The 270835-nt window shown below is 50.7% G+C and overlaps 10 protein-coding genes, 1 long non-coding RNA gene and 7 pseudogenes across 16 annotated transcripts; 10 read left to right on the top strand and 8 right to left on the bottom strand.

The window, feature by feature from the left end:
- The first annotated feature begins 34607 nt into the window (after positions 1 to 34607).
- Positions 34608 to 54505, top strand: RUSC2 (RUN and SH3 domain containing 2). Of its 2 annotated transcripts, XM_041004649.1 has the most exons (12): positions 34608 to 35008; positions 41976 to 44075; positions 48493 to 49131; positions 49339 to 49524; positions 49623 to 49763; positions 50984 to 51060; positions 51238 to 51412; positions 51491 to 51596; positions 52234 to 52280; positions 52650 to 53463; positions 53557 to 53694; positions 53784 to 54505. In XM_041004649.1, the coding sequence occupies exons 2-12, from the start codon at positions 42044 to 42046 to the stop codon at positions 53983 to 53985; spliced, it is 4557 nt and encodes a 1518-aa protein (XP_040860583.1). In that variant the 5' UTR covers positions 34608 to 35008; positions 41976 to 42043; the 3' UTR covers positions 53986 to 54505. The 2 variants fall into 2 exon arrangements, with proteins under 2 accessions (XP_040860583.1, XP_040860582.1); XM_041004648.1 differs by lacking the exon at positions 34608 to 35008 and having other exon boundaries at positions 41972 to 44075.
- An 88-nt stretch (positions 54506 to 54593) lies between these two features.
- On the bottom strand, positions 54594 to 56442 carry FAM166B (family with sequence similarity 166 member B). The gene is made up of 6 exons (XM_040963683.1): positions 56387 to 56442; positions 55714 to 55937; positions 55419 to 55624; positions 55202 to 55253; positions 54914 to 55111; positions 54594 to 54682 (listed from the first exon to the last, which is right to left on the bottom strand). Exons 1-6 carry the CDS (start codon positions 56440 to 56442, stop codon positions 54594 to 54596), a joined length of 825 nt encoding a protein of 274 aa, XP_040819617.1.
- Positions 56443 to 75341: 18899 nt separating this feature from the next.
- TESK1 (testis associated actin remodelling kinase 1) lies at positions 75342 to 79431 on the top strand. Its single transcript, XM_040963893.1, has 10 exons — positions 75342 to 75554; positions 75667 to 75788; positions 75906 to 75954; positions 76461 to 76607; positions 76901 to 76983; positions 77136 to 77226; positions 77420 to 77503; positions 77629 to 77718; positions 77838 to 77952; positions 78279 to 79431. Exons 1-10 carry the CDS (start codon positions 75342 to 75344, stop codon positions 79160 to 79162), a joined length of 1878 nt encoding a protein of 625 aa, XP_040819827.1. The 3' UTR covers positions 79163 to 79431.
- A 16376-nt stretch (positions 79432 to 95807) lies between these two features.
- LOC121145134 (B-cell differentiation antigen CD72-like) lies at positions 95808 to 104214 on the bottom strand. 4 transcript variants are annotated; one of them, XM_040963900.1, is made up of 9 exons: positions 103694 to 104213; positions 103420 to 103524; positions 102767 to 102838; positions 102231 to 102326; positions 101588 to 101902; positions 100115 to 100272; positions 99687 to 99781; positions 98913 to 99055; positions 95808 to 96213 (listed from the first exon to the last, which is right to left on the bottom strand). In XM_040963900.1, the coding sequence occupies exons 1-8, from the start codon at positions 103770 to 103772 to the stop codon at positions 98935 to 98937; spliced, it is 1041 nt and encodes a 346-aa protein (XP_040819834.1). In that variant the 5' UTR covers positions 103773 to 104213; the 3' UTR covers positions 95808 to 96213; positions 98913 to 98934. The 4 variants fall into 4 exon arrangements, with proteins under 4 accessions (XP_040819834.1, XP_040819837.1, XP_040819836.1 ...); XM_040963901.1 differs by lacking the exon at positions 95808 to 96213 and adding an exon at positions 98709 to 98731; XM_040963903.1 differs by lacking the exon at positions 98913 to 99055 and having other exon boundaries at positions 103694 to 104214.
- Positions 104215 to 108751: 4537 nt separating this feature from the next.
- LOC121144948 lies at positions 108752 to 111889 on the top strand (annotated as a pseudogene).
- Positions 111890 to 115332: 3443 nt separating this feature from the next.
- LOC121144947 (B-cell differentiation antigen CD72-like) lies at positions 115333 to 136809 on the bottom strand. The gene is made up of 13 exons (XM_040963592.1): positions 136526 to 136809; positions 136337 to 136429; positions 135079 to 135144; positions 134863 to 134958; positions 134235 to 134537; positions 121333 to 121437; positions 120727 to 120798; positions 120187 to 120282; positions 119526 to 119861; positions 117619 to 117776; positions 117174 to 117268; positions 116290 to 116420; positions 115333 to 116034 (listed from the first exon to the last, which is right to left on the bottom strand). Exons 1-13 carry the CDS (start codon positions 136602 to 136604, stop codon positions 115997 to 115999), a joined length of 1668 nt encoding a protein of 555 aa, XP_040819526.1. The 5' UTR covers positions 136605 to 136809; the 3' UTR covers positions 115333 to 115996.
- Positions 127796 to 130350, top strand: LOC121172516 (annotated as a pseudogene).
- A 13491-nt stretch (positions 136810 to 150300) lies between the features above and the next one.
- LOC121144946 lies at positions 150301 to 151137 on the bottom strand (annotated as a pseudogene).
- Positions 151138 to 158676: 7539 nt separating this feature from the next.
- On the top strand, positions 158677 to 164183 carry LOC121145136 (B-cell differentiation antigen CD72-like). The gene is made up of 8 exons (XM_040963906.1): positions 158677 to 158793; positions 158991 to 159095; positions 160070 to 160165; positions 160501 to 160575; positions 162336 to 162493; positions 162814 to 162908; positions 163489 to 163619; positions 163866 to 164183. The coding sequence occupies exons 1-8, from the start codon at positions 158715 to 158717 to the stop codon at positions 163877 to 163879; spliced, it is 753 nt and encodes a 250-aa protein (XP_040819840.1). The 5' UTR covers positions 158677 to 158714; the 3' UTR covers positions 163880 to 164183.
- Positions 164184 to 170964: 6781 nt separating this feature from the next.
- LOC121144945 (B-cell differentiation antigen CD72-like) lies at positions 170965 to 189206 on the top strand. Its single transcript, XM_040963590.1, has 14 exons — positions 170965 to 171187; positions 171397 to 171498; positions 172521 to 172616; positions 172930 to 173244; positions 175041 to 175198; positions 175547 to 175656; positions 176318 to 176466; positions 183820 to 183993; positions 185249 to 185344; positions 185676 to 185750; positions 187348 to 187505; positions 187854 to 187948; positions 188551 to 188678; positions 188922 to 189206. Exons 1-13 carry the CDS (start codon positions 171109 to 171111, stop codon positions 188669 to 188671), a joined length of 1728 nt encoding a protein of 575 aa, XP_040819524.1. The 5' UTR covers positions 170965 to 171108; the 3' UTR covers positions 188672 to 188678; positions 188922 to 189206.
- Positions 189207 to 198270: 9064 nt separating this feature from the next.
- On the top strand, positions 198271 to 234696 carry LOC121144944 (annotated as a pseudogene).
- Positions 201102 to 207242, bottom strand: LOC121145133 (B-cell differentiation antigen CD72-like). Of its 2 annotated transcripts, none has more exons than XM_040963897.1 (9): positions 206955 to 207242; positions 206702 to 206806; positions 206069 to 206140; positions 205574 to 205660; positions 204946 to 205260; positions 203025 to 203182; positions 202559 to 202668; positions 201779 to 201925; positions 201102 to 201518 (listed from the first exon to the last, which is right to left on the bottom strand). In XM_040963897.1, exons 1-8 carry the CDS (start codon positions 207028 to 207030, stop codon positions 201784 to 201786), a joined length of 1065 nt encoding a protein of 354 aa, XP_040819831.1. In that variant the 5' UTR covers positions 207031 to 207242; the 3' UTR covers positions 201102 to 201518; positions 201779 to 201783. The 2 variants fall into 2 exon arrangements, with proteins under 2 accessions (XP_040819831.1, XP_040819833.1); XM_040963899.1 differs by having other exon boundaries at positions 206069 to 206137.
- Positions 234697 to 234721: 25 nt separating the features above from the next.
- LOC121145137 lies at positions 234722 to 235925 on the bottom strand. Its single transcript, XR_005881940.1, has 2 exons — positions 235311 to 235925; positions 234722 to 235049 (listed from the first exon to the last, which is right to left on the bottom strand). It is a non-coding gene; the product is annotated as an uncharacterized LOC121145137 (long non-coding RNA).
- Positions 235926 to 236619: 694 nt separating this feature from the next.
- LOC121144943 (B-cell differentiation antigen CD72-like) lies at positions 236620 to 240035 on the bottom strand (the record flags this gene model as incomplete). Its single annotated transcript, XM_040963589.1, has 6 exons — positions 239729 to 240035; positions 239530 to 239634; positions 238910 to 238978; positions 238378 to 238473; positions 237755 to 238090; positions 236620 to 236738 (listed from the first exon to the last, which is right to left on the bottom strand). Coding segments are annotated over exons 1-6 (804 nt in total), but the record flags the coding sequence as incomplete, so codon positions are not given.
- Positions 240036 to 247478: 7443 nt separating this feature from the next.
- On the top strand, positions 247479 to 249023 carry LOC121144941 (annotated as a pseudogene).
- Positions 249024 to 249938: 915 nt separating this feature from the next.
- LOC121144940 lies at positions 249939 to 250530 on the top strand (annotated as a pseudogene).
- Positions 250531 to 251264: 734 nt separating this feature from the next.
- On the bottom strand, positions 251265 to 256673 carry LOC121145135 (B-cell differentiation antigen CD72-like). The gene is made up of 7 exons (XM_040963905.1): positions 256512 to 256673; positions 256148 to 256252; positions 255027 to 255152; positions 254356 to 254691; positions 252393 to 252547; positions 251965 to 252044; positions 251265 to 251392 (listed from the first exon to the last, which is right to left on the bottom strand). Exons 1-7 carry the CDS (start codon positions 256588 to 256590, stop codon positions 251278 to 251280), a joined length of 996 nt encoding a protein of 331 aa, XP_040819839.1. The 5' UTR covers positions 256591 to 256673; the 3' UTR covers positions 251265 to 251277.
- Positions 256674 to 263380: 6707 nt separating this feature from the next.
- LOC121144939 overlaps positions 263381 to 270835 on the top strand; it is a 9665-nt pseudogene continuing 2210 nt past the window's right edge.

Here is a 270835-nt window from a genome sequence, read left to right as displayed (position 1 = left end):
GGTCCTGACCCTCATCCTCATGTGGGAATCTGATTAGTGACGTTTATGGAGTGCACCAGATACCAGATGTCTCTCTTGAATGAGGCGGGGGAGCAATCCAAACCGCAGCCCGAGGTGTCGGGTAAGGCTGAGGCCTTCTTGCTGTTTTTGTCTGTTTTGTTTTCACGAGGTTCCACCAGGGCCTCCAGGACCAAGAACCACCGCTTTTGGGCGACCCTGGGGGCAATTTGGGCCCACGCCCCTGGGCCCCCGCAAGGCGCCCCGGCACCACCCGCAGGGGCGGGGCGCAAGCCACACGAGGCGGGGCCGCCGCCGCAGCCTCGCCCCGCGGCTCTCGGGGAAGCGCCGCGCGTGACTCCGGCTGCGCCCGTCTCCACAGGAGCAGGGGCACGGCGGGCCAGCCCCGCAGGCCCAGCGGCCCGAGCCCACGCGCGGGGTGTCCTGAGGAGCAGCCCAGGTCGGCGCCTCGGCGCGGGGCTGTGGCAGAGGGGCGCCGGTGCTGAGAGGAGGAGGGCCCGGCGTGTACCGGCTGGAGAGCGCGAGCCGCCGCCGCGCCCGCGCGGGGAGGGACGAGCCTGAGGAGAGAAACCAGGTAGGAACGCCTCTCCCGGGGCGGCCGCTGGCGTCCCGGAGGCCCACCGCCCCCGCGGGCCGGGTGAGCCCTGGCGAGGCCCTCTTTCTGCCCGTCCTGCCGGCCGTGCCCCTCAGCCCCACCCGCCCGGTCCTGTCGGTCCCTCCGGCAGACCTGGCCGCAGTCCTTCTGCTGGCTCCTTCCTTCCACGCTCTGTTGTAGGGAACCATCCCTTGGGGCGTTACCCCAATCCACCCCTTTCTCAGACGCCTCCCCCACCCACCGACTCGTGCCCTGTGGTCAGCGTGGCCATAACCCCTGGAGGCAGCACAGCTGGCTGCCTGGCGCCCGCGACCTGTCCATCCGCGCCCTCCGTCCGTCCCTTTGGGCCCCCTGTTTTCCCAGTCGGCCTTTGCCGTGCCTGGGATCTGTCTCCCCTGTCTGATCTGGGGAGAACCTTGGCTTGGCGGTTTACCCAGCCCCCACCTCTGCGCTTGCCTGCCGCCAAGGGCAGCTGCGATCCTGTGGACCCAGGCCAGCGGTACTGACCGCCTGACCCCGCCCTGTGGGCCTAGGAGGCCGCCCTGGAGGAAGGACCCCACATTGATCATCTCTCTATCCTTCTTCCTGGCACAGGCGGGAAATCTGTGATGGCTGGGTGGGGCTGGGTGAAAAGATGAATGAATGAATGAGCCCAATGCAGGGGCTGGGAGGCTGTTGTGCGCCTAAGTGGGAAAGGTGTCCATGGTTACATAAAGGGACGAGCATCTGGGGGATTACTTGATCTAACCTGCCTTTCCATGATGCATTCCTCTCATTGACAGGGACGTGTCTTTGCATCGCTGTTTTCTGTTTGTGTTTTGTTTACCCCAAAGGGAGTGGAGGCCGGGCTGGGGCTGAGCCCTGGCAACTTCCCAGGAGGATCTTAGACTAGGTGCGTGCTCCCTCCGGGGCTGGATTCTACAGGACAGCCGCCGCCCTCACGGCTGACTTGCTGTGGCGGGTCAGCTGGTTCATTGGGCCGGGCTGGAGGAATGAAGGATCCAGTTATGTTAGCCTTGAGGTCCTGGGTGCCTGCTTCTTGTAAAGACAGTGGAGTTACAGTTGCCCCATGCCTGCCTGGGGTCCTAAACACCGCTCTGGTGGGGGGGGGGGCATTTGTGTTTGTGCCAGTCCAATTCTGGACAACAACAGGAGCCTTATAAAGAGCATGGCACCCAGCCCCCGTTTCTATGGATTCCTGGGAGGATGCGCTAAGCAGATTTAGTTCCCCAAGGGAAAGGCGGGATTTGGAGACTTCAGTTTTGGCCCAGGTTGGTTGAGGGAAGAGGATGGTATTGCTGAGCAAGGAAACAGTCTCTAGAAAGCTGTGGGAGTTTATAGGCTAGGAAGTAGTTGCCCAACTGGTAGTGGCATTACTGGAACTAGAGCTCAAAATATTAACAAATGGGAGTAGTAACTGGGCGTCTCAGGAGGCTCCTTGGATTCCAAGCAGTGGGCAGACATTGTAGAAGGAAGGGCAGGAGCAGGCCGTGTTCTGGTGTTTTGGAAGTGTGCTCCTCATGCTGCCACGGGGCAGTGAAACACTTGCCACCATCCCCCGCCAAGTCACAAGCTGATTTCCTCTAAGTTTTGTGTTGACATTTAACATCCCTTTGGAAGCCAAGCCTGCCTTCACTGGAGACCAAATGTGTTTTCACTCACCCATATCCAGTTTTTGATTTCTCATTCCCTGCTTTTTTTCTAATTTATTCGTTCAGAGCATGTCTTAGAAACTCAACGTTGGGAGGGGCTCATGAGCTGAATTAAGCAATGCGTTTTTCCCCTTGTAATCAACACATTGTAAATGCAACTTTCTACTCTTTTCCTGGGTAGGTTCCCTGATGAAATTTTGGTAACCCCAGAACACCCTGGATTGCTTTATTCATTTCCTCCTTTCTTCCAATACTCCAGGGCATTGCTAGAGGAAAACATGGGATGCCCAGTTAAATTAGAATTACAGATCAACAGCAGGTCCCGTGGTGTTGCCTGCTAAATCTGGTAACCCTAGTTCATGGCGAGGCTATGTCTTCTATTTTTCTCTCGGAGGCTTGCCTGAGAATGGAGGACAACAACTCACTCTTCCTGTTACTCACGATGACTGTGCACCGTTTAAAGTCACTTGACTGAAGAGACGGCTCTCTGCCTGTGAGGGTGAGGTGGGATCTGAGTGGTGTGATTGATCAGTGTCGAAGTTACCCAGAAAAACACCCACTCACGCATTGGCATACAATATTGTAGTTTCTGTCAGATGAGTCCGTCATTCAAAGCAAGAGCATTATTTTGAGTGGCTAGATGTCATGATTGCTGTTAGCCAAGTGGCAGGGGTTGGAGGAAGAGAAGGCAGAATTCAACCAAAACTTACCCTAGTTAACTCTCCATGCTCAGGGGGCATTGGAATGTTCACAATGTTGTACAATCACCAACCATCTCCAGAAATTTTTCTTTTCTTTTTTCAATCTTCCCAAATGAAATTGCCAATCAGACCCCTAATTGTGCCTTTTTTTTCTCCATCTCCAGCACCCTGGAAGCCACCATTCACTTCTACTTTTTTTTTATACTGGGTGTTAAAGCTTGGAAACTAGCTTAGGTGTTCCCTACTTGCCCAGGTGTTAGGGGCTTGGCACTCAAAGTCTTATGCTAATTGTTAATGGGTTAATATTAAGGGTGAAAGGGTTAAGGATGTAGACTTAATTCAACTGTGATGTCTTCAGGTGGGGTGTTGGAGAAATTGTTTAGAGTGGTTTGGGTTGCTGGGTTGAGGTCCCCATCTTCAAATTGTGATGGCTTTGTACAGAGGGTCATGTGGACAGGAAGGTCCAGTGCACTGTCTGGCTCTTTGCTTCTGGCTGGCCAGGTGATGCCCTGTAGTCTACCACCTTCCTCAGGCACCATGACAGTAGGGCTGCCTGACCTCTCATTGCGAAAACTGGAGCCTCCAAGTAGTTTCCCTCACACAAAAGCTGGCTAATATGGCATATACCAGAACTCTTGGCCGTTGTATGCTTTGACTACTGTTCTAGCCATTTATCTGCTGATGAACACCTTTTGGAATTATGAATGATGCTGCTGTAAACACAAGTACACACACGTTTGAGTCCCTGCTTTCAGTGTTGGGTGTATGCCCAGAGGATGAATTGCTGGATTAGAAAGTAATGTTAGGTTTCCTTTTTGGGGGGGAACACCATGTTTTTTCCCCAGAGTACACCATTTGCATGCTCACCAACAACACACAGAAGTTCCCATTTTTCTACATCTTTACCAACACTTATTATTTTCTGGGCTTTAAAAACAACAACATTCTGATGGGTGTGATGTGGCATCTCACTGTGGCTTTTTTGGACACGTGTATATCTTCAGAGAACAATTTCTTCGAATCATTGCCTCATTTTGAATCAGGCTGTTTGCTGTTATTGTTGAGTTGTAGAGTTTTTATTTTGTATATTATTCCATCATTATATATATGGTTTGTAAATATTTTATTCTCTAAGGTCCTTGGATAACACAAAAATGTTTTGTGTCTAAGTAGTTTTTTTCTTTTGTTGCCTTTGCCTTTCAACCATAGGTAATCACTGTCAAATTCAGTAATGTGAGAAATTTTCCCTGCTTTCTTCTAAGTGTTTTTAAATAGTTCTAGCCCCTGTGTTTAGGTCTTTGGCCCATTTCGAGTTAGCTTAGTATGTGATATAAGATAAAGGAGGAGATTCCTGCTTTTGCACGTGCATATCCAGCTTTCCCAGCATCATTTGTTGAAGACTGTCCTTTCTGCACTGGCACCTTTGTTGAAAATCAATGGAAACAGATATGTAAAGGCTTACATGTAGCTTCATTGTTTTATTTCTCTGGTCTGTATATCTGTGTTAATGTCAATACCATACTGATTTGATGACCATAGCTTTGTAGGAAGTTTAGAGAATTTGAAAGTCCTTCAACTTTTTAAAGATTGCTTTGTCTATTCAGGATCCCTTGAGATTCCATGTGAATTTTAGGGAAGGTTTTCTATTGTTATAAAAGACATTGTTGGGATTTTGATGGCCTTCGATTGAACTTCTAGATTACTTTTGGCACATGAACATCTTAATATCTGTCTTGCCACTTTAGTCTGTTTATTCGTGTTAAACTGAAGTAAGTTGTCAAGGAAAACATTTTAGAAAGAGTTCTGCCAAACAAAGTTGCTTTTTTTTTAAAAAAAAAAAAGTAATTTGGTACTTAAAGGAAAACATCTTGTTTATTTGAGTCTTGATTCAGTCAGTCTCGTAGCTTCTCCAAGAGGATAATGCAGTGAGCTTTGAAATGTCTGTTGCGTTCTTAGAGTTTTGTTCGAAAGAGGGTACTGAAAGCAAGGATTCCTGGGCTTAGGGAAGCACAACTCCAGCCAACTTCTCACTGGAATTTAGTTATCTTAGGCTCCAGAGTCTATACTTAACTTGTTTATGTTAGGATCCAAAAATCTATATTTAACTTGTTTATCTGTTTTTATGCTTCCATTCTTTTCCTGTGTAACTCTTTTTAAAAAGAGAATGCAGCCTTGCATCTATTGTACTAAGGGGAAAATGGAGAGTTATTTTTGTCCTTGCTCAGGTAAAAGGAAAAAGGACAGCAGAGTACTCTGCTCAATAGGATTTGGATGACCCCATGGTTAAAAGCAAGAAGTCCAAGAGAAGAAAGTCGGAGAGCTCCCGCTGATCCCAACATCAAGGAGTTCTCTTTTTAAAATGTTCTTTCTTGTCCTTTGAAAGCTGTGTTCTGATCAAGATACAGCTAAGTTTTATTAGCCAGGACCGGTTTTCCACCCGAGATCTGGATGGCTGGAGTTTTTCTGAAAGCTGCTATTGATTTCCTTTTAATCATTATTCATTTTAATCAAAGCATAATGATTTAAGCAGCTGTCTCTCACTTGTATATCAGTCTGTCACAAACCACCTCTAAAGCAACAATTGATTATTATCTCACAATGGGATGAGTGGGCTTTTTGAACTGCATTTGAACATTTAAACAACTAAATTGGGAAAGGTTTTTTAAGAGTTCTGATAAAGAGGTTGGGAAGAGTGAGAGGCATATACATAAATCCCAAAAGAAGCAAGTATTAAAAGTAATAATAGGGGCCAGTGCAATGGCCCAACTGGCTAATCTTCCGCCTACAAAGATTAGCATCTGTATGGGACCAGTTCTTGAACTGGCTGCTCCATTGCTCATACAGCTCCCTGCTTGTGTCCTGAGAAAGCTGCAGGGAATGGCTCAAAGCCTTAGGCTCCTGTACCCACCCATGTGAGAGACCCAGAAGAAGCTCCTGGCTTCAGATTGACTCAGCTTTCGGTGCTGTGGCCCTTTGGGGAATGATCCAGCAGAGGGACTATATTTCTGTCTCTTCTTCTCTCTATAAATCCGCCTTTCCAATGAAAATAAATAAATCTTTACAAGTAATAATAAGGATTTGCAGAGTACTAAGCTACACAAACACTAATTATTTGGTCAGAAATTGTGAAGAAGGTGAATGTAAAAAAATGCTAAGTTTTTATCTTTTGAAGTAAGAAGTCATGTTTGCAAACCATATGACATTTACAATTATCAAGAAATAATTTAAAACATCTTATCTAGAAGAGACATGTTTCACCAACAAAAATCAGTGGAAGCTATATCTTATGGATTCTGATGTTTTTGTTAGTTTCATCTCTTCAAAACACTTACTTGTGATTAAATTCTTCAAATGACTCATAGATCATACAGTAGCATCATTTTCTTCAAGAAGGTTCTTGGTTTTCTTTTTCATTTCTTCAGTGACACATTAATCACTCAGTAGCATGTTATTTAACTTCATGGTGTTGTTAATTCCTTTTTCTTCCTGTTGTTGATTTTGTTTGTGGCTTTTGATTTATGGGGATGTAGAATAGCTGTGTAATGGAGACTGTCATATCTAATAACATGTTATTTAACTTCACATCATTGTAAATTTCTATTTTTCTTCCTGTTGTTGATTTTGTGTTGTGACTTTTCGTTTAAGGGAATGTACAGTAACTGTGAAATGGAGACTAACATATCCAGATGTGAGGATACAATGTAGTATGCATCTACTGCCAGACAAAGATGGTCTTACAATGAAACTGTTTACTATATCTTGACAATAGGATGCTGGACTCTCTGGCATTGTCCATTCCTGCAATAATGGACATATGACTGTGTATGAAGAACTATACTTTAGTAATGATATATAGGAACTAAGTCAGGGGCGATTGGGGAGGGGATAAGGGAAATCCCAGGAACCTATGGAACTGTATCATAAAATGATGATGATAATAATAATAATACAAAAAAGAAATAGGACTGATAACAGCTAAAAGATTTAAAAGTAGTGGTCACTAGAGAATAACACAAGTGGAAAAGGGTAGGTCTAGGAGTTGCTATCTCTTATAAACATGCCTATAAATTTGTGAAATAAATACTAAAGATGAATCCCTTGAATTCACATCAGCTTCTCAGTATTGCCCATTTCTGTACTCTTTTCTTAAGATTTTTTTTAAAGATTTATTTTTATTATTTTTTTATTGGAAAGGCGGATATACAGAGAGGAGAGACAGAGAGGAAGATCTTCCATCCGATGATTCACTCCCCAAGTGAGCTCAACGGGCCGATACTATGCTGATCTGGAGCCAGGAGCCTCTTCCGGGTCTCCCACGCAGGTGCAGGGTCCCAAAGCTTTGGGCCGTCCTTGACTGCTTTCCCAGGCCACAGGCAGGGAGCTGGATGGGAAGCGGGGCTGCCGGGATCAGAACCGGCACCCGTATGGGATCCCGGGGTGTGCAAGGTGAGGACCTTAACCACTTGCGCCATCGTGCCGGACCCTCTTTTTTTAAGATTTAAAAACTTTTAGTGAAAAGGCAAAGTTACAGAGACATCTCTCGTCTGCCAGTTCACTCGCCATACCTTTTTAAAAAAAAAATAAATAAAACAAACAGTGAAACTGAGTCTGAGGGGACCAAATAACACACTTGGAGCTACAGAGTTCATCTTCAGGGGCAGAGTTGCATACCTACCTTTTTGTAGCTCTCCACATTGACTGGAAAGAAACAGGTATGATTGTTTGAAGCTGGAAAGAACAAATCAGGATTCTGTTTCTTCACTATGATAGTCATTTGCTAGCTGAAGCGAGTTACTTTATGTAAAAATGCACAGTGTGAGAGCCAGGGCAGTGGTTAAACCTCTGCTTGTTGTGCCAGCATCCCATATGGGCAGTGGTTCAAGTTCCCACTGCTCCATTTCTAATGCTGTTCTCTGCTAATGGCCTGAGTGAGTATCAGGTCTTGGGCTTCTGCACTCACGTGGGAAACACAGAAAAAGTTCCTGCTCCTGGCTTCAGACGGGCCCAGCTCCAGCTATTGGGGCCATTTGGAGAGTGAACCAGCAGAAAGATCTCTCTCTCTCTCTCTCTTACCGCTCTCTAGCTCTTTCAAGTAAAAGAAAGAAATCTTTAAGTAAAAAATGCGTAGAGCCTGGATTAAGGGCTTTATGGCTAAATCCTCACCTTGCAAACACCGGGATCCCATGTGGGCACTGGTTTGTGTCCTGGCTACTCCACTTCCCATCTAGCTCCCTGCTTGTGGGCTAGAAAAGCAGTAGAGGATGATCCAAAACCTTAGGACTCTGCACCCATGTGAGAGTCCTGGAAGAAGCTCCTGGCTTTAGGCGGTTCAGCTCAGGCCATTGCGGCTCCTTGGGGAGTGAGCCTGCAGATAGAATATGTTTCTCTTTGACTCCATTTCTCTCTGTAAAATCTGTCCTGCCTTTTCAATAAAAACGAATGAATCTTACTAAAAAATGTCAAGCTGACCTGAGAGCAGGTTGTTGATACTGATAAATTCCAGTGAGTCTTCACGGGCTGGAGCTTTCAGTTCAAACGTCATTTTAGTCACCAATACAGCATATCAGCTGGTCTCTAATTAGGAAATGTGCTAATTGGCCTCAGAGGACACAGCTGGTGATTGTGACATAACCATCTTTCCCTTGAATGCAACACGTTCCAAAGGCTGATTTAGTCATTTGTGTTGTCATACGTGTTTGGTCTCCCTGGATGAACCACAAGCTCTGGGAAGGCAAACACCAGCTCTGTTGTGTTCACACGGGGCAGTGCCTGATACTTCATAGGGGCTCAGCTCATATCTATGAATGATTCATTTAGTCCTCGGATAGCTCTCTGGGATCTATGAGGCAACTTCAGAAAAAGTGTGTGGAGAGGCAGGTGTTTGTCTTAGTAGTAAAGATGAGGATGGGGATGTCCACATTCTGTTATTGGGGTGTTCAAGTTCCCCCTTCCCTTTGTCTCTCTCTCTTTTAAATAGTTTTTTTTTTTAAGTTGGAAAGGCAGATTTACAGAGAGAAGGAGATTCAGAGAGAGAGAGATCTTCCATCTGTTGGTTCACTATCCAGGTGGCCACAGCAGTCATTTGCAGCTGAGCCGATTCAAAGCCAAGAGCCAGGAGCTTCTTCCAGGTCTCGCAGAGGGCTGCAGGGTCCCAAGGCTTTGGGTCATCCTCTGCTGTTTTCCCAGGCCACAAGCAGAGACTTGGATGAGAAGTGAAGGAGCCGGGACACAGACATATGGAATGCTGGTACTTGCAGGTAGAGGATTTCACCTGTTGAGCCCCCTTCTTTAATTTCTAACTTCCTGCTAATACATACCTTGGGAGGCAACAGATGATGGCTCAAGTTTTTGGTGCCTACCACCCCGAAATGAGACCTGAATTAAGTTTGTAGCTCTCAGCTTGGGCTGGTCCAGCCCCAGGCTATTGAGGGTACATCGGGAGTGAGTGATAGATGGAAGCCATGTTCCTCCTCCTTCCCGTTTGCACTCCCTCCTCCCCTACCTCAAATAAATGAATAATAATGTTTTTTAAAAGCGTGGGGAAATGGAATTAAAAATATAGCATGCATTTTCCATGAACTCTATGGAGAGCCCTGTTAAGGGTCTCTGGACCATAAACAAATCCCTTTTTTGTGTCTGTCTGATGCAGGGAAGGAAGCCCTTCCAGGTGCTGGGCCGCTCCTGGCTGGGCTGTCAGATTGCCTGGATTTGGCCTGTTCTGAGTGGGCCTCCAAAAGCCTCAAGGCCAGACGGGTGGTGTGTTTCTGACAGAGGGGCTTGTCCTGTTCTGAGGTTTTAACTATAAATGGATTCTGTCCTCTTCCTGTCCCCGGGTGAACTCAGTGGGCCTGCAGCTGGCCAAGTGAGCCCAGACTTAATGCCCGCTCTGCTGGAACCTGCCGACCTCTGACCCAGAGACTACCCTACTAGAGGCAGACCAGGCAGGCAGGAAATGCCAAACCCTCTTCCTGAAACTCTAAACAGCTTAAGGATGGGGTCGGAATCCATGAGGACAACCCAGTATTATGTAACTTCGTCGACTGCCTGTATGAGGGGAAAAACAATCTGTTCCCCAGCCGGGGCTGGACTTTGGGAGACACATCCTGCATTCTTTCCTAGCTGCTTAGCAGCTCCTATTGGAAGCAGCTAAAGGATTCAGAAATGAAGACTGGCCAAGTTTAGGGAGGAAATAGGAGAAAAAAAAAAAAGGTGGGGGACAGGGTGTATGTCTGTCTGGAACATGCTATTCAGTTCTCATCCTCGTTAACCCCCACTGTTGCTTACAGTATGGGTGGGTCGGGGGGAAAGGGGGAGAAGTTAGTTGTACTGCAAGCCAACCACTGTGTTTCCTACATTCTCTTCAGCTTCTCACAGCCCAACAAGGAGGACTAGTACTACATGTGTAAATATGTTCACCGTGTGGCACAGTGAGTTAAGCTGCCATCTGCAGTGCTGACATCCCACATGGGTGCTATTTCATGTCTCAGCGGCTCTACTTCTGATCCAGCTCCCTGCTAATGCACCTGGGAAAGCAGTGGAAGATGGCCCAACTGTTCTCGCCCCTGCCCCACACATCAGAGACCTGAATAAAGCCCTTGTCTTCTGGCTTTGACCTGGTTCAGCCCTAACTGTTGTAACTGTGTGGAGAGTGAACTATTGGATGGAAGATCTCTCTCTCTCTCTCTGTTTCCTTTTCTCTCTGCAACTCTTTCAAATTAAGCAAATATTTTAAAAAATAAAAGCAAAAAATGTTCACAGCTTTAGTAAGCCAAATTGTGCTCTGGAGGAAGACATGTTCCCCCAAGTCAGTGTAGAGGCGATTAGGTTTCTCCTTAGTTCAGTTCAGTAATCATCTTGGGCATCTCTCATGTGTTAGGCTTTGGGGTGGGTCAGCGGGCTTCAGCGCTGCAGGAGATGGTCTCTATCCTCAGTGTATACAGCCAAGGAGAAAGAAAAAATGCTAAAGCACTTATACCTTCTTGCCTTTTAGTTTCTGGTGCTTGACATAATCCTTGTTTTTCAACTCTCCTCTATAAAGATGACGTAAAGTTTATGTCCACCTGTGAACTAAGGTGCTAATTCAAGATAAATAAAAATAAAAATCTCCTCTCTTCAGGTCTAGCTGTTATTCTACTAAATTATCAGTGAAAGGCACAGGCACAAGATTCAAGAAGATCCTCACTCAATTATTTTATTTCTGTAATTTTCCCAGCTTAGCATAAGGCATATTTCAGGATGTTGACTGTCACTGGAATCTTCTCACGGAAGTAGGACTTGCCCTGGGACACGCCTGCAGCTTCTGCTTCTTCGCTGAAATGAGGCACTGGATCGGCATTCGCTGGAGGCTGGTCCTGGGAAAGGTGTCTGTCCTCTCTGGGGCTCATGTCTCCCATGCACCATGATCTGTGAAGGTCAGGCTCTCAGGCTCCTGAGGATCCCGCGGGCTCAGAAGCCATCAAACTGCTTACTGCCAGATTGTTAGCAATTACAAATAATCAAAAATGGGTGTGCATATTTTCAAATAAAAGTGATATCATAACCATTAATTGGACTTCATACATTGCTTTAGTTTAAAAAAAGCAAATAGGGTCTGGCACATTGGCTTGATAGGCGGCTAATCATCCAAATGCAGGAAATCCCATATGGATTTCAGTTTGCGTCATGGCTGTTCTACTTCCCATCCAGCTCCCTGCTTGTGGCCTGGGAAAGCAGTCGAGGTCGGCCCAAAGCTTTGGGGTCCTGGACCCTAGTGGGAGATCTGGAAGAGGCTTCTGGCTCCTGGCTTTAGATCAGCTCAGCTCTAGCTGTTGTGGTCCCTTGGGAGTGAACCAGCAGATGGAATATCTTTCTCTTTGCCTCTCCTCTCTCTGTAGATCTGCCTTTCAAATAAAAATAAACAAATCTCTAAAAAGAAAAAAGAAAGAAAGCAGTATCCTGAGTACATATCTTAACAACTATCATAATACAACATATTTTTTGTTTTGTAAAATATTTAATCACATAGATTGTGTCACAATTTAACCAATTTTCTCATGAGGAAGTATTTCGGATATTTCCTTTGAAGAAATATTTATTTTATTTGAAACAGATATATAAAGATCTTTGATCCACTGATTCACTTCCCAGATGGCTATAACACTCAGAGCTGGCCTGATCCAAAGCCAGGAGACAGCAGGGTATTGCATGTGCGTGCAGGGGCCCAAGCACTCGGGCCGTCTTCTGCTGCTTTCCCAGGTCATTAGCAGGGAGCTGGTGCAGAAGTAGAGCAACTGGAGCGTGAACCAGTGCCCACATGCAGTAACTTTAACTACTACGTCACAGTGCTGGACCCTAGAGGGTTTTTTTTTTTTTTTTGCATTTTTGCTTTCAATAGTACTTCAACAACCATCCATGTGCATATATATGTATATATATGTATGATTTTATGTGGTTTTTAAATATGATTTCTGAATACATTTCATAGAAGTAGGCTAAAGAGTATGCTTCTTTCCAATTTTGCTGCATGTTGTTTATCTACCCTCTTGAACATTTCATTCATTCCTTTGAAAATATTCATCTGTTCTGTATGCCAGACACTGCTAGGTTCCAAGGGTATAATAAAGTTGCCAGAAAAAAAAAAGTTGGAGTGAGCTGCTCTCCACTGGACAGCCAGTACACCGGAGAGGAGATCTCCTGGAGGGGACAGTGTGTGCTTTCGAGTGACCACCGGAAAGAAGGCACGCTCTGTGGTTCCAAATTTGCTTTTCTCAGAGAGAAAGGGTAGTTGGGGAGGTTGGGGAGGACAGCGGGTCCTGAAATTCTTATTCAAGCTGTTGTCACAAGGCTGGTCACAGGAAAGTCAGCAGGTTAGCAGTTGTTGGCTTTTATGAGTTGAAGAGATAAGGGATGACATGGCACCACACCAGATCTATGACAACAGCAGATGATGATAGATGGAGTCCCTCTCCCGGAGCTTGCTTTCTGGTGTTGGAAGCCAAAGGACCAATTAGAGAAAGCAGACAGGCAGGGCACATAATATAGTCTAGTAAGAGCCAATGAATTTGTGGTATTTTAGCTGAACACCTGAAGCAATTAGGAATTAGCCGCAAGAATGGAGAAGCATTGTTCCCGTCAATACAGATGATGGTATAACTGCAGGGCTAATTTCAGACTGGAGAGGAGAGTAATGAAGGGCAGAGAGTACACCTTTCAGGAGTTGGGATTTTATGGATGGCCGGGAGGGTTTTTAAGTAAGAGGGTGATGTGAATAGGTTTCAATTTTGAAGAAGTCTTGAGCAGGAAATGAGGTCAGAGGTGGCATAGGTGGATGTGTAGGATACATAAAGTTGATGGGTAACAGAAAACACCAAATGGGTGACTTAAAGAAGGTAGAAGTTCATTTCTTTCTCAACAGTGAAAGCAGAAATCCAGAAATAAACAATCCTGGGCTGGTGCGGCAGCGCCACGATTAAAAGACCCAGACAGCCCCCTCCCTGTTATTTGCTCTGCTGTGCCTGGGTCATCTTTAGGACTAACTGTAGTTCTGTTTATCCCATCTGTCACCCCAGCCCCAGGAAGGAGCATGAAGGATGCACCCTGTTGGGTCATAAAGAGATCACCTCGAAGTCTCACAACACTTCTACCAAAGCTTAGTCAAATGACCACCGCTACCTGCAGGGGAGGTAGAAATGTAGCATTCTGGTTGGGCAACATTGTAATCAGCTGGATATTTGGGCTCTGTGAAGTTTGAAAGACAAAAGGAGAATGATTTTTTTTTTTTCCACTTGAAAAGCAGAGACAGCGAAAGACAGCGAGGCAGACAAATGTCCTATCCATTGAGTCATTCCCAAATGGCAATGAGAGCTGGGGCTGGGCCAGGCTGAAGTCAGGAGATGGAGAGCCAGTCTGGACCCGACTATTCAAGCCAGCACATCTGCCTCCTAGAGTGGGCACAAGCAGGAAACTGGACTCGAACCGCGGTACTCTGATGTGGGGTATTGGCATCCGAGGGGCTTCTCAACGTCTACAGCGAATCTCCACTCTGGGAGATTGGGTATTTGATGGGCAGCTAATAGGCTAGGCTCTGAGAAAGTGTGGAACTAATACCATTCATCCAAGTTGTTTATAAAATGACATAGTTGTGCAAAGTTGTACGTATATTAAAGTTTCAGAGAGATTTATTTGCTCATAAGTCAAAGGTTCAGCATATTAAAACCCTGTTTTATTTTTGTGAAAAATGAACAAGTGTTAGATAGCTTCCCAGCTGAAGTGTGAATGGAATTATGCTGATTTGACTTGAATCACTACCACACAAAATTGCCAAGCTTGTGATATTTGGTGTCTTGTCATTCATTAATATTCAAGCTCTGAAAAGGGCACAACAACAGCTTGCTGCTGCTATCTGTTAATTCCATATTAAGGCGTTTATTCTCCACCACGGATATTAGCAGTGTATTATAGTGGAAAGAGTAAGGGTTTTGTTTTGAGTCAGACAAAAATTCCAAGTCCAATTCCCTTACTTTCTAGCTCTGTGATCTTGGACAGTGTTAAGTTCTACAGTAACCTCAATTTCCTGAATTGCATAACAGGAATAATAGTATTGACTTGAGATGCTAATTAAATCCCCCAACACGCCAAGTAGGGTGCTTGGGTTCAGTTCACTTTCCTGACTGCTCTTTCATGCCAGTGTCGACCCTAGGAGACAGTGGTGGTGACTTAGGCCCCTGATTCCCCTCTTGGACCCTCACCTGGCTTCAGCCATCGTGGGCATTTGGGGAATGAGCTGGCAGATGAGAGTTCTTCATGTAGTGTCTTTCTTTGTCCCTGTCTTGCTCCTTCTGAAATTATTAAAGTATATTTTAAAATTAAAATATTAAAATATTTACTTTGCATGGTAATTGTGAAAGTCCAAAATGTATTTATGAGGGGCTAATGTTGTGGCCCGGTGAGTTAAACATCTGCCTACATGCCAGCATCCCATGTCAGAGTGGCAGTTCACATCCTGGCAGCTCTGCTTCCTATCCAGCTCCCTGATAATATGCCTAAGAAATCAACAAATGGTGACCCAAGTATGTTGGTCCCTACGCACCCATGTCGGAGACCCAGCTGGAATTCCTGGCTCCTGGCTTTGGCCAGGTTCAACCCTGGCTGTTGGGGACATTTGGGCAGGGAACCAGCAGATGGAAGATGAATTCTCTCCCTCTCTTTCTCTCTCTGTTATTCTGCCTTTCAAATAAATTAATCCTTCTTTGTAAAAAATTCACCTGTGGCTTATCAAATATGGTGGGCAGCATAGTAGGTAATAAATGGTAACTCATGAGCATTAGTTTTCAGCTGTGTCATTCACTTCCTTCTAGCTTGTGTTATATGGGCCACTTATGACCCCAAGAGTCGCTATTTGTATGTCTCAGGCTGTCTCTAGCAGTTCAGTTCTGTTGACAAAGCTCCATTAGTGTATAGATTCACCATGAAGCCCTAAGGCTTTAATCAAAATGAATTCACCCCATCCTCATGCTTTTCTTCCACACTTACTGTGTCCAAACCTCTCTGTCTGTGGATAGCTTTCTTGTTATCCACATATAGAAGTGGAGAGTGCAGGGATTAGGACGTGAGCCAACAACTCAAGTGTGGACTTGGATCCCGGGAGCAGGGAGGTGAGGAGGACGCCTTGTAAAGGCATGGAATAGTATTGTTGAGCAGAAATAGCAAGATAAAGATGGTTTAGGGTTCTGTCTACACTCCAGAATGATAATGCAATAAGCTAAATTCCACAGATGCTTCTGACGTGCCTTATGGGAGGGAAGTTAGCCAGCCTGTCAGCTTCAGGACAAATAACTCCAGGATTCCTCCTTCACATTCCTTGCTGGTTCCTCTGACGGGCCACCTTGGACATGCCTGAGGAACGCGCCTGTCTTGGTAGGCCCAATAAGGCCAGAATGTTGAAATATGGTCTTTGAAGAGAGAGACTTAAAAAAAAAAGATTTTATTATTTATTTAAAAGGCAGAGTTACACAAAGGAAGAGACAGAAGCAAAGAGAGAGACAGAGAGCGAGCTGTTCCATCTATTGGTTCATTACCTAAATTGCTGCAACAGCCAGGCCTAGGCCAGACAAAAGCCGGGAACTTCATCCAGGTCTTCCCACATGAATGCAGGGGTCGGGGTCCAAAGACTTGAGCCATCTTTCTGCTGCTTTCCCAGGCACACTAGCAGCTGGATCAGAAGTGGAGCAGCTCTGGACTTGAACCAGTTCCCATGTGGGATGCTAGCATGGCAAGAAACAGCCTTTTCCATGACACCACAGTGCTGGCCCTTTAAGAGGCCTTTAAAAGATCTAGAATAGAGATCAGCAAAAGCTGGCCCACAAAACTGAAAGTGGTTTGTGCACTTTTAAAGGATTGGGGAAAAAAATATACTGCACATTTCTAAATTGCTAAGAGAAAAAGTTTCAGATGCTTTTTGCTACATACAAAAAGTATTTGCCATGATGATGCAATTAACTTAATCATTCCACATTACTACTTATAACCATCACTTTATTTTCTATATATATACAGTTATAAATTCTCAATAAAATTTAAAATACAAAGGATCTGTTTCAAAATTATGTGTCCCATGAAGCCAAGATATTTACCATCTGGCCCTTTATGGAAGGACACTGCTGATGCTGGGCCCCTTCTTGGAAAGAACATGGGGCTTGCCAGAGTCTGTAGGAGGTTCAGAAAGCTCTCGAATTCCAGGGCAGCCATGGGCTGAACTGGGATGTCAGACTCATCAAGAACAGATCGCTGTTTCTCCTCGCCGAGAGTTCCGGAGACCCAGTGAACCAACCCCATTCGAAGGACTGCTGGCCTGGAAAGAGTGGAGGCTTGTGTTGAGTCTGGAATACAGTATTGCCTTTGTTTAACCAAGCAGTGAAATACATCCTCCATTAACATGGCTTTCTCAGGCCTTTCTGGCCAAGTCCAGTCAGCCCCAACGCTGAATGTGGTATCTGGGATGCAGGCCTCCGATAAGTGTCCTGGACCCTCACATGGGGCAGATTAGCTTTGTGGCTCCCCTGTCGCGGTGGGGTGAGTGGAGGTGTTTCCTCTGGCTTCCATGTTTCTATCTTCTCTATTAATACATTGTCTACTATGGATAGGTAAGCAGAGTCCTAACTTCTGTCACCTGTTACTCCAAACAAAGGTGTGCGTTAGAGGTCTGAAAGAAGGGCAGCGCAGCCCTGAGCACAGACCAGCCCCATTTCCCAACAGGGCGTCTCTCACCTAGGAGACCCAGGAGAAGGCTGGCCCTCTACCTGCAGGTGTGAACAGTAGTTCTATTTCTGAAATACTGAAGTCCAAACACTGGATTATATTTGAATTTCCTATTCCTCTCCTCCTCTACATTACCAATTTTTTTTGGTTGCCACACTATAGGGAGTTCATACAGATAGTCCCTTTTCTGGATGGTAAGCTTCAATCTTTGAAAGGACAGGTACTTGTGCCCTGGATGACCCAGCAAGTTAGAGAAAAGGCCCAGAATGAAGGCAGTGTTCCTATCCTCGGGCATCCTGCCACCACTCCAGGCAAGGGTAGCTTCTAGATAGAGCTGAGATGAAGCTCCACTTATTGTGAGTGATCGAATTTAGTTGTTTCTGAGCATTCATTGTTCCTTTGACCGAGCGAAGAAACCTTGGGTGACAGGGAAAAAGGAACTGCCCAGTGGTTTACCAGCTGTCTTCTCGCAGCAGCCTAGCTCCTTTAAGCATCAGGATATTGTGCGGCTGACAGGGGCTCTGAGTCAGCCACAGGCAGGAAGGTGATGGAGTTGAGTCACTATTATGTGAGCTTGGCTGCTTTCTGGCCTTTCAGCATTCCTACCTGGTGTGTGGAACATGTTTGTCATTCCACAGTAGTCTGCAGGGCCTGGGCACGTGGCACCACAGTAGGCTCGTCTACATCTATTTACATCAGCTGTCTGGCTGTCAGCCTGCTCTCAACTCCTGTCCACCTGCCAGGGCGAGCAGAAAAACAGTGTCAGGAGCTGCCCTGCAGGGAAGATGGGTGGATGTGCACAAGCTTCCAGATACTATGGCTCAAGGGTCAGGTCCCTGGAACCTCAGTTTATCCCTTGGGGACTAAAGGGACTTTCAGGAAAGATTATCTAGGCCCTGGCAGCTGGCCAGATCACAGCTTGTTTCTTGGAGTATTGTGTCTTGGAAGGAAGCTCTGGTGACAGGAATTTCAAGGAATTCTATCTACCTGCTAATAGACCTGAAATCATTCGGCAACCAGCCTAACCTCTCCTTTGCCTTAAATACTCTGTCAAGCCTTCTCAAGTAGACTTTCTATGTCAGTGGATACCAGAACATCACAATGTCAATATTGCTGCTCTCATCTTGACCTGGTGACTGACAAGTCGAGCTGGCTAGCTAAGTGGCAGTCATTGCTTAATTTTATTCTGATCATTTCCAGGGCAGCTCATTTGTGTATGTGTCTCTGTGTGTGTCCTGTCCAAAACATCATATTAGGTGTTTTGTCCAAGGCCTACCTGGTCCAAAAAAGTAATTTAAAAAAAAAGAAAGAAAAGAAAAAGAAGTCTACCTGACTCAAGAAAAATGTGCTGTGAGCAACAGCTTTCAGTCTGAGGCCCACCTGGTTCAGGAGATTTGGGACTAGACAAGTGGACATGTTACAGCTCTGTTCCCCTTCCCCTTCCCAGTGCGTGTTGATGCTGTGCTGTTTTCTACAAGGCTTGCTTCCTCCAGCACCCAAGTTAGCAACCTGGAGAAGCCCAAGACCACTCCTATAGCAGGAAGCTGCCCTACATTTGGGCAGTAACCAGTAGAACTTGATACTGACGCCTCGGTGTAAAAATAAACACCTCCTACAGTTCTGTCTTAATCCGTTGGCATCAGAGTTGCTATTATTAACCCATAGGCCTCGCAGGCAGCTGTGATGGGCAGGCGGCAGCCCCGACAGACCCATCTTGCCATCTTGGGATCACACTGTTTCTTGCCTTCACCTACTGAGATCTTGTGTGGGCCCCAGAAGAGGCACTGTCAGTATGAGAATGTGCCCCACAACAGGTAAAACCAGAGCCAGATTAGTGTCTCTGAATAAGAGAGCCTCAAGTCTCCCCAGCCAGCCTGACAGTCTGGAGCGTGACGGACATGAGGTGATGGACTTGGTCTGCACGCAGGGGAGGAAAAGGAGAATGACTCTTTCATTTCCTTTGGCTTTTGTTTAGAAGAGATTTGTGATTGCCAGCTGCCTGAACCTGGAGCCTTTTAATTTTCTGGGAAACTGACAGATGAGAGAGGAATAAAGTAGCAACTTACTACACACACCAGGTACCTCACTCACCTACAACACCTCACTCAATCCTACCTCAAGTCTTTGAGGGGAAATGTCATGACAGTTTTACAAGTGAGGTGGCGTGATATCTGAGAGTTCTGAAGCTGGCAGGTTAATGTGTCAGCATTGAACCCAGGCTCATCATAACACTGAAACCCACACTCTGAACCTTACAGGGCCCAGGCTCCTGGATGCTCAGGACCCAGGCCATACTGCTGCCACCAATTTTTACATTTTCTTATTTTAGTGTTACATCTTTTTTTTTTTAATTAAAGATTTATTTTTATTATTATTTCATTGGAAAGGCGGATATACAGAGAGGAGAGACAGAGAGGAAGATCTTCCATCCTATGATTCACTCCCCAAGTGAGCGCAACAGCTGATGCTATGCCAGTCCGAAGCCAGGAGCCTCTTCCGGGTCTCCCACGCGGGTGCAGGGTCCCAAAGCTTTGGGCCGTCCTCGACTGCTTTCCCAGGCCACATGCAGGGGGCTGGATGGGAAGTGGGGCTGCTGGGATTAGAACCGGCGCCCATATGGGATCCCGGGTGTGCAAGGCGAGGACCTTAGCCACTTGCGCCACCACACCGGGCCCTAGTGTTACATCTTAAAACAAACCCAGTTAGTGACATACAGACATGGTCATGCTGCCGCCTACCAGTGAAGCCAACCCAGTACTCTTACCAAGCACCAGGTCTAGGCTCCAGAGACAGTCTCTGAAGGCTGCTGGAAGAGAAGGCTTTGACTTCCACTCGAGAGTTTCAGGGACTGTGAGAACTTGGCCACCTGGGGACCTTGCTCCCCGGGGGAACAAGGCTGTGTGCTGGCTTCTGACAGTCACACAGGAGGGGTATACTTAAATGGAAAGAGCTAGGCTTCCCTCTCTATTCTGCCCTGCAACTGCACTGTGTAATTCAATCTAAATTCTTCTTATAACCTGTTTCACTGGTGCATATATGCCCTTTGAGTTAGAGCGTTGGACAAACTGATTGGATGGCAGCTTACCAGCTTGCATGCTTCAGTCCCTGGGGCCAGGGAGCAGAGAGCCCTCTGGCCTTGCCTGCTGAAGTCCAGGAGCCAAAGGGCACAGGCACGGGATAAACAAGAGGCTGGCTGGACAGTGGAACAGCAGCACATGGGGCTTTTTTTTTTTTTTTCCCCTCCAACTAATTTGCTCCAGTCAAAACAAACTTGAGAGTCATCCTCCAGGTAGGGCAGCCCTTGCCGGGACTTTTTGGCATCCATTCTCGGCACATTGTCTAACGGGTTTCCTGCTGCCTTCTGCTCATGCCCACCTACCACTGGAAGGCTTGTCCTGGCAGCCTCATTCCCCGCTGCATTATCCATCCCCTCAGCTGAAGAGCTCAGTGTCTTAAGGTAAGAACTAAGGCTTTTCTAATTCACCCTCAATAATACATGTCCTCAAAGTAAAATTTTAAGTTTATGGCAAATTCCAAGTCTCTAGGAATTTGTAACAGGAGCTCTGGGAAGCCAGCACCTTGGAATATAGCTGTGGGTATGTCTTTGGATTCCTGTTGGAATGCCCGAATGTTCTTACATTGGAGCTTCTGGAGCCTTCTCCTGGGGTTTGAGTTTTAATGAGGCTTCGTTTCTAACTAACACTGAAAGGGACCTTAAGCGGTCACCGACTGATCCCTCTGCCTCCAAATAGGCGTTGTGAGTTGATCTGAAGCAGGAATCAAGCGATCGGCCTAACAGCAAAAGGCATGCACCTGCTGATTGGACCATAGAGGTGAATGGGTTTTTTTTCCTAGATATGATCCCTTTTAAGCAGAGAGAGACCCTGGGACAGAGATGGGTTTTTTATTATCAGCTCTTTGAGCTCCATGAGAGCCAGTGCCTTCTTGCTTAGTCTTTCCCTGGGTGTAATTTTCCAGTGCTGTGGTTTCTATTCCCTCTTACCTCTGCTCGTGAGAGGTCCAAGGCTTTGGAGCCTGTTGAGGATCCTGGCCCCAGATATTCCATGTCAGAAATACTTTTTGAAGGTGCTTAGCTATTTCTGTTTTGTAAGAGAGGAGCCAGACTTGAGGAAAATAAGAAAGAGTCAGAGCCACGCCCCTTCTGGAGTGTTTGTATTCAACTTTTGGGGGTTGGTTTGCAGCTGAACTACATGCGTGAGAAGCCAGAAGCAAAGCAAGTTCTGTGCTTCGAAAGAGGAGTCTATATTAGGAAGGCCCAATAGGGAAGCAGCTGGCATGTCTGGGACAGTTCTGTAGGCTGGCCTCATGAGCACACTCCTGGCATGCTGGCGGGCCTCACCGGCAGTCCAAAATAGCCTAATACTTAAGGACGGTGGCCTCTTCAGACAGATGGCCTCCTGGGCGTTGGCTGCTATTCCACTTGTGGAATCAGACTCCCATGGTCAGGTTCTCTCGGACATCCAAGGACTTGTTTGTTATTGCTCTGCAGTTCAGCCTCACACACTCTCAGGGGTCACTATTACTGCCAAATCTTAGACCTCCCAGTTCTTTCAGCATTCCTCGCTCATTTTGGGAAGTACATCTCATGGGAAGCTCAAGGCCTCCATCTGAGTCAGGTGGCTCTTGAAGAGACAGACCCTTGGCAGGAAAGGGAATGTGTTAGAGGAGCTGACTTGCCTGAATTCAGGTACAAAGTTTTCTTCCTGTTCAGGGAAGTTACATCACTCATAGTGAAGTGAATCAACATCATTTTACAAATATCTTTGCTCTGGAAACCATGAAAAAAAAGAAAGGGGAGATGGTTTCTTATCAGTTAATCATTTATTTCACTCCCCATGTCCCAGCCCCCAACAGGCCATGCTCAGTTTCCAGTTTCTTCCTCTAAGCCCTGGGACCCCCTAGATTTGCCTTCCCTGCTGGTTCTGATAGGGCGGAGAAAAATGGAAACCCCTGCTGTACCCTTTGTCTCACATCCTGAAATGTCCTTTTTTTGCTCTCTCTGCAGAGGCATATCAGCAATGATCCAACACCATCATTAGTCCTTTAAAGTAAGTGGGCTAGGGCTTTGATCTTCCAGTACTTACTGCTTGTGGCTTGAGTCATCCTTGCTTGCTTGATTCATTGGAATAATATAGAATTAATTAATACCCCTCCAGCTACTTAGATTAGAGGGTCCAGTATATCATAATTTGTTTTATGTTTTAATTTTATTTTTGATGATGTTTGCACAGTTGATTAGGGTGGGGAGGGTCAAGGACTAGGGGAAAGTAGGTGAGACCACTGTTTCCACACTTTCCTTGTCTTCTTCTATATCTGGGGGCAAGCGGGAGCATAATTTATTTTGATTTGTTATGATTTGAGTGCTACTTGACCTATGTTACTGGAATCCATCATGTGGTCTAAGGTGAAAATATGACCAAAAGGGATTACCTATCATAGGTTAGTGCCGGTACAGAGGATGCCTGACAAGGTCAACTCAAACGAAAGGACTCCCTGCCCTAAAAAGAGTATCCTGAGGCAGAAGGTTAGCAGAATGACTGTGAAGAAACATCAAAGACAGAAGTATACTGATATAGTCCTGTCGTTTTCAGTAGGAACAGGCACTTAATCTAACAGGAATGACACCATTAAGATACCTGCACCCCTGGTCAGCGCTGTGGTATAGGGGGCAAATCTGCTGCCTCTCATGCTGGCATCCCATGTGGGTTCCAGTTTGAGTCCCAGCTGCTCCACATCCAATCCAGCTCCCTACCAACAACCTGAAAGGCAACCAAAAATGGCCCAAGTGATTGGGCTCCTGCCACCCACATAAGAGACCCAGATGAAGTTTTTGGCTCCTGGTTTCGGCCTGGCCATTGTGGCCATCTGAGGAGTGAAGTAGCAGATGGAAGACCTATCTTTCTCTCTCTGTAACTCTGACTTTCAAGTAAATAAACCTTTTTTTCTGATAGAAAGAGAGCTGCGCCCCACGTTGGAGTACTTGTGTTAGATGCGCGACTCAAGCTTTCCACCAGCACAGACCCTGGGAGGCAACATGATGACTCAGCTGAGTTTCTGTCACCCGTTGGAGTCCTGGATTACATTCCTGGCTCCCGCGTTTGGCACTGACCCAGTCCCAGTCGTAGTAGGCAGCCAGGGAGTGAACCAGTGGAGAGTGCTCACTCTCTGCCTCTCAAATTAATTCGTTATAAAATTACCTGCCCAGGAAGCTTCCAGAACTACCAAATATCTTGACTACAGGAAATGCAGATCTTTTCCTCTGCTAAGCTATACTTGTAAAACTGGGTAAGCCATTTATCTGCAACCTCTAATATGCACATGTCTGCGTATTCTGTGCTTTGTTTGTTTGTTTAACTATACTTTGTTTTTAATAGCATCTTTTAAAAAGTCATAATGTATTTAATTTTATATAAAGCCAAATAATTGAAAAAAGGAGATTAGTGGAATAATCGGCGAAAATCAAACACAGTCTGGAAGTTTAGCTAATAGTAAGGTACTCAAAGTTAATTTCTTATTTTGAACATATCTTGACTATGTAAGATGGAAACAGTAGGGGAACTAGTTGAAGGGTATACTATCTTTGCAACTTTTCTGTAAATCAAAATTATTCCTAAATAAAATTCTTCACACTGGAAAGAAATGCCAAATAATACCAAATCTGGGACCATCTCAACATCAATATCAGTAATTTTCTTTTGGAAGTGTGCACCTACACCAAATAGATAACTAAAGAAAGGAAGGAAAGGGGAAGACCTTTCTCATGTTTGAATGTTAGCTATAATATATGTAGAAAGAATAATGGAAGATTGCCATTTTAACAAAACTTGATTCAGCAGAAAAAAAATCAGTTTGCTACGAAGATTGAGGGAAAGTTTGATGGAGAACAGGACTCTTACACAGTATTTAAGTAATCTCCCCCTAGGTTGCTTATTATTTGCAAAGGAGAAAATAGTAACTGGATAGTGGCAAAAGCTGGCAGGTATGAGGGTCAAAGTTACGATACATGGTAAAGTGACAAAATGACCTATCTCAGTGTTGGTTTTGCATAGTTCTGCCTTTTCCTTCTCTTCATTGTTTCTGCTTCTCGCAGATCCCCATTATCTGTTGTTGTTGTTTTATTCAGCTCTCTATTCTTTGTGTTGGAGGCTGTGCTCGAACATCTGGCAGTCTTGGCAGCTGGTGCACATTTAGAATGAAGCATTAAAAACCTGAAAATGTGGAGAGTGAATGGCTGTAGCTACCGGAGAACGTAACGGCCGGCCAGTCGCAGCACCAGGGGAATCCCAAAACTCCCACACCTGTCTTTTCTCAGGGGCAATTCTGTTTCTTTTCTGTTCATTTCATTTCACTCTCTTTAGAGTTTGTTTTTGATGAGGTAGTTCCTTCTGCAGAGGAAGAATCTGCCAAAGGTCAGGGTAGGATAAGTGAGTATTGCTGTTGGTATTCTCCAAAAGTAGGAGCAAAGAGACTAGGAATTCTCTTAATGAGATTTTCCACCATGACCTCAGTTTTTAGATTGGCCTCTATCCTGCTTTCTTTTGGGCCTTATTTCCTACAGTTTAATGCAGTTCCCCTTCAGACAAATAACCCAGCCCACATAATCAAGGAAAAATGTTGGGCCCAGCTAGGAGAAAGGCTTTGATGATCTTGGAGGTCAGGGCCTCCCCAAGTGGGAACATTTAGAACATCAGGTTACCCTAGTGCCTGACCTACCCAGCCAACCATCTGCCCTCCAGACCCCCAGCAGCTTCGGAGACACCTGCCAGTGAGAGCCAGCCACCTCTGCGGAAAAACAAAGTCACACTTCCTGGGTAAATCTCTCTGGAAAGATAATATTATGAATCCCTTCTTGGCTGTTTGAAGTTTATTCACTAATCTACTTTTCTGCCTATCACTTCTAGAATGTTATCTGCCATATCTCTTCCGAGGACAGTCATCAGAAGTCTATCCCGCTTCTTAACTTCTCGTTCCTTTTTTGTCCCCTCGTCTTTTCTATGTTGTGTTCTATGTAATCGTTCGAGTCTGTTTCCCAGTTCGTTGTCACTTCAACTTTGTGTAATCTACTATTAAAATTCATCCATTTACTTTTCATTTCAATGATTGTTTCTGATTTGTAAAGTTCCATCTGATTTTTTTACTGATCTGCCTTGCACTTCTAATAATCTCTTGGAACTTTCATCTCTATATAATTTTATCCTTTATTTAAAACATTCCACACATAGCTGATTTATATTCTGTATTTTACATTTTGATATGTAAAATCTTTGTTGCCTGAATGTATTTTTGTTTTCTCTGTTATTCACTCATTTTTCCTTCCATTTTTAAAATATTTTTTTTATTTGAAAGGCAGATTTACAGAGAGAGAGAAAGCTCTTCCATCCATTAGGTTACTTCCCAAATTGCCGCAGCAGCTGGAACTGGGCTGGTCTGAAGCCAGCAGTGTGGAGCCTCTTCTGGATCTCCCATGTGGATACAGAGCCCAAGGACTTAGACCATCTTTTGCTGCTTTCCCAAGCACATCGGCAGAAAGCTGGGTGTGAAGTGGAGCAAGCGGGACTCCAACCAGTGGTCAAATGTGATGCTGGCACTGCAGGAGGGGGTTTAATGTACTGTGCCACAGTGCTGCTCCATTTTCCTTTCTCTCTCTCTCTCTCTCTCTCTCTCAATTAATTTGACAGACAGACTGGACTGGACTAGACCAAAGCTGCAAGCTAAGAACTCAGTTCAAGCCTTCCACATGAATAGCAGGAACTCAGATACTTAAGCCATCACTACTGCCTCCTAGGGTTGGCATTAGCAGAAAGCTAAAGGAAGGAGAGCTAGAGAACTCACCCAAGTATTCTGGCATGGGACACTGATGTCCCAGCCGGAACCTTAACACCGCCATCACTGTGTGTTTCTGTGATGGTTGATTACTAATTAGTGTTGCTTGTTCTCTAATTTTGAGAATCCTTTTGCCTTTGGTTTGGAGATGGTTTCCTCCAGAGAAGATTTGTGTTTACCTCTGTCAAAGCTGTAAGACACCATTAACCTTGGGTTGCTTGAACTTCCTTCAGCAATCCCAGCTTAATTCAGGAATCAAAGGTGTTGCTCTTTTGCTTTTCCATTAATCTAAGGCTTGTCCTGTAGACTACATTGATGCTTTTGGAGTTGGCTAACGAACTCTGGGTTTCCTCCTGCTTACGCAGTTCTAATTTTTTCCTCATTTTGGGGGTAGAGGTAATTAGCCTTGGAGATTTCCTCATTTACTGTGAGTCCTGATATGCTTTTTAAAAAAAAAAAAAGATTTATTTGTTTTTATTGCAAAGTCTGATATACAGAGAGGAGGAGAGACAGAGAGGAAGATCTTCCATCCAATGATTTATCCTCCAAGTGAGCACAACGGCTGGAGCTGAGTTGACCCAAAGTCAGGAGCCAGGGACTTTCTCCAGGTCTCCCACGCAGGTGCAGAGTCCCAAGGCTTTGGGCCATCCTTGATTGCTTTCCCAGGCCACAAGTAGGGAGCTAGATGGAAAATGGAGCTGCTGGGATTAGAGCCAGTGCCCATATGGGATCCCGGTGTGTTCAAGGCAAGGACTTTAGCCACTAGGCCACAGCACTGGACCCCTTGATATGCTTTTGAAAGGATATATTCTAGGGTCATATTGTGTTATAGTGTGTTAAATCACTGTTTGTGACACCAACATCTGATATGGATGCCAGTTCAGGTCTTATCTACTCCACTTCTGATCCAGCTCCCAGCTAATGTGCCTGAGAAAGCAGCAGAAAATGGTCCAAGTCCTTGGACTGTTACACCCACGTGGGAGATCTAGATGAAGCTCACCCTTCAAATAAGTAAATGAAGTTTTAAAAAATCTTTAGATGTTTATATTGTACAGGGGCCAGTTTGGGTTTTTGTTTCTTGTTTTCTGCGGTGGAAGGGGTCCCATAAATACCTGCAGGAAGTGGAAGTCTGTCTATGATTTGGTACTGTACTTTTCCTTATTAGCTTAAAGGCCTTTTCTATGTAATTTTTATGGTTCTATTTTATTCCATTGTGTAGAAGTCCACTATGTAATTAACCACTTGTCTTTTCTTTTTTGGATTTATTTGTATTTTTGAAGGAGTTAGAGAGACACAGGGAGAGATCTTCCATCTACTTTTTCACTCCCTGAATTGGCCTCACTGCCCAGGATTGGGCCAGACCAAAGCCAGGAGCCAGGAACTTCAGCTGAGTCACCCACATGGTGCAGGAGCCCAGACACTCGGACCATCTGCTGCTGCTTTCCTCAGACCATTGGTAGGGAGCTGAATCGGAAGCAGAGCAGCCAGAGCACAAACCAGCACCTTTATGAGATGCCAGCAGCATATGCATACCTCGGCTCTACCTACTCTGTCACATCGGCCCTCACTAAACATTTTTGTAATGAATGAATGAATATTTAGAAATCAAAAATAAAAATTTATCTTATTTATTTGAAAAGCAAAGAGCAAAATCTCTCACTGGTTTACTTCCCAAATACCCACAACTTCCAGAGCTGGTTCAAACTGGTACTGGAAGCCAGGAACAGAATCTGGGTCTTCTAGGTGAGTGGCAGGGACCACAGTGTCTGGGTCTGCTGGAATCAGGAGAAGAGCTGGGACTCAAATCCAGGTTCTCTTATAAGAAATAAGGGCATCCCAAGCAGGATCCTAACTGCTGCACCAAGCCTGCCCCGACGGTTTACGATGTTAGAGTAATGCTGCAGTAAACGTCCCTGAGTTTATTATGGTGATCTCGCACTCCTGAGCAAGGGTTGCAAATGTGGATGCCTTGCAGGCACCCAGCAAGTATGGTGACCCAGTGGTGCTGGCTGAGGACCATCAGACTCACGGGCCCATGCCCAGCTTATGAGGACAGCCACTTCTTAACCCCAGCTGGCCATTCCTGCGCAAGAATGAAGGCCCCATGTGGCTGCTGCTTCTGATCTTTAAACGAGAGAAGCTGGAAACGTAGATTTTTCTAAGAGTCAAAATAGTTTTAACTATAGCGTTTTTCTGTGCAAACCACATAACCCCTCATGTAACAGTGGAAGTGACCCTCAGGCTGTCACTTGACACCCTTAGCTCCATAGTCAGGACTGAGTGATAGGTGGCAGGAAATGTACTGACCGAAGCTGGAGCTGCTCAGTCTTCCATCCCATCTTGAGAATGGAAACAGACAGGTATAGGGTCAGGAATTTGAGATGTTGGCATTACAAATTCATTTCCCGGATCCAGTGCAGTAGCCTAGTGGCTAAAGTCCTTGTCTTCCATGCACCAGGATCCCATATGGGCGCCAGTTCGTGTCCTGGTCGCTCCACGTTCCATCCAGCTCCCTGCTTGTGACCTGGAAAAGCAGTAGAGCACAGCCCAATGCCTTGGGACCCTATGCCCATGTAGGAGACCCAGAAGAAGCTCCAGGCTCTTGGCTTTGGATCGGCTCGTCTCTGGCCATTTTAGCCACTTGGGGAGTGACCCAGTGGATGGAAGATCTTTCTCTCTGTCCTTCTCTCTGTAAATCTGGCTTTCCAAGAAAAATAAGTAAATTAAAAAAATTTTTTTCCAAAACACTTTACTGAGGCTTAGTTTTTTTTTCTTCTTCTTCTTTTTTGCTTTCCTCTTCTTTGTCACATGTGGCAGCCCCAGGCTGATCTTTGGAAGCTGGCTGGACTGCAGCCACCCTGTTACATTTGCCATGCAATGGCTTCAGCAAACAAACATAAATGGTGCCTTATTGTGTGCCAAGACTGTGCTGCCCAGAATTACCCATCAGAGTGTAAGACATAGCACCTTCCAGGGTGTTCTGTCAAAAGGCAATAAATAAGAGGGGATTGCATTGTGTTGCAGCAGGAAGAGGTTAAGCCACTGCGATTTTTGGCTTTATTTATATGTTTATTTATTTATTTATTTAGAATGGCAGCTGTATAGAGAGAAGGAGAAAAAGATCCTCCCTCTGCCACTTCTCTTCCTAAATGGCCCCAACGGCCAGAGCTGAGCTGATCTGAAGTCAGGAGCCTCTCTCAGGTCTCTCACACAGTGTATAGGGTCCCAGGGCTTTGGACCCTCCTCTGCTGCTTTCCCACGCCATAAGCAAGGAGCTGGATAGGAAATGGAGCAGCCAGGACACAAACTGGTGCCCAAATGGGATCATGGAAGAGGATTAACTGATTGAGCCATCATGCCAGCCCATGCCACTGGCTATAAAAAGGGAGGAGTCCCATATTGGGGTGCTGGTTCAAGCCCCAGCTGCTGTGCTTCTGACCCAGCTTCCTGGAGAGACGGCAGAAGTGGCCCAAGTGCTCAGGCCCCTGCCACCTGTTGTGCATTTCCTAGGTCCTGGCTCTTGCCTCATCTAGCCCTGGCTGTTGGGAGCATTTGGGCAGTGACTCAGTAGTCTTCCCTTTCTCTCTTTCTCTTTTTCCTGTGTGTGTGTGTGTCCATCTCTCTCCCACCATCACTCTTCCCACAGGAGTTAAAGAGGCAATTTAGCAGGTAGTTAAGAATACTGACTTGCAGCCATCTGTCTCTCTTTTTCTCTCTATAAATATGCCTTCCATGGTAAAAATAAGTAAATCTTAAAAAAAGGAAAAATAATACTGTTTGGATCAAGTTTTTACCTGATTTCAAGTTCATGTACTTATCAAGCTGTGTTAGGAAGATTATTTAATAGCCCTCAGGGTTTTTATCCATAGGCTAGAGATAATGACACATGGCTCAGGGAGTGGTTCTGTAGACTAAATGAAATGATGGCAGTAACTGCCCAGTATAATAGTTGAAATTTAGTAAACTCATAATTATTATTAATTATGTTCTTAATTATGTTGTTAGATCAATGCCTGCAATATTGGGATGAAGACTCAGCTTGATGAGGAGGTTGAGTGTAAAGGGAGAATTCAGATCACTCATGTATTTTCAGTGATAAGTTGCAGGATTCCAGACAAAGCAGATTTGAAATAAAAAAAAAAAATCTGGGGCCAGCACCATGGCATAGTAGACGAAGCCTCATCCCATATGGGTGTTAGTTCATGGTCCCGGCTCCCTGCTTATCATTTATGAAAAGCAGTGGAGGATAGCTCAAGTGCTTTGGCCCCTGCACCTATGTGGGAAGCTCCTGCTCCCTGGCTTTGGGTCAGCTCAGCTCCAGTTGTTGCAGTGGTTTGAGGAATAAACCAGCAGATGGTTTTATCTTTTTCTCTGTATCTCCTCTCTGTGTAACTCTATTTTTCAACTTGGAAAAAGAAAAAAGATCTTAAAGAAATGTGAAGTTAAAATCCATTTGGCCTAGACATGTTTGAGTTGAGGTAATAATAATAATGAGTATCTAAACAGGGTTTTGGAGATTTGATTCTAAAAGCCCCAAAAGCTTTGGAAATCAAGAGTATGCATGAGAGGAAGGAACAAGTGCTTCTTGAGCTGAGAGCTATAGATCTGAACCTTGCTGTACAGCCACCTTTAGAAACAGGCCAGGTATTGTTTCATTAAACCATGAAGAAAGAGTAGGATTTACACTCTGGCACAGCTCATTAAACTACTGCCTGCAGCATTGGCATCCCATATGAGCACTGGTTTGAGTCCCAGGTGCTCCACTTGTGATTCAGCTCCCTGCTGAGGTACCTGGGAAGTCAGCAGAGGATGGCTCAAGTCCCTGGAACCTTGTACCCATGTGGGAGACCCTTAAGAAGCTCCTGGCTTTCAACTTTGGATCAGCTCAGCTCCAGGTATTGTGGCCATTTTGGGGATGATCCTGCAGATGGAAGATTTCTCTCTGTCTCTCCTTCTCTCTCTGTAAAATCTGCCTTTCAAATAAAAACAAAATATTTTTTAGAATTGTGTAGAAAGTAGAGAGATTTTAATACAGTACATTCCTTTAAGAATGTATAGATTGACAGTTCAGTGCTGTGGTGTTGTGTGTAAAACCACAGCCTGCAGTGCCAGCATTGCCCTGTGGGCACTGGTTTGAATCCTTGCTGCTCCACTTTCTGATCCAGCTTCCTGCTAATGTGCTTGTGAAAGGTGGCCCAAGTGCTTGGGTGCCTGCTGAGACTCAATGATAGGTCTGGGAGACCCTGTGAAAGCTTTTGGCTTCTGGCTGGTGGCTTTGGCTCCCGTCCTAGCCCTGGGCTGTTGCAGATGAACGATGTCTGTCTCCCTTCCCAGCCCTGCCCCAGCTCCGGGGCTTTCAAAAACTCCTGCCTCTGTGGAACTGAGCAAAACCACTAAAGCTGTTGCTGCTACTTGCCTGCGTCCTTCCTTCCCTCTCAATCTAATCAGATTTAATTAATTTAATTTTGAAAGAGGGAGAACTGCCACACCTGCTGGTTTGTTCTGGGGTGCCTGCAACAGCCAGGGCTGGGCTGGGTCAGAGCAAAGGGCCAGGACCTCAATCTAAGTCCGCTGTTCAACCTCTTAGGACATCACGTGAGGCCTCCAAGGATGTCACAGGAGGCTGGATCGGAAGTGGGGCCTGGATGCAGGTGTCCCGTGGGACATGCCAGACATCATACCACATGCTTACACCCCTGCTGGAGATACACTCAACATATCCTGTGTTTCGTCACTTACAGTGTACAATTCATCTGTTTCTCTCTTTTTTTTTTTTTGAGGTTTTTAATATATTTACAGAGTTGGGCAATTATGACCATAATTTTAACACATTTTCATCCTCCCTAAAAGAAACCTCACATGTGGACCTGGCACAGTAACCTAATGGCTAAAGTCCTTGCCTTGCACATGCCGAATCCCATATGGGTGTCAGTTCTAATCCCTGGGGCCCCACTTCCCATTCAGCATCCTGCCTGTGGCCTGGGAAGGCAGTCGAGGACGGTCTAAGGCCTTGGGACCATGCACCCATGTGGGAGACCCAGAGAAAGCTCCTGGCTTTGAATTGGCTTAGCTCTGGCTGATGTGGCTGCTTGGGGAGTAAACCACCGTATGGAGGATCTTTCTCTCTGTCTCTCCTCCTTTCTGTATATCTGACTTTCCAATAAAAAGTAAATAAATCTTAAAAAGAAAAGAAACCTCACATGCATTAGCAATCAGTCCCCATTTCTCCTTCCCTCTAGCTTCTGACAACCATGATCTACTCTTACTTAATCTTTATAGAGTCGTCTGTGATAGACATTTCACTCAAGTGGAGTCAACATTACGCGGTCTTCTTTCACTTAGCATGTTTTCAAGGTTCATCTCTGACGTAGCATTTACCTTCATGCCTTTTTATTGCCGAATACTCTTCCTTTGTACAGATTTACCATGTTTCCCATTTCCTTTTTGATGAACATTCTCATTGTTCCCATCTTTGATTATTGTGAATACTGACACCATGAACATTCATGTATAAGCTTTTATGTGGACACATTGTTGTTTTCCTGGATGCTGTGCTGAGGAGCAGAATTGCTGGATTATAAGGACCAGTGTTTGCACTGCTGTACAACGCCCCCAGCACTTTCTCCCACACAATCGCCAATACTTACTTTTGTCTTTTTGTTGTTGTTGTTGTAACCACTCTAGTAGGGGTCAAGTGATATGTCCTTTTAGTCTTAATTTGTACTTCCCTAATGACATAATGTTAAGCATGTTAGGTGGTCTTTTGAACATTTGTGTGTCTTCTTTGGGAGAATGGCTGATCAAATCCTTTGCACATGTGTAATTGGGTTGTCTTTTTACTTTTTTATTCACTCACAAGGCAGAATTAGAGACAAGGAGAAGGAGAAACAGAAGGAGATTTTCTATTCACTGGTTCAATCCCAGAGGGCCACAACCCACCTGGGCTGGGCCAAGCCAAAGCTAGGAGAGTCTTCTGGGGCTCCCCTGGGGGTGCAGGGGCCTGAGTACTTGGGCCATCTTCCACTGCTTTCCCAGACACATTATCAGGGAGCTGGATTGGAAGTCCGCTGGGACTTGAACTGGTGCCCATATGGGATGCTGGCATCACAGGCTGAGGCTTTAGTCACTATGCCACGCCACCCTCTGTGTTTTGTTTTTATTGCTGAATTCTTTATATACTTCTGGGCAGAAGTTCCTTAACATATATATGATTTGTGGATTTTCACCAGTTTTGTGGGTTGTCTTTGGATTAGCTATTTTTGCTGATTTGCTTTAATGTTAGCCATCCTAGTGGGTGTGTAGTTGTATCTCAATGACTGGGTTTTGATTTTCATCACCCTAATGACTAATGTTGAGCATCTTGTCATGACTTGTTGGCCATTTGTGTTTTCTTTGGAGAAATGCCAGTTTAAGTCCCTTGTCCTGTTTTAAACAGGATTATCAATCTTTTTGTCGTGGAGTTGTGGAGACACCCATTTTGAACCACCTGGCTTCCATTCCTGACTTCCTGGCCTCTCTTTCAAAGAGTTTTCCTACTTCCTCTAGCCTGTATGTGTCAGAGCTGCTTGAGCCCCTCATGTCATTTTCTCTGCTGCCAAGTAGCTTCCCATTCCTGCAACTTTTTGAATTCGCAAACCTCAAAAATGGTTACCCAGCTTCAATCCTTCCTGCTACTTTTTGACTTCCAGTGTTTTGAGAAAAGTTACACAATCACAAGACTACATTTGAATGTAAAGATTCCTGTAGATGCCGAAGGCCAGGGTAGCCCAGCTACAGCCCATCCGTGTGGCTGGATCTCCAAGAAGCACCCTCACTTGGCTTTCCCGGAATTAGAAAGAGCCCAAGCAGGGCACTGAGAACCCAGGACCTGGCCTTTGCATGATCTGGATTGTGTCCTTTGAGGCACAGAAGTTTTAAAATTTTGTGGAGTCTTTTGTTGTTAAACTTTTGGTATCAGTGTTGAAGAATTCGTTGACTAACCCAAGGTCAAAGAGAATTTACTCCTTTGTTGCCCAGGCGTCTCTTTAACAGACCCTTTTCCTCATGGAGAACAGAGATCTTCTCTTCCAAGAGTTCAGTCTGCCCAGCACCCACTCTCATGCCCAAGGGACAGGTCTTTCTTGATTCTTCTTGCACTGTGAGAGGGGCCTGTTATACTTTCTGCCACGACTAGTGGACCCTTTAAAGATCCACAGCATTGAATGGAACGTGTGTTGACCCCAAGGCTTGCTCCCACCCTGTGTGCCGAAGCCTGCGGAAAGGGGCAGGCCCACCGGGTTGGGTGGGAGGACGGCTGCAGCCACCAGCCTCCCTTCCTACCCTCAGGAATCCCCTCCCTGCCGCCAGCCCCACCCCTAGGCCTGTCCGGAGCCCTGGAGAAAAGGCTGGAAACAGAGGGTCATTGGGAGAGAGGACAGGAGGGACTAGTTTCTCACTGGGCTCCAAAAGGAGGGGCCTGAGGAAGGAAGGCAGGAAGGAAGCAACGAGGCTCTGCCCAGACTTCCTCGGGACTGCAGGGAGCACGAGGCTGCGCTCACCCCAGCTCCCTGGGCTCCCGGACTTGTGCGCCTTGCAGCAGCGCCTGCCCTCTGCCGCCACCGCCTTTCTCTCCCCTCCTCCTTCGCTGGACTCGCAGGCCCAGGGGGACTGCCGCGGAGGGAGGCTGAGCGGCTGCACTGTGGGCATGCCCGCTCCTCTCCCTTCCCCCTTCCCTTAGCAGCAACGTCACCGCAGCACCAGCGGCCGCGGCAGCCGCCTGGAGACTGGGGCTGGGATTGCGCAGCCTCCCTGCATTAGCAGCAATGCCATTGTATTAGCAGAAATCAGATCTTAGGAAATCGGCCCCGGCCCCCCCCGCCCCCCAACCTGTGTGGGCCGTGGAACAGTGCCTCAGCGGGAACTGTCAAGGCCAACAGCAAGAGGAGCGGAGGCCTCCGGGGGCCAGCTGAAGGCCGCTTGCTGAGGTATGGCTGGCAGAGCTGGGGGAGGGGCAGTGCAGAGCCAACTGCATCAGCCTTCGGCATTTGGACCTCTGTGTCTTGGCTTTTGAGAACCGGCTTTGTCTTTCCATAAGAGGGAGGGGTGGCGTGTGCGAGCACTAGGCAGGCTGGTCCATGCATGCATCTGGGCAGTGCTGCAGAGACGGGTAATAGAGGTTGAGCGTTACAATGCTATTTATGTCGGTTCAAGAAGCATAGAGACTCCATCCTTCCTTTCTAATGAAGCTGCTGCCTTAGCTGCTGTGGTCAGCATAGAGGGGGGTCACATCTAGAAACAAAGAGTTTCTGGGAGGAGATGCGGGCATTGGTGCAGCTTCCGGGAGGAGCTGGGTAGCTTTGCCCTACACACACACACACACCCTAACATACCCACACAGGCACACACACCTTGTGACATACCTGCACACAGACATGCACACACACACACACACACACACACCTGACATACCCACACAAGCGTACACACACACACGCCATACCTTCTGATGCTGTGGGAGCCACCAGACTCTTAGGAAGAATGGAGTAAGAAGCAATGTCGACAAGACACCTCACAGTTAACAATAGGAGCAGGGGACAGTGAGTGCAGTGCCCAGGGCATAGGACCTGTCCTAATCCGCTTTCTTAGGCAGACCTAGATTCCTAGCAGGAGGAGACATGAGCAGGAGCTCACATTCCCAAATCGACCCTCCTGCAACAGTACCTGATCCTGAGGCTTCCCCTCAACCTGGAGTCAAGGTCAGCCTGCCGGGGGATAGCAACTGAGGACCTTTGTCCTCCCTGTCTTTCTTCAGGAGGCCAGAAAGGAGGGAGGGTGTTAACTGACTGGCAGAAAAGACACAGATGCCCAAGACAAGAGAAACCTTCCTGCTGGCAGTTTTCTGCCCAGGGTTCCGCTATCTAAATTCCTGAAGTCCACTGGCCCACATAAAATAGGTGATTGAAAAATACCCTGGGAAGTTGTAGGAGTGTGTTACTTCCCAAAGCGTCTTGAGGAAAGAGATTTGGGGGCCGTCCATGGGACAGGGAGGAGAGGGCTGGGAAGTGGGATGGAATGGGATGGGGATTGATGAGTAGTCTACACGCAAGGAGACAGTCATCTAAAAGGAACTAGAGGCAGAAAATGGGGAGGCCTGTAAAGACAACCTGTTCAAGCTAGAGTGTGGGCGCCCAGGAGAAGCAGGAAGCGGCTACTCCGGGAGCAGAGAAAGCACAAGGCCTTCGGGAAGAGCCTGTGGCCCTGTTTTCTCTGTTTTCCACCTTCACCAGAGCTCATAGCCCGTTGTAATAAACTCGTCCCGACCTTAGAACCAAACACTCAGGAATGCAGCCTGAGATGAGCGCTCAGGAAATGTCCTTGGGGGCGTTTGACATCCAGGTCTAGTGCAGTCTGATCGCATTTGTAACTGATCTAAAACACACGTCCACAGTCCCGTCTTGGCTGTGGTTTACTCACCGAGGGGACCTGGGCAAGTCATTCGTCTTCCTAGGCGTCCATTGCCTTGTCCGTTTTCACGCCGACAAGTCTGCCTCCTTTATGAAGTTGTTGTGAAGATCAGTCCCGTGTAGATACATGTTTTGTGAAAGATGGAAAGTGGGTGTGGGGCAAAGCATGATGACAACATCCCGGGCCTGCAGACGTCCACGTCTAAACTGGCCGGATTATCTGCAAGACTGGTGACAGACATTTCCCTCACTGCGCAGAAACTGTGCAGATCAGAAAGAAATAATAATCTCTTAGGACAAAAATCTAAGTTAAAATTAAAAATTAGTGAAATAGCTTGGAACTTAAAATAAGATTCAATGCAACTCAAATTTATAAAGCTTAAACTACAGTTTTTAAAGGAAAATTATTTTATGATTTTGAGATAGGTAAGGACTACTTAAGGTATCAAATGCCTTAATTACAAAAGAAAAAAACTGATAAATTTCATAAAATTAAAAATGTCTATTAATTAAAAAAAAAAAAAAACACTGTTAAGAAAACTAACAAGCAAGCCTCCAACTGAGAGAAAATATTTGTAAGACCTGGATATAACTGGAGGAATTTTATCCAGAATAAATTTTTAAAACTTCCATGATAAAAAGCAACCCAATTTTATGAAATGAGTAAAATACTAAACAGATAACCAAGCATTGACCGTGTTCCAAGGACTGTGTGGTAACTTGTAGGGACATGGATTGACTAGCTCTCCATCTCTGATCTCCAGGAACTCTTCTCTGGTTTAGGACCCAGGTGTGTATAGCCGACATTATAACACAGCTGCCGACCCTTCCGTTGAGGACTGCAGGCTGCATCTGTTCACCACCGTTTTGTTGAGGGCCGCAGGCTGTGTCTGTTACTACCCTTTCATTGAGGGCCACCGGCTGCGTCTGTTCACCAGCCTTTCATTGAGGGCCACCGGCTGCATCTGTTCACCAGCCTTTCATTGAGGGCCACCGGCTGCGTCTGTTTACTTCTCCCTGGCTGTATAAGTTCTGTCTGTGCAGCACCATGGTTTCTTGTCTGAATGCTCATCTCTGTGATAGTTCACTGGGTCAGAATCGTCACTTCCACTGTGTGTGTGTGATATCCACTGGTGAACACTCCCTGAAAATGGTCCTTTAGAAGGGGAACGAGAGGCCGGGTGTTTGCCAGCGATTGAAGATGCTGTTTGGGATGCTGGCTTCCTTTATCAGAATGCCCGGATTCAAGTTCGATCTGCACTTCTGATCCAGCTTCCTGCTAAGGCACACCCCAACTGTGAGTGCTTGGGCCCCTGTCACCCATGTGGGTGATCCAAATAGAGTTCCTGACTCCTAGCTTTAGCTTGGCTCTTGCAGCCATTTGGGGAGCAAACCAGTAGTTGGAAAATCATTGTCTCTCTCTCCTCTCTCTCTCTCTCTGACTCCAAATAAATGAAAATACTTGAGTAAAGTGTAGATAAAAGGGGGAGAAAAGAGGACACATTATCAGTGATGCTTGTAGTCCATAGTATTCCTAGAATAGCCACTATATGTACAGAAAAATTCTCTGTGTTCCTTGAGTCCAGGCCTTGGGATTATGGCCTGCACTTTAAGGAAAATCTAGTATTGTATGTAAGGGGGAACCCCCCACCCCATGGAAAGAAAAAAATTTGAAGTATGCATATAAAGCATTTTATTATACACAAACTAGAAAATAAATATGAGGGGCCTGCATTGTGATACTGTGAGTAAAGCCTCTGTCTACAGTGCTAACATCTCATATGGAAGCTGGTTCACATCCATGCTGCTCACCTCTGACCCAGCTCCCTGCTAACGCACTGGGGAAAGCAGTGGACGATGACCCAACTCTTTAGGCCCCTGCGTCCACAGTGGAGACCTGGATGGAGTTCTAGGCTCCAATCTTCAGCCAATTATGGACATCTGGGGGTGGGGGTAAACCAGTGATGGAAGATGTCTTTCTCTCACACACAAATAAATAAGTATTTTCTAAGAAAATAAAGAAAAGGAGTATGAATGCCTCCAAAAAAAGTTTCAAAAAATTCAAAATCACTAAGCAGAAAGAGGCATTAACATTTTGTTGCATGTATTTCAATTTTTCTTCCGTGCATTGAGACATATTTATTTACACAACGGTGTCATACCCTCCATGTTGCTTATAACATGCTGTCTTCACTTACTATTATTCTGTGACCATCTTTGAAGCCAGTAGTCATGTGAACACATAATTTTTAATGACATTCTGTTCTGTGTATTGCTTTCATTGGTTGATTATTACTGGGATTGTAGAATGTTCTCAACTGCAATGCCTCTAAACGTTAGTTTGGATGTCTCCCAGTAAGCTGGGCTAGGAGCCTGGTCCTCAGAGTCTGTGATGGCTGATGGTCAATGCATTACGGTGTAAACTTAATCACCTGTGGCGTGTGAAGGTCGTGCCTGTGGGAAGTGATCCGGTTGCTATGCTGCTAGGCTGGAGCCTTGACTGAACCGTGATGGTTTCATAGGGGTGTGTGTGCGTGTTGGTGAGGAAATGAAGTTGTGTCTCGTATATGTATCTATGTGTTAGCATCTCATGTATACATTTAGGATTTTAGTAGGATATATATACTAATATGTATGTGTGTGTGTGTGAGTATACATTTGAATCCAAATTTTTCTTGGTTAAAAAAATAGATGAGAAGGAGTAAAGGGAAAATTATCTCAAGTAATTCATGGCAAAACCTCCTGATTATTGTCTTTGTCTCTCTGATTCTCAAAATGCCATCTTTAAGAACAGCTGTTTCTCTGCTTGCTTCTGCAGATGCCAGACTCACTCACTGCTCAACGCTAGTCCTCTTCTTCACCCCTCTGAGCCTGTTTCCATAAACCTTAATTTTTTCCTGGCTGAAATGTTTTAGTCTTACTGAGATAATTCAAACTCAGTGAAATTCTGTAGTTACAATAAGAAGCAAAAGGTGTGTCACCATGACTGTTGTCTGATGTTAGAACATTATCACCCAAAAGAGAGCCTCCACAGGCGTGAAGTAGCCACTCCCCAATCCTCAGCCCCGTGGTCATAGGCACCTGCTGCTCTAGCTTCTTCTCCTGTGGATCTGCCTGAGCTGGATACATCATAGAAATGAAACCAATCAGCTTCATACAACACAGGGGTTTTTTGTTTGTTTGACTCAGCATAATCTTTTTCAGGTTCGTTCATGTTGTGCCTTGAATCATAACTTCATTTTCTTTATTGCCAAATAAAATTCCATTTCAAGTATATGCCACGTTTTGCTTATCTAGTCATCAGTTCTGGCTGCTGTGAACACTGTTGCTGTAAACATTTATATACAAGCTTTTGTGTAAACATATATTTTCATTTCTTTTGGGTTTAGACTCAGTGGAATTGTTGGCTATGTGGCAACTGTTTAACATTTTGAGGAGCTGTCAACTGTTTCCCAAAGTAACTGTACTATCTTATGATGCCCCTTCCAGTGTTTGAGGAATCCAGTTTTTCACTGCATCATCATCTGCACTTGTTGTCTGCTTTAAGGCATCTTTAAAAAGCACCCTTTCAGGAGTTTGGTAGCCACTTGTGTTTTTCCTAGGAGAAAGGACTGTTCAGATTCTTTGCCCAGTTTTCAATTAGGTTATATCTCTTTTATTCTCAAGTTACACGAATTTACTTGATGTATTGTCTCATTGAATGTGTGATTTGCAAATATTCTCCTTCAATCTGTGGATTGTCTTCACAGGTTCTTAAGCATTCTTTGAAGTACAGCATAAGCCAGTTTTTCTCTTTCTTCCTTCCTATCTCCCTCTCTTTCTTTCTTCATGATCACTTGTGCTTTTCATGTCATATCTTAGAAACTTAACCTAATCCAAAATAATAAAGATGTTCTGTATTTTCCACTGTTACATTTCATCTTGCAGCTCACGGTAGCCCTCCTACCTCTCTAGTCACTGCCCTAATCAGCACACAAAGGCTTGGATGTTCAACAAAAGAGCTGGCGGGGGCTGGGGAAAAAGGAAGAAAGATCGCTAATACTGTTGGCCCCTCCACATTCATACATCAAAAATATGCAAATAGTACAGATTTTTTTCTTTTCATTATTTTCTAAACAATACAGTACAACAGCAGTTCACATAGCATTTACATTTTATTTATAGTGTATTAAGTAATGTAGAGATAACTTAAATTGTATGAGAAAATATACATGGATTATACAGAAGTGCTGTGCTGCTTTATAAAAGGGCATTGAGTATTTGTGGATTTTAGTATTTGTAGAGGACTTCTATCCTTAATATAATTTAATTAACTGCAAATTCTTACATTTTAGTACTTTGTTCCTCACACATGTGTTTATTAACCATTTTAATTTTTTTTTCCTTAATGAACTGCCTGTTTGCATCCTTGAGCACTGATGACTTGTCCAGCGACTTTCTGTTCTGCATGTGAAGAGCTGGTACTCCTCAGTCTAAATGAATGAAATTTAAAGAAATTGGTAGCATTAAGGGCTCACTTCAATGATGAATAAGAAAAAAGAGATGAAAAATGTAAATTCAGAGGACATGAAAGGAAAATAGTAGGAATGAAAAAGAAGAAAGAGAAATGTATGAGAAGTGAAGACTGTTGGAACAGTGGCCAAGGGACAGAGAAGTTTAGAATAGCCTATCCTGAATAAGGAATAAACCTGAAGGAAGGCTTGCTAAGGCTTCTGGGTAATGAAGCTTCTAGGCTAGCATGGGCAGAATTGCCACACTTCAAGAGGTCTGCACCTGGTGATAAAGTGCTAGCGTGGCACAAAAGACAGAATATCCCCTCTCCCAGGCCCAACTTAGTCTGCATGAGAAAAGCACTAACATAGTAGGAAGGGCAATGAAATCATTTCACGTACAGTCCTGGGACAGGGACAGATACCCTCAGGCTCAGAGGAGAAAGGGGGTCAAATGATGAAATGTGTTTAAAGTCTCTTGCAAACTCAGAACTTGTTGCTGTGACGTGCCTGCTCTGTGAGCCCTCATTCTCCCCGGCTGTTCACCTGCGTGCTGTGGCCAAGTCTAAGGCACCTGTGTGTCTCCTCAGTGCCTCACATCCTGTCCTCTTCCCAGGCATTGTAGCATGCACTATTCATTCTTTTCTGTACCTGGGACTAAGATTGTTCACTGCCACAGACGGGGTCCTTGAAAGAAAAGGGGGAAAGCTCTGTCTTTGAGATCCCCAGGTCTTCCTATGTGGCACTCAAAGAGGCCTGGCCTTTAGTCACATGTGGCAGAGATACATGGGGGTCCTTGAAAGGAAGGAGTGGGGAATGGCTCAGAAGCTGGGCCTGTGCAGTGCGGAAAGTGGAGCAGGGTTCCAGCCACTCTGCTGGGCTGGTGGACCTCGCACCTGACTCGGAGTCTTCTTCTTGGGCTTAAAAATGGTACAAAGGATGTGTCCCTGGCTACAGGGACGTCACATTAGGTTCCCTTTTTTTCCCTCTCTCTCCAGGTGCCAAGATCTCCTGATGCAATGTGTTCTGCCCCACTGGGCTCTGGGGGCAGTGTCTGGTGCCGTTGATGCCCTTGTTCGAACTTTCCAGAATGGATAGTCCCCCAAAGCTGACGGGAGAGACCCTCATCGTCCACCATATCCCCCTGGTGCACTGTCAAGTCCCAGACAGACAGTGCTGTGGAGGGGCAAGTGGCAGCAGTGGGAGCACAAGACCCAATCCTTTCTGCCCACCCAAACTGGGCCTCACCCAGCCTGACCAAGACCTGGGACAAGCTGACTCCCTGCTCTACAGCAGTCTGCATTCTGCTCCAGGGGGATCCGCCCAGTCTACAGACAGCACCAAGAGTCGGAGTCGGGATGGAAGAGGTTCTGGGGCCCCCAAACGGCACAATCCCTTCTTGCTGCAGGAAGGTGTGGGGGAGCCAGGACTCGGTGACCTGTATGATGACAGCATCAGTGACAGCACCACCCAGCAGTCCTTCCACCTGCACAGCACTAGCCAGCCCACCTTCCATCTAGCCTCTTTCCAGCTGCCACCATCTGGCCCCAGAGTGGGGAGGTCCTGGGGGGCAGCGCGCAGTCGGGCTGGTGTGGTGGAGGGCCAGGAACAGGAGCCAGCAGCGACCTCGGGCACCCAGCAGTGCAGCAGCAGCCACCGCTGCCGGCCAGAGCTGGAAGCAGAGACCATGGAGCTGGATGAGTGTGGGGGACCTGGTGGCAGTGGCAGTGCAGGGGCAGCCAGTGACACCTCGGGCTTCTCCTTTGACCAGGAGTGGAAGCTCAGCTCAGATGAGTCTCCAAGGAACCCCAGCTGCCCGGGCCCAGGAGCCCAGCACTGCCGCTGCAGTAGCACGTCCAGTCAGTCTGAGGCAGCCGACCAGTCCATGGGCTATGTGAGCGACTCCTCCTGTAACAGCTCGGATGGTGTGCTGGTCACCTTCAGCACTCTCTATAATAAGATGCATGGCAGTGCCCGCGCCAACCTCAACTCAGCTCCCCAGTCCTGCAGCGACTCCTCCTTCTGCAGCCACTCCGACCCTGGCGCTTTCTATCTGGACCTGCAGCCCTCCCCTGCTGAGTCCAAGATGTCCTGCGAGTCCCACCACCCTGAAAGCGGAGGAAGGGAAGGGGGCTACGGTTGTCCTCATGCCTCATCTCCTGAGCTGGATGCCAACTGCAACTCCTACCGTCCGCACTGTGAGCCCTGCCCGGCTGTGGCTGACCTCACTGCCTGCTTCCAGAGTCAGGCCCGTCTTGTTGTGGCCACGCAGAATTACTACAAACTTGTCACCTGTGACCTGTCCTCCCAGTCATCCCCAAGCCCAGCCGGCTCTTCCATCACCAGCTGCTCCGAGGAACACACCAAGATAAGTCCCCCACCAGGCCCTGTGCCAGAGCCAGGCCCTGGCCAACCTTCAGAGTACTACCTGTTCCAGAAACCTGAAGTGCAGCCAGAGGAACCAGAGGCAGTGGGTTCCTCAGCAGACACAGCAGCTGCCACGAGTCCCACTGTGCTTGAGGGACAAGTGTACACGAACACATCACCCCCTAACCTCAGCACCGGACGGCAGCGCTCCCGCAGCTATGACCGCAGCCTGGAGCGCAGCCCTGCTGTCCGCCTGGGCTCCCTAGAACGCATGCTCAGCTGCCCAGTCCGCTTGAGTGAGGGCCCTGCAGCCCTGGCCGGGCCTAGCTCCCCACCCAAGAGGGTCACTTCTTTCGCTGAACTGGCCAAAGGCCGGAAGAAGGCTGCTTGCTCTGGCTCTCCCCCGCTTCGCCTGAGTGTTGGGGATTCCTCCCAGGAGTTCTCACCCATCCAGGAAGCCCAGCAAGACAGGGCAGTGCCACTGGAAAAGGGCACTCCTCACTGTAGCCACAGTCTACCGCCTATGCCCCTGGTACCAGCGATAGACCTACTTGGTCCAGAACCCTGGTCCACCCAGATCTGCCAGGGCCCCCAAGCCAGTCTGATGCCACATGTTGGCTTCAGAGCTGCTGAGCAAGGTGCCCTGGCTCCACCGATGGATCCAGTGCCTGCCGTGCCAGGGAACACAGCCAACAGCCACAGCCAGAGAGATGCAAGAGCTAGAGCCGATGGTAAGAAGCCCAAAGGCTAGGGAGTACCAGGAGATTCGCATGGCCGCCTTGGTGCCAGGTCCCCAGCAGCCATCCATCTACACCGCTGAGAGACTCCTCAGCCTAGACCTCTTGTCTTTTTAGTCTGGGTCATGTCCTATAATAGGGTGGGGCAAAGGGAAGAAGACAAAGGATTGAAAAAAAATTCACTGAGGGTGTAAAAATCAACAGGCTTCAGAGATCCTGATGTATTGAAAAAGTAAGTACTCGCATGATGGTAGTTCTGAACCTGAATGACTACTGGAAAAACCCTGGTAACTCAGATAGGGCCTTGGGGGGAGGGGGGACGTGTCTTTGTTTATGGGAAAATCCTAAGAGAAATTTCTTTTTACATAACTTTTGATTTATTTTGTTTTACTTATTTGGAAGGCAATGACAAGGAGAGAGATTTCCCATGTATTGATTCACTCCCCAAAGGGCTGCAGTTACCAGAGCTAAAAAGCCAGAAGCCAGGAACTCCATCAGGTCTGGAACAGCAGGGCAAGGCTCCGTCCCCTAGCCGCCTTCTGCTGCCTCCTATGCGCGTGAGCAGGGAGCTGGATTGTACACACAGGCAGAGGCGGTGCTGAGTCCAGGCACTCTTATACAGATACAGGCATCCCAGGCTGCACTTCACTCTCCAGCCCACAGCATCTGTCCTGTTGGATAGCATCTAAACACAGAAGTAGATTTACTGGCAAAGGAGCAGGATTGAATTCAGCTTTGGAAATCTGGAATGTTCAGTGTTTAAGAGACAACCAAGGGGATATGTCTGCCTGGAAACCTCATTGGGTATCAGTGAAATTGAGTCCTTGTTCAGTGATGCTCACCACCCTCAGAGCAGCCTGGGAGCTGAGATCTCTAAGTTCCTGGTAGCCTCCCAGGGCCAGCTATTTCCCTCTCTTATACTAATGTGTTGCCAGTGACAGAGATGAGATAGACTGTAGCTGCTCTCCAGGAGTTGCCGCTAAGGTTGGAAACAGAATTGTGATGCAGAGTTGGCATTGTGGCCATGAGAAGGGCTACCTTAGGCTGGGATGTCGTGAGGGAGAACCACTCACAGGGTTCATAGTGAAGCCCAGGCTCAGAAGATGATTACATCTCAGCTTTGGGGAGACTTGTAAGAAGGATATTCTGGGCTGAAAGAATAGTCCATACGAGACCCCAAGGACGCAAGGGTTGATGCTTTCCAGAGGCCGCAGGCGTGGCAGTTTGGCACCGTCCTGGGAGAATGGGGATGGGATCCCTGGGGGAATTTAACCAGGGAAATCACTGTTTTATTTGGTTGGGGATTTGTTTTTTTGTTTGTTTGTTTGCTTCCCACCATGTTTTGATTTGCATTTTAGAAAGATCATTGGTTGGCTGGAAGATGGACTGGAAGGGCTGTTTCCATGTAGATTGGAGGCCATGAGAATACAAATGGTAGCTGACTTGATCTGGATGGGTGAGGGCACCCAAGGGGAACAAAGATGAGAATACTGTGATGCCAGGGGTGAGCTGGGCCACCCTCAAAAAAAGACTGAGAAAAAATAGCCAGACTGGACAGAGTCATAGGAACCATCAGAGGAGAAAGTCTGAAAAAAGAATTAAATTCAGCCGAACAAGTTGTAAAGATAAATCCAAGACAAAGCTGAGGAATCCTGGAAGCAATTCAGGAGTGGGATGTGCGGAGTTGGGAAGGCAGGGGCAGTGAAGTCCCAAATGGCTGTGCCCAAAGCCTTAGTTTGGGTCTGTTGGTTTCTCAAGGGAAAGGGGTTTAAAAACCATAAATGTAGTTCAGAAGCTTCAACCCATTGCAAGATGTCACTCCCTGAACCACACACAGAGGTAATGTCCTTGGGGTGAAGAATGTAGGGGAAGTCTCTGGGGGAGTCGCACCGTCAGCCCCCGCTCCCTTACACTGCAGGATCTATGGGGAAACTCTGCTGGGCTGCCAGGACTCCGCAGTCAGACAGAGACAAGATGGTAGATGGAAGTGGAGTTTTTAATGCTATAACACTATACCAAGTTGCTGCAATGTTACATAATTCTTCAGTAAACCACTACTGGGCTCTTTTCTTAATTTTGCTCTTTTTTTTAATTAAAAAAAAGACAAGTCATTGAATTTTTGAATGAAAAAGAAGCCACAGATTGTTCCAATCTGTGATTGACATTAAGAAGCTAAAAAAGCATCAAACTCAGGACTCAAAAGGACACCAACGTGAAGCTGCATTTGTAAGCTGTACTGAGCTGACTGGGAATATAGAACTGATTTTAAGCTGAATTTGAGTTTGTAGTACAGAAGGACTTTGAAAAACAAGTGATTGGATTCGCATACAAACTACAGAGCCAGGAAGCGCACCCCAGCATTCTGCTGAGCTCTGGGCTAGGAGAGGGACTCGATGGGAGGGGACCCCAACGTTCTGTAGTGTAAGGAAGAACTGGGAGAGGGGCTGTTTGTCCCAGCAAAGAGCTGACTGGGGAATGTGGCTTCTGTGGCCAATTTTGAAAGGCTGTCACCTAGAACAGCGAGAAAACTTGGTCCCTCTGCTCCCCCCAGAGCACCCAGTCCCCCTTGGGGTCTGGTTGCATTGCTCTGCTTCCAGCCACGTTCTGGGAATTTAGTAGGGAGGATTTCTTTTCAAACTTTAATTAGGATTATAGAGAAAGGCTTGAACCCACACCCACAGGGGATGCTGGCCCCACAGATGGAGGATTAACATGTTCACGCCAGCATGTTGACCCTGTCCTGGGTATATTTTTAAGGGTAGGAATAAAACAGTCTAATTCAGACATACTTACGTAGGGGGTATAACAAAACTGGATGGGAGGACCTAGCTTAATAGCCAGGGGTCAGCTCAGTCCTACAAATTGGTGTTTAAATTAGTGGAGAGGGAGAAGGCATCCAGGTGGGAAAAGCAAAATGGGTAGAGAATCCGGCTGACAGGTGTAGAGCTTCATGGGCTGAGCGTGGGCAGAGCAGTGCCTCCCTGAACAGCTGATCGGGAGGGGGCGGGGGAACCCAGGGAGGGCACATGAAAGTGAGGCCTCCTGAAGCCAGCCAGGTCCCTAACAAGCTGAACTGTGAGGATTCAGCCCTTTGATTCCTGCCAGAAGACACAGCAATTAGCATACAAAGCCCCTACTTTTTTGGAGTTCTTATCAGGAGTGATAAGCACATTTAAAAGATCATTGCTGTTAGTGAAAAGAGCTAAAAAGAAAATGAAATGGAATAACAGGGTAGAAAGGTATTTGCCAGAGGGGCTGGGAGGGTGGACAGGCGGAAGATTGAGTTCCTGAGCTTGGTGTATTTAAGAACAGAGGCAGATGTAGCTGAAGCATAGAGAGTTAACGAGAAGGGCAAAGTCTGCTCTTTCAGCATCGACTAGAAGAGGCAGGAGGGTCTACTTTGAAAATGTCCCCTGGGAGTGACTCTGAAACTCTTCCCTTAATGGGCTGTGGTCTCAGCCACTGTGACTCATGGATGAAATAATGCGAGGGAAAGGAAGACCCAGCCAAGAAGTGTCCTGTGGTGAGAACACTGGCCCCAAATTATACAGAATTACAACTTGGCCACTTTCCAGTCGTGTGATGTCGAGGAAATGACTCAATCTCTTATAAATTCCACATTTCTTGACCTGCCCAGTACTAATTCCTGGCTCGCGGATCTGTGAGCCACGCCCGGGATTGTAGCTGATGAAGGTGCTTATAGCACCACCTTGTGTTCATTCCAGTGTTGGGTGCAGGGTCTCGGACCCACAGAGCGCAAGCCCTGTCCTTCAGCGTCGCAGGGTCCTGGGTTTAGTTCTGAAGGCTAGCTGGAGGGGGCACAGGGGCCCAGCCCTGGTGGGGGGAGAGGACAAGCACTGAGTAGAAGGTGAACTCTGAAATGCCGTGAGGGTGGGCAGGGACAACAGAAAGCTGGTTCTGCTTACAAGTAAAGAAATCTTCCATTGTGGTCAGATCTACTCAAGAAGGAAATGCACTGGAATGAGTGGAGAAGAGGGACGATGAGCGAAAATGCCAAATCACCTGGACATTGGAAATCTATGGGACCATAGAGACTGTCTCTGAGCCATAGAGACAACATGGGTGGTGTTGCCACTGGCAGAAGTAAAAGTTGTTGAGAAAAGTTTGAGGGTGGTGAAGGCAATGAATGAGCTCTTTTGAGAAAATAAAAAAGACCAACAAAGAAGTGTAGGCCTGTTGTATAGGCCTGTCATAACAACACTAGGGGAGAGTTTGACAAAAGATGCGGGGAGCAGTGTCACACTGTAGCCCCACCCTGTTGCTACCAGCCAGGCCTGGCCCATCATGTCCCTTTCCCAGTGGGCAGCGTCTCTCCTCTCTGCCTCTGCTTCTTCCCATTTGGCTTCTGTGTCTGTTTGTCTGATTTCCTTTTTCATCCCTATCGCTACAGGGGGTGGTGCTGAGAGCCGACCAGTCCTTCGCTACAGCAAGGAGCAGAGGCCAACCACACTGCCCATCCAGCCCTTCGTGTTCCAGCACCACTTCCCCAAGCAGCTGGCCAAGACCCGGGCCCTGCACAGCCTCTCCCAGCTCTACAGCCTCTCAGGCTGCAACCGTGCCCAGCAGCCTGTCCCACCAGCTGGCCCTGCTGCTCAGGGCCCAGCCCCCGCTCCCCTCAGGGAGCCCCAGGCATCTACACCCCGAACCAGTGGCCGAGGTGCCAGGAAAGCTGGGCCTGAGCCAGAGACCTCCCGGCCATCACCCCTGGGCAGCTACTCCCCTGTCCGGAGTGCTGGCCCCTTTGGGCCCAGCACTGACTCCTCTGCCTCCACTTCGTGCTCCCCGCCTCCAGAGCAGGCCACAGCCCCAGAAAGCCTAGCCCCATGGAGCCACCCCTGCCCTGCTGCCCATGCCGCCCCCTCCCAGCTGCCACAGAAGGAGGATCCAAAGACACTGACCTTGGCTGAGTACCGACTCCATGGAACGGGAAGCTTGCCACCTCTGGGCTCCTGGAGATCTGGCTTTAGCCGTGCAGAGAGCCTGGCCCGCGGAGGCGGTGAGGGCGGCATGGCCTCCAGACCCAGTAACGGTATGAGCTTTATCACCACCACCACAAACGCTTTATGCCATAGCCCAGAGTCAGAGACTAAAGTGTTTTCACCGCTTTCCCTGGCACCCCTGGATAACGCGCACACATTCCTGACTCTGGTGTTTCCCATGGGTCTATCAGGTAGATGCGACAGCCTTCTCCTACTAACTCTTGCCTCTTTCTTCTGCTGATCCCATCTTCTTCCAGCCAACCACCTCTCCCCTCAAGCCCTCAAGTGGCGGGAATACAGGAGGAAGAACCCGCTAGGGCCACCTGCTCTATCAGGGAGCCTAGACCGAAGGCCACAGGAAGCTCGGCTGGCCCGCAGGAACCCCATCTTTGAGTTCCCTGGATCTTTGGCAGCTGCAGGCCATCTTGGCTGCCGGCTAAATGGTGTGTGGGTGTGGACCCAGGGCCTCTGGGAGCAGGCCCAAGGGTGCACTCTCCAAGCACTGAACTGGCTTTTATTTCTCTCTGTCTCTTCTTTCTAGGTCAGGTACTAAAGCCATTACCACTGACCTGCCCTGACTTCCAAGACCCTTTTTCCTTGACAGAGAAGCCCCCAGCAGAGTTTTGTCTGTCACCAGATGGCAACTCAGAGGCCATTTCCATTGACCTACTTCAGAAAAAAGGTGACTAGAACACCCCCCCACCTCCGCTGCCAACTTGGGTCAGGGTTTCTGCTGTCCCCTCCTGGCCATGTGTGTGTCTCTCCCATGGAACCCTCCAGAATATACCCCTGCATTAAAGTCAGTGCCAGGAAGGCGTTGGAGAGCACTGGGACCAGAGGTAGATGTCTGGGTCCTGTGTGAATGATGGGGAGGGGGCCAAGGTCAGTTCTCAAGGGCCAAAGCAGCCCTTCCCTGAGTGAGCTAAGCACGGTGAGGGAGGTTACCGTGTGAGCGATGAGCTCCAGGTCCATGGCCTAGCACTAAGTGTGTCGGTGACATTTAGGAAGATGGAGACTGGCAAGGAACAAATGTAGTCAAGTGACAATGGCACTGAGACCAAGGCTGTTTCAGTGAGATGGTGAGGAAAGAACGGAGTGTTTAATTGTGGGCTGAAGGGACAGAGCTTGTAGGGAGAAAGATGAAGCCAAAGTTCCTTGCAGGGAAAGGAAAGAGCCTTGGCCAAGAGGAGGAATGGCCACTTTCTTGAAAACGAGGGAGGGAGGGCAGGGTGTAGATACAGCACAGTCAGGGTCCTGCAGCAGAGGGAAGTCAGAAGGCCTGGAGAGGACGGGGAGAGAGATTTGGCACAGTGACCAGAGAGTGGAACAGAGGATGCCGAGTAGGCACAGATCAGAGTCGTCCTTTCCAGGCACTGGGCAAGGGACCTGGATTGTCTCCAACAGTAGGAAGGGGCCCTGCTTTCTCAGGCAAAAAGACTGGGAGGTGGGCTGATCCAAGATTGGAGTCTGAGGGCGTGGAAGGAAGGCAGCTGCAAGTCTTGAGTTCCATCTTTGAGTTCCTTGCCGTGCCCAGAGCCTTTGGCTGCCTCTGCCACCTCTTCTGCTTCCTCCTCTTCACCTTCTGGGGCCCGCACATCCTTCACTCACTCCTCAGGCGCTGCTTGGTCCATGTCTCCAGGGCCCTCCTGCCTGCCCCCCCCCCCCCCCGCCAGCTGCAATGTTGAGTCGGTGGTACTCTATGGAGATGGGTCCAGGAGGACAGGAAGGGCTTAAGAGCTGGGCACAGCAGGACCACGCTGGCATAAGTGTCTTTGGGAGACCCATGGACAGGCAAGGATAGTAAGGCGAGTGGAGAGCCCTTCCCATCCCACAGGGGGGGTCAGCCTAGTGCTTTCGCTAGGAGCTTTCTCAAGGACCCATCACATCCATTCTTTCTTGCAGGACTGATAAAAGCTGTGAACACGGCTGTAGACCTTATTGTGGCCCATTTTGGCACAAGCCGGGATCCTGGGGTAAAGGTAGGCAAGAAACTGTGAAGAACCGAGCTCTGACCCGCATACTGTACCCTGCCTCTGCTTATCCGGAGCTGGCTGCTCAGGGATGGGGGTGACAAGGGAGAAACACAAAGGGCCACAGGGACAAGGGCCAGGCTCGGTCTCCAGAGGGTGTCCTGCCCTTCCTTCCTGTGTCTGCAGGCAAAGCTGGGCAACAGTTCCGTGAGCCCCAATGTTGGCCACCTGGTGCTGAAGTACTTATGCCCCGCTGTGCGGGCTGTGCTGGAGGACGGGCTCAAGTCCTTTGTGCTCGACGTCATCATTGGCCAGCGCAAGAACATGCCCTGGAGTGTGGTGGAGGCTTCCACCCAGCTAGGTGAGTGCTGAGGAGCCAGATGGGGACCTGGGACCAACCAAAGGGTTGCAGAAACACAGCACGGGCCTCTGCTCTCAGGTCCATCCACCAAGGTTCTGCACGGCCTCTACAACAAGGTCAGCCAGTTCCCAGAACTCACCAGTCACACCATGCGCTTCGACGCTTTCATCCTTGGCCTGCTCAAGTGAGTGTGCGGTGTAGTAACGTCTCCCCTCAACTCTCGACCTGCACCCCCCCCCACCCCAGGCTCTGGTGCCCAAGCTCATTAGACTTAAGCAGAAGGGATGGGGGTTGTGGCCAGGGTGTAGGCCTCCCCTCTCTCCCCGTCCTGGCTTTCCCATTGCACCAATAACATATGGCACTGACCATTCCCATAGTCTTCTGCTGCTTTTACAAACACATAGCCTGTCATGTTTGGAAATTAATCAGGTGACTCCGTTTCCAGGAAACCCTGATGCTCTCCGTTCCAGTTCCACTTTTACATCCAGCTTGAATCTTTGGTCCATTCTGGGACCCAGTTTTAGTATGCTTCTTTGTCAACTATGAGCCTGATGGCCCGATACCCTTGACCCTGAGCTGCCTACACCTCCATTCATTACCTGCCCTGACATTTTAGGTCTTATGCAGTCAATCCCTTTCTGCATACCCCTGCCAGCACCCCAGAGCTGTGAAGGGAAGCAGGTAGCAAGCCTGCTGTAGTAGGGTGATACCTATGCACATTTCCTTCTTGGGGTCTGATGCCCTCGTATCTGTCTCCTTTGGACCTCAGTATCTGGCTGTGTCCACACGAAACTCAAGTCTCTTCCCTTCTCTCCCTGCAGCATTCGGTCCCTGGAGTTCTGGTTTAATCACCTCTATAACCACGAAGGTAACACTCAGAACCTGGCTTTGTCTCTCAAACGAGGCCAATCCTCAGAGGCCAGGTAGAGGGAGGACTGGCTGCCGTTAGGCACTGGACATGGGGGAGGGAACTGCACACATGCACCCAAGTCCGTTCCAGATTCCACTCAAGTAAGAGCCCTGGGTTGAGCAGGACTCTCAGGAAATCGGGAAATCTGGATAGGGGAGTCCCAGTACTTGTCTCCTGTGGGCTCAGTGTTGGGGAAGTCTTCACACTGCATGACCAAAGGAAATAGGGTGTGTGTGCACAGCACATGTCATTGTGTAGTTCACAAAGCCACCCCCTTGAGCCAGGCTGTGCTTCTCTGAATGACTCAAACCTTCTTCTTCCTCCTAGACATCATCCAGACCCACTACCAGCCCTGGGGCTTCCTGAGTGCAGCTCACACCGTGTGCCCTGGGCTGTTCGAGGAGCTGCTGCTGCTGCTGCAACCCTTGGCCCTGCTGCCCTTCAGCCTGGACCTGCTCTTTCAGCACCGGCTGCTGCAGAGTGGGCAGCAGCAGCGGCAGCACAAGGAGCTGCTGCGGGAGTCCCAAGACCTGCTGCTGTCCGCCCACTCAACGTTGCAGCTGGCCCGGGAGCGGGGCCAGGAGGGCTCTGGAGACATGGACCGAGCAGCGCCTGGGGAGCGAATGAAGGGTGTGGGGGCCCCAGAAGGTGGAGAAGAGGAAGAGGAAGCAGAAGAGGTGGCAGAGGCAGCCAGGGGCTCTGGGCACAGCAAATGGGCCCGAAGTGGGCAAGCTGGCTGGTGGTACCAGCTCATGCAGAGTTCCCAAGTCTACATTGATGGCTCCATGGAAGGTTCTAGGTTCCCTCGTAGTAGCAGCAGTAGTAGCAGTGACAAAAAGAAAGCAGGGGGAGCCGGGGGGCATCCCCAGGTTCCACCTCCCCGGGAGGGAGTGGTAGAGGGAGCCGAGGCCTGCCCTGCCCCCGAAGAAGCCCTTGGCCGGGAGAGGGGCTGGCCATTCTGGATGGGGAGCCCCCCTGACTCTGTGCTGGCTGAACTGAGGCGCAGTCGAGAGAGGGAGGGGCCTGCTGCCCCGCCAGCAGAAAGTGAGGGAGCGGCCGCAGAGCCTTCCCCAGGCGGCATCAAGTGGGGACATCTGTTTGGTTCCCGAAAAGCCCAGCGAGAGGCCCGGCCCACAGCCAGGTGAGAGCCCATGTGTGGGGCACAGGTGGAGGGACCGAGCATGGAGTCTGGCCTAGCTGTGAACAGAGCCTGAGCCCAGCCACTCTCCCCTAGGCTGCCTTCAGACTGGCTGAGCCTGGACAAGTCCATGTTCCAGCTGGTGGCCCAGACAGTGGGTGTCCGACGGGAGCCAGAAACCAAGGAGAGCCCGCAGGAGCCACGCTCTCCAGGACTGCCTGCTAAGCCGCCATGGTGAGCTGGGAGCCAGGAGGGGCCAAGGGGGTGCAGCCAGGAAGGGCTTCTGATGGGGTTTGTCTGACCAGCATGTGTTGTTTCTCCAGCGAGGTGCAGGCACTGTGCCACCATCTGGCCACAGGCCCTGGACAGCTGAGCTTCCACAAGGGTGATATCCTACGGGTGCTGGGGCCAGCCGGCAGAGACTGGCTGCGCTGCAGCCGTGGTCCTGACACTGGCCTAGTTCCCCTGGCCTACGTGATGTTGACCCCAACTCCAAGTCCAACCCCTGGAAACAGCCAAAACTGAGGCCCTGTGCATGCTGCTGGCCTCAGGGACCCTCACCACCCCCCGGCTCCGAGCCCCAGAGCCCCTCACAAGTCCTTGGGCTTGGCTGCAGAGCAGACCGAGAGCTGGGGGCCACCTCGCCCTGTGCTGGCACCTGCTCCCCACGCTCAGTATTACTTACTCCCCTGTGACTGTCCCAGTGACCTCATTCCAGACCTCCCTCCAGGAAAGGAGGCGGGAAGGGACGCAACCCTGGGCTGCCAGGCTGAACCTGGCCCGGCTGGGCCCAGCCTTCCTTCTACGTAGACAAGCAGGTCCTTCTGTGGGAAGGTGGCCTGCAGGGCCACTGGCAGGGTTCTCCAGGCCAGGCAATGATGTGGATGATGAACAGTATTGGGGCCAGACCCTTGGCACCCCCAGCTGTAAATAGTCTGTAGCTGGCACGCCTGATGGGCAGAAGAGGGAAGAGCAGCCCAGGCTTCTGTTTATGTATTTATTTATTTATTTATTACACCTATTAATAAAAAAGGTGCTCAGCCTCTGGATCGTTTTCTCTTTCTGTGGTCCCTCTGAAAAGCTGGCTGGGTATAAGGTTGGAAGGAGCAGAGAGAACTTGGATCTCCAGCTACCTAAGCCAGGAGCTGCTTCTGCAAAGTGCTGAGGCCCAGAGCATCATGGGTGAGATGCCCAAATGTGTGACCAAACTGGAACTTATACCCTGTGTGATCAAAAGAGTCTGTCAAGTGTGGCCAGTGGCATGTAGAAGCCGTTGAATTCTTTCCCAGTTCTCCGACCCTCCAAAATCTGGCCCTGCCTCCCCACTACTGCAAGCCGCCTCAGTGTCCTTTACTGTGTGATCTGTGGTCCCTGTACCTTCTTTCCAGCACCCCGAGCCCCTCCCTCCAACCCCATACACACATCCCAAAGCCTTGTTCCAAGCCAGGCTCACCCGGCACATAGCCCCCATAGTGGGGCAGAAGAGCCTTGTTCTGAGAGTAGGTCCTGGGCAGTGGGGGGAGAGGGTTAGGACCCTTCAGGGCGCTGCCCCGAGAGTGCTTCCGCCCAAATTCCTGCAGCGCCTGCTTGGTGAGCACAGGAAAGCTGGAGCCGAAGAGGAAGCGGGCCCCGGGCACGTAGCCAGTGAATCCTGGGGGGTGGGGGGTGGGGACACAGAATTGAAGGACCCCAGAATCCCAGGGGCCTCCCCCGGGCCCACTGTTGTCGCCCTGCTTCTCACCTGACATGAAGAACTTCTGAGGATCTGTGTCATCCATGGAGTAGGGAGAAGCCTATGAGATGTCAGCAAAAGGAAAATGGGGTTAGCAGCTCCGATGCTCAAACCCCAAGGGACACAGAGCTGGCAGTCAAGCCTCTGACTGCCCCTTCTGCATCCCCCAGTGAAACTCCAGGACCAGCCCAGGATGAGGTGCCCAGCCCAGCATGAGGCACCATACTTGTTCTGCTGCCTGCTCGGGCTCCGGCGGCCTCTCTGCCCCTGGCTCCAGTGCAGGCTCCTGGTCTTTCTCTGTTTCTGTTTCTCCCTTGGCCACCTGCTGGGGCAGCTCTGGACTCCCCTTCCACTGAGCTGAGCTGTTCAGGGCCTCAGCCCAGACCTGGCTGCAGTTCTTGGCAAAGATGAATTGCGCCTGGGGTACAAACCCTGGGTGTACAGGGGGTGGGAAAGCTTTGTTGGTACTTGGAGACACAGGTTTTTGGGCTGAGGGTGTCTGATCGTACCTGCATACAAACCTGTGTACCCGGGGATCATACTGGAGCTGAGCCTTCCGCGACCATGCCCAAGAGGCAGGCTGCCTGCAAGGACCGTGGGAGACCTTGGGGGCTGAATGGGTGGCAGAAGTGAGCGTCGGGCAGGTGGCCAGGCTAGACCAGGAGGGCCTCGGAGTAGCTGACCAGTCACCTGCCCGTAGGTCTGGCCCATGCTGAACCTCAGGAAGGGGCAATGTCCAGTGTACCTGTAACACACAGCCCCTCTTCTCACTTCTGAAATTGCCTCCCACCCCCACCCCACCAACCCCAAGGACAGAGGGAAGCCTCCTGAGGTTTATTTTGCTGCCCACCCATTCCCCCCACCCCCTCCAATGGGAAGCCACAATACAATGCTTTCATGAACTTTCTGAAGGCCGGTGCATAACGGGGAGCAGGCACACCTGAGCTCTCTGCTGGGGCTTTCCATCCTCCCCTGTTCCCATGGAGAAGACAACAGGAAGCTGGGAGGCACACCAGCTACCACCATGAGCCTGCTGTGCTTTCCCCACCCGACAGCCTAGGCAGCCCAGCCTAGGACCCCACCAGTCAAGCTGTGGACCTGGGGCCCTGGGGTCTAGGTGGCAAACCCCCCTAGATTCCCATGGTCCCCTTCCTAGGGGCAAGCAGCAGGAGGTGGCGCTGGGTAGAGTCTTACCCTGGGATATAATGAGGATTTGGAGAGTTGAGCCCTGGTAAGAAGGTACCAGCCATAGCCGCAAGGACCCAGGCAGTGTTTGTTTCCCTTGGAGCCCAGGCTCTTGGCAGGCCATGAAGGGCGTCCTGCCCCACACCCTCGCAGCCAGAGGGAGGAGGCGGGGCTGGAGGCGGGGCCTGGCTGAGACTCCAGAAAAGGGTTGTACCCTCCCGGCCGAGGAAATCCCTGAGGCCGAGAAGGCATGGAGGGGACACAGGCCCCCAACTTGCTCCTCAAGCCTCTTCCAGCTCAGCAGTCTCCTGAGAAGATGGGACAGACGTGGTGCGCCCAGAGAGTATTCTTTCTGGGGGATGCAGTCCCGGCAAAGAGGGGCTCTTCAGGTTGGCAACAAGGGGAAAAAGGCGACACTAAACCCATTTGCCATAATCAGCCGCAAGAAGTGGGGAACTGCGTCCGAAATGGCTAAGTCACCCTGCCGCCCAGGAATGAAGGCGGGGCTTTGTGAGCGGGCACCTCCCAGAATAAATCTGGATCAGCTCTTCTTCCTCCAGCCTGGCACCCTGTGCGTAGTGGGAAGGCTGCATTTCCTGGTCCCTGCCTTCGTTTATAAAACGCAAGACAACACTCACCCTGCTCCTCACAGTAGCATATGCAGATCATCTAGCCATGTGAAGGCTGAAGCCAGCTGGCCTTGCAGGGAACGCAGCTCGGGAGGCCGCGGGACAACCACGGTTGCAGAGGCTCTGGGGGCTTTGCAAGGGCCACTTTTTGGAGCCAGTGCCTTAACTTCTCGAGCACAGTACCCTGAAGCATAACATGAAGGTTAAGTTGGCCTAAGCGACCAAGGGGCTGTGAGGATTCCATAAGCTTGTGCCACATCCACCAACTCAGTTTGTGCCTCATGGTAGTTGCTTGTAGATTTCTAACACTGGTGAGAGACAGTGAATAGGATGTGCGTGTGGGAGTTCAGACACCAGGATGAAGTGGAGTGGTGAAACACCCGTGGGGTGTTGAGCTTTGGCTCAGCTTTGGCTGTTAGAGTCATCTGGGGAGTGAACCAGCAGATACAAGAACTCTCTTTGTAAATCTGCCTTTCAGATAAAAACACAAAAAGATAGAAGTTCAGATTCTAAGGGAAGATGGCCAGATGAGAAAGACAAGATCTCAGAGAAGCAGGGAAGATGAGAGCCCAGCCTGGCTGGCCCGCCTGTCCTTCCCAAGCAGTCCACCTGGGAACTGAGAGGGGTTTGGGGAACAAGTGCTTCCCCTGAATGAGTCTGCATCAGCCGGGGCCCTCACCCAGCTCTTCTTCCTCTGGCCAATGGATGCTTAGTCAGGTGCGTCTGGATTTGGCAAGGTTTTGAAAGAAGTCGGCTGGGGACAAGCTAAGGTGCTCTTCTGGAATTCTATGTTACAATTCCAGCCAAATGAGAGAGACACAGGAGAACACCTGATGGCCACCCTGCCCCGAGTGTCCTTGGGGCAGCGAGCATCCAGAAGCCTGTGGAACACTCAGCTAGGACAAAGCCTGACTGCACCAAGGAAGGATGGTATGGGAGAAATGCCTGCATTTCTGCCAGCGATGTCAGCCACTGCAGGAGCCAGCGTTGTTCTGTGGAACAACAAATGTCATCACTGTTCAGGTCATGTTAAGTAGTGTACTTACAGCTAAAGGCATGATGACTTTAAAAAATTTGACTCCAGTTCTAACTTCACTAAGTGGATGGACCTCGACTGAGTTCATCAAGCTTCAGATTCCTCATCCGTAAAAAGGGAAAGTAAATGTTACTACTGCTAAGCAAGAGATAGTGTGTTTAAGTGTCTAGGCCAGAGCTAACTCCAGGGTACTTCATAAGAGGGCAGGAATGGGGTTTAGAGAAGCGTGTGCAAAATCAAGACACAATGTCAGAATGTGAAGTTGGGGGACTAGCACAATGGTTCAGCAGCTAAAGCCTCACTTTGCATGCACTGGAATCCTATATGGATGCCAGCTTCTGTCCCAGGTGCTCCATTTCCCTTCCAGGTCCCTGCTTGTGGCGTGGGAAAGCAGGAGAGGACGGCTCAGAGACTTGGGACCCTGCACCTGTATGTGAGACACTTAGCTTTGACTTGGCTGCAGCCATTGTGACCATTTGGGGAGTGAACCAGCACACGGAAATCTTCTGTCTCTCCTTCTCTCTGTAAATCTGCCTTCCCAATAGGAATAAAATAAAACTTCAAAAAATAAAAGAATGTGAAGTTGGTGTATCGTTTAGCACCCAGGAACTGGAGCAAAGACCATGAACCCGGGTGGCAACTCAGTACAAGTTAGGAGGCATGGTTGGCGAGGAAGTAGCCTATGCAGGGGGTACAATGGCCTGTAATTATCACTGTTCTCATCTGTCGGAAGAACAATCCTATAGGCAGGCTTGTAAGCCCAGCAGGGGAGATGACAGTTAAGAGACCAGGGAGTCCCCCCCGTATGACCTCCAGGCTCTAGTTCCTGACTGTGGAATCAGCCTTGATGGCTCAACTAACTGGGTTCCTGCCACCCAGGTGGAGGACTTGGACTGAATTTCCAGCTTCAGATCCTGACCTGCCCGACCATATCCCTGGCTGCTGTGGAGTGAAACAGCAGATTGGAACTAGTGCTAGGTGAGGGGTCCTGTGGGACTGCTGCTGTCCTCTGTGCCCCATTCCAGGGATTACTCATCATGACAATCCAACAACTGGCTGCTGGTGGGAGGTGCCAATCCCAGCGGCCAGGGCTGGATGCGGCCATAAACAGAAAACTAAGCTTAATTGACTGCAAGAGAAAGGGCCGGCTACGAAAGCCACATAGCATCCTGCCCACTGTCTCTAGACTGATTCACCTATGCTATCCTGCTGTGGAACCTGAGCAGGAATTACTCTTCAATCTGTCCCCAGTTTTTTCTTTTCTTCAGCACCCAGGGATAGAGGATTACCACTTGGTGTTATCTTACAGAGACCCTGATGTGAGGGCTACCGTTCTAGTGATGTTACTTGAGTGGTTTTGATAGTTCTGAGACATCGTTTATTTCATTGCTCCAGAGTTGAGAAAATCCTTCCAAAGTCCACTGGTTGAAGAAGTCCGCCTTAGTGCATGCACACACACCCAGACAACTGCTGCCCATGCTAGTCCAGGAGAGTTGTCCAACCTTTTCCAATTTCCATTCTCTGATGACACACTTTGACATCGTCTGTTGGTCTAGATCAGTTAGCCGTCATGACCCCCATGTGCTTCTGGGCATGCTGTCCACTACATCAAGACTGAGGAGGCCCAGTCTTGATGCATACACTCCAAGGTTGAACCACATATGCTGGGGTCCATGTGATGGGTGTGGAAGACAGGAAGATGGGACAGTATTGTTCCATTGCAGGCAGGGCCGCAAGGAATTGCCCGCCGTATGGCGGGGCGCGGTGGATGTCTCTACAACCAACTGAATGCAGTTCCACCTCCTTTTGCATGGACACTGGACAATCCCACTGAGAATTCTGTAATCTATTTAGGCATTGTCTACCTCTGCGAAGTTAATGTTTATTACCAATGTGAGCTTGGAAGTTGATGATGCTGACACTGTTTTAGCCAAAGGGCCTTTTATTATTGCTGCCCTCATTGACCATATGCTAATCAAGGGTGTTCTGTCCCCAGGTGTAGTGGGAATCTATTCTTTCCCTCTTTCCTTGATCTTTAGGTCCTTCCTTCTGTGATGCATTTCCTCCCTTAACTGATTCAAGATTAAGTTGTAGAATGAGGATTGTAGTGGGAATGTGTTACTGATTGATAAGCACCATCTATTGAGAACTTCCTGACAACAGGGTCAGGATGGATAAAATCCTGATTTAAGGTGAAATAAATTGGCAGAATTATCCTTGGAAACACCCACTTGACCATGACGTAAAAAGTCTAAGCCAGAGTTTGACTGCTTCCGTATAAATAAAGCAGATAGCTTTCATGCATTGTCCATCATGAACATGAAGTTATGGTGGTCCATTTCTTTCCTCTTTACACCTCATCCACAGTCTTCTCGAATTCCAAACTCAGCTGGAGCTGGACTCTGGCACACATATTTTGCGATTTTCCTCATGGTCAGAGTATGAGCCCAGTGTGATCTAGTTGGGAAGTTCCCTGAGAAACCTCACCTGGGTTGACCTCAGATCTGACTCTTGTGTGTACCAGCCAGTATGGGGTCTGGTTCAGTTTGTCACCTGCATCAGTCTACACCCACACCAGTGAATCCAGTTGCCAGGTCAATTTCATCCCCAGCCCCATCTCCCACAAAAACCAATGGGTGCAGCAGGCCAGTCCAATCCACCCTATCACAAACCCAGCCCCTGGGCACACCAGCAGGAATTGCAGCCTAGTCAGAGAGACTCCCAATAACCCAAACCAGGTCCATTCCCAGCCCCGGTTCCTGTGTGTGCTGGCGTGTATGGGAGACTAGTCTGGCCTTTTCCACATTCCGTCTGACTATTGTACACACCAATGGGTGCTGCAGTTTAGCTCAGCCAGACCCATCCCCAGACCTGGCCCACTGTATGTGTGTTGATAGGTGCTACTGCCTTGACCAGTCTGACCCACCTCCAGCCCTGGTTCTCATGCTTACCAGTGGGAGCCACATACCAGCAGAAGAGTGCCCACAGTTTCCATACTAGGCCCACTACCAGCTGCAGATCTTGTGCCTACCAGGGGCACTGCAGTCTAGTCTGACATAATTTGCACCCAATCCTGGCACTTGCCTACAGATGCTGCACCAAAGCCCTGCTGGTCCAAACTTATTCTGGTTCTTGCATGTGTCAACAGATGCAGTGGCCTAGTCTAGCCTAACTCACACATAGGCTGACGGGTGCTACAGGTCTGCCAAGGCTGGGCCACCCACAGTTCTAGTTCTCACACTCACCAGTGGGAGCCGTGGCCCAGCAGGAGAATCCCCAAGCTCCCCTTGCCCCCAGTCTGAGGTCCTACACATACTGGTGGGTGTTGCACACTACCCTAACCCAGCTTGTACCCTGTTCTGGCTCCCACACCTGTTCTGGTGGGTGCTGTACACCGGCCCAGCCCAGCCCACAGCCATACACAGCCCACACAGGAACTGTAGTCTGGTCTTGCCTGGGCTGCACCAGCCTTGGTTCTCACACTTATCAGCAGGAGCTGTGTGCTAACAGGGGAGTTCCCTAAGTTCACCTATCAGACCAGCTCCCAATCACAGATCTCACATGCACTGGTGGATAAATTGCTATCAGTTCCAGTCCAATCACTTTATTGTAAGGTACCCTGGACAAGCAGAAATTCCCTCTATCAGGAGAAGGAGTGTAAAGAAAGGAAAACTTGAGCAGAGCATGTGGCCTACTGGTCAGATTGCCTGCCCTTGTACCTGGGAACCTGGGTTCCAGTCTGAGCTTTGCTCCAGATCTCAGCTTTCTGCTCAGGTGCACCCTGGGAAGCAGAATGTGACAGCTCAAGTAACCGGATCCCTGCCACCCACATGTGAACCTGGACTGAGTTTCTGGTGTCTGGCTTCAGCTTGGCTCAGCCCTGACTGTCACACACATTTAGAGTGAGGTGGTGGGTGGTAGCTTTCTCTCTGTAAGAAATAAAACTCTTTTTATGAGAAATAATTTCTCAGGTGATGACCAAAACTGACCATAAAACAGCACATGCAGCATAAAATATATTTTTTTAAAAAAAATTGGAGATGTATAGAAACTATGTAAAAAGAAAAGCCAGGGAATGCTAAACATGCTTTTGGTTACTTCCTCAACTGGTATGAGGCAAAATGGATGGAAAAGGAAGAACAATCAGTTAGATATGCCTTATTGTCCAAATTTCCATTTTTATTTGGGATAGTGTTTTAACAAATGCTTGTTATTAGACATTTGAATAAAGAAATAAAACAGGACACAACTCGATGGTTCAGTGACTAAATCCTTACCTTACATGTACTGAGATCACATATGGGTACCAGTTCATATCACAGCTGCTCCACTTTCCATCCATTTCCTTGCTTGTGGCCTGAGAAAGCAGTTGAAGATGGCCCAAAGTCTTGGGACATCATTTGTGCACTTGATGATTTTTGTTTTAAGATTTATTTTTATGTGAAGGGCAGAGTTAGAGAAAGAGAAACACAGAGAGAAGGCATCCATCTGCTGGTTCACTCTCTGTGTGGCCATAATAGCCATGGATGAGCCAATTTGAAGCCAGGAGCCAAGAGTTTCCTCTGGGTCCCCCACATGGGTACAGGGAGCTGGATTGGAAATACAGCAGCTAGGACACAAACCAGTGCCCATATGGGATGCTGACATTGCAGACAGAGGCTTAGCCAACTACGCCATGACCCCAACCCCCTGAATTCAATGATTTTTACCAATTTAAAGAAAAGAGAGGTAATGGGGGCATTGCTGTGGTATAGTGGATGAAGCTACCATGTATGGTGCCAGTATCTTATTGGACACCAGTTTGAGGCCTAGCTGCTCCACTTCCCATCCAGCTCCCTGCCAATGCACCTCGACAGGCTGGCCCATTTAGCAGACCTGTGAGAGGCTCCTGGCTTCAGCTCAGCTCGGTTCTGGCTGTTGCAGCCATTTGGGAAAGATCTCTCTCTCTGTAACTCTGCCTTTCAAATAAATATATAAGCCTTTTAAATAAAAGAGGGAAATAAAGGCAAACCAAAGCAAATGTCACAATACAAACAAAAACAATTTACCTTACAGTAGTTTAAGTAAATCATGTTTTCTCGCAAAAGCAGTAAATTTATGTATTAAAAATTGGGGTAAGCAAAGCAAAACTTGGACATTTAAAAATACCTTCCAAACTCTCAGAGTAAAGAAAACATTGCAATTATACATTATCACTTAGAAATAATAAGAATTCAAATAAAGCTGAATTCAAAGGCAACTTTTAGTTCAGTTACATATTGGCACCATAATGAAGAGTATAGGTTTGGGGGTCTGGCACAATAGCTCAGTGGCTAAACCCTCACTTTGCATGCACTGGGATCCCAAATGGGTGTCAGTTTGTGTCCTGGCTACTTCACTTTCCATCCAGCTCCCTGCTTGTGGCCTGGGAAATCAGTCGAGGACGGCCCAAAGCCTTGGGACCCTGCGCCCACGTGGGAGACCTGGAGGAAGGTCTTGGCTCCTAGGTTCAGATCAGCCTGGCTCTGGCTACTGCGATCATTTGGGGAGTGAAACAGCAGCTGAAAGGTCTGTCTCTCCTTCTCTCTCTCTTTATGTAACTCTGACTTTTAAGTTAAATAAACAAACAGACAAATATTTTAAAAGAAGCATAGACATGAGTCTGGCTCCGCCACTTACTACCTGTATAACCATGCGCAAATTAGTAAACTCCGAAGCGCTCATCTCTTGCCGGAGTCCAGCTCCAGCTGAGTTTGGAACTTGCGAAGGGTGCGTGGATGAAGCGCAAAGAGGAAAGAAAGATGGAACACTAGGATTTCATGATCATAATGGACAATGCACAAAAGGTGTCCGCTTTATATATACAAAATCAGTCAAACTCTGGCTCAGACTTTTTACATCATGGTCAAGTGGGTGTTTCCAAGGATAATTCTGCCATTTGTTTTACCTAAAAACAATAGAAGTTCCTGCTACAATTCTTATCCTACAACTCAATCTTGTATCACAAAGAAAAGGGGAACCTAAAGATCAAGGAAAGAATGAAAGCCTAAATATAGGTCCCTTGATTAGCATAAGGTCAACGTGGACAGCCAAAACAGTAGGAATAATAGAAGGCCCTTTTGCAAGACATTATTATTGACATTAACCTCCAACTCACATTGAGTAAAAGGCCAGCCTCACAGTAGCAAACAATGCCTGGATGGATTAGAATTCTTCCTCAGGGTGGTCCAGTGTCCATGCAAAGGAAGGTGGAGCTGCATTCAGGTGGTTATAGAGACGTCCAAGGGCCCTGCCAAACAGCGGGAAGTTTCTTGCGGCCCTGCCTGCAATGGAACGATACTCTTCACACCTTCGTGTCCCCCACATCCACTGCACGGACCCCAACAATCTATAAAATGAGAATACTAATAGCATAAGGCTTTACTTAAATGATACACAGAAAGTGGATTAGTTCCCAGCCCTACTAAACTGCTAATATTGTTCAGCAAGTGCTCTGGGGAGCTATATTGCATGCTGCTGCTGACTCCAAGTGGCAGAAGAGAGCTGGGGAGTGGTGAGGGGAGATCTCAAGGATAACTAGATTGCATGAGCACCCAGGGGAAGACCGTGCAACCTGCTCCATGACCAGCCCTCACAGAAGTAGGAATTAAGAACATGAACACTAGTAGAGGGGCAGGTGCTGCAGCACCACTGGCTAGGGCAGCATTCGGGGAGCTCTGCGGTGGCAGTTTGTGTTCCAGCACCTCTTCTGACCCAGCTTTCTGCTAATACATCCAGAGTGGCAACAGATGATGACCCAAGAGCCTGCTGGGTCTCCAGCCACCTCCCGATTTTAGCCTGACTGTTGCCACTCATTAAGAGAACAACTAGAAGATATTTCTGTTTCTTCTCTCTCTTTCTCTCTCTCTCTCTCTCTCTCTCTCACACACACACACACACACACACACACACACAAGCACACATACACACAAAACCTTTCGAATAAATTAACCAGGTAACTCAAGCAGTTAGAAAGAGGATCACTGTAAAGATGAGGAAAGCTAGGATAAAGCTGTGACGTTGATGACAGAAACCCGTAAATCAGAAGACGGAAAGACAACTGAACTGACTCATGTAACAGCGGTTGAAACCAGGGGCTAGTACTGTGTCCCAGTGGGTTAGGCAACTGTCTACAACACTGGCAGGGATAAATATGTTCCAGTTTGAGACCTGGATGATTCACTTCTGATCCAGTTCCCTGCTAATATGGCTGGAAAAGCAGAGGCTGGGGGTCAGAAGCGGAGCAGCTGGGACTTAAATGTGTATCCAGAGAGGATGCTATGCCACAAGGCCCCTACATCGCAATACTACACCACAATTGTCATTTCCAACAATGATCACTACCACCTTTATTGTTGAACATTGTTTAGACAATGCATGAGGCAAAGATCAATACTAAGAGCTGTAAATACTGGAAAGGAAGAAAAGAATTATCAGCTGCCTAACAGCGGAATCCTGGAAAGCAAGCCTTGGGACTTTGCACCTGCATGGGAGACCTAGAAGAAACTCATGGCTTCGGAACAGTTCAGCTCTGGCCATGTGGCCGCTTGGAGAGTGAACCAGTGGGTGGAAAATCTTTCTTTTTGTATCGCCTTCTCTCTGTAAATCTGCCTTTCCAATAAAACTAAATGAAAACTTATAAAATGGCTTATGGCATGCAAGCTATAAATATCAGTAGCTTTGAGGCTGGGGTGGGAGACTGATCCTCTCCCTGCGGTGCCAGCATCCCATGTAGGTGCCAGTTTGTGTCCTGGTTGTTTTCTATCCAGCTCCTTGCCTGTGGCCTGGGAAAGCAGTAGAGGATGGCACAAGTCCTTGGGTCCCTGAACCCTCATGGGAGATTCAAAAGAAACTCTTGGCTCCTGGTTTCAGACTGGCCCAGCTCTGGCTATTGTGGACATTTGGTGAGTAAAACAGTGGATAGAGACTCTATATATGTATCTCCTTCTCTCTGAGAGAAAGTACACACACACACACACACACACACACACACACACACACACACACACACACACTGGAGGACTTTCAGCCTTATAGCAGAAATTCAGAGGATTATATAAAGCATTCAAAGACTGCTGGCCTGAAAAAAGGCTGCACAATATAATTTCACCTCCTAGAAACCCAGTGCAAAGCAGACAGTAAGATGTGATTTGGGCTGGAGGAGCTGGCAGCATGGAGGAGAGATGTGTACAGGCTGTGCTAGCAGCACATGTGCACTGGGAACTTTGAAGCATGCACATCACTACAGTACTCTTTGTTTTTCAGTGAGGGGGACAACAAAGCTATTGTCTCCTTCAGTTTGGGATCTGACGATGGTCTTTTCCAAGGAGTTGCAACAATCAGAATAGAGTGACTCATGGGCCACGGGTGGAGCCGGTGCTGATGTCTCCCTGCTAAACCATAAAGAGGATTGGTGGCGGATTATTGGTGCTCCAGGGTCAAGGCATCTCACGCAATACCGCCTCTATGAAAGTGCTGGTTTGAGTCCCAGCCGCACCACATTCAGTGAGCTCCCTGTTAATGAATGTATCCAGGAAAGCAGCAAACAATGGCCCAAGTGGTTGGGGCACTGCCACCCTTGTGGGAAACTCAGCTGGAGTTCCAGACTCCTGGTTTCATCCTTGCCCAGTCCTGGCTATTGCAGCCATTTAGGGAATGAACCAGTGGATGAAGATTTCTCTGTCTCTTCTTTCTGTATAACTCTGTCCTTTCAAATAGATAAATAATAGTATAAAAAGAAATCAAATATATGCTGCAGAGTGTAGCAAGGAGATTGTAGATACAGGACGTATGAAAATGTTAACAAACAGGAAGGGAAGAATAAAAACTTCTGACATGTATCTAACTGGAGGCCCAGAGCCAGAGAACAGAACTGGGGAAAGGCAATGCGGAAAGTGAGAAAGGCTAGTCCTTTGCTAGAACCTGAAGACACTGCAGTGAGATGGAAAAGTACTAATGACCAGCAAAAGCTTTTCAAAGCCACAATAGTGAGGTCTATTTCCCACATTACAGCAATCTCATTAGCCATACTAACACTCTCACCAAAAGCAGAAATTGCTGATAAAATATTCTGGAACAAGTTTGTTAAATAGTCTAGAGAATAATTACATTATTTACCAGACCTTTTATTGTAGAAAATGCTTCAAAGGAAAGCATGAGCTTTCTAAGAGGGACTAGCACGGAGGAGCTTAGAGCACATGGTAAGTGATATAAACACCCACAGAATAAACATTACACAATCCACTTAAACAAGAAGAATCCAATAGTCAAGCTCCCAGGATGGTGATTACCAGGTTTAGAGTAGGGGAACTAGCGGACTTTTCAGAGCCAAAACAATACTCCTGCCCATGTGGGAGGCCTGAGCTGGGCTTATTAGTATCAACCACTGCCTACGGTGCACATGAAAGCCATGGCTGGGGAGCCTGCCTAGCAGGGCTAGACCACATTGCCAGGCAGGGATGCTTTACTTGTCAGCAGGTATGTGGGTTGGCTCTGGGAGTGTGGATCAGATCTGGGCCCAACCAGAGCACACTGGCATGTACAGGAACAAGGATGGGGTGTAGGCCATGCTGAGTTAGGTTTGGTTATCATACCTACTAGTTTGCATAAAAAACAAGGATGGAAGTGGATTGGGCAGGGCTAGGCTACAGCACACACCAGCAAAAGTTGAGACGGGGGTGGGCCAGGCTAGGCCAGGCTGCAGCATCTGATGGCAAAGGCCAAGCCAAGGAATGGGTTAAGCTGGGCTGGTTTGGAGCAACCGCTGGCTGAACCATCTTGTACACAAATGCACAAGATCTGTGGTTGGGAGCAGGCCTGCTTGGGGAACTAAGGGGATGCCCCTGCTGGGCTGCAGTTCCCATGGGTGAGTATGAGTGTGTGAGGATGCAGTCATCTGGGCTGCCATGGCCACAGTATCCTTCAGCATGAGTATGGACTGGGTTTGGGGTTTGCCAACTGGGCTAGGGTCTAGTACCCACAGATGTTCACAAGAACCAGGGTGGCTGTAGAACAGATTGTGCTAGGTCATTCATTGCATCCATTGAACGATGAGAGAGCTGGGTCTGGGGTGGGTCATGTATGGCTGGGCTGTAGCACCCAACAGAAGCACCCAACATTGGAATGGGCATCGGTTGGTAGGGCAAAGCCTCTTTACCTTCCAGGACAGGAAGTAGGCCAAGTCAGGTTGGGCCTAAAACTACCAGCACATGTGAGATCTGCCACTGGGAGGTGACCTGATAGAGGAGCTTGGGCATCTCCTCTGTAGGAGGAGCACACACACACACACACACACACACACACACACACACACACACACACACAAACCATGACTAGGGGCAGCCTACACCAGGCCAGGTTATAATACCCACCAACATACATGCGGGTCAGCTCTGTGGATGGGCCAGGCCAGGCCAGGCCAGTTCACAGTACCCACTGGCAGATCTGAGAACCAGGACAGGGTGTGGGATAAGCTAGAACGTGCCATCACTCCAGGCATTTCACATTAGGGCATGGACCTGGGGGTGGCTAGGCTGGGATAGGCTGTAGCACCCACTCGTATGAGCTAGAATTGGGGGCAAACTGGGCTGAGCCAGGCTGCAGCACCTGTTGGTGAATGCTAAAGGTGAGGTGAACCATGCTAGACGTGGCCACAGCACCCACCAGTACATATGAGACCCCAGGTGGGGCGGGGGTGGTAGTGGTAGGGAAGCCCAGTAGGGGGCTGCAGAGGCTCCCCTGATGGGCCACTGTGCCCACTGGTAAGGGTGAGAGCTGGAACCGGGGTCAGAACAGGCTGGGTATGGCTATAAAACTGTTGGCCTTCATGTGAGCTGTGCCAGGGGAAAGCCAGGCTGTGCTAAGTGACCATATCCACTATTACACACATGAGCCAAAGTTAAGTGCAGGCTTGTCGGGCCTTGCTGCATCTGTAGCATCAGCTGGCAAGTGCTGAGACAGGGGGCAAGTCCTATCAGGCCAGACTGCAGTTCCACTTAGAAAGTGCAATATCCAGGGATAGGAGTAGGCATGGTAGGGAAACTGTGGCTAGACAAGAAGTAACACCTGCTGGCCTAAGGGCTTGATAGTGGGGTCAGTTGGGATGAGCTAGGGTGCAGCACCCATTGATGTGCAGGAGAGTCAAATGGGATACAGGACTGACTGGACCAGCCTGTGGCACATACAGGCATGCCCAGGAGCAAGGCTGAGGGTGGGCCTGGTAAGGGTTCCTGGAGGTCACTCTCTGGGCTGCTATTTCTACTAGTGTGTGTGTGAGGGCTGAGTGTGTGATGGGCAGAATCAGGCTAAGCTGCAGCATCCATTGCTTTGCCTACGAGATGGTGCTGGGGACAGACAGACCAGGTGGCTACAGTCACCGCTGTGTGTGTAGGCTGATGTGGGTGATGGACTGAGCTGGACCCCATACTGTCTGGCACACACAGGAGTCAGGTCTGGGGCCACTTCTGGTGAGAACCACTCCCTCCTCCTCCCCATCCCACTGCCCCACCAACTAGACCATGGGACTTAAAGCTCCAACCACGGGGAAGATCATGGGATCTTATAGTCTGTCGGAACTGGGTCTCTTTGTTTGCTGAAGCCTGTGAAGCTAACAGCATGCCCAGATGCACATTGGGAACATGACAACCGGTTCATTGAAGCCTTCAGAGGACATCTGGTACCACGGAGGGCAGAGCAAATTGGACATCTTTCTCAGTCAAGTTTTGACAACAAGTATCGTGATGAGTGGAGACTCTAAGGTGGACCATGTCAACCAATGGACCTGGGAAGGATTTCCTTAACCTTGGAGCAATGAAATCAACAGCATCTCAGAACTATTGAAACCACTTCAGCAGTACCCTCAGAACATCCTCCACACAAGGGATCCTAGGATGATAAAAAGTGTCAGTTCCCTATCCCCTTCTCTCCATACTACCCCCAGATACAGGAAGAAAAAAAAAATGGAAAAAAATGTCTCATCCACTTTCTCCCATTCCTCAACCTTCCCCATCCTAACGATTGGTCCATATGGGTATATAACCTTCTCAACTATGTAAACATCATCAAAACAAAAACAAATACATTTTTAAAAAAGAAAATAGGAGTCATTAGCACACAGACAGTGTTTAACGCTGTAGAATGAACAAGACAACTTACAATGTATATGCGGAGAAAGGGTCCAATGATGGAGTCTTGGATGTGATAATCTTCAGAGGCCAGAAAGAGGAAGCTGCAGCAAAGGTGACCAGCACAACCACATCCCACTACCTGAGACTGGGTCCCATGTCAATGTCAAATCCAGCTTCCTGTGAAAGTGGAGGTAGCCCAACTATTGCAAACTTTTGGGAAATGAACCAGCAGATGGAAGATGTTCTCTCTTTCTCTCTCTTCCCTCCCTCCTTTTCCCCCTCTCGTCTCTCTCTTTCTCTCATTTATGTGTGTGACATTCTGTATTTTAAATAGACAAATATTTTAAAATAAGTAAATCTGATTCTCTACCCACTGATGTACATGCAAGAATGGAAATTGAGGGACCCATCCGATTGCACCAGGGTGTGTGCAGTTAGCCACAGTTTCCCTTCCATGCCTACTCCTATCCCGGCTCCAGCACTTGGTCTAGCTTTCTGCTAGTGTGAACTGGGGAAGGTAACAGTGATGGTTCAACTTGCTGGGATCCTGAGGCTCACATGGGGCACCTGAGTTCCTGCTTCAGTCTGGCCCAGCCCCCACTGCTATGGGTGTCTGGGAAGCAAACCAGTGGACGGTAGTATTTTCTGTTTCTCTTTCTGCCTCTGAAATAAATATTTTAAAAATTATATTAGAAGCAGCTCAGAAATTTAAGAAAATAATTAATATAAAGAAAATGGATTCCATAGGCACAATTGTAAGATAACCACAACAATTTTGAATTCAGTGGTACAGTGTTCTAACAGAGTTAGCTGTACCATAACAGGTAAATGCCACCTAAGATGCCAGCATCCCATTCGGGTGCTGGTTCAAGTGCCAGCTGCTCCACTTCAGATCCAGGCCCCTGCTACTGCACCTTGGAAAGCAGCAGCAAAAGGTCCAAGTGCATGGGTGTCTGTACCCACGTGGGAGACGTGGATGAAATTCCTGCCTCCTGGCTCTGGGCTGGCCCAGGCTTGGCTGCTGCAGCTATTTGGGGAGTGAAGCAACAGAGGAGGATCTTTCTAATTCTCCCTGTCCACCCCTCTCTGTGTGTAATTCTTCGAAATAAGTAAATCAATCTTCAGCCTGGTGTGATAGTGTAGTGGTTAAAGTCTTCACCTTGCACGTGCCAGGATCCAATATGGGTGCTGGTTCCAGTCCCTGCTTCCCACCCAGCTCCCTGCTTGTGGCCTGGGAAAGCAGTCAAGGATGGCCCAAATCCTTGGGACCCTGCACCTGTGTGGGAAACTGAAAGAGCTCCTGGCTCCGGATTGGCTCAGCTCCAGCCATTGTACTCACTTGGGGAGTGAACCATCGGAAGGAAGATCTTCCTCTCTGTCTCTCCTCCTCTCTGTATAAATAAATAAATAAATAAAACTAAATCTTAAAAAAAATTGACTTTGGGAAACTCTATGGGACAAATAACCAGGTTTCTAGAAAGAAGGGAGGGGAAGGAGGGAGAAATAGTAAGAGAGAAAAAAGTTAAAGGAGGGATGTCACTTGTTTTTTAATTTTTATTTGAAGAGCAGAGAATCAGAGATAGACAAAGATTTTCCCCCTACTCTCAAATGTCTGCAATAGCAGAGGCCAGGCTAAGGTCAAGATCTGGAATTTGATGTGGATCTGCCCCTATGGATGGCAAGGACCTAACCACTGGAGTCACTATCCACTGCCTCCAAGAGGGGTGTGAGTTCCTAGGAAGCACAGCTAGGACTTGAACCCAGGCACTACAAAATAAATTGTGGGCATCCAAAGCAGCATCCTAAGTGCTGTGCCAAATGCCCACCCCCAAAACACACTCAAAGAATTAAAAAGATGTTGGAGGACAGAATGATGGCTCCACTGGCCCAACTGGCTAATCCTGCACTTTAAGAGTCAACATCCCATTCGGGCAGTGGTTTGTATCCCGGTGGCCCCACTTCCCATCCAGTTCCCTGCTTGTGGCCTGGGAAAGCAGTAGAGGACGGCCCAAAACCTTGGGACCCTGCACTTCTGTGGGAGACCTGGAGGAGCTCCTTGCTCCTGGCTTCAGATCAACTCAGCTCCAGCCACTGAGACTATTTGGAGAGTGAGCCAGCAGTGGAAGATGTTTCAGTCTCTTCTGTCTGTAAATCTGCGCTTCTAACAAAAGGGAATAAAATCTAAAAAATTAAAAAGGAGCAACAGAGATGCATTTCAATTAGATCTTGATTGAAATAAACACTCTTGGAAAATTTGGGAAGAATGTGGACAATTGAGTATTCCATGAATTAGCAATGAGGTTTCCTTTAGGTATGAAAACATGGTGGCTTTTGCAAAGACTTTTTATTCTTTAGAAGGAACATGTTGAGACACTTACTGGTAAATTTCTAATGCCAAAAACATACTCCAAACAATGGAGTCCAGGACCAACAGCCTGATAACGATTCCAGTGCAGCCACTCTAAACAAAGATGGACGACCCCACCCCTGTGACACACATTCATGAATGATGACACCGAGTGTTGAGAAAAGCAAACTAGAAAGGCTTCCCTTAAGATTGCCCCCAGGGCAGCTGGTGAAATGGCTCTACAGGACAATCTTCCACCTCCAAGCACCAGGCTCCCATAAGGGCACTGCTGCATGTCCCAGCCGCTCCACTTCCCATCCAGCTCCCTGTTCATGGCCTGGCAAAGCAGTGGAGGACGGCCCAAAGCCTTGGGACCCTGCACCCACGTGGGAGACATGGAGGAAGGTCCTGGATTCAGATAGGTTCAGTCCTGGCTGTTGATGCCATTTGGGGAAGGAACTAACAGATGGAAAATTTTTCTGTCTCTCCTCTTTGTAAATACGCCTTTCCAATTAAAAAAAAAAAAAAGCAGAAACAAAACAAAGTAAAACAAAACAAACTGTCCCAGCCTTCCCAAGAACTGATGCAGATGCACTGCCTCTGTCCCTTGGAGATAACGAGGTGAACACGTCAATTTTCCTGAACCTCAGCGCTCTCTGCCAGCCCCTCCCATGCTTTTTTTTTTTAGGTTCTCCATTCCTTCCTTAGTAAAACATCACTTTTTCTGCTCTCACCGCTGTGTCCAGCCTCATAAATCATCACCCCAAACCCAGCAGCTAGCCTGAACCCTGGCTGCTCTCTCAACCAGCTTTCCTGCAGCACAAGTAACTGGGTGAAGGTGTTACAGGGAAACTGGTGCAAGCGAGGCAGGCAACCTCGGTTCTCTCACACACAGTAAGAATTCTCATGCGGACAATTCAACGAGCAAAATGAGATTTATTAAGTCAAGAACAACAGCTAACAGTCAGCAAGTGGGTTGGGACAAAAGTCCGTCAGAAAGCCAGACTTGTAATCCTTGTCTAGTTCGCTTAGGATAAAACAAAACTCATTCTCACAATAAAACTAGAAACGGTGGGATGGCACTTTTTAAATGTAAAAGATTATTTACATAGGGGATGGCTAAAACCATCCTTCAGGGCCAAACCTTCAGGGCCACAGCAATCATCTCCCACTCTTTAACAGGGACCTAACGCCAGCGGGTACTAGCCCTTCTAACGGTCACAGTGTGACAGGACTCCGTGAGCGAGCAGTCCCTCGCGGCCTCTGCCTATGTGCCTGCTACTTAGCTGGCCACAAACACAGATAAAATTCTTGACAGGCCGCCTCGGGCCGCGGGCTCCCGCCGCCCTCCACGCCGCCCCGGGCACCCGGGCTCCCGCCGCCCTCCACGCCGCCGCTGGGTGGCAGGCCGCCCCGGAGACGACCGCCCGGATCCAGCGACGCCACACCCCCCTCTCCGCACGTGATTGGCTCCTTGTCGATGATTCGGGGGCGGAGCTGACGGCCAGAACCGGAAGCGGTGGGTGCGGCCACTGCGTGGTGCGCTCTGGACTCGCCCCTCCTTGCGGCTGCAGTTCCTCCTCCTGCCTGAGGGGGCAGGCCCGGCTCGTACGTGACAGAGGGCGGAACCTGCGAGCGGGGTCACGCCGACACCGGGCCGGGCCGCCCGGAGGGGCGGGGCCTCCTGAGGGGAGGGGTCACAATGACTGGGGGAGGCACCCCGAGAGGTGAGGGTCTCCCGGCGAGGGAGGAACACACCGAGGGGGGCTCGGTCCACACCGATGGTGTCCCGCGGAGGAGAGGGTCCCCTGAAGGGGAGGCGTCTTCTGCAGGAAGACGGGGGTCTCTTCGAGGGGGCGGGATCCTGCGCAGGGGTGGGGTCCCGCGGAAGCAGGGGCTGTCCTCTCAGGTGAAGGCTGCCCTCTTTTGAGAGAGAGGGTCCTTCGCACAAAGAAGTAAGAGGGTGGTCCCTGGGCGGAGCCTCGATCCAGTGCTTTTGGGGGGCCTGGGTGGGGGCGGCGGGATGGAGTGAGGAGGGCCTCCCTCAGAGCCGCGGGGCGTCCCGCAGATCCAGGGGCTGCGGTGGAGGGGCGACGGGCAGGCCGGGCAGCTGGGTGGGTCGCGGGGCTTGCCGCGGTTTGTGGCGGGGCCTGAGTCGCGGTCGTGGGGTGGGGGGGTCTGCTTTTCTGCCTTTGCTGGTCCGTGCAGTCTGGGGATCGAGCCGCCTCCCGAGACGCGCGCGCACACACACACACACACACACACACACACGCCCCGGGCGAGAGGAGGAAGGCGAGGAGACGTTAGAGCCGGGCCAGCGCACCGCCCGGGACTCGAGCGCACCGCCCGGGACTCGAGCTCGTGACCCCGGCCTCCCCGGGCGGCCAGCGCGCACCTGCGGGGGGGCGTGGCCGCGGCGCGCGGGCCGGGCGGGAAGGAGTTAAGCCGGGCCCCGCGGCCCAGCTCCGCCCTCGGCAGGCCGCGGAGCCCGAGCCCCGGCGGCCGCGGAGCCGAGCAGCCGCCGCCCGCCTGCGCCTGCGGGGAGCCCGGCCGCCCGGGGAGGCCCAGGGCCTGCGCGCGGCCGACCGAGGGGCGTCCACCCCGGCGCGGCGGCGGCGGCGGGCCCGGGCTCGTCGGCCGAGCGCCCCCGCTCCCCGCTCCACCCGGCCACCCATTCTCCAGGCGGGAGCGGGAGGAGTCCCCGCGGCGCCCCGGATCGGGCCGGGCCCGCGCCCATGGCGAGCGCGGCCTGCCCGGGCCCGGAGGGCTCTGCCATGTGAGGCCGGCGCGCGGGCTGGGGGGCCCGGCCATGGCCGGCGAACGGCCCCCGCTGCGGGGCCCTGGGCCTGGAGAGGCGCCGGGGGAGGGGCTGCCGGGCCCCGGGGGTGCAGGCGGAGGCCCGGGCCGGGGCCGCCCCTCCTCCTACCGGGCTCTCCGCAGCGCGGTGTCCAGCCTGGCGCGGGTGGACGATTTCCACTGCGCCGAGAAGATCGGGGCCGGCTTCTTCTCCGAGGTCTACAAGGTAGGACCAGCGCGGAGAGCGGGCAGAGGGGGGCGGGACCCCAAAGCACGGTGTGGGGGTCGGGGGAAGAGTCAGGGCGCGGACTGCAGCCGTCCCCCCCTGCTGCCCCCAGGTTCGGCACCGACAGTCTGGGCAAGTCATGGTGCTGAAGATGAACAAGCTCCCCAGTAACCGGGGCAACACGCTGCGAGAGGTGCAGCTCATGAACCGGCTGCGGCACCCGAACATCCTAAGGTGAGCCGCCCAGCCTCTCGCCGGGACACCCTGTTGGGCGCGGGACCCGTGGCCACCGCGGGGGTGCCGGAGCCCTTACCGCCTGCCCTGCTGTCCTTCGCCCTGGTCCTCTTTCAGGTTCATGGGCGTCTGTGTGCACCAAGGACAGCTGCACGCTCTCACAGAGGTGAGACTAGGCCGGAAACGGGGGACCCTGCCTCCCGGGCACCCAGAGGGCAGGCAGAGGGCGGGCCTGGTGGTCTCCCTAGGAATCCTGACAGGCACCAGGACTCCTCCCAGAGGGACTTCCCCAAACTTCCCTCCGGGCAAGCCACACGTGAGAGGCCACAGCTGGCCTCTTCCCCAAAGTCTAGAACAGTGCTGTGCGATAGAATTTTCTACAGTGATGGAAACATTCACTACCTAATTGTCTAAGCTAAATGTCAGATTCAGTCACCAGCAGCCACACGGTGCTGCACATGTGGCTAGTGTGACCAAGGAATTGAATGCTGACTTATGTGTTAAGCTGAATAGCCTGAATTTAGATATCACCCGTGGCTTGTGGCTACTGAACAGAATAGCCACAGGCTCACCCTCGGGCTTCCTGGAGGTGTGGGGGGTCCTGGCTTGTCAGATAGAGACTGTGAGTCCAGACCAAAGCCTTGATGTTCCCTTTCTTTTCCCATGTCCCAGTACATGAATGGGGGGACCCTGGAACAGCTGCTCAGCTCCCCCGAACCCCTGTCTTGGCGGGTCAGGCTCCACCTGGCCTTGGACATTGCTCGAGGCCTGCGGTATCTGCATGCCAAGGGTGTATTCCACCGAGACCTCACGTCCAAGGTAGGCTGGCCTGGCCAGCAGGTGGAAACATGAGCAGGGAGGGGAGGTGGTTGGGACTGCTAGGCGGTGACCAGAACATGAGCATTGGCATGTGGAGAGGGAACTTTACAGTATGCCAGGGTGGGTGGGGCTGAGGCCATGGCATGATTCTGAGAGTCCAGCAACATGTTGGGGTGCACTGGGGAGCCGGGAGATCCCAGAGGCTTGCTGGGGAGTGGCAGGGCTCTGGGGGTGTATGTGGGAGCACAGAGAGCAGAGGATGATGGGTGTGTGGGATGCCATGTGTGTGTCAGAACTGTCTGGTCCGACGGGAAGACCGAGGCTTAACGGCCGTGGTGGGTGACTTCGGACTGGCTGAGAAGATCCCTGTGTACAGGTGAGCTTCCTGCCTGTGCTATTCCCACCCGCCCAAAGGGCCCTAGCTCCCCAACGTGGCCCGTTTCCCTTGTTCGGGAGAGGGGGCTTGCTCCTCCCCTTGGGCTTGGCGTGGTGCCTGCGTGGGCTGTTTCTGACCACCTGGCCCTGCAGGGAAGGGGCAAGGAAGGAACCCCTGGCTGTGGTGGGCTCCCCATACTGGATGGCGCCGGAGGTGCTGCGCGGCGAGCTGTATGACGAGAAGGTGAGCATTGCCCTTCGGGTCCCTGCGGCTGCCCAGGACCTTAGGATACTCTGAGGGGACCCCAGCATTCCCAGGCCTTCACCCGTCGCAGGCGCGCTCTGCCCCAGGAGAGGGAATGAAGGGAATGATCCATTGCCACCACATTTTGGGAGAATCCCAAAAGGAAACTGCCATGCGCCTCTGCTGCCCGCAGGCTGATGTCTTCGCCTTCGGGATCGTCCTGTGTGAGCTCATCGCCCGCGTACCCGCGGATCCTGATTACTTACCCCGGACTGAGGTGAGGGTTTCTAGGTTGCAAAGGAAGGAGAGTTGCATGCTGGGGGGGCGCTCCCCGGAAGCTGAGGCTCTGACTGCTGGGTGCTGGAGAGAGACCCTAAGGAGGGCTGACTGTTCTGGCTGCAGGACTTCGGCCTGGACGTGCCTGCATTCCGCACCCTGGTGGGGGACGACTGCCCACTGCCTTTCCTGCTTCTGGCTATCCACTGCTGCAGCGTAAGTGCCTCCCTCTCCTCCCTGAGCTGGCTGAACCTGTCTACACATGTCCACAGGTGACACGGTGGGGGTGGGGGATGTCCTGGACTGAATGAGGTTGCCCCTTTGCTGTCCATCAGATGGAACCCAGCACCCGTGCTCCCTTCACTGAAATCACCCAGCACCTGGAGTGGATCCTGGAGCAGCTGCCTGAACCAGCTCCCCATACCAGGAGTCTCCTGACGTCCACTCAGGGTGAGCGAGTGGGACCTTGACCCCCAGGGAATCCCATTGCCTCTTCTCAGAACTCACCAGCACAGCAGGGGAGAGGCAGCTGAGTTTTAGTAGTTGAACAAGCAAGAGTTAGTCAGGGGATGAGCGTGGGAAAAGTGGTTAAACATAATGATGATTTCCAAAATCGGAGTCTGAGGGAGCAGCAGAAGGGAGGAGGGGTTGGGGACTAGAGGTGGGAACGCCCTTCTCTGAGCCCAGACCCCCCATAAGCTCCTAAAGGATAAGGGGTTCTCAAGGGAATACTGGCCAGTGCTGAAAACACTACTAACAGACTCCTCTGTCTACAGAGGCTGTGCCAAGAGGGGGTCCCTCTGCCACGCTTCCCAGGTCAGATCCCCGCCTCTCCCGAAGTCGGTCGGACCTCTTCCTGCCCCCGTCACCAGAATCACCCCCCAACTGGGGGGATCATCTGACTCGAGTGAACCCCTTCTCGCTAAGGGAAGACCTCAGGGGTGGCAAGATCAAGCTCCTGAACACACCCAGCAAGCCTGTCGCCCCCCTCCCCCTCGTACCTCCATCGCTGATGCCCTCCACCCAGTTGCCCTTGGTGACCACCCCGGAGAACCTGGTCCAGCCGGGCACCCCTGCCCGCCGCTGCCGTTCGCTGCCCTCATCCCCTGAGCTCCCTCGGCGCATGGAGACTGCACTGCCAGGCCCCGGCCCTCCTGCCTTTGTGCCCTCAGCCGAGGAGAGCATGGAGTGTGAGGGCAGTAGCCCTGAGCCAGAACCTGCAGGCCCAGCCCCACGGCTGCCCCTGGCCGTGGCCACAGACAACTTCATCAGTACTTGCTCTTCTGCCTCCCAGCCCTGGAACCCCAGGTCAGGACCTCCCCTCAACAACAACCCTCCAGTTGTGGTGAATTCCCCACAGGCCTGGGCTGGGGAGCCCTGGCACCACACCCAGCACAGCCTGCCCCGGGCAGCAGCGCTGGAGCGGACAGAACCCTCGCCGCCACCTGCAGCTCCCCGGGAGCCTGAGGATGGGCTGCCTTGTCCTGGATGCTGCCTCGGCCCCTTCAGCTTTGGCTTCCTGTCCATGTGCCCGCGCCCCACACCAGCCGTTGCCCGCTACCGCAACCTCAACTGTGAGGCGGGCAGTCTCCTCTGCCACCGAGGGCACCACGCTAAGCCACCCACACCCAGCCTGCAGCTGCCAGGGGCACGCTCCTAGCAGTGGGGCCTCGGACTTCTTAGGCCTCCACCTTTGGCCTTCAGGACACACCTATAAGTCCAGGCTGGGCTGACGGACTCCTCTCCCCATGTAGGGGAGCCTCAGCATGGACTCGAGGGACACAGCACTTGGCCAACGCAACCCCTGGGCTCGCTCTCCTGCGGGGCTCACCCAACCAGACACAGCGTTGCTGACACACGAGACTAACACGTGCAAATTATTTAAAGTGATTTCAATAAAACTGCCTGGCTGGCTCCGGGCTGCCCTTATCCACTCAGCCCGTGCGCCCTCCTCCCCACCCCCACTTGCATAACATTGGAGCAGGTTCTTGGTCAGCAGTCCAGGGTTCCTTCTAGAAGCTCCTTGACCTTTTCCAGTAAACACACCATTTTCTGTGGCATGGTGTGAAGTAGGCAGCGTGCTGGCAACAAGTGTCACGTGTTGGTTAGGTCTTGGCTGGGCACTGCCCAGTGAGGAGATGTTGGTCACTGCAAGTTCCAGGTCAGAGGGACGGCCCAGAAGGCTTTTGGCATGAACACCTGGAAGATTAAAGCACCCATGAGATCCACAGTTGGCTGCCATTGAGGCCCTACCTGGCCCACCTTGTACCTACCCCCAGCTCCCTGGTCAGACACCTAACTAGTCACTGGGTTTTCTCCTGCCCCTGTGGTGCCCAACGAATCCACAGTACCTCCTTAGGGAAACACTTTTCCCTCTGACCTCTGGTACCCCACTCTGTACCCCTCTTCTGTGGATCTACCATGTCACAGGTCTTGCTGTACTCTTGCCTGGATTCTAAAGAGTGGTCCCCATCTGGAAACCTGAAAGATGCCATCTCACAGAGGCAGGGTAAAGAGGTACTGCACTCTGATGACTTCAGGGCCCACGGCCAGCCTTGCTCTAACATGGGGCATCTTCAGGTATTGAAGACAAATCAACTGAATAATCCCAGCTCATCCTCCACTCTCTTCTTTAGCCTTGCCTAGTAACCTGCCCTCAGTCTTAACCCCCTTTGCCTGCCTAGTGTAAGGTACAGGGACAGATGTCTAAATACTGTGAAGATGGAGGACCAGTTACCCGAGGTCTGCAGGACACACTCCAGTTACCAGGAACACAGGCAAGTGGCCACCTTGTCTCAGGACTCACCCTCTGCTGTCACCCTTGGCACTGCTCTAGCGCCCCCGGTGGCTCTGACTGGGACAGCGCAGCCTCAGTTGGGCAGGTGTGTCTAGGGATGGCAACTTGGAATGGCCAGGTTTCCCATCAGCTGCAAAACCCTGGCTGAACCTTGGCTTCTTCCTCCGAACGAAGATGTAGATCCTAAACTGATAACCACTTAATTACTTTTAACTCTCTAGGGATTTCTACATCCTAGGGAACGGAATAAAGACACGCTAGAATGTTCTAAATAGTGGAAAACAAACAGGCAATTGTAATGCTAACTGGTGAAAACATTGTGGTATCAGGACCTAAGTAGGAAGTCGCCTCGATATGTTTTTATGAGATGACATAGAGCTGGAAATACTCAAAACTCCACACGCATTCACCCATATACCTGCACCAGTGCTTATTTCAGCCCTCACCAACCCAGTATGAAGTGTCCTCAGATAATTATGACAATAAGCTTCTCCAGGGAGAACTCTGAAGGAGGTTCAGAGAGCACAGGAGTGTGGTCAGAAACAGGACATAGATGAGGGACTCGGAGACAGCGCCAAGCCTTCCTGTGGTACCTGACTGCCCATGGGTGACTGCACTCTGCGCTCTTCAAGGGCCATGACTTGGCCAGCTAAGACTTCCTGCCAGTGCTGGCTGGCAAGGAGGGCCTGCCCACAGCATTGTGCTGTGACAGTGGAAAGGCTGCTGGCCACCCGGCGCTAAGGATCGTGACTGTGTCTGCCAGGACACGTAGGCCTGCATGCAATGATGTATCTATCAAATGACACCTGCTCCAGGCTTACTTCTGAATAATAATCACTCCATGGATTGTCTCTGATTGCAGTCAGGTCAGAGGAGAGAGATTTGCAACACTCCTTGGCTTCTCTGCCAATCTCAGAGAGGGCGATGTGAAAGCATCTTCTATGCATCAACACCCAGCTCACCACACAGCAGGTGTCGAGAAAGCAGGAAGAGTGTGAGAACAGCAACGTCCGGGATGAAGGTGATGCTCCCACGGTCTGGTTACTAGCCACCCCTGCTTCTGGTTTGTGGCCATCATTCTGTGGACTTCTGGCCCTAGAAATCTGCCCCTTCCACCATGGAATATGGCCTTTCTATGTACACTCAGTAAGAGATCTCCACATTTAATAGCACATGACTTCCTCACACTGCAGGAATTTCCAGTGGACCAGTGTTTCTGCCCTCCACTCCCACCTCATTGCTGAACACTTTGCAGTGCACCTCGACTTTGTCCAGTCTCACCTGGGCCCCACAACCATCCACTGGGCCTCTCACCCATTTGTTCTCTTTTGATCTCTAAAGCACTCCCCACCACACTTTCGAATTGTTGCCAGATGGATTCCTTTAGTTGTGAGCAAGGAAATAGAATGAGATGGTTTAGACTGGGATGGCATGAGCAGATTTTCATTTGTAAAGGACTTCCCTGGCTCCAATGAGAAGGATGGGCTGGGGAGAGTAGGGGTAATTGCTTCGGAAAATCCCAAAGATAGAGGTGGGCAAAATGTCAAATGGCCCCGCAGACCTTCCAATGGAGCATACAGAACTTGGAGAACAAGATGAGGTATTTGCTAATGTGGAAGACGGGAAGGTAGAAGGGAGGGTGGGGCGGTTGTGCTGGAAGCTGCCCAGGTTGCCAAGCACAAGCAAGCAATGTGTCTCAGTAGCGCTAGGCAGAATGCTGCCTCGATGGGGCACACCTAGGTGCAGCCCGAGGTACAGTGGTCAACCGGATTCGTGTAGAGTCCAGTTCTTGTCAGTCAAGCACATGCAATGAACAGTAGAACAAAGGAATGAGTGGTTGGTTGATGAACTTGGTCCCTACCACATGGAGGGAGAGAAGTGAAGAGAGGAGGCAGCCGACAGGCAGAGAGCAAGGGGAGGTGCCATGAGTCGCGGGCCTCTGTGAGATGGCAGAAGTGTGGGGTGGAAGAAGCTGCCATCAGAGTAGGATGTTCTTTCCATGGGGGAGCAGTGGTGATGCTGTGGGAAAAGGGGGTAGAGTAAGGAGGAGGATGGGTGAGGCAGCCCTGTCATGGGACTTCACAGCACGGAGCACATGGTTTGCTAAGTGACCGTTGGAGTTATCTGCATGCACTCTTCCTGCGTCCTCAGACAGAGCCTAATGCTGACCACACTCCCAACCCTCCCATTCCCAGTGCTCATGGCCCCTGGCACCTTGCCTAGGACCCCAGCTTGCCTTGGCTTGGCCTTTCCCTTCCATGAGTTCTTTCTCCCATTGCTGCTTTCAAAATGGATAGACCAGGTGGAGCACCCGAGGCACTAAGTTCCCTTCATATCCAGCCAGCCACTCCAGCCCCCTGTGCTCAGAGCAGGTATCCTGTGAGGGGCAGGTAAGAAGGGCCTCAGTGTGTTTTGAGGTGGCTCAGCTTCTGCTGCACGGCCTGAAAAGTCTGTTATGTTTTGTGTGCTGTGAGGCCATGAGGGCTCGAGCAGACTGTGAACCTCATTTCCAGCATCAACAGGGTACAGCCCAGGACTACTGGGGAGGGGAGCAGTGTGGCAGAGCTCCAAGCACTGGCAGTGCCCTGCAACCTCCCACCAAGGATGCCCCTCCACTCCACCACCTCCTGTTGCCCTCTGCCTGCAACTGCTTTGGGATGCCTGCCAGGGTATCCCCCGAGCTTCCTGCAGAGGCCCCATCATCACTCTTCCGGGGCTTGCTTTATGGTTTCCTTTGGTGGGAAAGGGTAGGCCCCAGCTCTCCTCCTGATTGATCATTGTCCAGTATCTAGCTTCCCCTTTTCCCCACCATGGTTCCTCATTCCTCATCCGAGCTGAGCTTCCCTGGGGCTGACCTAGCGCTTGCCCCAGCCTCCACCACTACCCCACCTGGCTTTGGGATGCTGTTGGCACCTGACTCCAGCTTTGCTCCTCTTCCACTCTCCAAACCTAGGGCAGCATCCTCTGGAAACCACTGTGGACCACCCCACTCATGATACAGCCCCCGTCCCCACCTCTGCCACAAGTCCTTTGGCCTCACCATACCTGCTTGGTTCCCTGGCCTGGGGGTAAGTGCCAGGTGTGTGGGGCCTGTGGGCCAAATGCACCTGCATGCCTTGGTAGAAGAGCTCCCATTCCTCATCAGATGCTGGGAGAACATAGGAGAGGAGACGAGAGGATAGAAGGGGAGGAGAGGGAAAGGAGGGGCGGCCCAGTGATGATGTGGTAGGAGGGTGGGGGTGGGCAGGCTCAGGGGAGGAAGGGGCTGCAGGTGTTCTTACGCTGAACCAGGTGGGAGACGTTCTTCCTCAGAGGAGCCTTCACGAACAGTAGGTTTCCCAAGTGTTGCCCTCTACTATGTTCCCTGGCAGCACGCCACCTCCAGCTGCTGGCCCTAAGTTTCTTTTTTTTTGCTCACTTAAGCCTCTCTCCTCTCCCACACTGCTCACCTTAGAGCTCTGAGTTCCCTCTTTGGGTGCACTGCTCAGCACTTGACCCTGTGACTTGTGGTCACACAAGAAGAAGATGGGATTGCATGTCCGACAGATGTGTTCAGTGAAGCAGAGGCCTCACTGGGTGCCAGCCACAGGGGCCGGGGAGACACTGGTCCAGAGCCCAGGACAGGGGAGATGGGTACCTTAGCCCTGTGTCCCCAACACCACTGTGGTAGTGCTGTGCTGGGTGCTGGGACTCTTCCTCTCCTGATCAGCCCTGCCTCCTATGGCATGTGTGTGTGTGTGTGTGTGTGTGTGTGTGTGATGCTCTCTGGCGTTTCAGGCAGATGTGGGTTTCCAGAAAGGATTCTGATTTGCTGCCTTGTCCAATGGGAACTCATGTTGTGCCCCTCCCCCACCCCATCTACTTGGGACTTTCAGAACTAACAAGTGAGAATGCCACACACAGGTGCCCACTCCAAAGCCCTTCCTGGAGATTAAATGACTTTGAGAGTAGGCACACGTACCCACACCGTTGGGTCAGCACCCCCTGCCTCTTCCCTCCCTCCTTTCCTTCTCACAGCTTCTCCCTGGCCATGCCACTCTGACTGCTCACACCTGAGACCCTCAGCCTCTTCCTCCTTCCCACCTCTTGCAACACTTAGGCACAACACCTGGTGGGTAGTAGGGAGCAGGTGCCCAGGGATTATCAAGGGCCACAGCCTTCTAGTCCACTGAGGCCAGAAAACAGGGGAAGGCTTGATGCTGAACATGCTGACTCCAAGACACCCGAGATTTTCTTACTTTCTTAGTCTCATTGTCCTGGAAATAATTTTTTCCTCTACAAAGCCCAGCTCTTACTGCTCTGTACTTACTCAGCCCTGAAAGGAAGCCTGTCTTTGTGGGGATGGTGGGCTGCCATGGCCTGACAGATCACTGTGAGTGGTGAGGGCCCAACCTATTGATGGAGGAACCTAGGGAATGGCATTTCAATTTCCAAGATGCTACCTCTCACAGAGGGACTCTCCAGGCCTCACATCCAGGGATTGAACTGGGAACTGCCTCAAGAGGGAGGTGAGAAAAACCCACAACCTTGCAGGTGATCCCTACTACCCTCCCCACCAAGAGCAGCTGGGAGGAGAAAGTGAAACCACAGGCTCATATCACCAGTTTATGTTCCAGCTGCTCCACTTCCAATCTCACTTGCTGTAATGGCCCAGGAAAGCAGCAGAAGGCGACTCAAGCTCTTGGGACCCTATACTCTTGTGGGAAGACCTAGAAGGAGCTGCTGGTTTCAGCCTGTCCCAGCCCTCACTATTAGGGGCCATCTGGGGAATTAACTGATGATCAGAAGACCTACTTCTCTCTCTATCCCAGTCTTTCTCTATAATTTTATCTTTCCCTCTTCTTTTTTCTGTAACTGCCCTTCAAGTAAATAAATAAATATTTACAAAATAATATTTTCCTCTAATGACCTTAACATAGACAGCTTACTCTTTTTTTGAAAACAGCATTGTAATTAGGTTTTTACTATTATATTTTGCTTACCAGTTTGAAAGTAAGAGTTACAGAGAGAGAAGAGACAGAGATAGAAAATACATATATTTTAAAATATTTATTTATTTTTGTTGGAAAGGCCGATATACAGAGAGGAGGAGTGACAGAGAGAAAGATCTTGCATCTGATGGTTCACTCCCCAAGGGGCTGCAACAGCTGGAGCTGAACTAATCCAAAGCCAGGAGCCAGGGGTTTCTTCTGGGTCTCCCATGTGGGTGCAGAGTCCCAAGGCTTTGGGCCATCCTTGACTGCTTTCCCAGGCTGCAAGCAGGGAGCTGTATGGAAAGCAGGGCTGCCAGGATTAGAACTGGCATCCATATAGGATCCTGGCGCGTTCAAGGCAAGGATTTTAGCAGCTATGCTATTGTGCTGGGCCTAGAGGATGTTTTATCTGCTGGTTCAACACCTCCAAATCTGCAAGGCTGGGCTGTGTCAACTTAATACCCAGAGCTAGGAGCATCTTCCAGTTTACCCACATGAATATAGGAACCCAAGCACTTGAGCCATTCTCCACTTCTTTCCCAGGTGCATTAGCAGGGAGCTAGAACAGAAGCGGAGTGGCCAGGACAAGAATCAGTGCCCAATAGGGTGCCAGCATTGCAGGCAGAGGTTTGCCATGGCATTGATCCCCAGAAGGGATTTAAAGAGGTGAGCAGCAGGTACTGTACACTCAGCTCATCCAGGAGCATGGCATTCTCACTGGGGTTATAAAGGACAAACACCCAAGCCTGCTTCCTGTCTTCTCTCTTGCTTAACTTAGGGGTGGGTTGGTGAGTTACAAAGGAGAAAGGGCACAAGACTGTGGGGGTCTCTGGGAAGAGCTCCCAGTGTGGAATGGAAGGGCCTCATCCACAGCAGCCCAGGTAAAGGCCAGCCAGCATCAGGAAGTACAAGAGGCCTCAGGGACTCTGAAAGTCAGGCTATGTCTGTCCTCATTGCCACAGCCCGCTGGCCTCTGGGAGTCCCTCCCTCGGCTACTGCCTAGACATGACAGAAGTACAGCCCTCCTAAATACTTGCCTCATAGGCCCTGGAGCTGGTGAACATGCAACTTATTGCACATATGTGCATATGACCATGTAGAAGCCTTATACGAGGAAATCGTCTTGTTTGATCCTCATCAACCTTTGAATCACATGCCTGCCAACCTTGATAAGAAAGAGACTGGATGAGGAATGGAGGGTCAGAGAGATGCGAGGTGAGGAGGACTCCCATGGCTCTTGCTGGCTCTGAACGTGGAGAAAGGGGGCCAGCAGCGAAGGGATGCAAGAAGCCCTGACACTGGAAAAGGCAGGGAGTTGGTTTCCCATAAGCCTCCAGAAAGGAACCAGCCCAGGGCACAGCTTGATTTTAGTCCAGGGATGCCTGCATTGAAATTATGTCCTTCAGGTCCCTAAAGAGAATACATTCCTAACATTGAGGGTTCTGGGTTTGTGGACATTTGTTAGAGCAGCCATAGCTGTGTTTCTCGAGCTGCCAAGGAAGCCTGATGTAATAAGATGACAAAGATCTGAAGATGAAGTCCGGGCTTGCCACTCTGGGTGGCTGGACAAGTCATCATTTCCCATGTGTAAGATGCAAGATAGTCTAGATCTCAACCAGAGTCATGTGTGCTGGAGATATGGGGAGCACACACTTTATCACAGGACTCTGTGAAGTCAGTTGCCATTCCTGAGTGGGAGGGAGAGACACGGGCCACCCATACCCAGTAGGAGCCTTCACACTGTGGGGTTGCTGTGGCCAGGGAGTGCTGAGGATCTCTGGGACTTGCCCTGGGGCCTTTCCTTTGTCCTGTAATGGATGGTGATACAGAAAGCACCTTCATCAGTGCTGGTGGCACCCGGCTGAAAGGAAGCACAGAAGGGCCAGTGCAGGATGCAAGGATGCAAGCGGCATCAGCAGGGACAATGGCAGCTCCAGTCAGAGATAAATGATAAGGGCTGGCTGGTATTAAGTAGTGAAGTGTGAGCATGGAGAATAAGATGGCCTTAGTGTAAAGTGGAGGGAGTCCTCGTTTAAGCAGAGTTGATGGACAAAACTTTCAGGGGAGAGATGGTTGGCAGGACAATATACTAGACAAAATTCTAGGGAGCACAGCTCACTTGTTCTGCAAGTTATCACTCAGTGCAGTATTGGTTCACTGCACAGATCTGTGGCTGGAAGCAGATATGGTCAGGGAGCTAAGGGGATGCCCCTGCTGGGTTGTGGTTCCTATTGGTGAGCGCAAAAGCCAGAATATGGGTGGCAAACTGGGATGAACATGGCAACAGTTTAACTTTCCATGGGTGTGGACTGGGTCTGGGGTGTGCCAGACTGGGCTAGGCTCCAGTACCTGTTGCTGCTGGCAAGAGGATGGGTAGGACGGGTTGGGTTAGGTCTCTGCACCCACTGAACCATATGAGAGCTGGGCTTGGGGGTAGATCAGATGTAGCTGGGCTGTAGCACTCAACAGTAAGAGCCAGGACAGGGCTGAGCAAGTTAGGCAAGGACACTGTACCTCCCAGGACAGGAGGTGGTCCAAGTTAGGCTGGGCCAAGCACCCACCAATGTGTGATTTGGGGAACTCTTCTGTCAGGATGCAGTCCTTGCAGGTGAGTTCAAGAATCAAGACTGAGAGCAGCCCAGATCAGGCCAGGTTATAGTACCTGTTGGCATACATGTGAGTCAGAACTGGGAGTGGGCTGGCTGGGTCATTGTGAGAACCAGAATGGTGTACAGGGCAGGCCGATTGGGCTGCAACAAGCTGGTTCACATTAGAACTGGGATTGGGAGCTGGCTGGGCTGGGTTAGGCTTCAGTACCCACCAGTATGATCTGGAACTGGGGGATTCCAGGCTAGGCTGGGCTACAGCCCTACTGGAAAATGCCAAATTGTGCTGTGGTCATGCTAGACTGGGCCACAGCACACACCATCGCACATGAGACTTGGGTGGAGAGGGGGCAAGTCCAGTAGCTGGGAAGTGAGAACCACCCTGTAGGCCACTGTTTCCTTTGGAGAACTTGAGAACTGGGACTGGGGACAGACCAGGCTAGGCAAGGCTGCAAAGAACTTCGGCCTGAAAGTGATCTGGGTTATGGGGAGAGCCAGGCTGGGCTATCTGACTGTATCCACTGGTGCGTGCATGTGGCTAACAGTGCAGACTGGCCCGACTTTGATGCAACATATGCTGGCAAGTGCTAGAAATAAGGGCAATTCCTGTCAAAGTAGTCCTCAGAACCACCTGGAAAATGCAAGATCTGGGGCTGGGATTGGGCCCAGTAGGGAAACTATGAGCACCTCTGATGGGCTGCAGCTCCCACCTGTGAGCATGCGAAGCAGGGCTGGGAGTGGACCTGGATGGACAGGGAGTAGCACCCACCAGCATAAAAGTGGACTGGACAGTGGAGTTGATTGGGCTGAGTTAGGCTCCAGCATCTATCAGTATATACAAAAGTTGAATGGGAAGCAGGACAGAATGGACCAGTCTGTTGCACATACCAGCATGAGCTGGAGTCAGGGCAGGGAGCAGGACTCATGAGGGTGACCGGGGGTTCCTCCAACTAGGCTGCAGGCAAATGATTTAAAGTGATTTCAATAAAACTGCTTGGCTGGCTCCGGGCTGCCCTTATCCACTCAGGCAATACATCTTCCTCTCTAACCCCCAGTTTCATGCCACCAGGACAGGTTCTTGGCCACCGTGTTCAGAATCTCTTCTAGAAGCCTCTTCACCCTTTTCCCAGGACAGATAAATTTCTGGGCCAAGGTTTGAAGCAGGCAGCGTGCTGGTGACAAGTGTCAGGTGTTGGTTAGGTTTGTGCTGGGCACTGCCCAGTGAGGAGATGCTGGGCACTGCAGGCCTCAGGTCAGGCAGGAAAGCCTAGCAGGCTCTTTGGAAGCATAGAGCATCACAGCTGGTTGTCAACACACCCTCACCCAGCCCATGTAGCCCACCCAGCCCACCTCATAGCAGCCCTCAGCTCCCTGGTCAGGGATGTCACCTGCTGCCTTCAATGTCGGGCCTTCACCAGACCCTGTCATGTCCAAAAAACTACAGTCCCTCCTCCTGGAAGAACCTTCCTCTCTGGGCCCTGCACCTCTCTGCCCTGGATCTGCTACACCACAGCTCTTGCTCTACTCTTACCCAAATTCGGTCTGGAAATCTGAAAGATGCCATCACACAGACTTAGGAGTTGGTACTGCACGACTGTGCTTTCAGATACCATGACCGGCTGTGGTATAACATGAAGCACCTGCAGGTGGCGACATCATATTGAGTGATAACTCAGTTCTTTTCTCTGTCCCCTTGGCAGGTTGGAAAACTGGCTCAGGTTCCAGTCACCTCTGCCTTCCTAGTGCACGTTCAGGGAAAGATGTCTGGACGCCAAATGAAAAGGCTGGAGGGGAAGGGAACCAATTACCTGAGGTCTACAGGACAGAAACACCCCAGTTTCCCAGGAACACAGCAAGTGGCCACCTTGTCTCAGGACTCACCCTCTGCTGTCACCCCTGGCACTGCTCTAGCGCCCCCAGTGGCCCTGACTGGGACAGCGCAGCCTCAGCTAGGCAAGTGTGTCTAGGGATGGCGAGTTAGAATGCCCACATTTCCCATCAGGTGTAAAACCCTGGCTGAACCTAAGCTTTTCTATTTCATTGTTTTAACTGCACCAGGGACTTCTAATCCTAGGGAATAGAACAAAAACTAAGATGCTCCCAAAATGTTATTAAATAGAGGAAAACAAATAGATAATTGTAATACTAACTGATGGAAACATTCTGGAATCAGGACCTAAGGAGCCAGAGATAACTGCGACAATAAGCTCTTCCAGGGAGCTCTGAAGGGAGATTCAGAGAACACAGGTGTGGCCAAAAATGCACCCACAGGATGAGCGTGTCCAGCGACAGGGCTGAGCCTGCCTGTGGGACCTGACCACCGATGGGTGCCCTGGCCCTGTGCTCCTTAAGGGCCATGTCCCAGCGGACTGAGACTTCCTGCCAGCACTTTTGTTTAGGAAGGGCTATCTGCAGTACTGTGCCTGCGAGTGTGGCCACTCAGTGTTAAAGATCGTGACTCTCCATGTCTGCCAGGACACAGGGTCCAGTGTGCCCTGCCAATCCTGACTCAATGATGTTTCTCTATGAAATTCAATCCTTCTGGTTTACTTACTTCTGAATGGTTTGACCAAGATGTGTCTCCCGCTATTGTCAGAACTGACAGCAGAGAATTGCACTACCCCTGCTTTCCTGCCAATCTTGCTTAGTGAGTGAGATGTGTAAGCATCTTCTCTGGGTCAGTACCCAGCCCAGCATACAGCAGGTGTCTAGAAAGCAGGGAGACAGTGATGGTAGCATAGCCTGGGATGAAAGTGACATCCCCATGGTCTGGCTGCTAACCACACCTCCCCTGGCTCGTGGCCATCACTCCGTGAACTTCTGGCCCAGACCTGTGCAATACTTCTCAGTCTCCCTCTGCCCCCTCCACCATGGCAAGTGCCCTGACTATGTGTGTTCAGTGGAAAGCCTTCACACTCAGTAGCATGACTTCCTCACACTACGGGAGTTACTCTAGGACCAGTGGTTCTTTCCCAAACACCCACTTCAATCTCCCTCCATACTTTGTTCAGTCTCACCTGGGCGCCATACCAATCCATTAGGCTTCTCACTCATTCATTCATCTCTTTGCAGTCCCCACTACAGATTCCAATTTCCTTAGCTGTGATCAAGTAACTAGAATGATACAATCTAGACTGGGATGGCATGAACATATTTTTGTTTGTGAAGGACCTTGCCAGCTCCAAATCAAAGGATGACTAGGGAAGAAATTCAAAAATAGGAATGGGCAAATTTTTAAATGCCTCCACAGACTTGGCAGTGGAGCATGGAGGGCTGGGACAGATGGGGCACCTGGAATTACAAAGGAAAGGCTGGGGTTTGAGGCTGGGGAGCTGCCCTGGAAGCCGCCTAGGGCACCAGGCAGTGCTTGGTGGCCAGAGTCTCATTAGCACCAGGCAGAACAGTCCCTGATGTGACACACTTTGGTGCAGCACTAGGTATAGTGGTCAGCCAGGTTCCTGCAAAGTCCAGATCTTGCCAATCAAGCACAGTAAAGACACTGGGAAAAGGAGTGAGCAGTTGGGTGATGGCTGGACCTCAGGACGGGCAGGGAGGAAAGTGAAGACAGGAGGCAGCTGACAGGCAGAGGAAGGGGAGGTGCCAGTGAGCCACTGGCCTCTGTGAGGTGGCAGAGGTGTGGGGTGGAAAAAGCAAGCGTTAGAGTAGGCATTCACAGCTGTTCTTTCACTGAAGGACCAGCAGGGGGTGCTGTGGCAATGGAGGACAGCCCTGGTATGAGACCCCCACAGCATGGAGCAAAAGATTAGGAAATGACAGTTTAAGTTGTCTGCATGTACTCTTCCTCCCCCCTCAGACAGAAATGAACCCTAACCACTCTCCTAAGCCTTGCCCATGCCCGTGCCCATGGCCCCTGGCACCTTGCTTCGTATTCCAGCTTGCTTTGGCCTGGCCTTTCCCTTCCATGAATTCCTTCTCCCATCACTGCTTTCAAAGTGAATAGAGCAGGCGGAGCAGGGGTCTGCTGCATTCTAAGTCGCTGAACACTCCCACCCACCCACTTCTCTGTGTGGGCCCCCCATGGACTTCAGCCACGCTGCATTCTAAGGGCCTGCACCTGGAGCAGCTGGTGACCTTCACCTCAGGCAGTGGCCACGGGAGCAAGGACTAAGTGAAGCCATGTCCTTTGAAACTAGGCACGACCAATTCACATATAAATGGGGGCTTGGGGAAGGTTCCCAACCATGCTGCTGCTGCTCATGGTTAAACCAGATTTGCACTGCGGGCTGACGGTGTTGGAGGTGAAGGGATCCTAGATCCAGTGTGAGGCTTCATCCTTCTCCCTGTTGGCTGGCAGCTACAGCTCTTGTCAATTCCAGCTCTGCTCCACTGTCCTTTTCCTGGACAGCTTGCCCCATCCCGAGTGCCCCCAGACCCCTGCCCCTGGTGCCCACTCACCTGACTCCCTCATGCCAAGCCAGCCCCTTTGGCTCCCCCATGCCCAGAGCAGGTACCTGGTGAGGGGCAGGTGAAGAAGGGCCTCAGTGTGTCCTGCAGGTGCCTCAGCTTCTGCTGAGCTCCCAGTGAGCTCCCCTTCCCACCTCACTGCTGGCGGCGCTCCAGCCTCCGGGGGAGTTCAGACCACAGCTCGCTGACTGCCACTGAGGCATCCGGTCACTGCAACACCACAGCACCACCGTTGCCCCTCCGTGCCCGTCAGTCTGCAGGTGTCCCTCTCACATTGTCCTGTCCTCTCCTATTTTCTGGAATGTGCCCACTCTACTTCACGTTGGCTAGTGATTCTCTCTGTGCTTAAACACGTCCTTACCTAATTCCAACATTGGTTCTCAGTCACTCTACCTTTCAAATAATTAACAGATAAATATTTACAAAATAATATTTTTCTATGATGGCACTATCATAGATAGCTAATTCTTATTTAAAAGCAAGATTGTTGCCATTTTTATTTTTAATGTTTTAAAAAAATATTTATTTGAAAGGCAGAGTTACAGAGAGGGAAGAGACAGAGAATCTTGTATTTGCTAATTCAATCCCCCAAATCTGTAATGGCTGGGGCCATGCCAGGCTGAAGTCCAAAGCTAGGAACATCTTCAGGTCACCCACAAGGATAAAGAGACTCAAGCAGTTTAGCCATCCTCTGCTGCTTTCCCAGGCACATTAGCAGGGAGCTAGGTCAGAAGTGGAGCCAAGGAGACACAAACCATTGCCCAAATAGGATGTCAGCATTTCAGGCAGAGGCTTAGCTTGCTATGCCATGGCACCAGCCCTGAGAAGCAGTTTAGGTGCTGAATGGGGCTGTACATTCCAGCTCATCCAGGAATGTGCATCCTTACTGGGATCATAAAGGACAAACACCCAGGCCTGCTTCCTGCCATCGCCCATGCTTACTGCAGGGGTGGGCTGGTGAGTTACACAGGAGAAAGGGCCTGGGAGTGGGCGCCTCTGGGAAGAGCTCCTAGCATGGGATGGAAGGGGCTCATCCACAGCAGCCTGGGGAAAGGCCAGCCAGCATCAGGAAGGCCAAGAGGTATCCACAGAATTGTAAAATCTGGCTGTGTCTGTGCTCATGCCACACCCTGCCAGCCTCCAGGAGAGTCTCCCTCAGCTACTGCCCAGAAGTGGCAGACAGGACGGCCTTCCTAAAACGCTCGCCTCCCAGGCTCTGGAGCTGCTGACCATGCCACTTACTGTACATGTGTACATATGAGCAAGTGGAGGCTCCTTACGTGGGGAAATCGCCGTGTTTAATTCTCATCAACCTGTCAATCATACCCTGGCTAGTTTTTTTTTTTTTAAAGATTTATTTATTTTTTATTGGGAAGTGAGATATACAAAGAGGAGAGATGGAGAGGAAAATCTTTCACCTGATGATTTACTCCTTAAGTGGCCCAGAGCTGAGCCAATTCGAAGCCAGAAGCCTGACACCCCCTCTGGGTCTCCCACGTGGGTGCAGGGTCCAAGGCTTTGGGCTGTCCTTGACTGCTTTCTCAGGCCACAAGCAGGGAGCTGGATGGGAAGCAGGGCCGCTGGGATATGAACTGGCACCCATATAAGATCCTGGCACATGTAAGGTGAGGACTTTAGCCACTAGGCTACCACACCAGGCCCACCCTGTCATTTTTAAAGAAAGAAACAGGATGGGGCCCAGTGCAATAGCGTAGTGGTTAAGTGGTTTCACACAGGCTGAAAGGAGGTACAGAAGGGCAACTCAGGATGCAAGCGGCACCAGCAGGGACAATGGCAGCTCCAGCCATGGAATCAAAGGTCACAGAGATTAAAGATCAGGGCTCGTCAGTATTGAGTAGTGAAGTGTGAGCATGGAGAAGACGGCCTCAGTGTCAAGTGGAGGGAGTCCTTGTTTAAGCAGAGTTGATGGGCAGAACTTTCAGGGGAGAGGCGGTTAGCAGGACTTTATACTCCGTATGATTCTAGGGATCACAGCTCACTTGTCCCACAAATTATCACTCATTGGGTAGTGGGGTTTTGGCTCGTTGCAAACTATCCATGCGACTGGGAGGTCTTCCCCCACATGGAACTATAACTTTGTTCCCAAATATGCCCACACCCCTTTCCAAGGGGCAACCCCTTGCTGCTGAGCTAGTCCTGGACCCTAAGTGTGCTCTGTGACTTGCATCTTCCCCACCCTCTTCTGACCCTCGGGGATTGAAATAAACAAGGGATGAGGCAGGTGCTGTGGCACAGCAGGCTTCAGGATTCACTGGCCTGATATCCCATTTCTGAGGACTGACCAGACACCTTGGGATACTCCTAGGGGACCCCAGGGTTCACAGACCCCACCCTTCACAGACGCTCTCTGTCCTGTGAGAGTTGCCATGGTCCCCTCACCAACACATTCAGTAGAATCCCCAAAATGTAATGGATATACTCTCTTAAATCCTTGCCACTGGATCTTATTTTGACCCCTCCATCTGCCTATCAGGTGGAACCCAGTACTCATGCTCCCTTCAGTGAAATCAGCTAGCACCTGGAGTGGATCCTGGAGCCACTGCCTGAACCAGCCCCCCAATACCAGGAGTTCCCTGGCATCCATCCAGTGTGAGCAAACGGGACCTTGACCCCCAGGAAATCCCTTTGCCTCTGGAGCCCACACTGGCTGGCACACACAGGAATCATGTCTGGGGTCACCTCAGACAAGGTTTCTATTGTGGACACCCTCAGCTGAACCACTTGACTCAGAACTCCAACCACAGGGAGAATCGCAGAATCTGTGGCCTAACGTTCCAATGCCTGAGTCAGAACTGGGCCTCTTTAGTGGCTAAACATGGCGCAGTGGATGGTATCCCAGATACACATGGAGGATATGGCAGTCCACTCGGGCCCTGCAGAGGACATCTAGTATCACAGCAGAGGATGGAGGGCAGCACAAATTGGAGAACTCTAGTAGCTAAGGTTTTACAACAAGTATCTGGAAGATTAGAGACTCTAGGGTGGACTATGTGAGTTGATGGACTTGGAAGGATTTTCTCATCCTTGGAGCAATGAAATTAACAGCATTTCAGAACTATTGAGACCACTTGAGCAGATGCCTCTGAGCATGCTCCACATTGGGGACCCTTGGATGACATTGGGTGGCCATCCCCCAGCCCTGAGTACTGATGATGGCATTAGGATGCTGGGTGCGGTTCCTTCCCTTCTCTCCTCTGGACTCCAAATACAACACGAAGAAAAAGAAAATTGGAAACAAATCATCACCTGCTACCACAGCTTCAACTGAGAAGCTGGCAGTCTCTTCTGCCACCAAGGGCACCATGCCAAGCCACCCACAGCCAGCCTGACACTGCTGGGGTTACACTCTTAGCAGTGGGGTCTTGGGGTTCTTGGGCCTCTGCCTTTGGCTTTCAGGACAAATCTGTGAACAGATTGCCAGCCCCGGCCAAGCTGACCATCTCCTCCCCCGTGTAAGGGAGCTTCAGCATGGATGTGAGGGACAGAGCACCTGGCTGAACTAACACTTGGGCACGGTCTTCTGCTGGGCTCACCCAACCAGACAGCACTGCGGACACACAAGACTGACAAGTGTAATAATTAAACCGATTTCAACAAAGCTGCCTGGCTGGCTCTGGGCTGCCCTTATCCACTCAGTCCATGTGCCCTCCTCCCCGCCCCCATCCCATGTCACAGGGGAAGGTTCTTGACCACCATGCCCAGAGTTCGTTCTAGGAGATTCTTTCCCCTTTCCCCTGGAACAGACCAATTTCTGGAGGAAGATTTGAATCAGGCAATGTGCTGGCTATAAGAAAGACAGATGTCCACTGGAAACTGTACTGTGAGGATGTGCTGAGCACTGCTGGACACAATCAGAGGGGATGGCCCAGCAGGATTCTGCCATTAACACCTGCAAGAGTAAAGCATCGGTGAGCTCCACAGTTGGCTGCACTCCAGCCCCTTCTTAGCCCACTCCACTCTGGCCAAAGCTCCCTGGACAGCCACTTCATCATTTTTCATTTGCTTCTGTTATGCCCAACCAAGCCATGGGCTGTCCTCTGGGAAGAATAATTCCCTGTAATTTTTTTTTTTTTTTGCACCTGCTGGTCTGCGTGAGTCAGGGACGCTAAGCCACGGAGACTAAGGCAGAGGCCAGGACTGGTGAGGGGCTGAGCTAAGCTGAATCAGAGCAACCACTGGCATGCGTGGTATGATCTATGACTGGGAACAGGCCCAGTTGGGGAGCTAAGGGGACACCCTAACTGGGTTGATATTCCCACCAAGGGGTGCGTGGGCTGGAATGGGGGCTGTGTTCTAATCAGGAAACTGTTGTAGTCTCCCTTGGCACAATGTGGACTGGGACTGGATGCACCAGGCAGGGCCAGACCCCAACACCGTCTGGTGTCCTGGAGGACCAGAGTAGATGTGGGACAGACTAGGCTAGGTCTCAACCCCTATAGAGCCATTGGTGAGCCGTATATGGGTATGGACGAGCCATGGCTTGGCTGAAACATCCAACAGCAAGAACAAGATTGGGTTGAAGGCCAGTCAGGAAAAGCCACTGCTCCAGCTAGGACAGGAGGTGAACTGAGTAGGGCTGGCTCATGGAACCCCTGGTATGCATGAAAGTTGGCACTGGGAGGGGTTCTGATGGAGGAGCCTGGGCAACTCCTCTGGCAGGACACAGACCCTAAAGGTAAGCGCAAGAAGCATGATAGGAAACAGCCCAGAATAGGCCATGAAAAGTTTCTGACTGGCACACATTTGGCATGGGTCGGGGGCAGACCAGGCTGAATCAGTTCACGTCATCCACTGGCAAATCCATGCACTAGAACAGAGTGTGAGTTGAGCCAGGTTCGGTCGTGACATAAACCAGTGCACAATACAGAATGCCAAGGTGAGGTTGTCTGTACCGGATGTGACCGCAGCACCCAACCAACATGCGTGAGAACCAGGAAGGGAGGGGGCAGAGCTGGCAGGGGGAATAAGCAGGGGTCCCCTTACCGGACAGCTACTATGACTGGAGAACGTGGGCTGGGAAGGGGCCAGACCAGACTAAGCAGGGCTACAGCATCTGTGGGCCTCTGTGGACTTGATCAGGGAAAAGCCAGGCTGGGCTGATTATTCCTACTGGTGCAAGCATAAATTAGAGTGGGTGAGGGTTGCTTGGGCTTAGCTGCAGCATCAACTGGCAGAAGCTGGCACTGGGGGCTAATTCTGTCAAATCAAACCACATAACCACCTGAAGAGTGCATAATCTGGGAGTGGGAGAGGCCTGGGAGGGAAATAGTGGGCCTCTTGGGTTACCACTCCCATGAGAGGGCACAAAAACTAGGATGGGGGCTGGGGTGGCTAGACAGAGAGGCACTCAACATCAACCGTGAGGGCTGGATAGTTGAGCTGGTTAGATGGAGCTAAGCTTCAATACCCATCGACATGTACAAGAGCCAAATGGGGTGTGGGACAGACTGGACTAGTTTGCTACACATACTGGCAAACCAGGGTAGGGGTGGGGCTGGTGTGGGTTATTGTGGGTCGCTCTGACTAGGCTGCAGCTCCCACTGGTTTATGTGAGGGCCTAATATGTGCTGGGCAGAACCAGGACAGAACCAGGCTGGACTGCAACACTTTTTGGCTCCAGTGGAAGTTGGGAGTGAAAACAGAACCAACCCAGCAATTGCAACCATCAGCTAATTGGGGCGATGACTGTGCCGGGCCCTGTCATTGCTAGAACACATAAGAATCTGGTCTGAGAATACCTCAAAGTTTCTTTGGAGATTTCCCCAATCAAAATGCCGGACTCAGAACCCTAACCAAGAAAAGACAGAAGACAGAACAAGTCAATCAACCACCTCAGCTATATGTTGGCAGCGAAATACTGGGCAAATGGAGACTCTATGATGGACTATGTCAATCAGTGGGTTCTTCAACTACCTCATCATGCTTGGAGTGGCGAGATTGGCAGCAATTCATAACTGGTGAGCTATAGAAACCACTTGAGCAAGTATCTCAGAGCATGCCCCACATCCAGGACTTGGGGTGGGTGGGAAACTGGGGGGAGGGGATTCTCCTTCAATATTCCCCTTTACCTCAGATACATGAAGGAAAAAATATGGAAATAATAGTCTTACCCACATTCCTATGGCCCTTGAACCTTTTTACCCTAAATTAACTATGTAAAGATTGTCAAAAATATAATAAAAATGAAAAAAAATATTTATTTTTTTATTGCAAAGGGAGATATGCAGAGAGGAGAGACAGAGAGGAAGATCTTCCATCCAATGATTCACTCCCCAAGCGACCGCAACGGCTGGAGCTAAGCCAATCAGAAGCCAGGAGCCAGAAGCTCTTCCAGGACTCCCACATGGGTGCAGGGTACCAAGGTTTTGGGCTGTACTTGACTGATTTCCCAGGCCACAAGCAGGGAGCTGGATGGGAAGCGGGGCCGAGGGGGGTTAGAACCAGAGCCAATAGGATCCCAGTGCATGCAAGGCAAGGACTTTAACCACTATGCTATCACGCCGGTCCCTGTTCCTGTAATATCTGGGCCCATGCCTTGCACCCCTCTGACCCAGACCTGTCACACCACAATCCTTGCTCCATCCTTACCTGGATTCTACATAGAATGGTCCTAGCCTGAAATCCTGAAAGATGCCATCTCACAAATGCAAGGAAGTTGGTTACTGCACACCTGTGACCTCAGAAGCGAAGCATGGACCACAACAGAATGGCTGTCTATCATGGAGCATTGGCTGGTGGAGAAATCAATCAAGAGATTATTGAACCTTCCCTATCCATCCTCCCTTCAGTACCTTGGCCTGTGTGAAACATGAGCTAGTCCCAGCTCTCCAGATAATCTGCCAATTTCAGAAGTAGGAGGGTTAGGGAAGGACCAGTTACCCGAGGTCTATAGGATAGAAACACTCCAGCTTCCCAGGAACACAAGCAAGTGGCCACCTTGTCTCAGGACTCACCCTATGCTCTAGTTCCTTGGCACTGCTCTAGCGCCCCCAGTGGCCCTGACTGGCACAGCCCAGCCTCAGTTGGGCAGGTGTGTCTAGGGATGGCAAGTTAGAATGTCCATGTTTCCCATCAGCTGTAAAACCCTGGCTGAAACTCAGTTTTGCTTTCTGAATAAGAACGTGCATCCCAACCTAGCAACTCTTTCCTTATTTTAACTGAGCCAAGTAGTTTTAGATACTAGGGAATAGAATAAAGCTTACGACTCCCATAGAACTTTCTTAAAAAGAAAACAAATAGGTAATTATAACACTAACTGACGGAAACATTCTGGAATCAGAACCTAAGGAGCCAGTTGCCTTGGTATGTCTTTACGAGGAGATGAGAAGAGCTGGAAACAGTCATAATGCCCAACAAACTTACCCTGGAAGTCTCCACCGGTCCTTGTTTAAGCCGTGGCCAACCCAATATGAAGTGTCCTCAGAAAACTGCGACAATAAGCTCTTCCAGGGAAAAATCTGAGGGGAGATTCAGACAGCACAGGTGTGTGGATGAAAACACACTACAGCATGAGGACTTTGGGCGACAGGGATGAGCTTCCCTCTGGTACTGACCACCAATGGGTGAATGGGCCCTGTGGTATCAAGGGTCACATCTCAGCCAGCTAAGAGTTCCTGCCAGCACTGGCTGGCAAGGAGGGGCCACCACCCACAGCACTGTGCTGCAGGCTACTCAGGGTGAGGGATCATGACTGTCTGTGTCTGCCAGGGCATGCTGGCCGGCATGCATGTGCTGTCAAAACCAAAACAATGATGCGTTTCAGTCCAATTAACCCACTTCAGCTTACTTACTTCTGAATAGGAATAACTCCAAGGATTGTCTGTGACTGTGGTCAGGTCAGATGACAGAGATTTGCAATACTCCCAGCTTTCCTGCCAATCTCTCTTAGTGAGTGAGATGTGAAAGCATCTTCTTTGAATCAGTATCCAGCCCACCATACAGCAGGTGCCTAGAAAGGAGGGAGAGAGTGATGGTAGCACAGCCTGGGAATAATGATGCCCTCACAGGCTGACTACTAACCAAGCCCTGTGTCCAAGACCATTACTCTTGTGGACTTCTGGCCTTTGACCTCTGCAATCCTCCTCAGCCCTGCTCTGCCCCCTCCACCATGGAAAATGCCATGTCTATTTGTACTCAGCAAAAGGCCTTCCCAGGCAGTAGCATGACTTCCTCACACACTAGGAGTTCCCACAGGACCAGTATCTACAGCTGAACACCTTGTAGTATACCCGGAACTTTACCCAATCTCAGTTGGCCCCATAACCATCCATTGGGTATCTCATTCATTCATTCATCTCTTTTTCTCCCTAAAACATCCCTACCACACATCCAAATCATTGTCATATGGATTTTCTTAACTGTGAGCAATCAATTAGAACAAAGCGTTATATACTGGGATGGCATGAGCAGGCCTTTGTAAGGTGGCAGAGGTGCAGGGTGGAAGAAGCTGTCATCAATGTAGACATTCAGAGTTGTTCTTTCAATGAAGAAGCAGTCAAGGATGCTCTGGGAATGGGTGTTGGGAGGGTGGGTGGGGGCAGCCCTGGGGTGGGACCTCACAGCACAGAGCAGTAGAAGATTCAGGAAATGACAATTGGGGGGTATGTGCTCACTCTTCCTTCACCCTCATACAGACAGAACCTAACCCTGACCACACTCTCAAGACATGCTTGCAGCCATCTTCCCTAGCACCCAAGCTTGCTTTGGCCTGTCCTTTCCCTTCCATGGGTCCCTTCTCCATCTCTGCTTTCAAAGTAGACAGACATAAATGGAGTAGGGGTCTGCTATACGCTAAGCCCACAACCCTCCAACTCACCCACCTCCCTGTCATGGCTGCACGTGGACCTCAGCCACCTTGCCCTCTACTGGCCTGCACCTGGAGCAGCCAGTGATTCTTCCTCTTCAGGTGGTCCCCACAGGAACAAGGACCAAGTAAACTGTGTTCTTGAAACCAAGTGAACCAACTCCACATACAAATGTCTAGGGTTCCAGATGACTGTTGTTATCTATGGGGTGAAATTGATTAGAACTGCAGGCTGCCAGCCCTGGACATAAGGGAGTGCCCCTAGATGCATTGTGAAACTTCATCCTTCTCCCTGCCAGCCAGCTTGGCTCTTGAGCCCAGTCTGCTTCAATGCCCTTTTCCTGGACAGCTTGCTGCCTCCTGAATGCTCCTAGACAGACACCTGTTCCTGTTGCTCCTTCATCTGGCTTCCTCATGGCTAACTAGCCTTTTCAGTCCCCCTAGTGTCCACAGCAGGTACCTTGTGAGGGGCAGGTGAAGAAGGGCCTCACTGTGTCCTGCAGGTGGCTCAGCTTCCGCTGCAGTGTGTGCAAGTTCTCTTGCATCTTCGTCCTGTTTGCCTGGCAGAGCTGTAGCTGCTCCTCAGCAGCCTGGTGTACCCCCTGTTCCTCCTCTAGTGCTCTCTCGTTCTGGGCCAGCTGTTCCTTGGAGTCTTGCAGGTCCTTTTCCCTCTGTCTCATTTGGGCAGTTCCGAGGTGGAGCTGTTCCTGAAGGCTGCTGTTGGAGGTTTCCAGTAGCCTGCTCATCTGCCCAAACTGCTGAGTTACCTGCAGATCTGGGCAGACACAGCAGTTGAGGTGGGGGGGTGTGAAGCACTCTGAAATGGTACCCTGGAGCCACAACACAGTGCAGTCAACCCCCTATTCTCTGTCTTGTAAATTTCTGAACCACTGGACAGATTTATGACATCTGATGCCTAATAACTTGGTTATTAGGGAAAGACAAGGTGCTTGTGAGTAGACTGGGCTGGGAAGTAGTCCCCCAAAACTGAGGGTTGATGAGACATCACTGTGGGGTACACTGAGCAAGGGTACCTGATGGTGGAGAGACCAGAGGATGAGGCGGATTGTGGCAATGAGAGAGCCAGGGTCAGCCATACTCACATTGCATGCCCAACCAGATGGCAGCCACCGCCAGCAGCAGGCAGGTGAGGAGCAATCCCAGGAGGAGGTACTGTGAGCGGTAGGGGTGGCCATGACCTTCACAGAAGGAGGGAGGAAAAGTGAGGGGCTGGTACAAGGCTTTCCTGGAGAAATCATCCCTAGGAGATGATTGCACAGGTAAGAGGGTGGGCAGTGGCTGGCTTTCCTGGGTGGTGGGACAATTTGGAGGAAAAGAGAGAAAGAATGTTCCAGAGTAAGAACTTGGGATTGTTGATGGTTAGCCAGATCAAAAGGTCACTGCCTCGTATCAAAGAGAGCTAATGCTCAGCAGAGAGAGGAAATGGGTCGGAGGGATAAGAATTGAGAAATGCTAGGGGTGTGGTTTGCTCCTGAGGTCATAGCAGGAAGGTTCATCTCCAGCAAGGCACACTGCAGGGTTATGTCCACTTGTTGTGTCCATGACCCTCTCTCTCTCCCTGGAGTCCCACATGGCTGGTAATGGCACTGACAAGGGGACAGTACTCACAAATACTCACAGGGGAGTATTTGCTCAGCATCTGGGGCTGTGGCACTGCTCCAAGTCCTGGCTGGCTGTTCCATGTGGAATGCTGGAAAGGGAATGGAGGTGGTCATGGCCAAATCCTGGGCTGTGCCTCCCTCCAGAGCCTCCTTCCCTGTGGCCTTGCTCTTGTCTTCCATCTGCAACTAGTATGAAATGCCCTCATCGCCCATGGGGCTCCTGGTCGCCTCAGGGCTCTTGCCATGTACCATCTGTGATCGTTTCTGGGAATCCCATCATGGCTGTTTTGGATTCCCTTTATGGTTTCCTTGTTGTGGGAAGGGGTTGAGCCCCAGTTCTCCTTACTGAACACTATCTAGTATCTACCTTCCTCATCTCATCTCCTTGCCCACTCTGTGGCTCCCTGTTCCGCATTCCAACTCAGTCCCCTAGAGGTGTCCCAGCCCCTGCCAAGCCCCCAATGGGACTGCACTTGCCTTAGGGCCATGCTGGCACCTGCTCCATCTGTTGCTCCTCTTCTCCCCTCCCTCCCCAGAGTAACATTCTCTGGAGACCACTGGGGACTCCACTGCTGCAGACACAGCACACAGCACACACACACACACACACACACACACACACACACACACACACACACACACACGCACACAGTCTCTGGGCTCATCATACCTGTTTCGTCCTCTGGTCCAATAGCCAGCGCCAGGCTGGTGGGTGCCTCTGGGTCTGAAAGTGCCTCCATGTTCTCGTAGGTAAGCTTCCCATCCTTGTCAGACTCTAAGAGAGGAGAGGAGAGGAGAAAAGAGAGTAGAGAAGAGGGGAGTGGAGTGGAAATAAAGGGGAGGGGAGAGGAGGGACGGAGAGGAGAGGAGAGACCCCATGGTGGTCGGGTTGTAGGTTGAGGTTCGGTGGGCTCAGGGAATGAAGTGGCTGCAGGTACCCTTACCCTCTCCTGGGTTGGAGTTGTTCTTTCTCAGAGGAGTCTTCACAAACCACAAGTCTGCATAGATGATGGACTCTGCCATGTTCCTTGGCAGCGCCTACACCTTCACCTCCCCCTGCTTACTCACCTAAGCCTCTTCCCTTTCCCACCCTGCTCACTCTAGAGCTCTGAGTTCCCTCTGTGGCCACACCCCTCAGCACTTGACCCTGTGACTTGAGTCACAAAAGCGGAAGATGGGAGCACATCTCCAACAGAGGGGCTTGATGAAGCAGAGGCATCCTTGCCCCAGCTACAGGGCAGAGGAACACTACAGCCAGATCCCAGGGCAGGACAGCTGGATATCTAAGCTCGACCTCCCCAAAGCCGCTGTGGCAGGGCTGGGCCCAGGGGCTCCTCTGTGTCTGACCAGCACTGCACTGTTTGGCATGTGGGGGGTGTGTGTGTGTGTACAAGTAGTTGCTGCTCTCTGGGGACCAAAGGACCCCAGACACTCAACTCTGTTTTTAATCCAGGGTGAAGCCCTATCCTCCCTGCCACCCAACTGGTGTGGGGTCCTGGCATGAAAGCCTAGCCCCCGAGCATCCTGGGAATCCAAGCAGATGTGATTCTATAAGGGATTCCTCTGATGGGACTCACATCTACCTACATTACCACTCAGGGACTTTGAAAACGAACACGTAAGGTGCAATACATAGGCGCCCACTCCAAAGACCTTCCAGGGGGAATTAAATGGGTTGGAAGGAATTACATGGATTCCCAATGGTGGGACAGCACTGCCTGCCACCCTCCTCTCCTCCTCACAGTGTCTTCCTGCCCCTCAGCTGTACAATGACCACACCTGGGGTCCTCTAGCCCTTCCTCCATAACATCCTGGCACGCCCTTGGCATCACTGGGCACAATTCCCTGATGGTTGGATCAGGGAGCAGGTGCATAGTAATTACCAAGGGCCACAGCCTCCTAATCTGCTGAAGCTTGAACCAAGGGAAGGCCTGGGTGCTAAGCATGCAGACTCCAAGGCACCCAAGATTTTCTTATTTCCTCAGTCTTGTGTTTCTAGAAACATTCTTCTGCTACAAATCCCAGGTCTTCCTGCTTTGTACTTACTCAGCTCTGAGCGGAAGCCAAGTTTTGTGAGGATGGAGAGGATGCCAAGGCCTGACAGGACCATGTGAGTAGTGAGGGCCTGACTGAGTGACGCAGAAGAGACCAGGAAAGGGCCAAGGAGGGCCTTTTGGGCAGCAGGTCCCCAAGTGTTTCCAGGACTTTTGATTTTCAAGATACTACCCCTCACAAAGTGTTTACCCAGGCCCTCTATCCAGGGACTGCAGTAGGAACTGACACCAGAGGGAGGTGAAATAAAAAGCAAAAACAGAAGATGGTTTTGTGGGCAACACCTGCCTCCCCCAGAGCCTCCTGGCGGCTAGAGAAGAAAAAGTCCAAACCACAGAGTAACAGCCCATGTTGCTGCTGGTCTGTAGCAGGCCCTGGGAAGGCTTTCACAGCTGGCCCCAGAGAAGGAGACCAATGTGGTGGGTGATACACTTGTCAGCACAGGGTAATATTTGAGAAGAGGCAGGGCTGCCTGGGTGTGCATATGTACAAGTGTGCAAGAGTGTTCTGTTTGGGGTGTGTCCATTGGAGGAGAGCATCTGTCAGCACCTTCCAGCATGGAGGATCCTCTCTGTGTCTGGGCTGCCTGTTGCATCACTATCACCAGGCCATTTTCAGAAAAGCCACTGAAGGGCATGGCAGCCAGCACTGTGAGTGTTTCCTGGCTTTGGCCCACTCTTTCCTTAGACATCTCTGCAGTTGTTTACAGGCTCTGCTGCACTAGTGAAAGTGACCTTGCTATCCCCACAGCATCAAAATCAAGCTGCTAGCATGTGTGTGTCCAACACAGGACCAGTTGTGGGGAGAGGAGGGTAGGGGTCACACAGTAGCTAAGTGGCCCTTACCAGCAGATTGCCCTGTTTGAGTCCCAGCTACTCTGATTCCTTTCTAGCCTTTTTGATGATGCTCATCCTGGGCTAGGGCAGACAGTGGTGCAGGAACCTGGTCCCTGCCACCTGCTTAGGAGAATTGTATTAAATTCCAGGCTCCTGACTTCAAGCCAAGCCATGGTGCTTACAAACATTTGAGAGTGGAATCAGTTAAGAACAATGAACCATTCTTTCTCTCCTTCTACCATTCTGCCTTTCATACAAAGTGTAAATATGTAAGTGGAAAATTTTTAAATACAATCAGTGAGAATGTGTCCTCACATGCTTCTTCTTTCCCGAGGTGTCTACAGGGGGTACCCCCATGGAACTGGGGTGAGCTACAAGGCACTCTATTATCACCTTGGCTACCCAACAGGCCTGGTCTGCATTCATCTACCCTTAGCCATTCTGCTGATGGGTACCTGTGTCCTCGTGATGTCCTGTGTGTCTTGAAGCCATGTGTCTGCTGAACTCATTGAGTCTGGTTGGAGAATCAGTAGCAAAATTGATTCAGCTTCATCAGGCTTAGGTTGAAACCTGACCACAGACTGGCAACTTCCTCCATACCTCTGTGTGGGTCCAGACTGTGTGCTTCTGCTGTGTGCATGCGTGTGTGCCCTGAGTCAGGCTTGAACACAGCAGACCTCTAAGCCCATTCAACAGCAGCAAGGCTATCTGTGAACAGTCACAGTGTTGACAATTGATTGAGGAAGTACATCTTAGTCCCACCCTGGCTGTGATCTTGCAGCAGGGAGCGGCAAACAACTGGGATGTTAGCCATTCAGACTAGAAGGTCATTAATATTTTTTCTTCTAGGAGCCAGCATTGTGGCTTAATGGGTTCAAACATAACCAGCACTGCCAGCATCCCATGTGTATGTTAGTTCAAGACAGCTGCTCCGCTAGTAATCCAGTTCACTGCTAATGGCCAGGGAATGAGGCAGAAATCATCCCAAGTATTTGGGACCCTGTACCCATGTGAGAGGCCTGGAAGAAGCTCCTGGCTTCACCCTGGCCCTGTCCTTGCTGTTGAGGTCCTTTGAAGAGCAAATAGATGAGCAGAAGATTTCTCCCTCTTTCTCTTAGATAGATAACTATTTATACAGTAATGTTTATTTTTCTAAATGTCCTAACAAAAGCAGCAAACTGCTTTTTAGTTTAAAATTATTATTATTATTATTATTATTATTATTATTATTATTATTATTGAAATCAAACATTTATGGAGGGAAGAAACGACAGAGTTCTTCCATCCACTGACTCACTTCCTATGACCGCTATGACCAGAGTTGAGACTATCTAAAAAATGGAGCCAGGATCTTTTTCCAGGTCTCCCAGACAGGTGCAGGGTTGCAAGGCTTTGAGGTCTCCTCTAGCACTTTTCCAGGCCACAAGTAGGGGGCTGAAAGAGAATTGGAGTAGCTGGTTCACAATCTGACACACATATGGCACCCTGCACTTGCAAGGTGAGAATTTTGCCATCAAGTCACTGTGCCAGCCCAGCCTGCCATCATCCTTTTTCAAAGAATCATTGTTGTCAGCTTATTATTATTACTATGATGATGATGATGATGATGATGATGAACTTGTTTATTTTTCAAAACAAAGATACAGGGTGTGTGGGATGGTTTAATGTCTAAATCCTCATTTGCAAGAGCAGGGATACTATATTGTCACCTGAGAGTATCCTAGCTGCTCCAGGTCTCATTCAGCTCTCTGCTTGTGTCCTGGAAAAGCAATAGAGGATGACCCAGCACCCATGTGCAAGAGCCTGTTCTCCTTGCCACAGCCCGCCCTGTTCCTGACCTCAGACTGAATGCACTCTGGCCACTGTGGGCTTTGGATAGTGAACCAGCAGATAGAAAATGATTCTCTGTTTGTCTCCCTGTGAATCTGATAAGACTTTCCGATAAAAACATAAATCTTAAAAAAAGAGAGAGACAAAGAGACAGCCTAGCATGGTAGCCTAATAGCTAAAGACTTTGCCTTTTGCTCGCTGGGATCCCATGTGAATACTGGTTCTAATACTGGAGGCCTTGCTTCCCATTTAGCTCCCTGCTTGTGGCCTGGGAAGGTAGTCTAAGATGGCCCAAAGCCTTGGGACCCTGCACCCACATGGGAGAACTGGAAGAGGCTCCTGGTTCCTGGTTTCAGAAAGGCTCAGCTCTGATTGTGGCCACTTGGGGCCATTGTGGCCACTTGGGGAGTGAATCGATCTTCCTCTCTGTGTCTCCTCCTTTCTCTATATCTGCCTTTCCAATAATTTTTTTTTCTAAAAAAGAAAGAAAGGCAGAGTTGCAGAGAGAGAAGAAGAGGTAAAGATATAAACAATACTCCATCTGCTGGTTTATTCCCCCAAAATCTACAACGGCTGGGGCTGGGCAAGTCTGAACCCAGAAGCTGGGAGAATCTTTCAGGTCACTCACATTGTTAAAGGACTCGAGCACTTAAACCATGCTCTACTACTTTCCGATGTGCATTAACAGGGAGCTAGATCAGAAGTGGAGCAGCCAGGCCTAGAACTGGTGCCCAATGGGATGCCAGCATTGCAGGCAGAGGCATAGCCTGCCATGGTACTGGCCTCCAGAAGGGGTTTTAACTGCTGAGGGGCAGATGCTGTACATTCCAGTTCATCCAGGACCATGGCATCTTCACTGGGGCTATAAAGGACAAACACCCAGGACTGCTTCCTGTCATCGCCCATGCTTACAACAGGAGTGGATTGGTAAAGGAGAAAGGACCTGAGAGTGGGGTCCTCTGGATAGAGCTCTCAGCATGGGATGGAAGGGCCTCATCCACAGCAGCCTGGGCAAAGGCCAGCCAGCATCAAGAAATACACTGGGTCTCAGGGACTCTGAAAGTCAGGCTACATCTATCCTCATTGCCACAGCCCGCTGTTCTCCAGGAAACCCTCTCTCGGCTACTGAATGGGTGTGACAGACAGAAGGATGGCCTTCCTAAAGCACTTGCCTCTCTGGTACAGGTGAACATGCTACTTCCTGTACATATGTACATATGACCAAGTGGAGGCTCCTTAGATGAGGCAATCACCCTCTTTGATCCTCATCAACCCACCAATCACATGCCTGCTAGCCCTGAGAACAACAACAACAACAACAACAAACTGGATGAAGAACAGAGGGTAGGAGAGGTACAAGGTTAGGAAGACTCCCATGGCACTTGCTGGCTCTGAAGGTGGAGAAAGGGGGCCAACAGGAAAGGGATGTAGGAAGCCACTGGACACCGAAAAAGACAGGTAATTGATTGTCCAAGAGCCTTCAGAAGTGAACTATTCCTGGGTACAGCTTGATTTTAGTTTGGGGACTTCTGCATTGAAATTATGAGCTTCATGTCACTAAAAATAATAAATTTTCAATGTGAAGAGTGCCTGCCTGGTTTGTGGCCATTCATTAGAGCAGTGAGAGCTGCATTTCCCAAACTGTTTAGGGAACGTGATATAAAGGGAAGACAAAGTTCTGGCAGGTGCAGCTCAGCCTCGCTGCTCCAAGTGGCTGGACAAGTCACCATTTCCTACGTGAAAGATGCAAGATGGTTTAGATCTCTATCAAAGTCATGTGTGCTGGAGATACGCAGAGCATATACTTTATCACAGGGATATGTAAAGTTAATCACCACCCCTCAGAGTGGGAGGGAAAGACATGGGCCACGCACAGCCCATACGAGCTTTCACACTGGGGTCACAGTGGCCAGGGAGCACCGAGGGTCCGTGGGACCAGCTCCAAGGCTCTTTCTTTGTTCTGTGTTGAATTGTAACACAGAAACCGCCTTCACTGGTGCTGGTGGCATCAGGCAGAAAGGAAGCACTGAACAGCCATCTGAACAGCAAGTGATATCAGCAGGGACATCAGGAGCTCCCATTACCGAATGAAATGTCACAGAGATAATTGATCAGGGCTTGCCTTTATTGATTAGTGAATTGCTGATCTCTGAGAAGATTGCTTCAGGATGAAGTGGAAGAAGTCTAGCTTAAGCAGAGTTGATGGGCAGAACTTTCAGGGGAAAGAAGGTTAGCAGGACTTTACACCGGAGGGTATTCTAGGGAGTGTAACTCAGTTGTGCTACAAATTAGAGCTCAGGGGCCTCCCCTGTTGCTCATTACAGACTATCCACGTGACTTGGTGGTTTGTGACAAAAAAGCTGCTCATGAAACTTCAGCCTTGTTGTCCATATCTGTTACGAGGGACAGCCTCTTACTATGGAGTTAGTCCTGGATTCTATTTCTGTTTTGTGAAACATCTCTTTCCTACCTCCATGACCTCAAAGGATAGAAATACAGATGGGATGGGGCAGGTGTTGTGGCACAGCAATCACCTTGCGATTCACTGGGCTGGCATCACATTGCTGAAGTCGGACCAGACACAGTAGGATCCTCTTAGGGAATCCCAGGATTCCCAAGCTTTCTGTCCTACACAGACACTCTCTTCCTCAGGACAGCTGGCATGATATCCTCCCCATCTCATTCCAGAGAATCCCTAGAAGTTAACTGACATTGTCTTCTCCACACTTACCAATGGATCCTCTTGTGTGAGATGATTGCTGAACCAGTCACCTGGACTACTTATGCTGGATTTTTAGGTTGTAAAGCAAGGGAGATGTATGTTAAGGGGGCCCCCTGGAGGCTGAAGCCCTGACTTTTGGGTGGTGGGGGAAGTAGGAGACCCTGAGGGAGGCACCTCCTCTGATGCATCATCACTTTGGCCTGCATGTGCTTGCTTTTTGCATCCTGGTAGGGATGCGCACTGTCTTTCCTGCTTCTGGCCATCCACTGCTGCAGTGGAAGGGCCTCACTCCCCTCCCTGAGCCAGCCTGCCTGTCCGTCAGGAGTTCCCAGGTTGCAGGGTAGGTTTGAGGGGCTCCTGGGCTGAATGAGGCTGCCCCTTTTCTTTGCCCATCAGATGGAACCCAACCTGTGCTCCCTTCACCAAAATCACACAGCATCTGGAGTGGATGAGTAGATCCTGGAGCAGCTGCCTGAACCAGTCCCCCACATCAGCGGTCCCCTGATATCCACTCAGGATGAGCGAGTGGGACCTTGACCCCCAGGAAATACCTTTGTGTCTCTTCTCCCAAGATAACCTGAGCACAACACGGGGAAGCACCTAAGTGTATCTAGTAGTTGAGCAGGTGGGAATTGGTGAGGAGGTGGGTTGGGAGAAAAGTGCAAACAAGATGAGGGGGCAGCAGACGGCAGGAAGGGTTGGGTCTGGAGGTGGAACCCCCTTCTCTAAGCTTAGCCTTGAGAGCCCCTGGAGCACAAGGGGGCTTGCAAGAAACCCTGGCCAGGGCAGAAAACATGGTTCACAGACCCTTCCATCTATAGGGGCTGTGCCAACAAAGGGTACCTCTGGCACACTTCCCAGGCCAGACCCTCAGCTCTCCAGAAGCCAGTCAGACCTCTTCCTGCACCTGTCACCAGAATCACCCCCAACTGGGGGCATCATCTGATTCGAGTCAATTCGAGTCACTATGGGAAGATCTCAGGGATGGCAAGATCAAACTTCTGAGCATGCCCAGCAGGCCTGTTTCCCTCCTGCCCCTGGTATGTCCATCGCTGATGCCTTCCATTCAGCTATCCTTGGTAATCACCCTGGAGAACCTGGTCCAGCAGGGTACCCCTGCCCACCACTGCCTCTTATGGCCCTTATCCTCTGATTTCCCCTAGCATGTGGAGAATGTACTGCCAGGCCCTGGCCCTCCTACCAGGGTGCCTTCCTCCAAGGAGAACATGAAGTGTGAGGGCAGGAACCCCAAGCAAGAACCTGTGGGCTCAGACCGATGGCTTCTCCTAGTCATGGCCACGCATAACTTCATCAAGCACTCATTCTGCTTCCCAGCCCTGGTCCTGCTGGACAGGACTTTCCTTAAACAACAATCTTCCAACTATAGTGGGAAACTCCCCACAGGCTTGGGCTGGAGAGCGCTGGCACCACACTCAGTACAACCTGCCCCAGCAATGCCCTGGAGCAGACAGAACCCTTGTTGTCACCTCAGTTCTCTGGGAGCCCAAGGACGGGCTGCCCTGTCCCAGATACTGCCTTGGCCCTTCAGCTTCGGCTTCCTATCCGTGTGCCCATGTCCCATGTCAGCTGTTACCTATTACCACAAGCTCAACTAGGAGATGGGCAGTCTCCTCTGCCACTGATGGCACCCTGACAAGCCACCCACACCCAGCCTGCAGCAGATGGGGGTACACTCTTAGCAGTGGGGCTTTGGGGTTCTTAGGCCTCTGTCTTGGCTTTCAGGACATGCCTGTGAGCACAGAGTGCCAACCCTGGCCAGGCTGATCAGCTCCTCTCCCATGTAGTAGGGCCTCAGCACGGACTCGAGGGAAAAGCACTTGGCCAACACAACCCCTGGGCTCACTTTCCCGCTGGACTCACACACACACACAGCATTGTTGACACATGAGACTAAGATGTGCAAACTATTTAAAATGATTTCATTCAAACTGCGTAGCTGATTTCGGTTGCCCTCATCCATTCAACCTATGCATCTTCCTCCCTGTCCCCACTCCCATACCACTGGAGCAGGTTCTTGGCCCACGGTGTCCAAGGTCCTTTCTAGCAGCATCTTCACCCTTTTCCCAAGAGCACACCAGTTTGGGAGGCAAGGGTTGAAGCAGGGAGCATGCTGGTGACAAGCTGGGTAACTTGCTGCCGTCTGAGCACTCCTAACCCCTTACCCTGGTGTCCCCTCCTCTGGCTCCCATGCCTAGCCAGCCTTTCCAACTCTCAGTGCAGGTACCTGCTCTGAGAGTCCTCTGAGTGCTCAGAGCAGGTACCTTGGGAGGGGCAGGTGAAGAGCCTCAGTGTGACCTACAGGTGGCTCAGCTTCTGTTGCATGGTCTGAGCTGTCCCTTGTGTCTTCTCTCTGTCTGCCTGGCAAACCCATAGCTGTCCCTGAAGGCTGCTATTGGTGGCTTCCAGCAGCCTGCTCAGTTGCCCAAACTGCTGAGACACCTGCAGATCTGGGAAGTGGCAGGATAGGGATGGGGGAGTGAGTTACGAACACCTGCAGCAGCTGTGTCCTGGAGTCCTGACTCTGTGTTGTCAAGTCCCTTATTCTGTGTATTACAACTTTTCCTATCACAGGATGGAAATGTGACATCTGACCCATGAAAGTTTGCTGATTAATCTAGACAGGCTGCTTGTGAGCAGACTGGCTGGGAATGAGTCCCTCAAAATTGAGGGTGGGAGGGATGTGGCTGTGTGCTGAGTGAGCAAGGGTAGCTGAGGGTAGGGAGAGCAGGGGATGAGGTGGCTTGGTGTAAGTGGGGAGCTAAGGTCAGCCAAGCTTATATCTCACACCCAGGCAGATGCAGCCACAGCCAGCAGGAGGCAGATAGGAGCAGGCCGAGCAGGAGGTGCTGTGAACAGCAGGGGTGGCTATGGCCTTCACAGGGGGAGGGAGGAAAACTGAGGATCTGAGGCAGGAGGCCCTGGAGAAAGCAATGGTAGAGATGCCTGCAGAAGAGAGTGTTGGCAAAGGCTGGCTTTCCTGAGTGCTGATGCAATTTGGAACAAAAGAGAAAATGTTTCAGAATAAGGGCTGGGGTTTTTTCCTGGTAAAGCAGATGCAAGGGTCATTGTCTGGTCACAAAGAGAAGTTAAACCTCAGGGGAGAGAGGGAATGGATGGGGAGGGACAGACTAGGGACATCAGGGTGTCTATCTACCCCAGAAAGAAGGCTCATCTCTGAACAAGGCACACTGTGGGGCTGCCAGCGACTCTTTCCTCTCTCTCCCTCCCTTGCTCCTGCATGACTGGCAAGGAGACAGAACTCACAGGGGTGGATCCGAGGTGCAGCTGGGGAGGCGGTGCTGCTCCAGGACACGGCTGGCTGCTCCACCCACTGGGGAAGGGAGTGGCAGTGTCAGCACACGAAGCCCGTGTGGTGCCCCACAGCCTCCCACCAGAGATCCCCCATCTGAGGCCACACTGCTGCCCTATGCCTACAACTCTGGGCCACCTGCGGGGCTCTTGGTCATCTCAGGGATACTGCCACTGTATCAGCCCTGATCTTCCCCCAGGGACCACATCATCACTCTCCCGGGTTTCCCTTTATGGTTTCCTCGGATAGGGAGGGTTTGATCGCCAACTTTCTTCCCAATTGATCCCTGTCCATTTTCTGCTTTCTCCCCTTTTCCCCATGGCACCCTATTCCTCCTCTGAGCTCAGCTCCCCCAGGCTGTACCAGTCCTTGCTCAGCCTCCAATGGCACTGCTCCTGGCTTAGGGATGCTGCTGGCACCTGGCCACAGCTGTGCTCCCCTTTTCTGTTCCCAACCTAGGGTAACTCCTCTGGAGACCACTGAGGACTCCTCCAGCTCTCAACACAGCATACACACACACACACACACACACACACACACACACACACACACACACACACATACACACACTAAGTCCTCTGGGCTCATCATAGCTGCTTGGTCCCTTAGTCCATGGGTTTGTGGCAGGTTTGTGGGTGCCTCAGGGGCCAAAGAAACCTGCACATTCTGATGGCTGAGCTCCCCATCCTTATCTGGCTCTGGGAGAGAAGAGAAGAGAAGAGAAGAGGAGAATTTAAGAGAAGAGAGCAGAGCAGAGGAGAGTGAAGCAGAGGCCTAGTGACAATATGGCTGAGTATTGGGGGTTGGGCTGGCTCGGGGGAGTACAGGGCTGTGGGTGCCTTTATTCTGCCCTAGGTGCAAGACATTCTTCCTCAGAGGAGCCTTCACAAACCGCAAGTCTGCATAGGTGTTGGCCTCCGCCATGTTCTCTGGCAAAGCCCCCAACCCCCTTGCTTGCTCACCTAAGCCCCTCTTCTCTCCTACTCTGCTCACTTGAGAGCTGAGTTCCCTCTGTGGCCACATCCCTCAACATTTGAACCTGTACTTGTAGCCACAAAAAAGGAAGATGGGCGTGTGTCTGCAACAGATGGGTTCAGGGAAGTAGATGCATCGTTGGGAGCTGGGTGCAGGGACAGGCAGGACACTGGGGCCAGAGGCCAGGGCAGGGGAGCTGTATATCTTAGACTCAACTCTCACCACTCCCACCCCACCACTTCTCCGTCACAGCCACTGTAGCAGTGATGGACCCCAAGGCTCCACTGCTCCACACTAGACCTGCGTTTTAGGGCACGTGTGTGTGAGTGAGTGTGTGTGTGTGTGTGTGTTAGAAGTTGCTGATCTCTGGAGTTTTAGGCAGATGTGGGTTTCCAGAAAGGGATCCTGATTTGCTGCCTTGTCCAATGGGAACTCATGGTGCCCTGTCCCTCATCTGCTTACAATTTGAGAACTAAGAGTAAGGATGCCACACATAGGCATGCACTCCAAAGCCCTTCCTGGGAATTAAATGGCCTTGTGAGGAGGTACAGGGATCCACGCTATTGGATTAGTACCCTCTTCATCTCTTCCTTTCCTGCTCCTCATAGCTCCTCACAGCTTCTCCCTGACCCCTCTGCTTTGATCACACCTGTGGCCTTCAGCCGCTTTCTCTGTCTTATCCAGGCACACCTCTGGCAACACCCGGGCACAACGCACTGGCAGGAGGGGCAAGAGGCAGGAGCCCAGAGATTACCAGGGGTCACAGCCTCCTAGTCGACTGAGCCCGGCAATTCAGCAAAGGCCTATATGGTGTGTGCAGGCTCTAAACCACCCTTCAGTTTCAGCTTACTGTTCAGGTACCTGTGTACCACAACCTCAACCAGGAGGCAGGCAGTCTCCTCTGCCATCAAGAGGACCACACTAAGCCAGCCATGCCCAGCCTGCTTCTGCCGGGGGCACACCCCTGGCAATAGGACCTTAGGGTTCTTAGTCCTCTGCCTTTGTCCTTCAGGACACACATGTGAGCTCAGAGTGCCAGCCCAAGCCATGCTGACCAGCTCCTCTTCCCATACAGGAGAGCCTCAGCATGGACTTAAGGGACAGAGCATTTGGCTGACCTAACACCTGGGCTAGCTCTCCTGCAGAGATCATCCAATCACACAGCATTGTTAACACACGAGACTGACATATGCAAATTATTTAAAGTAATTTCAATAAAACTGCCTGGCTGGCTCTGGACTGTTCTAATCCACTCAGCCCATGAGCCCTTATCCCTGCTCCCACTCCCATGCTACAAGAGCAGGTTCTTGGCCAAAGTGTCCAGAAGCTTTGGAAGCTTCTTCACACTTTTCTGGAAGCTTCTTCACACTTTTCCCCAGAAACAAACCAATGTCTGGCTAATGTTTGAAACAGGCAGTATGCTGGTGAAAAGTGTCAGATGTGGCTCTGCCTTCCGCTGGGCACTGCACAGTAAGGAAATGCTGGGCACTGAAGGCCCAGGTCAGGGGCGATGGCCCAGAAGTCTCATGGCATGAACACCTGCAAAAGTAAAGCATCAGTGAGCTCCACAGTTGGTAATTACCAATTCCCATTCCAGCTCAACCTATCCACAGCTTCCTGGTCAGCTATCTCACCAGCATCCATCAACACTGGGTTTTTACCTGTTCGTGTCCATGCCCAACCAAGCCATAGTCCCTCCTTTGAGGGGGAAACTTTCCCTCTGACCTCTCAATCCCTGATATGCACCCCTCTGTCCCTGGAACAGCCACACCGCAGCCCTTGCTGCACTCCTACCTGAATTCTGCAAAGAGCGATCCTCGTCTGGAAACCTGAAAGATGCCATCTCACAGATGCATGGAAGAGGGGTACCACACGCCTGTGACGCCAAGGACCGTGACTGGCTGTGCTCTATCGTGTAGCACATGCTGGTGGTGAAATCAATCAAGAGATTACTGAACCTTCCCTGCCAATACTCCCTTCAGTACCTTGGCCTGTGTGAAACCTGACCTAGTCCCAGCTCTCCAGATATTTGGGTGCCAACTGCAGAGGTGGGAGGGCCAGGGGAGGGCCAGTTACCCAAGGTCTGGAGGACAGACACACTCCAGGCACACTACCCAGGAACACAAGCAGGTGGCCACCTTTGTCAAAGGACACAATCTTTGCTCTAGTTCCTTGGCACCACCCTAGCGCCCCTAGTGGCCATGACTGGTACAACTCAGCCTCAGTTGGGCAGGTGTGTCTAGGAATGGCAAGTTAGAATGCCCAGGTTTCCCCTATCTTTAAAGTCCCGGCTGAACCTCAGTTTCTCCTTCTGAACAAGAATGTAGATGCCAACATAATAAGTATTTCATTATTTTAACTGTCCCAGGAGTCTAGATGCTAGGGAATAAAAAAGTATGAAGAGACTTCTACAATGAACTAAATAGAGGTATATATATATATATATATACATATATATGTAATTGCAATACTTACTAATGGAAGCATTCTATATATACATATATGGACATATGCATGTATGTATGCATACATATACATGACATATACATATGTGTGTGTGTGTAATTGTAATATTTGCTAATGGAAGCATTCCAGAATCAGGAGGAAGTTACTTTGATATATCTTTTTTTTTACAAGTTAACAGAGTTGGAAATACTTGAAACTTCTAGCAAACTCACCTTGTATACATCCCCTGGTCCCTCATGAAGCTGTTGCCAACCCAATAGGAAGTGTTTTCAGATAACTTCAACAATAAGCTCTTCCAGGGAGAATGCTAAAGGAAGATTCAGAGAGCACAGGTGTGTGGTCAGAAACACATGCCACAGGATGAGGACCTCCAACAGAGGGCTGAACCTTCCTGCAGTATGTGACCACCCATTGGTGCCCTGGCCCTGTGCTCCTCGAGGGCAATGTCCCAGCCAGCTAAGTGCTGGCTGCCAGTGCTGGCTGATGAGGAGCGGCTGCTTGCAGCACTGTGCTGTGCTGTGAGGGTGGAAAAGCTGCTGGCCACTCGGGGCTAAGGATCATGACTGTGTTTGCCAGGGCATACGGGCCAGAGTGCACTGTCAATTCTGACACAATGATGTGTCTCTATCAAATGGCATCTTCTCCAATCTTACTTACATCTAAATAATGAGAACTCCGAGGATTGCCTCCGACAATGGTGAGGTCGGACGACAGAGATTCGCAATACTCCCGGCTTCTCTGCCAATCTCTCTTAGTGAGTGAGATGTGAAAGCATCTTCTCTGGATCAGTATCCAGCCCACCATACAGCAGGTGTCTAGAAAGCAGGGAGAGAGTGTGAGGGCAGCACAGGCTGGTATGAAATGATACTCCCCACCCGGTCTAGTTCTAGCCAGAACCTCTGGGTCTGAGGCCATGACACTTGTGGAATCATGGCCCAATTTTTCAGCAATCCTGCTAGGTCCCACTCTGCTTCCTCTCCCCATCATGGAAAATACCCTGTCTATGTGTACTCAATGAAAGGACTTCACAAGAAATAGCATGACTTCCTCACACCCCAGGAGTTCCCCTATAGGACAGTGTTTCTACTCCCACCCTGCTTCATTTCTGAACAGTTTGCAGTGTGCCCTGAATTTTGTCCAGTCTCATCTTGGTCACATAACCATTCAATGGACCTCTCACACATTCATTCTTCTCTTCTGCTCCTGAAAGCAACCCCACCAGACTTCACATCATTATTTCAGGGATTTCCTTAGCTGTGATCAAGCAACTACAAGGACTTAGTCTAGACTGGGATGGCATGAGCAGAATATTTTTTTTTTAAGGACCTCCCCAGGTCCAAAAAGAAGGATGCCTAGGAAACAAATTCAAAGATAATGATGGACAAAACTTCAAGTTGCTCCACAGCGCTTCCAGTGGAAGGGACGTGGGCAGGGAAGGTTCAGGCCTTGGGACCTGCAAGCCTTGGAGCACAACATGGGATCATCTGCTGAATGTAGGAGAAAGGAGGGGAGCAGGGTGGGAGCTGCACTGGAAGCTGCCCACGGCACCAGCCAAGATTTGGTGATTGGAGTCTCAGTGGCAGCAGGCAGAATGTTCTTCCGAAACTGCACACTGTGGTGTAGGACTAGGAACACTGGTCAATTGGGTTATGCTGAGTTCAGATCTAGTCATCAAACACACAAAGGACACTGGACAAAGGAGTCAGCAATTGGGTGATGGTTGGATCTCAGGACAGGCAGGGAGAGAAATGAAGACAGGAGGCAGCTGACACGCAGAGGAAGAGGGGGAGTGTCAGTAAATCACAGGCAGAGGTGGCAGAGGTGTGGGGTGGAAGAAGCTGTCATCAGAGTAGGCATTCACAGCTGTTCTTTCAATGGAGGTGCAATCGGGGATGCTGTGGGAACCTGGGTCGGGCAGGGGAAGGGGCAGCCCCGTTGTGGGATCTCACAGCACGAAGCAGAAGAAGATTCAGGAAATGACAGTTGTAGTTGGCTGTAAGCACTCTTCCTGCCCCATCAGACAGACAGAGCCCAACCCTGACACTCACCAAAGCCCTCCTCAAAACTGTGCCACGGTTCTGGCAGCTTTCCTAAGACCCCCAGCCTGCCTTGGCATGGACTTTCCCTTCCATGTGTTCTTTCTCCCATTGCTGCATTCAAAGTGGATAGATCCAGGAGGATCAGGGGTCGGCCACAACATTTCTCCCCAAACCCTTCAACCCACCCACATCCCTGTCATGGCTCCATGTGGACTTCAGCCACCTTGCACTCTGAACAAGTGCCGGGGGTTCCAGATTCCCCCTGCTCCTGTCCATGGGGTGATTTGTACTGTGAGCTTCCACCCTTGGAACTGAAAGGAGTGCCCTAGATCCAGTATGCAGCTTCATCCCTCTCCCTGCTGGCTGGCAGTGAAAACTCTCATCAACCCAGCTCTGTTCCCCAGCCCTTTTCCTACACAACTTCCTGCCTTCTGAGTGTTCCCAGACCCCTGTCCCTGGTGCCCCCTGGCCTGGCTCCCTCATGACCAGCCAGCCCATTCAGCTCCCCATGCCCAGAACAGCTACCTTGTGATGGGCAGGTGAAGAAGGGCCTCACTGTGTCCTGCAGGTGGCTCAGCTTCTGCTGCACAGTCTGCTGAAGTTCCACCCTCCTGTGCAAATCCTCTTGCATCTTCTCCCTGTCCGCCTTGCAGACCTGCAGCTGCTTCTGGGCAGCCTGGTGTACCCTCTGCTCTTCCCCTAGTGCTTTCTGGCTCTGGGTCAGCTGTTCCTTGGAGTTCTGCAGGTCCTTTTCCATCTGCCCCAGCTGTACAGTTCCAAGGTGGAGCTGCTCCTGAAGGCTGCTGTTGGTGACCTCCAGCAGCCTGTTCAGTTGCCCATAATGCTGAGACACCTGCAGGTCTGGGTGGCCACAGAAAGGGATGGGGTCATTTGCGAATACCTGCTGCAGCCACATCCTGGAGCTCTGCCACTCTGTTATAGGGCCCCTAATCTGTGTCTTGCGACATTTATCACCACAGGGCTGAAATATGACATCTGAGAGCCATAATATTGGTCATTAGGGAAGATGGGGTAATTGTTGGCAGACAGCACAGGAAACCAGCCCAAAGCTGAGGGTGTGAGCAACATGCATGTGGGGTCTACTGAACAAGAGTAGCTGAAGTTGGGGAGAGCAGGAGATGAGGTGGCTTGTGGGCAGTGGGGAGCCAGGGTCAGCCATACTCACATTGCATGCCCAGCCAGATAGCAGCCACCGCCAGCAGCAGGCAGGTGAGGAGCAGGCCAAGCAGGAGGTACTGTGAGCAGCAGGGGTGGCCATGACCTTCACAGAGGGAGGGAGGAAAAGTGAGGGGCTGGGGATGGAGTTGGGGGATCCTGCGGTCCACATTCCCTGGAGGCTCCTGCAGAGGTGAGGGGATGGGCAATGGCCAGCTCCCCAGTGTGCTGGGGCAATTTGTATGTGAAGAGGGAGTATGTTCCAGATAAGGTCTGGGGGTTGTTCTTCATGAGGCACATGGAGTGTTATTGCCTGGTAGCAAGGGGAACTAACACCCAGGGCAGAGAGGAAATGAGTACCAGGGATAGAAATGGCGTAATCTAAGGGTTGGGTGTGCCTCTGGGTCACAGGAGTCTCCTCTCCTGATAAGGTGCGCCTGGTGGGGCCATGTGGGTTTATCCCACCAGTGACCCATGCTTCACACTCCCTCCCTCCTTCCCCAGGCTTCCCCATAGATGGCAGTGGAGCTGGCGAGGGGACAAAACTCACACAGGTGCATCCTCCTGGCACCTGAGGACAGGGCACTGCTCCAGGACTTGGTTGGTTGCTCTGTCTTGACTGCTGAGGACAAAACATGCTAGCCCCGGTGTTCCCCACAGCTTCCACCCCTCAGCCCTCCCCACCGCCCCGCCTGCCAGTGCCGCTATCCACCTACAATTACTCTGGGATTCCTTCACCACCCACAGGTTTCCTCATTGCCCCAAGGCTCCTGCCAGTGTATCATCACTGATCTTTCCCCATTGGACCCCATCTTAGCTTTCCCAGGGCTGGCTCCCTTTATGGTTTACTTGGGGCGGGAAAATTTTGACTCCCTACTCTCCTCCTGATTGATCCCTGTCCAATATCTGCCTTCTTCCCCTTGTAACCCCTATGGCTCCCATTCCTCAACAGAGCTCAGCTCCAGGCCCTGCCCCAACCCCAGTCACCACCAGGACTGTACCTGTTATTGAGATGCTACTGGCATCTAACTCCAGCTACAGCTTTCCTTCTCCCCTCCCAACCTGGGGTAGCATCCTCTGGAGACCACTGTGACTCTCTCATCTCCAACACAGCATCAGCCCCTCCCCACTCCCCTGGCACACACACTCGCCACACCTGCTTGGTTCCCTGGTCTGGAGGGCAGTGCCAGGTCTGTAGATGCCTCTGGATATGAGGACACCTGCACATTTTCATAGGTGATATCTCCATCCTCGTCATACTCTAAGAGAGAACAGGAGAGGAAAAGTGAGGATAGGAGAGGAAAAGAGAGGAGAAGAGTAGAGAAGAGAGGAGAGGGAGGAGAGGAGAGGAGAGAGGAGAGGAGAGGAGAGGACAGCAGGGAAGAGGAGGGGAGAAGAGGGGAGGGAAAGGGGGAGGGGAGGGGGGAGGGGAGAGGGAGGGAGAAGAAGAGAGGGGAGGAGAAGAGGGGAAAGTGCCTGGGGGCTGGTTTGGGTGGGATCACAGGGAGGAAGAGGTTGTGAGTACCCTTACCCTGCCTCAGGTGGGGGACATTCTTCCTCAGAGGAGCCTTCACAAACCGCAGGTCTGCATAGGTGATGGTGCCTGCCATGTTCCCTGGCAGCACCTTCAGCCCCCTTGTTTGCTCACCTAAGCCCCTCTCTTCTTCCACCCTGCTCACTCTAGAGCTCAAAGTTCCCTCTGTGGCTGCACTGCAAAGCACTTGACCCTGTTACTTGCAGAACAAAAGAGGAAGATCACAGTGTGTGATCAGTGAACCAGGGGCATCGTTGGCCCAGGCCAAAGGGGCAGGGGGATGCTGGGACCAGAGCCCAGGGTAGGAAGTGAGGCATCTTAGACCAAACCCCTCTCCCAATAGGCTGCCCATGGCTGTGGCAGGGCTGGGCTCCTGGGGCTCCTGGGGCTCCTCTGCTCCTGACCAGCTCTTCCCTCTAGGGTGTGTGTGTGTGTGTGTGTGTGTGTGTGTGTGTGTGTGTGTGTGTGTGTGTGTGTGCGCGCGCGCGTTGCTGCATTGTCCCATGGAAACTCATAGTGCCTTGTCCCTCATCTGCTTGAAATTTGAGAACAAATGAAATTGCCTCACACATGTGCCCACTCCAAAGCCCTTCCTGGGGATTAAATGGCCTTGGAAAAAGGCACTAGGATCCACCCTGTTGGGTCAGCACGCCCTCCCTCCATCTCTCTTTTCCTTCTCAAAACTTCTCTCTGGCCCCTCTGCTCTCTGGCTGATCACACCTGTGGCCCTCAGCCCCTTCCTCCATCCTATCCATGCAACACCTGGGCACAATGCACTGGCAGGGGATGAGAAACAGGCTGCAAGGATTAGCAAGAGCCACAGCTTGCAGGCGACTGAAGCTCAGAACTTAGGCTATGCTCGGACTGGGCAGGATTCCAAGTCGCCAGAATTTTCATATTTCATTAGACTTGCTTTCCCAGAAATGTTCCTCCTCTGCATAACCCAGCTCTTCCCGCTCTTTACTTCTCAGCCCCAAGAAGAAATGGGCCTTTGTGGGGATGGAGTGGGTGACAAGGCCTGACGGGCCCTCGTGGTTGGTGAGGGCCTGACCAAGTGATGGAGAAGAAGAGCCCAGGGAAGAGCTGAAGAAGGCCTGCTGGGCAGCAGTGCCTGAAAGTGTTTCCAGAACTTTTGGTTTCCAAGATGCCATCCCTCCCAGATCAACTCCCCAGGCCTTGTATCCAGGGATCACACTAGGAGCCTACCTGCAAGAGGGAAGCAGGAACTACCATGGCATTGCAGGAGACACCTGCACTCCCTTCTCAAATCCTCTCTTGTAGCTGGGGAAGAAAACATTCAAGCCACAGATGAACAGCCCATGTGGCTACTGGTGTGTGGTGTGCCATGGCCCGAGCTTTCACAGCTGATCCCTCAGATAGTGGGGGCAGGAGGACACACTTGTCATCTCAGGTCTTGGTGTGAGAATACACAGGAGTGCCTGTGTGCGCATGTATGAATGTGTTGGGGTGTTGTGATGGAGTATGTGTGAGAGGTGAGTATCTTTTAGGACCCTCCCAGTAGAGGGTTCTGTGTCTGTGAGCTGCCTACTACATCACTGTCACTTTGATCAGGGCCAGGACTTACCAGGCTGTTTTCAGAAAAGCCACCAAAGGGCGTGGCAGCCAGCACTTGTGAGTGTTTCCTTGCTACAACTCACACTTTCCTAAGGCATCTCTGCAGCTGTTCACTGGCTGTGCTTGACTGAAGTTTCAAAAAGGCCCGCCCTCCTCCTCCCAACTACCACCAATTCCCTGGCAGGACCTCTCTCAGATACAGACAGTGTGAGATGTGTGGGTGACTCCCTGTGGGCCTCAGGGGTAGAGAGAGCAGCTGGAGGCAGAGTGGGTGGGGACAGTCAGAGTACATGCATGGATGTGTGGTACACAGCCGTGGATATGGACATCCATTGCAGAAACCTTGGCAGGAAGTCCACAACCATAGCTAATGTCCCAGTGTTCACAGTCAGTGCACAAGTGAACATGACCTCGCTGCCCAGGAAAGCCCCAAAACCAAGCTGCAGGCATGCTGTGCCCAACACAAGCTGGGGGAGAGGAGGGCAGGGATCACACAGCACTTAAGTGGCTGCCTGGGACACCTGCATCCCCTACCAGCGCAGTGCCTGTTGAGTCCCAGCAGCTCTGCTTCCTTTCCAGGCTTTTGGTAATGTGCACCCTGGGCAATAGCAGATGAAGGCTGGCCTTGCTATTGCACGTGGCTGGACAAGTCACCATTTCCCATTTGCAACATGCAAAATAGACTAGATCTCAATCAAATGAATGTGTGCTGGAGACATGGTGAGTAGAAACTTCATCACAGGACTCTGTGAACTCAGTTGTCATCTCTCAGAGTGAGAGGGAGAGACACGGGCCCACCCACAGCCCATAGGACTCTTGACACTGGGGTCGCAGCGGCCAAGAAGTGCTGAGGGTCCATGGAACTAGCCCCAGGCCCTTTCTTGGTTTTGTGATGAAACCACAGAAACCACTTTCATTGGTGCTGGTGGCACCGGGCTGAAAGGAAGCACCTGAGGGTCAACTCAGATTGAAAGTGACATCAGTAGATATGATGATGGTTCCAGCCACAGAATGAAATGTTGCAGAGATCAATGATTAGTGCTCCCTGGTATTGAGTAGTGAAGTGCTCAGTGTCAAGTGGAGGGAGTCCTTGTTTAAGCAGAGTTGATGGGCAGAACTTTCAGGGGAGAGGTGGTTGGTAGCATTTTACACTCATGGGGATCTTAGGGAGCCCAATCCACTTCTAATTTTAGCTCAGTGGGCTATTGGCTCATTATAAAGCACACATGTGACTGGGAGGTTTGCCTCAAGAGGTTACCATGGAACTCTAGCATTGCTCGCAAATATGCCCATACCCACAATTCTTTCAAGGAACAACCCCTTGCTGTAGAGTTAGTCCTGGACCCTATTTGTGCTTTGTGACTCCCATCTTCCCCGCCCTCCTCTGACCCTAAGGGATTGAAATACACGAGGAATGAGACAGGTGCTGTGGCACAGCAGGCTTCAGGATTCACTGGTCTGATATCCCATTTTTGAGGACTGAGCAGACATATCTGGGATACTCCAATGGGATCCCAGAATCCCAAGCTTGCATCCTTCATAGCCTTCTCTGCTCCAGGAGAGCTGGTCCAGTGCCCTCCCCTTTGCATTCTGGCAGATTACCAAAAGAAAACTGACATATTCTCCTTAACCCCCGTGAATGGATCCTGCTGTGCGGGCTCGTTGCCCTAGTACCTGCAGATCCCAACCACTTACCCCAGAGTGTGATGGATGATTCTAGGTTGCAAAGGAAAAGTTGCTGCATACTAGCTGGTTCACTGGAGGCAAAGACCCTAACTGTTAGGTGCATGGTGGAGAAGGAGACCTTGAGGAAAGCTGATTGGACACTCCTCCCTGGTGGCCACAGAGCTTCAGCCTGGTTTCAGCCTGCCAACTTTCATCATTCTGGTGGGGAATGACTGCCCACTGCCTTTCCTCCTGGCCATTGATTGCTGCAGCATGAGCACCTCTCTCCCCTCCCTGAGCTGGCCTGGCTGCCCACAGTTGTCCACAGGTGTCCCAAGGGGACAAGATGGTGAGGAGCTGCCAGAATGAATGAGGCTGCCCTTCATCTGCCTATTAGATGGAACCCGGTGCTCATGCTCTGTTCACCAAATTCACCCAGCACTTGGAGCAGATCCTAGAGCAGCTGTCTGAAATACCAACACACCAGGATTCTCCTGACATCCACTCAGAGTAAGCAAACAGGACCTTGACCCCCAGGAAATTCATTTGCCTCTCTCCTCCGCAGAACTCCTGAGCACAACATGAGGAAGTGGGCTTCTACCATGGCAGCAGCTAGGTGGCCTTGAGGATCCTGGGGCTGGGGGCTAGTCGCTGGCATTGTTGAGCAGGCCTGAGAACTCCCACACATGTTTAGGTTCCAGGGGTGCTGGTGCTGCTAGGGCCACAGACTGTCATGCTGGTGTTTTGTGCTGGTGGACTGGGCTTGTGGACTCATTAACATGCTTGAGTCCCAACTGGCCAGATGGGTAGTGTCCCAGGCCAGCACTTCTGCTGGATGTGGCATCCTGTGTGAGAAGGCACGGCTTTAGGCCAGCACACCACACCAGCAGAACTGGTGAAAGCCATGTGCTTGCATGCACAGGGGCTATGGTTTAGTCACAAAAGAGGATATGGGGATGTATGGGAGGTGGGGATTGCTTAGGGAGTAACTTGCAGGTGAGAAATGACTTCTGGGACACTTCCAGCAACAAAAGCACTGTACTTTGCAGGTAAGTGAGTGGGCTGAGACCAAGCAGTTTGGAGGAGGGAAGTTGGAACACGTTTCAGGATTAGAAGAAAGCACTCACCAAGGTAGAAGACCTGGGCTGGGCTAATTAGCACTGATCACCACTGACCACCACCCACTGGTGCACACTAAAGTTTGGGCTGGGAGCCTATCTGGCAGGGCTAGATCATAGTACCTGCCAGTGAGTGTTGAAACAGTGGATGAATAACGTCAGGCTAGGCCAGCACATGAGAGAACCAGGTCTGGGAAGAGATTGTGTGTGGGATATATGGGCTCACTGCTGTGGAACTGCAATATCTACTGATTTTCTCAAGAACTGAATGGGTTGACAAGCTGATCTAGGTATGACTATGGAACTCATGGGTACTGGGGTTGGCAAAAGTCCATGCTGGTCCAGGCTGCCTCATCCATACACATACCCAGGAATAGGATAAAAGGAGGGTCAAGCCACAACATTCACCAACACATGAAAAGGCAGATGCTGGAGGACAGACCATGCCAGGTAAGGGCCTGGCACCCACTGGAACATGTGATATCTGGGTCTGGAAATGGGCTTGTTGGAGGGACTTGGGGAACTCTCCTGATAGGACATAGGTCTCATTGGTGAGCATGTGAGTCAGTGCTGGGTGTTAATCAGGTTGGGCAGGACTGTTCTACTTATCAGCAAGTGTGTGTGGGCTGGTTCTGGGAAGTGGAGGAAGGGTGCACCAGGCAGGGTCAGGCCACACATTAGCACACTGGCATGTGTAGGAGCCAAGAGGCAGTGCAAGCCATGCTGGGCTAGGCTATCACACCTACTGGTTTACATGAAAGCCAGGGATGTGGGCAGACGGGGCAGAGGTAGGCTAAAGCACCCACCAGAGATTTGGGACTGAGTGTGGACTGGGTCAGGCCAGGCTGCAGCATCAGTTGGCAAAAGCTTAGATGTGGTATTGGCTATGCCAGGCTAGGTCAAAGCAACCACTGGTTTGCACAAGATCTGTGACTGGAGCAGGCCTGGTTGGGGAGCTAAGGGGTTGCACCAGCTGGGTTGTGGTTCCTACTGGTGAACACATGAGCCAGAATATGGTTGGTGACTGTCCTGAACATGGCTGCAGTATAACTTGGCATATGTGGACAATGTCTAGGGTGCTGGCTAAGCTCTAGCATCCTTGATGCTTGTAAGGGCCAGGGTGAGTGTAGGATGGGCTGGGCTATGTCTCTGCACCCAGTGAACCATGCGAGGCCTGGGTCTGGGAGTGGATCAGGCATGGCTGGACTGTAGCACCTGACAGGAAGAGTCAGAATGGGGGGATGGGCCAGTCAGGCAAGACCTCTGCACCAACCAGAACAGGAGGTGGGCCAAGCCAGGCTGTGCCAACAATCTACTGGTGTGTGTGACATCTACCCCTGGGAGGTGATCTGATAGAGGAACTTGGGGAACTCCTATGTCAGGTAGCAGTGCCTGCTGGCCCAAGAATCAAGACTGGGAGGAGCCCAGATCTGGCCAGGTTACAGTACTGGCTAACATACGTGTGTCAGGTTTCAGTGGGCCAGCTGGGATAGTTCATAATGCTCACTGGCAGATGTGAGAACCAGGACCTGATGCAGGACAGGCCAGAATGAGCCAAAAACACCAACCAGTTCACATTAGGGCCAGGAATGGGGGCTGGCTGGGCTGGGCTGGGCTAGGAATCAGCACCCACTCACATGATCAGTAACTGGGGGTAAATGGATTGGGCAAGGTTATAGCACCTGCCAGCAAATGCCCAGGTAGGGCATGCCATTCCAGACTGGGCCATGGAACAGAGCAACACAGGTAAGACCCATGTTGGGTAGGTGAACCTGGTAGGGGGGGTAAAAGGAACTCCCCTGCTGGGCCACTGCTTCCAGTGGTGAGCGTGAAAACTGGGATTGGGGACACACCAGACTAGGCAGGTCTTCAACACCTGTTGACCTGCATGTGAGCTGGGTTAGGGAAAGAACAAGGCTAGGAAAACCGACTATATCCACATGTGTATGCATGGATTAGAACAAGTACAGCCTGGCTGGGCTTTGCTACAGCCATTGGCTGGCAAGTGCTGGCAAAGGGAGCAAGTCCTGTCAAACTAGACTGCAGTGAGCATGAGAACTGAGAACCAGGGCCAGGGGTAGATCTGGTTGGACAGATGTTAGCACCCACTAGCATAAATGTGGACTGGATAGTAGAGTGGTTTGGGATGAGTAAGTCTGAGGTGCCCATTGGTGTGTACAAAACCAAGTGGAATGCAGGACAGAATACACTACGCTGTTCATATTGGCATGTGCAGGAACCAGGACTGTGGGTGAGCTTGGTGGGGGGTTTTGGAGGTTACTCTGTCTGGGTTGAAGTTACTGCTGGAATACACGAGGGCAAAGTGTGAGGTGTGCTGGGTTAGGCTGGGCCACAGCATCCATTGCTTTGCATAGGAGACAGGGCTGAAGACAGAACTGACCCAGCAACTGCAACCACTAGTGTGTGTGTAGATTGGCATGGGTCATGGATTGAGCCAGACCCTGTACTGCTCAGCACACACATAAGTTAATCTGGAATCACCTCACAGGACGTTTTTTTTGGAGATCCCCAACTGAACCACTCAACTCAGAACTCCAAGCATGGGGAGAATCATAAGATTCGTGGTCTGACCACAGAGTGCATATGTCAGAACTGGGCCTCCTCGGTTGCTGAAGACAGTGTAGTGGACAGCATGCCTATATGCACGTGGAGGATATGGAAGTCCATTGGGGGCTTGCAGAAGGCATCTAGTATCATAGCAGAGGATGGAGGGCAAAATAAATTGGACAACTCTCCCAGGCATGTGTTGACAGCAAGTATCTGGGCAATTGGAGACTATAGGGTGGACTATCTCACCCGATAGGCCTTGGAAGAATTTCCTCATCCTTGGGTCAATGAAACCAACAGAAATTCAGAACTATCAAAACCACGTTAGTACTCTTAGAACATGCTCCACATGGGGACCCTGGGATAACATTGGGTGGCTATCCCCCATAGCCAAGTACTGATGCCATTAGGATGCTTGGTGGGGCTCCTCCCCTTCTCTCTTACCTTCCTTCGATACATGAAGAAAAAAAAATTTGAAACAAATCGTCTCATCCACTTTCTTCTATTCTTTGATCCTTCACACCCTAATCAGTGGTCCAAAAGGGCATGAGTCCTTCTCAACTATGTAAACATCATCAAAAATAAAATCATGGGGGAAGGAGCCAAGTGTACTTAGAAGTTGAGCAGGTGGGAATCAGTGAGGGGTAGAAGTTGGAAAAGGGCTCATACAAGACAGTGATTTCCAAATTTAGAGCCTGAAGGAACAGTAGAAGGGAGGAGGGGTTAGGAGACTGGAGGTGGGATCCCTTCTCTAAACTCCAGCTCACCAAGCTTCTGGAAGGAAGTAGGGTCCCAAGGGAACCATGGTCAGAGCCAAGAACATGACTGACAGATTCCTCCATCTACAGGGAATGTGCCAAGAAGGGATCCTTCTGCCACACTTCCCAGATCAGATGCGCAGCTCTCCCAAAGTTGGTAGGCATCATCCTGCCCCGTCACCCAAATCACCCCCACCTGGGAGGACCGTTGACTCCAGTAAGTCCTTTCTCACTTTGAGAAAACCTCAGGGGTGGCAAGATCAATCTCCTGGACACACCCATTAGGCCTGTTGCTCCCCATCAGTAGTACCTCCATTGCCAATGTCCTCCACCCAGTTGCCCTTGGTGATCACTCAGAGAACCTGACCCAGCATGGCACTCCTCCTGCTGCTGCCATTCTCTGCCCTCATCCCCTGAGCTCCTGCAAACATAGACACTGCACTGCCAGGCTCAGGCCCTCTTGCCATGGCACCCTTGGTCGAGAAGAGCACAGAATGTGAGGGCAGCAGCCCCAGCAAACCCTGGCCATGACTACACATAACTTCGTCAGCACTTGCTCTTCTGCCTCCCAACCATAGGCCCCCAGATCAGGATCTCCCCTCAACCACAACCCCAACCCCAACATGTGGTAGTGAACTCCACAGAGACCTGGGCCGTGGAGCCTGGCACTGCGCTCAGCACATCCTGCTGTGGGCGGTGACCCTAGAGCTGACAGAACCCTTGCCGCCACCTGCAGCTCCCTGGAAGCCCAAGGATGGACTGCCCTGTCCTGCATGCTCTTCAACTTCTTTAGCTTCAGCTTCCTGTCCATGAGCCCACACCCCATGCTGGCTACCACGACCTTAACTGGGAAGCAGGCTGTCTCCTCTCTCACTGAGGGCACCACGCCAAGCTACCCATGTCTAGCCTGCTTCTCACAGGGCACATTCCTAGCAATGGTAACTCTGGATTCTTAGGCCTCCACCTTTGGTCATCAAGATATACCTGTGAGCACAGAGTGCCAGCCCTGGCCAGGCTGACCACGTAGGGGAGCCTCAGTATAGACTTAAGGGACAGAGCAGTAGGCCATCCCAACCCCTGGACTCACTCCCCAGGGCTCATCCAACCACACAGTGTTGCTTAAGCAAGAGACTAACAAGTGTAAATTATTTAAAGTGATTTCAATAAAACTTCCTGGCTGGCTCCAGGCTAGCCTTTTTATTCAGCCCCTGTGCACACCTCCTGTTCCCACTCCTATGCCACAGGAGCAGGTTCTTGGCCACGGGATCCAGAGTCCCTTCTTGAAGCTTTTTTACTCCTTTTCCAGGAACACATCAGTTGCTAGGGCAAGGCATGAAGCAGGCAGGTTACTGGTGACAATGGTCAGGTCTGAGTCAGGCCTTGACCAGGCACTTTCCAGTGAGAAAATGTTGGGTACTGCAAGCCCTCGTTAGAGGGGATGGCCCAGATGCTCCTGGCATGAACACCTGGAAGAGTAAAACATCAATGTGCTCCACAACTGGCTGCCATTACGCTCCCACCAGCCCATCCACCTCTACCCCAGTTCCCTGGACAGCCACTTCACCAGTTCCCTGAAATGCTAGGTCTTTACCTGCCCCTGTCATGCCCAACCAAGCCATAGACCCTCCCCAAGAAGAACTTTTCTATCTGACCTCTCACCACCTCCCTGCACCTCTCTGACCTAGACTTGGCATATCACAGCCCTTGCTCCACTCTTACCTGGATTCTACACAGAAAGGTACACATCTGGAAACCTGAAAGACGCCATCTCACAGATACAGGCATAAAGGGTAGTGCACTCCATTGGTTTCAGGACCCATGACCAGTTGTGCTCTAACATGGAGCACCTGCAAATATTAAAACCAAATCAGCTGAATCCCCAGCCTATCCTCCCCTCTGTGCTCTCACCATGACAACCTACTGCCAGTCCTAACCCCTCTCTGCCTGCCTAGCACGTGGCACAGATCTAGATGTCTGGATGCCAATTGTAAAGATAGATGGTCAGTTACCCTAGGGAATATAAGCAAGTGGCCACCTTGTCTCAGGACTCAAACTCTGCTCTACTTTCTTGGCACTGCTCTAGCGCCCCCAGTGGCCCTGACTGGGACAGCGCAGCCAGTTGGGCAGGTGTGTCTAGGGATGGCAAGTTAGAATGCCCAAGTTTCCCATCAGCTGTAAAACCCTGGCTGAACTTCAGCTTCTCCTTAGAAATAAGGATGTAGATCCCAACCTAATAACTATTTCATCATTTTAACTGTGCCAGGGACTTCTAGATACTAGGGAATCGAATAAATTCTAAGACTTCCCTAGAATGTTCTTAAATGGAGAAAAATAAATAGGCAATTGTAATACTAACTAAAGGAAACATTCTGGAATCAGTAACTAAGGAGGAAATTGCCTTGATATGTCTTTGATGAGATGACAAATAGATGGAAGCATGCAAATTCCAGACAAACTCACCCCGTATTCCTCTTCCAGTACTCCGTTATTAAACTGTGGCCAACCCAATAAGAGGTGTCCCTGGATAATTTTGAGAGTAATCTCTTCCATGGAGAACTCTGAAGTGAGAGTCAAAGAGCACAGGTGTGTGGGCGAAATGCATTACACAGGACGAGGACCTCAGGGCCAAGCCTGCCTGTGGTACCTGACCGCTCATGGGTGGCCCTGCACTCCTCAAGGGCCACATCCCAGCCAGCTAAGAGTTCCCGCCAGCACTGACTGGTGAGGAGGGGCCACCCTCATCACTGTGTTGTGAGGGTGGAGAAGCTGTTGGCCACTCGGTGCTGAGGATCGTGACCATCTGTGTTGCCCAGCACACGTGGACTGGTGTGCATTGCTCATTCTGCCCTGATGACGTGTCTGTAACAATTGGCAACCCATCTGGGCTTACTTACTTCTGAATAATAGTAACTCCAAGGATTGTCTCTGACTGTGGTCAGGCCAGATGGCAGAGATTCGCAATACTCCTGGCTTCTCTGCCAATCTCTCTTAGTGAGTGAGATGTGAAAGCATCTTCCCTGAATCAGTATCCAGCCTACCATACAGCAGGTGTCTAGAAAGCAGGAAGAATGCAATGGGATGAATATAAAACTGCTGTGGCTCGTCTGCTACCCACACCCTCCTGGGTTGGGGCCATCACACTGTGGACTTCTGGCCCCAGATCTCTGCAATCCTCCTCAGCCTCGCCCTGCCACCTCCGCCATGGCAAATGCCCTGTCTATGTACGCTCATTAAAAAGTCTTCACACTCAATAGCATGACTTCCCCACACTCCAGGAGTTCTCACAGGACAAAGTTTTCTACCTTCACCCCTCAAACTCATTTCTGAACTTTACAGTATACCCCGAGTTTTGTCCAGTTTCATTTGTCCTCACCAGCACCCACTGGGCCTCTTATTCATTCACATCTTCTCCTTCCCAAAATAGTCACCACTGAAACACTGAAATCACTGAAACATGGGTACACTTAACTGTGATCTAAAAACTAGAATGACAATGTCTAAAATGGGATGTCATGAGCAGATTTTTGTTTGTGAAGGTCTTCCCTAGCTCCAACCAGAAGGCGGCACTGGAGAGAGTAGGAGTAATGGCTATGGAACAAATTTAAAGATAGGAAAGGGAAAAATGTCAGATGTCTTTGCAGATGTGAATACTCTACGTGAAACCCTTGGAGAATGAGATGAAGGCATCTATTGAGCACGGGAGGAAGGAATATGGGGTACTGGGGAAGCAGTCCAGGTTGTCAGGCAATGTTTGGCAACTGGAGTCTCGGGAGTGCCAGAAAGAGGCTATCCCCCGACAAGACACTCCTTGATACAGCACCAGGAACTCTGGTCAACCGGGTTCATGCTGAGTTCAGATCTTACCAGTCAAGCACATGAAGGACACTGGAAAAAGGAGTGAGCAGTTGAGTAATGACTGGACCTCAGGATGGGCAGGGAGGAAAGTGAAGACAGGAGGTAGCTGGCAGGAACAGAGGAAGGGGAGTTGCCAGAAGTTGTGAGCCTCTGTGAGGTGGCAGAAGTATGAGATGGAAGAGCTGTCATCTGAGTAGGCATTCACAGCTGTTCTTTCAATGGAGGAGCAGTCAGGGTTGCTGTGGGAACTGGGGGCAGCCCTAGCATGGATCTTACAGCACAGAACAGAAAAAGATTCAGGAAATGATAGTTGGAGGTGTCTTCACAAGTTGTTCCTGCCCCCTCAGCCAGACAGAGCCTCGCCCTGACCATGCTCCCAAGCCCTCCCTGTGCCTCCTAGCACCTTGCCTAGGACCCCAACCTTCCTCAGCCTGGCCTTTCCCTTCCACACGTCCCTTCTCCTATCACTGTTTTCAAAGAGGGTAGACCAGGTGGAGAAGTGTTCTGCCTCACTCTTATTGTGAATCATCCCACCCACCTCTCTGTGAGAGCTCCTTGTACCTTTCAACCACCTTTCCCCCTATCGGCCTTTACCAGGAATAGGTGGTGATTCTGCCCTAAGCCACCTGTACAGGAACAAGGACTAAGTGGAGGTATGTCCTTTGAAACTAGTGATCCAACTTTATGAACAAGTGCTGAGGTTTTCCAGACCCCTCCTGCTGTCAGAGTGGTGAAACTAATTTACACTGTGGGCTGCCACCCTTGGTGCTGAAGGGAGAAGCCCTAGATCCAGTGTGCAACTTTACCCTTCTCTCTGTTGGCCAGTGGCTACAACTCTTATCAAACCCAGCTCTGCTCCACTGCCCTTTTCCTGTACAACTCGCTGCCTCCTGAGCACTCCCAGACCCTTGCCCCTGGTGCCCCTTCACCTGACTTTCTCACACCCAGCCAGTCCCTCCAGCTCACCTGTGCCCACAGTAGGTACCTTGTGAGGAGCAGGTGAAGAAGGGCTTCAGTATGACTTGCAGGTGCCTCAGTTTCTGCGTAGACTGCAAGGTCCCTTGCATCTTTGCCTGGCAGTCCCGCAGCTCCTCCTGTACAACCTGATGTGCCTTTTGCTCCTCCTCCAGTGCTCTCTGGCTCTGGGCCAGCTGCTCCGTGGAGATCTGCAAGTCCTTTTCCATCTGCTCCAGTTGGACATTTCCAAGGTGGAGCTGCTCCTGCAGGCTGACATTGGAGGCTTCCAGCAACCTGCTAAGCTGCCCGAATTGATGAGACACCTGCAGATCTGGGCAGCCACACAGAAGGATGTGGGTGGAGGCTGTACACAACTCCTGCAGCCACGCCCTGGAGCCACAGCACTCTATTATTGACCCCTCTTCTGTGTCTTGCTGTGTTGCCCTTTACAGGCAACATCTGACATTTGGCCACTGAAAGACTGATGATTAGTAAAGACAGGGTGCTTGTGAATAGACAGGGCTGGGATGTAGACCCAAAGCTGACAATGTGAGGGCCGTGCCTGTGCAGTGCACTGCGCCAGAGTAGCTGAGGGTGTTGAGAGCAGGGACGAGGTCTTTGGGGGTAAATGGGGAGGCAGGGTCAACCATACTCACAGTGTACACCCAGGTAGATGGCAGCCACCCCCAGCAGCAGGCAGGTGAGGAGCAGGCCCAGCAGGAGGTACTGTGAGGAGCAGGAGTGGACATGGCCTTCACAGAGGGAGGGAAGGAGGAAAACTGAGGGGTTGCTGGGGTGGGATTGGGGGCCCCTGCAGAAAGCATCCCAAGGAGATGCTTGCAATGTGGAGGGGTGGGCAATGGCCAACTTGCCTGGGCGCTGGAGCATTTCAAAGGTGAAGCGGGAGTACGTTCCAGAAGAAGGGCTGGGGATTGTTCCTGGTTAGGTGGATGGAGAGGTGATTACCTGGTAGCATTGGAACAAACCTCAGAGAAGAGAGGAAACTGGTGGAGAGAATAGGAATAGGGTTGTTCCACGGGTGGGGTGTGCCTCTGGGGCCACAGTGGGAGGGCTCATCTCCAGACAGGTCGCGTGGGCTCATCCCGGCAGTGACTGTCTCTCTCCTGCCTTCCCCAGGCTTCCTTACAACTGGCAATGAAACAGAACTCATACAGGTATATTTGCACTGAAGCTGGGAACTCAGCACTGCTCCAAGATACGGCTGCTCCGTCCAGGCGAAGGGAGCAGTGGTGGCAGCACATGAAATCCAGGCAGTGCCTGGCAGCCTCCTGCAACAAGGCCCTCCCACCCCATGGACCCAGTTGCTTCCCTCTGCCTGCAACTGCTCTGGAATGCTCTCACAGAGGGCATTCCCACTTGACTCTGTAGGCTCCTGCCAGGTTTTCTCCCCCGATCTTCACCCAGTGAACTATATCATGTCTCTCCTGGGGTCCCTTTTATGATTTCCTTGGTGTGGGAAAGGGTTGGTCCCTAGCTCTTCTCCCAATTGATCACTGTCAGTATCTACCTTCCCAATCCTCAGCCTGCCGACATGGCTGACAGTTCTTCATCGGAGCTCAGCTCCCCAGGGCTGCCCCAACACCCATCAGGACCCCACATAGGTTAGGGATGGTGCTGATAGCTGTTGCTGTTCTTATCCCCTCCCAACCTAGGGTAGCATCTTCTGGAGACCACTGTGGACTCCTCACTTCACTCAGAAGCCTCTCTGCACACAAACACACACAGACCCAGACACACACACACACACACACACACACACACACACACACACACACACACATACACAGAAACAAACACAGACTCAGACACAGACATCAGCCGCCCTGGCTCTCTCCAGCATCACACACACAGACTCAGACACACAGAGACACACACACACACATACACAGACCCATACAGACACACACACACAAACAGAAACAAACACAGACTCAGACACACAAACACACACAGACCTAGACACACACACACACACACAGACCTAGATATACACACATACACACACCAGCTGCTCTGGCTCTCTCCAGCGTCTCTCTCTCTCATACACACACACACACACACACACACACACACACACACACACACACACGTCCTCTGGGCTCACCATACCTGCTTGGTCCCCTGGTGCCAGGTCTCTGGGTGCTTCCGGGGCTGAGGGCACCTGCACGTTCTCATAGCTGAGCTCCTCATCCTTGTCCGACTCTGGGAGTGCAGAGGAGAGGACAGGCCTCATGGCAGTGGGGCGGAGGTTGGGGTTTTGTGGGCTTACATGGAGGAAGAGGCTGCAGGTGCCCTTACCCTGCCCCGGGTAGGAGACATTCCTCTTGAGAGGAGACTTCACAAAGTGCAGCTCTGCATAGGTGATGGCCTCTTCCATGGTCCCTGGCAGCACCCCTGTCCCCAGCAGCTCTTTGTTTGCTCACCTAAGCCCCTCTCCTCTCCCACCCTGCTCCTCTACAACTCCAAATTTCCTTTTGGGTGCATTTGACCCTGTGACTTGCAGTCACAAAACAGGAAAATGGAATTGTGTCTTGGATAGATGGGCTTAGTGAAGCAGAGGTATCAATGAGCGCTGGCCACAGGGACAGGAGGGACACTGGGGCCAGAGCCCAGGGCACAGGAACTGGAGATCTTAGACACCACCCAGACTTGCTGTGAAAGCTCTGAGCCCCAGGTTCCTCCTCTCCTAACCAACCCTACCCACAAGGGTGTGTGTTTTGCGGGGGGGGGGGGCGTTGGGTGTGCCTGTGTGCACATGCATGCATATGACTTTGTTGTTGATCTCTGGGGTTTCAGGCAGATGTGGGTTTCCAGAAAGAGATCTTGATTTTCTGCCTTGTCCAGTGGCACTCATGTTGCGCTGCTCCACCAGTTAGGGACTTTCAGAATTAACAAGTGAGGACGCCACGCACAGATGCCCACCCCGAGGTCCTTCCTGGAGATTAACTGGTCTTGGGAGGAGGCATATGGACCCATACTCTTGGATCAGCACCCCTTATCTCTACCCTCCCTCCCCCAACGCACAACCTGTCCCTTACCCCTCCACTCTCTGATCATGCCTGTGGCTCAGCCCCTTCCTTCATCCCATCTTTTTTTTTTTTTTAAAGATTTATTTTTATTATTTTTTCGTTGGAAAGGCGGATATACAGAGAGAGGAGAGAGAGAGAGGAAGATCTTCCGTCCGATGATTCACTCCCCAAGTGAGCGCAACGGGCCGATACTATGCCGATCCGAAGCCAGGAGCCTCTTCCGGGTCTCCCGCACGGGTGCAGGTTCCCAAAGCTTTGGGCCGTCCTCCACTGCTTTCCCAGGCCACAAGCAGGGAGCTGGAAGGGAAGCGGGGCTGCCGGGATTAGAACCGGCGCCCATATGGGATCCCGGGGTTGCAAGGCGAGGACTTAACCACTTGCGCCACCGCGCCGGGCCCCCTTCATCCCATCTTGCCACACTTCTAGCAACACCTGGACAAAGGTCTGTGGGATTGGGGCAAGAAGCAGGTGCCCAGCAGTGTCACACAGTTTCCAGAAATTTTGGTTTCCTCACAGTGGGACTCCTCCAGGACTCACATCTGGGGATCACACCCAGAACCGACCCCATAAGGAGGCAGAAAAAGCCCACTCCCTTTCAGGTGATACCTGCTCTCCCTGCCTCTTGAACAGCCTCCTGCAGCTAGGAAGGAAAAAGACAAGTTACAGTTCATGTTCCAGCTGCTCTACTTTTGGCCAGTGAAAGCAGCAGAAGATGACCCAAGTGCTTGGGATCCTATATCCATGTGGGAAACCTAGAAGAAGCTCCTGGCTTCAGCCTGCCCCAGTCCTTGCTGTTGTGGGCTTTGGGGGGACGAAAGGCCTGCTGGGCATATCCAGGAACTTGATCTTGCCACCTGTGAGCTCTTCCTATGGTGAGAAGGTATTGACTTGACTCATGGTCCCTCAAGTTAGTGGCTGATTCTGGTGACTGTAACAAGAAGAGCTCTGACCAGCTTTGGCAGAGCTGGGGATCTGGCCTGGGAAGCATGGTGGAAGGACCTCTACTTGGCACAGCCCCTGTATATGGAGGAGTCCATGAGCTGTATTCTTGGCTTGGCCAGAACTCCCTTGCTACCCCATTTTCCTCCAGGAGCTTGGCAGGGCTGTCCGTCCATCCAGGTCAACCTCTAGCCCTGACTCTCATATGCACCAGTGAGAGCTACAGCCCGTCAGAGAGGTGCCCACAGTTTCCCTTCTAGACTCAGTCCCAGCCCTGAATCTTGCATTTTTCAAGTGATTCTGCAGTCTAGATTGACAGGACTTGCCCACATTCCTTGCTCATGCCAGCCCAACCAGCCTGTACTTATTCTGGCTCATGCATACACCAGTGGATACAGTCGGTTTTCCCAAACTTGCTCTCCCCTAACCTAGCTCACATGCAGACCAATTGGTATTGAAGCCCTGCCTGTCCTAATCTGTCCTCCAGTCCCAATTCTCATGCTCACCAACAGGGGTATCCTTACTGCCTCTTTACTTGACTCTCCTCCTACCTGGGTCTTATGTTTACTGGTGGATGCTGCAGTCAGTCTGGAATGAGCTGCCTCATATCAACATTTGTCAGCAGGACTATCCTGGCCTGGAGCACGCTTCCCCCAGTTCCACAGCATGCTGGTGGGTGATACAGCCTGATCAACTCAGTCATCCTCCAGCTCCAGCCCTAATATGAACTGAATGGTGTTATGGTCCAGTCTGGCCTGTCCTGCACTCATTCTCACATATGCCAGTGGGAGCTATGTACTGGCCTAGCCTGGCCTGCTCCCAAAAGTTGACACGCATCTATGCTGGCAGTAACCTGACCTGGTCTCAGCTGCTCCCAGTCTTGACTTTTGTGCTCACCTGCAGGGACTGTTTCCTGACAGAGGAGTTCCCCAAGCTCCTCTGTCAGGTCTCTACACAGTGTAAGATCTCAAACACACCAGTGGGTGCTTGGCCCAGACTGGTTTGGCCCACATCCTGTCCATGCCAATTTATACTGCAGCCATATTCAGCCCAGTTGCTGTCCCCATTCTGGCTGTCACAGTCAACAGAAGGAACCACAATGCAGCTGGGGTGTCCCTTTAGCTCCCCAACCAGATCTGCTCCAAGCCACAGACTTTGTGTAAGCCAGTGGTTGCTCTGACTTAGCCTGTCAATCTTAGCCCTCCAATCTTAGCTTTTGCCATCAGATGCTGCAGCCTGGCCTAACCCAGCTCACAACCAGTTCCAACTACTGCTGGTGGGTCTTTAACCCAGCTCTACCCATCCCTGGCTTTTATTACACCAGTAGGAGTGACAGCCTACTCCATCCTGGCTCCTGCAAATGCCAGAGTGCTACAGGTTGAACAACACTACCTGGTCTGCTCCATCCAGAGCCAATCCACACACTTGCTGACAAGTGGAGCACTTTGCCCACCTTAACCAACATCTAGCACTGACTCATGTGCTCTCCAACAGGATCTACATTCAGCCCACCAGAGGAGTTCCCCAGTTCCTCCACCAGGCCTACTCCCAGACCTAAATCTCACATGTGCCAGCAGGATTCAGGCTGTTACCTGACATATTCTCCTCTCTCTATCCCAGCCTCTGTGTGCTCTGTGTGTGCTAGTGCAGATTGCAGCTGACCTTCCCCACATCCTATTCCTGGGTAGGCTTACGGGCACTACAGCCTGGAAAAACCCAACCTGTTCCCAAACCCTGAAGCCATGAATGTTGGGGAGTTCCATGGTCATGCCTAGCTCAGCCCGTCATCCCAATCAGGTCTTTGAGAAAATCAGAGGATATTGAGTTCCAGAGGGGTGAGTCCACATATCCATCATAGAATCTTCCCCCCAGACTCAGGTCTCTCCTGTGATGTTTAGTGCCATGCCCCAGCCTAACGTGACCCCATCCCATCTTCTGGCACTCATTGGTTGGTACTGTGATCTAACCCTAATAGGAAGGCTCCCAGTCCTGGATTTAGTGTGCATCCGAGGGTGGTGGTCAGTGGTGGTTGATGCTAACTAGCCCAGTTCAGGTCTCCCACATGTGTGGGTACTTCAGACTGATCAAGAAGGTTTACCAGCATCCCTCCTACAAACCGCTTGGCCTCAGCCCCCTCATGCATCTGTAAGTACAATGGACTTGTTGGCAGAAGTCCCTAATGTTATTCACCTGCAAGGTACTCCCTCAGTGATCACTCTTCCACACATCCAATAGCCCCTTCCCTGATCAATCCACAGCCCCTGCACGTAAGAGTGCATGGGTTCCCCAGCCAGGTCTTCTGGAGGGGCGGCATGGTGGCCTGGAGCCCTGCCTGCCCATGTGGGATCCCCGAGCCCATCCTCCAGCACACGTGTTGGCCTGGGAACTATCCCTCCACCCAGTCAGGATTCAAGCACGTTAGTGAGTATATAAGCCCAGTTCACTTGCACAGCACACCAGCATTGCAGCCTGGAACCTAATAGCACCCTCCTCTGCCTGCCAATGGTGAGAATGGAAGTGCCCCAGTCAATCTTTCCTGGGGTTTCCTTCTCCTAGCAGGCAACAGTAGGGCTTCAGGCTCCAGGGAGCTCTCCTTGCATGCAGCTCCCATTCTTTCTAGAAACCTTCCCCTCAGCCACAGGAAGTAATCGGGGTCCATAAGTACTCAGTCGTTGAGTTCACAAGGAGAATCCAGTGGCAAGTGTTGAAGAGAAGAACATGTCACTTTCCTTTTTAGGTGTTCTCCCAGAATGCAGTACGGGGGGTAAGAGACCTTGCCAGCTCTCCTGGGGCAAAGAGAGACTGTTAGGGTGATCAGTGCCTTAAGTTCTTGGAGTTAATACTCCAAGGGTGTCTGGTAATCCCTCAGAAATGGGCTGCTAGGCCAGTGAATCCCAAGAGGACTGCTGTGCCACACAGCTACCTCATCTTTGTTTATTTTAATCCCTTGAAGCCATGGGGCTTCGGAGTATGAGTCACAAAAGAGATTTAGAGTCCAGGACTAGCTCAACAGCAAGGGTTACCTCTTGAAATGGGTGAGCTTGTAGAGTTATTTCCCTACAAAACTTTAGCCCAAGGGCAGATGTTGTCACAAAACTTCCACTCACATGGATAGTTTGTAATGAGCCAACAGTTGCATGAACTATAATTTGTAGAATAAGGGTATTGCACTCTCTAAAATCCCCTTGAATGAAAAGGCCTGTAGCCTGCCTCTTCCCTGAAACTCTGCTTAAGTGAGGACTCCCTCCACTTAACACTGAAGCCATCTTCTTCTCATTGCTCAATACTTCACTACTCAATACTGACGAGCTCTGATCATTTATCTCTGTGACATTTCATTCCGTGGCTGGAGTCACCATCCTCCCTTCTGATGCCACTTGCATCCTGATTTGGCCTTCCCTGCTTCCTTTCAGTCTGATGCCACAGCAGCGATGAAGGTGCCTTCTGTGTCACCATTCAACACAGGACCTAGGAAAGGCCCCAGGACAAGTCCCAGGGACACTCAGCTCTCCCTGGCCACAGTGACCCCAGTGTGAAGGCTCCTACTGGGTATGGTGTCACATGTCTCTCCCTCCCACTCTGAGGGATGGCAACTGACTTCACAGAGTCCTGTGACAAAGCGTGTGCTCCCCGTATCTCTAGCACCATTTGTTTGATTGATATCTAGACTATCATGCATTTTTCACATGCATGATAGTCTAGATATCAATGGAAATGGTGACTGTATTCAACCTCCCAGATTGGCAAGGCCAGGCTTCATCTGCTAGATCATTGTCTTCCGTTTACATCATGCTTCCTGTGCAGCTCATGAAATTCAGTTATTGCTACTCCAACAGCCACAAACACAGCATCCTCATTGTTGGGAGTTTATTCTCTTAAGGGTCTGAATTTCAGAATTTCAACACAGGCATCCCTGGACTAAAATCAAGCTGTGCCCAGGGCTGGTTCCCTTCTGGAGACTCATAGGAAACCAACTCCCTGCCTTTTCCAGCTTCCAGGGGCTTTCTGCATCCCTTGGCTGCTGGCCCCCTTTCTTCACCTTCAGAGCCAGCAAGTGCTGTGGGAGTTCTCCTCACCTCACACCTCTCTGACCCTTCATTCCTCATCCAGTTTCTTTCTTCTCAAGGCTGGGAAGAGTGTGATTTGTAGAGTGATTAGGAAAAGACAGGACGATTTCCCCTTCGAAGGAGCCTCACCTTGGTCACATGTACATATGCACAGTGGTAGCATGTTCACCACCTCTAGGACCTGGGAGGAGGGTGGTTTAGGAAATCCGTTCTTCTGCCTGCAACATCCAGGCAGGCTAACAGAGGGTCCCCAGGAGGAGGGCATGCTTGGCCATGACAGATACAGCCTGACTTTCAGAGTCCTCAGAAAACTTGTGGATCCCAAATACTGGCTGGCCTTTCCTCCATGCTGCTGTGGGTGAGTCCTTCCATCTTTCGCTAAGAGCTCTTCCCAGAGGCCCCCAATCTCGGCCCTTTCCTCTATGTAACTCACCAACTCACCCTTAGGGTAAGCACAGGAGACAGGAAAGTGAGATGAGAGAAATAGGAAAATCGCAGTGGCCTTGGATCTGCACGCTCCGCATCTGGACCTTCCCTGTGTTCTTGGCTTCTGCTGGACTTGGAGGCTTGACACTTGGTACCCTATGTACCTGCTCTCCACTGCAGTCCTCCCAATTCTCACCCAGGTGTCATGTCCAGATGTTGCCAGAGATGTGCCAGGATGACATGGAGGTAGGAGATAATGGCAATAGGCTTGATCACTGGAATAACAGAGGAATCAGGGAGAAGCTTTCAGGATGGAGAGGAAGGAGGGATGCAGGAGGTGCTGGCTCAATAGTGTGGGTCCTGTGCCTCCTCCCAAGGCCATTTTATCACCAGGAAGGGCCTTGGAGTGGGACCTGTGTGTGGCATCTCAGCTTGTTAGTTCTCAATTTGCAAGCATATGGGGGTGGATACATTGGACAAAGTCCCCATTGGGCAAGGCAGAAAATTAGGATCCCTTTCTGGAAACCCACATCTGCCTGAAACCCCAGAGAGCAGCAACTACTAACATACATACACACACACACACACACACACACACACACACACACACACACACACACACACGCACTCACCCTAGGAAGCAGTACTGAGCAGCAGCAGAGGATTCCTGGAGCTTAGTACTCTCGCAGTGGAAAGTGTGGGGGTCTAACAAGCCAGTTTCCCTGCCCTGGGACCCTGAACCCTGTGGGTGACACCAATTATGCCTCTGTTTCACTGAGCCCAATTGTCTGAGATGCACTCCCAGCTTCCTCTTTTGTGACTGTGACACAGGGTCAAGTGCTGAGTGGTGCAGGCACAGACAGAATTGGAGCTCTAGAGTGAGCAGGGTGGGAGAGGAGAGGGATTTAGCTGAGCAAGTAATGGGGCTCTGGGCGCTGCCAGAAACATGGTGGAGGCCATAAATATGCAGACTTGTGGCTCGTGAAGGCTCCTCTGAGGAAGAACATCTTCCACTCGTGGTAGGGTAAAGGCACCTGAACCCCTTCCTCCCCATCATCCCCACCCCTCTCCCTGCCCTCAGCAGCACTGCCAAGGATCCACTCCTCCCCTCCCTTCCCCTCCTCTCCCTTCTCCTCCCCTCCCCTCCCTTCTCCTCTCCTCCCCTCCCTTCCCTCCCCTCCCATCTCTTCCCCTCCCCTCCCTTCTCCTCCCCTCCCCTCCCCTCCCTTCTCCTCTCCTCCCCTCCCCTCCCTTCTCCTCCCCTCCCCTCCCTTCTCCTCTCCTCCCCTCCCCTCCCTTCTCCTCTCCTCCCCTCCCCTCCCTTCCTCTCCCCTCCCTTCTCCTCCGCTCCCCTCCCTTCCCCTCCTCTCCCTTCTCCTCCCCTCCCCTCCCCTCCCTTCTCCTCCCCTCCCTTCTCCTCTCCTCCCCTCCCCTCCCTTCCCCTCCCCTCCTTTCTCCTCCCCTCCCCTCCCTTTCCTCCCCTCCCCTCCCTTTCCCCTCCCCTCCCTTTCCCTCCCCTCCCTTCTCCTCCCCTCCCCTCCCTTTCCTCCCCTCCCTTCCCCTCCCCCCCTCCCCTCCCTTTCCTCCTCTCCCCTCCCTTTCCTCCCTTCCTCTCCCCTCCCTTCCCCTCTCCTCCCTTCCCCTCCCTTCCCCTCTCCTCCCCTCCCCTCCCCTCCCCTCCCGTCCCCTCCCCTCCCTTCTCCTTCCATCCCCTCCCCTCCCTTCTCCTCTCCTCCCTTCTCCTCCCCTCCCCTTCTCTCCCCTCCTCTCCTCTCCTCTCCTCTCCTCTCCTCTCCTCTCCTCTCCTCTCCTCTCCTCTCCTCTCATCTCTTCTTATCTTCTCTCCACTTCTCTATGAGTTCTATGAAGATGGGAAGTCGGCTATGAGTATGTGCAGGTGCCCTCAGTTCTGGAGGTGCCCACAGATCAGGCACTGGTCCGCAGACCAGGTGACCAAGGAGATATTGTGAGTCCACAGGACTTGTTTTGTGTGGGGCTGAGAAGGGGCTGTGTGTGGAGTGGTGGAATCCACAGTCTCTCCAGAGGAATTACCTTAGATTGGGAGGAGAAAGAGGAGTGAGAGTTGGAGTCAGATGCTAGTAGCATCCCTAATCCAGGAGTAGTGTCGGTGGGGCTGGGGCAGGGGAAGAGGCTGGGGAGCTGAGCTCCAATGAGGAACCAGGAGCCATGGGTAGGAAAGGAAAGACAGATACTGGACAGGGATCATCGGGAGGAGATCAGGGATTCAGCTCCTCCCCATCTTGAGGAAGCCATAAAGGGAACCCCAGGAGAGGAATGATTTCCCTCCCCCTCCACGCCCTAGTGGAAGATCAGGGATGACACACTGGCAATAGTCCTCAATTCCAGCAGGAGTTCCACGGGTGCCAGGACATCCTAGAGCAGTTGCAGGTGGAGGGCAGCAGGGCGTACATAGGGCTGGGGAGTTTAGTTGGTGGGAGGTTGTGGGGCATGGTCTGGATTCACAGCTGCCACCACCACTCCAACCCCAGTGATCTGGTGGGTGCAGTCAGCCTTGTCCTGGAGTTGTGCCCTGTCCTCAGCTGCCGGAAAGGTTTTCCCCTGTGAGTTTTGTTCCCTCACCAGCCTCACCAGCAGTGTGGGAGGAAAAGGAGGGAGAGAGGGTCATAGGTGGGACCAGCCCAGGTGCTCCTCAGTGTGCCTTGCCTGGAGATGAACCTTCCAGCTGTGGCCCCATATGAGCACCCCAACCCTAGGATGTCCCCATTGCTGTCACTCCACACCTGTTCCCTCTCTCCCCTGAGGTTTAGTTCTGGCAACCAGGCAAGACTCCACCATTGGCTTTACCAGAAACAACCCATGGCCCTTGTTCTGGAACATTCTACTTCTTCATCTCCAAATTTCCCCAACACCCAGGCAAGCTGGACATTGCCTATCCCTCATCACATCTGCAGGTGACTTCTAGGGATGGGGTTCCCAGGGTTCCCACAATCCTGCACCAGTCCCTTACTTCTCCTCCCTCCCTCTGTGAAGGCTGTAGCCACTCCAACTGTTCTCAGTTCCTCCTGCTTGGTTTGCTCCTCACCTGCCTGCTGCTGGAGGTGGCTGCCATCCGCCTGGGTGTGCGATGTGAGTATGGCTGACCCTGGCTCCCCACTTACTCCAAGCAACCTCATCCCCTGTTCTCAACACCCTCAGATACTCTTGCTCAGTGCACCCCATAGATACGTCCCCCATGCCCTCAGCATTGGGGTTGGTTCCCCGTGCTATCTGCTCACAAGCACCTCAATCATTAAGCTATTAGGGGTCAGATGACATATTTCAGCCATGTGGTAGGCAATGTTGCAAGACAGAATGGGGGAATGACGGTACAGTGTTGGGACTCCAGGATGTGGATGATGAGGGTGTTCATGCCCACTGCCACCACCTTTGGCCAAACAGATCATCAGGCATCTAAGTATTCTGCCATCTAGATGATCAGGTAGCTAGAAGCTACCAACGCAGCCTTTCAGAGCAAGTTGAAGGTCTGCTAGGCCAACAGGAAGTAGACCATGCACAGGCAGGCAGCACAGAGGCAGGCAGTGCAGCAGAAGCTAAGTCACCTGTGGACACATTGTGGCCCTTCTTCACCTGTCCCTTACAAGGTAACTGCTTTTGGCATGGGGGAGCTGGAAGTGCTAGTCTGGTGTGATGAGCCAGAGGAGGGGGCTCCAGAGGGTAGGGCTCTGGGAGCATTCAGGAGGCAGTGAGTTGTCCAGGAAAAGGGCAATGGAGGAGAGCTGGGGTGATAAGAGCTAAGCTGCCAGCCATCAGAGAGAAGGATGAAGCTGCACACTGGATCTAGGGGCACTCCTTTCAGCTCCAAGGGTGCCTGCAGTGCAAATCAGTCTCACCTCATTGACAGCAGCAGCAGGGGTTGGGAGCTCCCCGCTCCTGGCACTTGTTCATAAAATTGGTCCACCTGGTTTCAAAGGACATAGCTTCATGTATTTCTTGCTCCCATAGAGATGGCCTGAAGGTGAAGGCTAGTAGAGGGCAAGGTGGGTGAGGTCCACGTGGGACCTCACAGGGAGATGGGAGGAATTTTGTGTGTGGCAGACCCTCTGCTCTGCCTGGTCTATCTACTTTGAACTAGTGATGAGAGAAGGGACAAGTGTAAGAATGAGCAAGACTGAGGCAGGCTGTGGTTCTAGGCAAGGCACCAGGGGATACAAGTATTGGCCCAAGGAGTCCTTGGGAGTGTGCTCAGGGCTAGGCTCTGTCTGTCTGAGGGGGCAGAAACAGTGTGTGAAGACACCTCCAAATGTCATTTCATGAATCATCTGCTCCATGTTGTGAGGTTCCATGCCAGGGCTGCCCACTGTTCCCACAGCATCCCCAACTGTTCTTCCATTGAAATAACAGCTGTGTATGCCTACTCTAATGACAGTTTCTTCCACCCTCACCTCTGCCACCTCACAGAGGTCCATGCTTTGTGGCGCCTCTCCTTGCTCTCTGCCTGTCAGCTGCCTCCTGTCTTCACTTCTCTCCTTGCCTGTGCTAGGGACCAAGTCCATCACCCAACCACTCACTTTTTTGTTGTGCTATCCTTCATGTGCTTGACTGGCAAGATCTGAATTCAGCAGGAATCTGGTTCATCAACATACCTAGGGCTGCTCCAAGGTGTGTCGCATTGGGGGGATCATTCTCCTGGCACCACCAAGGCTCTAGTCACCAAGCCCTGCCTGGTGCCCTGAACAGCTCCCAAACAGCACCCTATCTTCCTCCCATGTTGGCAGATGGTCTCATCTATTGCTCTAAGGACTGGTTGCTCCACTGCCAAGTTTGTGGAGCCATCTGAAGTTTTCCCATCCCTATGTTTGAATTTGTTCCCTAACCATGCTTCTTATTGGAGCTGGTATTGTTCCATCACAAACAAAAATCTGTTCACGCCATCCCAGTCTGGATGATGTATGTCATTCTAGCTGTTTGGTCACAGTTAAAGAATCCATGTGGCAATGACATAAATGTGTGGTGAGGACTGATTTAAGGAGCAAAGAGAGGCCCAATGGATGTTCATGGGACATGGTGATACCAGGCAAAATTTGGAGTGCACTGCAAAGTGTTCAGCAATGAGTTGAGGGGCAAACATAGAAACATTGGTCCTATGGAAATTACTGGGATGTAAGGATGTAATGCTATTGAATGTGAAATATTTTCTTACTGAATATACATAGAAAAATTTCCATGGTGGAAGGGCAGAGAGGGGCCAAATAAAATTACAAATGTCTGGGACCATAAGTACACAAGGGGTATGGCCTCAGATCCAAGGGGGTGTGGTTACCAGCCAGATTGGCAGGGTGCATCAGTTTTTTCCAGGCTGTGCTACCATCACACTCTTCCTGCTTTCTAGACACCTGCTGTATGATGGGCTGGATACTGACCCAGGGAAGATGCTTTCACCCCTCACTCACTAAGAGAGATTAACAGACAAGCCAGCAATATTGCAAATCTCTGTCGTCTGACTTGACCACTGTCAGAGACACTTCTTGGAGTTACTCAGAAGAAGCAACCCATCCAGAGATGTTATTCAGAAGTAAGTAAACCCAAAGGGAATGCCATTTGATAGAGACACATCATTGGTTCCGGACAGAAGTGCACACTGGTCAGCGTGCCCTGGTAGATACGGATGTAGACCATCCTTAGCAGTGCGTAGGCAGTAGCCTTTCCATGCTCACAGCACAGTGCTGCAGGTGGCCACTCCTCACCAGCCAGTGCTGGCAGGAACTCTTAGCAACTGGGATGTGGCCCATAGGAGACAGGACCAGGTCACCCATGGGCATTTAGGTACCACAGGCAGGCTCGGCTCTGTCATTGGAAGTCTTCCTCCTGTGTCATGCAGTTTTGGCCAGAGACCTGTGCTGTGTCGTTTAGAGCTCTCCATGGAAAAGGTTATTGTTGCAGTTATCTGAGAACACTTCATACTGGGTTGGTAACAGCTTAATCAAGAATCAGTGATGGAAACAGAGGTGAATTTGCCAGGAGTTTTGAGTTTTTCCAGTTATCTCCTCAAAAAAACATCCAAGGTGACTTCCTCCCTAGCTCCTGATTCCAGAATGTTTCCATCAGTTAGCAATCTAATCACTTATTTGCTTTCCTCTATTTCAGAACATTGTGGGGGAGTCTTAATTTTATTCTATTTCCTAGTATCTAGAAGTTCTTGACACAGTTAAAACAATTAAACAGTTATTAGATTGTGTTCTATGTCCTAGTTCAGAGGGAGAAGCTGAGATCCAGCCAGGGTTTTACAGCTATGGGAAACCTGGGCATTCCAACTCACCATCCCTAGACACACCTGCCCAACTGAGGCTGCGCTGTACCAGCCAGGGCCACTGGGGGCGCTAGAGCAGTGCCAAGGAACTAGAGCAGAGGGTGAGTCCTGAGACAAGGTGGCCTTTTGCTTGTCTTCCTGGGTAACTGGGGTGTTTTTGTCCTGCAGACCTCGGGTAACTGACCCTCCCACATATCTACTTGGCATCCAAACAGCAGGAGAGTTAGGAATGGGTCAACATTCCAAAAAGACCAGAGGCCTGAAGTGCTGGGAAGATTAAATATTTTCTTGATTTCATACACCATCAGCAGGTGATCCATGCTACAGTACAGCTGATCATGGTCCTTGGAGTCTCAGGTGTGCAGTAACCATCTTCCCTGCATGTGTGAGATGGTGTCTTTCAAGTTTCCAGACAAGGACTGCTCTTTGCAGAATCTGGGTAAGAGTGGAGCAAGGATCGTCTTCTCTGTCTCTCCTCCTCTCTGTAATCTGACTTTCCAATAAAAATGAATAAATCTTTAAACAAAATGAGTGGAGTAAGGGCTGTGGTGTGGCAGGTCCATGGCGTAGGGGTTCAGAGGGGAGTGGCCCAGAGGTCAGAGGGTAAAGTTCTTTCCAGAGAGGGACTGTGGAATGCTTGAGCATGGGGAGGGTCATGAGAAAACTGAGCACCTAAGGGAGTTCAGAAGGTAGCTGACCAGGGAGCTGGGAGCAGGTGTGAGGCTGGTTGAAGGGGACTAGATGGGAATAACTGTAGAGCTCACTTGTGTTTTACTCTTCCAGGTGTTCATGCCAAGAGCCTGCTGGGCCGTCCCCTCTAATCTGGGGCCTACAGTGCCCATTTCCTTACTGGGGAGTGCCTAGCCGAGGCTTGTCACACTTGGCACTTGTCACCAGCATGCTGCCTGCTTCATACCTTGGCCCAACACTTGTGTGTTTCTGGAAAATGGATAAAGAAGCTTCTAGAAAGGACTCTGGACATTTTGGCCAAGAACCTGCATTGGTGGCATGGGAGTGGAGATAAGGCCCAATGGGCCAAGTGGATGGAAAGCAGACCAGAGCCAAAGCAGTTTGAGTGACATCAATTTAAACAATTTGCATGTGTTAGTCTCATGTTCAGCAATGTTGTGTGTGTTTGGGTGAGCCCCGCAGGAGAGCAAGTCCAAGGCTTGCATTAGCCAAGTGCTCTGTGCCTCGAGTCCATGCTGAGGCTCTGCTACATGGGGAGAAGAGCCAGTCAGCCTGGCCAGGGTCAGCACTCTGTGCTCACAGGTGTGTCCTGAAGGCTAAAGATGGAGGCCTAAGATCCCCGAGGCTTCACCATCAAGATTGTGCTCCCGGCAGAAGCAGGCTGCGCGTGTGTTATTTGGCGTGGTGCCCTGGGTGGCAGAGGAGACTGCCTGCCTCAAGTTGTGGTTGCATTAGTGGGCAACAGTCTGCGCTGAGGGTGGACAAATGGTCAGGAAGCCAAAGCTGAAGGGGCCAAGGCAGCGTGTGGGACAGGGCAGCCCATCCTTGGGCTCATGAAGAGCTGCAGGTTGCGGCAAATGTTCTATCCACTCCATTACCACCTCCTGGGGCAGGCTATGCTGAGCACAATGCCAGGGCTCCCCAGCCCAGGCCTGCAGTGTGTTCAATACCACAGGTGGAGGTTTATTGTTCAAGGGAGGTCCTTACCTGGGCGCCCAGAGCGGGAGGCAGAAGAGCAAGTGCTGATGAACTTTTCTGTGGTCATGGCCAGGGGCAGCTGTGGGACTGGAACCAGAGGTTCTTTCTCCGGGCTGCTACCCTCACACTCTGTGCTCTCCCTGGCTGAGTGTGCCATACTGGGAAGCCTGGTGCCTGGAAGTACAATCTCCATGTGCCCAGGGAGCTCAGGGGATGAGGGCAGTGAGTGGCAGCTGTTGTCAAGGATGCTCAGCTATAGGTTTTCCAGGGTGGTCACCCAGGGCAGCAGTGATGGAGGTACGTGGGACAGGTTGGTAAAGGCCTGTTGAGTGTGTCCAGAAGTTTGATCTTTCCACCCCTTAGGTCTTTCCTTAGTGAGAAGGAGACAATTCAGATAGATAGCCCCCCACTCTCGGGGGGGTGATTCTGGTGATTGTGGCAGGAAGAGTTCTACTTGCTTCAGGAAAGCTGAGAATCTGACCTGGGAAGCATGGTGGAGGAATTTGCCCCTTGCCCATCCCTGTAGAGGGAGGAATTTGTGAGCCCCGTTCTCGGCCCTGATGAGAGTCCCTTGTGAGTCCCCTTATCCTCCAGGACCTTGGTGGGCTGGAGCTCAGAGAAGTACCCCCAACCCCGCTAGTCCCCTAGCCCTCCTCCCTTCTGCTATTTCTTCAGACTAAATTTTGGAAATCATCATCTTGTTTGCACTCTTCCCCAACCCCCACCCCCTTAACAACTCCTGCCTGTTCTACCACTAAGTACAATCCACTGGTTCCCTGGTGCTTTTTATTTTATTTTTAATGATATTTACATAGTTGAGAAGAATGATGCCCTTGTGGACCACTGATTAGCTTGGGAAGGGTTGAGGAATAGGGGAAGTAGATGAAATGATTTGTTTAAATTCTTTTTATTCTTCCTGTGTCTGGGTGAAAAGGGGGAGAGAAGGGGAAAAGCCACACCCAGCACCCCAAACATATCAGTACCTGGGGATGGGGAACAGCAACCCAATGTTATCCCAGGGTCCCTGGTATTGAGCTTGGTGCCAGTGTTCTGCTCCAGTGGTTAATAGTTCTGTAATGCTGTTGATTTCATTGATTTAAGGAATAGAAAATCCTTTCCAGTTCCATTGGTTGACATAATCTGTAATCACCCAGACACTTACTATCATCAATGCTTGGCTTGGAGAGTTATCCAGTTTGTTCTGTCCTCCATCCTCTGCTATGGTACTAGACCTCCTCTGCAGACCTCAATGAACTGCTAAATCCCGTATGTGCATCTGGGCATGCCATTCACTATATTGTCTTCAGCAGCTAAGGAGGCCTTATTCCAACACATGTACTTCACTGTGAGCCCGTAGATCCTGGGATTCTCCTGTGGTTAGAGTTCTGAGTCCAGTGGTTCAGTTAGGGGATTTTCCAAAGAAACCTAGTCGGAGGTGACCGCAGACCAGTTCCTGTGTGTGCTAGCCAATTCAGGGTTCAGCTTAGTCCTTCATTCACATCAACCTGCACATACACTGGTGGTTGTGGTTGCTGGGTCAGTTCGGTCTCCAGCCCCATTTCTTACACAAACCAGTGGATGCTAACGCCCAGCACAACCAAGCTCACCACATGCTCAGCCCACATACATATCAGTGGAACCTGCAGCCTGGTCAGAATGACCACAGTAATCCCCAACCAAGCCAACCCCAGCCCTGATTTTGCATATTCTGGTATGTGCAACAGAGGGGCTTGATTTGTCCCACATCCCATTTGGCTTTTGTACACATCAGTCAGTGCTATGGCCTATCTCTGACCAACCAACCCCAATATCCAGCCCATATTTATGCTGGCTGATTCTATTGGAATCTGTCCAGCATGTCCACACCCAGCCGTGGTTCTCATGCTCACTGATGGGAGCTTCAGCCCAAAAGAAAGGTACCCATTGTTTCTCTGCTAGGCCCACCACCAGTCCCAGATCTTACACTTCACAGAAAGTCCTGTAGTCTAGCTTGAAAGGATTTCCCAGCACTTGCTAGCTAATGCTATAGCAAAGCCCTACCAGCCTGCACTTACTCTGGCTCATGCGAGTACCACCTATGGATACATTCAATTAGTCCAGCATTGCTCTCCCCATGATCTAGCTCACATGCAGGCCAATGGGTGTTGTACCACTGCTTAGCCTTGTCTGTCCCCAGTCCCAGTTCCCACCAGCTCACCACAGGATCAGTGACACTACAGGGGGTGTTCTTGCTGGCCCCTTCAGGTTTGCTTCCTCCTGGCAGGGCTTCACATGTGCTGGTGGGTGCTACAGTTCAATCTGGCATGGCCTGCCCCACCTTGGCTGCACCTCGAGGTTATGTAGCCTTGCCTGGCCCAGTGTGCCCCAGCTGCTCATGTTGGTGAGTGAGTGAGTGAGTGAGTGCTGCCACCTAACCCAGCCCAGGCTGTGACCAGTCATGTCCCTTATTGTATTGGCTGGTGTTGTGCCCAACCCAGGTTGTCCTGCACACTGTCTTGGTTCTCACATCTGCCACTCAACAAGGACCTGACCCATACATATGTTATCAGGTACTATAACCTGGCCTGGTCTGGGCTGCTCCAAGTCTTGATGCTTATGCACACCTGCAGGGACTGCATCCTGACAGAGGAGTTCCCCAAGCTTGCCTATCAGGTCTCCATGTAGTGGCAGATCTCACATACATCAGTAGGTGCTTGGTCCATCCAGACTTGGTCCACCTCCTATCCTGACAGGTAGAGCAGCCTGGCCCAACCAGCCCACTCCCATTCTGGTTCTTATTGTTGGTGCTGAAGCTGAGTCACTCTTGGTCAACCCCCAATCCCAGCTCTTGCATGGTTCAGTGAATGCAGAGACCTAAACCTCCCTGTCCTTCACCCACCCTGGCTCTTATGAGCACAGGCAGATCCTGGAGCCTAGCCCAGTCAGGCACTCCCCAGATCCAGTTCACAATCAATGGCAAGGCACACTACAGTGATATTCATCCTAGTTGGCTGTCCCCATTCTGGCACTTATTGTTCACCAGTACAAACCACAAAACAGCAGAGACATCCTCTTAACTCCCTAACCAGGCACATCCACAGATCATGTACATGGTGGTGATTGCTCTGATTTTGTCTGACAAAGCCAATCTTCCATAATGCCCTTTGCCATCAGATGCTATAGCCTGGCCTGCTCCAGCCCACACCAGCCCCAGATCTTGCTGGTGGGTGCTTCAGTCCAGCTTTCCCCAATTGACCCTCATCTCTGGCTTTCTTGCAAAATGGTAGGTGTGATAGCCTAGTCCAGCATGGCTGGCACTGCATTCTGGATCCTAAAAATGCCAGTGTGCCAAAGTTTGCTCAGCCCTGTCTGGTCTACTTCCAGGACTTCACCCCCTGCCTCCCTCCCAACTCCCAGAGAAAGCCAATTACTTGCTCGTAATGGAGCAATCCTGCCTGGCCAGACCAACATCCATGACTGACATGCTCAAAAGGTGGGATAGTCCACTAGGGGAATTCCCCAAGTACCTGCATCAGGCCCACTTGCACACCCAGACCTCATGTGTGACACTGGGTGCTAAGTTGTTATTGGGCACACTCTGTCCCCTTTGTCTTGGCCTCTGTGTGCCAGTGGATATTGCAGAATATCCCACCATACACCCTATCCCTGAGTGCAACCATGGGTGCTTCAGCCTGGACCACCTTGTCCTATTCACAAGCCAGTATCCATGAATATCAGGGGCATCCATGGTCATGCCTAGCTCAACCAGTCACACAGCCCAGCACTTGAGCAAACCAGCAGATATTGCAGTTCCACAGGTCTGAGCCCATTTGTCACACACAGAGTCTGCCCAAGGACTAGATACTCTCCCATGGTGGTTAATGCCATGGCCAAGCCTAACATTGCCCAACTCCTGTTCCAATCGTCACTGGAGGTAGTGTGATCTAACCTTTACAGGTAGGCCCCCAGCCCTACAGTAGTGTGTGCCAGTGGGTAGTGGTCAGTGGTAGTTGATGCTAATAAGCTCAACTCAGTTCTCCCATGTGGAAGGGTGCATCTGTCTGACCCTGAAAGGTGCTCCAGCTCCCCTCCTCCGAACCACTCATCCTCAGCCCCCTTGCTTACCTGCAAGTACAATGGCCTTCTGGGCAGAACTTACCACAAATTTATTCCGAATCTGCAATGTACTTCCTCAGCAGTCTGTCCTCCCACACATCCCTTACCTCTTTACCTGATCACTACACAGCCCCATCAGTGAATCTGAGAGAATGGGTTACCTATACATGACTTCTGGCAGAGGAGCAGTCTGGCCTGGGTCCCAACCTGCTCACCTGGGATCCCAGAGCCTGTCCTGGAGCCCACGTACTGGCTTGTGACACTACCACCATGACCAGCCTGGATTCATGTATGTTAACGAGTCCACAGCCCAGTTCAACTGCATACCATGCCAGTATTGCACACTGGGGCCCTAGCACCAGCCCCCACTGCCTTACTGGAACCAAAATTGAGTGTGAGTTCTGAGGTGTGCTCCATCCTGCCAACCTGCAGTCTGAGTCCAGTTGCTCCGGAGGCTGAGGAGGTGCTGCCTCAATAAAAGCCCACTTCCCCCATGTTGTGCTCTGGAGTTCTTAAGAGGAGATACAATGGGATTCCCTTAGGATCAAGGTCCTACTCATTCACCCTGAGTGAACACCAAGGGACTCCTGGTGTGGGGTGCTGGATCAGGTAGCTGCTCCAGGATCCACTCCAGGTGCTGGGTGATTTTGACGAAAGGAGCACTGGAGTTGGGTTTCATTGATCTGCAGTCAAAGGGGCAGCCTCTTTCAATCCTGGAGACCCCACATCCTCCCCATCACCTGGGGAACCTGCAGGTCAGCCAGGCCATCACAGAGAGGACAGCAAAGTGCTTACACTGCAGCAGTGGATGGCCAGAAGCAGGAGAGGCAGTGGGCAGTCGTCCCCCACCAGAGTGTGGAATGCTTGCACTTCCAGGCCAAACTCCTGTGGCAACATGCTCCCACCACCAATCAGCCTTCATCAGGGGTCTCCTCCATCCTCAACATCCAATGGTCATGGCCTCAGCCTCCAGGAAACCCTCCTACCATGCAGCTCCCCCTCCCTTTCAACCTAGGAATCTTCACCTCAGTCTGAGGTAGGTAGTCGGGGTCCACAGGTACCTGAGCCACCAGCTCACACAGGAAGATCTATTGGCACAGGTTGAGAGAACATGTCAGTTTAGTTTTGGGAATTCTGCAAGAGTGCAGTAGGGAGGGCACCGTTCTGGCTGTGCTAGGGTAGAGAACTTCTGAGAGGGCCAGGTTCCTGGAGTTCCAGGGATCCACTTTGGGTATCTCAAGGGTATAAATGCCACTGTCACAAATGGGATGTCTGGCCAGTGATCCCAAGAGGCATGCTGTGCCACAACACGTGCTTCATCACTTGTTTATTTCAATCCCTTAGGGTCAGAGGAGGAGGTGGGGACAGTGTGAGTCACAAAGCACACTTAGTGTCCAGGACTAGCTCTACAGCAAGAGGTCCTAACCCTAGTGGTTCCTAGGAAAGGTGTGTGGGTGGGGACATACTTGGTAACAAAGGTGTAGTCCCATGGGCAGCCTTTGGGTGCACACCTCCCAGTCAAATGAATCGTGTGTAAAGAGTCAATAGCCCAATGAGCTATCATTTGTAGGACAAGTGATGGTGCTCCCGAGAATCTCCTCGAGTTTAAAGGCCTGCTGATTGTCTCTGTCCTGAAAGTTCTGCCCATCAACTTTGCTTAATGAAGGACTCCCTCGATGTGACACCAAGGACGTCTTCTCTGAGCTCAAATCTTCACTACACAATACATGCAAACCCTGATCTTCTGTGACTGTGATATTGTATCCTGGGGCTGGAGCCACTGTCATCCCTGCTGATGCCACCTGCATCCTGAGTTGGCTCTCTGTGCTTTCTTTCAGCCTGGAGACACCAGCACTCATGAAGGTATTTTCAATGTCACCATTTAATGCAGAGCCAAGAAAGGCTCTGGGGTAAGTCCCAGGGACCCTCGGCAATCCCTGACTGCAGTGACCTCAGTGTAAAGCTCCTAGGGACATGGGTGAGCCATGTCTCTCCCTTCATTCTGATAGATGGTGACTGACTTCACAGAGTCCTGCAAAAGGGTTGCGCTCCCTGTGTCATTAGCACACATACATGCCTTTAATTGAGATCTAGACTGTTCTGTATTTTACATGAGGGAAATGCCGAGTTGTCCCGCCACCCACAGTGGCAACACCAGGCTTTTTCTGACAGATCATTGTTTTCCTTTACATTATGCCTCCACTGCAGCTTGGGAAACACAATTATTGCTGCTCTAACAGCCATAAACTCAGCATCCTCAATACTGGGAATTTATTCTCTTAGGGACCCTGGAGGTCACAATTGCAAAATAGGCATCTTTGGACTAAATTCCAGAAGGAACCAGGGCTGGTTTTCTTCTGCAGGCTCATGGGAAACCAGCCTTCTGTCTTTTCCAGCTTCCAGAAGCTGCCTGCATCCCTTGACTGCTGGCACCTTTTCTTTACCTGCAGACCCAGCAAGTGCTGTGGGAGTCATCCTCACCTCACACCTCTCCAACCCTCCATTCCTCATCCCATTTCTTTTTTCTCAAGGCTGGCAGAGGTGTGATTGGTGGATCGATGAGGATCAAGCGGGCCAATTTCCCCCTCGAAGGGGCCTCCACTTGATCATATGTACATATGTGCAATAAGTTGCATGTTCACCAGCTCCAGGAAACAGAAGGTGAGTGTTTTAGGAAGGCTGTACCTCTGTCTGCCGTGCCAGGAGCATCGCCAATGGAGAGTCTCCTGCATTCTGGTGGGCTGCAGCAATGAGTACAGACACAGCCTGTTTTTCAGAGCCCCCTGTGACCTCTTGGCCTTCCTGATGCTGGCTGGCCTTTCTTCAGACTGGGGTAAGGGTGAGTCCCTTCCATCCCGCACGGGCTGCTAGTCTGTGGTTTGGACTTTTTCTCCCAAATGTAGAAGCTGTTTCTGGCATCAGGAAGGTGTAATTCACCATGCCATTGGTTTTAGCTATCTCCCTCTTGGTATCCATTCCCAGTGGGATGCCCAGATGTAAGGCCTGGGAGTCCCTCTGCAAGGTGATGTGTCTTTGAAACCAAAAGTTCTGGAAGCACTTTGGGGCACTGCTGCCCAGGACCTTCCTCAGCCCTTTGCTGTTCTCTGTCAGTTGTGAGTTGGTTTGGCCCACACCACTTCCAAGGGTCTGTCAGGCCTTGGCACCCCCTCCATCCTCAGTAAGGCTTGTTTCCTGTCAGGGCTGAGTAAGTACAGAGTGGGAAGAGCTGGGGCTTTGTAGAGGAAGAATCTTTCTAGGACAGTGAAATTAAGGAAATAAGAAAATCTCGATGTTTTGGAGTCTGCATGCTCAGCGCCCAGGCTTCCCTGTGTTCTCGACCTCAGTGCACTAGCAGGCTGTGGCCCTTGGTAATTCCTGGACCCAGTTTCCTGCTCCAACCACCTGTGCATATTGCCTCTGGTGTTGCCAGAGGTGTGCCAGAATGTGATGGAGGAAGGGGCTGTGGGCTACAGGAATGATCAGTCAGAGAGAAAAAGGACAGGCAGAAGCTCTGATGTGGCTGAGAGGAAGGAAGGAGCAGAGAGACAAGGGGTGCTGACCCAAAAGTGTGGGTCCCTGTGCCTCCTCCCAAGGCCATTCAATCCCCAAGAATGTTTTTGAAGTGGGAGTACACACCCTAGCGGTCAGCAGCAGTGAAGCAGCCTTGGAGCCCAGTCCTGACAGAGCAGCATGTTGAAGTGGATGTGTATCTAATATATCCAACTTGCCCTCCTTGGACTCTGGCTGCAGTGTCCCCCCTGCCCTGAGCCCAGGGCCCAACGATGCCTCTGCTTCACTGAACCCATCTACCAGAGGCACACTTCCATCTTCCTCTTTTGTAACTGCAAGTCACAGGATCAACTATTGAGCAGTGCAGTCACAGAAGGAGCTCAGAGCTCTTGAGTGAGCAGGGTGGGAGAGTAGAGGGGCTTAGGTAAGCAAGCAAAGAGGGCTGAGAGCAGGGGTGAAGGAACATGGCAGCGGCCATCACCTATGCAGACCAGCAATTGCTGAAGGCCTCTCTAAGGAAAGACGTGTCCAATTCAGGGCAGGGTAAGGACACCCACAGCACCTTCCTTTGAGCCCACAAAACCCCAGCCCTAAGCCCCACTGCTGTGAGGCTGCCCCTCTCCTCTCCTCTCCTCTCCTCTCCTCTCCTCTCCTCTCCTCTCCTCTCCTCTCCTCTCCTCTCCTCTCCTCTCCTCTCTTCTCCTCTCCCCACTCCCCTGTCCTCTGTTCCCTTCTTGCAGATACTGATGAGGATGGGGAGCTCAGCTATGAGAATCCGCAGGTGCCATCAGACACAAAAGTGCCCACAGCCCTGGAGCTGTCCCATGGACCAGGGAATCAGGCAGGTAAGGCATGCCAGAGTACTTGTGTGGAGGTGGGGACGGCTGTGTGTGGAGTGGTAGAGTACACAATAGTCTTCAGAGGATGCTATGCTAGGTTAGGAGGGAAAAGAACAACAATTGGAGTCAGGCGTCAGCAGCATCCCAAAGCCAAGTGGGCTTCCTGGTGGACACTGGACCTAGGACTGCCTCAGGGAGCTGAGCCAAGATGAGGAATGGTGAGTCCAGCATTGAAAATCAGAAGGTAGACATTGGACAGTGATCAATAAAGAGGAGGGCTGAGGGGGGGGTCAATGCCTCTCCACCTTGAGGAAACCCTAAAGGGAACCCCAGGAGGCTGATGATAGGGTCCCCTGGAGGAAGATCAGGGGAGAAAGCCGGTCAGGAGCCAAGGGAGTCCAGTGGTGGAATCCCAGAAGCCCTGCCAGTATTCAGGGCATGAGAACAATTGCAGGCAGAGGGCAGCAGTGGGGCCATGGGCTGAGGGTTCTCATTGGTGGAAGGTTCTGGGGCACTGCATGGCTTGGCCTGCTGCTACCTCTGCTCCTGTCCCCAGCAGTCATGGGCTGTGCTGTGTCATCAGATGTGTGGGAACCTCACAAAGGGAAGGAGAGTCAGGAGCAGGAAGAGCCCATGTGGCCTCTCAGCGTCCCTTTCTCAGAGATGAGCCTGTCCCCTACCCCACAACATCCCCCACCCCCGGGACATCCCCATTCCTGTCCCTCTGCACCCATTTCCTCTCTCCCATGACTGTTAGTTCCTCTTGCGACCAGGCAATGACCCTCCACCTGCCTTGCAGTGAACACCCCCAGCCCTTATCCTGAAACACTCTCACTTTTCTCCTTCAAATCACCCCAGACATAGGGTGCTGGCCACTGCCCAACCACTCACCTCCGAAGGGACCTCCTAGGTATGTTGTCCTCAGGGTTTCCCCCCAATCCTGCCCCAGTCCCTCAGTTTTCCTCTTTTGCTCTGTGAAGGCCATGGCCAACCCAGGTGCTCTCAGTACTTCCTGCTGGGTCTGCTTGTCATCTGCCTGCTGTTAAAAGTGGCTATCACCTGCCTGAGTGTACAATGTGAGTATGGCTGACCCTGGCTCCCCACTTACCCTAAGTCTCCTTCCTTGTCCCCTGCTCTCCCAACCTCAGTTATGCTTGCCCAGCAGACTCCACAGCCACATCCCTCACACTGTTAGCTTTAGGGTTGGTTCCCAGTGCCCTCAGCTCGCATGCACCTTAACTTCCTTCAACACCAAGCTTCCTCAGCCATCATAAGTCATAGTTCAGCTCTGTGGTGGGAACAGTTGCAAGACACAGAACGGGGTCAAGGGCACTGCCAGGTGGGGCTCCAGGGCATGGCTGCAGCAGGTGTCCACATTCCCCTCTTCCAATGTCTCTATGTGGTTTCCCAGATCTGCAGGCTTCCCAACAGAAACTGAGCCACCTTGAGGACATGCTGAGGCCCTTCTTCATGTGCCCTTCACAAGGTATCTGCTCTGGGCAAGAGGAAGCTCAAATGGCTTGCTGGGTGTGATTGGCTCTGAGAGAGGCAACATAGAGTTCTGGGAGTATTCATGAGGCTGCAAGCTAAGGGAAGTGGAGTAGCGAAGGGAAGTGGAGGAGAGCTGGGGCTAGCAAGAGCTGTTGCCACCAGAAAACAGAGAAGGATGAAGCTTTACACTGAAACTAGGGGAACTCCCGTCATCTCCAAGGGGGGCAGTCTGCAGTGCAAATCAGTTTCACTCCACTGATGCCATAGCAGTGGTCTAGAATGGCTGGCACTTGTTCATAAAGTTGGTTCCCATGGTTTCAAGGACAGAGCTTCACTTAGTCCTTATTCCCTTAGAGTCTGACTGAAGGTGAAGAATCAGCTCGGCTGCTCAGGGCAGGGCACTAGAGGGCAAGGCGGCTGAAGTCCTCCTGGGCATTCACAGGGAGGTGGGAAGCTGGGAGGCTTGGAGTTGATGGTGCGGTGGACCCTCTTCCCTGCCTGGGAATATCAACTTTGAAAGCAGCAAAGGGAGAAGGGACACGTGGGCGGGAAAGGCTAGGCCAAGGCAGACTGGGGTTACAGGCAAAGTGCCAGGAGTCACTGGAACTGTCCTGGGGAGGGCTTGGGAGTGTGTCAGGGTTAGGCTGTAGCTGTTGAGGGGCAGGAAGAGCGCATGCAGACACCTCCAGCTGTCATTTCCTGAGTCATCCTCCTCTCTGTGCTGTAAAGTCCCTTGCCAGGGCTGTACCCCATTGCCACAGCATCCCTGACTCCTCCTTCATTGAAAGAACAGTTGTGACTGCCTACTCTGATGACAGCTTCTTCACCCCACACCTCTGCCACCTCATGGCCTGTAAATCGCTGGTGCCTTCTCTTGCTCTCTGCCTGTCAGCTGCTTCCTGTCTTCACTTCTCTCCCTGCCTGTGCTGAAGTCCAACCATCACCCAACTGCTCACTCCTTTGTCCAGTGTCCTTCGTGTGTTTGACTAGCATAGGTGCGTCATGCCAGGGGGTCATTCTGCCTCGTGGTGTGAGACTCCTGTCACCAAGCACTGCCTGGTGCCCTGGGCAGCTTCCAGTGCAGCTCCCTCCCAGCATGTCTCCTTCCTCCTGCCTTGGCAGAAGCCCTCATCTTGTGATCCCAGCTGCAGGCTGCAATGCCACGTCTGCAGAACCACTTGATGTCTTGCCTATCACTAACTTTGAATTTGTTCCCTAGTCAGCATTTTTTTTTTTTTGGAGGCAGGAAAGTCCTTCACAAATAAAAATCTGCTCATAACATCCCATCCAGGCCTTTTCATTCTAGTGGCTTGATCACAGTTAAGGAAATCCATGTGGCAATGGTTTGAATGTGTGGTGGCAACTGCTTAGGTAGCAAAAGAGAAGAATGAAGGGGCGAGAGCCCAGTGGATTATTGTGGGGCCATGGTGAAACTGGACAAAATTAGGGGTGTACTGCAAAGGTTCAGAACTGAGGAGGGGTGGGATGGGTAGACACGGGTGCTATGGAAACTCTCATAGTGTGAGGAAGTCATGCCACTAAGTGTGATGGCCTTTTACTGAGTACACATAGACAGGGCATGGATTTTTTATTTTGTGGTGGAGGGGGCAGAGCAGGGCTAAGGAGGATTGCAGAGAGGTCTGGGGGCTGAAGGGTGGTGGCTCCTGAAGCAGGAGGATGTGTGTAGCAGCTGTATTATGGGGATGTCACTTTCATCCTAGGTGATCTTGCCCTCACACTCTCCCTGCTTTCTAGACACCTGCTGTGTGGTGGGCTGGGTACTGATCCAGAGAAGATGCTTTCACATCTCACTCACTAAGAGGGATTGGCAGGAAAGCCAGAAGTATTGCAAATCTCTGTCGTCCAATCTGACCACAATCAGAGACAATCGTTGGAATTATTATTATTCAGAAGTAAGTCCGGGGAGTCTTCCATCAGGTCAGGATCAGTAGTACATGCTGACCCTGTGGCCTGGCAGACATGGACAGTCTCGACCCTTAGCACCGAGTGGTCAGTAACCCTTCCTGTCTTGCAGCACATTGCTGCGGGCAGCCCGTCTTCACCAGGCAGTGCTGGTAGGAAGTCTGTTGGCTCAGATGTGGCCCTTGAGGACCACAGAACCTGGTCACCTGTGGGCATTCTGGTACCACAGGCAGGCTCAGCCTTCTTTCGGAAGCTCATCCTTTCTGTGTGTTTTTGTCCAAACACCTGTGCTCTCCGAATCTTTCTTCAGAGTTCTCCCTGGAAGAGCTTATTGTCACAGTTATCTGAGAAAACTCCATATTGGGTTGGCCACAGCTTCACCTGGGACCAGTTGTGGTATCGAGGGTGAGTGTATCAGGAGTTTCGAGTGTTTCCAGCGCTATGTTACTTCCTAATAATAACATACCAAGGTAACTTCCTCCTCAGATCCTGAACCTGAAAGTTGGCATCAGTTAATATTACAATTGCCTATTTGTTTCCTCTATTTACAAATGCTTAGGGAGTGTTAGTCTTTATTCCTTAGTATCCAGAATTCCCTAGTGCAGTTAAAAACAATGAAATAGTTAGAGGGAGAAGCTCAAGTTCACCCAAGTTTTACAGCTGATGGGAAACCTGGGCATTCCAACCTGGGCATTCCTAGACACACCTGCCCAACTGAGGCTGCTCTGTACCAGTCAGGGCCACTGGGGGCGCTAGAGCAGTGTCAAGGAACTAGAGCAGAGGGTGAGTCCTGAGACAAGGTGGCCACTTGCTTGTGTTTCTGAGTAACTGGGGTGTTTCCTGCAGACCTCGAATAACAGACATCTTTGGTTGACATCTAGAGATCTGGACAGTTAGGAATGGGTCAGGTTTCCAACAGGCAAGGATACTGAGGGAAGGTTGGGCTGGGAAGATTCAGTAATCACTTGATTGACTTCCCCACCAGCCGGTGCTCCATGATAGACTACAGCTCATCGTGGTCTCTGAAGTCAAAGGCGTGCAGTACCCCTCTCCCCTGCATCTGTGAGATGGCGTCGTTCAGGTTTCCATATGGGAGCTACTCTTTGCAGAATTCAAGTAAGAGTGGAGCAAGGGTCTGGGGCAGAAGGGTATATGTTGGGGTCCCAGAGGTAAGAGGGAAAAGTTCTTCCTGGGGGAGGAATTGTGCCTTGGTGGGCATGTGCAGGGGCAGGGACATGTAAGACAACATTGAAGGGAACTGGTGAAGTAGCTGTCCAGGTAGCTGGGTGCAAGGTGGAGTGGGCTGAGTGGGGGCCATCAAGGCAGCCAGCTGTGGAGCTCACTGATGCTTTATTCTTACAGGTGTTCATGCCTAGAGCCTGCAGGGCCTTCTCCTCTGACCTGGGGCCTGAAATGTCCAGTATGTCATAACTGGACAGTGCCTAGCCAAAGCCTGACCCACTCCTGACACTTGTCACCAGCACTCTGCCTGCTTCAAACCTTGTCCAAGAAACTGGTGTGTTCCTAGGAAAAGGGTGAAGAAGCTTCTAGAAGGGACTCTAGATCACGTGTTCAAGAATCTGTCTCAGTGGCATGGGAGTGGGGGCAGTGAGGAGGGCGCATGGGCTGAGTGGATGAGGCCAGCCTGGAGCCAGCTAAACAGTTTGATTGAAATCGCTTTAATCAATTTGCACATGTTATTTTTGTGTGTCAGAAATGCTGTGTCTGGTTGGATGAGCCACATAGGAGAGGAAGCTTTGGGTTGGGATTGGCCAAGTGGTCTGTCCCTCAAGTCCATGCTCCGTTGTAGGGGAGCAGAGCCAGTCAGCCTAGCCGGGGCTGGCACTCTGTGCTTGCAGGTGTGTCTTGAAGGCCAAAGTAGGAGGCCTAAAACCCCAAGGCCCCACTGCTAGGAGACTGCCCCTGTCAGCTGCAGGCTGGGCGTGGGTGGCTTGGCCTGTTACACAGCCTCCAGTTCTGACCCCTACATACACTGTCAGGTAATGTAACCTGGTCTGTGTTGTACCCAGTCCTGATTCTTGCACTCACCTGTAGGGACTGCATCCTGACAGAGGAGTTTCTCAAGCTCCTCTATCATGTCTCCCTCAGGGGCAGATCTCCTGGACACTGGTTGTTGCTTGACCCAGCCTGATGTGGCCCACCTCCCATCCTGGCAGGTAGAGCGGCATTGTTCTAGCAGCCCACCCATATTGTGGCTCTTACTGTTGAGTGCTATAGTCCAGCCACACCTGATTAACCACCAAACCCAGCTCTTGCATGGTTGCTGAGACCTAGTCGATCTTATCCTATGCTCAACTGGCTCTTGTGAGCACCAGCAGGTCCTGGAGCCTAGCCCAGTTTGGTACACCCCAAACTCAGTCACACACCCATACCAAGGTATATTTCAGCTATGTTAAGCCCAGTTCACAGCCCTATTATGGGTCTTGGTGTTCTTCAGCAGGAACCAGAACACAGCCAGGACGTCCCCTTAACTTCCAGACCACGACCGTTCCCAGCAACAGATTTTATGCATGCTGCTGGCTGCTTTAACAGAGCCTTCATAGCATATCTTCGATCTTGGCCTTTTCCATCAGATGCTGCAGCCTGTCCTGTCCCAGCCCACACCCAGCCCCATAACTTGCTGGTAGGTGCTTCAGCCTAGCTTTGCCCAGTTGGCCCTCATCCCCGTTTTCATGTAAACTAGTAGGTATGATAGCCTAGTCCAGTATGGTCCACACTACATCCTGCCTCCTGCACATGCCAGTTTGCTAAGGTTTTGCCTGGTCCTGCACTGTTTGCTTCACCTCCCCTCAGAACTAGCCTACACACTTGCTGACAAGTGGAGCAGTCTTGCCTGTCCATCATCCAACCATGACTCATGTGCTCACCAGCCAGAGCTCCATCAGGGGAGTCCCCAACTTTCCCTGCTAGGCATACATCCCAACCCAGATCTCACATGTGCCACTGGGTGCTAGGTCCTTAATCCACATAGTCTGTCACCCTGTCTGCCCATGCATCTGCTGGTGGATGTTACAGCCCAGCCCATTCCACACCCTACCCCTGGGTGTGCCTATGAATACTACTACATCCTGGGCCAGCACTGCCTGTCGGGAAGCCCAGTATCCATGGGTATCAGGGGTTTCCATACTCATGTGTAGCTTAGGCTGTCACCTATCCCCCTTGTTGAGCAAACCAGTGGATACCACAGTCCCACAGGTTAGACCTAGTTCTTGTGTGATGGTTGGTTCATGCCCCAGCCTAACATTACCCGTCCCTTGTTTCAACACTCACTGTGGGTACTGTGATCTGCCCCTGCCAGATAGGCCCTCAGCCCTAACTTCAGAATGCACTCATGGATGGTGGTCAATGGTGGTTGATGCTAATTAGCTTAACTCAGGTCTCCCACATGGGCAAGTAGATCAGTGTGACCCTGAAACATGTTTCAGCTTCCCTCCAGTAAACCATGTGGCCTCAGCCCCCTCACTTACCTGTAAATAGAATGGCCTTATTGGTAAAAGTCTCCCAGAAGCCATTCCTCACATGTAAGTTACTCCCTCAGCAGTCCCCGCTCCTAACACATCCTGTTCTTATTTCCCTGATCAATCCAGAGCCCCTGGGCAGGCAAGGACATGGGTTCCCCAACTGGTCTCTGGCATGATGGCTTGCTGGCCTGGAACCCTACCTGTCCACCTGGGATTCCAGGGCTTGTCCTCCAACACATGTGCTGGCCAGGGATTCTATCTTTCTTCCCAGCCAGGACACATGCAGGTTAATGAGTCCACAAGCTCAGTCCACCATCATACCACGTCAGCATGCCAGCCTGGAATCCTACCACTCTCAACCCCCTCTGCCTGCCTGGGTCCTTCTGCCAGGCCCCCACCCCATTGCCCAGGCCCCCTGATGCTGTCTAGGCACACTGCCATGATGGAAACCTACTTCCCCCATGTTGTGCTGGTGAGTTCTGAGGAGGAGAGAGGCAAAGGTATTTCCTGGGGGTCAAGGTCCCACTTGCTTACCCTGATTGAACATCAGGGTACTCCTGGTGTGGGGGGCTGGTTCAGACAGCTGTTACAGGATCCACTCCAGGTGCTGGGTGAAATTGGTGATGGGAGCATAAGTGCTGTGTTCCATCTGATGGATAAGTAAGAGGAAGTTTCATTCTCTCTGTGAATATGCCATCTCCATTCCACCACTTGGGGACCACTGTGGACAACTGTGGGTGACCAGGCCAGTTCTGGGAGGGGAGTGAAGTGTTTGTGGTGTAGTGGTGAATGGCTGTAACTAAGAAAGGCAGTGGGTAGTCGTCCTCCATCTGGGTGCTGCAAGGCTGATGTCCCGCGGTGAGACAAAGGCACACTCCAACCAGCCTTCCTCTTGGCCTACTCCCCCATCACCCAACAGCCAGGGTCTTAGCTTCCAGAGGGGCCCCCTTGGGTGCAGCACTCCTTCTTTTCCAGCCTGGAAACCTTCACCATGTCTGCAGGTACTTGGACAATAAGCTCACACAGAAGGATCCACTGGCGATGTTTGAGGAAAAGATCATGTTGGTTTCTTTTTGTGTATTCTGCGAAGTGTGTTGGGAAGGCACTGTGCGAGCTCTCCTGGGGCAGAGAGTTTGGAATCCCATGTGGCCACAACACCTGCCTCATCCCTTGTTTATTTCAATCCCTTAGGAATAGAGGAAGGGTGGCAAAGATGTGAGTCATAGAGTTTACTTAGGGTCCAGGATTAGCTCAGCAGCAAGGGGTGTGGTTGGAAAAGGGTGTGGCTGTGGACATAGTTGGACTAAGCTGTAGCCCGATGGGCAGCGTTTTGCTGCTAACCTTCCAATCACAGGGATAGTTTACAATGGGATAATAGTCCACTGAGCTCTCATTTGTAAGACAAATGGATTGACTTCATTGAATCTCCTTGAGTGTAAGGCCTGCTGATTGCCTTTCCCCTGAAAGTTTTGCCCAACAACTGCTTAAGCAGCGTCCCTCCATTTCACACTGAGGCCATGTTTTTCTTGGAGCACAGCACTACAATACTGAATATTGGCCAGACTTGGTCATTTATCTCTGTGACATTTCATTCAACGGCTGGAGCTGCTGAAGTCCCTGCTGGTATCGCTTGTATCCTGAATTGGTCTTTCTGTGCTTCTGTGCTTCCCTGCTGCCACTGGCAATGATGAAGGTGCTTTCTATGTCACCATTTAACACAGGACCAAGGAAAGACTCCCTGGCAAGTCCCAAGGACCCTCGGCACTCCCTGGCTGCAGTGACTCCCCCACAAGGGTGCAGAAAGCAGGCACATCCAGGCCAAAGCCCTGTGGCGACAGGGGAGGCACCTCCAAACAGCCTTGCTTGGGGTTTCCTTCCACCAGCACCCAGCAGTCAGGGCCTCAGCCTCCACGGAGCCCCGAGGCATGCAGTTCCCCGTTTGTTTTCAACCTAGAAACCTTCACCTCAGTCTGAGGTGAGAAGTTTTGATTTGCTGGTACTCAGGTGATCAGCTCTTATAGGAGGGTCCATCGGAAAGCATTGAGAAGTAACATGTCAGTTTCCAGTTGGGAATTCTGCTGGGATGTGGTGGGGAGGGCACCATGTCAGCTCTGCTACTTAGAGAGTGCCTCTCGGGGGCTGGAACATGGGATTTTGGGGTCCCCTCAGAGTATCTGAAGGAAATTGTCAACCCAGTATATCCTTGGAGGCATGCAGCCTGCTTGCCATAACACCTGTCTCACCTCTGTGTATTTCAATCCCCTGAGGTCATGGTGTTGGGTGTGAGTCACCAAGCAGAATTAGGGTTCAGGACTAGCTCAACAGCAAGGGGTTGCCCCTTGGAGAGGGGTGTGGGTGTGGACATATTTGAGAACAAAGCTGTAGTTCCATGGGCAGCCTTTCAAAACAAACCTCTGAGGTACATGGATACTTTGTAATGAGCCAAAAGCTCACTGAACTGTACTTTGTAGGACAAGTAAGCTGTGCTGTCTAAAATCCCTGCAGTGTAAATGCCTGTTAGCCACCTCTCACTCTGATAGTTCTGACCATTAATTCTACTTAAGTGAGCACTCCCTCCACTTGACACTGAGGCCATTTTATTACGGTGCTCACACTTCATTCGTCAATACAAGTGAACCCTAATCAATTATCTCTGCCACATTTCATTTTGTGGCTGGAGCTGGTGTCTTCCCTGCTGATGTCACTCGCATCCTGTGGCTCTTCTGAGCTTGCTTTCAGTCTGGTGCCACCAGCAATGATGAAGGTGCTTTCTGTCACCATTCAACACTGGACCAAGGAAAGGCCCCGGGGCAAGTCCCAAGGACCCTCGGCACTCCCTGGCTGCAGTGACTCCAATGTGAAGGTCCTACTGAGCCATGGGTGACCCGTGTCTCTCCCTCCACTCTGACGGATGGTGACTGACTTCACAGAGTCCTGTCATAAAGTTTGTGCTCACCGTGTCTCCAGCATGTACGCCTTTAATTGAGATCTAGACTGTCTTGCATTGTGCACGTGGGAAATAGCGACTTGTCCAGCCACCCAGAGTGGCAGGGCCAGCCTTAATCTGCCAGATCATTGTCTTCCCTTTGCATCATGTTTCTTTGATGCTCGGGAAGTGCAGCTATCACTGCTGTAACAAACAGACACACCCAACAGTGTTGGAGATGTATTCTCTGAGGGACCTGGAGGTCACAATCGCAAAACAGGCATCCTTAGACTAAATTCAAGCAGGAACCAGGGCTGGTTCTTTTCTGCAGGCTCATAAAAAACCAACTCCCTGCTTTTCCCAGTGTCCAAGGGCTTCCTGCATCCCTTGGCTGCTGGTCCCCTTTCTTCACCTGCAGACCCAGCAAGTGCTGTGGGAGTCATCCTCACCTCACACCTCTCCGACTCTTCGTTCCTCATCCAGTTTCTTTCTTCTCAAGACTGGCAGGGGTATAATTGGTGGATTGATGAGGATCAAACAGGCTAATTTCCCCATCGAAGGGGCCTCCACTTGGTCATATGTGCATATCTGTAGTAAGTTGCATGTTCACAGGCTCCAGGCCTGCAATCTGCGTGTTTTAAGAAAGCCATCCTTTTGTCATGCCTAGGCAGTAGCCAAGGGAACAATTTTGTAAATATATGCTTATTTATTTACTTGAATGGGAATATTACAGAAAAAGAGGGAGTGAAAGAGATAGATAGATAGATAGATAGATAGATAGATAGATAGATAGATAGATAGATAGATAAAGAGAGAATTGTGTGTTCATTGGTTAACTCCCCAAATGGCCCACAACAGCAAGGGCTGGGGCAGGCTGAACCCAGGAGCTTCTTCCAATCTCTCCCACATGGTTATGCGGCCCCAAACATTTGTCAGCTTTTGCTGCTTTCCCAGGCTTTAGCAGCAAGTGAGATTGGAAGTAGAGCAGCTGGGACATGAACTGGCACCATTAGCCTATTGTTTGGACATTTTGCTCTACAACTCAGGAGGCATGTGGGGTGAGATGACAGGTGTCACCTGCAAAGCGGGTCATTGCTGCCTCCCTCTTGGGGTCAGATCCTGGTGTGATCCCTGGATATAAGGCCTGGGGAAGTGCCTCTGTGAGGGGTGGCATCTTGGAACCCAAAATGTCTGAGAAAACTCTTTGGAGCACTGGTGCCCCACAGGCCTTCCTCAGCCCTTCCCTTGTCTCCTCTTCCCCAGCAGTTGGTTGGGCCCTCACCATTCACATGGGCCTGTCTGGCCTTGGAACTTCCTCACCCCATTTCCTCTCAGGGCTGAGTAAGTACAGAGCAAGATGTGCTGGGGCCGTGTGGAGGATGTTTCTAGAGAAGTGAAACTAAGGAAATGAGAAAATCTCGGTGGCCTTGGAGTCTCACACTCAGCATCTGGGCCTTCCTAAGCTCTCGGCCTCAGTGGACTAGGAAGATGTGGCTCCTGGTGATTCCTGAGCACCTGATCTGACTACCCCTACCCTGGCGTCGTGCCCAGATATTGCCAGAGGTGTACCAGGACTGGATGGAGGAAAGGGAGATGTTGTGAGGAGGGGAGGAGGGCAGCATGGAAGCTGAGTTTTCATTGTGGATCCATGTGCCTCCTCCCAAGGCCATTTAATCCCCAGGAAGGGCTTAGAAGTGGGTGCCTGTGTTTTCCCTCTTCACTTGTTAGTTCTCGAATTCTCAAGCAGATGGAGGCAGGGTAACATTGGAGTAAATCAGGATCCATTTGAGGAAATCCACATATCTGCCTGAAATTCCAGAGAGTAGCAACTACTAACACACACACACACACACACATGGCCCAGGGAGCAGGATTGATCAGCAATGGAGGAGTCCTGGAACCCAGTATTGTCACAGTGCAAATGTGGTACATCTAATAAGCCAGTTCCCCTGTTCTGGGCTCTGGTCCCAGTGTCCCCCTGCCCTTTGGCCAGCGCGCAATGATGCTTCTGCTTCACTGAGCCCGTCCCTCAGAGACACACTCCCAGCTTCCTCTTTTGTGACTGCAAGGCAGAGGGTCAAGTGCTGAGTTGTGTGGCCACAGAGGCAACTCGGAGCTCTGGAGTGAGTTAAGCAGGAGAGGTGGGGGCTTAGGTGAGCAAGCAGGCAGGGCTGGGTTAGGGGTGCTGTGTGGGAACATGGCAGAAGCCATCAGCTATGCAGACCTGCGGTTTGTGAAGGCTCCTCTGAGGAAGGACATCTCCAAGCTGGGGCAGGGTAAGAGCAGACACAGCCTGATCTTCCCCTGAGTCCCCACATCCCCATCCCCCAGCAGCATTGCCATGGGGTCCCTCCCCTCCTCTCCCCTCCCTTTCTCTCCCTTCCCTCCTCTACCTCCCCTCCCCTCCCCTCCACTCCTCTCCCCTCCCCTCCCCTCACCTCCCCTCCTCACCTCTCCTTACTTCTTCTCTCCTCATCTCCCCCAGACACCAATGAGGATGGAGAGCTCAGCTACAATGTGCAGGTGCATGAGTCCCTGGAGGCTCCCACAGGCTTGGTGCTGCCCCCCACACCAGGGGACCAAGCAGGTATTGCAAGCCTGCAGAATCTGTGTGGGTGGTGTTGGAAATGGGTTGTATACGGAGTGGGGGAGACCACCATCATCTCCAAAAGATGATACCCAAAGTTGGGAAGGAGTAAAAGGAACAGGAATTTGAATCAGATGCCAACAGCATCCCGAAGCCAGTTAGGGTCATGGTGGGGTTTGGGGCACAGCATGGGGCAGCCCTGGGAGGCTGAGCTCTGATGAGGAACAGGGAGGCGTGAGAGAAAAGGGAAAGACAAATACTGGAGAGCAATGAATCGGGAGGAGGGTTGGGGATCAACCCCTTTGCACTTTGAGGAAACCAGAAAGGGAACCCTGTGAGAGCCATGATGGAATCCCCTAGGGAAGATCAGAGGAGATACCTGGGCAGGAGCCTTGAGGTGACCAGAAGTCCCCCAGGTGGCAAGGATGTCCTAGAGCAGTTGCAGGTGGAGGGCAGCAGCAGGGGTCCACAGAGTTGGTGCTTTAGTTGGCAGGAGGGTTTGGGACATGGCCTTGCTTTGCAGTGGGGGCAGCCAGCCTTGTCCTGGAGTTGTGCCCTTTCCTCAGCTGCCAGGGAGATTCTCCTCCAATGAGTTCTGTCTGCTCACTAGCTTCACCAGCAGTGTAGGAGTCCAGAGAGGGAGGGAGGGAGGCTATAGGGTAGGACCAGCTCATGTGTCCCACGGTGTGCCTTGATGGAGATGAGCCTTCTGGCCGTGGCCCCAGAGGCACACCATACCCCTGGAAGGTCCCCATCCCTGTCTCTCCCCACCCATTTCCTCTCTTCTTGAGTGTTAGTTCCCCTTGATACAAGGTAATGACCCTCCATCCGCCTTATCAGGAGCAACCCTCAACCCATATTCTTGAACATTTTCCCTCCTTAGCTCCAAATCGCACCAGCACACAGGTGGGTTGGCCATTATCCACCCCCTCACCTCTGCAGTGGCTCCTAGAGTTGTGGAGGTCAGAAACCCTGCCTACTCCCACTCCAGAGCCTCAATTTTCCTCCCTCTCTCTTTGAAGGCCATGACCATTCCAGCTGTTTAAAATACTTCCTGCTGGGCCTCCTCCTCATGTGTCTGCTGGTAAAAGTGGCTGCCATGTGCCTGGGCATGCACTGTGAGTATGGCTGGCCCTGCCTCCCAAACTACCTCATTTACTGCTCTCCCCAGCCTCAGCTACCCTTGTTCAGCAGACCTCACAGCCATGTCCCTCACACCCTCAGCTTTGGGGATAATTCCCAGCCCCATTGCTCACAAGCGACGTGTCTTCCCGAATCACCAAACTCCTGGGGGTCAGATGTCATACACTGTGGTGGGAAGAGTCACAAGACACAGAATAGTGGTCCGATGGCACAGTGTCAGGGCTCCATGGTCATGGCTGCAGCAGGTGTTCACATCTGCCTCTGCATCCCCTCCCTGTGGCCGCCCAGACCTGCAGGTGTCTCAGCAGTTTGGGCAGATAAGCATGCTGCTGGAAGCCAAGAACAGCAGCCTTGAGGAACAGCTCCACCTTGGAACCACCCAAATGCGACAGATGGAAAAGAACCTGCAAGACTCCAAGGAACAGCTGGCCCAGAGTCAGAGAGCACTAGAAGAGGAGCAGAGGGCACACCAGGCTGCTGAGGAGCAGCTGCAGCTCTACCAGGCAAACAGGACGAAGATGCAAGAGAACTTGCTGGCAGTGCAGCAGAAGCTGAGCCACCTGCAGGACACACTGAGGCCCTTCTTCACCTGCCCCTCACAAGGTACCTGCTCTGTGCACAGGGGAGGTAGAAGGGCTTGCTGGACATGAGGGGTTCAGGCGAGGGAGCACCACAGGCAGGGGTCTGGGAACACTCAGGAGGCAATGAGTTTTGCAAAAAACAAAACAAAAAGGCAGTGGAGCAGAGCTAGTGTTGACCAGAACTGTCGCTGCTGGCCAGCAAGGAGAAGGATGAAGCTACACACTGGATCTGTGAACCACCCTTACCTCCAAGGCTGGCAGAGCGCAGTGTAAGTCAGTTTCAGCCCATGGAGAGCAGGAGGCATCTGGAACCCTGGCACTTGTTGGTGAAGTTGCTTTACCTGGTTTCACAGGACATAGCTTCACTAAGTCCTGGCTCCCATGGAGACCACCTCAAAGTGAAGCATCACCTGCTGCTCTAGGTGCAGGCCGGCAGGGGGTAATGTGGCTGAAGTCCACCAGGCCCTCACCAGGAGATGCATGGATTTGGGGAGTAAGGGTGTGGCAGAACCCTGCTCCACCTGGTCTATCCTCTTTGAAAGCAGCAATGGGAGAAGGGACACGTGGAAGAGAAAGACCAGGCCAAGGAAGGTTGGGGTTCTAGGCAAGGTGCCTAAAGTCACAAACAATTGTAGAGGGAGATCTTGAAAGTGTGGTCAGTTAGACTCTTGCTGTCTGAGGGGGCAGGAAGAGTGTGTGCAGACACCTCCAACTGTCATTTTCTGATTCTTCTGCTCTGTGCTGTGAGGTCCCATACCAGGGCTGCCCCCCAAGACCCCCGTTCCCCCACAGCATCTCCAACTGCTCTTCCATTGAAAGAACAGCACTGAACGACTGTTCACACGACAGCTTCTTCCACTCCACATCTCTGCCACTTCACAGAGGTCCACAGCTTGTGGTGCCTCCTGTCTTCACGTCTCTCCCTGCTTGTGCTAGGGACCAATCCATCACCCAACCACTCACTCCATTTTCCCACTGTTCTTCATGTGTGCTTCACTGCCAAGAGCTGAACTCTGCACGAATCCAGTTGATCATTGTACCTGGGGCTGCACCAGGGTGTGTCGCATCAAGGGAATATTCTGTGTACTGCTACTAAGACACAGTATTTGGCCATGTTTGGTGCCCTGAGTAGCTTTCAGCACAGCTCCACTATGCTTCTTTCCACCTCCCCACCATCCTCTTCCATTGGCAAATACCCCCATCTTGTACCCCAAGGCCTGCATGCTCCACATGAAGGTCTGAGGAGACATTTGACATTTTGCCCATCTCTATCTTTGAATTTTTCTGTATTTATTACCCTACTCTCCCCAGCCCACTCAATGGAGCCAGGGAAGGCTTTTACAAGTGAAAGGCTACTCATGGAATCCCAATCTAACCATGTCGTTCTAGTTGCTTGATCACAGTTTAAAGTAATGCATGTGGAAATGACTTGGATGTGAAATGGGGAATGCTTTAGGCAGCAAAGAGAAGAATGAATGAGTGAGAGGCCCAAAGGACGGTCGCATTGCAAAAGTGAGACTTAACAAAATGCGGGGTATATTATAAAGTATGCATAAATGAGGAGCAGTAACATTAGAAACATCAGTGCTTTGTGAACTCTGAGTGTTAGGAAGTGAGGCAATTGAGTGTGAAGGCCTTTTACGGAGTATATATAGACAGGGCATTTTCTGTGTTGGAGGAGACAGAGCTGAGAATTGTAGACATTTGTTACCAGACATCCACAGGGGTGATGGCCTTGACCCAGGGGTTTGCAGGCAGATCCTGGGGTGTCACTTTCATCCTAGGCGGTGTTCCTGTCACACCCTTCCTACTTTTTAGACACCTGCTGTGCGGTCGGCTGGATACCCACCTGGGGAAGGTGCTTTCACATCTCAATCACCAAGAGAAATTGGCAGGAAAGCTGGGAGTACTGCAAATCTCTGTCATCCAACTTGGCCAAATTCAGAGGTTCTTCTTGGGGTCGTTTTTATCATGAAGTAAGTGAACTGGAGGGGGCGGGGCATTTGATAGAGACACAGCATCAGATTATGATCGGTAGTGCATGCCAGTCCCATGGCTTGGTGGACAAGAACAGTCACAATCCTCAGCACCGAGTAGCCAGCAGCCTTTCCACCCAGTGGCATGGCACTGCGGGTGGTTGCTCCTCATGAACCCACATTGCAGGAACTGTTAGCTGGCTGACATGTGGCCTTGAGGTGTGCAGGGCCCAGTAACCAAAGGTGGTCAGGGACCACAGGCAGGCACTGACCTGTCTGTCACCTGTCACCCTCATCCTTGGCATGTGTCTTTGTCCACCCACCTGTGCTCTCTGAATCTCCCCTCAGCGTTATGCCTGGAACAGCTTGTTGTCGCAGTTATCCAAGGACGCTTCCTTTTGGGTTGGCCTCAGCTATAACAAGGGCTGGAGGTGGAGTGACGGTACGCCATATGGTGGGTGAGTGTGTGTAGAGTTCTCAGTGTTTCCAGCTCTGTGTCATCTTCTCATGAAGGCATATCAAGGCGACTTCCTCCTTAGGTCGTGATTCCAGAATGTTTCCATTAGTTAGTATGACAATTGTGTATTTGTTTTCATCTATTTAATGATGTTTTGGGGCGGGGAGTCTTAGTCTTCATTCTATTCCCAAGTGTCTAGAACTCCCTGCCACTGTTAAAAATAATGAAATAATTTCTAGGTTTGTATCTGCAGCCTCATTCAGAGGCAGAAGCTGATTTTCAGCCAAGGTTTTACAGCTGCTGGAATACCTGGGCATTCTAACTTGCCATCCCTAGACACACCTGCCCAACTGAAGCTGGGCTGTCCCAGTCAGGGCCACTGGGGGCGCTAGAGCAGTGCCAAGGAACTAGAGCAGAGGGTGAGTCCTGAGACAAGGTGGCCACTTGCTTGTGTTCCTGGTAACTGGGGTGTTTCTGTCCTGCAGACCTTGAGTAACTGGCTCTTCTCTGACCCTCCAGCCTTTACACTTGACATCAGATGTCTATTCCTGAGCTGTGCGCTAGGCAAGCAGAGTTGATTGGGACTGATACTAGATTTCTTGCAGGGCTGGGGGACACAGGGGAAGATTCAGTAATCTCCTGATTTGACCTTACCCCTGCAGGTTTGGTCGTGGTAGCTCAAACTGTGCCATGTTAGAGTACAATGGATTATGGTCTCTGAAGACACAGGCGTGCAATACGCCTCTTCCCTGCATCTGTGAGATGGCATCTTTCAGGTTTCCAGATGGGAATCATTCTTTACATAATCCAGGTAAGAGTGGATCTAGGGCTGTGGTGTGGTTGGCCTGGGGCAGAGGGGTGCAGGGCAGGATCCCAGCAATCAGGGGAACCGTTCTTCCCTGAGGGAGGAGTAATTGTGGCCTGGTTGGATATGGACATGGGCAGCTGAAGATCTAGTGCTAGAAGGACTGATGAAGTGGCTGTCCAGGGGGCTGGGTGTGGGAACAGACAGGACTGAGTGGGAGTTCAATGGCAGCCAACTGTGGAGCTCACTGATGCTTTACTCTTCCAGGTGTTTAAGTCAAGAGCTTGCTGGGCCATCCCCATCCCTCTGAACTGAGGCCTGCAGTGCCCAGCATTTCCTCACCGGGCAGTGTCTAGTCAAGGCCAGACCCACATCTGACACTTGTCACCAACTGCCTGCTTAAACCTTGGCCCAGCAACTGATCTGTTCCTGGTAAAAAAGTGAAGAAATTTCTAGAAGGTGCTGTGGATACCATGACCAAGAACCTGCCTGGTGCCATGGGAGTAGGGGCAGGAAGGAGGGCACTCTGGGCTGACTGGATGAGGGCTGTCCAGAGGCAGCCTGGCAGTTTGATTGAAATTGGCTTAAGTAATTTGCATGTGTTCGTCTCATGAGTCAGTCAGCTGTGTCTGTTGGGAGAGCCCCCAAAGAGAGCAAGCCTAGGGGTTTATTCAGCCAAGTGCTCTGTCCCGAGTCCACGCTAAGGCCCTGCTACATGGGGAGTGGAGTTGGTCAGGCCCGCCAGGGCTGCCACTCTGTACTCACACGCATGTCCTGACGGCCAAATGCAGAGGCCCAAGAACCCCCAGTCCCCACTGCTAGGAGTGTACCCTCAGCACTGAAGGCTGGGCATAAACGGCTTGATGTGATGTTCTTGGTGGCATAGGAGACTGTCTGCCTCACAGTTGAGGTGATGGTAGCAGGCAAGATGCAGTGTGGGGCAGGGACACATGGATAATTAGCTCAAGCTGAAGAGGGGTGAGGCAGCAGCCAGGACAAGGGAGTCTGTCCTCAGGTTTCCAGGCAACTACAGCTGGTTTTAAGGCTTTGGTCCATTCCAGGGCTGTCATTGGGGCAGGTTGTGCTGAGCATGGCACAAGTGCTCCCTGGCCCTATGCCTTCAGCGAGTTCACCACCACAGATGGGGGGTTATTGTTGAGGGCAAGTCCTGACCTCCCATGGCTGTGAGGCAGAAAAACAAGCACTAATGAAATTTTCTGTGGTCATGGCAGGGGCAGCCTGTATTCAGGCCCGCAGGTTCTGGCTTGGGGCTGCTGCCTTGATACTCCTGCTCTCCTTGACTGAGGGCAGCATGGTGGGAGGGCCTGGCTCTGGCAGTGTAGTCTGCATATGCTGAGGAGCTTGTGGGATGAGGGCAATGAGCAACAGCGGGTAGGACCTGGTTCTCTGGGGTTGTCATCATGGGCAGCTGGGAGCAGGGCATTGGTGATGGAGGAGGGGCTGGTAGGCATCAGGCCTGCTGGATGTGTCCAGGACCTTGATCGTGCCACCCCTGGGGTCTTTCCATAGTGAAAAGCAGTTGGCTCAAGTCAGATGGTCATTCAGGTTGGGGGGTGATTCTGGTGACAAGGGCAGTAAGAGGTCTGACCTGCTTCAGTAGAGCTGGGATGTTGGCCTGGGATGTGTGGCAGAAGGACCCCCTCCTGAGAGCCCCTGTAGTCAGAGGAGTCATGTTCTTGGCCCTGGAGATGGTTGCTTGGGTGTTCCCTTCTCCAGAATCTTGGTGGGCTGGAACTCAGAGAAGGGGACCCTACCTCCTAACCCCGATTTACTTGTGCTGCTCCCTCAGATGCTAACTTTGGAAATCCTCTTGTTTGTGCTCTTCTCCAACCCCCAACCCCTTAAGAATTTCTCCCAGTTAAACTACTAAATACTCGCAGCTGCTTCCCCCATGTTTTGTTTTCCGTTGTTTTATTTTGATTGGATGATGTTTACATACTTGAGAAGGATGCATGCTTTGTGGACCCTGATTAGTTTGGGAAGGGGTGAAGAACTGGGAAAATAGATAATTTGTTCCCCAATTTTCTTTTTTTTCCTCCTGTATCTGGCTGAATGGAAAAGAGAAGGGGAGAAAACTGCGCCCTAACTCTAACCACATCAGTACTTGGGGATGGGGGACACACACATGATATCCATTCCAGGGTGCCTGGTATTGAGCATGTTCTTGCTGTACTACTGAAGTGGTTTGGATAGTTCTGAAATGTTGTTCATTTCATTGAACTAAGGAAGAAGAAATCCTTCCAAGGTCCATCAGCTAACAAAATCTCCAAAAACCCAAATACTTGCTGCCAATGCTTGCCTGCAAGAGTTATCCAATTTGTTCTGCCTTCCATCCTCTGCTATGATACCAAACATCCTCTGTAGGCATCAATGGACTGCCACTGCCCCTTGTGCATCTGAGCATGCTGCCCATGGCACAGTCTTCAGCAACTGAAGAAGCCCAGTTCTGATTCATGCATTCCATGTTCAGCCCACAGATCCTGCTATTGTCTCCGTGGTTGGAGTTCTGAGTCCAGTTGTTCGGTTTGGGGTATCTCCAGAGAAACCTAGTCTGAAGTGACCCCAGTCCTGACTCCTGAGTGTGCTAGCCAGTACAATGTCCAGTTTAGTCTATCACCCACATCAACCTCCACTTACAAAAGGTGGTTGTAGTTGCTAGGTCAGTTCTGTCTCCTGTCCCATTCATTATGCAAACAAGTGGATGCTGCCCACCACACACTTGGTCCTCATGCACAAGTGGGAATTCAGCTTGATTGGAATGACCCCAATAAGTCCCATCCAACCGGTCTCCTGCCTTGGTTTCGGCATATGCTGGTATGTACAGCAGATTGGTTCTGTCTGTCCCACATCCCATTTGGCCTTTGTACACATCAGTCAGTGCTATTCCCTAGATCAGCACGCCAACTCCACTATCCAGCCCAAATTTATGCTAGCTGGTGCTAACGCCAGTCCAGCCAGGTCCACCCGCAGCCCTGGTTCTCGTGCTCACTGATGGGAGCTTCAGCCCAAAAGAAAGGTACCCATTGTTTCTCTGCTAGGCCCACCACCAGTCCCAGATCTTGTGCTTCACAGAAAGTCCTGCAGTCTAGCTTGAAAGGACTACCAAGTATTTGCCAGCTAATAATGTGGCCAAACCTGACCAGCTGGTACTTGCCCTGGCACATACATGCACCTATGGATACATTCAGTTAGTCCAGCATTGCTCTCCCCATGATCTAGCTCACATGCAGGCCAATGGGTGTTATACTCTGCCTAACCTTGTCTGTCCCCAGTCCCAGTTCCCACCAGCTCACCACGGGATCAGTAACACTACAGTGGGTGTTCTTGCTGGCCCCCTCAGGTTTGCTTCCTCCTGGCAGCGCTTCACATGTGCTGGTGGGTGCTACAGTTCAATCTGGCATGGCCTGCCCCACCTTGGCTGCACCTCGAGGTTATGTAGCCTTGCCTGGCCCAGTGTGCCCCAGCTGCTCATGTTGGTGAGTGAGTGAGTGAGTGAGTGCTGCCACCTAACCCAGCCCAGGCTGTGACCAGTCATGTCCCTTATTGTATTGGCTGGTGTTGTGCCCAACCCAGGTTGTCCTGCACACTGTCTTGGTTCTCACATCTGCCAATAGGTATTATAGCCCATACTACCTTACTGGAACCAAAATTCAGTGTGAGTTCTGAGGTGTGCTCCATCCTGCCAACCTGCAGTCTGAGTCCAGTTGCTCCGGAGGCTGACGAGGTCCTGCCACAGTTAAGGCCCACTTCCCCCATGTTGTGCTCTGGAGTTCTTAAGAGGAGATACAATGGGATTCCCTTAGGATCAAGGTCCTACTCATTCAACCTGAGTGAACACCAAGGGACTCCTGGTGTGGGGTGATGGATCAGGTAGCTGATCCAGGATCCACTCCAGGTGCTGGGTGATTATGACGAAAGGAGCACTGGAGTTGGGTTTCATTGATCTGCAGTCAAAGGGGCAGCCTCTTTCAATCCTGGAGACCCCACATCCTCCCCATCACCTGGGGAACCTGCAGGTCAGCCAGGCCATCACAGAGAGGACAGCAAAGTGCTTACACTGCAGCAGTGGATGGCCAGAAGCAGGAGAGGCAGTGGGCAGTGGGCAGTCGTCCCCCACCAGAGTGTGGAATGCTTGCACTTCCAGGACAAACTCCTGTGGCAACATGCTCCCACCACCAATCAGCCTTCATCAGGGGTCTCCTCCATCCTCAACATCCAATGGTCATGGCCTCAGCCTCCAGGAATCCCTCTTACCATGCAGCTCCCCCTCCCTTTCAACCTAGGAATCTTCACCTCAGTCTGAGGTAGGTAGTCGGGGTTCACAGGTACCTGAGCCACCAGCTCACACAGGAAGATCTATTGGCACAGGTTGAGAGAACATGTCAGTTTAGTTTTGGGAATTCTGCAAGAGTGCAGTAGGGAGGGCACCGTTCTGGCTCTGCTAGGGTAGAGAACTTCTGATAGGGCCAGGTTCCTGGAGTTCCAGGGATCCACTTTGGGTATCTCAAGGGTATAAATGCCACTGTCACAAATGGGATGTCTGGCCAGTGATCCCAAGAGGCATGCTGTGCCACAACACGTGCTTCATCACTTGTTTATTTCAGTCCCTTAGGGTCAGAGGAGGGGGTGGGGACAGTGTGAGTCACAAAGCACACTTAGTGTCCAGGACTAGCTCTACAGCAAGAGGTCCTAACCCTAGTGGTTCCTAGGAAAGGTGTGTGGGTGTGGACATACTTGGTAACAAATGTGTAGTCCCATGGGCAGCCTTTGGGTGCACACCTCCCAGTCAAATGAATCGTGTGTAAAGAGTCAATAGCCCAATGAGCTATCATTTGTAGGACAAGTGATGGGTGCTCCCGAGAATCTCCTTGAGTTTAAAGGCCTGCTGATTGTCTCTGTCCTGAAAGTTCTGCCCATCAACTTTGCTTAATGAAGGACTCCCTCGATGTGACACCAAGGACGTCTTCTCTGAGCTCAAATCTTCACTACACAATACATGCAAACCCTGATCTTCTGTGACTGTGATATTGTATCCTGGGGCTGGAGCCACTGTCATCCCTGCTGATGCCACCTGCATCCTGAGTTGGCTCTCTGTGCTTTCTTTCAGCCTGGAGACACCAGCACTCATGAAGGTATTTTCAATGTCACCATTTAATGCAGAGCCAATCGCTTCTCGGCCTTTTGGCTAAGATCAAGTGTAGTAATGCAGAGCGGAGAAAGGCTCTGGGGTAAGTCCCAGGGACCCTCGGCAATCCCTGACTGCAGTGACCTCAGTGTAAAGCTCCTAGGAATATGGGTGAGACATGTCTTTCCCTTCATTCTGACGGATGGTGACTGACTTCACAGAGTCCTGTAATAAGGGTTTGTGCTCACAGTGTCTCCAACATACATGCCTTTAATTGAAATCGAGAGTATCATGCATTTTAGTATGGGACATAGCAAATTCTAGGGTATCTGAAATTGCAAAACAAGCATTATTCTGTCAGATCGTTGTGTTCCCATTATACCATGCTTCCTCTGCAACCTGGGAAATGCATCTATCGCTGCTATAATAAATGGCTATAAACCCAGCATCGTCTACCGTCATTATTGGAAATTTATTCTCTTAGGGACCTGGAGCTCATAATTGCAAAACAGGTGTCTTTAGACTAAATTCCAGAAGGAACCAGGGCTGGTTTTCTTCTGCAGGCTCATGGGAAACCATCCTTCTGTCTTTTCCGGCTTCCAGAAGCTGCTTGCATCCCTTGACTGCTGGTCCCCTTTCTTCACCTGCAGACCCAGCAAGTGCTGTGGGAGTCATCCTCACCTCACACCTCTCCGACCCTCCATTCCTCATCCCATTTCTTTCTTCTCAATGCTGGCAGAGGTATGATTGGTGGATCGATGAGAATCAAGCAGGCCAATTTCCCCCTCGAAGGGGCCTCCACTTGGTCATATGTACATATGTGCAATAAGTTGCATGTTCACCAGCTCCAGGAAACAGAAGGTGAGTGCTTTAGGAAGGCTGTACCTCTGTCTGCCGTGCCAGGAGCATCGCCAATGGAGAGTCTCCTGCATTCTGGTGGGCTGCAGCAATGAGTACAAACACAGCCTGTTTTTCAGAGCCCCCTGTGACCTCTTGGCCTTCCTGATGCTGGCTGGCCTTTCTCCAGACTGGTAAGGGTGAGTCCCTTCCATCCCGCATGGGCTGTTAGTCTGTGGTTTGGACTCTTCCTCCCAGCTATAAAAGCTGCTTCAGGTAGGAGGAAGGTGTAATTCACCATGCCATTGGTTTTAGCTATCTCCCTCTTGGTATCCATTCCCAGTGGGATGCCCAGATGTAAGGCCTGGGAGTCCCTCTGCAAGGTGCTGTGTCTTTGAAACCAAAAGTTCTGAAGGCACTCTGTCAGTTGTGAGTTGGTTTGGCCCACACCACTTCCAAGGGTCTGTCAGGCCTTGGCACCCCCTCCATCCTCAGTAAGGCTTGTTTCCTGTCAGGGCTGAGTAAGTACAGAGTGGGAAGAGCTGGGGCTTTGTAGAGGAAGAACCTTTCTAGGACAGTGAGATTAAGGAAATAAGAAAATCTCGGTGTTTTGGAGTCTGCATGCTCAGCGCCCAGGCTTCCCTGTGTTCTCGACCTCAGTGCATTAGCAGGCTGTGGCCCTTAGTAATTCCTGGGCACTTCCTACCTGACTCCATCCTTGGAGTTGTGCTCCAGTGTTGCCAGAGGTGTGCCAGATGTCATGGAGGAAAGAGTTAAGGCACAGGCTTGATCAGTCAGAGAGGGGAGAAGGGCCAGGGAGAAGCTGCAAGGAGGGAGCAATTGAGAGGAAGGCAGCAAGTGCTGACCCAACACTGTTGGTCTGTGTACTTCCTCCCAAGGTTATTTCATCCCCAGGAAGTTCTTTGGCCTGGGCACCTGTGTAGCATCCTTACTTGCTAGTTATCATAGTCCCAAGTGGATGGGGACTATGTCTCACTGGACAAGCCAGCAAATCAGGATCCCTTGAGGAAACACACAACTGTCTGAAACCCTAGTGATCATTAACTAGTAACATACACACACACACACACACACACACACAAACACAGACACACATATGCCCTAGGGAGCAAGGAAAGTCAACAGCAGTGCAACAGCCCTGGAGCCTGGCACATACACATAGGCAGTTTGTGCTGAGGGATGTTAAATATACCCAGCCTGCCTCCCCTGGTCTCTGGTCCCATGTCTCCGTGCCTCTGAAGCCAGGCCCTAATGGTATCACTGCTTCACTTAGCCCATCTACAACAGGCACACTTCCATCTTCCTCTTTTGTAACTGCAAGTCACAGGATCAACTATTGAGCAGTGCAGTCACAGAAGGAACTCAGAGCTCTCTAGTAAGCATAGTGGGAGTGGAGAAGGGTTTATGTGAGCACGCAAGTGTGCTGGGGACAGGGGTGCTGCAAAGGAACATGGCAGAGAACATCAGCTATGCAGACCGGCAGTTGGTGAAGGCCTCTCTGAGCAAGAATATCTCCCACTCGGGCCAGGGTAAGTGCACCCGCAACCTTCCTTTGAGCCTTCAATCGTCCAACCTCAAGGCCCACCACCATGGGAATTCTCTTCTCTTTACTTCCCTTCAATTCCCTCCCCTCTCCTCTCCATTACACTCAATTCTCTTCTCCTCTATTTTCTCTTCTTCCCTATTCCCCTTCCCCCCTGTTCTATTCTTGTAGGCACTGATGAGGATGAGGAGTTCAGCTACGAAATCATGTAGGTGCCATCAGCCCCAGAGAATTCCACAGGCTTGGTGCTTCCCCTCCGAGTCAGGGAAACAAGCAGCTGCGGCATACGCGAAGAGGGGCCAGGGAGAAGCTGGCCCCTAGCTTGCGTGTGGAGTTAGTCTTCAGAGGATGCTATGCTAGGTTGGGAGGGAAAAGAGCAACAATTGGAGTCAGGCGTCAGCAGCATCCCAAAGCCAGGTGGGCTTCCTGGTGGACACTGGGCCTAGGACTGCCTCAGGGAGCTGAGCTAAGATGAGGAATGGTGAGTCCAGCATTGAAAATCAGAAGGTAGACATTAGACAGTGATCAATAAAGAGGAGGGCTGGGGGGTCAACGCCTCTCCACCTTGAGGAAACCCTAAAAGGAACCCCAGGAGGGTGATGATAGGGTCCCCTGGAGGAAGATCAGGGGAGAAAGCCAGTCAGGAGCCAAGGGAGTCCAGTGGTGGAATCCCAGAAGCCCTGCCAGTATTCAGGGCATAAGAACAGTTGCAGGCAGAGGGCAGCAGTGGGGCCATGGGCTGAGGGTTCTCATTAGTGGAAGGTTCTGGGGCACTGCATGGCTTGGCCTGCTGCTACCTCTGCTCCTGTCCCCAGCAGTCATGGGCTGTGCTGTGTCATCAGATGTGTGGGAACCTCACAAAGGGAAGGAGAGTCAGGAGCAGGAAGAGCCCATGTGGCCTTTCAGCGTCCCTTTCTCAGAGATGAGCCTGTCCCCTACCCCGCAACATCCCCCACCCCCGGGACATCCCCATTCCTGTCCCTCTGTACCCATTTCCTCTCTCCCATGACTGTTAATTCCCCTTGCGACCAGGCAATGACCCTCCACCTGCCTTGCAGTGAACACCCCCAGCCCTTATCCTGGAACACTCTCACTTTTCACCTTCAAATCACCCCAGACACAGAGGTGGTTGGCCACTGCCCAACCACTCATCTCCAAAGGGACCTCCTAGGTATGTTGTCCTCAGGGTATTCCCCCAATTCTGCCCCAGTCCCTCAGTTTTCCTCTTTTGCTCTGTGAAGGCCATGGCCAACCCAGGTGCTCTCAGTACTTCCTGCTGGGTCTGCTTGTCATCTGCCTGCTGTTAAAAGTGGCTATCATCTGCCTGAGTGTACAATGTGAGTATGACTGACCCTGGCTCCCCACTTACCCTAAGTCACCTTGTCCCCTGCTCTCCCAACCTCAGTTATGCTTGCCCAGCAGACTCCACAGCCACATCCCTCACATTGTTAGCTTTAGGGTTGGTTCCCAGTGCCCTCAGCTCACATGCACCTTAACTTCCTTCAACACCAAGTTTCCTCAGCCATCATAAGTCATAGTTCAGCTCTGTGGTGGGAACAGTTGCAAGACACAGAACGGGGTCAAGGACACTGCCAGGTGGGGCTCCAGGGCATGGCTGCAGCAGGTGTCCACATTCCCCTCTTCCAACATCTCCATGTGGTTTCCCAGATCTGCAGGCTTCCCAACAGAAGCTGAGCCACCTTGAGGAGATGCTGAGCCCCTTCTTCACCTGCTCCTCACAAGGTACCTTCTCTGGGCACTGGGGAACTGGAAAAGCTGCCTGGGTATGAGGAAGCCAGGCTAAGGATAGGGGTCTGGAATACCCCAGGAACTTGTAAATGAAATTGGTTTAGCTGGTTTCAAAGCACATACCTTCACTTGGTCTTAGCTCCTGTGGAGACCAACTGAATGCAAAATACTGCTGTCTGTTCCAGGTATAGCCTAGTAGGGGGCAAATTGGCTGGAATCTATTTGGGTTTCTTACAGTGAGGTGGATGGTTGGGATGGTTTGTAGACTTAGGGTATAGTGGACTCTCGCTCCTCTTGTATCTGTCCATTTTGAAAGCAGCGATGGGAGAAGAGACACATGGATGGGAAAGGCTATACTGAAGGAGGCTGGGTTCCCAGGGAAGATGCCAGAGGTCACTGCCTGCAGGGTGGATTGGGTTTAGGAGCGTGCTCAGGGGTTGGGCTCTGTCTATCTCAGGAGGCATGAAGAGTGTGCAGACATCTCCAACTATCATTTCCTGCATCTTCTTCTGCTGCATGCTGTGAGGTCCTGTTTCAGGGTTGAACCTGTTCCCACAGCATCCCCGACTGCTCCTCCATTGAAAGAACAGCTGTGAAAGCCTACTCTGATGACAACTTCTTCCACCCCACACCTCTGCCACCTCACAGAGACCAGTGACTCACTGGGACCTCCCATTCCTCTCTGCCTGTCTGCTGCTTCTGTCTTCACCTCTCCCCTTTGCCACCATGATGTGATACAAGTTTGCAACCCAACTGCTCACTCCTTTGTCCTACTGTCCTTTGTGTGTGCTTCACTGGCAAGATCTGAATTTTGTAGGAACCTGGTTGACCACTGTACCTGGGGCTGTACCTAGGTGTGCCATGTCAAGGGATCATTCTGCTGGCCCCATCAAGACTCTGGTCTCCAGTAATTGCCTGGCAATATTGGATTTTCCTAGCACAGCTTTCCACCAGTACCATACCTTCTTTCGGTATTTGAGAGATGCCCTCATCTCATTCTCCAAGCTCTGCATGCTCCATTACCAATTCTGTGGAGTCATTTGAAGTTTTGCCCATTCCTATCTTTGAATTTGTTCCCTTACAACATTGTAAGAGCTGATGAAGTACTTCATAAACAAAAATCTGAACATGCCATCCCAATCTAGACTGTGTCATAGTTGCTTGATCACAGTTAAGGAAATCCACATGGCAATTACTTAAATGTGTGATACCTGCTGCTTTAGGGAGCTAAAGGGATGAACAAATGAATGAGTGGCCCATGGATGGTTCGGGGGCCCAGGCAAAACTGGACAGAATTTGGATGTACTGAAAAATTTTTCAGAATTGAGGCGAGGATGGGGTGGGTATAGAAACACTAGTAGTATGGGAATTCCTGAAGTGTGAGGAAGTCATACCGTTGAGTGTGAAAGCCATTAACTGAATGCACATAGACAGGGCATTTTCCATGTTGGAGTGGAAAAGTGAGGTCAAGAAGGATTGCAGCAATCTGGGGCTAGAAATCCACAGAGTGATGGCCTCAGATCCAGTGGGTTATGATTAGCAGGCAGACCACCAAGGAATCAGGTGCTGCTGTCACTCTCTCGTTTTCTAGACACCTGCTGTGTGGCGGGCTGGAAACTAATCAACGAAAGATGCTTTTACATCTCACTCACTAAGAGAGATTGGCAGGAAAGCCAGGAGTATTGCAAATCTCTGTCATCTAACCTGACCACTGTCAGAGACAATCCTTGGAAATATTATTATTCAGAGGTAAGTGAACCCACAGCAGGTGCCATTTGATGGAGACACTTCATCTGCTCAGATCAGCAGTGCATGCCCGCCTACGTGCCCTAGCAGACACGGAGGGTCATAATCCTTAGCACCGAGAGGCCAGCAACTTTTCCGATCTCACAACACAGCGATGCAGGCAGCCCCTGTTCACCAAACAGTGTTGGCAGGAACTCCTAGCTGGCTGGGACATGGCCCTTGAGGAGCGAATGACCCAGTCTCCCATGGGTGGTCAAATATCACAGACAGGCTCTGCACTCTCCTCTGAGACCCTCATCCTGCAGGTTCCATTTTTGGATACACACCTGTGCTCTCTGAATCTCCCCTCAGAGTTCTCCCTGGAAGAGTTTATTGTCAGAAGTATCTGAGGACACTTCGTATTGGGTTGGCCACGGCTTAATCAAGGACTGGTGGATGTATTGGGGGTGAGTTCTTTGAGAGTTTTGGGAGTGTTTCCAACTCCATTCTATCTCCTTGTAAAAACGTACATACCGTGGCAACTTCCTCTTTAGGTCCTGAGTCCAGAATGTTTCCATCAGTTAGTATTACGATTGCCCATTTGTTTTCCTCTATTTAAAAACATTGTAGGCATGTCTCATACTTTATTCTCTAGTATTTAGAACTCCATAGCACAGTTAAAAATAATGAAATAGTTAACAGGAAGAAGCAGAGTTTCAGCTAGGGTTTTACAGCTATGGGAAACCAGTGGGCATTCTAACTTGCCATCCTTAGAAACACTTGCACAACTGAAGCTGGGCTGTCCCAGTCAGGGCCACTGGGGGCGCTAGAGCAGTGCCAAGGAACTAGAGCAGAGGGTGAGTCCTGAGACAAGGTGGCCACTTGCTTGTGTTCCTGTGTAACTGAAGTGTATCTGGCCTTCTAGTCTCTTCTGCTGGCATCCTGAATCAGTCCCTAGGACATGTGCTAGGCAGTCTGAGAGTGATAGGAGTTGGACCAGGTTTTCCCGATGGCAAGGGGACAGAGGGGAGAATTCAGTTACCATTCAATACAACTTTACCACCTGCAGGTGCTCCATGTTAGACTATAGGCAGTCATGGTATCTGAAGCCAAAGGTGTGCAATACCCCTCTTCCTTGCATCTGTGAGATGGAGTCTTTCAGGTTTCCAGATGGGGACCGTTCTATGTAGAATTCAGGTAAGAGTGGAACAAGTGGCATGGTGGGTCTGGGTCAGGGATGCAGGGCAGGGGCCCAGAGTTCAGAAGGAAAAGTTCTTCCCAAAAGAGGAATTGTGGCATGGTTGGTATGTACAGTGGCAGGTAGCATTAAAGGGAGCTGGTAAAGTGGTTATCCAGGGAGCTGGGGGTAAGTTTCAGTTAGGCTGGATGGGGACACCATGGCAATCAACTGTGGAGCTCATTGATACTTTATTCTTGCAGGTGTTGATGCCAAGAGTTTATAGAGCTTTCCCATCTGACCTCTGCCAGCAGAATCTAGCTGTAGCCTGACCCACACCTGACTTCTAGAAATAACTGTGGACACCATGGCCAAGAACCTGCCCTGGTGGCAAGACATTGTATGTGGGCATGAGGGCACATTAGCTGAATGGTTAAGGGCAGCCAGAGCCAGCTGGGAAGTCTAAATGAAATTGGTTTAAATAATTTGCACTTGTTAGTCTCGTGTGTCAATAATGCTGTGTGTGGTTGGGTGGGTTCCACGGGAAAGCGAGCCCAGGATTGGGTCGGCTAGGTGCTATGTCACCCTATCCATGCTGAGGCTCCTCTACATGAGGAGAGGAGTCAGTCAGCCATTTAGGAACTGACACTCTGTGCTCACAGGTGTGTTCGGGCTCCCTGTCCCAGGCTTGGCAGTGAGTTCATTACCACAGCTGGGGGGTTGTTGTTAATGGGAGGTCCTGACTTGGGGGTCCAGGGTTGGGAGGCAGAAGAGCAAGTGCTGGTGAAGTTGTGTGTGGCCACAGCCAAGGGCAGCTGTGTGGCCAGGCCCTCAGGTTCTGTTTCTGTTGCCCTCACACTGCATGCTCTCCTCAGCTGAGGGCACCATGGCTGGAGGGCTGGTGCCTGGTGGTACAGTCTCCACAGGCCAAGGGAGCTTGGGAGATGAGGGTATCACTCAATGCCACTCATTGGTGGCCAGGTGTGCCCAGTTGTACTAGGTTCTCTGGGATGGTCATCCAGGGAAGCTGGTGGGGGCAACAGCAATAGAGGTATGAGGGGCAGGTGGACGACAGACCTGCTGTGTATGTCCAGGAGCTTGACTGCTACCCCTGAGGTTTTCCCATAGCAAGAAGAGGTTGATCAAGTCATGTGATCCACCTAGTTGGAGGGTGATTCTGATGATTTGGCAGAAGGAGGTCCAATCAGCTTTGGGAGAGCTAGGGGTCTGCCCTGGGAAGCATGGTGGAAACACTCCCTCTTTTCACAGTTCCTGAACCATGTTCTCTGCCTTGTCTCCTTATCCTCTAGGAGCTTGGCAGGGCTGGAGCTCAGAGAATGAGACCCACTTCCAGTCCACTAACCCCCTCCTCCTTCTGCTGTTCCTCAGATTCTAACTTTGGAAAGTGTCTAGCTTGAGATCGTCAGCACCCCCAACCCCTCACCAACTCCTGCCTCCTCAACATCTTAATACATTCAGATGCTTCCTCCAAGTGGTGCTTGGGAGTTCTCAGGGAGAGAGAGAAAGGGATTTCCCAGTGGTCAAGGTCCTGCTTACTCATGCTGAGTGGATGGCAGGAGTGTGGGAGGTTGTTCAGGCAGGTGCTCCAGGTCCACTCTAGGTGCTGGATGGTTTTAGTGAAGGAAGCATGGGTGATATGTTCAAACAGATGGGCAGATGAAGGGGCAGCCTTATTCAGTCAGAGAGCCTATCTCTGCCCTGTCATTAGAAGATGCATGTGGGTGGCCAGGTCAGTTCAGGGAGGGGAGTGAGGGACTTATGCTGCAGCAGTAGGTGGCCAGAAGCAGGAAAGGCAGCAGACAGTCATCCACTAAAGTGCAGAATGCAAGGCACATTCAGGCCAAAATCATGCAATGACAGTGGAGGCGCCTTCAATTAGCCTTCCTTGGGATCTCCTTCTACCCCTATCACTAAGCAGTCAGGGCCTCAGCCTCCAGGGAGCCTCCTAGCATGCAGCTCCCTTTCCTTTCCGACCTAGACCTTACCCGGGTTATGTAGTTACTCTGGCAATGAGCTTGCAAGGAGGATCCATTGGCAAGGATTGAGAAGATAAAATTGGTTTCCTTTTGGTATTCTGCTGAAATGCGGTGTAAAGGAACTGTGGTCGATCTTCTGGGGCAGAGAGCACCTGTGAGGGGCAGGGCATGGTGCTCCTGGTACACACTGGGAGTATATCCCAAGAGTGTCAGGTCAGTACCCAGAAGTGGGATGGCAGGCCAGTGAATCCCATGAGGCCTGCTATGCCACAACATCTGCTTCATCCCTTGTTTATTTCAATCCCTTAGGGTCAGAGGAGGGGTGGGGAAGATTGAGCCACAAAACAGAATTAAGATCCAGGACTAGCTCAACAACAAGGGGTTGTCCCTTCAAAAGGGGTTGTGGGTGTGGACATATTTGGCTACAAACCTGTAATAACATGGGCAGCCTTTTGTCCCAACTCTCAAATCACATAGTTAGTTTGTAATGAGCCAATAGCCCATTGAGCTCTAATGTAGGACAAATGGATTGTATTCGCTAGAATCCCTTTGAGTGTAAAGTCGTGCTAACCGCCTCTCCCCTGAAAGTTGTGTCCATCCACTTTGCTTAAGGGAGGACGCCATTTGCTTGACAGCGAGGCCATCTTCTTCTCAGAACTCAACATTTCACTGCTGAGTACTGTGGAGCCCTGATCATTTATCTCTGTGATATTTCATTCTGTGGCTGGAGCCACTGTCATCTCTGCTGGAATCACTTGAATCCAGAGTTGGCTCTCCTGTGCTTCCTTTCAGCCTGGTGCCACCAGCATTAATGTAGATGTTTTCTGTGTCACCATTCAACACAGGACCAAGGAAAGGCCCTGGGGCAAGTCCCAGACACCCCTGGCACTCCCTGGCTGCATTCACTGCTCTAACAAAAAGCCACAAGCCCTTCAAAAAGCCACAAACATCTTCAATGTTGGGAATTTATTCTCTTAGAGACCTGGAATTCAGAATTCCAACACAAGAGTCCCTGGACTAAAATCAAGCTGTGCCTAGGGCTAGTTCCCTTCTGGAGACTCATAGGAAGCCAACTCCCTGCCTTTTCCAGCACTCAGGGGCTTCCTGCATCCCTTGGCTACTGGCCCCCTTTCTCCACCTTCAAAGCCAACAAATGCTGCAGGAGTCCTCCTCATCTCGCACCTCTCTGATCCTCCATTCCTCATCCAGTTTCTTTCTTCTCAAGGCTGGCAGGGATGTGGTTGGCAGACTGATCAGGATCAAATAGGACAATTTCCCCATCTAAGGAGCCTCCACTTGGCCACATGTGCATATCTGTAGTAAGTAGCATGTTCACCAGCTCCAGGGTTTGGGAACCGAGTGTTTAAAGAAGGCTGTCCTCTGTCTGTCACGTCCAGGCAGTAGCTGAGGTGCCCACAATCACCGATACCTGGACTAGGACACCGAACAGGTATGGCCAGCCCAGAGGACGTGTGTGTGTGTGTGTGTGTGTGTGTGTGTGTTTAGGTGGGGGGAGGAGGGTGCTATGTGGACAATGAGAGTCCAAAGTAGTCTCCAGAGGATACTACCCTAGGTTGGGAGAAGGGAAGAGACATAGCTGCTGAGGCCAGGTGCCAGTAGCATCCTAAAAACATTTGGGGTCCTCATAGGAGCTTGGGTAGGGGAAAGAGCAGTCTAGGGGAGCTGAACTTGCGTGTGGAATGGGGAGTCACACAGGAAAAAGGGGGGGAGGTACATGCTGGACAGCGATCAATCTGGTGGTGGGTTGTGATTCAATACCTCCCCACCTGAGGAACCCCTAGAGGGAACCCCAGAAGAACCATGATGAGATACCCTGGGGAAGATCGGGGTGACACACTGGCAGGACCCCAAGGTGACCACAAGCCCCACTCACTGATGGCAAGGGCATTGTAGACCACTTGTAGGTGTAGGAAAACGGTGGGACCATGCATTGGGGGTTTCTGGCAGGAGGCTGTGGAGCACCACAAAGGCTTCCCACGCTTCCTTCTCCACTCCCTTCCCCAGATGGTAGGGAGGAGTAGCCAGCCACATCTTAAGCAACACCACATCTCCAACTGTCAGGCGGATGTGCCTATGTTAGTACTGTCCCCTCCCTAGTGTGACCAACCGCCAGCCATTGGGCAGCCCAGGGAGGTGAGGGGTGGAAGGAGTGTAGGTCATGGGCAGAACCCGGACCCATAGCTCACCCTGCCTAGAGATGAGCCTCCCACTGTGGCCACAGAGGCACACCTCACCCTGGGATGTCTCTATTACATCCCTCCCCACCCATTTCCTCTCTCCCCTAAGGGTTAGTTGCCCTTGTTACAGAGAAGACTCCATCCATTGGCTTTCCCAAGAATAACCTGCAGCCCTTATTCTGAAACATTCTCCCCTCTACAACTTAGAAACAACTCCGCACCCAAGGAAGTTGGCCATTGTCCACACCCTCACATCTGCAGGGACCTCCTGGAGATGGGGTCACCAGAGACAGCCAACCACAGTGCTGGGTATTGCACACCACTCACATCTGTAGGGGTTATCTAGGAATGTGGACCCCAGGGTTCTCCCACTCCCACTAGAGCTCCTCATTTCTCCTCCCTCCCTCTGTAAGGCCATGGCCACCCCTGCTGCTCACAGTTCCTCCTGCTGGACCTGCTCCTCACCTGCCTGTTGCTGGGGGTGGCTGCCATCTGCCTGGGCATATGATGTATGGCTGAATTTGGTTCCCCACTTACCCCAGCCACCTCAGTCTCTGCTCTCCCCACCTTCAGCTACTATACATGCCTAGTGCAAAAAAGATGAGTGAACAAGAAGTCCAATGGATGGTTCTGGGGCCCAGATGAGACTGCACTGCAAACTATTCAGAAATGAGGTGAGGTAGAAACAAGGGTGCTATTGAAACTCTTGCAGTATAAGGAAGTCATGCTATTGAGTGTGAAGGCCTTTTACTGAATGTACATAGACAGGGTATTTTCTATGGTGGAGGAGGGGGAAGAGTGGAGCTGAAGAGAATTGCAGAGGTCTGGGGTCAGAAGCCCACAGAGTGATGGTCTCAGACTCAAGGGGTTGTAATTACCAGTCAGATAACAGAGGTATCACTTTCATTCCAGACTGTGCTGTATGGTGGGCTGGATACTGATCCAGAGAAGATGCTTGCAATCTCACTCACTGAGATTGGCAGGGAAGTCAGGTATATTGCAAATCTCTCAACAGTTCATGCTGACCTTTGTGCCCTGGCAGATATGGACTGTCATGATCCTTAGCCATATCCCAGACAGCTAAGACTTCCTGCCAGCACTGGCTGGCGAGGAGGGGCTGCACACACTGCTGTGTTCTTCAGGTGGAAATGTTGATGAGCACTTGGTGCTAAGGATCATGACTGCCCATGTCTCATATGGCACGTGGACCAGCATGCACTGCCAATCCTGACCCGATGATGTGTCTATCAAGAGGCATCTCCTCTGGGATTAATTACTGTTGAATAGTAACTCCAAGGAATGTCTCTTATTCTAATCAAGTAGAATGATAAAGATTTGCAATACTCCAGAAATTCAAGCCAATCTCTCTTAGTGAGTGAGATGTGAAAGCATCAGTGTCCAGCCCACCAAACAATAGGTGTCTAGAAAGCAGGAAGGGTACCATGGCAGCAACACCTTGGAAGAATGTGAACCCCTGTTGTCAGATCGCTAACCATACCCCATTGGTCCAAGGCCACCACTCTGTGGACTTCTGGCCCAGATCTCTGCAACACTTCTCAGCCTCGCTCTGTTCCCTCCATCATGGAAAATGCAGTGTCTGTGTGTAGTCAGTAAAAGTTCGTTATATTCAGTAGCATGACTTTCTCACACTAAAAGTTTCCATAGCACCAGTGTTATCTACCCCCAAACCCCACCACAATTCTGAAGACTTTGCAGTGCACCTGAAATTTGCTCAGACATACCTGGCCCCATAACTATACCCAAGTTGTCTCAATCATTAATTCATCTTTTGCTTCCTAAAGCAGTTGGCACCAAACATTCAAATCACTCCAATAAAACTGTTGGACATATCTAGACAATGGGATGCTGGACTGTTTGGCATTGTCTGTACCAGCAATGTTGGGGCACACTTAAATAACAGACTGATGGAATTACAACTCCTTATGAAGGACTATACTATAATATGGGGAAAATCAGTCAGGGGGTGGGAGTTTGGGATGTGGGGGTCCAAGACCCTACATAATTAATTGTACCATAAAATTTTTAAAAAAAAGATTCACCTACTGCCAAAAAAAAAAAACAGATCATTCCCACATGGAATCCCATAAATGTGATCAAGCAACTAGTATGAGATGATCTGGACTGGGGTGGATTGAATAGAATTTTATTTGTGAAGGACTACCCTGGTTCCAATAAGGATATTCCAATAAGAGTGGTGTGATGGCTAGAGAACAAATTCATAGATTTGGATAGGCAAAAGTTTAAATGCCTCCAAGGACCTTCTGGTGGAACCAGGATGCCTTGGAGCACAAGATGAGGGCATCTGATGAATCCAGGAGGAAAGTGGTGTGTGCTGGGGGAGCTGCATTAGTAGCTGCCCAGGTGGCCAAGCAGTGAAGCCCTTGGTGCAGCCCTAAGGACAAGGGTCAACGTGGTTCATGCAGAGTCAGATCTCACCTGTCAAGCACACACAAAGGATGCTGGACAAAGAAGTGAGCAGTTGAGTGATGATTGGACCTCAGCACGGGGAAGGAGGGAAGTGAAGACAGAAGGCAGAGAGCAAGGGGAGGCGCCAGTGAGTGACAGTCCTCTGTGAGGTGACAGAAGTGAGGGATGGAAGAAGCTGTCATCAGGGTAGGCTTTCACAGCTGTTCTTTCAATGGAGGAGCAGTCGGGGATACTGTGGGAACTGGGGGCAAGGAGCAGTCCTGGCATGGGACTTCACAGCACAGAGCAGAAGAAGATTCAGGAAATGACAGTTGGAGGTGTCTGCACCAACTCTTCCTGCCCCTTAGGCAGATACAGTCTAACCCTAACCACACTACCAAGGCCTCCACACACCAGTGCCCATCACCCCTGGCACCTTGCCTAGGTCTCTAGCCCATTTCGGTTTGGCCTTTCTGGTCTACATGTCACTTCTCCCATTGCTGCTTTCAAAATGGATAGACCCAAGTGTAGCTGGTGTTCCTCACAAACTGAGCCACTAAACCATTGTACCCTCCCTGTGAGACCCCATGTGGACTTTAGCCACTTTGCCCCCTACCAGCCTGTGCCTGAAGCAACCAGTGATTCTTCCCACTCAGGAGGTCTCTATGGGAGCAAGGAGTAATGAAGCTATGCCCTTTGAAAGTAGGTGAACCAACTTCACGCACAAGTCCAAGGACTCTCTGCTGTTGATTTCAATGGGGTAAAACTGATTTTAACTGCAGGCTGCACCTTGCAGGTAAGGGGAGAACCCTAGATTCAGTGTGCAACTTGACTCTTCTCCCTGTTGCCTGGTGGCTAAAGCTCTTGAGCCCCAATTCTGTTCCACTGCCTATTTCCTGGGTAACTCGCTGTCTCCTGAGTGCTCTCATACCCCTGCCCCCATCACCCACTTGCCTGGCTCCCTCATGCCCAACCTCTCCAGCTCCCCTGTGCCCAGAGCAGATACCTTGTAAAGGGGCAGGTGAAGAAGGGCCTCAGTATGTCCTGCATGTGGCTCAGCTTCTGCTGCATAGCTTACCTCTGCACCTCCTCCTCCTGCAGGGTCTCCTGCGTCTTCTCCCTGTCTGTTTGGCAGACCTGCAGCTGGTCCAGCACAGCTTGGTGTGCCATCTGTTTCTCCTCTAGTGCTGTCTGGCTCTGGGCCAGCTGTTCCTTGGAGTCTTGCAGGTTCTTTTCTCTCTGCCCCAGTTGGACAATTCTGAGGTAGGGTTGCTCCTGCAGGCTGCTGTTCATGGTTTCCAGGAGCATGCTCAGCTGCCAGAAATGCTGAGACACCTGCAGATCTGGGTGCCCACATGGAGAAGTGGGGAGGCAAGCATGAATACCTTTTGCAGTTGTGCTCTGAGCCCTGACAGTATACCACACAACCCCTATCCTGTGTCTTGCAATGCTGCCACCTCACAGGGCTGAAAAATGTCATTTTATCCCTTAAAGCCTGAAAATCAATCAGTGAAGACAGGGTGCTTGTGAGCAGATTGGGCTGGGAACTCTGATCTTGCTCAGCCCTGCCACGTAGGATGTGTGTGTGTGTGTGTGTGTGTGTGTGTGTGTGTGTGTGTGTAAGTAGTTATTGCTTTGTGGAGAACTAATGCCAGACACTGAAACCTGTTCTTGCTCCAGGATGAAGCTCCATCCTCCTCCACACTCAACTGGGGTGGGGTTCTGGTGTGGAACCCTGGCTCCCCAGCATCCTGGGGTTTCCAGCAGATGTGAGTTCCATAAAGGGGTCTTGATTAGCTGGTTCCTCCAATGGCAGCTCATATCCCTTCCCCTGCCACAATCTTCCAATCAGGTAATTTGAGAACTAACAAGTTAGGATGCCTCACACAGGCAGCCACTACGAAGTCCTTTATGAGGATTAAATGGCCTTGGGAGGAGGCACATGGACCAACACTGTTGGGTCGGCTCCTCCTGCCTCCTCTCTACCTCCTCCCTTCCTCACAGCTTCTCTCTGGCCCTCAGCCCTTTCCTCCACCAAATCATGGCACACCTCTGGCAACACCTGGGCAGGACGCCTAAGTGGTTTGGGCAGGGAGCAGCCTCCTATTCTGCTGAGGCCAAGAACCAAGGGAAGGCCCAGATGCTGAGCATTCCAACTTCGATCCACCAAGATATTCATGCTACTTACTGCATGTATATACACAGGACCAAGTGAAGGCTCCTTACATAGGGAAATTGCCCTGTTTGATTCTCATCAATCTGCCAACCACACCCCAGCCAGCCTTGAAAAGAAAGATATTGACTGGATGAGGAACAGAAGGTCAGAGATGTATGACATGAGGAGGACTCCCACGGCACTTGCTGGCTTTGAAGGTGAAGGGGGCCAGCAGCCAAGGGATGCAGGCAGCTTCTGGAAGCTGGAAAAGGCAGGGAGTTGGTTTCCCATGTGTCTCTGGAAGGGAACCAGCCCTGGGCACAGCTTAATTTTAGTCTGGGTACACCTGTGTTGGTATTCTCAACTCCAGTTCCCTAAGAGGAAAATAAATTCCCAATATTGAGGGTGCTGGGTTTGTAGTCATTTGTTAGAGCAGTGATAGCTGCATTTCCTAAACCACATAGGAAGTGTGATATAAAGGCAAGACAATGATCTGGCAAGTGATGCCCTGCCTTCACAATCTGGGTGACTGGACACGTCTCCGTTTCTTATGTGCAAAATGCAAGATAGTCTATATCTCAATCAAAGGCATGCATGCTGGAGACACAATGAGCACAAATTTTTATCACAGGATTCTGTGAAGTACGTCACCATGCTTCAGGGTGGGAAGAAGAGACACAGGCCACCCATACCCAGTAGGAACCTTCACACAGGGGTCACTGCATCCAGGGAGTGCCAAGGGTCCCTGAGACTTGCCCCAGGGCCTTTCCTTGGTCCTGTGTTGAGGGTGCTGGGTGGCACCAGCTGAAAGGAAGCACAGAAGGTACAACTCAGGATGCAAGTAACACCAGAAAGGACAACAATTACTTTACCCATGGAATGAAATGTCAGAGGGATCAATGATCAGGGTTCAACAATATTGAGTAGTGAGGTGTTAGCTCCAAGAAGGAGAAGGCCTCATTGTCAAGTGGAAGGAGTCCTTGCTTAAAGCAGAGTTGATGGGCAGAACTTTCAAGGGAGAGGCAGTCAGCAGGCCTTTACACTCAAGGGGATTCTAGCAAGTGCAACTCACTTGTCCTACAAATTTGAGCTCATTAGATTATCAGCTCATTATCTAACAGACCAGGTGACTGGGATGCTTTTGACAACAGACTGCCCATGGGACTACAGCTTCATTCCCAAACATACCCACACTACACCCCTTTCCCAAAGGCAACCCCTTGCTGTTGAGCTAGTTCTGGACCCTAAGTGTGCTCTGTGACTCACATCTTCCCCGCCCTCCTCTGACCCTAATGGATTGAATTACAGAAGATATGAGGCAGGCCTTTTGGGATTCACTGGCCTGACATCCTATTGCTGAGAACAGATCAGACTTCTCTGGGATACTTCCAAGGGACCTAGGATCCTGAGTTTCCACCTCTTACAGGCAGTCTCTGCCTCAGCAGAGCTGGCATGGTGCCTTAACTACAGAGTAACAGGACATTTGTCAAAAGCAAACTGGCCTAACCCTCTCCTCCCAGCAGGCTGATATCTTTGCCCTCCTGATCCTCCTGTATGAGCTCATCCCCCGAGTACCTGCGGATCCTGACTACTTATCCCAGACCAAGGTTCTAGGTTGTAAAGAATGAGATCTGCATGCTGGATGGGCCCCCTAGAGGCAAACACCATGACTACTGGGTGCTTGGAGGAGGCAGAGACCCCAAGGAAGGCTAATTGGAGGTGCCTCCCCTCTCAATACAGGACTTTGGTCTGGACCTACCTGCATTCCGCACTCTGGTGGGGTATGACTGCCAAGTAGCTTTCTTGCTTGTGGCTGTTTACTGCTGCAGCATAACCACCTCACTGTCCTCTCTGAGCTTTCCTGGTTGCCCAAAGTTGTCCAGGTGCCCCCAGGTGATGGGGAAAGGATGGGCTGATCCCAGAAATAATAAGTATGCCTTTTGTCTTCACATCAGATGGAGCCCAGTACCTGTGCTCCCTTCACCAAAATCACCCAGCACCTGGAGTGGATCCTGGAGCAGTTGCCTGAACTACCTCCTCACCAGGAGTGTCCTCACATCCTCTTTGGGTGAGTAAGAAGGACATTGAGCCCCAAGGAATCCCTTTGCCTCTCTCCTCCTCAGAACTCCTGAGCACAACCTGGGGAAAGCAGCTGAGTGTATTTAGTAGTTGAACAGGCCAGAAATCAATGAGGGAGTGTGAGTAGGAGAGAGTTGCAAACAAGATTATGCTTTCCAAAGTAAGAGTCTAAGGGAGCAGCAGAAGGGAGGGGGCGGGTTAGGGGACTGGATGTGAGACTGCTTTTCTTAGCTCCAGCTCCACCAAGCTCCTAGAAGAAAAGGGGGCACAAGGGAAACTTTGCCAGGGAAGGGAACACAGTTCATGGACTTTTCCATCTGCAGGGGCTGTGCCAAAAGGGGGTTCCTCCGCCATGCTTCCTAGGTCAGACCCCCAGCACTCCTGAAGCTGATTGGCCCTCACCAGAATCAACGCCCCCCCAGCTGGGGTGACCATCTGACTCAAGTTAACCCCTTCTTGCTACCAAAAACCACAGGGGCAGCAAGATCAAGTTCTTGGAGACACCCAGGAGGCTTCTCATCCCCTTGCCCTTGAAACTCCATCATCAATGCCCTCTGCCCAGCTGCCCATGATGACAACTGCAAAGAACCTGATCCAGCTGGGCATCCCGCCCACTGCTGCCGCTTGCTGCCCTCATTCCCTGAGCTCCCTGGGTACACGGAGATTACACTGCCAAGCCCTGGTGCTCCCACCATGATGCCCGCTGTCAAGGAGAGAATGGAATATGAGGGCAGCAGCCCAGAAGAAGAACCTCTAGTCCTGGCCACCACGGTCCCCTGGCCATGGCCACACACCAATTCATCAGCACTTGCTCTTCTGCCTCCCAGCCCTGGGCCCCCAGATCAGGACTTTGCCTGGACCTCCCAGCTGTTGTGGTGAATTCCCTGCAGAGGGAGCCCTAGCACCATGCTCAGCACAGCCTGCCTCAGACTGTGGCCTTGGAGCAGACTATGGGCAATTGCACCTGGCCCCTGCCTTGCTGCCTGGTGGAGGTGGCTCACCGCTTACCTGCCCATGAGCTCCCAACTCTGCATGTGGAACATGACCTCTGACATGACTAGAAGGTCAAAGGGAATAGATGCGCCTTATAGCCAATTACAGCATCGTTGGTGGGCAGAGAGACTTCCAGAAGATGCCCTCCTGCCCTCCCCCCTTCCTTAACCTTTGAAACTTGTAACTTGTACACAATAAAGCAGACATTTCTCACCAACTTGTCAACAGTGGTTCTTGTAGTGAAAGAACTCTGTTGCCTCACCCTCAGTGACCTCAGGGCCTGCTGGCAGGTTTAAACCCTGAGAGCAGACAGACCCCTCTCCATCACCCACAGCTCCTTGGGAGCCCAAGAACAAGCTGCCCTATCCCCAGATGCTGCCTCGGCCCCTTCAGCTTTAGCTTCCTCCATGTACCTACCCCTCACGCTGGCTGTCACCCAACACTGCAAACTCAACAGGGAGGCAGCCAGTCTCCTCTGACACCAACGGCAATATGCCCAACAACACACGACCAGGCAATTCTGCTAGGGCCATAATCTTAGCAGTGGGGCCTTCAGTACACACTGGTGAGCCTAGGCATGGACTCATGGGACAGAGCACTTGGCTGACTGAACCGTTGGACTCGCTCTCTGAGGCTCACGCAACCACACACAGTATTGTTGACACATGAGACCAACACTTGAAAGTTATTTAAACCGAGTTGAGTGAAACTGCCTGGCTGGCTCTGGGCTGCCCTCATCCACTCAGCCCTTGTGACCTCCTCCTTGCCCCCACTCCCATGCCATCCAAGCAGGTTCTTGGCCATGGTGTGCAGAATCTCTTCCAGAAGCTTCTTCACCCTCTTCCTAGGAACAGACCAATTTTCAGACTGTGGTTTGAAGCATGCAGCAAGCTGCCTATAAGTGTCAGTTGTGGGTCAGGCCTCGGCTGGGCACTGTCCAGTGAGGAAATGCTGGGCACTGAAGGCCTCCAGGTCAGAGGGGATGACCCAGAAATCTCTTGGCATGAACATCTGCAGAGTAAAACATCAGTGAGCTAGCTCCACAGTTGGCTGCCATGGAACCCTCACCTAGCCCACTAAATCTCCACCTCCAGCCCCCTGGGGAGCCACTACACCAGCTGCCTTCAATGCAGGGTCTTCATCTTTACTGCCCATGTATAACCAACCACGGGCCCCCGCCCCCAGGAAGCACTCTTCCCCTGATCGCTGGGATCCTGCCATGCACCCCTCACACTAGACCAACCACACCACAGACATTGCTCTACTCTTACCTGGATTATGCAGAGTGATTCCCATCTGGAAACCTGAAAGATGCCATCTCACAGATGCAGGGAAGAGGGGAACTACATGCTTTTTGCTGCAGAGACCATAATTCATTGTACTGTAACATGGCACAATTTGAAATATAATAATGAAACCTGCAGGGGGAAGATCAAACTGAGAGATTACTGAATCTTACCGTGTGACCCCTAGCCCTGCAATGAATCTAGTACCAGTCCCAATAAACTCTGCCTGCCTAGCACACAGCTCAGGAATAGACATCTGATGCCAAGTGTAAAGGCTGGAGAGTCAGTTATCCAAGGTCTCAAGGACAGATGCACTCCAGTTACCAGGAACACAAGCAAGTGGCCACCTTGTCTCAGGACTCACCCTCTGCTCTAGTTCCTTGGCACTGCTCTAGCGCCCCCAGTGGCCCTAACTGGTACAGCGCAGCCTCAGTTGATGGCAAGTTAGAATGCCCACTGGTTTCCCATAAGGGCAAAACGCGGGCTGAACCTCAGCTTCTCCCTCTCAGTGAGGAATTGAGCCCAACCTAATAATTATTTCATTATTTTACAGAACAAGGGTCTTCTGGATACTAGGGAATAGAATGAAGACTAAGACTCCCCCCCCACCAAAACATTATTAAATAGAGGAAAACAAATAGGCGATTGTCATACTAACTAATGGAAACGTTCTGGAATCACGACCTAAGGAGAAAGTTGCCTTGATATGCCTTCATGAGAAGATGACACAGAGCTGGAAACACTGAAAACTCTACGCAAACTCACCCATTATACGGCGTGCCGTCACTCCACCACCAGCCCTTGTTGTAGCTGAGGCCAACCCAAAAGGAAGTGTCCTTGGATAATTGCGACAACAAGCTCTTCCAGGGAGAATGCTGAGGGGAGATTCAGAGAGCACAGGTGGGTGGACAAAGACGCATGCCAAGGACAAGGATGAGGGTGACAGGTGACAGACAGGTCAATGCCTGCCTGTGGTCCCTGACCACCTTTGGTTACTGGGCCCTGTGCACCTCAAGACCACATGTCAGCCAGCTAACAGTTCCTGCAATGTGGGTTCATGAGGAGCGACCACCCACAGTGCTGTGCCATGCCACTGGGTGGAAAGGCTGCTGGCTACTCGGTGCTGAGGATCGTGACTGTCCTTGTCCACCAAGCCATGGGACTGGCATGCACTACCAGACTTAATCTGATGCTGCGTCTCTATCAAATGCCCCCCCTTCAGTTCACTTACTTCATAATAAAAACGACCCCAAGAAGAATCTCTGAGTGTGGCCATGTTGGATGACAGAGATTTGCAGTACTCCTGGCTACTCTGCCAATTTCTCTCAGTGAATGAGACGTGAAAGCATCTTCCCTGGGTGGGTATCCAGCCGACCGCACAGCAGATGTCTAAAAAGCAGGAAGAGTGTGACAGGAACACCGCCTAGGATGAAAGGTTTGCCTGCAAACCTCTGGGTCCAAGGCCATCACCCCTGTGGATGTCTGGTAACAAATGTCTACAATCCTTCTCAGCTCTGCCTCCTCCAACACAGAAAATGCCCTGTCTATATATACTAAGTAAAAGGCCTTCACACTCAGTTGCATCACTTCCTAACACTCAGAAAGTTTCCGTAACACCCATGTTTCTACTCTTACCCACCCCCTCATTTCTGAACACTTTACAATACATCCCAATTTATGCCCAGGCTCACTTTTGTCCCACAGCCATCCATTTGGCTCTCACCTAATTATTCTTCTCTTTGCTGCCTAAAACAGTTGCCACCACACATTCAAATCATTGCCACATTTTAAACTGTGATCAAGCAACTAAAATGACAAGGTCTAGACCAGGATGACATGAGCAGATTTTTGTTTTTGAAAGACTTCACTGGCTGCAATAAGAAAGATGGTTAGGGAACAATTTCAAGATACTTATCAGCAAAAATTCAAATGATTCCGCAGACTTAGCATCACAACATGCATGTCTTGGGGCACAACATGAGGGTATCTGTAGAATACAGGAGGAAAGAGGGGTGCTGCAGGGAGCTATGCTGGAAGCAGCCAAGGTCAACAGGCAGTGCTTGGCAATCAAAGTCTCAGTGGCACCAGGCAGAACAGTGTCACAGAATGGTACAACATGGTGCACCCCTAGGTGCAGTGGTCAGCGGGGTTCATACAGAGCTCAGATCTTGCCAGGTAAGCACACACAAAGGATGTTCGACAAAGGAGTGAGCAATTTGGTGCTTACTTAGAACCCAACCCCAGCACGGGCAGGGAAAGAAGTGAGGACAGGCGGCAACGGACAGAAAGAAAAGGAGGTGCCAGCAAGTCGCAGGGCTCTGTGAGGTGGCAGAGGTGTGGGGTGGAAGAAAACAGAGTAGGCATCCACAGCTGTTCTTTCAGTGCAAGATAATAACTTTCAGTGCAGGATAATGTGGGAACAGTGGGGCAACCCGGGTGTGGGACCTCATAGCACAGAGCAGAAGATTGAGGAAATGACAGATGGAGGTGTCTGCACGCACTCTTCCTGCTCTGGCAGACAGACAGAGCCTAACCCAGACCGCACTCACAAGGCCTGCATGCACCAGCTCCAGTAGCCTCTGGCTCCTTTCCTAGGATCCCAGCCTGAGTGCAGCCTGGCCATTCCCACCCATGTGTCTCTTCTCCCAACACTACTTTCAAAATTGATAGATGGAGGATAACATTTGCCTCCCCCTAAATCCACTAACCCTCCACACACCCACCTCATTGACATGGCTCCATGTGGACTTCAGCCACCTTGCCTCCTACCAGCCTGCACCTGAGCAGCCAGTGATTCTTCACTACAGGCCGCCTTTTCAGGAGCAAAGACTAAATGAAGTTATGTCCTTTGAAACCAGATGAATCAACTGAACATTCAAATGCTATGAGTTCCAGGCTCCCTCTACTGCTGTCCATGAAGTGAAACTGTGGGCTGCTACCCTTGGAGGTAAGGAGGTGCTCCTAGATCCAGTGTGCAACTTCAACCTTCTCTCTGTTAGCTGGCAGCTACGGGCCATTTCATCCCAGCTCTGCTCCACCGCCATTTTCCCGGACAACTCACTGCCTCCTGAGTGCTCCCAGATCCCTGCCTGTGGTGCCCCTCGCCTGAACCCATCATGCCCAGCCAGCTCCTCCATGCCCAGAGCAGGTACCTTGTGAGGGGCAGGTGAAGAAGGGCCTCATTTTGTCCTGCAGGGGGCTCAGCTTCTGCTGCACAGACTGCAAGGTCTCTTGTGTCTTCTCCTTGTTTGCCTGGCAGACCGGCAGCTGCTCCTTGGCAGCTTGGTGTGCCCTCTGCTCCTCTTCTAGTGCTTTCTGGCTCTGGGCCAGCTGTTCCTTGGTGTCCTGCAGGTCCTTTTCTATCTGTCCCAGGTTGACTTTTCCAAGGAGGAGCTGCTCCTGAAGGCTGCTGTTGGTATGTTCCAGCACTCTGCTCAGTTGCCCAAGCTGCTGGAATGTCTGCAGATCTGAGCAGCCACAGGGAGGGTTGGGGAGGTGGGTGTGAACACCTGCTGCACCCATGCCCTCGAGCCCTGATTTATGCCATCAGCACCCTATTCTGTATCTTTCAACATTGCCCAGCACAGGGATGAAATATGACATCTGAACCCCAGGATCTGGGAGATTAAGGAAGACAGGGTGCTTGTGAGCAGACGGCACGGGAAACCAGTCCCCAAGCTGAGGATGTAAGCAATGTGGCTATGGGGTGCACTGAGCAAGGCTAGCTGAGGGTATGACATGGCTTGGGGTAGGTGGGGAGCCAGGGTCAGCCATACTCACATCGCATGCCCAGGAAGATGGCAGCCACTCCCAGCAGCAGGCAGGTGAGGAGCAGGATGCATTGTGAGTAGCAAGGGTGGCCATGACCTTCACAGAGGGAGGGAGGAGAAGTGAGGGACTGGGGTAGAAGTGGGACCTTGGAGAAAGCACCCCTAGGAGACGCTTGCAGAGGGGGGAGGGTGGGCAGCCCCTGGGTGCCTTGGCATTTTGAAAGTGAAGAGGGAGAATGTTTCTTAATAAGGGCTGGGGTTGTTTCTGGTAAGGCAGATGTAGGGTCATTGCCTGTTAGCAAGGGGCACCAACCCTCAAAAGAGAAATGGATGAAGAGCAAAAAAAATGTAAAATTCCCAGGGGTGCTGTGTGCCTGTGGGGCCACACGGGAAAGCTCATCTCCAGGCAAGGCACACTGAGGGGCCATGTAAGCTCACCTTGCATGCAACCCACACTATCTCTCCCACTTCCCAGGCACCATGCTGGCCAGGGTTTGGTACTCACAGGGGAGCATCTGCCTGGCAGCTGTGGGCATGGTTTTGCTGCAGGATGCGGCTGGCTGCTCTGCCTCAGCTGCTGGGGGAAAAAAAAGTGATAGTGGCAGCAGAGAAGTTTGGATGGAGCCTCAGAGCCTCCCGCCAGAGCTCCCACCCACCCCCACCCCATGGCCCTGCTGTTGCCCCCTGCTCTTACTGTTCTGAGATGCCCTCACCATCCATGTGGCTACTGGTCACCACAGGCTCCTCCAATGTATCACCCCTGGTCTTCCCAGAAGGGACCCCATCATGTCTCTCTGGAGGTTCCCTTTGTGGTTTCCTCTGGTGGGGAGGGGTTATCCCCAACTCTCCTCCCGAATGACAGCTGTCGTTGTATCTACCTTTCCCTTTCCCCCTGTGGTTCCCCATTCCTCATTTGACCAGTTCTTGGGCTGTCTCATCCCCTGCCCTAGCACCCTGCCCAGCTCTCAGAAGGATTGTATCCTGCTTTGGGATGCTGCTGGCACCTGACCCCAGTTTCGCTTCCCTTCTCCTCTATGAAACTAGGATAGAATCCTCTGGAGACCATTGTGGACTTGAATGCACTGAACACACACACATACATACACACACACGCACATGTCCTCTGGGCTTACCATACCTGCTTGGTTTTCTGATTCAGGGGGCAGCGTCAGGCCTGTGGGCGCCTCTGGGGCTGAGTGCACCTGTACGTTCTCATAGGTGAGATCCCCATCCTCGTCGAACTCTGGGAAAGGAGAGGAGGGGGGGAGGGGAGGGAAGGAGGGAAGAGGAAAGGGGAGGAGAGGAGAGGAGAGAGAAGGGTCCAGTCATGGTGGGGCTGGAGCCCTGGGTTTGTGGCCTCACATGGAGGAAGGGACTGCATAAGCACTTACCCTGCCTTGGGTTGGAGGTGTTCTTCCTCAGAGCTTTCATGAACTGCACATCTGCATAGGTGATGGTTTCTGACATTGTTCCTCCCAGCACCCCTCGCTCTAGCAGTTCCTGCTTGCTCACCTAAACTCCTCTCTTCTCCCACTCTGCTCACTCTAGAGCAGCTTGCCTCTATGATTCCAAGTTCCTTCTGTGATTGCACTGCTCCGCACTTGACCCTGTGACTTACAGTCACAAAAGAGGAAGATGTGACAGTGTTTCTGAGAGATGTGCTCAGTGAAGCAGAGACATCACTGGACACAGACCACAGTGGAAGAGGGACACTGGGTATATTAGGACCCCTCCTGCCCCACCTGCTGTGGCAGTGCTGGCTCTGGGACAACTATGCTCCTGACTAGTCCTGTCACCTAGGGGTGTGTGTGTGTGTGTGTGTGTGTGTGTGTGGGTGGGTGGGTGGGTAAGTAGTTTGCTGTTCTGTGGGGAATTGATGACAGGCATTCAACCCGGGTGTTGTTCCAGGGTAGCCTCCTCCACCTCCCAACCCAACTGGGGTGGTGTCCTAGTGTCGAACCCTGGCTCCCCAGCATCCTGGGGTTCCCAGCAGATGTGAATTCCATGAGGGGATCTTAATTAGCTGGCTCCTCTAGTGGGAGCTCACATCCTCTCCTACCCCACTATCCACTAGGGAATTTTGAGAACTAACAAGTGAGGATTAAATGACCTTGGGAGCGGCACAGGTGCTGGCACTACTGGGTCAGCACTCCTGCCTCCATCCTTACTCCTCCCCTCCTCACAACTCCTCCATAGACCCCTCTGCTCTCCATTGATCACACCAGTCGCCCTCAGCCTCTTCCTCCATCACACTGAAGCACCTCTGGAAACATCTGGGCACAATGCCCAGATGATTGGAAAAGGGAACAGTAGCCCAGGGATTACTGAGGGCCGCAGCCGCCTAGTCTACTGAGGCCGAGAAACCAGGGAAGGCCAGGATGCTGAGTAAGCAGAGTCCAAGCCACAGAGATTTTCATATTTCTTTAGTTTCACTGTGCTCGAAATGGTCTTCCTCCTCAAAGCCCCAGCACATCCTGCACTGTACGTATTCAATCCTAAGAAGCGGGTTTTTGTGGGGTGTCAAGGCCTGATAGGTCCTTGTGAATTAGGAGGGCCCAAATGACTAATGGAGGAGATCAGGGAAGGACTGCCTGCTGAGCAGCTGTGCCTGAAAGTGTTTTGTTTCTAGAATTTTGGTTTCTAAGATGACACCCCTCACAGAGGGACTTCCCAACACTACATCCGGTGATGGCGCTAGAAACCAACCCCAAGACAGAGGCAGGAAAAACCCATGGCCTTGAGGTTGACACCATCCCTTTCCTCCTAAAAGCTTCTGCTGCTCTAGGGAGGAAAATGTCCAACCACAGGCTAACAGCCCATGAGGCTGCTGGTGTGTGCGGCGAGCCCTGGACTAGGCTTTCATAGCTGGCTCCAGAGAGAGTGGTCGTGGAGGCAAGAGGGCACACTTGTCAGCTCAGATATTGGTGTAAAAAGAGGCAGAGATGCTTGTTGTGCATGTGCACATGTGTGCAAGGCTGGTCTGATGGGGTGTGTCTGCAAGAGGCAAGCATCTGTCAGGACCCTCCCAGATGGAGGGTTCTGTGTCTGGGGGCTGCCTGTCATGTCACTGTTGCTTTGATCAGGGCCAGGACTTACCAGACCATTTTCAGAAAAGCCACAGAAGGGCACGGCAGGCAGTGATGCTAGTGTTTCCTTTGCTCCGGCCCACTCTTTCCTAAGGCATCTCTGCAGCTGTTCACTAGCTCTGCTTGACTAAAGTTTCCAACAGCCCTGCCCTCCCATCACCCCACTCCCCCAGAGGGCCTCCCCCAGATATAGACATTGTGAGATGTGTGGGTGACTCCCTGGGGATCTCAGGGGCGGAGAGAGCAGGTGGGGGCACAGTGGGTTGGGGACAGTCAGAGTACAAGCCCGTGTGTGTGTGTGTGTGTGTGTGTGTGTGTGTGTGTGTGTGTGTATAGTAAACAGGCATGGATACAGACATCCATTGCAGGAAGTCCACAAACTATAGCTAATATCCTGGTGTTCACAGTCAGCACACAAGTGAACATGACATGGCTGCCCAGGAAAGCACCAAAACCAAGATGCAGGATGCATGTGTCCAACACAACACCAGCTGGGGGAGAGGAGGACAGTGGTCACACAGTAGCTAAATGGCTGTCTGGGCTGCCTGCATTTCCTACGAGCAGATGGACCCTGTTTGAGTCCCAGCTACCCTACTTCCTCTCCAGCTTTTTGCTACTGCATGCCCTAGGAGAGGGCAGATGATGGCACAGGTACCTGGGTCCCTGCCACCCACTTGAGGAAACTATATTAAAATCTAGGCTCCTGACTTCAAGCCCTGCCCTGCCACATGAAAAATTTGGACAGGGAATCAGTAATGGTCGATGGACTGTTCCCTCCCTTTCTCTCTCTCCCTCTTTCTGCCTTTCAAGTAAAGTGAAAATATGTAAGTATACACTTTTTGAAAAAATTATGGGAAAAAATGGCCTAATTCCTCCTCTTTACGGAGGCAGCATCAGGGGGTGCCCCCATGGAACTGGGGTGACCTAAAAGGCCCATGGCCAACCCTTTGGCTACATAACAGGCCTGTTCTGGATTCCTCACCCCTTATCCCTTCTGCTACCGGGCACCAGTGGCCTCTTCACATCCGGTGTTTCTTGAAGCCATGCGTCTGCTGAACTCGTGGTTGGAGAATTAACGTCAAAGTTGATTCAGCTCCGTCAGACTGAGGTTGAGACCTGGCCATGGACTGCAAACTGTGGTTGCTTCCAGACCACGTGTGGGTCCAGACTGTGTGCTCCTGCAGGGAGGGTGCATGCCCTGCGTCAGGCTTGAAAGCAGCAGATCTGTAAGTACATTCAATAGCAGGAAGGCTACCTGCTAACAGTCACAAAGTTAGCTATTAAAGAAATACATCTTAATGAAGAGAAAGGCAAAGTATTGGGTTGTTAGCTGTCAGACTAGAAGGTATTAATAGATTTTTCTACTAGGAGTGAGCATCATGGCTTGACATGTTAAGCCATCACCAGCAATATCAGCATCCCATTGGCACCCTGACTCAGTCCTTGCTATCCTGACCATTTGGACATGAAACAATGAACAGAAGATTCTCTGTCTGTCCTTTCTTTTCTCTGTAATTCTGCCTTTCAAATAAATAAAGACTTACAAGATACTATTTTTCCTCTAATGGCCATTACACAGCATACTACTTTTTTTAAAGGATTTGTTTGTTTGTTTGTTTGTTTGTTTGTTTGTTTGTTGGAAAGGCAGAACAGATTTACATACAGAAGGAGAGACAGGGGAAAACGTGTTCTATACATTGGTTCACTCCCCAAATGGCCACAATGATCAGAGCTGAGCCAATCTGAAGTCAGGGTCCATGACCTTCTTCTGGGTCTCCATCTGAGGTCAGGGTCCAAATGCTTTGGGCCATCCTCACTTGTTTTCCCAGGCCACAAGTAAGGACCAGGATGCTAAGTAGACCAGCCAGGACATGAACCTCAGCTCCCTTGGGATCCCAACAAAGTGAGGATTTTGAACTAAGCTATTACACTGGGCACAATTATTCTTTTTTAAAAAGTGTTGTCAGGTTTTTGTTATTATTTGGTACATATTTCTTTTAAAGGCAGAGTTATAGGCCGTAGTGCAATGGCACAGTGGATAAATCCTCACTTTGCAAGCCTGGAATTTCATATTTGTGCAGGTTCATACCTGGCTGCTTAGCAGGTTTAGCCATTGCCAGCAATGTCATCATCCCATGTAGACATATAGCCTCAGATTGGCTCAGCCCTGGACATTGCAGCATTTGGGGAGTGAACCAGCAGATAGAAGATCTTTCTCTCTGTCTCTCCTTTTTCTATGTAAATATTATCTGCCATTAAAACAAAAACAAATAAAACTTTCTTAAAAAGAAAGTGAAATACAGAGTTACAGAGAGAGGAGATAAAACAGAGATAAAAGAATGCCAACATCAATGCCTAAGGCTGAGCCAGGCTGAAGCCAGGAGCTGTGAGCATCTTCCAGGTCACACACATGGAGACAGGGACCCAAGCACTTGAGCCATCTTCCACTGCTTTCCCAAGTCCATTCACAGGGAACTAGATTGGACATGGAGCAGCCAGGACAGAAACCAGTGTCCAGATGGGATGCCAGCATTGCAGCCAGATGCATGGCTCTCTATGCCATGTCAGCTGGCACCAGAAGCAGTTTAGAGAGCTAAAAAGCCAGCCCAGTGTGGTAGCCCATTGTGTAATGTCCTTGCATTGCACACTCCTGGATACCATACGGGTGCCGGTTCTTATCCTGGAGCCCCACTTCCCATTCAGCTCCCTGCTTGTGTCCTTGGAAAGCAATTGAGGATGGCTCAAAACCTTGGGACCCTGCACCAGTGTGGGAGACCCGGAAGAAGGTCCTGACTTCTGGCTTCAGATCAAGCCTAGACACATCATTGCTGACACATAGGGCTGACACATAGGACTAACACATGCAGATTATTTAGAGTGATTTCAATCAAATTGCCTGGCTGGCCCCGGGTTGTCCTCATCCACTCAGTCACGCACCCTTCTCCCTGTCCCGATTCCCATGCCACCAGGGCAGGTTCTTTGCCTAGGTGTCCAGAATCCCTTCTAGAAATTTCTTCACTGTTTTCCCATGAACAGACCAGTTACTGGGCCAAGGTTGAAGCAGGCAGCGTGCTGGTAAAAACTGTAATGTGTGGCTCAGGTCTTAGCCAGGCACTACCAAGTGGGGACATGTTGGGCCCAAGCAACTCTTCGCATGAACACCTGCAAGACTAAAACATCAGTGAGCCCCACAGTTGGCTGACATTGAGTCCCCACCCAGTCCAGTCCACCCCCACTCCCAACTCCCTGGACAGCTACTTCACCATCTCCTTTCAGTGGTGGATCTTCACCTGCCCCTGTCCATGCCCATCCAAGTCAAAGTCCCCCCTCAACAAATAACTATTCCTGCTGACCTCTTGGCCCATGTCCTGCAACTCTGTCCCAAACAGCCACAACATAGTCCTTGCTCCAGTCTTACCTGGATTCTGCTAAGAGTGGTCTTTATCTGGAAATCTATGAGATGCATCTCATAGATGCAGGGAAGAGAGGTATTGCGCAGCTATGAACTCAGGTCCCAAAACTAAGTACTGTAGTCTAACATGTAATGTGTGCTGCTAGTGAAGTCAATCAAGAGATCACTGAATCATCCTTGCTCATACTCCCATTGGTCACCTAGACTTTTGGGAAACATGACCCAGTCCTAATTCTCCAGATATCTGGATGCCAACCGAAGAGTCTGGAGGGCCAGGGGAGGGTCAGTTACCCGAGGTCTGCAGGACAGAAACAACCCAGTTACTCAAGAACACAAGCAAGTGGCCACCTTGTCTCAGGACTCCCTCTGCTCTAGTTCCTTGCCACTGCTCTAGCGCCCCCAGTGGCCCTGACTGGTACAGTGCAGCCTCAGTTGGGCAGGTATGTCTAGGAATGGCAAGTTAGAATGCCCAGGTTTCCCATCAGCTGTAAAACCCTGGCTGAACCTCAGCTTCTGCCTCTGAATGAGGACGTAGAACCCAACCTAATAAATACTTAATTATTTTAACTATACAAGGGACTTCCGGATACTAGGGAATAGAATAAACTAAGACTCCCTTACTACTCCCAAAACTAACTACGTTCATAAATAGAGGAAAATAAAAAGGTGATTGTAATACTAACTGATGGAAACAATCTGGAATCAGGACTTAAGGAGAAAGTTTCTTGAATGGCTCCTTGAGGAGATGACATAGAGCTAGAAACACTAAAACTCCAGACAAACTTACAAGTAATTCTGTGTACTGTTGTTCAACCAGTCATTATTAAAGCTGCCCAACACAATATGAAGTGTCCCTGGATAACTGCGATATTAAGCTCTTCCAAGGAGAATGCTGAAGGGAGATTCAGAGAGCACAGGTGTGTGGGCACAAACAACCACAGGACAAGGCCCTCCATCAACAGGACTAAGCCTGCCTGTGCTACCTGACTGCCCATGAGTGAATGAGCCCTGTGCTCCTCAAGGGCAATCTCCCAGCCAGCTAAGAGTTCCTGCAAGTGCTGCATGATGATTGGCAGCCTGCAGAGCAGTGTTGCAATGGTGGGAGGGCTGTCGACTATCTTGTTTGAAGTTATGCAGAGTTCAGATCTTGCCAGTCACCACACAGGAAGGACACTGGACAAAGGAGTGAGCAGTTGGGTGAAGTATTTGTACCACAGCATGGATAGGGAGGGAAGTGAAGACAGGAGGCAGCTGACAGACACAGAGGAAGGGGAGCACCAGAGTCACGGTCCTCTGTAAGGTGGCAGAGGTGTGGGGTGGAAGAAGCTGTCATCAGAGTAGGCATGCACAGCTGTTTTTTCCAATGGAGGAGCAGTCAGGGATGCTCTGGGAATGGAGGGAAGTCCTGGCATGGAGCAGAAGAAGATTCAGGAAAATTTATGTCCATGTCATCCCAGCCTAGATCTGTCATTCCAGTAGCTTGATCACAGTTAAGGGAATCCATGTAAGAATGATTTGAATGAGGGAATAATTTCCTTACCCTTACCATCCCATGGGTCGGAGAGGTTCTTTCTCAGAGGAACCTTCATGAACCACAGGTCTGCATAAGTGATGGCCTCCACCATGGTCTCTTGCAGCACCCCTACCCCCATCAGTTCCTTGCTTGCTCACCCAGTTCCCTCTCCTATCCCACCCTGCTAATTCTAGGGCTTCAAATTCCCTCTGTGGCTGCACCACACAGCACTTGACCCTGTCACCTGCAGTCACAAAAGAGGAAGGTGGGAGTACATCTCCAACAGATGGGCTCAGTGAAGCAGAGGCATCGTTGAGCCTTAGGGGCAGGGAGACACTGGGACCAGAGCCCAGGGCAGGGGCTAGGTATCTTAGGACAACATCGTCCCCCACACCCCACCTGCTGCTGTGTCAGTGTTGGGCTCTGAGGCAACTATGATCCTGACCAACCCTGTCCTTTATGGGTGTGTGTGCGTGTGTGTGTGTGTGTGTGTGTGTGTGTGTGTGTGTGTGTGTGTTAAGTAGTTGCTGCTGTCTGGGAACCAACTGATCCAAACACAACTCAGTTGTTGCTCCAGAGTAAAACCCCAACCTTCTCCCCACCCAACTATGGTGGGTGTCCTAGCATGGAACCCCGCCTCCCCAGCATTCTGGGGTTTCCTGCAGATGTGTGTTCTAGTAAAGGATTTTGACTAACCGGCTCCTCCAATGGGAACTCAGATCCCCCACCACCGCCACCATCTGCTCAGGAACTTTGAGAGCTAAGACGTGAGGATGCCAAATGCAAGCACCCACTCCAAAACCCTTCCTGGGGATTAACTGGCCTTGGGAAAAGGCACCTGGACCCACACTGTTGGGCCAGCATCCCCCATGCCTCCTCCCTCCTTGCCTCCTCACAACTTCGCCCTGGCCCCTCTGCCATCCTACTAATCACCCTTGTGGCCCTCAGCCCTTTCCTCCATCCCAATGACCAAGATGGGGTCAGGAAGCAGGTGCCCAGTGATTAACAAGTGCCACTGCCTCCTAGCCCACTGAGGCAGAGAATCCTGAATGCCGAACGTGATATTTTAAGGCCACCAAGATTTTCTTCTTTCTTTAGTTTCATTTTCCCAGAAACGTTCTTCCTCTACAAAGCCCCAGCCCTTGCCACACTGTACTTACTCAGCCCTGAGAGGAAATAAGCCTTTGTGGAGATAAAAGGAGTGCAAAGGCCTAACAGGACTTTGAAGGATGAGGGCCAGAATGACTGACAGAGGAGAGGAGAACAGGGAAGGACCGAGAAAGGCCTGCTGGGCAGCGGTGTCTTTAAATGTTTCCAGAACTTTCTGTTTCTGAGATACTGTCCTTACAGAGGGACTCCCAAGGCCTTACATCTCGGGATTGAAACAGGGAACTGACACCAAGAAGGAGGTGGGAAAAACCCATGGCCTTGTGTGTGACAACTGCCAGTGCCTTTAGCTTCCTGAAGCTGACAAAGAGAAAGTCCACACCACAGGCTAACAGCCCATGTAGCCGCTGGTGTGAGGCAGGCCCTGGGCCAGGTTTTCACAGCTGGCCACAGAGAAAGTGGCCATGGTGGCAGACAGCACAGCTCAGGGCTGGATGTAGGAAAAGGAAGAGCCTGGGTGTGCATATGTAGATGTGTGTCAGAACAGTCTGTTGGTGGTGTGTCTCTGCATCTCTGCAGCTGTTCACCAGCTTTGCTTGACTAAAGTTTCCAACAGCCCTGCCTTCCCATCACCCCACTCCCCCACAGGGCCTCCCACAGATACAGTGTGAGATGTGTGGGTGATCCCTGGGGACCTTAGGGGAAGAGGGAGCTGCGGTGGGCACAGTGGGATGGAGACATTCAGAGTACAAACGTGTGTGTGTGTGTGTGTGCATGTGTGTGTGTGTGTGTTACACAGCTGAGACTATGAACATCCATTGCAGGAACCTGGATAGGGAATCCACAAATTGTAGCTAATGTCCCATTGTTCACAGTCAGTGTAAACTGCCAGTGAACGTGATCTGGTTACACAAAAAGGCACCAAAGCCAAGCTGCAAGAATGTGTGTGTCTAACACAAAACCAGTTGTGAGCTTAGGAGGGCAGGGGTCACACACCCTGCATTCCCTACCAGCACAGGGTTCTGTTGAATCCAGCTACTGTGCTTCCTTTCTAGCTTTTGCTACTGCATACCCTGGGCAAGGTCACATGATGGTGCAGGTACCTGGCTCCCTGTCACCCACTTCAAGTGTATTAAATCCAGGCTTCTGGCTTCTAGCCCAGCCTTTCCAGGCATTTGGGATTTGGGAGGGGAACCAGCAATTGAAGATGAATCATTCTCTCTCTCTCTCAACCTCTCTCCCTCTCTCTTTCCCGACCACCACCCCTGCCACACTCTCACGTTCTCTCTCTTCCCCTTTCTGCCTTTCACAGAAAGCAAACATTTTTTAAAGCAATCTGGGAGCACGTGGCCTCACCCTTCTCTCTGGAGGCATCCGCAGGGGGTGCCCCCACGGAACTGGGGTGACCTACAAGGCCCACAGGCACACCCTTGGCCAACAGGCCCGGTCTGGATTCCTCTCCCCTTATCCCTTCTGCTGATTGGCACCTGTGACCACTTGACATCCTCTGTGTCTTGAGGTCATGGGTCTGCTGAACTCGTTGAGTCTGGAGACTAATGTGGAAGTTGATTCAGCTCTGAGGCTGAGACATGGCCATGATCTGTGAACTGTGGCTGCTTCCAGACCTCCGTGTGGGTCCAGGCTGTGTGCTTCTGCTGGGTGGGTGTGTGGCCTGAGTCAGGCATGAACACAGCAGATCTCTGAACAACTTCAATAGCAGGAAGTCTACCTGCTAACAGTCGCAGTGTTGGCTATTAGTTAAGGAAGTACTTCCTAGTCCCACCCTGGCTGTGATCTCTTGTGCAGAGAGAGACAAACAGTTGCATTGTTAGCCATTCTGACTAGAAGGTCATTGATTTTCCATCAGGAGTCAGCATTGTGGCTTTGCAAGTTAAACCATCACCAGCAATGCCAGCATCCCATATGGACAATTGTTTAAGTCCCAATTGCTCCACTTCTAATCCAGCTCTCTGCTAATGGCCAGCAAAAGGGGCAAAAAGTAGCCCAAGTTTTTGGGACCCTGTGCCCATGTGACAGATCTGGAAGAAGCTCCTGATTTCACTCTGGCCCAGCCTGTGCTGTTGGGGCTATTTGGAGAAGGAACCAGTGAACAGGAGATCTCTCTCTATCCCTCCTTCTCTCTGTAAATCTGCCTTTCAAATAAATACTCACAAAATAATTTTTTCCTCTAATAGCCCTAACACAGGTTACTCCCTTTCCTTATAGATTTATTTGTTTGTTTACTTTTTTGTTTGTTTATTGGAAAAGCAGAACAGATTTATGGAGAAAAGCAGAGACTGGAAGAAAAATTTTCCATCCACTGGTTCACCCCTCAAAAAGCCCCAGTGGCCAGAGCTGAGACAACCCAATGACAGGAGCAGGAGTTTCTTCTGGGTCTCCCTCCCAGGTCAGAGTCCCAAAATGTTGGGCCATCCTCTTTTGCTTTCCCAGGCCACAAACAGTGAGCTGGATGGGAAGCAGAGCAGCCAGGACAGGAACCTGCAAACTCTTCAAATCCCAAGTGCTGTTGCCATTGCACCAGGAGCTGCTTACTCTTTTTTTTTTTTTTTTTGTGAAAGCATTGTTGTCGGATTTTTATTATTATCATCTGATTCTATTTATTTTATTTTTAATTGGAAAGTCAGATATACAGAGAGGAGGACAGAGAGGAAGATCTCCCATCCAATGATTCACTCTCCACGCTGCCGCAACAGTCAGAGCTGCACCAATCCAAAGGCAGAAGTCAAGAGCCTCTTCCAGGTTTCCCACGCAGGTCCAGGGTCCCAAGCCTTTGGACCATCCTCAACTGCTTTCCCAGACCACAAGCAGTGAGCTGGATGGGAAGCAGGGCTGCCAGGATTAGAACCAGCACCAATATGGGATCCTGACATATGCAAGGCAAGGGCCCTAGCCACTAGGCTTCCATGCTGGGCCCTGGTTTTATATATATTTAAAGGAAGTGTTACAGCATACAGTGCAATGCTACAGTAGCTAAATCCTGCCCTTGCAAGCCTGGGATCCCATATGGTTGCTGGTTCATGTTCTGGCTGCTGCACTTTACAGCCTGCTCTCTGCATATAGCCTGGAAAGGCAGTAGAAGATGTCCCAAAGCCTTGGGATCCTGCACACATGTAGGTAACCTAAAGAAGGCCCGCTCCTGGCTTCAGATAGACTCAGCTCTGGTCGCTGCAGCCATTTAGAGAGTAAAGCAATGAACAGAACATTTTTCTCTCTCTCTTCCTCTCTCTGTAAATCTGATTTGCCCTTGCAAATAAAAATAAATAAAACTTAGAAAAGAAATGCAGACAAAAAAAAACACAGAAAAGGGAGAAGAAACAAAAATAAATAATGCTCCATCATCGCCTCAGATGAAGTTTCTTTGGGAATCCACCCAATTGAACTACTGGTCTTAGAACCCCAACCACGAAAAGAAGTGAAGGGCCCATGGTCTGATTGTGGAGTGCATGTGTCAAAGCTGGGCCTTCTCAATGGCTCTGACAGAGCAGTGGGCAGCATATCCAGATGCACATGGAGGATATGGCAGTCCTTTGGAAGCTGCAGAAGATACCTGGTACCATGACCAAGGACAGAACAAATTGATCAACTACCCCAGCCACATTTTGGCAGTGAAAATCTGGGCAAATGGAGACTCTAAGGTGGACTGTGTCAACCAATGGAATCTGGAGAGATTTCATCATCCTTTGAATTGTGACATTGATAGCAATTCAGAGCTGTTGAACAATCAAAGCCACTTGAGCAGTGCCCTCAGAGCATGCCCCACATCGGGGATCCTGGGATGGTTAGGAGGCTTGGTGGGGCTTCTCCCTTTATCCTTCCCCTTCTCCCACACAGAATGAGAAAAAAAGGAATATGAAAACAATTATCTTACCCACTTTCCTGTAACCCTTGACCCTTTGTAAACAATGTAAAGATCATTAAATAATAATAATAATGCTCCATCTGTTGGTTGACTACCCAAAAGTCTGCAATGTCTAAGACTGTGCCAGGTTGAGTCAAGATCTGGGAGCATTTTCAAGGTCATCTGCATGGACACAGATATCCAAGCACCTGACCTATCACCACTACTTTCACAGGCACATTGGCAGAGAGCTAGTTAGAAAATGGAGCAGCCAAAACACAAACCAGTGTCAACATGGACTGCTGGCATTGCAATCTGTGACTTAGCTTGCTATTGCCATTTTACTGGGCCCTAGAAGGGTTTTTTTTGGTTTTGTTTTAAGATTTATTTATTTATTGGAAAGTCAGATATTCAGAAAGGAGAGGAGAGACAGAGAGGAAAATCTTCCATCCGATGATTCACTCCCCAAGTGAGCACAATGGCCAATGCTATGCTGATCCTAAGCCAGGAGCCAAGAACTTCTTCTGGGTATCCACACTGGTGCAAGGTCCCAAAGCTTTGGGCCGTCCTCGACTGCTTTCCCAGGCCACAAGCAGGGAGCTGGATGGGAAGTGGAGCTGCCAGGATTAGAATCGGTGCCCATATGGGATCACAGTGCGTTCAAGGCGAGGACCTTAGCCGCTAGATCACGCTGCCAGGCCCCCAGAAGGGCTTTTAAGAGCTGATGGGCAGGGCGTATACATAGCAGTTCACCAGGACCATGACATCTCACTGACATTACGAAGGACACACACCCAAGCCTGCTTCCTGCCATCTCCCGTGCTTACCCTGGGAGTGTGTTGGTGAGTTACACAGAAGAAAGAGCCTGAGATTGGAGGTTCTAGGAAGAGCTCCCAACATGGGATGCGGGGACTTATCCGTAGCTTCCCACGGAAAGGCCAGCCAGCATCAGGAAGGCCGAGAGGTCTCAGGGAGTCTGAAAGTCAGGTTGTGTCTATCCTTATGGCCACAGCCCACAGCCTCCGGGAGACCCTCCCACAAGATTTACATGGACATGGCAGACAGAAGGATGGCCTTCCTAACACACTCATCTCCCAGGCTCTGGAGCTACTGAACATGCTACTTATGGCACATGTGTACATATATCCAACTGGAGGCCCCTTTTGTGGAGAAATCACCCTGTTTGATCCTCATTAACCTGCCAATCACTGCCCTGCCAGCCTTGAGAAGAAAGTGACTAGATAAGAAACAGAGGGTCGGAGAGGGGTGACATGAGGAGGACTCTCATGGCACTTGTTGGCTCTGAATTGGGAGAAAAGGGACCAACAGCCAAAGGATGCAGGAAGCCCCTGGGTGCTGGAAAAGGCAGGGAGTTTGTTTCCCATGAGCCTTAAGAAGGGAATCAGCCCTGGGCACAGTTTGATTTTAGTCTGGAGACGTTTGTATTGGAATTCTGACCTCCAGGTCACTAAAGAGAATAAATCTTTAATGTGGAGGATGCTGCATGTGTGGCCATTTGTTGGAGTAATGATGGCTGAGTTTCCTGAGCCACAGAGGAACCATGGTGCAACAAGAAAACAACAATCTGGCAGATGAAGGCTGGCCTTGCCACTCTAGATGACCAAAAAAGTCTCTCTTTCCCATGTGCAAATGTAGGATAATCTAGATCTCAATCAAAGGCATGTGTGTTAGAGATACAGGGAGCACAGATTTTATCACTGGACTCTGTGAAGTCAGTTGCCATCCCTCAGAGTGGGAGGGAGATACATGGGCCACCCATATCCAGTAGGAGCCTTCACAATGGGGTCACTGCAGATTGTTCTGAGGGTCCCCGGGACTTGCCCCAGTGCCTTTCCTTAGTCCTGTGTTAAATGGTGACACACAAAATACCTTCATTGGTGCTGGTGGCACCAGGATGAAAGAAAGTACAGAAGGCCAACTCAGGATGCAGGTGACACCAGCAGGGATATCAGCAGCTCCCGTTACAGAATGAAAATCACAGAGATAATTTTCAGGGCTTTCAGGTATCTAGTAGTGAAGTATTGAAATCTGAGATGAAGATGGCCCCAGTGTCAAGTGCGAGAGTCCTCACTTAAGAAGTGGTGGACAGAGGGAGAGGCAGTTGGCAGGCCTTTACACTCAAGGGCATTCTAGGGAATGCAACCCACTTCAACAAATGATAGCTCAGTGGGCTATTGGCTCATTATAAACTACCATGTGACTATGAGGTTAGCAACAAAATGTTGTCCGTGGGACTACAGCTTTGTTCCCAAATATGCCCACACCCACATCCCTTTCCAAGGAGCAACCCCTTGCTGTTGAGCTAGTCCTGCACCCTAAGTGTGCTCTATGTCACACATCTTCCTCACTGTCTTCTGACCCTAAGGGATTGAAATACACAAGGGATGAGGCAGGTGTTGTGGGACAGCAGGCCTCCTGGGACTCACTGACCTGCCATCACGTTTCTGAAGATCAATCAAATACCCTTGGGATACTCCAAGGGAACCCCAGAATGCCAGGCTCCAACTTCACAGGCGCTTTCCACCTCCGTTGGCTTTACAAATTGCCTTGGGGAAACCTGGAAGGAGAACCACCCATGAGATGAATCAGACAATGCTCTTGAGGCGACTGACAAGGTTTATTGCCACAATTCCACTTTTTAGACACTCATCAGAGCAACAGTTCAACCTTAGTTCAAACAGATCAAACTTAGGTCACAATAGCTGGGTTTAGTTAACAGCTCATGTAAGCAGGTGGCTCCAAGAAAGCGAATAAAGTAACTTTGATGTGGCACATTGATAAGGAGTACTGCTTTGTTCTTGGGTGATTGGCTAGCTAGAGCACAGACATTCGTCATTTGTCAGGAAAGCATGAAAGCACATCCAAGGAGTCACTGGGGGCAGAGTTCACTCCGGGAGGGGCTCTTTGCTTCCTCTTCTCTGGCCTCTGTTACCTCAGCCTCTGTTACCTCAGCTGTCTTGTTAGAGGTATTTCAACATATCCTCCTCTTTATTTTTTAATGACAGCAACATCAGTGTGTTGTTCAATCCCCTTATTATTCTGAACATTCAGCCATCCTTGGAACCATCTGCATCCTAGGAACAGAAAACAGAAAAGTAAGAACAGCTACGATAGCTGCAAGGGAACTGTGAGTGATACTTTGCCACCAGGCTTTAAGGTCCATCTTTTAAAGGGGAGCGACAATGCTCTCAGCCAACTCTGCCTGTTATAGCAGGAAGCCATTTTGGAAATGTTTGAAATACCTCTTCTTGCAAGTAGTGGACATCAATGGATAGGCTCCCTCGAAGGTCCTGAAGATGATATCTTAACATTTCCCAGGCAAAATGGCTATGATAGTGAGCAGAGGTAGCACATTAAGATATTTATTCCAATCACATCATAGCAACAGTTGTTTTTGCAAATCTAAAATTTGCTTCCCCAACCACTAGACAGCAGTTTGAACATCCTATAACTTTGACTTTTTTTGCTAATGAATACAAGCCTGCCAAGTCCATAGCACATGAGAGTCCTTATGTTATTGTTCCACAAACTGGTGTTTCTGAATAGAGGACAGATGTTTCATTCCAGAGACTGCGGCTGTCACCATAATAGCAATAAACCCAATTAGTCCTTTATGTTGATATGGCCAATATCTTTTCCATTCCTCCTTGGGGAAGCATGACCCTGCCATCATCTCTGTGACCTCCTCTGCCTTGTTTGTTTGGCTATGAAACTGTGTGAGACTGTGTGATCTCCCAGGCCAAACCACCTACACAACCTTCAGCAGGAGAGTTCTCAGTTCCCAGGAATTAAGGCCTGAGTCTGGTTATCTTAACTGCTAGACCAGAGAAGAGCCAGGCACAGGCTACCCAGCCACAGCACGCTACTGTAAACTGCCCTTATGAAAACCCTATAAAAGTGCTGTTTGGGGCCGCATCCGGTAAGGGGTGTTGGTCCCAGCCGGTTGGTCAGCTGCCTTACCTCTCACTGTTATAAAAAGTCGTTGAGACTGTCATTGGTAAATGTAACATTCTGTTTTAATGGTAGAGTGGATGCAACACACCCAAGAGGAACCAATACCTCTGTGGAGGCACCATCTGGAATACAAGAGCATATCCCATCCCAACTCACATTAACTTTCCTGCCTGCCAGGTTCCCAGCTACTTATACCATATAGGGGTATCAAGCTCCTCATGTTGCCCTGTGAATCAGAGAAGTGACAGAATGCCCTAGAAACATCTCCTGGTGGAAAATTTTAAAAATTCAGAATAAACAGGGTAAGAGAAAGTACATCTTTTGGACTGGGGCTAGCTCTCCCTTTCCTATTTTTAACATCTGGAGTTTAAGTGTGCAATGAGCTCTCTCAAGTATGCCCTGTCCTTGTGGATTATAAAGTATTCCCGTAATATATTCAATCTGCCATTCAATGCAAAATTGTCAAAAGTTGCTGCTTGTAAAAGCAGGGCCACTACCAGTTTTGAGTTTTTTGTGGAACACCCATGATGGCAGAAGCTTGTAATAGAGCTGAAGTAAGAGTGTGTGTGGAATCAGATTTATGTAAAGTAGTCCAGATGAATTGGGAATAAGTGTCAATTATTACACAGTTCAAAGACGTCTGGGAGAAAGGGACATGAGTAAAATCACATTGCCACACCTGACCAGTTAGTAATTCTCAAGGATTGCAGCCTGCAAGGTGCTCAGTACAATACAAAGGTTGACAAACTGGGCATTGTTGAACAATAGTCCGAGCACAGCCAATGAGTATCCTGTAATGAATATACAAATGTCAAGCATTAGAATGTAGGGTAGAATGCTCCTCCTGTTTTGAGGAAAAAATAGGGCAGGTTAAGAGATCCACTTGATGATTTCCTTCTGTTAAGGTTCTTGGAAGGCTAGAATGGCTGGAATGAGAATGAGTATATCCAACATACAAGGGAAGGGCAAGCTGTTAAAGCAATTGCTACAGAGAAATGAACATAGTTCAAAGATCGGTATCATTAGTCTTTATTGTTGCAGAAAAAATATCAAGGAACAGCTTTACTACATACATAGAATTAGATAAAATGTTTAAAGTTGATGAGACTTTTTAGTAGAGCTATGAGTGTGCACAGCTCAACCTTTTTTGGGCAGATGAATATGGGAGGTAATCATGAGATGCATATCTGGGCCATATCTCGCCGTTTCCAGTACTGGATCTGTCTGTGAAATAAGCAGGAGAAGCTAAACAATGGAATTAACAATGAATCCAGCTTTCTGTAAAAAGTTTCATAATCTTTCAGCAGGATAGTGATGTCTAATATATCCATAATAATCAGGAAAAACTACTTGCATCTTTTCATTTAATATTAATTCTCACTCAAAGTCTTTCACCCAAAGGGGCTGGATAATGCATAAGAATCAAAACCATACAAATGTTGGGCATGCAGTCAGCCTTGTCCAACAGGTTCACCAAGATTATGAAGACAAGAAGTTAGACCCTAAGTCCTTTATGACATAAATATTGCCATTCTAATGGGGAATTATTCTGTGCCAATACCCCTTTGGGAGATAATTTTGTGGAAAGCAGCAAAGTAAGGAGTGGGAAGCTAAGATCTATTCTGTGGGTAAATGCTTCCTTTAATCATTATTCAAAAAAATATTATAATTTTTTTATAGGTGAAGGAGCTTAAAGGGCACTCACTAATATAGCAAGCAAATTCTACAGTTGATAAGTAGGAATTCCTAATCTAAGACAGAGCCAATTAGTAATTCCCAATAACATTTGGTGCTCATTTCAACTTTTTAATACAGACTTCCTGATTGTGACTTTTTGGGATCCATTGGTTTCTCTCTCCATCACATATCCTAAATAATATACCACATCTGATTTTTTTACTTTTTCAAGAGCAATAACAAGCCCATGCTGCTGCAGATTTTCTCAGAGCATGTTAGCACAGGCTTGTTGTAGCACATGAAAAGAGGCAGCAGAAATCAAAGTATCATTCACATAACAAATAAAAGCCCCAGACCTTTCCGCTCTGTACTTCTCAGCCCTCAGAAGAAACAGTCATTTGCGGAGATAAAAAGAGTGCCAAGGCCTGACAGGCCCTTGTGAGTGGCAAGGGCTTGTCCAGGTGACAGAGAAGACTAGGGAAGGGCTAAGGAAGGCTTTCTGTGTAGCGGTGCACCGATTGTGTTTCCAGAAATTTTTGTTTCCAAGACGCAACCCCTCAGACATGGACTTTCCAGGCCTTACATGTGGTGATAGCACTAGGAACAGACCAAAAGACGAATATGGGAATAAACCATAGCCCTGCAGGTGACACCTACTTCCCTCACCTCCAAATTCCCTCCTGCAGGTAGGGAGTAAGAAGTTCAAACCACAGACTAACAGCCCACGTGGCTACCGGTGTGTGGTAGACCCTAGGCCAGGCTTTCACAGCTGGCTCAAGAGAAAGTGGCTGTGAAGGTGGGAGGTTACACCTGTCAGCCCAGGGCTGAGTGTGAGAACAGGTACTGTGTGTCTAGGAGAGGCAAGCACATCTGTCAGGACCTACCTGATGGAGTTTCTTTTTATTATAATGATGATGATAATGATGATGATGATCATTATTAATATTTTATTTTGATGATCTTTACATAGTTGATTAGGGCACAAAGGGCCAAAGGCTACAGGAAGGTGGGTAAGACCATTGTTTCCATATTCTCTTTTTTTTTTTTCTTACTGTATCTGGGGGAAAGGGAGAGATAAAGGGAGAAACCCACACCCAGCTTTCCAACCATCCCAGGTCCCTGATGTGTAGTTCAATAGTTTTGAATTGCTGTCAATGTTACCATTCCAAGCATGATGAAATCTCTCCAGAATCCACTGGCTGTCATAGTCCACCTTAGAGTCTCCATTTGCTATGATTTTCACTGCCAACACATGCTTGGGGTAGTTGATTAATTTGTTCTGTCCTCCATCCTCTGTTGTGGTACCAGGTATTCTCTTCTGAAGATTCCAATGGACTGCCATATCCTTCATATGTACCTGGATATGCTGTCCATTGCTCCATCTGAGCCACTGAGGAGGCTCAGCTCTGACACATGCACTCCACAGTCAGACCATGGAACCTGCAATTCTCTCCAAGGTTGGGGTTCTGAGTCCAGTGCTTAAGTTGGGGGAATTCCCAAAGAAATTTCCTCTGATGTGATTCTAGACCTGATTCTTGTGTGTGCTTGCCAATACAGAGTTCAGCACAGTCTGTCACTCTAATCAGCTTATGCACATGCTGGTGGTTGCAATTACTGAGTCAGTCCTGTCTCCAATCATGTCTTCTACACAAACCAATGGGTGTTGAACCCCAGCCTGATCCTGCCCACCACACACTTGGCCTTCACGCAAACTAGTGGGAGCTGCAGCCTAATCAGAGCAACCCACAATATCTGCCATCAGACCCACTCCCTGCAATGTTACCTGTACCTGCCAATATGTACAGCAGATGATAGAGTCTGTGCCACATCCCATTCAGCTCTCATACATGTCAATGGTCATTGAAGCCTACTTCAACCCAACCAGCCTCACTATCCAGCCCACACATGTGCTGGTGGATGCCACTCTCATCTAGCCTTGCTTGCCCACAACCTGATTCTCATGCTCACCAGTTGGAGTAGCAATCCAAGAAGGAGGTGCCCACTGTTTCCCTGCTGGGTCCATTCCCATTCCTGGATCTTGCACTCTCTATGTGATTCTAGAGTTTAACTTGACAGAATTCGCCCCCCATGCCAGCATCTGCCAGCTGATTTTGCAGCAAAGCCCAACCAACCCACACCCACTCTGGCTTATGCTTGCACCAGTAGAAACAGTCAACCCAGCCTGGCTTTCCCTGATCCAGCCCATATGAGGCAGACAGGTATCATAACCCTGCCCAGTCTGAACTGTCCCATCCAAACTCTTACGCTCTCCAGTGTGAATGGTGGTCCAGTCATGGAGCCCAGTGCAGCACCCCCTAGTGGATTCACCCTCTCTCCCCAACCCCCAGGTGTCATGTGTGCTGGTAAGAGTGCTGTGGCATGTCCTGTCTCACCTTGGCATTTGCCAATGGGTGCTGTAGCCTGGCCATGCCCAACCCGCCCCCAATATCCAGCTCACACTGGTGGGGCTGCAGTCTAGCCCAGTGCAGCTGGCACTCCATCCAAGGCCTAATACTGGCTGTGTTATGACCAAACCTGACTCGACCCATACTCTGTTCTGGTGGTCAGATACACTAGCAAGTGATATGAACTGGCCTAGCCAGATCTGCCCCCAGATTTGTGCCAAATTTATGCCAGTAGGTACCATTACCTGGCCTGGTTTGGGCTGCTCCCTACTGTGGTTCTTATGCTCACCTGCAGGGACTGTGTCCCATCAGAGGAGTTCCCCATCAGAATTTCTCCCAGTGCCAGATGTTATGCATACCAGTGGGTCCATGGACCGGCCCTACTTAGTCCACCTCCTGTACTAGCAGGAACAAAGGCCTTTCTTGACTGACCTTCAAACATTCTGGTTCTTATTGTTAGATGTTTCAGCCTAGGCAAGCCTAGTCCACAACCAGACACAGCTCACACATGGCTCAGTGTGTGAGCTAACCTAGCCCATCCTACATCCACCCTGGTCTTCATGAGCACCAGTTGGTACTGGAGTCTAGCCCAGTCTGGTGCACCTCACAACCAGTTCACACTTTGCCAAGGGACACTGCAGCCATGTTCAGACCAGAACACAACCCCCACTTTGGCCTCTGCACTCACCAGTGAGAACCACAACTCAGCCAGGGCATCCTCGTTGTTCCCCAACAAGGCCTGTTCCCAGCCACAGATCTTCTCCATGCCAGTAGTTGCTCTGACCCAACTTGGCATAGTACCTCACCTGTCTTGGCTTTTGCCTTTGGATGCTGTAGCCTGGCCTGACCCAGCCTGCCCCCAGTTCCAACTCTCCCTGGCGGGTGCTTGAATCTGGCTCTGCTCAGTCTGTTCCCATCCCTGATTCATGAAAACCAGTAGGTATAGCAGCCTAGCCTAGTATGAACTGTGCTCCAGCCTGGTTTTTGCTCTTGCTGGTAAACTAAGGTTTGCTTGGCTCTGCCTGGTCTGCCCCCTTCCTGAACCAACCCATACAGTTGCTGACAGATGGAGCTACCTTGTGCAGCCTGCCCGAAACCCAGGCCTAGACCACATGCTCATCAGCGGGAGTTATGAACCACTAGCAGAGTTTCCCACATTTTCCCTACTTGGCCTACTCCCAGACCCAGATCTCACATATGCCAGCAGGTGTTAGGCCTTTGCCCCACATAGCTTGCCCCTCCATCTTGGCCTTGTATGGGCAACTGAACCTTGTGGCCCCGCCTGCCCCACACCCTATTTTAGGATGTACATGTGGGTGCTGCAGTCTGGACCTACCTAGACTATTCTCAGTCCCTGTACCTGTGAGTGATAGCAGGTTCCATGATCACTCCTAGCTCAGCCCATCCCACCCCAACACTTGAACTAACTAGCAGGACTTCTATTTCCACAGGGTTGGGCCCACACATTCCCCACAGAATCTACCCTGAACCTAGTTCTCTTGCGTGCTGGTTTGTGTCATGGCTCTGTTTAATGTGACCTGTCCCTTGTTTCGACATTCAGTTAGGTACTAGAACCTAGCACTGCTTGACAGGTCCCCAGCCCTAGCTTTCACATGGACTGGCATGTGGTAGTCAATAGTATTCCATGATAACAAGTCCTACTCAGGACTCACACATAGACTGGTCTATCAATCTGACCCATAAAAGATCTTCCAATCTCTTTCCTCTAAACCACCAGGTCCCAGAACCCTGGCTTACCTGTTAGTACAGTGACCCTGTTGTTTGGAGTCCCTCGGGATTTATTCCTCACCTATACACATAGTGGCCTTCTCCGTGGATGTCCCTAGGCAGAAATTCCAAACCCCCAAAACCCCAGAACTCACTGCCTGGCAGCCCGTGGATGGAGTCTGGTGCCAATTGGCACACTGGCCACCCAGGCACACCCAGGACTCGCTCACTAAGTAGCAGCGGTGGCTGTGGCTTAGCATTGAGTCCAACCTGGCTTAGATACCCTCAGCAGCTACTAGGCTGCTGGAAGCTCCCACCACCTAAGCCCTGAAATCGAACTCTTCTAGGCCCCTCCAACCGCAGATGGTGCTGGTGGGTAGAGGCAGGGCCTGCCCTAGCTCCCAAGAGATCCCTTCACAGCATACTTACCACAAAGGGAAAAACCCCTCAGGCCCAAGCAAGTGCAGGACTCACTCACCACGTGGCAGTGGTGGCTGTGGCTAGGGCCCCAAGCATTGAGTTCAACCTGGCTTAAGTACTCCCAGCAACCACTAGGCTGCTGGGAGCTCAAACTAATTCTTCTTAATGCTTTAAATTGCATTCACATTTTATGTTTATTTTTAAATATATTTTTTTAAAATTTTCATTGGAAAGACAGAGAGAAAGATCTTCCATCTGCTCATTCACTCCCCAGATAGCTGCAAAGGCCTAAGTTGAGCTGATCTGAAGTCAGGAGCTAGGAGCTTTTTCTGTGGAACCTGCAACTACTAGGGATCTCAGTGCTTGCAAGGTGAGGATTTAAATACGGACCCACTGTGTCTGGCATATCTTATTCTTTTTTTTTTTTTTTTTTTGGACCTGGTGCAGTAGCTTAGTGACTACAGTCCTCACCTTGCATGCACCAGGAACCCATATCTGTGCCAGTTTGTATCCCAGCTACTCCACTTCTCTTCCACCTCCCTGCCTGTGGCATGGGAAAGCAGTAGAGGGTGGCCCAAAGCCTTGGAGCCCTGCACTCACATGGGTGAAACAAAAAACTCCTAGTCCTGGCTCCAGATTGGCTATGATCTGGCCATTGCAGCCATTTGTGGAGTGAACTAGTGGATGGAAGAACTTCTGTGTCACCTTCTCTCCATAAATCTATCTGCCCTTTAAATAAAAATAAATGAAACTTTAAAAAAAAGAAAATAAACACAGAGTTATAGAGAAGGAGAAGAAACAGGGATCAAGAATCCTTGAGCTGCTAGTTCACTCCCCAAAAGTCAGCAATGGCTAAGACTGGGCCAGGCTGAGTCAGGACCTGGGAGCATCTTCCAGGTCACCAACAAATATACAGGGACCAAGCACTTGAGCCACCCTCCACTGCTTTCCCAGACACATTTGCTGAGAACTAGGTTGGAAATGAAGCAGCCAAGACACAAACCAGTGCCCACACAGGATGCTGGCATTGCAGGCAGAGGCTGAGCCTGCTGTGCCATGCCGGTCTCCTGAAAGGGTTTTAGGCACTGACTGTACATTCAGCCTATCCAGGATATCCATGGTATCCTCCTTGGGATTATAAAGGACAAACACCCAAGCCTGCTTCCTGCTCTCTCATGTTTACACCAGGAGTGGATTGGTGAGTTCCACTGGATAAAGGGCCTGAGAGTGAGGGTCTCTGGGAAACATTCCCAGTATGGGATGGAAGGGGCTCGTCCACAGCAGCCTGAGGAAAGGCCAGCAACATTAAGAAGGCTGCAGGGTCTCAGGGACTCTGAAAGTCAGGCTGTGTCTGCCCTCACTGACGCAGCTCACTGGCCTCTGGGAGTCTCTCCCTCAGCTACTGCCTGAATGTGGCAGGCAGAAGGATGGCCTTCCTCACACACTTGTCTCCCAGGCCCTGGAGCCTGTGAACATGCTATTTACTGCACATATGTACATATGACCAAGTGGAGACCCTGTAGATGGGAAATCATGCTGTTTGATCCTCGTCAACCTGCCAGCCAATCACATCCCTGCCAGTCTTGAGAAGAGACTGGATGAGAACAGAGGGTAGGAGAGGTGCAAGGTGAGGAGGACTCCCACAACATTTGTTGGCTCTGACAGTGGAGAAGATTTCTAGGTTGCTAAGGAAGGGGAGCTGCGTGCTATGGGAAGCTCTCGGGAGGCTGAGGCCCTGACTGCTGGGTGGTGGGGATCAGGGGGAGGAGACCATGGGGAAGGCTGATTGGAGATGCCTCCCCTGTTGCTGCAAAACTTTGTCCTGGATATGCCAGATTTCCACACCCTGGTGGGGGAGACTGCCCACTGCCTTTCCTGCTTCCGGCCATGCACTGCTGCAGCCTAAGTGATATAGATCAGCTATGACAGTGACAGGACCAACCACAAACTCTGTAAAATTGCCAGTTCAGGTGAGGCTCTTGGAAAGCTGAGAACCTCCGGCCTGTTTAATGTTATTGCCTGTTTGAAGGCATGCTGACCTTGGTAACTTTTGCTTTGTCTTGAGAAGTTACTGCTTTTTAGTTAACAGATTGCTACCAGTGACCACCCTGCTCTTGTGCATGTAGCATGATTTTTATCCTGCTCTTATGCATGTAGCATGATTTTTTATATTCATTTTTACTATAAAGACCCTGTTTTCCTTCCCCTCGGTGTGCTATCCTTTGAGATAGTTGCTACCCTGCTTTATAATAAATCCATTTCTCTTGGAAGATTGAAGACTTTGTGTTCTGATTTGCAACAGTAAGCACCACAGTCCCCTCCCTAAGCTGGCCTACCTGCTTGTATGTGTCTCCAGGACACAAGGTGGGGATGGCAAGCTCCAGAACTAAATGGGGCTGCCCCTTCCTTTACCCAGCAGATGGAACTCAGCACCTGTGCTCAATTCACTGAAATCACCCAGCACCTGGAGTGGATCCTGGATCCATTGTATAAAATACCACCCCTCCCCCAAGGAGTCCAGTGATGTCCACTTAGGGTGAGCAGGAGGGACCTTGACCCCAGGGAATCCCTTTGCCTCTCCCTTCCTGGGAACTCCCGAGCACAACATGGGGGCAGTAGGCTTTTGCTGTAGTGACAACATGGATAAAGCAGGATTCTGCCCCAGAGAGGATTCGGCATCCCAAGGGGCCTGAGGCTTGGGCTAGGGTTGTGGAGCAGAGCTGGCCTGGGAATTCCTGCATGTGCTTCGGTCCTAGGTTGCCATACTGGCATGGTGTGCTGGAGCGCTGGGCTTGAGTCCCAGCTGGGCAGGGGGTAGTGTCCCAGGCCAGCATGTGTGCTGAAAGACGAGCTCTGGGCTCCAGACCAGCGTACCACCCTGAGAGATCAGGCTATGGAATCCTGTGCTCACATATGCAGGGGCTGTGGACTGATCAGGGAGATGGGAGATAAGATGGGATGTGTGGGAGGGGAACCACTGAGGGAATACCTTACAGGTGAAGAATGACTTCTTGTGACTTCTGCCAACTAGGCCAGTGTACTTGCAGGTAAGTGAGGGAGCTGAGGCCACGCAGTTTGCTGGAGGGAAGCTGGAGTATCTTTAAGGATCAGATCAATGTACTGACCGAAGTGGAAGACCTCAGCTGGGCTAATTAGTATTACCACTAGCACACACTAAATTTAGGGCTTGAGGCCTACCTGACAGGGCTAGATCACAGTACCCACCAGTGAGTGTCAGATCAGGGGATGGGTGACATTAAGCTTGGCCATGACACTAACCAGCACACAAGAGAACTAGGTCTGGGGCAGATTTTTTGGGAGATATGTGGGCTCACCCCTGTTCAGGGCAGCAGAATTGGCCCACCATACCAGCCAATTGATATTAAGACCAAGACTGGGGACTGGCTGGGTTGGGCTAAGTTGCAACACCCACCAGCATGAGCTGAAACCAGGGCCAGGCTGGGTCAAGCCAGGTTACAGCACCTGCCAGCAGATGCTGAGGTAGGCTATGCCATGCCAGACTGGGCTGTAGCACAAACAAGCACACATGAGACCTAGATCAGGGGCAAATCCATTAGGAGGGCAGCAAGAACTGCTGTGCAGGACCACTGCTTCTGCTGGTGAGCATGAGAATTGGGACAAGGAGCCACTGTCCAGGCTAGGTGGGGCCACAATACCCGTTGGCCTTCATGTGAACTGCATTAGAGAGAGAGCCAGACTGGACTGACTGTATCCATTGGTGCATGCATGCATGAGCCACAGTAAGTGCAGGGTTAGTTAAAGCTTTTGTGCGACAACTGGGTTTGGGAGTTTAAGTGAGTATTCTTAAATGGAATGTGTCATCCTGGAAGTGTGGATGATGGCCTGAAAATGTGGATGTAGATTAATAAAAATCACTTCTCCATTAAGCATCTTCTCATCTGTTTCATTAATCCTGACAGAAAGCAGCTGAGTGCATTTAGTTCTTGAGCAGGCAGGAGTCAGGGAGGGGGAAGAGCTAGGAGAAGGGTTCATACAAACAATACATTCTAAAGTTAGAGTCTGAGAGCAGAAGGCATGAGGGGTTAGAGGACTGGAGGTAGGACCCTTTCACTGAGCTCCAGCCCTGCTAACCTCCTGGAAGAAATGGGGTTCCCCAGGGAACCCTGACCAGGGCTGAGAACATGTTTCATGAACTCCTCCATCTACAGAGGTAGTACTAAATGGAGTCACTCTGCCATGCTTCCCAGGCCAGACCCCCAGCTCTCCCAAAGCTGGTCAGAGCTCTTCTTGTCCCTGTCACCAGAATCACCCCCAACCCTGGGAGACCATCTGACACTAGTTAACCCTTTCTCACCATGGGAAGACCTCAAGGGTAGCAAGATCAAGCTCCTGGACATATCCAGCAGGTCTGTGGCCAACCTGACCCTCTTACCTCCATCGCCAGTGCCCTCTGCCCAGCTGTCCTGGGTGACCACCCTAGACAACCTGGTCCAGCCAGGTACCCCCGCAAATGGCTGTAGCTTGCTGCCCTTGCCCTCTGCTCTCTCTTGGCATGTGTGCACTGCCAGGCACCAGCCAATTCTCCCACCATAGCTTCCTTGGCCAAGGAGAACATGAAGTGTGAGGGCAGTAGCCTCAAAACAGAACCTTCAGGCCCGGCCCCCAGGATGCCCCTGGCCACGGCCACATACAACTTCATCTGCACTTGCTCTTCTGCCTCCCAGCGCTGGGCCCCAGGTCAGGACCTCCCATGAACGAAAACCCTCCAGCTGTGTTGGTAAACTCCACACAGGCCTGGGATGAGCAGTACAGGGTACAGGTATCAACACAGCCTGCCCCAGAGAGCGACACTGGAGTGGACAGAACCTTTGCTGCCACATGCTGCTCCCCCAGGGCCTAAGGACAGGCTGCCCTGTCCTGCATCCTGCCTCGGCTGTTCAGCTTCAGCCTCCCTTCCATGTGCCCATATTCCATGCAGGATGTTGCCCAACACCACAACCTCAATTAGGAAGCAGGCAGTCTTCTCTGCCACTGAGGGCAAAATGCCAAGCCACCCATTCCCAGCTTGCAGTTGCCAGAGGCACGATGCCAGCCTTAGGGCCTCAGGATTCTTAGGTCTTCACCTTCGGCCTTCAGGACACACCTGTGAGCAAAGAGTGCCATCCCGGCTGGGCTGACTGGCTCCTCTCCCCGTGCAGTGGAGCCTCCGCATGGACTCAAGGAACAGAGCATGTGGCCAACCCAACCCCTACACTTCCTCTCCCACAGGGCTCAACCAACTACACACAGCATTGCTGAAACAAGAGACTAACACGAGAAAATTATTTAAATTGATTTCAGTTAAACTGCTTAACTGAATCCAGGCTGCCCTTATTAAATCAGCCCTTTCATTAGTACTTGCTCTTCTGCCTCACAGCCATGGGAGGTCAGGACTTGCCCTCAACAATAACCCCCCATCTGTGGTGGTGAAATCGCTGAAGGCATAGGCCAGGGAGCACTTGTGCCATGCTCAGCACAACCTGCCCCAATGACAGCCCTGGAATGGACCAAACCCTTAAAACCAGCTGTAGCTGAGCGGGAACCCGAGGACAGACTCCCTTGTCCTGGCTGCTGCCTCACCCCTCTTCAGCTTGAGCTAATTATCCATGTGTCCCTGCCCCACACTGCATCTTGCCTGCTACCATAACCTCAGCTGTGAAGCAGACAGTCTCCTATGCCACCAAGAACATCACATCAAGCCGTTTATGCCCAGCCTTCAGTGCCAAGTGTACACTCCTAGCAGTGGGGACTTGGGGTTCTTGGGCCTCTGCATTTGGCCATCAGGACATGCCTGTGATTACAGAGTGGCAGCCCTGGCGGGCCTGACCAACTCGACTCCCCATGTAGCATGGACTCGGAGGACAGAGCACTTGCCCAAACAAACCCCTAGGCTTGCTCTCTTTGGGGGCTCTCCCAACAGACACAGCTGACTGACTCATGAGACTAACACATGCAAATTATTTAAACCAATTTCAATCAAACTGCCAGGCTGCCTCTGGACAGCCCTCATCCAGTCAGCCCAGAGTGCCCTCCTTCCTGCCCCTACTCCCATGGCATCAGAGTAGGTTCTTGGTCATGGTATTCACAGCACCTTCTAGAAATTTCTTCACTTTTTTACCAGGAACAGATCAGTTGCTGGGCCAAGGTTTAAGCAGGCAGTTGGTGACAAGTGTCAGATGGGGGTCTGGACTTGACTAGGCACTGCTCAGTGAGGAAATGCTGGGCACTGCAGGCCCCAGTTCAGAGGGATGGAGATGGCCCAGCAAGCTCTTGACTTAAACACCTGGAAGAGTAAAGCATCAATGAGCTCCACAGTTGGCTGCCATTGAACTCCCACTCAGTCCTGTCTACTCCCACACCCAGCCCCCTGGACAGCCACTTCATCAGTCCTTCTAGCACTAGATCTTCAGCTGCCCATGTCCATGTCCAACCAGGCCACAATTACTCCTCCCTCAGGGAAGAACTATTCCCCTGATCGCTGGGATCCTGCCCTGCAACCCTCTGCCCCAGGCCAACCACACCACAGCCCTAGATCCATTCTTACCTGGATTATGTAAAGAGTGATTCCCATCTGGAAACCTGAAAGATGCCATCTCACAGATGCAGAGAAGAGGCATACTGCAAACCTGTGTCTTCAGAGACCATGAACTGCTGTACCCTAACATGGCACAGTTTGAGCTACCACGACTAAACCTGCAGAGGGTAAGGTCAAATCAGGAGATTACTGAATCTTCCCCTGTGTCCCCCAGCCCTGCAAGAAATCTAGTACCAGTCCCAATCAACTCTGCTTGCCTAGCACACAGCTCAGGAATAGACATCTGATGCCAAGTGTAAAGGCTGGAGGGTCAGAGAAGAGCCAGTTACTCAAGGTCTGCAGGACAGAAACAACCCAGTTACCAGGAACACAAGCAAGTGGCCACCTTGTCTCAGGACTCACCCTCTGCTCTAGTTCCTTGGCACTGCTCTAGCGCCCCCAGTGGCCCTGACTGGGACAGCCCAGCTTCAGTTGGGCAGGTGTGTCTAGGGATGGCAAGTTAGAATGCCCAGGTTTCCCATCAGCTGTAAAACTCTGGCTGAAAATCAGCTTCTGCCTCTGAATGAGGCCGCAGACACCAGCCTAGAAATTATTTCATTATTTTTAACAGTGGCAGGGAGTTCTACAGACCTGGGAATAGAATGAAGACTAAGACTCCCCCCGCCCCAACATCATTAAATAGATGAAAACAAATACACAATTGTCATACTAACTAATAAATATTATGGAATCACGACCTAAGGAGGAAGTTGCCTTGATATGCCTTCATGAGAAGATGACACAGAGCTGGAAACACTGAAAACTCCACATACTCACCCACCATATGGCGTGCCGTCACTCCACCACCACCAGCCCTCGTTATAGCTGAGGCCAACCCAAAAGGAAGCGTCCTTGGATAACTGCGACAACAAGCTCTTCCAGGGAGAACTCTGAGAGGAGATTCAGAGAGCACAGGTGGGTGGACAAAGACACATGCCAAGGACAAGGGTCACTGGTGACATACAGGTCAGTGCCTGCCTGTGGTACCTGACCACCTTTGGTTACTGGGTTCTGCACACCTCAAGGCCACATGTCAGCCAGCTAACAGTTCCTGCAATGTGGGTTCGTGAGGTGCAACCACCCACAGTGCTGTGCCATGCCACTGGGTGGAAAGGCTGCTGGCTACTCGGTGCTAAGGATCGTGACTGTTCTTGTCCACCAAGCCATGGGACTGGCATGCACTACCGATCATAATCCGATGCTGCATCTCTATCAAATGCCTCCCCTCCAGGTCACTTACTTCATGATAAAAACGACTCCTAGAAGAATCTTTGAGTGTGGCCATGTTGGATAACAGAGATTTGCAATACTCCTGGCTACTCTGCCAATTTCTCTTGGTGAATGAGACGTGAAAGCATCTTCCCTGGGTGGGTATCCAGCCCAACACACAGCAGACGTCTAGAAAGCAGGAAGAAAGTGATGGCGGGACCACCTGGGATGAAAGCAATGCCCCCACCGTCCGGCTGCTAACCACAACCCCGGGTCCTGGCCATCCCTCTGTGGACTTCTGACCTCTGCAATCCTTCTCAGCTCCTTTCTGTCCCCTCCACCATGGAAAATGTCTATGCATGTGTATGTGTACTCAGTAAAAGGCCTGTGGGGTGGAAGAAGCTGTCACTCTCAGCTGTTCCTTCAATGGAGGTGCAGTTGCGATGCTGTGGGAACAGGGAGGGGCAGTCCTGACGTTGTGACCTCACAGCACAGAGCAGAAGAAGATTCAGGAAATGACAGCTGGAGGTGTCTGTAAACACTCTTCCTGCCCTCTCAGACAGACAGAGCCCAACCCTGGCCACACTCCCAAGCCCTTTCTGCACCAGTCCTAGTGGCCCCTGGCTCTTGCCTAGGACTCCTGCCTCAGCCTGGACTTTCCCATCCATGTGTCCCTTCTCCCACTGCTACTTTCAAAGTGGATAGACCTTGTGGAGCAGAGGGGCTGCTGCACTCAAGTCCTCGAATGCTCCCACTCACCCACTGCTCTGTGAGAGCGTCACGTGGACTTCACCACCTTGCCCCCTACCGGCCTGCACCTAGAGCAGCCAGTAACTCTTCCCCTTCAGGCAGTCTTTACAGGTGCACATTCCCAGTGAAGCTAAGTCCTTTGGAGCTGGGTGAACCAACTTCATGAACAAGTGCAGGGGATTCCAGACTCCAGCAGTTGCTGTCAAGGGGTGAAACCAGTTTGTACTCTGGACTGCTGCCCTTGGAGCTGAAGTGAGTACCACTAGATGCAGTGTGAAACTTCATCCTTCCACCTGTTTACTGCCAAGCACAGGTCTTGTAAGCCCAGCTCTGCTCCCCTGTCCTTTCCCTGCACAACTCCTGAACACTCCCTGACCCCTGCCCATGGTGCCCCCTCATCTGACTACTTAACATTTAACCATGCCCTCCAGCTCCCCGAGTACCAGAGCAGGTACCTTGTGAGGAACAAGTGAAGAAGGGCTTCAGTGTGTCCTGCAGGTGGTTCAGCTTCTGCTGCACAGCCTGCCTCTGTGCCACCTCCATTTGCAGGGACTTTTGCGTCTTCTCTTTTTCGGCTTGGTGGATTTCCAGCTGTACTTGCGTGGCCTGGTGTGCCCTCTGCTCCTCCTCTAGTGTTTTTTGGCTCTGGGTCAGCTGTTCCTTGGAGTTCTGTAGGTCCTTTTCCATCTGCCCCAGCTGGACAGTTCTGAGGTGGAGCTGCTCCTGAAGGCTGCTGTTGGTAGATTCCAGCAGCCTGCCCAGCTGCCCAAACTGCTGAGATGCCTGCTGATCTAGATGGAGGGGACAGGTGAGGGGTATGTGAACACCTGCTGCAGCCATGCCCGGGAGCCCTGACTCTGTGCTGTTGGACACCTAATCAGCTACAGGGCTGAAATATGACCTCTGACCCTGAAAGACTGGTGATGAGGGAAGAACAGACAAGGCTGGGAAGTAGCTCCAAAGCTGAGGTGTGAACAATGTGCCTGTGGGGTCTATTGAACAAGTATTGTTGAAGTTGGGTAGAGTAGGGGATGAGGTGGCTTGGAGTAACTGGGGAGCCAGGGTCAGCCATACTCACATTGCATGCCCAGGCAGATAGCAGCCACCCCCAGCAGCAGGCAGGTGAGGAGCAGGCCGAGCAGGAGGTACTGTGAGCAGCAGGGATGGCCATGACCTTCGCAGAGGGAGGAAGGGAGGAAACTGAGGGTCTGTAGCTGGACTTTTTGGGGGTCCCTGGAGAAAGCATCCCTAGGAGGATCCTACAGAGATGATGGGGTGGGCCATAGCTGGCTGCTTTGAATGCTGGGGCATTTAGAGGCAAAGAGGGCGAATGTTCCAGAATCAAGACTGGGGTTAGGTGTTTGGAGGGATCAATGCCTGGTATCAAGGGGAAATAGCACTCAGGGCAGAGAGGAAACAGGTGGGTGGAACCAGAATGGGGACATCCCGTGGTGCAGTGTGCCTCTGGGGCCCTGGCAGGAAGGCTCTTTTCTGGCCAAGGTACACTCAGGGCCCACGGGGGCTCACCCCACTCGTGACCCTCTCTCTCTCCCACCAGGCTCCTATATGGCCAGTAGCACCTGGCAGTACTCACGGGGGACAGTACTCACAGAGGAGCATTTGCTCAGCAACTGAGGATATGGCACTGCTCCTTGCAGCTGGCTGTTCCATGTGGAACTCTGGGGAAGGGAGCAGAGATGGTTGCAGGCAAAGCCCGGGCAGTGCCCCACAGCCTCCTGCCAGAGACAACCAAGCATGTGGCCCTGTTGTTACTCCCCCTGACCCACCAGAGCCCTGGGATATCCTGACAGGGCTCCTGGTTGCCTCAAGGCTCCTGCCAGCGTATCACAGCTGATCTTCCCTGGGGACTCCATCAGGGTTCTCCCAGGGCCCCCTATATGGTCTCCTCAGTGTAAGCAGAGGTTGATCCCCAATTCTCCTCCCAATTGATTCTTATCCAGTATCTATCTACCCTTTTTTGATCATGAGGTCCCCGTTTCACATTTGAGATCAGCTCCCTGAAGCTGTCCCAACCCCCATTGGGAGTGCACCTGGCTTGTGGATGTTACTGGAACCTGGATACAGCTTTTCTCTCCTTCTACACTCCCTACCATAGAGAAGCATCCTCTGAAAAATACTGTAGACTCCCCTATGCCACACACAGACCCTACCATACACACACACACACACACACACACACACACACACACGTCCTCTGGGCTTACCATACCTGCTTGGTTTTCTGGTCCAGGGAGTAGCATCAGGCCTGTGGGAGCCTCAGGGGCTGAAGGCACCTGCACGTTCTCATAGGTGATATCCCCATCTTCATCAGATTCTGGGAAGGGAGAGGAGAGAAGAGGCCCCATGGCAGTGGGGTTGGAGACTGAGATTCAGGAGGATAACAGGGAGGAAGGGGCCCTTACACTTACCATGCCCTGGGTGGGAGATGTTCTTCCTCAGAGGAGCCTTCACGAACCGCAGGTCTGCATAGGTGATGACCTCTGCCATGGTCCCTGGCAGTGCCTACACCTTCACCTCCCCCTGCTTGCTCACCTAAGCCCCTCTCCTCTGCCACCCTGCTCATTCAAGAGCTTCCTAGTTCCCTCTGTGGCCACACTGCTCAGCACTTGATCCTGTGACTTGAGTCACAAAAGAGGAAGATGGGAGGGCCTGGCCTGGCGTCCTAGTGGCTAACGTCCTTGCCTTGAACACACCAGGATCCCATATGGGTACTAGTTCTAACCCTGGCAGCTCCACTTCCCATCCAGCTCCCTGCTTATGGCCTGGGAAAGCAGTCGAGGACGGCCCAAAGCTTTGGGACCCTGCACCCACGTGGGAGACCTGGAAGAGGTTCCAGGCTTCTGGCTTCGGATCAGCTCATCTCTGGATCAGCTTAGCTCCAGCTGTTGCAGCCACTTGGGGAGTGAATCATTGGACGGAAGATCTTTCTCTCTCTGTTTCCCTCTCTATATATCTGACTTTGCAATAAAAATAAATCTTTACAAAAAAAAAAAAAGAGGAAGATGGGAGTGCATCTCCAACAGATGGGCTCAGTGAAGCAGAAGTGTTGTTGAACCCCAGCCACACAGGATAGGAGGACTCTGGGGCCAGAGCCCAGGGCAGGGGAACCAGGTCTCTAAGACTCACCTCCCAATGCTGCTGTGGCAGTGCTGGACCCAGGGGCTTCACTCCTGACCATCCCTGTGTGTGTGGTCTGTGTGTGTGTGTGTGTGTGTGTGTGTGTGTGTGTGTGTGTGTGTGTGTGTAAGCAGTTTCTACTCTCTGGGTACCAACTGATTCCAGACACTTAACCCTAATTTTGATCCAGGGTAAAGCACATCCACCTCTCCATCCATCTGATGTGAGGGGCCTGGCATAGCACTCCAGCTCCCCAGCATCCTGGGTTTCTAGAAGATGTGAGTTCCATAGGGGATCTTGATCATCTGATTCATCCAATGGGAACTCAACGGTACCCCCCACACACACACCACAACCATCCATTCAGGGACTTTGGGAGCTAACAAGTGAGGATGCCTCAGAGGCATCCAGTCCAAAGCCATTCCTGGGGATTAAAGGTCTTGAGAGGAGGCACATGGACCCGCACTGTTGGGTCAGCACCCCCCATGCTCATGCCTCCTTCCTCTCCTCCTCACAGCTTTTCACTCCGAATGGCCCCTCTGCACTCTGAATGATCACACCTGTGGCCCTCAGCCCCTTCCTCCATCCCATTCTTGCATATCTCTGACAACACCTGGGCACAATGCCCAGGAAGCAGATGCCCAGGGATTACCAAAGGCCATAACCTCCTAGTCAACTGAAGTCAAGAACCCAGAGAAGACCCAAATGCTGAGTGACCAGACACCAAGGCCACTGAGAATTTATTTCCTTAGTCTCACTGCCCAAGAAATACTCTTCCTCTACAAAGTCCCAGCTCTTCCCACACTGTACTTACTCAGCCCTGAGACGAAACAGGCCTTTGTGAGGAAGGAAGGAGTGCCAAGGCCTGAGGTGCCCTTGTGAGTGGTAAGAACCTGACAAAGTGGAGGAGCAGAAGAGACCAAAAAAGGGCAGAAAAAGGCCTGCTGGGCAGCAGTGCCTGAAAGTGTTTCTACAACTTTTGGTTTCTAAGAAGCTGCCTCTCACAGAGGGACTCACCAGGTATTATATCCAGCAATGGCACTAGGAACCAACCCCAATAGGGAGATGGGAAAAACCCATGGCCTTGAGGTTGACACCTTCCTCCCCAAAGCCCCTCCTGAAGGAGGGGAGAAAGTCCACACCACAGGCCAACAGCCCATGTAGCTACTACTGGTGTATGGCGGGCCCTGGGCTAGGCCTTCATAGCTGGCCACATAGAAAGTGGCCACGGTGGCAGAAGGCACACTTGTCAGCTCAGGGCTGGGTGTGGGAAAAGGAAGTGCCTGGATGTGCATGTGCACATGTGTGTCAGGACAGCCTGTTTGGGTGTGTCCATTAGAGGGGAGCATCTGTCAGGACACTCCCAGATGGAGGGTTCTGTGTCTGGGGGCTGCCTGTCATGTCACTGTCACTTTCATCAGGCTGGGACTCACCAGACCATTTTCAGAAAAGCCACCAAAAGGGCATGGCAGCCAGCACTGCGAGTGTTTCCTTGCTCCGGCCCACTCTTTCCTAAGGCATCTCTGCAGCTGTTCACCGGCTCTGCTTGACTAAAGTTTCCAACAGCCCTGCCCTCCTATCACCCCACTACCCACAGGGCCTCCCCCAGATATAGACAGTGTGAGATGTGTGGGTGACTCCCTGGGGACCTCAGAGCCCAAGGAAGCAGGTGGGGGCCCAGTGGGTGGGGACAGAGGACATGTGTGTTTCTGTATGTGAGAGAGACTGTGCATGCATGTGCATATGTGAGAGACTGTGTGTGCATGCGTGTATGTTAGAAACTGTGTGTGTGTGTCTGTGTGGTACACAGCCGTGTTGTGGATATTCATTGCAGGAACCTGGATAGGGAGTCCACAAACTGTAGCTAATGTCCCAGTGTTCACAGTCAGTGCACTAGTGTTCATAATCTGGCTGCCCAGGCAAGCGCCAAAACCAAGCTTCAGGTGTGCATGTGCTCAATACAAGACCAGCTGGGGGAGAAGAGGGCAGGGGTCACAGAGCAGGTTAAGTGGCTGCCTGGGCTGCCTGCATCCCCTACCAGCACAGGGCCCTGTTTGAGTCTCAGCTACTTTGATTCCTTTCCAGATTTTTTATAATGTGCACCATGGGCAAGGACAGATGATGGTACAGGAACCTGAGTCCCTGTTACCCACTTAAGAAAACTGTATTAAAATCCAGGCTCCTGGCTTGGTGATGGACTATTCTCTCCCTCTCTCCATCTTTCTCAACCTTTCTCTTTCTGCCTTTCAAATAAAGTAAAAATATGTAAGTGCACGTGGCCTCACTCTTCTCTCCCAAGGCATCAGCAGGGGTGTCCCCATGGAACTGTGGTAAGCTACAGGCTCACAGGCACCCTCTTGGCTAACAGGCTTGATCCGCATTCTTGTTCCCTTATGTCTTTTGCTGCTGGGCTCCTGTGTCCACTTGCCATTCTGTGTGTCTTGAAGCTATGTGTCTGCTGAACTCCTGAGAATCTGACTGGAGAATCAACGTCAAAGCTGATTCAGCTCTGTCAGGCTGAGGTTGAGACCTGGCCATGGACTGTGAACTGTGGTTGCTTTGAGACCTCGATGTGGGTTCAGGCTCTGTGCTCCTACAAGGTGGGTGTGTGTCCTGAGTCAAGCTTGAACAAGGCAGATCTCTGAGCACATCTGATGGCAGGAAGACTGTCTAGCAACAATAACAGTAACAGTGTTTAACAGTTGATTAAGGAATTGCATTCTAATCCGACCTGGCAAACAATTAGATTGTTAGCCATTCAGACTTGAAGGTTATTAATAATTTCTCTCCAGGAGCCAGCATTGTAGCCTGGCAGGTTAAGCCATCACCACCAATGCCAGCATTCCATCTGGACATTTGTTCAAGTCCCAGTTGCTTCACTTATCCCAGCTTGCTTGTAGTGACCAGTGAAAGAGGCAAAAGGCAGCCCAAGTGTGTGGGATCCTACAGACTGATGTGGGAAGCCTGGAAGAAGCTCCAGGCTTCACTCTGGTCCAGCCTTTGATGTCATGGCCATTTGGAGAGTGAATCGATGAACCGCGTATCCCTCCCCCTCTCTTTCTCTTTCTCCTCCCCTCTCAATTTCTCTCTGTAACTCTGCCTTTCAAATTAATAAACACAAACAAAATAGTATTTTTCTCTAATCTTCCTAACATAAACAAATTCCTCCTTTACTTTTTAAAGATTTTATTATTATTACTATTGAAAGCAAACAGGGGATAGGGATGCAAATTGGAACAGTCACACACAAGAATCAGGTCTAGAATCACCTCAGATGAAATTTCTTTGGGAATTCCCCCAACTTAAGCACTGGACTCAGAACCCCAACCTTGGAGAGAATTGCAGGTTCCATGGTCTGACTGTGGAGTGCATGTGTCAGAGCTGAGCCTCCTCAGTGGCTCAGATGGAGCAGTGGACAGCATATCCAGGTGCACATGGAGGATACAGCACTACATTGGAATCTTCAGAAGAGAATACCTGGTACCACAACAGAGGATGGAGGACAGAACAAATTGATCAACTATCCCAGCCACATTTTGGCAGTGAAAATCTGGGTGAAAGGATAATAAAGTGGACTGTGTCAACTAATGGATTCTGGAGAGATTTCATCATGCTTGGAATTACGAGACTGACAATAATTCAGAACTGTTAAACTATCAAAACCTCTTGAGCTGGACCCTTGTGGCCTGCCCCACATCAGGAACCCTGGGATGGCGTCAGGTGGCTGTCCTCCATCCCAGCATCTCGAGGCAGTTGGGAGGCTGGGTGTGGCTTTCCCCATCTCACTCCTTCCCCCAGATGCAGGGAAGAAAAAAAAAAGAGAGAGAGAATGTGGAAACAATGGTCTCACCCACCTTCCTATAGTCCTTGACCCTTTGCACCTTAATCGACTATGTGAAAATCATCAGGGCCCGGCGCGATGGCGCCTTGCATGCCCGGGATCCCATATGGACGCCGGTTCTAATCCCAGTGGCCCCACTTCCCATCCAGCTCCCTGCTTATGGCCTGGGAAAGCAGTTGAGGACGACCCAAGGCTTTGGGACCCTGTACCAGAATGGGAGACCCAGAAGAGGCTCCTGGCTTCGGACTGGCATAGCATTGGCCATTGCGCTCACTTGGGGAATGAATCATCGGGCGGAAGATCTTCCTCTCTGTCTCTCCTCTCTGTATATCCGCCTTTCCAATAAAAATTTTAAAAAAAGAAATCATCAAAAATAAAGATAATTATCTTTCAAAATGAAAGCAAACAGATTTATGGAGAGAAAGAGAAAGATCTTTCATCCACTGATACACTTCCCAAATGGCCATAGTGGCAACAACTGAACTAATCTGAAGCCAGGGGCCAGAAACACCTTCTGGACCTCCCACAGGGTTCAAGATCCCAAAGCCTTGGGCCATTCTCTGCTGCTTTCCCAGGCCATTAAGCCATTGCGCCATGCCCACCTTATTCCTATTTTTAAAAGCATTGTCAGGATTTATTTTTATTGTTTTGAACTTACTTGTTTTAAAGGCAGTTGTAGGGTGTGTGGGATGGCTCAATGACTAAATCCTCACACTGTAAGCACTGAGAACCCATATGGACAACACTTCTCATTCAGTTTCCTGCTTATGCCCTGGAAAAGCAGTAAAGGATGTCCCAAAGCCTTGGGCCTTGCACCCATGTGGGACAGCCTGTCCTCTTTGTAGTGGCCCACCTAGCTCCTCATTTCAGATTGGGTCAGCTTTGGCCGTTGCAGCACTGGGGCATAAACCAGTGGATGGAAGACTTTTCTCTGTTGTCTCCTCTCCATAAATCTGATCTGCCTTTACAATAAAGATAAATAAATCTTAAATTTAAAAAAATAACAAAAGAAAGGTAGATTTACAGAGAGAAGAGAAGACAGAGATAGACAATATTCCATTTGTTGGTTTTGGGAGCATCTTCCAGGTCACACTGGATATAGGACTGCACATTTATTCCATCTTCCACTTCTTTCCCAGCAACATTCACAAGGAACTAGATCAGAAGTACAGCAACCAAAACTCAAACCTGTGCCCATTTGCAGTGCCAGCATGCAATTAAAGGTTAAACCTACAATGGCACAGCACCGACCCCTAGAAAAGGTTTGAAGAGCTAAGTGTCAGATGCTGCATATTTCAGCTCATCCAGGAATATGGTATCCTCCCTGAAGTTATAAAAGACAAACCTTCAAGCCTGCTTCATGCTGCCACCTATGATTGCCCCCGGAGTGGGCTGGTGAATTACATAGGAGAAAGGGCTCAAGAGTAGGAACCTCTGGGAAGAGCTCCCAGTGTGGGATGGAAGAGGTTCATCTGCAGCTGCCTGGGGAAAGGCCAGCCAGCATCAGGAAATCCACAAGTTCTCTGAGGACTCTGAAAGTCAGGCTGTGTCATAACCATAGTCCACCAACCTCCAAAGGACCTTCCCTCAGCTATTATCTAGATGTGGCAGATGGGAGGATGACCTTCCCAAAACACTCAGATCACTGGCCCTGGAACCAGTAAGCATGCTACTTACTGCATATATGTACATGTGACCAACAGGAGGACCCTTAGATAGGGAAATTGCTCTGTTACATCCTCATCAACCTGACAATCACACCCCTGCCAACCTTCAGAATAAACAGACTGGATGAGAAACAGAGAGTCCAAGAGGTATGAGGTGAGGAAGACTCCCATGGCACTTGCTGGCTCTGAAGGTGGAGAAAGGGGGCCAGAGCCAAGGGATGCAGGAAGCCTCTGGACACTGGAAAAGGCAGAGAGTTGGTTTGCCATGAGCCTCCAGGAAGGAACCAGCCCTGGACACAGCTTGATTTTAGTCCAGGGACTCTTGTGTTGGAATTCTGAACTCCAGGTCAATAGAGAATAAATGTCCAACCTTGAGGGTGCTGGGTGTGTGGCCATTTGTTAGAGCAGTGATAGCTGTGTTTCCTCAACTGCAAAGGAAACTTGATGTAAAGGGAAGACAATATCTCACAGAGGAAGCTCGGGCTTGCCACTCTGGATGGTTGGACAAGTCGTCATTACCCACTTGCAAAAGGCAAGACAATCATGATTTCAATTAAAGGTACGCATGCCGGAGATACAGGGAACACATACTTTATCACAAGACTCTGTGAAGTCAGTTGCCTTCCCTCAGAGTGGAGGGAAAGACACAGGTAACCCACAGCCAGTAGGAGCCTTCACACTGGGGTCACTGCAGCCAGGGAGTGCCGAGGGTCCCTGGAACTTGCCCTGAATCATTTCTTAGTCCTGTGTTGAATGGTGACACAGAGAGCACTGTCATCAGTGCTGATGGCCCTAGGCTGAAAGGAAGCACGGAAGGGCCAACTCAGGATGCAAGAGGTATTAGCAGGGACATCGGCAGTCCCAGCCATGCAATGAAACGTTACAGAGATAAATAATCAGGGCTTGCTGGTACTGAATAGTGAAATACTGAACTCCAAGAGGAACTTGTTCTCTAGTGTCAAGAGCAGGGAGCCTTTGCTGAAGCAGAGTTGATGGACAGAACTTCCAGCAGAGACAACATGATTGAGGCGATTCTGGGGAATGCAATGTACTTATTCCACAAATTATAGCTCAGTGGGCTATTGTCTTTGCAAACCTTTCACATAAATGGGAGGTTTGCAACAAAATACTGCTCATAGGACTAAATATTTGTAGCCACATATGTCCACACCCAAAACTCTTTTGAAAGGAAAACCCCTTGCTGTTGAGCTAGTCCTGGATCCTAGGTGTGCTTTATCTTCTTACTCCTGCTCTGAGCCTAAGAGATTAAAATAAACAAGGAATGAGGCAAAATTTGTGGCACATCAAGTCTCTTGGGATTTACTGGCCTGCAATCCTATTTCTGAGGACTGACTAGACTGAGTAGACTGACTTGGGATACTCCAAGGTAATCCCGGGATCCCCAGGACTCTGCCCCAAAGATGCTGGCATAGTGCCCTCCCCAACACATTCCAGCAGAATCAAAACAATCAACCAAGTACCTGTCGACCCTGACTATGTACCCCAAAAGAAAAATAGGTTTCTCGGTTGGAAATGAAGGTGAGCTGCATGCAAGGATAGCTCCCTGGAAACTGACTGCTGCGGGGAGGAGACCCTGAGGAAGGCTGATTGGAGACGCCTCCCCTGTGGCCTGGATGTGCCTGCTCTCCACCTTGGTGGGAACAACGGCCCACTGCTTCCTGCTTCTGTCCATCCAAAGCTGCAGCGTAAGCAACTTGCTCCCCTCCCTAAGCTGCCCTGACTACCCCACAGGTGCCCTAAGGTGAAGTGGCAGACTTTGGAAGGGGGCCTACCAGAATGAATCAGGCTGTCCCTTCATCTCAACGTCAGATGGAACCCAGCACCCATGCTCAATTCATACAAGTCATCCAGCACCCGGAGCAGTACCTGGTGCATCTGCCTAAACCAGCCTCACACAACGGGAATCTCCTCACATCCAATAAAGCTAGGCAGTTGACACCTTGACACCTGAAAATCCATTTGCCTTTCCCCTATTAAGAACTCGCGAATACAACGTGGGAAAAGCAGCTGAGTGTTTAAGTATTTGTGCAGTTAGAGTTGGTGAAGGATGGTGATATCAAAGATCTCAAACAAGATGATGCTTCCCAAAGTTAGAATCTGAGAGACACCTGAGGGGAGGAGGGGAAGGGGCTGGAGGTGGGATCCCTTCTCTGAGCTCAGCCCCACCAGCTCCTAGAGGATACAGGGACCCAGAAGGGAACTTTGGCCAGGGTAGAGAATAAGCCTTACAGATTAGTCCATCTACAGGAGTTGTGCCCAGAGGGGTCTTTCCGCCACGATTCTCAGGCCAGACCCTTGAGAATAGTCACTCAGACCTACTCCTGCTCTGGTCACTAGAATCACCCCTGAGCTGGGAAGACCTCAGGGATGGCAAGATCAAAGTCACGGACACACCCAGCTGGCCTGTCAAACCCCAGCTCCTTGTACCTCCCTCAACAACGCGCTCTGCCCAGCTGCTCTGGGTAACCACCTTGAAGAACCTGGCCCAGCTGGGCACCCCTGCCAACCACTCACTGCCCTTGACATCCAAGCTTCCTTGACATATGGAGATTGTACTGCCAGGCATTGGTTCTCTGGCCATGGTACCCTTGGCTGAGAAGAGCATGGAGTGTGACAGCAACAGCCACAAGCCAGAATCTGAGACCCGGCCCTGCAGTCAATCCTGCCATGGCCACACACAACTTCATCAGCACTTGCTCTTCTGCCTCCAGGCCCTGGACCCCCAGATCAAGACCTCTCCTCAACAACAACGCCCATCTGTGATGGTGACCTCCTTGCAGGCCAGGATTGGGAGCCCTTACGCCATGCTCAGTACAGCCTGTACCAGGAAGCAGCCCTGGAGCTGACAGAACCCTTTTGAACACCTGAGCCCAGCACAGCCTGCCCTGTCCAGTGCTGCCTCGAGCCCTTCAGCTTTGGCTTCCTTTCATGTACCCACCGCCCATGCTGGTTGTCACCTGCTATTGCCACCTCAACTGCAAAGCAGGCACTCTCCTCTGCCACCAAAGGCACCACACCAAGCCACCCACACCCAGCCTGCAGCTGCCATGCTCCTAGTGTTCTTGGGCCTTCAGGACATGGCTAAGAGGACAGAGTGCCAGTCCTGGCCAGCCTGACCAACTCTACTCCCCACATAAGTAGAGTGTCAGAGTATAAAACACCGGTCCTATGGAAACTCTCAGAATGTGAGGAAGTCATGCAATTGAGTGTGAAGGCCTTTTACTGAGTACACATAGACAGGGCATTTTCCATCACTCAAACACAAGTACTGATTCTGTTAGGTTCCTGAGTGTGGCTTCTCACCTTCCCTTGAAAATTGAAAACAAAATTATCTCATCCACTTTGTAATATTTCTCGACCTCCCCACTCTAATCAGTGGTCCACATGAACAAACATCCTTCTCAACTATTTAATAACATCAAAAATAAAAATCAAGGAAAAATGGGGGAAAATAGCTGAGTGTATTCAGCTGTTGAGCAGGTGGGAGTCAGTGAGGGGGTAGAGCTTTGGAGAAGTGCTCATAGACAATGATGATTTCCAAATTTAGAGTCTTATCGAGCAGTAGAAGGGGGCAGGGCTTAGGGGACTGGAGGTGGTAACCCTTCTCTGAGCTCCAGCCCCAAAAAGCTCCTGAAGGAAAATGGGCCCAGGAACCCTGACCAGGACAAAGACACAGCTCATGAACTCTTCCACCTGCAGGCACTTTGAAAAGGTGATTCCTCCAACACACTTCCCAGACAAGACCCCCAGCTCTCCTAAAGTAGGTTAGACGTCTTCCTGCCCCGATCACCAGAATCACCCTTCAACTGGGGGGGTGGGGACCATGTTGACCCAGTCAAGCCCCTCCTGACTCGGGAAGATCTCAGCAATGACAAGATCAAGCACCAGGACATGCCCAGCAGGCCTGTTGCTCCAATGCCGCTCAGTCCTCCATCACCAATGCCCTCCACCCAGCTGCCCTTGGTGAGCACCATGGGGAAATGGACACTACTTGAAACCACCTCCCACCACGGCTGTCGCTCACTGCCATCATCCCCCCAAGCTCCCTTGGAACATGGAGACTGTACTGCCAGGTCCCAGACCTTCTGCCTTGGCACCCTCAGTTGACGAGAGCATGGAGTGTGACGGAAGCAGTTCCAAGGCTCCCCCTGGCTGAGGCCATACACAATTTCATCAGCTCTTGATCTTCTGCCTCCCAGCCCCAGAACACCAGCACAGCTCATTCCCTGAACAACAAACCCCCAGCTGTGCAGATGAAATCCCCACAGGCCTGGCTGTGGGACCCTGGCACCATACCCAGCACAACCTGGTTCAGGCAGTCGCCCTGGAATGACAGAACCCTCGCTGCCATCTGCAGCTCCCCAGGATCCAAACGACAGGCTGCACTATCCTGGTTGCCACCTTGGCCCCTTCAGCCAAAAGTCCTATCCATGTGCCCACACCCATGCTAGCTGTTACACACCACTACAACCTCAACTGGGAGAAGAGCAGTCTCTTCTGCCACCGAGGGTACCAGGCCAAGCCATGCATATCCAACCTGCGGCTGCCAGAGACACGCTTCTAGCAGTAGGACCTCAGAGCCCTTAGGATTCCATCTTTGATTTCAGGACATGCCTGTGAGCACAGAGTGACAGCCCTGGCTGGGCTGACCAGTTCTTCTCCCTAAGTAGGAGACCTCAGAATGGCCTCAAGGGTCAGACCACTTGGCCAACACAACACCTGGGCTCACTTTCTCACAGGGCTAATCCAACCACACACTGCATTACAAACACACAACATTAACACTTCAAAATTCATTAAAACAATTCCATTCACATAATCTGGCTGGCTCCAGGCTGCCCTCATCCACTCAGCTCGTGGAACATACTTCCCACCCACACTCCATGCCACCAGGACAGCTTCTTGGCCAAGGTGTCCACAGTCCCTTCTAGAAGCGTCAGGTGTGGGTCAGGCCTCATCTGGCCACAGCCCACTGAGGAAATGCTAGGCACTGCAGGCCCTTGGTGAGAGGCAAGGGCTCCGCTGGAACCTGGCAGGAACACCTGCAAGAGTAAAGCAGCAGTGAGCTCCACACCTGGCTGTCATCAAGTCCCACCCAACCAAAACCAACCCCAGTTGCCTGGTCAGCCACATCACCAGATCCCTTCAATGCTCTGTCTTTACCTGCCCCAGCTCATGCCCAGCCAAGCCACATTCCCTCATCTGGAAGGAATTTTTCCTTCTGACTCCTGGCCCCTACCCTGTACCCCCTCTGTCCCAGACACACCACACCACAGCCTTGGTTTCTCTCTTACCTGAATTCTACAAAGTGCTAACCCATATCAGGAAACCTAAAAGACGTCATCTCGCAGATGCAGGGAAGAGCGGTACTGCACACCCCTGACTCCAGGTGCCAATATTGGTCATAATGGTATAACCTGGAGCACCTGGAGGTGGTGAAATCAAATCAAGACATTACTGAACATTCCCAGCTGATCCTCCCTTCAATACCCACTCCTGTAGGAAACCTGACCCATTCCTAACTCTCCAGATCTCTGGATGCCAATCAAAGATGCTGGAGGGATAGTTACCCAAGATCCACAGAAGAGAAACTCACCAATTACCAGGAACACAAGCAAGGTGCTACCTTGTCTCAGGACTCACCCTCTGCTTTAGTTCCTTGGCACTGCTCTAGCGCGCCCCCAGTGGCCATGATTGGTACAGCGCAGCCTCAGTGGATGGCAAGTTAGAATGCCCAGCTGTAAAACCCTGGCTGAACCTCAGAATGTGGATCCCAAACTAATAACTATTTCCTTATTTTAACTGTTTCAGGGGTTCTAGATACCAAGGAATAGAATAAAGACTAACCTCCACCCAAAAAATTCTTAAATGCAGGAAAACAAATGGAAAACAAATAAGCAATTGCCATACAAACTGATGAAAACCTTCTGGAAATTGCCTTGGTACGTCTTTATGAGGAGAAGACATAGAGCTGGAAATACTCAAACCTACAACTCACCTGTAGTTGTTTGAGTTGTGCCCAACCCAATATGCAGTATCCACAGATAACTGCGACAATAAGCTCCTCCAGGAAGAACTCTAAAGGGAGATTCAGAAAGCACAGGTGTGGTCAAAAACGTACAACACAGACCAAGGATGCCAACAGAGGGCCGAGCCTGCTTGTGGTCCCTCACCACCACGGGTGACCGGGCCCTGTGATACTCAAGGGCCAGAGCCCAGCCAACTAAGAGATCCTGCCAGTGCCAGCTGCTAGGAGGGGAGGGGTACACCCGCAGAGCTGTGCTGCGAGGGTGTAGAGGCTACTGGCCACTCTGTGTAAGGGTCAGGACCGCCCATGTCTGCCATGGCATGTGGGCCAACATGCACTGCCCATCCTGATCTGATGATGCATCACTATCAAGTGGCATCCCCTCTGGGCTTACTTACTTCTGAATAATACCTTGAAGGAGAGTCTGTGAATGTGGTGAGGTCAGAAGACAGAGATTTGCAATACTTCTGGCTTTCCTGCCAATTTCTCTTAGTGAGTGAGATGTGAAAACATCTTCTTTGAATCAGTATCCAGCCCACCATACAGCAGGTGCCTAGAAAGCAGGAAGAGAAAGAGACACCAGCACCTTCTGGCCTGAGAGCAATCTCCCTGTGGTGGACTGCAGGCACATGCCCCTGGGTCCGAGGCTGTCACTCTATGGGCTTCTGCTCCCAGACCTCTGCATTCCTCCTCAGCTCCACTCTGCCTCCTCCACCATACAAAATACCCTGACTATATATACTCAGTAAAAAGCCTTCTCTTCAATACCATGACTTACTCACACTCTGAGAGTTTCCATAGCACCCGTGTTTCTATACACCCCACACCTCCTCAGTTCTGAACACTTTGCAGGACACCCCTAATTTTGTCAAATCTCACCATGGCTTCACAACCACCCATCAGCCTCTCACCCATTCATTCTTCTCTTTTGCTCCCTACAGCAGTCACCACCACACATTAAAATCATTTCCACATGGATTTCTTCAACTCTGAGTAAGAAACTAGAATAAAAAGGTCTAGACTGGGATGGCATGAGCAGATTTTTGTTTCTGGAGGGCTTCCCTAAGTCCAATATGAAGATTGACTAGGGAACAAATTCAAGCATAGTGATGGGCCAAGTGTCAAATGATTCCACAGGCCTGGTATTGCATCATGCAAGCCTTGGAGCAATAGCTGAGGCCATTAGCTAAATGCAGGAGAAAGGCTGAGTGGGAGCTGCACTAAACACTGGCCAGGGCGCAGGCAGTGCATGACAATGCAGCCTCATGGCACCAGACAGAATGTTCCCCAGTGTGGCACACCTTGGTGCAGCACAAGATACAGTGGTCAAGCAGGTTCCTGCAGAGTTCAGATCTTGCCAGTCAAGCACAAGAAGCACGCTAGACAAAGGAATGAGCAGTTGAGTGATGGTTGGACCTCAGCATGGGCACAGAGAGAAGTGAAGACAGGAGGCAGCTGACAGGCAGAGCAAGGGGAGGCGCCAGTGAGTCACAGAGCTCTGTGAGGTGGCAGAGGTGTGGGGTGGAAGAAGCTGGCATCAGAACCCCAGCATTCACAGCCGTTGTCTCAATGGAGGAGCGCTCAGGGATGAGCTGGGAATGAGGGGCAGCCCTGGCATGGGAACCCACAGCATGCAACAGAAGAAGATTCAGGAAATGACAGTTGGAGGTGTTTGCACACACTCTTCCTGCCCTCTCAGACACACAGAGCCCAACCCTGATCACACTCCCAAGTCCTCCACACGCCAGTGCACACAGCCCTGGCACCTTGCCTAGGATCCCAGCCTGCCTCAGCCTGGCATTTCCCTTCCACATTTCCCTTCTCCCATTGCTCCTTTCAAAATAGACAGACCCATGTGGAGCAGGGTTCTGCCACACCCTAAGTCCCTGAACACTCCCACCCACCCACCTCCCTGCGAAGGCTACATGTGGACTTCAGACATCTTATCCCCTACTGGCCAGCAGCTGGGGCAGTCGGTGATTGTTCACCTTCAGGGGTTCTCCAAGGGAGCAAGCACTAAGTGAAGCTATGTCCTTTGAAACCAGGTGAACCAACTTTGTGAACAAGTGCAGGGGGGTCCAGAGCTGACCTGCCGCTGTCAGTGAGGTGAAACTGATCTGCACTGCAGGCTGCCACCCTAGGAGCTGAAGGGAGTACCCCTACATCCACCAGCTTCATCCTTATCCCGCCGTTGGCCAATGACCACATATCTAGTTGGCCACAGCTCTTTTCCCCTGCCCTTTTTTCCTCATCAGCACGCTACCTCCTGAGTGCTCTCTCACCCCTGCCCCTGGTGCCCCTTCACCTGACTCCCTCACGACCAGTCAGCTCCTCCAGCTTCCTCATGCCCAGAGCAGGTACCTTGTGAGGGACAGGTGAAGAAGGGCCTCAGTGTGCCATGCAGGTGGTTCAGCTTCTGCTGCATGGTCTGATTCAGTTCCACCTCTCTGTGCAAGTCCTCTTGCATCGTCTTCCTGTCTGCCTGGCAGACCTGCAGCTGCTTCAGCACAGCTTGGTGTGCCTTCTGCTCTTCCTGTAGTGCTGTCAGTCTCCTGGCCATTTCTTTCTTGGAGTCTTGCAGGTCCTTTTCCATCTGCCCCAGCTGAACAGTTCTAAGGTGGAGCTGCTCCTGAAGGCTGCTGTTGGGGGCTTTCAGCATCCTGTTCAGCTGTCCAAAAAGCTGAAACAACTGCAGATCTGGGAGGGGGCAGGGTAGGGAGGTTTACAGGGAGGAATTTGGAAAGGGTATGAGAATACCTGCTGCAGCTGTGCCCTGTGCCCCACACTCTGAGGTCAGACCCCTATTCTGTGTCTTGCAATATTGCCCATCACAAGGCTGAAGCATAACATATGAAACCCCTGAAGCTTGTTATTTAGGGAAGACAAGGTGCTTGTGAGCAGATGGGGCTATAAACCAGCCCCAGTGCTGAGGGTGTGAGGGATTTGGCTGTGGGGTGCACTGACCATGGGCAGCTGAGGGTGGGGATTCTCAAGACGAGGTGGCTTGGGGAATCAGGGTCAGCCATACTCACATTGCATGCCCAAGCAGATTGCAGCCACTCTCACCAGAAGGCATGTCAGGAGCAAGCCCAGCAGGAAGCACTTTAAACAGCCAGAGTGGCCATGACCTTCACAGAGGGAGGGAGAACACTGAGAGTCTAGAGCCAGAGTGGGAGAACTCTGTGGTCAACATCCCGAGGAGCCACTGCAGAGGGGAGGAGGTGGGCAATGGCAAACCCGCCTGTGTGCTGAGGCAATTTGGAGGTGAATAAGGAGAATGTTCCAGAATAAGGGCTGGGGGTTGTTCCTGGTAAGGCAGATGGAGGGTCATTACCTGGTATCAAGGGGAACTAACACTCAGAGGAGAGAGGAAATGGGTGGGAAGGGACGGGTGTGATGACATCCCACGGGTGGGTGTGCCTCTGGAACCACAGCCAGAAGGCTCGTTTCCTGGCAAGGCACAGTGTGGAGCACATGGGCTGGTCCTGCACACCACCCCTTCTCTCCCTCCCTCCCAGTCTTTTCCGTTGCTGGTAAGGCTGGCAAGGGGAAAGAACTCATAGGGGAATATCTACCCAGCAGCTGAGGACAGAGCACAACTCCAGATGAAGCTGGCTGCCCCACCTGATCCTTGGGGACAGAGTGATGGTGATGGTAGCCGCAATGGAAGACCATGCCCCATAGACTCCTACCAACTAAAAACCCAACCCTGTGGACTCCCTGCTGCTGCCCTCCACCTGCAACTGCTCTAGGATGTCCTGGCCACCCACAGGATTCCTGGTCATCTCAAGATTCCTGCCCATGTCTCTCCCACAATTTCCCATGAGACACACCATTATGGCTCTCATGGGTTTCCCTTTCTGGTTTCCTCAGAGTAGGCAGGGGTTGATCCCCACCACTCCTCCCAATTGATCCTTACGCAGTATTTACCTTCCCCTTTTCCAGAATAACCCCTCTATCCTCTTCTGAGCTCAGCTCCCCATGGCTGCCCCAGGCCCCACCATGACCCCACCTGGCTTTGGGATGCTGCAAACACCTGACTCCAACTCTTGCTCCTCTCAGTAGCATCCTCTGGGGCCCACTGTGAACTCACCCACTCCACATGCAGCCCCTTTCCACCACAACACATACAAGTCCTCTGGGCTTGCCATACCTGCTTGGACTTCTGGTATGGGGGACTGCACCAGGCCTGAGGGAGCCTCTGGGGATGAGTGCACCTGCATGTCGTTGTAGCTGAGCTCCCCATTTTCATCAGTATCTGGGAGTTGAGAGGAAGAGGAGAGGAGAGGAGAGGAGAGGAGAGGAGAGGAGAGGAGAGGAGAGGGGAGGGGAGGGGAGGGGAGGGGAGGGGAGGGGAGGGGAGGGGAGGGGAGGGGAGGGGAGGGGAGGGGGAGGGGAGGGGAGGGGACAGAGGGGAGGGGAGGGGAGGGGAGGGGAGGGGAGGGGAGGACACATGGCAGTCAAAATGGGGCCTGGGGTTTTGGCCTTAAGGGATGAAGGGGCTGCTGCATCCTTACCCTGCCCCAAGTCGGAGACATTCTTCCTCAGACGAGCCTTCACAAACCGCAGATCTGCATGCCTGTTGGCCTCCGCCATGTTCCCACACAGCACCCTGCCCCAGCCCTGCCTGCTCACCTAAGACCCTCTCCTCTCCCACCCTGCTCACTCCAGAGCTCCAAGGTCCCTCTGTGGCCACACTGCTCTGCAGTTGAACCTGCAACTTGCCTTCACAAATGAGGAAGCTGGAAGTGTGTCCCTGATAGATGGGCTCTGTAAAGCAGAAGCATCATTGGGCACCAACCACAGGGACAGGGAGACACTGGGGCCAAAGCCTACGGCAGGGGAACTGGCTCATTAGATTGCTTTGACTGCTGCTGTGACAGTACTGGGCTCCAGGCCTCCTTCACTGCTGACCAGTCCTACTCCCTATGGGGGGTGTGTGTGTGTACATGAGTAGTTGCTGCTCTCTGGAATTTCAGGCAGAGGTGAGTTTCCTAAAAGGGATCCTGATTCACTAACATGTTAACCTGCCCCCACCTATTGGGAATTTGAGAACTAACAAGTAAGGCTGCCAAACACAGGCACCTCCTCCGAGGCCCTTCCAGGAGATTAAATGGCTTCGGCAGGAGGCACATGGACCCACACCGTTGGGTCAGCTTGCCCTCCCTCCACCCTCCTCACAGCTTCACACTAGCCCCTAGTCTAAGTGACTGATCAGGCCGGTGGCCCTCAGCCCTTCTTCCATCCCATCTTTGCACAGCTCTGGCAATACCTGGGCACATCACCCTGAGCAGATGGTGCAGAGAATAGGTGCCCAGGGATTACCAAGGACCACAGCCTCCTTGTTCACTGAGGCCGAGAACTCAGGAAGATCCAGATGTTGAGCGTGAGAATCCAAAGCCATTAAGATTTTCATATTGCCTTAGTCTCACTTCCCTAGAAACATTCTTCCTCTAAAAACCCCCATCACATCCTGCTCTGTACTTTCTCAACCCTGAGAGGAAACTAGCCTTTGTGGGGATGGAGGGCGTGACAAGACCTGACAGGCCCTTGTCAGTGTTGAGGGCCTGACCCAGTGGAGGAGAAGAGAGCAGGAAAGAGATGAGGAAGGCAGTGACCCAAAGTGTTTCCAGAACTTTTGGTTTCCAAGACACCACCCCTTACAGAGGAACTCCCCGAGGACTAATATCCAGTGACCACACCGGGAACCGACCCCAAAACGGAGGAAGGAAAAACCAACAGCCTTGCAGGTGACACCTGCCCATCCCCGCACAAAATGCTGAGCTCTGAAGCAAAACGTCCACACCACAGGCTAACAGCGCCAGTGTATGAGACCCAGTAACCATGTGGGAGAGATTAGAAGAATCCTCTGGGTTCAGCCTGCCCTAACCCTTGCTGTTGTGGACAATTTGGAGAGTTAACCAATGGACAGATCTCTCTCTCTAATTTTTCTCTCTCTCTTTCTATTCATCCATCTCTCTCTCCCTCTTTTTCTGCAACATTGCCTTTCAAGTAAATAAATAAATAAATATTTTTAAATTTGTATTTTCTATAATGGCCCTAACACAGAGAGCTTACTCCTTTTTTTAAAACCAACATTGTTGTCAGGTTTTTATTTTTTCACTTCTTTATGTGAAAAGCACAGTTGCACCCAGAGAAGAAATAAGGAGATAGAGAATATTCTATCTGCTACTTCAATCCACAAACCTTTGCAATGGATGGGACTAGGCCAGTCTGAAGCCAAGAATTGGGAGCATCTTTGAGGTCACCACATGGATACAAGACCTTGAACCGTCTTCTACTGCTTTCCCAGGCACATTAGCAGGGGGCTAGATAACACAGAAAGCAGCTGAGACACATCCCAGCACCCATATAGGGTGCCAGCAGTGCAGGCAGAGGCTTAGTCTGAAATGCCATGCCACCGGCACCCCAGAAACACTTTTAGGCCTCAGAAGCACATCTTATACATTCCAGCATATTCGGGACTATGGCATCCTTACTGGGATTTTAAGGACAAACACCCAAGCCTGCTTCCTGCCATCACCAGTGCTTACCTCTGGAATGGGCTGGTGAGTTACACAGGAGAAAGGGCTTGAATGAGGGGACCTCTGGGAAGAGCCCCCAGCGTGGGATGGAAGGGGCTCATCCACAGTAGCCTGGGGAAAAGCCAGCCAGCATCCGGAAGCCTGAGCAGTCTCAGGGACTCTGAAAGTCAGGCTGTGTCTGTCCTCAGGGCTGGTCCAACTGGCTGTTCCAAACATTCCATGTTAGTCTCTCTGTGCCTTTTTCTGAACTAATTTTGGGGCTGCTGAGAGATCCTCATGGTCACTGTAAGATAGGAAAGGAGCCAAAGCTAAAACTAAGGATGAGACAAAGCCACTCTCCTGTGTCCAGAAGGAAATTACACTTCACTTCACAATTTCCTGCCTCAAGTTCCAGGCAATGATAGGTGAGCATCACAGGTGGGCAGGAGGAAACACCTACGTGGTGGGGGGAGTGGCCTAGACCATGAACTAGCTTTGTACTCTACCACAGAACCACAAAACAACCATGCTACTCCACATGGTATTTGAAACAGACCCAAAGAGTCTTTTACTTTTGCCCAATCTAAACTTGTTAATTGTACCAAGTTGACTTATGGATCATATAAACAAGCACATTTACAGAAAACTCTAAAAGCTAGTTCACACTAAGTAAAAGGTATAGCATTTCCTGACCAGCAAACACAGTGATGCATGGGAACAATTTTGAGATTTTCCTAAAGTAACTCTAGCTGGAAGAGTGGCATAAAGCTAAAATGTACGGTGACATCATTCCTTGTTCATTCTCAAGGGGCACTGAAGCCAAGCAGTGTTACTAGAAAAGAGAACCTTTACTTTTGCAAATTACATAAACACCCCAGGCAACTATTAATATAGAATTCTGATTAGCAGTTGCTATCTGGGCACCACACAGGAGGAATCCATTTCAACAAAAAAACAAGCATCAAGACAAATAATAGGCAGCTACACACAATCCAGGCAAGTACCCACTACACACAATCCAGGAACCTGCCCTGAGGGGCCATAATGATGCCTTGTATGGACCCAGACTTCTTGAGTCTCAAATTAATACTCAGAACAGAAACAGATTAGATGGCACCTTATGAGTAAAGGCCAGTGCAAATCCTGTGAGCCGGGCTTCCTGCCTCAATTCCTGGAGCTGTAATAACCATCACAGTGGCCTCCCCAGACTGCCAAGCCAGGTTCTGAAGCTCAGCATGGCCACTGCTCTCTGACCGGGGCCTCCAAAATGTTGCAGGGTGCAAGTGAGATCATGCCAGACAAATCTAGGATTTCTTAAAGGAGTCTTTAATAACCAAATTTGGTGATGGCATTGTCTACAAGAAGTTAACAAGTGAAAAGTCACCATGATAATCTGCCAAGGTCCGTGCAGTGGGTGTGGATGACATGAATGCGTGAAGAGTATTATTCCATTGCAGGCAAGGCCACAAGGAATTTCCTGCTGCATGGCAGGGCCTGGTGGATGTCTCTGCAACCACCTGACTGCAGCTCCACCTCCCTTTGCGTGGACACTGGACAATTCCACTGAGATTTCTGTAATCTATGTTGCCATTGTCTGTCACTCTGGAGTTGGTCTTTACTATCAATGTGAGCTTGGAAGTTGATGTTGCTGATAATGCCTTGGCAAAAGGGCCTTTTACAATTCATGCTGTCCATGTCTCTGTCTCTGCTGCCCCCATTGACCATCCTCGATCTTTAGCTCCCGGCTTCTGTGATGCATTCAAGATTAAGTTGTAGAATGAGGATTATAGTAGGAATGTGTTACTGATTGACAATGCACTGTCTGTTGAGAACTTCTATTAAGAGCTTTAAGGTGAAAAAAATGGCAGAATTATCCTTGGAAACACCCACCTGACCATGACATGAAGCCTGTGCCAGAGTTTGCGACTGCTTCTGTATCAATGAAGAGGACAGCTTTCTCGTATTGTCCATTATGATCCTGAAATTGTAGTGGTCTGTTTCTTTCCTCTTTATGCCTAATCCATGCACCCTTCGCGAGTCCCAAACTCAGCTGGAGCTGGACTCTGACAATAATCCAGTCTGAATCAAAGCCTTGAAAGGAAAAAATTGGTCATTACCCTGAAACCTATCTGTTAAACTGAACACCTGTATTCCACTGTCCACAGCAATATAAATTATTCCTAAGAGACATCCAGTGAACAAACTGGACACATTAACAAAACCACAAACACTCACCTTTTACTGCTTCTTTGTCCACTTTCCATTACTGGTAGGCCTCACTTTGCTATAGAACTCTTGAAAGTACAAAAATTTAGATTTCTGTAATTTTTTTGAACATCCATAGCAGTAGCATTTTAAAATAGCAAAATTCTGTATCACTTGGCATTGATAGTGTTTTACAACATAATAAAAATAGGGCGTGACACAGTAGTCTAGCAGTTGAAGTCCTCACCTTGCATGCGCTGGGATCCCATATGGGTGCCAGTTCTAATCCCAGTGGCCCCACTTCCCATCCAGTCTCCTGCTTGTGGCCTAGGAAAGCAGTCAAGGATGGCCCAAAAAAAGAAAGCCTTGGGACCCTGCACTTGTGTAAGAGACCTGGAAGAGGCTCCTGGCAAGGATTCCCAATGTCCTCCTCCAGTTCCCCAAGCTCCCTCGGCACATGGAAACTGCACTGCTAAGTCAGGCCCATCTTTGCATGTGGGAATATCTGCCCCCTGAACCAGACCAGATACCCAAGGAACCCGAGTCTCTCAGTAGACCAAGAATCCTGCAGCAAGCAGACTTCCTGCTGGAATTTCAGGCGGTCTTGCTGGCAAAGTGTGAGCGGGTGTGTGTATGGCAGGCATTCACTATCTTTCCCTCTTCTTTTAGTGCTTGTGGCCTAAAATTATCTGAGTACAAAGTTTTGTTTTGTTCCTTTTCTTGTTAAATCTGTTTGTTTACTGGTATTGGTTCCTGTAATTCATGTTTGCTATATTGTTGACTGAAGCCTGATGATGGTTTCCCAAATTCCTTTTACTCAATTCTTCAGAGTGGCTTGTGTGCTACTGTTTAGTTAACAAGTAACTTTTACCTGCCTGCTTGCCCTGAAAAAAATCTTAGGATAAAGATGCCCAGTAAAACTCAATAAAGTGTTCTGATTCTGCTCAGCACAGTCATCGCACCCTACAGGGACCCACAACACCAGCATGACGCCCTCAGCTGAGTAGAGCATGGGGTTTGATGGCAGCAGAACTGAGACAGAATCTGAAGGCCTGACATAAGGCTGCCCCTGACCGTGACACACACAACTTCATCAGCACTTGCTCTTCTGCCTCCCAGCCCTGAGCCCCCAGGTCAGGACTGCTCCTGAACATCAACCCACAGCTGTGGTGGTGGATTCCCCACAGGCCTGGGCCAGGGAGCTCCAAAAATGCACTCAGTACAGCCTGCCCCAGGAGGAAGTGGCCCTGCATCAGACAGAACCCTCACTGCGACCTGAGCTCACCATAGCCCAACGATGGACTGCCCTGTCCCTGATGCTGCCTTTGCCCCTTCAGTTTCAACTTTCTGTCTATACCCCACGCTGGCTGTTTCTAATCACCACAACCTCAACCCTGAAGTGGGCAGTCTCCTCTGCCAGAAAGAATACCACACCAAGCCACCCATGTCCAGCCTGCAGCTGCCGGGGGCATGCTCCTAGCAGAGAGGCCTTGAGGTTCTTAAGCCTCCAAATTTGGGCTTCAAACATGCCTGTGAGCACAGAGTGCCAGCCCCAGCCAGGCTGACTGGATCCTCTCCCAATGTAGTAGTGCCTCAGCATGGACTCAAGGAAAAGAACACTTGGCCAACCCAAACCCTGGGCTCACTACCCCAGGGTGCTCACCCAAACTCATACAGCATTGCTGACACATGAGACTAACATGTGCAAATTATCTAAACCAGTTTCTATCCAACTGCCTGGCCGGAAGTGTGCTGCTCTCATCCACTCATCTCATGCATCCCAATCCCACTCCCATGCCACCAGGACAGGTTCTTGGCCACACAATTCAGAATCACTTTTCACCTTTTTCTCAGGAACGCACCAGTTTCTGGGACAAGGTTTGAAACAGGCAGCATGCTGATGACAAGTGTCAGGTGTGGGTCAGACCTCCGCTGGGCACTGCCTAGTGAGGAAATGCTATGCAATGCAGGCCCCAGGTCAGTGGGGAGGGACCAGCAGGCTCTAAGCATGAACACCTGAAACAGTAAAGCATCAGTGAGCTCCACAGTTGGCTGACATTGAGCCCCCACCCAGCCTACCCTGCCTCCAGCTGCCTGGTCTGCACTTCACCAATTCCATTGAACACCTCACATGCCCCTGCCCACACGCAACTAAGCCATTGTCCCTCCTCTGGGAAAAATTCTTCCCTCTGATTTATGGGCTTCCCCAACTGTGATGCCCCTCTGCCACATATCTGCCATGGTACAGCCAATGCTGTACTCTGACCTGGATGCTCCAAACAGCAGTCTGCATCTGGAAACCTGAAAGATGCCATCTCATAGATGCAGGGATAAGCAGTACTGCAAGCCTGTAACTTCAACACCCATGACCGGCTGTGCTCTAACATGCAGCACCTGCAGGTGATGAAGTCAAGTCAACTGAATTCTCCCAGCAGCTCATCCTCCCCTCCGTGCCCTAGTTCTACCTAGAAAGCTGCTGCCGGTCTTAGCCCACTCTTCCTAACTAGCACATGCCACAGAGAACTGAAGACAACTGTGAAGATGGAGGGTCAGTTACTCAAGTTCTGCAGGACAGAAACACCCCAGTTACCCAGGAAGACAAGCAAAGGGCCACCTTGTCTCAGGACTAACCCTCTGCTCTAATTCCTCGGACTGCTATGGCGCCTCCAGTGGTCTTGACTGGTACAGCAAGCCTCAGTTGGGCAGGTATACCTAGGGATGGCAAGTCAGAATGCCCAGGTTTCCCATCAGCTCTAAAACCCTGGCTGAAATTCAACTTTTGCCTCTATTTAATTATTTTTTACTGAAAGTTCTACATAATACAGAATACAATTAAGACTAAGACTCTCCCAAAATGTTTTTTTACGATTTGTTTATTTTTATTGGAAAGGCAGACATACCAAGAGGAGAAGAGACAGAGGAAGGTCTTCCATCTGATGATTCACTCCCCAAGCGGCCGCAACACCTAGAGCTGAGTCAATCCGAAGCCAGGAGTCTCTTCTGGGTATCCCACACGGGTGCAGGGTCCCAAAGCTTTGGGCCGTCCTCGACTGCTTTCCCAGGCCACAAGCAGGGAGCTGGATGGGAAGTGGGTTGCCAGGATTAGAACTAGCGCCCATATGGGATTCCGGTGCATGCAAGGCGAGGACTTTAACCACTACACTATCACGCTATGTTCTTAAATAGAGGAAAACAAATTGGCAATTGTAATAGTAACTGATGGGGACAATTCTGGAATCAGGACCTCATGAAGAAGTCACTTTGGTATGTCTTTATGAGGAGATGAAATAGAGCTGGAGTCAAAACTTCAACCTCCATCAAAACTCCTGACAAACTCACCCTAGTTTACTCCACCAGTCCTTGATGGAGCTGTGGCCAACTCGATTTGAAGTGTCCTCAGATAACTGTAAATAAGCTCTTCCAGAACGCTGAAGGAGAGCCAGAGAGCGCAGGAGTGTGGTCAAAACTGCATAAGCTAGGATGAGCATCTCCAGCTACAGGGCCAACCTTGCCTGTGGTACCTTGCCTGTGGTGCCTGACGGCCCATGAGTAACCAGGCTCTGTGCTCCTCAAAGGCCATTTCACAGCCAGCTGAAAATTCCTGCCAGTGCTGTGCTGCAAGGATAGAAGTGCTGCTGGCCACTCAATGCTAAGGATCATGACTATCTGTGTTGCCCACGGCACATGGACTGACATGCACTTCTGATCCTGACCTGATGATGTATTGACATCAAATGGCATTTCCTCCGGGATTACTTACTTCTGAATCACACCACAAAAAGTGTCTCTGACTGTGGTCAATTTTGACGACAGAGATTTGCAATACTCCTGGCTCTCCTGACAATCACTCTTTGCGAATGAAATGTAAAATCATCTTTCCTGGATCACAGTATCCAGCCAGCATACAGCAGGTGTCTAGAAAGCAGGAAGAGAGTGACAGCAGCAACAGCTGGGTTGGAAGTGACACCCTCAAGTCCTGTCGAGCTAGACTGCAGAACCACCTGCATGGTGCAAAGTCCAGGGCAGGGAGTGCATCCAGTGTGGAGACTGTGGGCACTTCTGTGATGGGCTGCAACTCCTACTGGTTAGCATGGGGGTATGCCTGACTGGAGGCAGCAGCACCCACTGGCATGTGTGATGGAGGCTGAAGTCAGTTGGGTTGAGTTAGGCTTCAATGCCCAATAATGTGTGTGAAAGCTGAATGGGTGCGGGACAGGCCAGATCTGCAGGCCACTGCACTGACAGGCACAGGACCAAATCTGGGCCTGTCCAGTTGGGCTTATTGAAGATTGCTCTGACTGGACTGTAGCTCCCCCTGGTGTTTGTGAAGATCTAATGTGTGGTGGACAGGGCTGGGCTGGGCCACAGCAGCCATAGTTAAGCAGAGGAAGGAGAACAAATTGATCAACTACCCCAGCAAAGTTTGAAAACAAGTTTTTGGGAAATGGAGACTCTGAGGTGGCCTGTGTAGGCCAATGGACCTTAGAAAGACTTCCTCATTCTTTGAGCAGCGATGTCTACAGCAACTCAGAACTATCAAAACCACTTGAGAGGAACCCACAGAACACACTTCACAATGGGGACCCTGGGATGACATTGGGTAACCGTTCCTCATCCACAGCAACTGAGGCAGTTGGGAGGCTGGGCATGGTTCTCCTCTTATTTGATTCCCTTCCCCAGATACAGGAAGAACAAAAAGAAAATGTGTAAACATTGGTCTCACTCACTTTCCCCTGATTCTCGACCTTTCCCACCCTGCTCAATTGTGTAAATATCACCAAAAATCAAATAAAACAGCTATAATCCTGAGAGGGGAAATAAATTGATGCCCCATGGTCTGGCTACTAACCACGTCCCCCGGGGCCGGGCCATCAATCTGCGGTCTTCTGGCCCAAGACCCCTGCTATCCTTCTTAGCACCACTTTCCCCTCTCTAACATAAAAAATGCCCCATATACATATATATATATACATACTCAGTAAAAGGCCTTCAACCCAATGGCATGTCTTGCTCCCATTCCAGAAGTTTCCATAGGACCAGTGTCTCTACCCTTACTCCCCATCCTTGCCTCATTGCTGAACACTTTGCAATACATCCCGAATTTTGCCCCAGTCTCACATAGGCCCCATCCATTGGGCCTCTCACACGTTCATTCATCTCTTACTCCCTAAAATAGTCCCCACCAAACATTCGAATTAGTGACACATAGTCTTCCTTAACTGTTACCAAGCACCTAAAATGACATGATCTAAACTGGGATGGCATGAGCAGATTGTTGTTGGTGAAGGAATTCCTCATCGCCAGTAAAAAAGATGGCTAGGAAACAAATTCAAAGACAGTAATGGGCAGAATTTAAAATGGTTCTGCAGACTTGGCATTGCAAATGTGGGCCATGGAGCATGAAAGGAGGGCATCTGCTAAACACAGGAGGGAAGGAGTGATGCTCCAGGGAATTGCACTGGAAGCTGTCCAGGACACCAACAATCTAGTTGGCACAGGGAGAGCAATTCCTCAATGCATCACACCTTGGTGCTGCCCTGGCACAGTGGTGACCTGGGTTCATGCTGAGTTCAACTCTTGCCATTCAAACACACGCAAAAGATACTCAACAATGGAGTGGGCAGCTGGGTGATCGACTTGTACCACAGAGTCGGCAGAGAGAAGTGACGATGGGAGGCAGCTGACAGAGAGGAAGGCAGGCACCACAAGTCGCAGGTCTCTGAGATGAGGCAGAGGTGTGGAGCAGAAACTGTCATCACAGCAGGTATTCACAGCTGTTCTTTCAATAAAGGAGCAGTCAGGGATGCTGTGGGAATGGAGGAGGGCAGCTCTGGCATGGGACATCACAAAACGGAGCAGAAAAAGATTCAGGAAATGATAGTTGTAGTTGGCTGCAAGCACTCTTCCTACACCCTCAGACAGACAGACAGAGCCTAAGCCTGGCCACATTCCAAGCCCTCCCCGCGCCAGGACCCCTGACCCATGGGACCTTACCTAGCACTGCTTCAGCCTGGCCTCACCCTTCCATGTGTCCCTGCACTTAGCGTTAATTTCAATATGAATAGACCCAGGTAGAGTCAGGATTTGCATCTCACTAAACTCCTGAACTCTTACACACACCCTGCCTGTGAGGTCCACACAGATATCAGCCAACTTGCCATCTACCAGCCTGCACCTGGAACAGCTGGTGATTCTCAACTACAGGCTGTCTCAGTGGGAGTAAGGACTAAGTGAGGCTACGTCGTTGAAACCTGGTGCACCACTTCATGAACAAGTGCCAGGGGCTGATGTCAGTGGTGTGAATCTGAGTTGCACTGCAGGCTGCCTCCCTTGGAGCTGAAGGCAGTGCTCCTAAATCCAGTGTGTCAGCTGTTGGCTGACAGCTACCGGTCTTCTCAGCCCCAGCTCTACTCCACTCCCATTTTCCTGCAAACTCGCTAACTCCTGAACACTCCCAGATTCCTGCCCCTGGTGCCCCCTCATTTGACTCTCTCTTACCCAGTCAGCCCCTCCAGCTCTCCGATCCCCCGAAACAGGTACCTTGTGAGAGGCAGGTGAAGAAGGGCCTCAGTGTGTCCAGCAGTGGCTCAGCTTCTGCTGCACGGTCACTTGAATGTCTCCTTGTCCATCTGACAGTCCTACAGCTGATCCAGCACAGCCTGGTGTGCCCTCTACTCCTTCTCCAGTGCTCTCTGACTCTGGGCCAGCTGCTCTTCAGAGGCCTGCAGGTCCTTTTCCATCTGCCGCAACTGGACAGATCAGAGGTGGAGCTGCTCCTGAGGCTGCTGCTGGAGGTGGCTTCCAGTACCCTGCTCAGCTGCTAGGACTGCTAAGACATTTGCTGATCTGCGCAGCCACAAGGAGGGCATTAGGAAGGCTGCTACAGCCACACACATGAGGCCTGACACTGCACTGTCGGATCCCTATCCTGTATCTTGCTTTGATGCTCACCACAGGGCTTAAATATGACCTCTGACCAACGAAAACTTGGTGATTAGGGTAGACAGGGTGCATGGCAGCACATAATATGGGGAACTGCTCTGACCAGCAGACCCAGTAAACATGGACAGGGAGGGTCTGGGGATGAAGCACTGACAGGAGACCAGTGATGGAAGTCTCTGAGCAGTTTCCTCTTATTGCTCCTGCACCTCTCCCCCACATCCTCTTTTAGCAGGATATTGGATACAGATGAGTCCAATTAGTCTAGGTGTTCTTAGCCACAAGCCCAGTTCCTGTTCACACCCAAGCAAACGAGCACTTAATCAACCCCTTAGCCCACAACAGGGAAGCAGCCCCAAATAATAGGATGTGAGGGATATGCCTGTGGGCTACACTTAGCAAAGGTAGGTGAGGGTGGGAAGAGTACAAGATGAGTTGGAATGGTATAAGTAGGGAGCCAAGGTCAGCCATATTCATATTGCATGCCCAGGCCAATGGCAGCCACCCCAAAAATAGGCAGATGAAGAGCAGGCCCAGCAGGAGGTACGGTGAGCAGCCATGGCATTCATAGAAGGAAGAAGGAAACCTGAGGGACTGTGCTGCAAGTGGATTGACTCTGGGGTCCACATTCCCAGGAGATGCCTTCCAAGGCAAGGGGTGGGACAATTGCTGGCCAGTCTGTTTGCAGCTGCATTTTGAAGGTAAAGATTAACGGTGGGGGCTCCATGCAATAGCATAGTAGTTAAAGTGCTCGTCTTGAAAGCACCAGGATCCCATACAGGCACCAGTTCTAATCCTGGCAACCTGCTTCCCATCCAGTTCCCTGCCTGTGGCCTGGGAAAGCAATCAAGGACAGCCCAAAGCCTTGGGACCCTGCACTTGCGTGGGAGACCTGGAAGAAGCTCCTGGCTCCTGGCTTTGGATTGGCTCAGCTCCAGCCGTTGTGGCTGCTTGGGGAGTGAACCATCAGATGGAAGATCTTCCTCTGTCTCTCCTTCTCACTGTATATCTGCCTTTCCAATGAAAATAAATGTTTATTAAAAGAAAAAGACCTAGGGCTGAGTTTGGTCCTGGTTAGGTCTATGGAAGGATCATTGCCTGGCCAGCAAGTGGTTACCCTAGGACCCTAAGCTCCCACCCACCACAGGCACTCTCTGCCCCAGGAGACCTGTCACTATGCCCTCCCAACCACATCCCGGCAAAATCCCAAACAGTTAATTGACTTGTTCTCCATGGAGCCTCCTGTTAACTGTTCATCGCTGAGTGCCTATGGACCCGGACAACACATCACAGACTGAGGTGAAGGTTTCTAGGTTGGACAGGAAGGAGAGCTGCATGCTAGGGGAGCACCCTGGAGGCTGAGGCCCTGACTGCTGGGTGCTGAGGGGAGAAAGAGACCAAGAGGAAGGCTGATTGGAGGCACCTCACCCTGACAACAGGATTTTGGCCTGGACATGCCTTTTTCCGCACCTTGGTGGTGGACGACTGCTGCCTTTTCTGCTCTGGGCATCCACTGCTGTAGTATAAGTGCCTCACTCCCTCCCAGAGCTCCCCTACCCACCCACAGGTGTCCACAAGTATCCCAGGTGAACCCAGGGGACTAAGGGGCAGCTCCCACACGGAATGAAGCTGTTTTTTCATCTGCCCATCAGATAGAACCCAACACCCATTATCCCTTCACTGAACTCAGCCAGCACCTAAAGTGCTTCTTGGAGCAGCTACCAGAACCAGCCCCAATACCCTGTGTCACCAGATTTCCATTAAGGTTGAGTAAACAGGAACTTTGCCCTCATGAAATCCCTTTGCATCACTCTCCTCAAAATTCCTGAGCACAAAATGCTAGAAACAGGTTTCCACCAGGGCAGTGTACCTAGGAAGCCTCAGAAAGTCTATGGACTCCAGTGAAGTTTGGGGGTGGGGAGCAGAGATGGGAGGTGGTGTGGTGCAGAGAGCCTGGGAACTCCCACACGTCTTTGATCCCCAGGTGGCAGAGGGGGTTAGTGCTATGGCACCAAGTTGGCATGCTAGCAGGTTGTGTTGGTGGACTGAGCTTGTGGACTCATTAACATGCCTGAGTTCCAGCTGGGCAGAGGGACACAATCCCTGGCCAGCACGTGTGCTGAGGGATGGGCTCTGGAGCCCCAAGTAGGCAGGCAGAGCTCCACACCAACACAAAACCCCACCAGAAGATGGACTTGGGGAAAGCATGTGCTCACATGCACAGAAGCTGTGGATTGGTCAGGAAGGGTACATGAGATGTGTGGGAGGGGGGACCAATTAGGAAGTACACTGCAGGTGAGGAGTGACTTCTGGGGGGACTTCTGCTCCCCTCCCTCTACTTGCAGATAAGTGAGGAGGTAGAGGCCAAGCAGTTTGGAGTAAAGAAGCTAGAACACATTTGAAGGTCAGACAGATAAGCCTGTCCATGTGTGAGACCTGAGCTGGGCTAGATAGCCTTGACCACCACTGATCACAACCCACTGGCACACTCTAAAGTTAGGGCTGGGGGGCCTCCTTGGCAAGGCTAGATCACAGTACCCACCAGTGAGTGTCAGAACAGGGGACAGTTCACATTAGGTGACAGTAACCAGCATGCAAGAGAACCAGGTCTAGGGGCAGATACTGTGGGGGATATGCGGGTCATCCCTGTGGGACCACAATATTCACTGGTTTGCTCAAGAACTGTGTAGGGTAATAGGCTGAGCTAGGCATGACCACGGAACCCCAAACACTCATGGGCACTGGGTGTGGGAACAGGTCAGGCTGGCCCAGGCTAAAGCACACCCAGTAACGGGTGTGGGGCTGTCCAGGCCACAACATCCACTAGCACACACAGAGGCTGAGACAGAGGGGCAGACTGTGCCAGCTAAGAGCCTAGCACCCAGTAGCACATGTGAGGTCTGAGTCTGGAAGTCGGCCTGGTGGGCTAACATGCGAGACTCCCTGGAGGGCCATAGCTCCTGCTGGAGAGCACATGAGTCAGTGCTGAGTGTTGGTCAGGCCAGGTAAGACTACTCTACTTGTCAGCAAGTGTACTTGTCAGCAAGTGTGCGGGCTGATTCTGGGGATTTCAGGGTGTGGGGCAGGCCATGTAAAGCTGGGGAAAACCTTAGCACTCTGGCAGAGACAAAAGCCACAAAATTTACTACCACACACACAAGCCAAGACAGAAG

Source organism: Ochotona curzoniae, unplaced genomic scaffold (genome assembly GCF_017591425.1).
Source record: "Ochotona curzoniae isolate NIBS_2020 unplaced genomic scaffold, NIBS_Ocur_1.0 scaffold_3208, whole genome shotgun sequence".
Taxonomy (NCBI): Eukaryota; Metazoa; Chordata; class Mammalia; order Lagomorpha; family Ochotonidae; genus Ochotona; species Ochotona curzoniae.
Note: the sequence above shows the minus strand (reverse complement) of the source record. Positions and strands in the feature narration are given on the sequence as shown.

Excerpts from the sequence above, each read along its gene's own strand:
- RUSC2 (XM_041004649.1), top strand. The coding sequence starts at position 42,044 with ATGCCCTTGTTCGAACTTTCCAGAATGGATAGTCCCCCAAAGCTGACG. Across the intron at positions 51,413-51,490 it reads GGAGGCTTCCACCCAGCTAG|GTCCATCCACCAAGGTTCTG; the intron begins GTGAGTGCTGAG and ends CTCTGCTCTCAG. Across the intron at positions 52,281-52,649 it reads TCACCTCTATAACCACGAAG|ACATCATCCAGACCCACTAC; the intron begins GTAACACTCAGA and ends TCTTCCTCCTAG.
- FAM166B (XM_040963683.1), bottom strand. The coding sequence starts at position 56,442 with ATGGCTGGTACCTTCTTACCAGGGCTCAACTCTCCAAATCCTCATTAT. Across the intron at positions 55,625-55,713 it reads TATGATCCCCGGGTACACAG|GGTTTGTACCCCAGGCGCAA; the intron begins GTTTGTATGCAG and ends CTGTACACCCAG. Across the intron at positions 55,254-55,418 it reads CCGAGCAGGCAGCAGAACAA|GCTTCTCCCTACTCCATGGA; the intron begins GTATGGTGCCTC and ends GACATCTCATAG.
- TESK1 (XM_040963893.1), top strand. The coding sequence starts at position 75,342 with ATGGCCGGCGAACGGCCCCCGCTGCGGGGCCCTGGGCCTGGAGAGGCG. Across the intron at positions 77,227-77,419 it reads GCGAGCTGTATGACGAGAAG|GCTGATGTCTTCGCCTTCGG; the intron begins GTGAGCATTGCC and ends TGCTGCCCGCAG. Across the intron at positions 77,719-77,837 it reads TGGCTATCCACTGCTGCAGC|ATGGAACCCAGCACCCGTGC; the intron begins GTAAGTGCCTCC and ends GCTGTCCATCAG.
- LOC121145134 (XM_040963900.1), bottom strand. The coding sequence starts at position 103,772 with ATGGCAGAGTCCATCATCTATGCAGACTTGTGGTTTGTGAAGACTCCT. Across the intron at positions 103,525-103,693 it reads CAACTCCAACCCAGGAGAGG|AGTCTGACAAGGATGGGAAG; the intron begins GTAAGGGTACCT and ends CTCCTCTCTTAG. Across the intron at positions 102,327-102,766 it reads TGCTGAGCAAATACTCCCCT|GTCATGGCCACCCCTACCGC; the intron begins GTGAGTATTTGT and ends CCTTCTGTGAAG.
- LOC121144947 (XM_040963592.1), bottom strand. The coding sequence starts at position 136,604 with ATGGAAGAGGCCATCACCTATGCAGAGCTGCACTTTGTGAAGTCTCCT. Across the intron at positions 121,438-134,234 it reads CTTCACCTGCTCCTCACAAG|AGTATGACGAGGATGGAGAT; the intron begins GTACCTACTGTG and ends GTTCTCTCTTAG. Across the intron at positions 116,421-117,173 it reads GACCAGGGGATGTATACAAG|CATGTGCTACACGATAGAGC; the intron begins GTGAGTTTGCTA and ends TTTCACCACCAG.
- LOC121145136 (XM_040963906.1), top strand. The coding sequence starts at position 158,715 with ATGGCAGCGGCCATCACCTATGCAGACCAGCAATTGCTGAAGGCCTCT. Across the intron at positions 162,494-162,813 it reads GGAATTATTATTATTCAGAA|AGTTCTCCCTGGAAGAGCTT; the intron begins GTAAGTCCGGGG and ends ATCTTTCTTCAG. Across the intron at positions 162,909-163,488 it reads GACCAGTTGTGGTATCGAGG|CCGGTGCTCCATGATAGACT; the intron begins GTGAGTGTATCA and ends CTTCCCCACCAG.
- LOC121144945 (XM_040963590.1), top strand. The coding sequence starts at position 171,109 with ATGGCAGAAGCCATCAGCTATGCAGACCTGCGGTTTGTGAAGGCTCCT. Across the intron at positions 185,345-185,675 it reads CATCTGCCTGAGTGTACAAT|ATCTGCAGGCTTCCCAACAG; the intron begins GTGAGTATGACT and ends GTGGTTTCCCAG. Across the intron at positions 185,751-187,347 it reads CTTCACCTGCTCCTCACAAG|ACACCTGCTGTGTGGCGGGC; the intron begins GTACCTTCTCTG and ends CTCGTTTTCTAG.
- LOC121145133 (XM_040963897.1), bottom strand. The coding sequence starts at position 207,030 with ATGTCAGAAACCATCACCTATGCAGATGTGCAGTTCATGAAAGCTCTG. Across the intron at positions 203,183-204,945 it reads CTTCACCTGCCCCTCACAAG|ACATCTGCTGTGCGGTCGGC; the intron begins GTACCTGCTCTG and ends CCTGCTTTTTAG. Across the intron at positions 202,669-203,024 it reads GGGGTCGTTTTTATTATGAA|CATTCTCCCTGGAAGAGCTT; the intron begins GTAAGTGAACTG and ends ATCTCCCCTCAG.
- LOC121145135 (XM_040963905.1), bottom strand. The coding sequence starts at position 256,590 with ATGGCGGAGGCCAACAGGCATGCAGATCTGCGGTTTGTGAAGGCTCGT. Across the intron at positions 255,153-256,147 it reads CATACCAGAAGTCCAAGCAG|ACTCTCAGTGTTCTCCCTCC; the intron begins GTATGGCAAGCC and ends CTCTGGCTCTAG. Across the intron at positions 252,045-252,392 it reads CTTCAAGGTATTATTCAGAA|AGTTCTTCCTGGAGGAGCTT; the intron begins GTAAGTAAGCCC and ends ATCTCCCTTTAG.